Consider the following 276,045-nt stretch of genomic DNA (forward strand, 5'->3'; position numbering starts at 1 on the left):
CTGCACAGAGATTGAAGCTTCAGAGACTGGGAGTTCTGTGGAAACTGTTTGGGTAAGAATACAAGGACAGAACAATGGAAAGGACACCATTGTAGGCATTTACTACAGGCCGCCTGTGCAAGCCGAAGATATGGATGAACTCTTTATCCATCAGATGGCCAAGTTCTCCAAAAAATATGACATAGTTGTCATGGGAGATTTCAACTATCCAGACATTTGTTGGGAATCTCTCTCAGGCAAAACTAACAGGTCAAGGAAATTCTTATCCTCTCTTGCTGACAACTTTATCTTCCAAAAGGTAAGGGAGAAAACAAGGGGAACTGCTACCTTGGATCTAATCCTTATAAACAGGGAGGAAATGGTTGAGGAGGTAAAAGTGGCTGGGACCCTAGGAGGTAGCGACCATGCTATTTTAGAATTTTGGATAACTAGAGGCGGAAGACCTGTGAAGACTCAGACGTCAAGGTTAGATTTCAGAAAGGCAGATTTTAAGGGATTCAGAAAGAGAATTGGAGGGATCCAATGGCTGGATATCCTTAAAGACAAAAATGTCCAGGAAGGATGGGAAATCTTGAAAAATGAAATTCTCAAAGCACAGTTGTTAACAATTCCGAAAAGAGGGAAGAATAGGAAGCAATTAAGGAAACCAGGATGGATGAACACAGAACTTAAGCACATGCTAAAAAGGAAGAAAAAAATGTTTATAAAATGGAAAGAGGGAGGCATTTCTAAAGAAGAATATAATGCTGTCTGCAGAACCTGCAGGGCACAAATCAGATTATTAAAGCTGAAAATGAACTGAGGCTTGCAAGAGATGTCAAAAGCAATAATAAAGGATTTTGGGGATATGTCAAAAATAAAAGAAAAGTCAAAGATGCTATAGTATTTTTACAGGATGAAAATGATGAAATGGTAAGACAGGATGTTGAGAAGGCTGAACTTTTAAATTCCTAATTTGCATCTGTTTTCTCTCAGAAAGGAAACGCAACATCAACTGTTATTCACTGTCCTATTAAGGGAATAGAAGAATCCAGGATATCTATAAACAGAAAGATAGTGAGGAAACACTTAGCTAACCTAAATGAATTCAAATCTCCAGGTCCAGATGAATTACACCCCAGAGTACTGAAGGAGATAGCAGAAGAAATTTTTGAACCCCTCTCCATAATCTTTGAAAATTTTTGGAGAACAGGAGAAGTGCCAGAAGACTGGAGAAGAGCAAATGTTGTTCCTATCTTCAAAAAGGGGAAGAAGGTGGACCCAGGCAACTATAGGCCGGTGAGTCTGACTTCTATACCAGGAAAGATCTTTGAACAAATTATTAAACAACATGTATGTCAATACCTGGATAAGAATGAAGTGATTAAGCAGAGTCAGCATGGGTTTGTAACTAATAAGTCATGTCAGATTAACTTAATTTCCTTCTATGACGGTATCACTGATTGGGTGGATCAAGGAAATGCTGTAGATATAGTATATCTTGACTTCAGCAAAGCATTTGACAAAGTCTCTCATACAATCCTTATTGAAAAAATGACTAAGTATGGAATGGACAAGGCAACTGTTAGGTGGATTCATAACTGGCTTAGTGATCGGACCCAAAGAGTGGTCGTAAATGGCTGCACATCCAGTTGGAAGAATGTCTCAAGTGGGGTACCACAGGGCTCTGTCCTGGGCCCTGTATTGTTCAACATCTTTATCAACGATTTAGATGAAGGAATTGAGGGTAAACTGATTAAATTTGCTGATGACACAAAGCTAGGAGGGATAGCTAATACTAGAGAAGAGAGAGAGAGGATTCAAAAAGATTTAAATAAACTGGAGAAGTGGGCAGCAACTAACAGAATGGTTTTTAACAGGGAGAAATGCAAAGTACTACATCTGGGCAATAAAAATGAAAAAAGCATATATAGAATGGGAGGAATAGGGCTAAGTGACAGCACATGTGAAAAAGACTTGGGTATACTAATAGATCACAGACTGAATATGAGTCAACAGTGTGATGCAGCAGCAAAAAAGGCAAATGCAATTCTAGGATGTATTAACAGAAGCATACAGTCTAGATCACGTGAAGTCATTATTTCCCTCTACTCCTCTTTGGTCAGACCTCATCTGGAATATTGTGTCCAGTTTTGGGCACCACATTTTAAAAAAGACATCAACAAACTGGAGCAAGTTCAGAAAAGAGCGACCAGAATGGTGACCGGTCTGCAAACCCTGTCTTATGAGGAAAGGTTGCAGGATTTGGGAATGTTTAGTTTGCAAAAGAGAAGACTGAGAGGAGACTTAATAGCTGTCTACAAATATCTAAAGGGCTGTCACATTGTAGAAGGATCAACTTTATTCTCATTTGCACAAGGAAAGACTAGAAGCAATGGGATGAAACTGAATGGGAGGAGACACAGATTAGATATTAGAAAAAACTTTTTGACAGTTAGAGTGATCAATGAGTGGAACAGGCTGCCACGAGAAGTGGTGAGTTCTCCTTCAATGAAAGTCTTCAAACAGAGGCTGGACAGACATCTGACTGGGATGATTTAGCGAATCCTGCTTTGAACAGGGGGTTGGACCAGATGGCCCAGGAGGTCCCTTCCAACTCTACGATTCTATGATTCTATGATTCTATGATTCATCAGGGGAAGGTGGGACAAAATCCTTGGAAACCCATGCATGGTTCATTTTAATGAAGGTTAGATCATCCACATTTTGGGTTGACAGACGGGTCCTTTTTTCTGTCAGGATTGATCCAGCTGCACTGAAGACTCTTTCCGATAGCACACTTGCAGCTGGGCAAGCGATCTCCTGTAAGGCATATTGTGCCAATTCAGGCCAGGTGTCCAGTTTAGCGGCCCAATAGTCAAAGGGGAATGACCTGTGCGGGAGAACATCGATATGGGAGGAAAAGTAGTTTGTCACCATAGTTGACAACTGCTGTCTCCTGTCACTTTCCATCGATGCAGTATTACCAGTTGTGTGAGCGGTACTTGAAAAATCATTCCTCAACATTGTCATGAAACCCCTGTCTCCAACGCCACTTCTGCTGTGTGCACCACGAACACCTCTGCCAAGCTGCCCCCGGCCCATACGGCTCGTGTGAGAACCATCACCGCTGCTGTGTGCTGGGAATGCCTCAACCAACCGGTTTACCAGAGTTGCTTGTTTATTAGCCAATATTAGGTCAAGGTTCTCGTGTGGCATGATGTTTTGTAATTTGCCTTTATAGCATGGATCCAGGATGCTGGTCAACCAGTTGTCGTCATCGTTCATCATTTTGGCAATGCGGGGGTCCCTTTTTAGGATCTGTAAGGCATAATCTGACATGTGGGCCAATGTTCCCGGTGTCAATGATGCACTGCGATTGCTGGTTGGAGGAGCACTTTCTGGCAAATCCACATCCCTCCAGTCACGCACAAACCCTGTACCAGACCTTGCCACGCCAACATTTTCACTTGCCCCTCGAGATGCATCCTCCTCCCCTAAGTAATCATCCCCATCATCATCCTCCTCCTCCTCTTCTTCCTCTACCTTGTCCAGGAGAGGTCCCTGAGCAGACAATGGCTGAATGTCATCAAGGATTCCCTCCTCCTCTTCCTGCTCGTCAACATTGGCTGCAGACGCCTGCTCCTTAAGGTGCATCAAAGTTTGCATGAGCAGACACATAAGTGGGATGCTCATGCTTAGGATGGCGTTGTCTGCGCTTACCAGCCGTGTGCATTCCTCAAAACACTGAAGGACTTTACAGAGGTCTTTCAGCTTCGACCACTGCACACCTGTCAACTCCATGTCTGCTCTCAAAGTGCCTGGCCGTGTATCCTCCCACAAATGCATTATGGCCTGCCTCTGCTCGCACAGCCGCTCAACCATGTGCAGGCTGGAGTTCCACCTTGTTGCAATGTCGATAATGAGGTGGTGGTTGGGAAGGTGGAGCAATCGCTGCAGCTTCTGCATACAAATGGAGTGTACAGGCGACCGGCGGATGTGCGCTCAGTCTTCGCACCTTCTGGAGCATGGTTGTTAACTCCAGATAATTTTTGAGGAAGCACTGCACCACTAGGTTCAAGGTGTGAGCCAAGCAAGGTATGTGGCTGAGTTTTGAAAGGGCTATGGCTGCCACAAAATTACGGCCGTTATCACTAACTACCTTGCCTGCCTCAAGATGTATACTGCCCAGCCATGACTCAGTTTGTCGCTGAAAGTACTCGGCCAGCACCTCCACGGTGTGTCTGTCGCCCAAACACATCATCTGCAACACAGCCTACTGACACTTTCCACTAGCTGCTCGATAGGGGGACACCTCGTGTGCAACAGTGGCAGCTGCAGATGGAGTGCTCGTACGACTGCGCTCTGTGGACGAGCTTTCGCTTCTGGAGGAGGAGAAGGAGGAGGGTCGAACGCCTACAGCCAACTGTTTCCTATACCGTGGGCTAGGCAGCAGTGTCCCACCACCACTGTCCCCTGTGGACCCTGCATCCACCACATTAACCCAGTGCGCAGTGATGGACACCTAATGGCCCTGGCCATGCCGACTAGACGATGCATCTGTTGTGAGGTGCACCTTTCCACTCACTAACTGCTTGAGTGCATGGACAATGCGGTCTTTCACATGATGGTGGAGGGCTGGGATGGCTTTGCGAGAGAAGAAGTGGCGACTAGGTAGGTCATAGCGTGGTACTGCATAGGCCATGAGTTCGCAGAAAGCTGCGCTTTCCACCAACCGTTAGGGCATCATCTCTAACGAGATTAGTTTGGCAATGTGGGCATTCAAACCCAGTGTACGCGGATGAGAGACTGAGTACTTTCTTGACCTACTCATAGTCTCTGGGAGGGTGAGCTGGACTTGAGAGCTGCATATGGTGGAGCTAGCGGTGGACAGGGCGGACTGAGAGAGGGTTGATGATGGTGATGGAGTTGGTGTTCTTTCTGATGGCCTAGATTCAGTCTTTCGTTGATATAACAGTGGGATTCCCTGACTGCTTTGGCCTTGCAACAACACCTCAACATTTGCTGCTGTGCTAACCGGTGGGCTTACAGTGGGGGAAACAATGTAGCGTTGCTGACTACCTTCTTTGTGATCAGTTGCACATGTGGTACTTGAGGTTTGGTGTTGTGTCCACGCTTGCAAGTGCATGCAGGTTAAATGTCTAAGCATGCAACTGGTATTCAAATTTTTCAGATTTTTCCCTCGGCTAAAGGTCTTTGCGCACGTCTTACAGATAACCTTGGCCTGATCATGAGGATTTTGTTCAAAAAAGTGCCACACTGCACTCTTCCTACTTTGGAAGACATTTTGCGGCCTAGCACGCTGTGCTATTTTGACCGTCTGGACAAGCTGTCCAGCAACTCTTTTGATTTTTGGAACCTGTCTTTGGAGTGATCCGGGCCTGCCAGATAACAGCTGTTGTGATGTCGATGTCTGCTGTGGATGCTCCTCCTCCTCATCTGAGCTATTGGAAGCAGCACCCTCTTCCCCCAATGGATGCCAATCTGGGTCAACAACTGGGTCATCCATCACCTCCTCTTCAATGTCATGTGCACCTTCCTCTGTGTCACCGTGTATGGTGGATTAGTATGCGGGAAGGGGCACCTGAGTCTCATCAGGGTCAGAATCTGGCTCATTACACTGCGAGGACAATGTAGTGCTCTGACTGAATGTACCAGCAGAATCATCTATCAGTGGCTGTGCATCAGTGCACTCCATGTCAGATTCATCTTGGCCTGGGTAATTCACCATTTCACTTGATAACCCAGGCATGGTATGTGAAAACAGCTCCATGGAGTAATCAGTTGTATGACCTGCGTCATCCTTCAATCTTGGTTGGGGTGAAGGACACAAGGAAAGGTGTGGTTCATGAACATGAGCCTCCAATGACGACTCAGTGCTTTTATTTTTTACAACTTCAGAAGAGGAGGCGATAGAGCTGGAGGCTGAGTCAGCAATGTAAGACAAAACTTTTTCCTGATGCTCTGGCTTTAAAAGCGGTTTGCCAACTCCTAGAAAACTAAGCCTTCGAGGCCTTGTGGAGCCAGACGATGACGCAGGCTCAACACCTCCTGCATTCGGTCCTATTTTGCTTTTGCCACTACCATCAGATCCACCACCAACACCATCATTACCAGCTGGCAACCCACGCCCAATTCCACGGCCTCTTCCACCAGCCTTCCTCATTTTTGGTAAAAATGTACACAAAATCCCACAAACTATATAGTAATGTAAAACAAGGTACAAGGTGTATATAGGACAGGGGAGACGTAGAATTTCTGAACATACTTGTGGACACTGTTGGATTGTGTGAGGCCCAGTTAATATCACACCGCTATGTCACAGGCTCAATGTCGCAGGTGTGAAAAATGTCACTATAGGACAGGGGAGATGTAGAATTTCTGAACACACTTGTGGACACTGTTGTGTGAGGCCCAGTTAATATCACACCGCTATGTCACAGGCTCAATGTCGCAGGTGTGAAAAATGTCACTATAGGACAGGGGAGATGTAGAATTTCTGAACACACTTGTAGACACTGTTGTGTGAGGCCCAGTTAATATCACACCGCTATGTCACTGGCTCAATGTCGTAGGTGTGAAAAATGTCACTATAGGACAGGGGAGATGTAGAATTTCTGAACACACTTGTGGACACTGTTGGATTGTGTGAGGCCCAGTTAATATCACACCGCTATGTCACAGGCTCAATGTCGCAGGTGTGAAAAATGTCACTATAGGACAGGGGAGATGTAGAATTTCTGAACACACTTGTGGACACTGTTGTGTGAGGCCCAGTTAATATCACACCGCTATGTCACAGGCTCAATGTCGTAGGTGTGAAAAATGTCACTATAGGACAGGGGAGATGTAGAATTTCTGAACACACTTGTGGACACTGTTGGATTGTGTGAGGCCCAGTTAATATCACACCGCTATGTCACAGGCTCAATGTCGCAGGTGTGAAAAATGTCACTATAGGACAGGGGAGATGTAGAATTTCTGAACACACTTGTGGACACTGTTGGATTGTGTGAGGCCCAGTTAATATCACACCGCTATGTCACAGGCAGAAATTAGCTAGTGTATGACAAACTACAAGGTGTATATAGAATTGGGCAGAATAGGAATCTCCCTAGAGTGTAGGTCTGTAAGAACGGAACATGTCCTCGACTTATCCTTACAGAGTGACACACAGCTTCGCTGTGGCCGTGATAACAGTCGTTACACGGTACTGAGAGAGGAGCGTGCACATACACCGCTGTCTGGTGTCCGTAAAATTGTCAAGTTCCGTGTTTTTTAAGTATACGGACTGACACACGCTGTCTCTCTATAGTTTTGAATGTGATCAAACAGCAAATATACTTAACTGTTTGAAAAGCAGACAAAACTAGAAGGTGTAGGTCTGTAAGAACGGAACATGTCCTCAACTTATTCTTACAGAGTGACACACAGATAGCTTCGCTGTGGCCGTGATAACAGCTGTTACACGGTACTGAGAGAGGAGCGTGCACGTACACCGATGTCCGGTGTCCGTGAAATTGTCAAGCTCTGTGTTTTTTAAGTATACGGACTGACACACGCTGTCTCTCTATAGTTTTGAATGTGATCAAACAGCAAATATACTTAACTGTTTGAAAAGCAGACAAAACTAGAAGGTGTAGGTCTGTAAGAACGGAACATGTCCTCAACTTATTCTTACAGAATCACACACAGATAGCTTCGCTGTGGCCGTGATAACAGCCGTTACACGGTACTGAGAGAGGAGCGTGCACATACACCGCTGTCCGGTGTCCGTAAAATTGTCAAGCTCCGTGTTTTTTAAGTATGCGGACTGACATACGCTGTCTCTCTATAGTTTTGAATGTGATCAAACAGCAAATATACTTAACTGTTTGAAAAGCAGACAAAACTAGAAGGTGTAGGTCTGTAAGAACGGAACATGTCCTCGACTTATTCTTACAGAGTGAGCACAGATAGCGTCGCTGTGGCCGTGATAACAGCTGTTACACGGTACTGAGAGAGGAGCGTGCACGTACACCGATGTCCGGTGTCCGTGAAATTGTCAAGCTCTGTGTTTTTTAAGTATACGGACTGACACACGCTGTCTCTCTATAGTTTTGAATGTGATCAAACAGCAAATATACTTAACTGTTTGAAAAGCAGACAAAACTAGAAGGTGTAGGTCTGTAAGAACGGAACATGTCCTCGACTTATTCTTACAGAGTCACACACAGATAGCTTCACTGTGGCCGTGATAACAGCCGTTACACGGTACTGTGTGAGGAGTGTGCACCGCTGTATGGTGTGAAAAAATGCACGCTCAGTACCTCACCAGGACAAAAAAAAATTTGGATTGCTTTTAAAAAAGCAGTTTGCAGAGCAGTGGGAAAACAGCAATGCAGCTATCAGGAAGCCTTATAAGGCAGCCTAACAACAACACAGCTGATCCAGCAAAATATAACCTCCACTTGCACTGCACACACAGTGATTGGTGTGTTGTACAGGCAAAATCGCTAGCAGCAGAAGTAGTTTTTGGTGTCTTCTTCCCTGCCTAACGCTCTCCCTACAGAATCAGCAGCAGCAGCTCTCCCTATTCTGAGATCAGCATGAGTAACATGGCGGTCGGTGTGCACGCCCTTTTATACCCCCTGTGACGCCCCCCAAAGCAAGCCAATCACTTGCATGCCCTTCTGAAAGATGGTGGTGACCCCTGCCTATGTCATCACATTGCCCACAGTGTCCGTGGATCCAGATTGGCTGAAAAAGGGCGGAAAACAAACTTTTGAAATGCGACTTTGGCGCTAAAGTCGCCGAGCTCGTGGCCAACCTCACCCTAGAGTCGGGTTTCGTTTCATGAAACCCGACTTTACCAAAAGTCGGCGACTTTTGAAATTTTTCGACCCGTTTCGCTCAACTCTAGCCTTCATATTGATGTGAGAGGTTAATCCAATTTTTACCCCATGGAAATAAAGGGTGGCCACTTGAATACATTCCATGATTTGATACTTAGTGATTTTGAATCTATCACAAAAAAATCTTCTCCACAAAGGGACTGCTCATAATTTTACCAAAACAGCAAGAGAAGCTCTCAGATCACTAAATAAAAATTTGAGTGATATGATCGGAGCAGCAGATAAAAGAGGTGTTGTTGTTATCCAGAATTAGGAGGATCATTGCTTGGAAGCCCATCAAATGCTATCTGAGAGAAATTATGTGAAAATCTTCCCTGAATCTATCTTTAATGCAATCCCACAGTATAATCTGATAATCAATAAAGCAATCACCAATGATATATTAAATTCACAAGAAAAAAGATTTCTAACTGTTAAAAATCCTGCAACTCCCTTTTTTATCATCATCCCAAAATACATAAAAGTATAACTGATCCTTCTGGGAGACCCATAATTTCTGGAATTGACTCTCTGACAAGTAATCTTGTGGAGAATGTAGATAGAATCATGCAATTTCATGTGCTACGTTTAAATAGCCATCTGAGAGAATCCACACACCTCGTTCAACTATTGCAAGACATCACTTGGGAACCTTCATATGCATTCAGGACATTGGACGTAGTATCTCTGTACCCAAACAAAACACATGATATAGGTCTCATGTGTTTCAAAAAGTTCCTTAAATTTGATGCCAGACTTTCTAAAAAACAAACAGATTTTCTCTTTGAAGGCTTATACAGCAATTTTTTCACTTTCCAAGTAGTTTACAACCATCAGGTACATGTGACTGCGATGGGGTTGAATGTTACCCCCACGTTCGTAATCTTGTTTATGGGTATTTTGGCAGAACTCATCATACATAAAAACGAATACCAAAAGAGTATAATCCTATACAGGAGATACATAGATGACCACTTTCCTATATGGGATAGTTCTGGTAATAACATGCCAACCTTCATCAATGACATCAACCTTAATAAATGGGGCTTATCCTTTTCTCCTGCCATCAATCCTACAAAGATAGATTACCTAGATTTAATGCTTTTTATTCAATAAAATCTCATTTGCACCAGAAAATATTTCCAAAAAGTTGATGCAAATAGCTTCATCCATTCTGGTGGTGATCAATTTATCAAATGGTTAGAAAACATCCCGTAAAATCAATTTTCAAGGAATAAAAAATGCACTGTAGATGGTGATTTCAACAATCAAGCTAGCTTCCTGAAAGAAAGATGACAAAACCAGAAATACCCCCAAAATTTGGTGACTCGAGCCCTCTCAAATTCCAGAAAAATCAAACAAGAATTTTTTTTATTGAAAACAATAGAACTATAAAAAAGAAGACAAGATTGGCCCCCATCCCCATCCTTGTATGCCTGGCCCCCATCAGAAAAACTGTCATGCACAGTGAAGGGAGACTAAGTGGAATACAATGGGATAAGGGGGCCCACCACTAGGGAAGCGGGGAGTGGAGACCCCAAGGCAGATCTGTCATCCTGTCTGCCCTAAGAGACCCTAAATAGGTTCCGCACCTATCGCCAAGCAGGATACCAAGTCACTGTCAAATCCTAGCAGTAAGCCCTGCTTAGGGAAGGAAGTGGTGGGCTGGTCGAACCCCACTAACACTAAAGGCAGGTAAGATACACAAAACAAGGGGAACACTTACCTTGAGAGGACTCATAGAGAAACACCGTCATCCCACGAACTCCAAAGAGGATACTAGCCGACTACTGCAGCTCCAAACCTCAACAGAGACGTGCAAATAGAAAATATCAACCGCGTCTTCCAGCAGCAAGCTGAGAGTAATATACACCTCGGTCCAGGTGTGTCAACTAGAGCCGGGGAGGTTGCCACTGGGTCCTAAAGTCAGAAGGCCCAGGAAGAAGTCTGCAAAGCAAACTGCTGAGACCTTCTGCAATCAAATGCAGAGTGACGATCTGGAGGCTCTGACACACCCATTACCAAAACATTAAAAAAACATAAACTATTATACTTACCTTCCTGCACTCCCTCACAGCAGCTTGTTCCTATGTCAGCAGCTGATTTATGCCTGTAAGCAGTGCATGGAGGGACATCACGCACTGCTTGCAAGTTTAGGACAGCTGCCAGAGTACTCACTTCTCTATGTGAGCGGAAAACAGTGAATATACATTGCTCTTTAACAGCAGGCACAATAAGCGCAGCTGCCAGTTTCCTGCAGATGCCGGGTGTTCATGTGTGCCCGCTACTAGAGGGAATGAGTATTCACTGCATTCCATGCCTATGGGAGTGGAGAGCAATGAAAATTCATACCATTAACCCCTTCACGACATGTGCCGTACTAGTACGGCGCATGTCGTGTCTCCCCCTTTGATGTGGGCTCCGGCGCTGAGCCCACATCAAAGTCAGGACATGTCAGCTGTTTTGAACAGCTGATATGTGCCCGCAATAGGTGCGAGTGGAATCGGGATCCACCCATGCCTATTAACTAGTTAAATCCCGCTGTCAAACTCTGACAGCGGGCTTTAACTAGAGCTTCTGGCTGCACATGTAATCAGTGCGCTGCCATGACAACCAGAGATCTCCTCGAGACCTCTATGGTTGTTGATGGCAGATTGCTATGAGCGCCATCCTGTGGTCGGTGCTCATAGAAATGCTGTAATTCTACTACATAGAGGTGATCTATGCATCATCTCTATGTAGCAGTGGCGATCCAGTTGTGGCAGCGACTAGCTTCCTATGGAGGCTATTAAAGCATGCCAAATGTAAAAAAAAAGAGTTTAAAAATCTAAAAAAATAAAAAAATATAAAAGTTCAAATCACCCCCCTTTCGCCCCAATCAAAATAAAACAAGAAAAAAAATCAAATATACACATATTTGGTATCCTCATGTTCCGAATTGCCCAATCTATCAATAAAAAAAGGATTAACCTGAACGCTAAACGGCGTAGTGAGAAAAAAAATAAAAACGCCAGAATTACGTTTTTTTGGTCGCCGCAAATTGCATAAAAATGCAATAACGGATGATCAAAAGAACAAATCTGCACAAAACTGGTATAATTAAAAACATCACTTCAGCAGACAAAAAAATAAGCCCAACCCAAGATCACAAAAAATTGAGACGCTACAGGTCTCGCAATTTTTTTTTAAGCAAACTTTGGAATTTTTTTTGATCACTTAGGTAAAAGAGAACCTAGACATGTTTGGTGTCTATGAACTCGTAATGACCTTGAAAATCATAACGGCAGGTCAGTTTTAGCATTTAGTGAGCCTAGCAAAAAAGCCAAACAAAAAACAAGTGTGGGATTGCACTTTTTTTTGCAATTTCGCTGCACTTGGAATTATTTTTCCATTTTCTAGTACACGATATGGTAAAACCAATGATGTCATTCAAAAACACAACTCATCCCGCAAAAAATAAGCCCTCACATGGCCATATTGATGGAAAAATACAGAAGTTATGGCTCTTGGAAGAAGGGGAGCGAAAAACAGAAATGCAAAACCGAAAAAGGGCTCCGTCTTGAAGGGGTTAAGTAGTGGGCACACGCAAACACCTGGCAACTGCAGAGAACTGGCTGCTGCGGCTAACAGTGCATCTGCTATGAAAAAAAATGAATATTCTCTGCCCTCCACTCCAATGGGTGTGGAATGCAGTGAATATTCATTTCTCTTTAGCAGCAGGCACAGTAGTTAGCCGCAGCTGCCGACTCCTGCAGCCTGTGACCCGTTGCTCCTCTGCTGCCGTTCCCCTACCTCCCCACCACAGCCAGAGCAGGTACATCTGTACTGTAAGATGCAGCCCCCATTTTCCTTCACAATTATGGAGGAAAAAAGTGCTATCATGCAGCTGCGATGCCGGTAGGTGCAGGCTCCACAAGATGGCAGTAGAGTGGATGCAGGACTGCACCTAAACACACCTGGCCTGCAGTGCAGCAGCAAAACTACCACAGGTGGCAGCAGAATAGTCAAGCCTGGTCAAATCCTAGACTGTAGCGCAGTTCCAAAGGAATAAGCAATCTCATGGTCAGAGACAAGCCAGTGAATCAGCAACGATCAGAAGCAGATAAGACAAAGACAAAAGATAGAAGCAGGTCAGGATGCAAGCCAAGTCAAAACCAGGGAGTCTGCACACTATAGGGAAACACTGAGTCCGGAAGAGAATAGGGGAAAACAGAGATCCGGGATCAGATAGCAAACGTAGCAGGACCAATCAGAGTCAGCTACAGCAGCCCTAGGCAAAAACTATAGCTGACATCGTCTGCAGGAAGCAGCGGTGATAAATAGCAAACCTGAACCCAGACTGAGGCTGAAAAAGGTTAACCCCTTCATGACCAGACTGGGATAAAGGGAAAACAGGACTCCATCCCCAGTCTGGATCATGACAGTACCCTCCTCTCAAGGGGGGGCCACCGAACCTCCAGGTTTTCCATGATACCATGCATGAAACGCCTTAACAAATTTATCAGCATGAACTGATTGCGCCGGGACCCAGGATCGATCCTCAGTACCATAACCCCTCCAATAGACCAAATACTGCAGGGAACTGCAGACCATGTGTGAATCCACAATCCGTTCCACCTCATAGTCCATCTGCCCATCTGCAGAAACTGGAGGTGGAGGGGATGGAGACCCATCAGAGGAAGTTACGAATGACTTCAGGAGAGACTTATGGAACACATTGGGGATCCGCAGCGATGGAGGTAGACATAGGTGAAAGGCAACTGGATTGACAACCTCAAAAACCTCATAAGGACCTATAAACCTGGGACCTAGCTTAGCGAATGGAAGTTTCAGCCGAATGTTCTTGGTGAACAATCATACTTTATGTCCCACCAGGAATATGGGTCCTGTAGATCGTCGCTTAATCGCAAACTGTTTGTTTGCCCTGAGCTTCCCCAATGTTCCTCTGCACCTCCCTCCATACTTCCCTCCGTGTCATGGTTAGGACATGGTTAATGTCCTGTTCTCACAGGGTTAACTTTTGCCAGCCTCTCTTTGGATCTGGGAGGGGTATTTATACTCACTCAAGGCTAGCATTCTCTGTCAGCTATACTGTTATTCTGGCTGTGTGTCTGACCTCCCTGGTGTGCGTGTATTTTGCATTGCTTGTTTGATTCCCGTGTATGACCTGGCCTGTTCCCTCACTCTGTACTCTGTCTCTCGTTTTGGTACTATTGTCTTCTCTGGTTCTGACCTCCTGGCTTGGCTATTGTTACTCCGTTGTAGTTTGTCCCTATTGCACCATCCATTGCCCGTTCTGGTTTTCTGGTCTATTGCTACGTCCTGACTATTCGCTCTGTCTAACCATTTGGCCCTGTCCTGCTATCTCGTGCTTTGACCCGGCTTGATCTGGTTTTTGTCTGTCTATTGCCCTTGGTAACATTGTCCTGTAGTTACCTTTCTAGGAGTTTCCCTGCAGCTCCTAGCTCTGTGGAGCTTAGGCAACACCCGCAGCAGTCACGTGCTTCAGGTCCTGGAGCATGCATCGTCATCGCTGCTGCCCGCTCCACAGGTATCTTTGAGCACTGTTTTTGTACTCAGGACACGCGCACTGGCTCAGTGAGCAAGTGCAGTGCGGTGTTCCTGACACTCAGCCACTGAATGGCCAAATCAGCCCCAGAACCCCCTGAGTCCATCCTGGAAAACTCACCAAAATGGGGATGAAAGCCATAATTACAAAAGAATGGAGAGGTGCCTGGGGACTGATTAATATGATTAGTAAAGGCAAACTCAGTCACTGGTAACAAAGAATACCAATCATCCTGCTGGGACGTGGCAAAACACTGCAAAGTTTGTTCAAGAGACTGATTGGCCTTCTCCTTCGGCCTATCATCCCGAAACCAATAGTCAGACAGAGAGGAACAAAGTAATACCTAACCTTTTACAAGAAGCCCTCCAGAATTTGAACTAAAATTGTACCCCCCTATCTGAAACCACATTCAAAGGCACACCATGCAATTGCACCACGTGCTCAACAAACAACCTAGAAAGTGTTTCGGCATTAGGCAGTCCTGCCAAAGGTACAAAATGTGCTTGTTTACTGAATCGATCCACCACATCCCAGACCACAGTTTGGCCATTGGAAGGAGGGAGGACAGTGATAAAGTCCATGGACAAATGAATCCAAGGTCTATGCGGAATTGTCAAATGCACCAATTCCCGGCCGGTCGGTTATGAGAGCTTTTAGCATGGGCACAAGTATCACAGGAAGACACAAACACGGCGACATCAGAAGCCATAGAGGACCACCAAAACAGCCTAGCAGTAGCTCTATGAGTGGCTGAGATTCCAGGATGCCCACTGAGAGCAGAATTGTGGAACTCCTGGAGAATCCTTAACCGGTACTGAACCGGGACAAAGAGCTTATTGTCAGGCAATGATGGAGGAGCAAGAGACCAAGCCTCACGAATCTCCCGCTCCAACACTGAGGACACCACTGCCATGACCACCCCATGCTGAAGAATGGAGGAAGGAGGCTTGGGATGTGATATCGGATCCAAGCTGCGAGATAAGGCATCTGCCTTGACATTCTTGGAACCAGCCCAAAAGGTGATAGAAAAATTAAAGCGTAAAAAAAAAAAAAAGCGACCACCTCGCCTGTCTGGGAGTCAAACGTTTGGCCAACTCAGTATAGGACAGATTATAGTAGTCCGTAATCACTGTGATCCGATGAACAGACCCCTCCAAAGAGTGCCTCCATTCTTCAAAGGCAAACTTAATAGCTAAAAGCTCCAGATTACCTACATCTTAATTTTTCTCTTAGCAGAAGAAAATTTTTTTGAGAAGAAGGCACAGGGCCTCAGGTTAGTCAAAGTGGTAGCATGGTGGCTTAGTGGGCAGCATTGCAGCACTGGGGTCCTGCAAATCCCACTAAGGAAAACATCTGGAAGGAGTTTGTATGTTCTCCCCGTGTTTGCGTGGGTTTCCTCTGGGTTCTCTGGTTTCCTCCCACACTCCAAAAACATACTGATAGGGAATCTAGATTGTGAACCCCATCGGGGACAGTGATGATAATGTGTGCGAACTGTAAAGCGCTTCGGAATATGTTAGCGCTATGTAAAAATAAAGATTATTATTAAACATAAAGATTATTATTATAAGTGGCAGGTCCTTGGGACAACACCGCCCCACCCCCACTTCCGATATGTCCACCTCAACGATGAACAGTTTAGACGGATCAGTCTGGACCAAAGCAGGGGTAGACATAAAGCATTTCTTTAATAAAGCAAATGCCTCCACAGCCGGAGCTGACCAGTTTTTGAGATCAGCCCCCTTACAATTCAGATCAGTGAGGGGCTTGACCACTTGTGAAAACCCCTTTCCTATAATAGTTTGCAAACCCCAAAAAAGTTGAAGACCCTTTAAGTCTGTGGGTTGCACCCAATTCACAATGGCCCGTACATTCCCAGGGACCATACGAAACTCCTTGTCAGAAAGAACAAACCCTAGAAAGGACAATTCTTGGACAAAAAATGTGCAGTTTTCAGGTTTCGCAAAAGCGAGTTCTCCCATAACCTCTGGAGAACCGCACATAGATGATTCATGTGAACTTGTTTGTTAGGTGAGAACACAAGGATATCATCTAAATACACCAACATAAAGAGCTCAATAAAATCCGAAAATACATGGTTAATAAAATTCTGAAAAACAGCTGATGCACTGTTGAAACCAAAGGGCATAACCAAATTCTCAAATTAGCCTTCAGAAGTGAGAAATGCCATTTTCCACTCATCCCCCTCCCGAATACAGATTCGATTATATGCCCCCTGAGGTCCAATTTAGAAAACCATTTGTCCCCCGACAATTGGTTGTATAAATCAGGGATGAGCGGGAGGGGGTAGGTATTTCTCACTGTGGTCTTATTTAATTCTCAAAAATCAAGGCACAGGCGCAAGCCACCATCTTTTTTTTTATTATTATTATTATTATTATTATTATTATTATAGCGCCATTTATTCCATGGCGCTTTACATGTGAGGAGGGGTATACATAAAAACAAGTACAATAATCTTAAACAATGCAAGTCATAACTGGTACAGGAGGAGAGAGGACCCTGCCCGCGAGGGCTCACAATCTTCAAGGGATGGGTGATAATACAGTAGGCGAGGGTAGAGCTGGTCGTGCAGCGGTTTGGTCGATCGGTGGTTACTGCAGGTTATAGGCTTGTCGGAAGAGGTGGGTCTTCAGGCTCTTTTTGAAGGTTTCGATGGTAGGTGAGAGTCTGATATGTTGTGGTAGAGAGTTCCAGAGTAGGGGTGATGTGCGAGAGAAATCTTGTATGCGATTGTGGGAAGAGGAGATAAGAGGGGAGTAGAGAAGGAGATCTTGTGAGGATCGGAGGTTGCGTGCAGGAAAGTACCGGGAGACGAGGTCACAGATGTATGGAGGAGCCAGGTTGTGGATGGCTTTGTATGTCATGGTTAGGGTTTTGTAATGGAGTCTCTGGGCAATTGGGAGCCGGTGAAGGGATTGACAGAGGGGAGAAGCTGGGGAATAGCGGGGGGACAGGTGGATTAGTCGGGCAGCAGAGTTTAGAATAGATTGGAGGGGTGCGAGAGTGTTTGAGGGGAGGCCACAGAGCATGAGGTTGCAGTAGTCAAGGCGAGAGATGATGAGGGCATGGACTAGGGTTTTTGCAGATTCTTGGGTGAGGAATGAACGGATGCGTGAAATATTTTTGAGTTGAAGTCGGCAGGAAGTGGAAAGGGTTTGGATATGTGGTTTGAAGGAGAGATCAGCGTCAAGGATTACTCCGAGGCAGCGAGCTTGTGGGACTGGGGAGAGTGGGCAGTCATTTACTGTAATTGATAGGTTCGTAAGGGGGGTCACGTGAGATGGGGGAAAGATGATGAATTCTGTTTTGTCCATGTTGAGTTTCAGATATCTAGTGGAGAAGAAGGATGAAATAGTGGACAGACATTGAGGGATTCTGGTTAGTAGGGAGGTGATATCTGGTCCAGAGATGTAGATCTGTGTGTCATCAGCATAAAGATGATACTGAAAGCCATGAGATTCTATGAGCTGTCCCAGGCCAAAGGTGTAAATAGAGAACAGCAGGGGCCCAAGGACTGAACCTTGTGGGACTCCGACAGATAGGGGGCGAGGTGAGGAGGTGGTGTGTGAGTGGGAGACGCTGAATGTCCGGTCTGTTAGGTATGATGAGATCCAGGAGAGGGCCAAGTCTGTGATGCCGAGGGATGAGAGGGTCTGTAATAATAGGGAATGGTCCACTGTGTCAAAGGCAGCCGACAGGTCCAGGAGGAGGAGGACAGAGTAGTGTCGCTTGCTCTTGGCAGTTAAGAGGTCATTGGTGACCTTAGTAAGGGCAGTTTCAGTGGAGTGGTGTGACCGGAAGCCAGATTGTAAGCGGTCGAAGAGGGAGCAAGAAGAGAGATGGGAGGACAGTTCAAGGTAGACGTGTTGTTCCAGTAGCTTGGAGGCATATGGGAGAAGTGATATAGGGCGATAGCTAGATACAGAGGATGGGTCAAGAGAGGGCTTTTTGAGGATAGGTGTGATGGAGGCATGTTTAAAGCTTGAGGGGAAAACACCAGTTGTTAGTGATAGGTTGAAGAGATGGGTTAGGGTTGGGATGAAGACTGTGGTGAGGTTTGGGATGAAGTGGGATGGGATCGGGTCGAGTGCACAGGTGGTGAGATGTGATCTTGAGAGTAGAGTGGAGAGTCGATCTTCTGTAATGGTGGAGAAGTTGGTTTTGAAGGTGGAGGGCTGGGAAGTCGGGAGGAAGGGTTCTGGGGGTTGTTGACCAAAACTGTCCCTGATGTTATCAATTTTCTGCTTGAAAAATGAGGCAAAGTCTTCAGCTGAGATGAGTGGGGAGGGAGGAGGTGCTGGGGGGCGGAGGAGAGAATTGAAGGTGTTGAATAACTGTTTAGGGTTGTGAGACAGGGAGGATATGAGAGATGAGAAGTAGGTTTGTTTAGCTGTGGCGAGTGTGGTCTTGAAAGTAGTGAGGGACTGTTTGAATGCGATGAAGTGCTCGTTGGAGTGGGATCTTTTCCATCTGCGCTCAGCAGCCCTGGAAGCTCGCCTCAGCTCTTTGGTCAGGCTGGTGTGCCAGGGATGTCTGTTGATTTTGCGAGTTTTGGTATGTGTAAGTGGGGCAGCGGATTCCAAAGCTACAGCTATTGTGGTGTTATATAGAGCGGCAGCGTCATCCGCATTGTGTAAGGAACTTATATCTGTAAGAGGGAGGAGGGATTCAGAGAATGAGTGTAGGTCAAGGTGTTTAAGATTCCTGCGAGGGTGTGAAAGTTTGTGGGGTGGGGATTGTAGACATGGAGTGAAGAGGGAAGAGAATGTGAGCAGGTTGTGGTCAGAGAGAGGAAGAGGTGAGTTAGAGAGGTTAGATAGGGAGCAGAGGCGGGTGAAGATGAGGTCCAGTGTGTGGCCATCTTTGTGGGTGGCTGTAGAAGACCATTGAGTGAGGCCGAAGGAGGAAGTGAGAGATAGAAGTTTAGTGGCAGCTGAGAGGGAAGTGTCAATGGGGATGTTGAAGTCGCCCATGATGATAGTAGGGATGTCCGCGGAAAGGAAATGAAGTAACCAGGTGGTGAAGTGGTCAAAGAAGGTGGTGGCTGGCCCTGGGGGGCGGTAGATGACAGCCAGTTGGAGGTTGGAGGGGGAGTAGATGCGCACAGAATGCACCTCAAAGGAAGGGAGGGTAAGAGAGGGTGGCAGTGGGATTGGGGTGAAGGAGCAGGTATCTGACAGGAGTAAACCAACTCCTCCACCATGTTTGCTGCTGGGGCGGGGGGTGTGAGAAAGGTGGAAGCCGCCATACGAAAGTGCAGCAGGAGAGGCTGTGTCAGAAGGGGTGAGCCAGGTTTCGGTGATGGCGAGGAAGGAGAGTTTGGTAGTAACAAAAAGATCATGGATGTAGGAAAGCTTGTTGCAGACAGAGCGAGCGTTCCACAGAGCTCCTGTTAGTGGGACTGGGGAAGCGGGGGCTGGGTGAATGGGTATAAGGTTGGAGAGGTTACGGAAGGTTGTGATAGAGTGTGGATGGGAGGTAGAAATGACTGTGGGAATGTGGTGAGGAGGACCAGGATTTGGAGAGATATCACCAGCAGTGAGAAGGAGCAGAGAAAGTGTTAGCAGGTGGGAGCAGGAGAGGGCATGAGGGGGCTGTCTGTGTTTGGAGACAGAGGATTGTATGTTAAGGAACAGTTTTAAGGCGGAGGTGAGGTGGATGGGGAGGATGGAAGAAGAGATGAACAGTTCCTTACTAGGAGTAGCGATTATGGGAATTAGCAGAAAGTGAAGGATTATTGGGGTGAAAGTGAAAACAAACAGAAACATTGTTTACAGTGACTGTGTCCAGTTACCTTCAGTTCCCTTCTGGTTCAATTCTGGTTTTAATTCTTAAATTAATCTTCACACGTCTAGCACACACTTATAGCAATCACAATGCAGACTGAATTCTATGCAGACTTGTGCTCTGCAATATATGTACAACTAAGTGCAGTCAGGTGTGAAGCAGAGAGGAGTGGTCTCTGCTCATTTTGGTCAGAGAGAGAATTAAGAGTGGACCAGATGTATATGATCAAGCCAGAGTAAACAAGGTCATAAATAACACTGGGGTAAGCTGGGGTTAGCTGAAAGGCATACCATGTGAATGCTAGGTGCAGAGGCAAGTCTATGTGCAAAGCTGGGTGATGCACTGTGTGTCCTTCATAGACAGACAGCAGGAGAGCAGGAGAGCTGGGTGGATGGACATACCTGTCGGAAGAATAGAGATGCTTGTTAGAGTGCGATGGTGGCAGGTAGCAGGGCACAGTCTGTATACATCCTTCTGGTTTTAATTCTTAAATTAATCTTCACACTTCTAGCACACACTTATAGCAATCACAATGCAGACTGAAGTCTATGCAGACTTGTGCTCTGCAATATATGTACAACTAAGTGCAGTCAGGTGTGAAGCAGAGAGGAGTGGTCTCTGCTCATTTTGGTCAGACAATTAAGAGTGGACCAGATGTATATGATCAAGCCAGAGTAAACAAGGTCATAAATAACACTGGGGTAAGCTGGGGTTAGCTGAAAGGCATACCATGTGAATGCTAGGTGCAGAGGCAAGTCTATGTGCAAAGCTGGGTGATGCACTGTGTGTCCTTCATAGACAGACAGCAGGAGAGCAGGAGAGCTGGGTGGATGGACATACCATGTGAATGCTAGGTGCAGAGGCAAGTCTATGTGCAAAGCTGGGTGATGCACTGTGTGTCCTTCATAGACAGACAGCAGGAGAGCAGGAGAGCTGGGTGGATGGACATACCATGTGAATGCTAGGTGCAGAGGCAAGTCTATGTGCAAAGCTGGGTGATGCACTGTGTGTCCTTCATAGACAGACAGCAGGAGAGCAGGAGAGCTGGGTGGATGGACATACCATGTGAATGCTAGGTGCAGAGGCAAGTCTATGTGCAAAGCTGGGTGATGCACTGTGTGTCCTTCATAGACAGACAGCAGGAGAGCTGGGTGGATGGACATACCATATGAATGCTAGGTGCAGAGGCAAGTCTATGTGCAAAGCTGGGTGATGCACTGTGTGTCCTTCATAGACAGACAGCAGGAGAGCTGGGTGGATGGACATACCACGTGAATGCTAGGTGCAGAGGCAAGTCTATGTGCAAAGCTGGGTGATGCACTGTGTGTCCTTCATAGACAGACAGCAGGAGAGCAGGAGAGCTGGGTGGATGGACATACCATATGAATGCTAGGTGCAGAGGCAAGTCTATGTGCAAAGCTGGGTGATGCACTGTGTGTCCTTCATAGACAGACAGCAGGAGAGCAGGAGAGCTGGGTGGATGGACATACCATGTGAATGCTAGGTGCAGAGGCAAGTCTATGTGCAAAGCTGGGTGATGCACTGTGTGTCATAGAATCATAGAATCATAGAATCGTAGAGTTGGAAGGGACCTCCTGGGCCATCTGGTCCAACCCCCTGCTCAAAGCAGGATTCGCTAAATCATCCCAGTCAGATGTCTGTCCAGCCTCTGTTTGAAGACTTCCATTGAAGGAGAACTCACCACTTCTCGTGGCAGCCTGTTCCACTCATTGATCACTCTAACTGTCAAAAAGTTTTTTCTAATATCTAATCTGTGTCTCTTCCCATTCAGTTTCATCCCATTGCTTCTAGTCTTTCCTTGTGCAAATGAGAATAAAGTTGATCCTTCTACAATGTGACAGCCCTTTAGATATTTGTAGACAGCTATTAAGTCTCCTCTCAGTCTTCTCTTTTGCAAACTAAACATTCCCAAATCCTGCAACCTTTCCTCATAAGACAGGGTTTGCAGACCGGTCACCATTCTGGTCGCTCTTTTCTGAACTTGCTCCAGTTTGTTGATGTCTTTTTTAAAATGTGGTGCCCAAAACTGGACACAATATTCCAGATGAGGTCTGACCAAAGAGGAGTAGAGGGAAATAATGACTTCACGTGATCTAGACTGTATGCTTCTGTTAATACATCCTAGAATTGCATTTGCCTTTTTTGCTGCTGCATCACACTGTTGACTCATATTCAGTCTGTGATCTATTAGTATACCCAAGTCTTTTTCACATGTGCTGTCACTTAGCCCTATTCCTCCCATTCTATATATGCTTTTTTCATTTTTATTGCCCAGATGTAGTACTTTGCATTTCTCCCTGTTAAAAACCATTCTGTTAGTTGCTGCCCACTTCTCCAGTTTATTTAAATCTTTTTGAATCCTCTCTCTCTCTTCACTAGTATTAGCTATCCCTCCTAGCTTTGTGTCATCAGCAAATTTAATCAGTTTACCCTCAATTCCTTCATCTAAATCGTTGATAAAGATGTTGAACAATACAGGGCCCAGGACAGAGCCCTGTGGTACCCCACTTGAGACATTCTTCCAACTGGATGTGCAGCCATTTACGACCACTCTTTGGGTCCGATCACTAAGCCAGTTATGAATCCACCTAACAGTTGCCTTGTCCATTCCATACTTAGTCATTTTTTCAATAAGGATTGTATGAGAGACTTTGTCAAATGCTTTGCTGAAGTCAAGATATACTATATCTACAGCATTTCCTTGATCCACCCAATCAGTGATACCGTCATAGAAGGAAATTAAGTTAGTCTGACATGACTTATTAGTTAGAAACCCATGCTGACTCTGTTTAATCACTTCATTCTTATCCAGGTATTGACATACATGTTGTTTAATAATTTGTTCAAAGATCTTTCCTGGTATAGAAGTCAGACTCACCGGCCTATAGTTGCCTGGGTCCACCTTCTTCCCCTTTTTGAAGATAGGAACAACATTTGCTCTTCTCCAGTCTTCTGGCACTTCTCCTGTTCTCCAAGAATTTTCAAAGATTATGGAGAGGGGTTCAAAAATTTCTTCTGCTATCTCCTTCAGTACTCTGGGGTGTAATTCATCTGGACCTGGAGACTTGAATTCATTTAGGTTAGCTAAGTGTTTCCTCACTATCTTTCTGTTTATAGATATCCTGGATTCTTCTATTCCCTTAATAGGACAGTGAATAACAGTTGATGTTGCATTTCCTTTCTGAGAGAAAACAGATGCAAAATAGGAATTTAAAAGTTCAGCCTTCTCAACATCCTGTCTTACCATTTCATCATTTTCATCCTGTAAAAATCCTATAGCATCTTTGACTTTTCTTTTACTTTTGACATATCCCCAAAATCCTTTATTATTGCTTTTGACATCTCTTGCAAGCCTCAGTTCATTTTCAGCTTTAGCTAATCTGATTTGTGCCCTGCAGGTTCTGCAGACAGCATTATATTCTTCTTTAGATATGTCTCCCTCTTTCCATTTTATAAACATTTTTTTCTTCCTTTTTAGCATGTGCTTAAGTTCTGTGTTCATCCATCCTGGTTTCCTTAAATGCTTCCTATTCTTCCCTCTTTTCGGAATTGTTAACAACTGTGCTTTGAGAATTTCATTTTTCAAGATTTCCCATCCTTCCTGGACATTTTTGTCTTTAAGGATATCCAGCCATTGGATCCCTCCAATTCTCTTTCTGAATCCCTTAAAATCTGCCTTTCTGAAATCTAACCTTGACGTCTGAGTCTTCACAGGTCTTCCACCTCTAGTAATCCAAAATTCTAAAATAGCATGGTCGCTACGTCCTAGGGTCCCAGCCACTTTTACCTCCTCAACCATTTCCTCCCTGTTTATAAGGATTAGATCCAAGGTAGCAGTTCCCCTTGTTTTCTCCCTTACCTTTTGGAAGATAAAGTTGTCAGCAAGAGAGGATAAGAATTTCCTTGACCTGTTAGTTTTGCCTGAGAGAGATTCCCAACAAATGTCTGGATAGTTGAAATCTCCCATGACAACTATGTCATATTTTTTGGAGAACTTGGCCATCTGATGCATAAAGAGTTCATCTATATCTTCGGCTTGCACAGGTGGCCTGTAGTAAATGCCTACAATGGTGTCCTTTCCATTGTTCTGTCCTTGTATTCTTACCCAAACAGTTTCCACAGAACTCCCAGTCTCTGAAGCTTCAATCTCTGTGCAGATATACGCGTTTCGAACATACAATGCGACACCCCCTCCTCGTTTATCAAGTCTGTTTCTTGCAAATAAGTTGTATCCTTCTAGTCTTGTATTCCAATCATGTGTATTGTCCCACCAAGTTTCAGTGATTCCAATTACATCATATTTCTGTTCCTGTGTTAGTAGTTCCAATTCTCCTTGTTTGTTGCCCATGCTTTGTGCATTAGTATAGAAACATTTTAGTTTGTGATTGGTTTCTCTTTCTCCAATATTTTTATTAATTAGATTCTTTCGTCTTTGTTCTTCCTTTCCACTTCTAATAGCAGAGTTCTCAATAGCATTTGTCAGGTGTATGGCTTTTTCTGGTCTTTTGCTTCCCTTCCCATGTTGTTCTAGTTTAAAGCTCTCCTTACAAGTGTAGCAAGGCGACTTCCAAATACATGCTTTCCAGTCTTCGTAAGGTGCACCCCATCTCTAGCAAGTAGTCCATCGTATAAGTAGTTCACTCCGTGATCCAGAAATCCAAATTGTTGCTGATGGCACCATCGACGTAGCCAGTTGTTCACCTGCAGAATCTTATTCCACCTCCTTGTTCCATGGCCATCCACTGGGAGGATGGAAGAGAAGACCACCTGCGCTCCCAGTTCTTTCACTTTCTTGCCTAAGTCTTCAAAGTCTCTGCAGATGATTTCCAGGTCGTTTCTTGCGGTGTCATTTGTCCCCACATGTAGTAGCAGGAATGGGTAGTCATCTGTAGGTCTGAAGAGTCCTGATATCCTGTCAGACACATCTTTAATTTTTGCACCTGGAAGACAGCACATTTCTCTTGTAGTTATATCCGGTCTGCAGATAGCGGCCTCTGTTCCTCTCAGCAGGGAATCCCCCATGACCACCACTCTCCGTTTCTTCTTCACAACATTTTTCTTTCTCCATCCAGGAGGACTCTGAGGGCGTACAAGGTTGCTGTTTGTTGGCAAAGTCTTATCCTGATGTATTTCTTCATCGTTTTCCTGCGTTAGAGCCTGGTACTGGTTCCTGAGCAGTATGGGTGCTGACTGCCTCCTGATCCTCCTGCTTCTCTGGGTCACATGTCTCCATTCCTCTGTTTCTTCAGGTGCACTTCGAATTTCTTCTCTTTCTGTAACATGAAGAGATAATTCTGCTCTGTCCAAGAACTCTTCACCTTCCTTAATGATCTTCAACGTAGCTAACCTCTCTTCGAGATTTTGCAACTTTTCCTCCAACAGGGACACAAGCTTGCATTTGTGGCATGTGAAGTTTGGCTTTTCCACTGGTAAATCTGTGAACATGTAGCAAGAAATGCAGCTCACCAAATGGCTCCTGGCCTCTTCCATCTTGAGATTTCTTAAAAACGATGAAAGATGAGCCAAATTTCGGCGCGCGGTTTTTCCAATTTCCTCTTTTCAGCTGCAACGGCCAAAACCCAGTGATCGTTGAGCTCGCGGAGACTCTTCACTTATCCCAGAAGGCACTGGGAATATGCAAATGATCTCCTCAAGACTCTTCCCCTGGTTTTCCGATTTCCTCTTTTCAGCTGCAACGGCCAAAACCCAGTGATCGTTGAGCTCGCGGAGACTCTTCACTTATCCCAGAAGGCACTGGGAATATGCAAATGATCTCCTCAAGACTCTTCCCCTGGTTTTCCGATTTCCTCTTTTCAGCTGCAACGGCCAAAACCCAGTGATCGTTGAGCTCGCGGAGACTCTTCACTTATCCCAGAAGGCACTGGGAATATGCAAATGATCTCCTCAAGACTCTTCCCCTGGTTTTCCGATTTCCTCTTTTCAGCTGCAACGGCCAAAACCCAGTGATCGTTGAGCTCGCGGAGACTCTTCACTTATCCCAGAAGGCACTGGGAATATGCAAATGATCTCCTCAAGACTCTTCCCCTGGTTTTCCGATTTCCTCTTTTCAGCTGCAACGGCCAAAACCCAGTGATCGTTGAGCTCGCGGAGACTCTTCACTTATCCCAGAAGGCACTGGGAATATGCAAATGATCTCCTCAAGACTCTTCCCCTGGTTTTCCGATTTCCTCTTTTCAGCTGCAACGGCCAAAACCCAGTGATCGTTGAGCTCGCGGAGACTCTTCACTTATCCCAGAAGGCACTGGGAATATGCAAATGATCTCCTCAAGACTCTTCCCCTGGTGTCCTTCATAGACAGACAGCAGGAGAGCAGAAGAGCTGGGTGGATGGACATACCATGTGAATGCTAGGTGCAGAGGCAAGTCTATGTGCAAAGCTGGGTGATGCACTGTGTGTCCTTCATAGACAGACAGCAGGAGAGCAGGAGAGCTGGGTGGATGGACATACCATGTGAATGCTAGGTGCAGAGGCAAGTCTATGTGCAAAGCTGGGTGATGCACTGTGTGTCCTTCATAGACAGACAGCAGGGGAGCAGGAGAGCTGGGTGGATGGACATACCTGTCGGAAGAATAGAGATGCTTGTTAGAGTGCGATGGTGGCAGGTAGCAGGGCACAGTCTGTATACATCCTTCTGGTTTTAATTCTTAAATTAATCTTCACACTTCTAGCACACACTTATAGCAATCACAATGCAGACTGAAGTCTATGCAGACTTGTGCTCTGCAATATATGTACAACTAAGTGCAGTCAGGTGTGAAGCAGAGAGGAGTGGTCTCTGCTCATTTTGGTCAGACAATTAAGAGTGGACCAGATGTATATGATCAAGCCAGAGTAAACAAGGTCATAAATAACACTGGGGTAAGCTGGGGTTAGCTGAAAGGCATACCATGTGAATGCTAGGTGCAGAGGCAAGTCTATGTGCAAAGCTGGGTGATGCACTGTGTGTCCTTCATAGACAGACAGCAGGAGAGCTGGGTGGATGGACATACCATGTGAATGCTAGGTGCAGAGGCAAGTCTATGTGCAAAGCTGGGTGATGCACTGTGTGTCCTTCATAGACAGACAGCAGGAGAGCAGGAGAGCTGGGTGGATGGACATACCTGTCGGAAGAATAGAGATGCTTGTTAGAGTGCGATGGTGGCAGGTAGCAGGGCACAGTCTGTATACATCCTTCTGGTTTTAATTCTTAAATTAATCTTCATACTTCTAGCACACACTTATAGCAATCACAATGCAGATCACAATACTATAAAGAATCCAGCCGCCACAGGAGTCACAGAGGGATGGATATAGCTTTTACATTTGCTTTCAGAAATATACTCTTTCATAGCAGTTCGCTCCGGGCCAGAGCGGTTGTACAGATGGGCCTTGGGCAATTTAGCACCCAGAATCAGTACAATCAAATGGGCGATGTGGTGGTAAGACCTCGGCCTCCTTTTCGGAAGAAACATCCTCAAAATCCTTCAGGTACTCCAGAATACCTTTCAGATTAATGGATGACACAAGTATAGTAGTAAGGCAACTTCTACTACAATTAGGACCCCATTTAACAATGTCCCGAGATTCCCAGTCTATCACAGGATTGTGTAACTGTAACCAGGGGAATCCAACACCAGTCCTGCAGGCAGATTGTCCAGAACAAAACATGAAATACAATCCTAGTGCAAGGAACCCACTTTAAGGAGAAACTTCTCCCAGACAAATTTGATGACATTCTTAGCCAGTGGTGATTTGTCAATGGCAGCAACATGAATAGGAGTCTCCAGCCTAGCTGTCCCTAACTTACACTTGGTCACCAAGTTAGAGTCAATAAAGTTCATGGACAACCCGCAGTCCACGAAAGCAGAAGTAGGCATGCAGCAACTCCCACAACTAAGTTCCACTTCCAAAAATACTTTTGAAAATGAGGAAAAAGGTACCTGAGAGTCTGGGTGACCTCCACGACAATCACCCAGACTCAGCCGCTTGTGTTATGAATGAGTCACCGAAGGAGGAAAAAACAAAAATACAAGCTAAGTCCAGAAAACCGGAGAGGTTGGTAGCTATCGGATTGCAGACCCCTGATCCTATCCACAACAACTAACAGTAGCCGTGGGGGGTTCCTACAATGCCCTAGACCCCTCGATCACAGCCGGAGAACTAAATAGGCCTAAAGAAAGAAAGGGGAAATCGAAACTGCCGCAGAGCAGACCCCAAAGCAATAGGCAGCCCCCAACATATAATGACGGTGAAGCAAGATGATAACACTAACACAAATAGAAAAATAGGTTGAGCAAACGATGGGGCCCAAGCTAACTAAAAAGGACAGGATAGAAAAGCTGCTGTTTGCAATCCGTAAAAAACCCTACCAAAAAATGTCCCAACCGTCTGATAGGAAAAACAGGCCCTGAAGTCGCTAGGACTTCAAAATGATTATATCAGCACTCAGGTATATTCTGAAGACAGAGCAAAGAGAAAAACTGATCAGAGACAAAAATGGAACTCTGCACACCCCCGATCGGGGATGGCTGAACTCCAAAAAGCAAGGTAAACAAAACAAAACTAATAAGTTCAATAGCAGAGCAAAAACTTATCTTTGGGAAGCAGGAATCAGACGGGTCTCCAAGAATCCAGCAGAGTAATCACCAGTGACTCAGAAGGGCGTCGGCTGCCTTATATCCAGTCAGAAGTTCCTGTTACCCAGTCATCATCTACCAGATCAGGTGTTCGGCAATCAGCCTCACTACCTTCCTTCACCAGAAGAGGGAGTTCATCAGACATCGACAGTGAAGGGGAAAATTAACTCACAACACACTTGATAGTCAGTGGGCAGGAGGGGCAGTTCTTTTTCCAATGTCCAGGATCTCCGCAGTAAAAACACAGCTTTCCTTCACATCGCCGTCTCCTCTCGTTCTCCTTGAGGTTGGTGGTCCCCACCTCTATAGGTTCAGCCAGTGGCAACACAACAGGATTAGCAGGGATTAACGGAACCTCTTGTTGTGTAACACCTCTCTCCCGTAGCCTCCGATCCATATGGATAGCCTGAGTCATAGCCTCCTACAATGAGCTGGGTGGTGGATGAAGAGCCAGAGCATCCTTCAGGTGATCTGACAGTCCTCTCCTGAACTGACATCTCAGTGCAGACTCATTCCATGACACCTGAGTGGACCATTGACGGAACTCTGAGCAATATCATTCAGCCGAGGGCTTCCCCTAAAATAGACTCATGATTTTGTCCTCTGCCACTCTGACCCGGTTAGGCTCATAAAAAATAAGTCCTATGGTCTCAATGAACCTATCCACAGATGCACGTTTAGGGGCAGAAGCAGTTAAAGAGAAAACCCACAATTGAGGTCCCTCCTGAAGTAGGGAAATGATTATCCCCACTCGCTGACTTTCATCTCCAGAAGATCGGAGTCAAAGAGAAAACAAAAGCTTGCAACTCTCCTTGAATGTACGGAACCTCTCCTTTTCCTTGGAGAAGGTATCTTGGAGCCTGACTGTAGGTTCAGAAGAGTGCACTGAGACATCAACACAGTGTTAGAGTACTTACAGAGAGACTGGAAAGAAAATCCCTGCAAAGATTTTACCGAGTCAGAAAGTTCCCTTTGCAGGTGGTTATGAGACGAGGCCAAGGCCCTGTGTTACACAGACAGTTTCTGCATCATTCATCTCAGACAATCCATTTGATCCGCCAAGGTATGGAGCAGATCCATAGAAAGCAGAGCAGATAAAAAACTAGCTGTTTCTGGTCAGTTAAAATATCATGCTGCTGCGATGCAGGTAGGTGCAGGCTCCACAAGATGGCAGTAGAGTGGAAGCAGAACTGCACCTAAACAGAGCTGGCCTGCTGTGCAGCAGCAAGGGTACCACAGGTGGCAGCAGGATAGTCAAACAAGCTGGGTCAAATCCTAGACTGTAGCGCAATAACAAGGAATAAGCAAATTCACGGTCAGACCAATTAGGAAATGAAGGAGTAGAATCAAAAATGATAAAAATAAAAAATATATTTTATTGAGATAATTAAAGCAACATTTCAGAAAAATTTTAGAAATTGCAGAGGCGGTGAAACGCGCGTCGAGGTGTGTTTCAGCAGGTCACCATTTCCCTGTTCATCATGACTGCAGGCAATTGTTAATGGACATGCATGTGTTTATCTATTGTGGTTATTTGTGATATGATATGACCTAGGTCGTGGCCTAATCTGGTATTATACTGCTATGGTATTTAACTGAGCACAATATATCTTTCTGTAATATATATGCAGTGGCAGGTGATCTTGATATGTTTTTTCCTTGCTCGCATTTCCATTTATGATTAGGTATTAGGAAGTGCACCTGATATTTTGTAATTATTACTATCTATTTATGAACAATTTCATATCTGGGCACTCCTTTATCAGGGGACTGTATCTGCTGCTAGCTTTATTGTGTTTTTGTACCCCATGAATTGGTAGTCTATCTTAATATTTTTGTGATATGCTCTTTTAATTATCTCAATATAATATATTTTTTATTTTTATAATTTTTGATTCTACTCCTTCATGTCTTTATTGGTTTTGTAGGGATTGTACTCGCTCAGGTGCAACGGGAGTAAATCAGGAGGCACGTTCCTTTTAAAGTTCATAGGGTTTATTGCGGCATAACCCACAAAGCAGCACAACAAAAGAAATAGCCTTTAGCTCAGGCAAAAGAAAGCACAAATGTCCATTACTTCAGGCTCAGTCCTGGAGCCCCAGCACACACAGGAAGCTTATCCCTCCCCACATACAGCTCTCTGTTTCAGAAGTAGTCTACATTATAAAGGTATAGCCACACCCACGAACCCAGCAGCTGACTAGTCATGTGATTGTGATCTCACCACAGGTCCTTGCAAAACATTAGAAATATAATGATATCCATTAGGGCTTATGTGTACTAAAGAAATACTCTGGGCTTACATTACAGAGACAAGCCATCTCTGAGACACATACCGCCCATCGACTGTACGACCCTTAGCCACGCCATGTATCTCCCCCTCTGCCTAAAGCCGTGGGCCTTGGCACTTTCCCTACTAAACAAGGGATTCTTGAGAGGGCATCGGCATTACCATGTAGCTTCCTGGCCCTATGTTCTACATGGAAGCTGCAGGGCTAAGAACCAGCGGGTGACCCTAGCATTCTTACCCTTTGTTTTCCTCATCCATCAGATTTGGGCATGGTCGGATATTAATCTAAACTTACGTCCCACAAGATAGTACCGTAACATATCCACTGCCCACTTTATGGCCAAACACTCCTTTGTACGCCTGAGTAATTCTTTTTGAATGAAGATAGCTTCCTACTCAGGTAGAGGACAGGATGCTCCTCCCCATGTATTTCCTGGGAGAGGACTGCACCTACCCCGACATCTGAGGCATCTGTCTGAAGGATGAACTCTTTTTTAAGTGATCTCAGAACCCTTACCCCACAGCTCCCAAAACAGACAGAAATCCCGGCCTATAATTTAGGATGCAACAAGTCCCGAACGATGCCAACTTCATGGGACTCGGTGCCATGCGTTGTTTCAATGTTCACCCTGGCCATAGGGTAGGCTTTTGCATCGCCATGTATGCACCGAATGCCGACCTTTTTACCTGGGAGTAGGTTGAGAGGAAAAGTGGCCCGTACAAGGGTTACTGGGTCACCCTCCCAGGGCTGTTGGGTACTCAGTACCGGGCCGGTGTCAGCGGGATGTGTCACAGCAGCGGTGACCCGGTCCGTGGCCCTTGGCGCCCAAGTAATGGTGGAATGTAGTTAGTGAATAGTTCGTGACGCCACCCGTGGTGTTCGGCAAGTGGGATGTTAGGCCGACGCTGCATGCAAATCCTCTGGGGCTGGTGGTGTGTTGCTGCATAGATGATGTAGCTCCCCACAGGTGAAGCTGTAGCCCCAGGGCAGTGTAGTATTAATAGATGAGGAGAGGCGCAGGCAGTGTAGGAGCGTACCCAGATGTAGTGGTGCTGAGGGTGTAGGCGCGATAATGAATGGAGGACACCAGGGTCTGGAGTTCCAACGCTTTACTCACAGTCAGTAGGGAACACAGGTGCCTGCCTCCGTGCTGTGTCCTCCGGGTCAGGGACTCTGTCAACCCCCAGGCAAGATGAGAGGCTCCTTTCCAACACTCCGCCAACATGTGCCTTTCTGAACGTCTGCTCTATTGCGCCTTTAAATGTGAAGATCTCCTAGCACTAAGTTACTCTGGAGTTCCTCCTTACAGATGTTCCTGTGTTCTGTACTCGTATGGCAGACAGCTGTAGCCTGCTTCTGGGACTCCCTTCTCCTGAGTCCCGGCTCTCTATACAAATGTTGATGTGCCCCAAGTCTTAGATGGGAGTAGTGCATTTACAGCCAACTACTCCACCGGTGTCTGCTGCAGAACCATTAGTGTCCATACAACCTCGGGGACCGGGCCCCGGCCTTGCGCTGAGAACCTATAGGCAGAGTTCCTCTTCCAACCCACGTCTCCTCTCTATTCTCCACTCCTTTGTTCCGTACTTGACTCTCTTTCTTATGGAAACTTAGGTTACAGTTCTACGTCTTTCTCCTTTCTCTCCTTTCCCGTGCCAGCTGGCACAGGTCACTGAGGCAGCTGCAGCACTCCTTCCTCCATCCCTTCTTCCAGGGATCCTCACTCCTCCCGGAGTGTCCTACTACTCTGCTGACCTTCTATCTGACTCCAGACGGACTGCCCCTAATCCTACACTTTCCCAATCTTTTATATGTCTTAACTCCACCCACCTCCCAGCACGTCCAGTGTTCCAAGCAGGGAACCACCCAAAGGTGCTCTGCTACTCTCTAAGTACAGAGCCGCTTGTGGCTGTGCAGAACTACCCTGTGTATGTGGGGTGCGGGTGTTGGAGCATGGAAAGGAGTTCCCACCTTACCTGGATGGTGGGGCACTACACCTTAGGAGAAGGTGCAGTACCTCTGTGGTGACTGAGCCTCAGGGGCGCCACATTACCAAGCTCCCGGAGTTTAGCAGCGACTGCTTGACCGTTCACCTTCACGGGACACGCTTGTGGCCCCTCGTTAGGTGGAGAGTTCACACTGCAGGCTGGATATGCATAGTATGAACTATGGCGTCCCATGCTGCAGTCCATCTGCTCAGTGGTCTGAGGACAACGGGCAGCTATATGTCCAGGCCCGTGGCACTTCCAGCAAATATCACCCATGGGGACCTTGGGCACCGCCTCCCCAGCCCCTTTTGACCTTGGACACCCCACCCCTTTTGGGACTCCGCCCCCTGCTGGAACCCCCAATACGGAATGGGCTGCTTCCCCAAGGAGCTTTCCATCCCCTGGTATCTCTCGACCAGTCCAACCAGTTCATCGGCATTCTAGGGATCACCCTGGGCAACCCAAGTCTGTATGGGTCTCGGCAGGGAATGCACAAACCGATCCATCACCACTCGCTCTACCATCTGTGCAGGAGTAGAAGACTCTGGCTGCAGCCATTTCTGGACCAGGTGCAACAGGTCGAACATTTGGGAGCGAGGCGGTTTGTCCCGGTGATACGCCCAGCGGTGAACTCGCTGTGCCCTGACAGTCATTGTCACCCCCAAATGTGCGAGAATCTCGGCTTTTAGTTTGGGATACTCCTTGGTGTCATGCAAAGTTAAGTCATAGTACACCTTCTTGGGCTCCCCCATCAGGTATGGAGCCAGTACCTATGCCCACTGCTCTCGCTGAAGTTTTTCCCTCTCAGCCACCCTCTCAAACACTGTCAGGAAGGCCTCAACATCATCCTCAGGGGTAATTTTCTGCAATGCACGTCTTACCGCCTTCCTGACGTGGGTGTCATCAGCCAGACCTGGGGTTGGGGCGCTCGTTCTGCCCTGGATGGATGTTTCCAGAAGCTGCATCTGCTGCCGTTGCTCCTGCTGGCTCTGCTGCATCAACTGCCGTTGCTCTTGCTGGCTCTGCTGGATCTGCTGTAACAACAGACTGTTGGTCTCCTGTTGCTGTGGCTGTGCCTGGACCAGGTGTTTCAGCAGGTCCTTCATTTTTCCAGGCAATGCTTGCTGGCTTGCTGCAATATTGACCCAGGATATGCAGTAACAGTCTCACGGCTCTGTTGGGAAAGCTGCCCGCACGTCTAGCACCAATTGTAGGGATTGTACTCGCTCAGGTGCAATGGGAGTCAATCAGGAGGCACGTTCTTTTAAAGTTCATAGGGTTTATTGCAGCATAACCCATAAAGCAGCACACAACAAAAGAAATAGCCTTTAGCTCAGGCAAAAGAAAGCACAAATGTCCATTACTTCAGGCTCAGTCCTGAAGCCCCAGCACACACAGGAGGCTTATCCCTCCCCACATACAGCTCTCTGTTTCAGGAGTAGTATACATTATAAAGGTATAGCCACACCCACGAACCCAGCAGCTGACTAGTCATGTGATTGTGACCTCACCACAGGTTCTTGCAAAACATTAGAAATATAATGATATCCATTAGGGCTTATGTGTACTAAAGAAACACTCTGGACTTACATGTACATTACAGAGACAAGGCATCTCTGAGCCACATACTTCCCATCGACTATACGACCTTTAGCCACGCCACAGTTTGTAGTATTGGTGTTTTGAAGGGATCATATTTATACTATGTGAGGAATTTCTATTGGTTTACTAAATTCACAGTCAGAGACAAGCCAGGGAATCAGCAATGGCTGGAAGCAGATGAGACAAAGACAAAAGATAGAAGCAGGTCAGGATGCAAGCCAAGTCAAAACCAGGGAGTCAGCACACTAAAGGGAAACACTGAGTCACAATGGGAATTTTGGAAAACAAAGACATGGGATCAAATATCACACGTAGCAGGATCAATCAGAGCAATCAGAGTCAGCTACAGCAGCCCTAGGCAAAACCTATAACTGACATGACTTGCAGGAAGCAGTGGCAATAAATAGCACACCTGAACCCAGACTGAGGCTGAGAAAGGTTAACCCCTTCATTACCAGACCAGGAAAAAGGGAAAACAGGACTCCAACCCTGTCTGGATCATGACAAGTCCGTATTTTAGTCCAAAAAATACAGTACTGATAACTCCTGATTAAATGTTATCTGACTCCCTCATCACATTCGCCCATCTAATTTTCAACTTCAGTCGGCTGGCTCATGGACTAAAGGCCCCGTTACACACAGCGAGATCGCTGATTTTATGACGCATCGGCGATCTCGCCAGCAACATCGCTGTGTGTGACAGGGATCAGCGACCGGCCCCCCTGCCGGGTATCGCTGATCGCGCTTGATCATCCTGGGCCATTTTTTGATAGTTGGTCTCCCACTGGCCAGCACGCATCGCTGCGTGTGGCAGCGGGAGACGAACGATCAGCGACACTGCACGCTGGTATCTAAGGTAAACAACGGGTTTCTAAGAGCCGCGCGGCTCTTAGAAACCCACTGTTTACATTAGATACCAGCTTGCTCGCTGGTCCTGATCTCTGGAGGGGCTCTCTGTGTGACCGCTCACCAGCGATCAGCCTAACAATGTCCCAGCAATCCCATCCATGTCGAATCGTTGGTGGGATCGCTGGGACATCGTTATGTGTAACGGGGCCTTAACAAGCACATAGTAAGAGCCAAACACCACACAAGCTTGAATCCACTTTTATTGACATAACTATTCTTTTAATCATCACTATATATATTTTTAGCTATAGATGTTTGATAAAATTTGAAAAGTTAAATAACAATAAACACAATGGATAACCATTTTTTTCACAAGAAAATATTTTCTTTTCCTATTTCTCTGTTTTAAAGTCTTTTAAATAAAAAATAAAAATTGAACTTTGACATGTCAGGAGTCTCTTTGGCACCCACTGATTTTTTTGTTAAACCATGTGTATAACTATGTTCACCTTCCACTGTCTGTAAATACGGTTTGTGTCCTAAAGAAGAAGTCTGGAATGACTTTGAAACGCGTTGACTAATGGACCTGAAATAAAAATTCTTTATTATACTTCCATTTGGATCTTCATTGCCTACCAGCAGCATGGATATACCACATGTCATGATCCAGGACGGGGTTTCGCTTTGGCCCGTCCTGGTCAGACTGGGGGTTAATTGTTCTGCCTCTCTCTGGCAGAGGGCATCTATTTAATGCTCACTGGACCTAGGTCCGGTGTCAGTTATACTCCTGCCCTCGGCTGAGTTAGTTGACCTCTTGTATACGTGTGCCTTGTGCGTGATGACTTGATGCTTGTTTGGTTGTGATCCAGTTCTGTCCCTGTTAAGAGTTCTGCCTGCCCCTCTTGTACCGCAACGATCTCTCGTGTATGACTCTCTGCTTGTGACTCGACTGCTCTCTGTTCGTCCCTTTGGTACTGCACCGCCCTCTTGTGTATGACCTTTGGCTTTGTCTGACCTCCCATCTGTTTACCCCTCCTGTACCTCGTTTGCCTGTACTGTGTATGACCTCCGTTTTGCCCGACTGAATTTTCTACCTTCTCTGAAAGCAGAATGCTAAGCCCCGCCCCCTTGCAGTCACATGACCATAGGTCCTGTGCCGGCATGCTAAACTTCAGTGTTCAGGTCCTGTGCATCAGTACTTTCTGGCTGTTCTTGTCCCCAGGGGTCCCTACAGTGCAGGTGAGTCCCTGCTCAGCCGAGGCTGTACGCCGGCGCTGTCAGGATCCTTATACCACATTTGGCTGCTTTTTTTCCTCTTTCCTGCTCCGAAGACCCATGGATCTTAAGCAGTGGTTTTCATGCGTATTTATGGTTGTGTGTCACACAACCTTATCTGATTAGCATATCCTTTATTTGCATAATTGTTATTCTCTGAGAAGACCCTATCTGTGCTTTTTTGCTCCTAGTTTCTACTATATTTCATAGAAGGTGGAAATACCGTGCCGAGAAAAAACATCTGTGCTAGCCGAATGTATTAGAAAAGTCATTAAGTGTCAAACAAGAAAAGCTTAAAAAAAAGCATATATCAAAAGCATATAAGGAAAACAATGAGACATCCATATATGCAGTATGTGCTATAACTCAAAAGTTACATGGATGAAAACCAACGTCCAGCCAAGAGATCTTTAAATGATTAAGACTAGAGTTGAGCGACTTTTGGTTTTTTATGGTCGAGTTTCGTTTCGTGAAACCCGACTTTTCCAAAAGTCGGGTCGAGCAAGATCGGCCGATTATAGGGAAAAGTCGGGGTCGTCCCGAAACACGAAACCCAATGTAAGTCAATGGGGAATAAAAGTCGGCAGTGAGAGGAGGACAGGAAACACACCTACAGTGCTCATTTGAATGCCAAAAGCATCAATTCTTCTTACTTAAGCTGGTCAACCTTAATTAACTTCATAATACAAGTTACGCACTGAAAAATGGGGGTTATTTGGCTAAAGTTGTGGGGGGGTAGGGCTGGCTCCAGGTTTTCATGTGCCCTGGGCGAAAGAGCGCCCCTTTAACACATAATACCACAACTCATCATGCTCCGATACGGCAGAGAAATAGCGGTATAGTACAATGAAAAATACTTCACTTTTTACATCTCATGACGAGGCCCATCTATTTCTCCATACAGAATCATTGGTCCCATATAATGTTTGAAACAGTATATGATGAGCTCCAGATAATGCTACAGTACATGTTGGTCCCCATGGATGAAGCTCCACTGTCTTATGGGCCCAAATAATGCTCCAAACATAATGGGCCCCATTTCTAATGCTCTAATGTATAATGGGCCCTGTAAATGCTGCTCCAGTGTCTGATGTCCACCTTTGGAATGTTCCAGTGTATGGTGGGCCCCATCTATAATTCTGCAGAGTATAGTGCTCCCCAAAAATTGCTGTCCCAACATTAAAAACAATGAAATAAGTCTCCTCGCTAGGGAATCCCTGTACTAGACTGGACTCCTCGTCGTCACCATCTTCCTTCTCACTGCACAGTATTTCAACCTTGCAAGTGCTGTGATCCTGAGCAAGCAGGGGGGCCCACTCGTTGGCGACGGCACTGGCACAGGGCCCCTGATAGTACAGTGGTGTGTCTGATGGCGGGTGGGCCGAACCTGCACTTTCATCTGCAGCTTCCTCTTTGTCACCGTGTAAGATGGAACTGTATAGGGAGTGTGATGTCATGCTTGGGAGCAACGAAGGATCTCTCTAGCAGGTTAACTGATTGGGCGGCGTTATTCCCACGAGTCATGACCCTCCAAACAGCGTTCATGAAGGCAAAGTGTTTGTTTTACGTGGGCAGTATGGTTGCAAAGCTGAACCTTAAAGGAATGTCCAGAAGGGCACCACCAGGAGTGGAGCCTACGGTGTAATTTGACTCAACACGGGCAACCTCAACCATGCCAACTACAGAACAGATGCACACATTGCAAGCTTAATTCCGTTAACGAACGAGACTCCGTCATGCCCCGCGGTCCTAGTCTGGCTTACTAGAGGGACACGTGAGGCTCTGGCACATGAGATTGGCCAATAACTGGTGTGTCATGCCCTTACATGTCCGTGGCTGCATGTGCGCTACACTGAAAAGGCCAGCGTTTGTCGCTTACAGGTGCAGATAACCCGCTGAACAACGCTAGTGATGGGGATCATTGATTACAATTATTACTCGCGAACGATGATTTCCCAGTAAGTGCAGGTCAACCGCAGTTCCGGAATTAGGCCTAACCGTCATTCCTGAAAAAAATGAAAAACTTACGTGTGCAAACCACAGGTGCTGTAGCTTGCTTAACAGCTCGCCAGCCGTTCTCACGCCCAGTATGGGTTACACGTGATTGCACAAAGGTGAGAAAGGGTACCGTATCCCCGGATAACATGTATGGATAGCGTACACATTCAAAATATATGTCTATACATCAGGAGGCAGGCTCAGACGGTGTTAGGCCCAGTATGGCTTGCACGTGATTGCACAAAGGTGAGAAAGGGTACCGTATCCCCGGATAACATGTATGGATAGCGTACACACTCAAAAGATATGTCTATACATCAGGAGGCAGGCTCAGACGGTGTTAGGCCCAGTATGGCTTGCAAGTGATTGCACAAAGGTGAGAAAGGGTACCGTATCCCCGGATAACATGTATGGATAGCGTACACATTCAAAAGATATGTCTATACATCAGGAGGCAGGCTCAGACGGTGTTAGGCCCAGTATGGCTTGCACGTGATTGCACAAAGGTGAGAAAGGGTACCGTATCCCCGGATAACATGTATGGATAGCGTACACATTCAAAAGATATGTCTATACATCAGGAGGCAGGCTCAGACGGTGTTAGGCCCAGTATGGCTTGCAAGTGATTGCACAAAGGTGAGAAAGGGTACCGTATCCCCGGATAACATGTATGGATAGCGTACACATTCAAAATATATGTCAATACATCAGGAGGCAGGCTCAGACGGTGTTAGGCCCAGTATGGATTGCACGTGATTGCACAAAGGTGAGAAAGGGTACCGTATCCCCGGATAACATGTATGGATAGCGTACACATTCAAAATATATGTCAATACACCAGGAGGCAGGCTCAGACGGTGTCAGGCACAGTATGGATTTGACGGCCCAGACTACACAGTGGAGGAGCAGGGAGAGGTAAAGATTGCAAATGCTGGGGCCCTGCCCAAGCAAGGGGGCCCACTCGTGGGCGTCGGTACTGGCACTGGGCCCCTCATAGTACGGCGGTGTGTCTGACGGCGGGTGTGCACCACCACCGTCAGAGACACTTGATTGCACTATGAGGAACCCTGTGCCAGTGCCCGAGCCCAAGAGTCGGCCTACCCACCTGTCCAGGGCAACGGCACTCGCACGGTGCCGTGCGCTAGGTAGTGACCCCGGCCATGGGGGGGGAGGCAGCACAGTTAGGGAGTTTTAGAAAGTGGCATATGCTGATGTTGGACATTCAGCTGATGCAAAAGGCGAAATAGGTCAAGTCCCAGGAAGAGGTGGACCAAAGCAAGCCATTTTTCTGTCACCCTATGTGTCATCAGGGGAAGGTGGGACAAAATCCTTGGAAACCCATGCATGGTTCATTTTAATGAAGGTTAGATCATCCACATTTTGGGTTGACAGACGGGTCCTTTTTTCTGTCAGGATTGATCCAGCTGCATTGAAGACTCTTTCCGATAGCACACTTGCAGCTGGGCAAGCGAACTCCTGTAAGGCATATTGTGCCAATTCAGGCCAGGTGTCCAGTTTAGCAGCCCAATAGTCAAAGTGGAATGACCTGTGTGGGAGAACATCGATATGGGAGGAAAAGTAGTTTGTAACCATAGTTGACAACTGCTGTCTCCTGTCACTTTCCATCGATGCTGTATTACCAGTTGTGTGAGCGGTACTTGAAAAATCAGTCCACAACATTGTCATGAAACCCCTGTCTCCAACGCCACTTCTGCTGTGTGCACCATGAACACCTCTGCCAAGCTGCCCCCGGCCCGTACGGCTCGTGTGAGAACCATCACCGCTGCTGTGTGCTGGGAATGCCTCAAGCAACCGATTTACCAGAGTTGCTTGTTTATTAGCCAATATTAGGTCAAGGTTCTCCTGTGGCATGATGTTTTGTAATTTGCCTTTATAGCGTGGATCCAGGATGCTGGCCAACCAGTAGTTGTCATCGTTCATCATTTTGGCAATGCGGGGGTCCCTTTTTAGGATCCGCAAGGCATAATCTGACATGTGGGCCAATGTTCCCGGTGTCAATGTTGCACTGCGAATGCTGGTTGGAGGAGCACTTCATGGCAAATCCACATCCCTCCAGTCACGCACAAACCCTTTACCAGACCTTGCCACGCCAACATTTTCACTTGCCCCACGAGATGCATCCTCCTCCCCTAAGTAATCATCCCCATCATCATCCTCCTCCTCCTCTTCTTCCTCCAACTCATCCAGGAGAGGTCCTTGAGCAGACAATGGCTGAATGTCATCAAGGATTCCCTCCACCTCTTCCTCCTCGTCAACATTGGCTGCAGACGCCTGCTCCTTAAGGTGCGTCAAAGTTTGCATGAGCAGACGCATAAGTGGGATGCTCATGCTTAGGATGGCGTCGTCTGCGCTTACCAGCCGTGTGCATTCCTCAAAACACTGAAGGACTTTACAGAGGTCTTTCAGCTTCGACCACTGCACGCCTGTCAACTCCATGTCTGCTCTCAAAGTGCCTGGCCGTGTATCCTCCCACAAATGCATTATGGCCTGCCTCTGCTCGCACAGCCGCTCCACCATGTGCAGGGTGGAGTTCCACCTTGTTGCAATGTCGATAATGAGGCGGTGGTTGGGAAGGTGGAGCAATCGCTGCAGCTTCTGCATACGAACGGAGTGTACAGGCGACCGGCGGATGTGCGCGCACAGTCTTCGCACCTTATGGAGCAGGGCTGTTAACTCCGGATAATTTTTGAGGAAGCACTGCACCACCAAGTTCAAGGTGTGAGCCAAGCAAGGTATGTGGCTGAGTTTTGAAAGGGCTATGGCTGCCACAAAATTACGGCCGTTATCACTAACTACCTTGCCTGCCTCAAGATGTACGCTGCCCAGCCATGACTCAGTTTGTCGCTTCAAGTACTCGGCCAGCACCTCGGCGGTGTGTCTGTCGCCCAAACACATCATCTGCAACACAGTCTGCTGACACTTTCCACTAGCTGCTCGATAGGGGGACACCTCGTGTGCAACAGTGGCAGCTGCAGATGGAGTGCTCGTACGACTGCGCTCTGTGGACGAGCTTTCGCTTCTGGAGGAGGAGGAGGAGGGTGGAACGCCTACAGCCAACTGTTTCCTATACCGTGGGCTAGGCAGCACTGTCCCACCACCGCTGTCCCCTGTGGACCCTGCATCCACCACATTAACCCAGTGCGCAGTGATGGACACGTATCGACCCTGGCCATGCCGACTGGACCATGCATCAGTTGTGAGGTGCACCTTTCCACTCACTGACTGCTTGAGTGCATGGACAATGCGGTCTTTCACATGATGGTGGAGGGCTGGGTGGCTTTGTGAGAGAAGAAGTGGCAACTGGGTAGGTCATAGCGTGGTACTGCATAGGCCATGAGTTCGCGGAAAGCTGCGCTTTCCACCAACCGATAGGGCATCATCTCAAACGAGATTAGTTTGGCAATGTGGGCGTTCAAACCCAGTGTACGCGGATGAGAGACTGAGTACTTTCTTGACCTACTCATAGTGTCTGGGAGGGTGAGCTGGACTTGAGAGCTGCATATGGTAGAAGTAGCGGTGGACAGGGCGGACTGAGAGAGGGTTGATGATGGTGATGGAGTTGGTGTTCTTTCTGATGGCCTAGATTCAGTATTTCGTTGATATAACAGTGGGATTCCCTGACTGCTGTGGCCTTGCAACGACACCTCAACATTTGCTGCTGTGCTAACCGGTGGGCTTACAGTGGGGGAAACAATGTAGCGTTGCTGACTACCTTCTTTGTGATCAGTTGCACATGTGGCACTTGAGGTTTGGTGTTGTGTCCACGCTTGCAAGTGCATGCTGGTTAAATGTCTAAGCATGCAACTGGTATTGAAATTTTTCAGATTTTTCCCTCGGCTAAAGGTCTTTGCGCACTTCTTACAGATAACCTTGGCCTGATCATGAGGATTTTGTTCAAAAAAGTGCCACACTGCACTCTTCCTACTTTGGCAGACATTTTGCGGCCTAGCACGCTGTGATCTTTTGACCCTCTGGACAAGCTGTCCAGCAACTCTTTTGATTTTTGGAACCTGTCTTTGGAGTGCTCCGGGCCAGCCAGATAACAGCTGTTGCGATGTTGATGTCTGCTGTGGATGCTCCTCATCTGAGCTATTGGAAGCAGCACCCTCTTCCCCCAATGGATGCCAATCTGGGTCAACAACTGGGTCATCCATCACCTCCTCTTCAATGTCATGTGCACCTTCCTCTGTGTCACCGTGTATGGTGGTATAGTGTGCGGGAAGGGGCACCTGAGTCTCATCAGGGTCAGAATCTGGCTCTGTACACTGCGAGGACAATGTAGTGCTCTGAGTGAATGTACCAGCAGAATCATCTATCAGCGGCTGTGCATCAGTGCACTCCATGTCAGATTCATCTTGGCCTGGGTAATTCACCATTTCACTTGATAATCCAGGCATGGTATGTGAAAACAGCTCCATGGAGTAATCAGTAGTATGGCCTGCGTCATCCTTCAATCTTGGTTGTGGTGAAGGACACAAGGAAATGTGTGGTTCATGAACATGAGCCTCCAATGACGACTCAGTGCTTTTACTTTTTACAACTTCAGAAGAGGAGGCGATAGAGCTGGAGGCTGAGTCAGCAATGTAAGACAAAACTTTTTCCTGATGCTCTGGCGTGAAAAGCGGTTTGCCAACTCCTAGAAAACTAAGCGTTCGAGGCCTTATGTAGCCAGACGATGACGCAGGCTCAACACCTCCTGCATTCGGTCCTATTTTGCTTTTGCTACTACCATCAGATCCACCACCAACACTATCATTACCAGCTGCCAACACCCGCCAATTCCACGGCCTCTTCCACCAGCCTTCCTCATTTTTGGTAGAAATGTAGACAAAATCCAACAAACTATATAGTAATGTAAAACAAGGTGCAAGGTGTCTATAGGACAGGGGAGATTTAGATTTTCTGCACACACTAGTGGACACTGGACACTTTTGGATTGTGTGAGGCCAACTGAATATCAGAGCGCTATGTCACAGGCTCGATGGCACAGGTGTGAAAAAAGTGACTACAGGATAAGGGAGATTTTGAATTTCTGTGAGATTTAGATTTTCTGCAGACACTTGTGGACACTGGACACTTGGATTGTGTGAGGCCCACTGAATATCACAGCGCTATGTCACAGGCTCGATGGCACAGGTGTGAAAAAAGTGACTACAGGATAAGGGAGATTTTGAATTTCTGGGAGATTTTGAATTTCTGCAGACACTTGTGGACACTGGACACTTTGATTGTGTGAGGCCCACTGAATATCACAGCGCTATGTCACAGGCTCGATGCAGCAGGTGTGAAAAAAGTGACTACAGGATAAGGGAGATTTTGATTTTCTGCAGACACTTGTGGACACTGGACACTTGGATTGTGTGAGGCCCACAGAATATCACAGCGCTATGTCACAGGCTCGATGCAGCAGGTGTGAAAAAAGTGACTACAGGATAAGGGAGATTTTGAATTTCTGCAGACACTTGTGGACACTGGACAATTGGATTGTGTGAGGCCCACTGAATATCACAGTGCTATGTCACAGGCTCGATGGCACAGGTGTGAAAAAAAAAGTGACTACAGGATAAGGGAGATTTTGAATTTCTGTGAGATTTTGAATTTCTGCAGACACTTGTGGACACTGGACACTTGGATTGTGTGAGGCCCACTGAATATCACAGCGCTATGTCACAGGCTCGATGCAGCAGGTGTGAAAAAAGTGACTACAGGATAAGGGAGATTTTGAATTTCTGCAGACACTGGACACTTTTGGATTGTGTGAGGCCCAATGAATATCAGAGCGCTATGTCACAGCCTCGATGCAGCAGGTGTGAAAAAAGTGACTACAGGATAAGGGAGATTTTCAATTTCTGCAGACACTTGTGGACACTGGACACTTGGATTGTGTGAGGCCCACTGAATATCCCAGTGCTATGCCACAGGCTCGATGGCACAGGTGTGAAAAAAGTGACTATAGGATAAGAGAGATTTTGAATTTCTGTGAGATTTTGAATTTCTGCAGACATTTGTGGACACTGGACACTTGGATTGTGTGAGGCCCACTGAATATCACAGTGCTTTGTCACAGGCTCGATGGCACAGGTGTGAAAAAAGTGACTACAGGATAAGGGAGATTTTGAATTTCTGCAGACACTTGTGGACACTGGACACTTTGATTGTGTGAGGCCCACTGAATATCACAGCGTTATGTCACAGGCTCGATGCAGCAGGTGTGAAAAAAGTGACTACAGGATAAGGGAGATTTTGAATTTCTGCAGACACTTGTGGACACTGGACACTTGGATTGTGTGAGGCCCACTGAATATCACAGCGCTAAGTCACAGGCTCGATGCAGCAGGTGTGAAAAAAGTGACTACAGGATAAGGGAGATTTTCAATTTCTGCAGACACTTGTGGACACTGGACACTTGGATTGTGTGAGGCCCACTGAATATCCCAGTGCTATGTCACAGGCTCGATGGCACAGGTGTGAAAAAAGTGACTACAGGATAAGGGAGATTTTGAATTTCTGTGAGATTTTGAATTTCTGCAGACACTTGTGGACACTGGACACTTGGATTGTGTGAGGCCCACTGAATATCACAGCGCTATGTCACAGGCTCGATGCAGCAGGTGTGAAAAAAGTGACTACAGGATAAGGGAGATTTTGAATTTCTGCAGACACTGGACACTTTTGGATTGTGTGAGGCCCAATGAATATCAGAGCGCTATGTCACAGGCTCGATGCAGCAGGTGTGAAAAAAGTGACTACAGGATAAGAGAGATTTTGAATTTCTGCAGACACTTGTGGACACTGGACACTTGGATTGTGTGAGGCCCACTGAATATCCCAGTGCTATGCCACAGGCTCGATAGCACAGGTGTGAAAAAAGTGACTACAGGATAAGAGAGATTTTGAATTTCTGTGAGATTTTGAATTTCTGCAGACATTTGTGGACACTGGACACTTGGATTGTGTGAGGCCCACTGAATATCACAGTGCTTTGTCACAGGCTCGATGGCACAGGTGTGAAAAAAGTGACTACAGGATAAGGGAGATTTTGAATTTCTGCAGACACTTGTGGACACTGGACACTTTGATTGTGTGAGGCCCACTGAATATCACAGCGTTATGTCACAGGCTCGATGCAGCAGGTGTGAAAAAAGTGACTACAGGATAAGGGAGATTTTGAATTTCTGCAGACACTTGTGGACACTGGACACTTGGATTGTGTGAGGCCCACTGAATATCACAGCGCTAAGCCACAGGCTCGATGCAGCAGGTGTGAAAAAAGTGACTACAGGATAAGGGAGATTTTCAATTTCTGCAGACACTTGTGGACACTGGACACTTGGATTGTGTGAGGCCCACTGAATATCCCAGTGCTATGTCACAGGCTCGATGGCACAGGTGTGAAAAAAGTGACTACATGATAAGGGAGATTTTGAATTTCTGTGAGATTTTGAATTTCTGCAGACACTTGTGGACACTGGACACTTGGATTGTGTGAGGCCCACTGAATATCACAGCGCTATGTCACAGGCTCGATGCAGCAGGTGTGAAAAAAGTGACTACAGGATAAGGGAGATTTTGAATTTCTGCAGACACTTGTGGACACTGGACACTTGGATTGTGTGAGGCCCACTGAATATCCCAGTGCTATGTCACAGGCTCGATGGCACAGGTGTGAAAAAAGTGACTACAGGATAAGGGAGATTTTGAATTTCTGTGAGATTTTGAATTTCTGCAGACATTTGTGGACACTGGACACTTGGATTGTGTGAGGCCCACTGAATATCACAGTGCTATGTCACAGGCTCGATGGCACAGGTGTGAAAAAAGTGACTACAGGATAAGGGAGATTTTGAATTTCTGCAGACACTTGTGGACACTGGACACTTGGATTGTGTGAGGCCCAATGAATATCACAGCGCTATGTCACAGGCTCGATGGCACAGGTGTGAAAAAAGTGACTACAGGATAAGGGAGATTTTGAATTTCTGCAGACACTTGTGGACACTGGACACTTTTGGATTGTGTGAGGCCCAATGAATATCAGAGCGCTATGTCACAGGCTCAATGCAGCAGGTGTGAAAAAATTGACTACAGGATAAGGGAGATTTTGAATTTCTGCAGACACTGGACACTTTTGGATTGTGTGAGGCCCAATGAATATCAGAGCGCTATGTCACAGGCTCGATGCAGCAGGTGTGAAAAAAGTGACTACAGGATAAGGGAGATTTTGAATTTCTGCAGACACTTGTGGACACTGGACACTTTTGGATTGTGTGAGGCCCACTGAATATCAGAGCGCTATGTCACAGGCTCGATGGCACAGGTGTGAAAAAAGTGAATTGTAGAATTGGGCAGAATAGTAATCTCCCTAGAGTGTAGGTCTGTAAGAACGGAACAAGTCCTCCACTTATCCTTCCACAGTGACACACAGATAGCTTCACTGTGGCTGTGATAACAGCCGTTACACGGTACTGTGTGAGGAGCGTACACCGCTGTATGGTGTGAATAAATGCACGCTCAGTACCTTAGCAGGACAAAAAAAAAATTGGGATTGCTTTTAAAAAAGCAGTTTGCAGAGCAGTGGGGAAACAGCAATGCAGCTGTCAGGAAGCCTTAGAAGGCAGCCTAACAACCAACACCGCTGATCCACCACAATATAGCCTCCCCTTGCACTGCACACACAGTGACTGGTGTGTTGCACAGGCAAAATCGCTAGCAGCAGAAGCAGTTTTTTTGTCTTCTTCCCTGCCTAACGCTCTCCCTACAGAATCAGCAACCTCTCCCTATGCTAAGATCGGCAGAAGTAAGATGGCAGTCGGCGTGCATGCCCTTTTATAACCTCTGTGACGCCCACCAAAGCAAGCCAATCACTTGCATGCCCTTCTGAAAGATGGTGGCGACCCCTGCCTATGTCATCACGTTGCCCACAGTGTCCGTGGATCCTGATTGGCTGAAAAAGAGCGCTAAACAAACTTTTGAAACGCGACTTTGGCACGTAAGTGGCCGTCCTCATCCTAGGGTCGGGTTTCGTTTCATGAAACCCGACTTTGCCAAAAGTCGGCGACTTTTGAAATTGTTCGACCCGTTTCGCTCAACTCTAATTAAGACACGTTTAAGGCATTTATTTTATTTTTCTAAAAGAGTTGTCTAAGTTTGTACTATATGGCATATCCACAGAATTGGTGATAAATGTGGATATTGCAGCTTCTGGAGAATGGGACCCCTTTTTGCAGTAAGAAAAGAGGTGGCCAGAGACATGCATCTCTGTCTATTAATTTTTATGTGAGTTTCAAAATTTACCAGATGTGCTTGTCAAGAACGCTACAATCTATCAAAAATAACTATTTGTAATGTAAATCTGAAATGTAATTTTAAGACCAATTATTTCCACAAGTTAATAAATAATGAATAATTTCAAAGCAAATTAATTTACGGTATCTAAAATTTTTCAAAAACTTTTGAATTCGACACAATTTGAATTCTTTGCATTTTGATTTCCTTGAATCCAGTAAAGTTGCTGACCGCATTTTTTTCGAAATTCAAAATTGCCAGGAAAAGTTAAAATATATAAATAAAAAAAAAAACTCACTGGACCTTCAAGTATTTTTTTGGTCTGGTCACCAGTGTGATCTTTACTGAGCAATGTCATGATGTGCATCACTTGTCTTCAAAACATCATGGCCTAGTCAATGTAGGACACACTGAACATGCTGGGTCTTTAAGAAGATGCTCGAGATGGTCCATTGAAGGCAGTATTGGTGACTGGACGGAAGAATATGAAGGGAGCAAAACATGCTCATGCAGCAGTTCACTATTATGTCTGAGGGATCACATGGTACACTCTAAACACTTGCACCAAGTGACGTTCCTCACCTCCAGGGAACATGTATGGTCAGCTTGGCACAGTTTTACCCAGATACCCTTTTGTCCACAAGGGCCCAGGAAGGCACAGGGAGTGAGAGAATATGGCCCACACAGTCACTGACATGATACCACACTAGCTCATAACCTTGAAAGGCTCCTTTCACTAGCACCAGTGAAACAGCGCCTGGTCAGCCTGATAGGACTGCCACCAGGTCCTCGTTAGATACAAGCCTGGTCTGTTAATGGGATTATATGAGGCCAGAAACCAGCACCGATAGCATGGAAAATTAAGCTGAAATCATGGACCTATGAATTTGTGGAGTGAGATGAAAGAGCAACCCAAGGTTAAATTATATATTTAATCACCTTAAGGGCACATTAGACAAAACACTACGTACACAATGGTCATGCATATACAGTGGTCAGATATACAAATACAATAGTGGTTGGACAAAGTACGCAGAATATAAGAACATCTGTTTTCTCTCAGAAAGGAAATGTAACATCAACTGTTCTTCACTGTCCTATTAAGGGAATAGAAGAATCCAGGATATCTATAAACAGAAAGATAGTGAGGAAACACTTAGCTAACCTAAATGAATTCAAGTCTCCAGGTCCAGATGAATTACACCCCAGAGTACTGAAGGAGATAGCAGAATAAATTTATGAACCCCTCTCCATAATCTTTGAAAATTCTTGGAGAACAGGAGAAGTCCCAGAAGACTGGAGAAGAGCAAATGTTGCTCCTATCTTCAAAAAGGGGAAGAAGGTGGTCCCAGGCAACTATAGGCCGGTGAGTCTGACTTCTATACCAGGAAAGATCTTTGAACAAATTATTAAACAACATGTATGTCAGTACCTGGATAAGAATGAAGTGATTAAACAGAGTCAGCATGGGTTTGTAACTAATAAGTCATGTCAGACTAACTTAATTTCCTTCTATGACGGAATCACTGATTGGGTGGATCAGGGAAATGCTGTAGATATAGTATATCTTGACTTCAGCAAAGCTTTTGACAAAGTATCTCATACAATCCTTATTGAAAAAATTACTAAGTATGGAATGGACAAGGCAACTGTTAGGTGGATTCATAACTGGCTTAGTGATCGGACCCAAAGAGTGGTCGTAAATGGCTGCACATCCAGTTGGAAGAATGTCTCAAGTGGGGTACCACAGTGCTCTGTCTTGGGCCCTGTATTGTTGAACATCTTTATCAATTATTTAGATGAAGGAATTGAGGGTAAACTGATTAAATTTGCTGATGACACAAAGCTAGGAGGGATAGCTAATACTAGAGAAGAGAGAGAGTATTCAAAAAGATATAAATAAACTGGAGAAGTGGGCAGCAACTAACAGAATGGTTTTTAACAGGGAAAAATGCAAAGTACTACATCTGGGCAATAAAAATGAAAAAAGCATATACAGAATGGGAGGAATAGGGCTAAGCAACAGCACATGTGAAAAAGACTTGGGTATACTAATAGATCACAGACTGAATATGAGTCAACAGTGTGATGCAGCAGCAAAAAAGGCAAATGCAATTCTAGGATGTATTAACAGAAGCATACAGTCTAGATCACGTGAAGTCATTATTTCCCTCTACTCCTCTTTGGTCAGACCTCATCTGGAATATTGTGTCCAGTTTTGGGCACCACATTTTAAAAAAGACATCAACAAACTGGAGCAAGTTCAGAAAAGAGCGACCAGAATGGTGACCGGTCTGCAAACCCTGTCTTATGAGGAAAGGTTGCAGGATTTGGGAATGTTTAGCTTGCAGAAGAGAAGACTGAGAGGAGGCTTAATAGCTGTCTACAAATATATAAAGGGCTGTCACATTGTAGAAGGATCAACTTTATTCTCATTTGCACAAGGAAAGACTAGAAGCAATGGGATGAAACTGAATGGGAGGAGACACAGATTAGATATTAGGAAAAACTTTTTGACAGAGTGATCAATGAGTGGAACAAGCTGCCACGAGAAGTGGTGAGTTCTCCTTCAATGGAAGTCTTCAAACAGAGGCTGGACAGACATCTGACTGGGATGATTTAGCGAATCCTGCTTTGAGCAGGGGGTTGGACCAGATGGCCCAGGAGGTCCCTTCCAACTCTACGATTCTATGATTCTATGAAATGGACCGGGGCTGTCACATGGGAAGCTGGTGGTCCCCTCTGATCCTTGACTTCTCCCCACATGATATGTCATTGTGACCTCCCCAGAAAAAAGCAATAGGCCATGCTTTACATCAGCATTTAACCCCTTTGGGTGACTTCCCTCCTGCCACCTGGGCTGAACATAAATCCCCTCCCCTTGCAGCTAAACAGTCAAAAACCTAAGATGGGTTATAACTCCTTAATGGACAATTCAAGGGAAGTGGTTTTGGTGCCATCAGATCTGGCCGGGCCCCTGCTATGCGTTGAGACCAAACATAGGTTTGCTACCTGGCTCCTACTATATTTTTTAGTTTTCTCCCCACTATGAGGTGCTAGAATAGATTGAGACCCTGGAAGGTGTTCAACCTGTTCCAGAGATTGCGATAATGTAACTGGTGTGTGGCTAGGATGTACAATAAGTCCATATTCTCTTTATAAAATACTAGCTGTTTGAACAAAGCAGTCACACTTCATGGACTCCATAATGCAAACAAGCCTTTTGTCCTGAGCTTAGCTGGCTTAAGGTGTGAGATCTATCACTCACAGTTTTTTGAGGATTGACCACCTGCAGAGCTAGGTGTCCTGTTACAACTATTCAAAGGAAGGGGGTTTTATATTCCCATGCCAAACAGGATACAAATGATTGACATGAAATTATATCTCCAATATTCTTCACAGTTTATTCTGCAATATACAGTAGGAATCCCTTGCAATAAAGCATGTTATGCCAACTCCATCTTAATTCTAGTGTGATGCATAGGAATGTCATCTATTGCAGCACATATTTCCATCTCATCTCATCTTCTGGAGTCCAGACCGATGACAGCTGCGTAGACGATTTGTTCTTCCTGATTTTGGTATGAAGCTGGATTTCTTGGTTGCAGCTTGGTCTTGTTTAGTTCAGTATAGAGAATGTTCTCCTAGGAGGAAAATTTCATATATGTTAATTTTTCTAATAAGCAGTAATAAATCAAGCAATATGCCCACACACATTCTTATGAATGTGAAAATGTAGCAATCAGCTCACCTGTCCAGTTGCACTGCAAAATAGTCCAGTAATAGCAATAGTCCAAATGAGAACCAGTACTTACCTCTTCTTAAAAGAATTGCATTATTGATCCAGTTGTATAAAGGGCACAAAATGTGGTTGAACACAACGGCACAAAAATAAAAAAGCAGAAAAGAAATATCTGCTGTGCTCCCTGGCAACATGTTTCAGACCTATATCGTCCTTTGTCAAGCCTTGCAAAGGACCATGTAGGTATGAAACATGTTGCCTGGGAGCACAGCAGATATTTCTTTTCTACCTTTTTAATTTTTGTGCTGTTGTGTTCAACCAGTTCTTGTGGCTTTTATACAACTGGATCAATAAAGTAGTTATTTTAAGAAGATGTAAGTGCTGGCCATCATTTGGACTGTTGACATTCTTATTGTTTGTCTTTTTTAAGCTAAAACTAGATGTTTAGAAACTTAAAAGAGGCAGGAATCTCCATGTACTTTTATTTACTATTCTTTTTATATGTGTGTTTGAGAGGTTGGGATGTGGATTAGGAAATACAAGGATTTATATAATCTTGTTAAATGGATATGATTTTAAAGTCATTAGAAAACAAGCAACATTGCAATTTAATTCTTATCAAAAATCTTCTGCATTACCAAAAAAAGGATATTAAATCTAAAATTTGCAGCTCATTGCTTAGTTTATCAGCCAATTGTGTGGTCTATTAGGAGTGTCTGGTTTACTGGTGCTTTGCTATAGAGTTTGTAAGCTCTGCTTTGAAGCTGGCTGAATATTTAAACCCAGTCAGTTTCAGTCACCCTATGGTCCTCGAATGGCACAGGGGCAAATCTGACTCTGCTTGTGGGTCGCCCTCCCAGGGCTGTGGGGTACTCGGTACCGGGCCGGTGTCTGGGGAATGTGTCACAGCAGCAGTGACCCAGTCCGTGGCCCTGGGCGCCCAAGTAATGGGGAAATGTAGTTAATGGAATAGAATAGTTTGTGACGCCACTTGTGGTGCTCGGCAAGGGAGATGTTAAGCCGACGCTGCATGCAGATCCTCTGGGACTGATGGTATGGTGCAGCAAAGATGTAAAAGCTCCCCACAGGTGAATCTGTAGTCCCAGGGCAGTGTAGATGTGGTTGGCACGGGGATGTAGCAGTGCCGTAAGGGTAGGAAGCTGACAAGACACAGCGGGGTGCAATTTCTGTACCTTTACTTGATAACTGCAGTCCAGGGACCTGATTACAGATGGTACTGGAGCAGGCTAGCCTGGAAGCAGCTCAGGATTCTCTCTCAGCAGATGGGCTGTGCAGTCTCCTTCCTAGCGCCTATTTGGATGAAGTACTCCTAGTACTGAGTTACACTGGAGTTCCTCCTAATTCTCTTCTACTAGCACTGCTCGTATGGCAGACAGCTGTAGCTGCTATTCCTCTCTTGGCTCACTCCGTGCTGTTGTGTCTCTGAGTCTTAAGGCCCCGTCACACTAAGCGACTTACCAGTGATCCCGACACCGATATCAAGGTGTCAGGATCGCTAGTAAGTCGCTATGTGATCGCTGGTGAGCTGTCACACAGACAGCTTCACCAGTGATCAGCACAGCGATGCCGAGCGCCCGGCATCGCTGGCCATCCCTGTAAACATAGAATCAAAATAAAAAATATAGTTATTCTCACCTTCCGATGTCCCGCGCAGTCTTCCGGCCTCTCTCCACGCTCCGGTCCCAGTGATCCTTTGCACAAATGACCGCGAGATGTCACGGTCTCGAGGGATAACAAAGTTTCACGGTCATTCGTGCAAAGGATCACTGGGACCGGAGCGTGGAGAGAGGCCGGATGGCTGCGCGGGACATCGGAAGGTGAGAATAACTATATTTTTAATTTTTTTTATTATTTTTTACACCTGATCGCTGGTTTCCCGCCTGTCACACACAGCGATGCGTGCTGGCCAGCGGGAGACCAGAGACCAAAGAAATGTCCAGAGATTTCTTCCAGCAATCAGCGATACCGGCAGGGGGGCCGCTCGCTGATCGCTGTCACACACAGCCATCTTGCTGGTGAGATCGCTGTTATGTCACAAAAGTTGTGACTCAGCAGCGATCTCGCTACCGAGATCGCTTAGTGAGATGGGGCCTTTAGATGGGAGTAGGGCATTTACAGCCTCCTACTCCTCTGGTGTCTGTTGCAGGACCGTTAGTATCCATATAACTGTGGAGACCAGGCTCCAGTTCATGCGCTCTCACTGTGAGGGAGCTCTACTTCCTCAGCTCAACCTCCAGCTTCTCTCCACACGTCTGCACACGTGGACCTCCTCACACTAACTGACCACTCCTTCCTCTTGGCCCTCAGACAGCACTCCTCCCTTCAAATCCGGTTCAGAGTCCCCCCTGCTGGCCTGGAGTGGAACTGTGTTGCATGTATAGGTAAACTGCGAGAGAGACTCTTCACTGCTTCCAAGCATGACACCACCCTCCCTGGAGGAAGGCAAAGTCACTGTGGCGGCCATACTCCTGGGGGCGCCACATTTGCATTGCTGGAAAGTGTTCAATTCAGATCAGCAGTGCTACCATGGCACCGGCCCAAAATGCCAATACTCAGGAGAGCACTGCCCACCGGCCACTGCAAGTAGGAAGCTTGGAGGCCGGGAAGACAGAATATTATAAACAATTTAAATATTATAAATAATATAAAACAGAGCTATTCAGAAGCAATAGATTTATGCCATCATACCATTATCTACATAAATCATTTTCAATCCATAAAAACATATAAAAATTGATATTCTCCTAATATTTTCCCAAAAAATAAAAGAAACTTCTTGGGAGACTTAAACCATTTGCTAAAGTATAAAATGGTGATAAGAAGGAAAACTGAATTGGAAGCTCCTTTAAGTATAATAAGTTTAAAAATATTTCCCGATTACAGGTAGGGTATCCTACTAGTTTCCTACTCCACACTGATGAGGGGCAAATACCCTGAAACAGCTGTCTGTGGATGGATACCATGTTTTGGCATAGGTGGTTTCCTTCATTGGAGACTGCCCTTCCCGTGGTTGTTCCTTCCCGGGGAAAGACCTGGCTAGTCATTGCTTGCGTTGAGAAACACGTGATGGTGTCTCCGCGGCTTGTGTTTTGCATGTTTTTGCATATTTCCCATAAGGGATGGGGGCATTGCTCTAGAATCACTGCGTTGAGAAACATGTGATGGTGTCTCTGCAGTGTTGGATGTTGATCTCCATGAGTTCATTCATCCTCATTTTTTACAGGTAGGGTATTGGCGCACTCAGGAGAAATTGCTCTACAGTATATCCATTTTTTCTATTAACCCTTATAAAAATTACAAACTTGGGGCTAAGACAACATTTTTGTGGTAAAAAAAGTAATAATTCTTTCTACTCAGCCCAATGGTATCAAATTCTGTTAGGTGCACGTGGTGCCATGATCACTGCACCCCCTGATGAATCCATTGGGGGGTGTAGTATGTAACATGGATAGATTGTAAAAATGCGGTCTGATTATAGTTACATAGTCTACTCTATAGCTATATAGACCATGTTCATGGTTGCCATCCATTTTTAATAGATCCAATATTGATAGAAAATGGATCCATTACAAACGGAGGAAATAGGGATCAATTTTTTTTATTTTTGAAGAATCAATTTGAAAAATGAACAATGCTATCAGTTTTGAATTTTTTTTTTGCTAAGTTTGTAACAAATGCATTTTTATTAGCGGTGTCTCTAAACTCCTGTAGTATTCTGGGCATGTGCAGTGCTAGTAATGGATGACAGTGTAGATGATCTTTCTGTTATGATGTATTTAATTGCTTCCTGAAGCAGCAAATTTACGTTTTTGCTTTTTTTGTTTTTTTTTCTTTTATATCTCTTTTACCTTTACCTTGGTATTTACAGTTTCTGTCCACATAGCCACATGAGGGCTTTTTTTGTGGGATGATTGGTTGTATTGAATGACACCATTCTTTGTATCAAGTAATGTACTGGAAAATTGGAAAAAATCCAAGTGTGATGAAATGGTAAAAAAACAGAATTATGGCCATTCATTTTATGGTAAAAACGATCTGCCAACATGATTTTCCAGGTCTGAATGATTATAGTGACAACACACTTGTCCAGTTCTTTTTCATTCTTTTAAGTGGTAAATATTTTTTGGGAAATTTGTAAAAAATTATTTTATTTTGTTTGTGTTGACATTTTGTGGGACTTGAGCTTTTTTCAATTTTCCGGTGCTTAAGCTATGTGATGGCTTGTGTTTATGAGGTAAGCTGATTTGTTTTATTGATGGGGTATATGTGATGATTTCATTACTTTTTATTGTACTTTTTTGTAGAGATCCGACAAATAATAAAAAAAGGCAATTCTTGCAATAAAATGTTTTGGTGTATGGCTTTTATTGTATGGCTTAAAATAGATTGTATTTTGATAGATCAGACATTTACGGACAAGGAGATACCCAATATTATTATCATTATTTTTCAGGGAAATGTCGGGTGAATTTTAGGGTTTGGAATGCAGCGAGGAAGAGGACTAGAACGCTAATGACACCTATTGGAAGTAGCAATCCTAAAAGTCAATGTTGACCCTTTAACGAGCCTTGTCACATGACTTAGGATAAAAGCCAAAGCAGAATCTCAATTTGCAGACACTGTGTTTCGGGGTACTGCCCCTCATCAGTGCAAAGTGTGAGATCTGGTTTGGCTGAGTGAGAGGCGTCTGACCGATATCCAAGAAGTAATGTTTCTCCTTGCGGAGATTGACATGCTAAGCATGCCGAAATGAGGAGACTTAAAGCCACAATGCTCCTCTGGGAAATATGCAAATTGTCTCGATATGGTTTGGTAAAAACCTTTTTGTCAGTCCCCTAAGGGAACTCGAATCTTAAGTCATGTGATCACTGATATTATTAACTGCAATACAATTAAAAAAATCATGGTCTGCTATGAAGGGCTAGCCAACATGTTGGGTTTCACAAGTGCACTGTTATGGAAGGTATGGAGACCTTCAGCAGGCCCACAGCTGTAATGATAACCCATTGTCATCCTGAAATCACAACGTGGGAGGCCAAGAAGCTCGACTCTCTTCGCTCCTGTTACTGGCAGGTTCTGGGTGTATTACAATACTCAAAGCAAACTGATCATCTCCAGGTATAGTGATTATACACAACATAATTCTCTGTATATTAAGAAAACAGAGGAATGGACCTGTAGGCAGGTCCACTGTAGACTCAATCTGCTGCTACTTACAGTTTCCTGTTCATCTGCTTCTCTGTCCATCTTCTTTTCCTTTGCACACTCTTTGCTCTCCTCTGATTGGTTACATTTTGTGTACTAAAAATGAATGAAATGAATTATATCTACACTCCTCAGCATTGAAATTGCAGCAAAAAGAAGGAAAAGTGGTGGAATTATGGAAATCATAGGATGGATAGACATGTTAATGATATGCAAGTGATGAAAAAATGGAAACTAAATTTTCCAAACAAATCAATGTATTTATTATTGAGTTTGAGTGCGGAAATCTTTTCACTTACAGCTTCAGCAGCTATCAATGAGGTTAACAGTGGTCATCAGAGGAGGTTCTGCCACAATGAGTGAACTTGAGCATGCAAATCATCAATATCCACTGCTGGCAGCTCCCTATACAATTGTTAACCAATTATATCCCAGATGTGATGATGGGAAATAAGTCTGGAGATGCTGCAGCCATAGGAGTAGGTTTAGGCCACATAGACTGCTTTCATTAGCATGAGCAAAATGTGGTTGTGTTAAATATCGGCTCCTGGGACTTTATCATGTTCCCTTATAAAGATCTCGCTATGATGTTGCCCAAGTCATCTCCAGACCAACCTCCAGTTATCACTGCATCCCAGACAAAACATGGCTCGTCATCACTGAAGAGGATAGCTCTGCACCATGATGGAATCTGAGAGCGTTGGTGTGCGGTCAACAGAACCCTTATAGTTGTAAAACATCCCAACCTCATCTTACCACCTTCTGACGGCATGTATAGTCACTGTTTTATGTCGTAGGATTAGTATGTGAGATTTCATTTTACTTGCAGTATAGAATGGATCACTTCATATTATGTACTCCCTTTATCTAATACTGAATTTGTCAAAAACTAAACTCCTTGTCTTTCCTCGTCTACTAACCTTCCCAAACCCAATGTTTCAATTTCCATGTTTGGTTCTACCAATACTCCCCAGCAACATGCCCTCTGTCTTGGGTTTATATTGGGTTTATATTGGGTTTATATACTCATGTCACCTACACCTCAAAAACATTTCTAGAATTCAACCTTTTCTTACCATTGACTCTTCAAAAACACTTTCTGTCACTCTTATTCATTCTCTTCTGGACTATTGCAATTCTAGCAATCGGTCTCCCTCTTACTAAACTCTCCCCTCTCCAATCCATCCTGAATGCAGCAGCCAGGATCATATTCCAACCGCTACACCGATGCCTTTTTCCTGTGCCAGTCCAGACAGAGTACAGAGTCCAATATAAACTTATCACTCTCACCCACAATGCGATCCACAGTTCAGCCCCACCCTACATTTCATGCCTCATCTCTGTGTATTACTCTACCCGTGCACTCCGTTTGGCTAATTATCTAAGATTAACATCCTCAATGATTGGAACCTCACACTCCCATTTCCAAGACTTCTTGTGAGTTGCGTCACTTCTCTGGAGTACAATACCCAGGGAAATTTGATGAATTCCCAATACCCACAGTTTTAATCGTGCCCCAAAAAACGCATTTCTTTAGACTGGCCTATCAGCACACTTCCAAAATTTTCTTCAAAATCTGTTCCCTCGTAGACTGTAAGCTTGCAATCAGGGCCCTCATTTCTCTTGGTATCTTTTGAATTATGCGTTTACTCTGTTACGTCTTTATTGTCTGAATAAATCACCTCTGTAACGTAAAGTGCTGTGGAATATGTTGGCGCTATAGAAAAAAATATTATATCATTCTTCGAATCTGAGAAAACCTTGTGAGTAGAGAGATGAAGAGGCCTTCACGAGGCAATGTCACACTGGTACTTTTCTTGGGATCATGGTGAGGTGGTATAATGTAAGGAAGTCGGACCCCTTTAGTCTTTATTCCAAGTCCACCAATAGCTCAGTGTTACATAGATTTGGTCATAGAACCAGTGATGCAGCCATTTCTCAACAGTGTTAAAGGGGCTGTTTTTCAACACAAAAACATGTTGCAGGAATTACCATGGGGATAATAATGGGAATGTGGTCTAGGTAAGCCATAATGAATGACCCAGTCTGCCTTAGAAAAAGCTTTTCTTTTGTTTCTGAGTGTTGATCAACTGTATTAATACTCAGAACAACATTTTTTTTTATAACTTTTTATGTTAATTTCTTCTAAAAAGGATCTAAACCTTTTTTAAAACCATCAAGGATTCCCACTGTAACCAGCTCTTGTGGTAGACTATTCCACAGATTAATAATTATCATGGTAAATAAGTCTATTCTCCTCTGGAGATTGAACCTGCCATTCTCCAGGTAATGCTCCCATGTCTTTTATTGGGGTTCTACATGAAAAAGAATTTGACCAATTTTTTTATGGACCATTTATATAATTGAACAAATTAATCATGCCCATCCCTTAAGGGGGTTTTACACATAGCGATATCGCTAGCAATATCGCTAAAGCATCACCGATTTGGTGACGCAGCAGCGATATCGCTATGTGTGATACTTACCTCCGACCGGCTCCCCCACTGCCTGTTGCTGATCGCGCGAGATCGCGCAGCTCCATTTCTCGTCGGCTGCTTCCTGCTGGGCTTCCTGCTGGCGCCGACGAGCGACGCGTGGACGCGGGCGGGATGATGACAGGATCGCCTCGTCTGAAAGGTAAGTAACGACCGCTGTATCGCTGCTGCATCGCTGTGAGATCTGCCTGTGTGGCAGCTCACTAGTGACCATTTAGCGATGCACCAGCGATCCTGACCGGGTCGTATCATTGTCAGGATCGCTGGTGCATCGCTAAATGTGAAGGGGCCTTTAGACATCTTGTATCAACACTAATTGTATTTAATTCTTTTAATCTATCCTAATCACTAAGATCAGCTATGTACCTTATCAGTTTTGTGACTCTTCTTTACACTTTTTCTAACTTCAGGGCTTCCTATCTATGAACTGGTGCCAAGAACTAAAATGCATATTCCAGATGAGGTAGCATGAATGCTTTGTAAATAATACCTGTCTCCTCCATATGTCTCTGAACTAATCTCTCGATGCCTTCCCTCATGTAATCTCCGGTCCTCCCAAGACCTCCTTCTCTCCTCCACACTTATTCGCTTCTCACCCAACCGCCTCCAAGACTTCTCCCGGATAGCCCCCATCCTATTGAATTCTTTGCCCCAACACGTCCGACTATCAACCACATTTGGATCCTTCAGACGGAACCTGAAAACCCACCTCTTCAGGAAAGCTTACAGCCTGCAATGTCCCCGTTGCCTCCTCACCACTACCGGACATATCGCCTCAACCAACACCGGAACTGCTGCAACCCCCCAACCTACTGTCTCCTTCCCCACCATCCAGAAGAATGTAAGCATGAAAGGGCAGAGTCCTCTCCTCTCTATATCAGTCTGTGATTTAGTTTGTTTACTGTAAGTGATATCTGTAATTTGTATGTAACCCCTTCTCATGTACAGCACCATGGAATCAATGGTGCTATATAAATAAATAATAGTATTACATTCCTGTCCCATGAGTCCGTACAGTACCAATTTTAGTACGTGGCAATATCCTGTCGCCTTTAGAAGATGCTTATTGACATTTTATGTTGCTACTTAGTCTGTAACCTACAGGAGCCCCCAGGTCCTTCTCTACAAGTGACTCTCCTAGTTTTATTCCAGGTAAAACAAATAGTGCCGCAGATTATTAGTGCCCACGCGCATAACTTGACATTTTTCCATTCTGAACCTCATCTGCCAAGTCGATGCCTAAAAACTTAGTTTCTCCCAAGTCAGGTTCTAACTTCTGGAGATCCTCCATAGACTACAGTATATAGTTTAGTGTCATCTGCAAAAATAGAAACACCACTATTAATCCCATTTTATGCATCATTAATAAATAAGTTGGACAAAATTGTACCCAGCACTTAACCCTTTGGTCACCACATATAACTGGAGACCATTAAGAGTAGCAGTCTATTTGATTCGCATCTAATACATTTCCTGGCTGAATTTGAGGGATTGTGGCACAATCCAATTTTGCCATATTCGCTCATCGGTAGCCCAAACATTCCTGATACATAGATACAAATAAACCCCTGCTACCATCCAGTGTCGATAAAGAAAGTACCAGAATCCCAAAATTCATAACAGATTCTTCAAATGCAGGCAGAAACAGAATCCGAAGGATCTTTAACTTTTCTAGGGTAACTGAGATTCTCACCATTGTTGAGATTTCACAATATGGCCTTTCTTCCAAAGGTAACTCTTCTGGAGATTCAATTAAAGCAGAATTTTAGTTATGTAAGAAAAAAATCCAGACATAGAAACAAAAACAATCTGTAACATTTAGGCAAAAGGCTGAAGTTTGCAATTTTTCAACAAATATTCTTAGAAACCAACTGGCAATCCATCATTTAATATATTTTAACATGTTTCATTAGTTAGTAATTTTTTTCAATTAATTACATCACCCACCCTATATATTTGCATATTTATGTAACCAGAATATTTGAAGCTTTTTATTTCTTTTTTCCCACCCAAAAAGATTTGATTTTAATTTCAACTGCATAGTACAGATTACGGGAGACATTAAAGGCGGAAAATGTTCTGAAATGATTCTTCTAAGTAGGATTTTTTTTTACATGGCAAAAACTTTATATTTTAACAAGGGTGTGAAGAATTTTTATATCCAGGAAGCACGTCCTTGTCATAAAGGGTGAGTTTCAACGTAGCGCATTCCTTGCGCTTTGGACGGAGCGGAAACCTCGCTCCGCCCAAAGCCTCGCCCCCTTTTGTATGCTCGGTGATTCTGGATGCGCTCATTGAACACATCTGGAATTGCCGCATCGTATATATAGAGTAGGCTATTTACCTTGCGGAGCATATTCAATATTCACACGGAGTTTTTTATGTGGATAAACAGGCTCTGCTCAAAAATCCACATTAAAATCTGCTTTAAGTACTCACTGAATACGCTTCCTATCTGTTTCATTGGAAAAGTCTATCGTGCTGGGACTTTTCCACATTGGAAAATCAACATGTCTATCCTTGAAATGTTTCTGCTCAATTAAAGCAAAAAAAAAATACTCAAAGACAAAAAAAAAAAAATAACATAAAAACATAAGAATGTATTCACACTGAGTTTTTCTGCTGAGTATTTGGAAGAGGAACTATAAAAACAACAAAAGTTTTTATCTTAGAGTTAGGATGTGTTCACGCTGTCTTTTCCTACTGGTTAAAAACATTGATTTTTCAAGCAGTAGATGACTCAGTACTCTCTCATTTTCTCTGATGTTTAGTAATCTTGAAGAATATTTTGCTAGTGTTTCCTTTTTGTTGTTTTCTGTTTTTTTTTTTGCTTTTCTGCATTTTTTTTCCGTGTTTTTTCAGGATTTTTTTCTAGTGTTGTGACTAGTTTCTCCCTACAGGCGACATTTTGAAGCTTCATTACTAACCAATGCCTTTGTACAAAATATTAATTACATTTCAGTGACCTGTTCAATACTTTTTCACTGTGTCATTTCTCATTATTGCACAAAAACTTAATTTATGGATTTTATTGACTTAATCTATTTAATTTATTTATGATGATTGCAATTAGTGATGAGCGAGTATACTCTTTGCTCGGGGGGTCCTTTGAGTATTTTGGCGTGCTCGGAGATTTAGTTTTTGTCGCCTTAGCTGCATGATTTGCGGCTGCTAGACAGGCTGAATACATGTGTGGAATGCCTGTTTGTTAGGGAATTCCCACATGTATTCAGCCCGTCTACAAGTCGCAAATCATGCAGATGAGACAACGAAAACTAAATCTCCGAGCACGCCAGAATACTCGGAGGACACCCGAGCATGCTCGGGAAAACCCAAGCAATGAGTATACTCACTCAACACTCATTGCAATATATTAAGAGTAGAGTTGAGCGAAACAGGTCGAAAAAATTCAAAAGTCGCCGACTTTTGGCAAAGTCGGGTTTCATGAAACGAAACCCGACCCTAGGATGAGGTCGGCCACGAGGTCGGCGACTTACGCGCCAAAGTCGCGTTTCAAAAGTTTGTTTTGCGCTCTTTTTCAGCCAATCAGGATCCACGGACACTGTGGGCAATGTGATGACCTAGGCACGGGTCACCACCATCTTTCAGAAGGGCATGCAAGTGATTAGCTTGCTTTGGTGGGCGTCACAGGGGGTATAAAAGGGCGTGCACGCCGACCGCCATCTTACTTCTGCCGATCTTAGTATAGGGAGAGGTTGCTGCTGATTCTGTAGGGAGAGCGTTAGGCAGGGAAGAAGACAAAAAAACTGCTTCTGCTGCTAGCGATTTGGCCTGCACAACACACAAGTCACTGTGTGTGCAGTGCAAGGGGAGGCTATATTGTGGTGGATCAGTGGTGTTGGTTGTTGGGCTGCCTTTTAAGGCTTCCTGACACGCTGGCATTGCTGTTTACCCACTGCTCCGCAAACTGCTTTTTTAAAAGCAATCCAATCTCCCTTATCCTCTAGTCACTTTTGTCACAGCTGTGCCATCGAGCGTGTCACATAGCGCTCAGATATCAGTGGGCCTCACACAATCCACAAGTGTCCAGTGTCCACAAGTGTACGCAGAGATTCAAAATCTCCATTATCCTCTCGTCACTTTGGTCACAGGCAGCTGTGCCATCGAGCGTGTCACATAGCGCTCAGATATCAGTGGGCCTCACACAATCTATAAGTGTCCAGTGTCCAAAAGTGTACGCAGAGATTCAAAATCTCCATTATCCTCTCGTCACTTTGGTCACAGGCAGCTGTGCCATCGAGCGTGTCACATAGCGCTCAGATATCAGTGGGCCGCACACAATCCACAAGTGTACATTGTCCACAAGTGTACGCAGAGATTCAAAATCTCCATTATCCTCTCGTCACTTTGGTCACAGGCAGCTGTGCCATCGAGCATGTCACATAGCGCTCAGATATCAGTGGGCCTCACACAATCTACAAGTGTCCAGTGTCCAAAAGTGTACGCAGAGATTCAAAATCTCCATTATCCTCTCGTCACTTTGGTCACAGGCAGCTGTGCCATCGAGCGTGTTACATAGCGCTCAGATATCAGTGGGCCTCACACAATCTACAAGTGTCCAGTGTCCAAAAGTGTACGCAGAGATTCAAAATCTCCATTATCCTCTCGTCACTTTGGTCACAGTCAGCTGTGCCATCGAGCGTGTCACATAGCGCTCAGATATCAGTGGGCCTCACACAATCTACAAGTGTCCAGTGTCCAAAAGTGTACGCAGAGATTCAAAATCTCCATTATCCTCTCGTCACTTTGGTCACAGGCAGCTGTGCCATCGAGCGTGTCACATAGCGCTCAGATATCAGTGGGCCTCACACAATCTACAAGTGTCCAGTGTCCTTTGAGTATTTTGGCGTGCTCGGAGATTTAGTTTTTGTCGCCTTAGCTGCATGATTTGCGGCTGCTAGACAGGCTGAATACATGTGTGGAATGCCTGTTTGTTAGGGAATTCCCACATGTATTCAGCCCGTCTACAAGTCGCAAATCATGCAGATGAGACAACGAAAACTAAATCTCCGAGCACGCCAGAATACTCGGAGGACACCCGAGCATGCTCGGGAAAACCCAAGCAATGAGTATACTCACTCAACACTCATTGCAATATATTAAGAGTAGAGTTGAGCGAAACAGGTCGAAAAAATTCAAAAGTCGCCGACTTTTGGCAAAGTCGGGTTTCATGAAACGAAACCCGACCCTAGGATGAGGTCGGCCACGAGGTCGGCGACTTACGCGCCAAAGTCGCGTTTCAAAAGTTTGTTTTGCGCTCTTTTTCAGCCAATCAGGATCCACGGACACTGTGGGCAATGTGATGACCTAGGCACGGGTCACCACCATCTTTCAGAAGGGCATGCAAGTGATTAGCTTGCTTTGGTGGGCGTCACAGGGGGTATAAAAGGGCGTGCACGCCGACCGCCATCTTACTTCTGCCGATCTTAGTATAGGGAGAGGTTGCTGCTGATTCTGTAGGGAGAGCGTTAGGCAGGGAAGAAGACAAAAAAACTGCTTCTGCTGCTAGCGATTTGGCCTGCACAACACACAAGTCACTGTGTGTGCAGTGCAAGGGGAGGCTATATTGTGGTGGATCAGTGGTGTTGGTTGTTGGGCTGCCTTTTAAGGCTTCCTGACACGCTGGCATTGCTGTTTACCCACTGCTCCGCAAACTGCTTTTTTAAAAGCAATCCAATCTCCCTTATCCTCTAGTCACTTTTGTCACAGCTGTGCCATTGAGCGTGTCACATAGCGCTCAGATATCAGTGGGCCTCACACAATCCACAAGTGTCCAGTGTCCACAAGTGTACGCAGAGATTCAAAATCTCCATATCCTCTCGTCACTTTGGTCACAGGCAGCTGTGCCATCGAGCGTGTCACATAGCCCTCAGATATCAGTGGGCCTCACACAATCTATAAGTGTCCAGTGTCCAAAAGTGTACGCAGAGATTCAAAATCTCCATTATCCTCTCGTCACTTTGGTCACAGGCAGCTGTGCCATCGAGCGTGTCACATAGCGCTCAGATATCAGTGGGCCGCACACAATCCACAAGTGTACATTGTCCACAAGTGTACGCAGAGATTCAAAATCTCCATTATCCTCTCGTCACTTTGGTCACAGGCAGCTGTGCCATCGAGCATGTCACATAGCGCTCAGATATCAGTGGGCCTCACACAATCTACAAGTGTCCAGTGTCCAAAAGTGTACGCAGAGATTCAAAATCTCCATTATCCTCTCGTTACTTTGGTCACAGGCAGCTGTGCCATCGAGAGTGTTACATAGCGCTCAGATATCAGTGGGCCTCACACAATCTACAAGTGTCCAGTGTCCAAAAGTGTACGCAGAGATTCAAAATCTCCATTATCCTCTCGTCACTTTGGTCACAGTCAGCTGTGCCATCGAGCGTGTCACATAGCGCTCAGATATCAGTGGGCCTCACACAATCTACAAGTGTCCAGTGTCCAAAAGTGTACGCAGAGATTCAAAATCTCCATTATCCTCTCGTCACTTTGGTCACAGGCAGCTGTGCCATCGAGCGTGTCACATAGCGCTCAGATATCAGTGGGCCTCACACAATCCACAAGTGTCCAGTGTCCAAAAGTGTACGCAGAGATTCAAAATCTCCATTATCCTCTCGTCACTTTGGTCACAGGCAGCTGTGCCATCGAGCGTGTCACATAGCGCTCAGATATCAGTGGGCCTCACACAATCCACAAGTGTCCAGTGTCCAAAAGTGTACGCAGAGATTCAAAATCTCCATTATCCTCTCGTCACTTTGTTCACAGGCAGCTGTGCCATCGAGCGTGTCACATAGCGCTCAGATATCAGTGGGCCTCACACAATCCACAAGTGTCCAGTGTCCAAAAGTGTACGCAGAGATTCAAAATCTCCATTATCCTCTCGTCACTTTGGTCACAGTCAGCTGTGCCATCGAGCGTGTCACATAGCGCTCAGATATCAGTGGGCCTCACACAATCTACAAGTGTCCAGTGTCCAAAAGTGTACGCAGAGATTCAAAATCTCCATTATCCTCTCGTCACTTTGGTCACAGTCAGCTGTGCCATCGAGCGTGTCACATAGCGCTCAGATATCAGTGGGCCTCACACAATCTACAAGTGTCCAGTGTCCAAAAGTGTACGCAGAGATTCAAAATCTCCATTATCCTCTCGTCACTTTGGTCACAGGCAGCTGTGCCATCGAGCGTGTTACATAGCGCTCAGATATCAGTGGGCCTCACACAATCTACAAGTGTCCAGTGTCCAAAAGTGTACGCAGAGATTCAAAATCTCCATTATCCTCTCGTCACTTTGGTCACAGGCAGCTGTGCCATCGAGCGTGTTACATAGCGCTCAGATATCAGTGGGCCTCACACAATCTACAAGTGTCCAGTGTCCAAAAGTGTACGCAGAGATTCAAAATCTCCATTATCCTCTCGTCACTTTGGTCACAGGCAGCTGTGCCATCGAGCGTGTCACATAGCGCTCAGATATCAGTGGGCCTCACACAATCCAAAAGTGTCCACTGTCCACAAGTGTGTGCAGAAATTCTAAATCTCCCATGTCCTATAGACACCTTGTACCTTGTTTTACATTACTATATAGTTTGTTGGACTTTGTCTACATTTCTACCAAAAATGAGGAAGGCTGGTGGAAGAGGCCGTGGAATTGGGCGGGGGTTGGCAGCTGGTAATGATGGTGTTGGTGGTGGATCTGATGGTAGTGGCAAGAGCAAAATAGGACCGAATGCAGGAGGTGCTGACCCTGCGTCATCGTCTGGCTACATAAGGCCTCGAACGCTTAGTTTTCTAGGAGTTGGCAAACCGCTTTTAAAGGCAGAGCATCAGGAAAAAGTTTTGTCTTACATTGCTGACTCAGCCTCCAGCTCTATCGCCTCCTCTTCTGAAGTTGTAAAAAGTAAAAGCACTGAGTCGTCATTGGAGGCTCATGTTCATGAACCACAACTTTCCTTGTGTCCTTCACCCCAACCAAGATTGAAGGATGACGCAGGCCATACTACTGATTACTCCATGGAGCTGTTTTCACATACCATGCCTGGATTATCAAGTCAAATGGTGAATTACCCAGGCCAAGATGAATCTGACATGGAGTGCACTGATGCACAGCCGCTGATGGATGATTCTGCTGGTACATTCACTCAGAGCACTACATTGTCCTCGCAGTGTACAGAGCCAGATTTTGACCCTGATGAGACTCAGGTGCCCCTTCCCGCACACTATACCACCATACACGGTGACACAGAGAAAGGTGCACATGACATAGAAGAGGAGGTGATGGATGACCCAGTTGTTGACCCAGATTGGCATCCATTGGGGGAAGAGGGTGCTGCTTCCAATAGCTCAGATGAGGAGCATCCACAGCAGACATCGACATCGCAACAGCTGTTATCTGGCAGGCCCGGAGCACTCCAAAGACAGGTTCCAAACATCAAAAGAGTTGCTGGGCAGCTTGTCCAGAGGGTCAAAAGATCACAGCGTGCTAGGCCGCAAAATGTCTGCCAAAGTAGGAAGAGTGCAGTGTGGCACTTTTTTGAACAAAATCCTCATGATCAGGCCAAGGTTATCTGTAAGAAGTGCGCAAAGACCTTTAGCCGAGGGAAAAATCTGAAAAATTTGAATACCAGTTGCATGCTTAGACATTTAACCAGCATGCACTTGCAAGCGTGGACACAACACCAAACCTCAAGTGCCACATGTGCAACTGATCACAACGAAGGTAGTCAGCAACGCTACATTGTTTCCCCCACTGTAAGCCCACCGGTTAGCACAGCAGCAAATGTTGAGGTGTCGTTGCAAGGCCACAGCAGTCAGGGAATCCCACTGTTATATCAACGAAAGACTGATTCTAGGCCATCAGAAAGAACACCAACTCCATCACCATCATCAACCCTCTCTCAGTCCGCCCTGTCCACCGCTACTTCCACCATATGCATCTCTCAAGTCCAGCTCACCCTCCCAGACACTATGAGTAGGTCAAGAAAGTACTCAGTCTCTCATCCGCGTACACTGGGTTTGAACGCCCACATTGCCAAACTAATCTCGTTTGAGATGATGCCCTTTCGGTTGGTGGAAAGCACAGCTTTCCGCGAACTCATGGCCTATACAGTACCACGCTATGACCTACCCAGTCGCCACTTCTTCTCTCGCAAAGCCATCCCAGCCCTCCACCATCATGTGAAAGACCGCATTGTCCATGCACTCAAGCAGTCAGTGAGCGGAAAGGTGCACCTCACAACTGATGCATGTCCAGTCGGCATGGCCAGGGCCGTTACGTGTCCATCACTGCGCACTGGGTTAATGTGGTGGATGCAGGGTCCACAGGGGACAGCGGTGGTGGGACAGTGCTGCCTAGCCCACGGTATAGGAAACAGTTGGCTGTAGGCGTTCGACCCTCCTCCTCCTCCTCCTCCAGAAGCGAAAGCTCGTCCACAGAGCGCAGTCGTACGAGCACTCCATCTGCAGCTGCCACTGTTGCACACGATGTGTCCCCCTATCGAGCAGCTAGTGGAAAGCGTCAGCAGGCTGTGTTGCAGATGATGTGTTTGGGCGACAGACACACCGCCGAGGTGCTGGCCGAGTACTTGAAGCGACAAACTGAGTCATGGCTGGGCAGTGTACATCTTGAGGCAGGCAAGGTAGTTAGTGATAACGGCCGTAATTTTGTGGCAGCCATAGCCCTTTCAAAACTCAGCCACATACCTTGCTTGGCTCACACCTTGAACCTGGTGGTGCAGTGCTTCCTCAAAAATTATCCGGAGTTAACAGCCCTGCTCCAGAAGGTGCGAAGACTGTGCGCGCACATCCGCCGGTCGCCTGTACACTCCGTTCGTATGCAGAAGCTGCAGCGATTGCTCCACCTTCCCAACCACCGCCTCATCATCGACATTGCAACAAGGTGGAACTCCACCCTGCACATGGTGGAGCGGCTGTGCGAGCAGAGGCAGGCCATAATGCATTTGTGGGAGGATACACGGCCAGGCACTTTGAGAGCAGACATGGAGTTGACAGGCGTGCAGTGGTCGAAGCTGAAAGACCTTTGTAAAGTCCTTCAGTGTTTTGAGGAATGCACACGGCTGGTAAGCGCAGACGACGCCATCCTAAGCATGAGCATCCCACTTATGCGTCTGCTCATGCAAACTTTGACGCACCTTAAGGAGCAGGCGTCTGCAGCCAATGTTGATGAGGAGGAAGAGGAGGAGGGAATCCTTGATGACATTCAGCCATTGTCTGCTCAGGGACCTCTCCTGGACGAGGTGGAGGAAGAAGAGGAGGAGGAGGAGGAGGATGATGGGGATGATTACTTAGGGGAGGAGGATGCATCTCGTGGGGCAAGTGAAAATGTTGGCGTGGCAAGGTCTGGTACAGGGTTTGTGCGTGACTGGAGGGATGTGGATTTGCCAGAAAGTGCTCCTCCACCCAGCACTCGCAGTGCATCATTGACACCGGGAACATTGGCCCACATGTCAGATTATGCCTTGCGGATCCTAAAAAGGGACCCCCGCATTGCCAAAATGATGAACGATGACGACTACTGGTTGGCCAGCATCCTGGATCCACGCTATAAAGGCAAATTACAAAACATCATGCCACAGGAGAACCTTGACCTAATATTGGCTAATAAACAAGCAACTCTGGTAAATCGGTTGCTTGAGGCATTCCCAGCACACAGCAGCGGTGATGGTTCTCACACGAGCCGTACGGGCCGGGGGCAGCTTGGCAGAGGTGTTCGTGGTGCACACAGCAGAAGTGGCGTTGGAGACAGGGGTTTCATGACAATGTTGTGGACTGATTTTTCAAATACCGCTCACACAACTGGTAATACTGCATCGATGGAAAGTGACAGGAGACAGCAGTTGTCAACTATGGTTACAAACTACTTTTCCTCCCATATCGATGTTCTCCCACACAGGTCATTCCCCTTTGACTATTGGGCCGCTAAACTGGACACCTGGCCTGAATTGGCCCAATATGCCTTACAGGAGCTCGCTTGCCCAGCTGCAAGTGTGCTATCGGAAAGAGTCTTCAGTGCAGCTGGATCAATCCTGACAGAAAAAAGGACCCGTCTGTCAACCCAAAATGTGGATGATCTAACCTTCATTAAAATGAACCACGCATGGGTTTCCAAGGATTTTGTCCCACCTTCCCCTGATGACACATAGGGTGACAGAAAAATGGCTTGCTTTGGTCCACCTCTTCCTGGTACTTCACCTATTTCGCCTTTTGCATCAGCTGAATGTCCAACATCAACATATGCCACTTTCTAAAACTCCCTAACTGTGCTGCCTCCCCCCCCATGGCCGGGGTAACCACCTAGCGCACGACACCGTGCGAGTGCCGTTGCCCTGGACAGGTGGGTAGGCCGACTCTTGGGCGCGGGCACTGGCACAGGGTCCCTCATAGTGCAATCAAGTGTCTCTGACGGTGGTGGTGCACACCCGCCGTCAGACACACAGCTGTACTATGAGGGGCCCAGTGCCAGTACCGACGCCCAATAGTGGGCCCCCCTTGCTTGGGCAGGGCCCCAGCATTTGCAATCTTTACCTCTCCCTGCTCCTCCGCTGTGTAATCTGGGCCGTCAAATCCATACTGTGCCTGACACCGTCTGAGCCTGCCTCCTGAGACATATATTTTGAATGTGTACGCTATCCATACATGTTATCCAGGGATACGGTACCCTTTCTAACCTTTGTGCAATGACGTGCAATCCATACTGGGCCTAACACCGTCTGAGCCTGCCTCATGCTGTATAGACATATATTTTGAATGTGTACGCTATCCATACATGTTATCCAGGGATACGGTACCCTTTCTAACCTTTGTGCAATGACGTGCAATCCATACTGGGCCTAACACCGTCTGAGCCTGCCTCATGCTGTATAGACATATATTTTGAATGTGTACGCTATCCATACATGTTATCCGGGGATACGGTACCCTTTCTAACCTTTGTGCAATGACGTGCAATCCATACTGGGCCTAACACCGTCTGAGCCTGCCTCATGCTGTATAGACATATATTTTGAATGTGTACGCTATCCATACATGTTATCCGGGGATACGGTACCCTTTCTAACCTTTGTGCAATGACGTGCAATCCATACTGGGCCTAACACCGTCTGAGCCTGCCTCATGCTGTATAGACATATATTTTGAATGTGTACACTATCCATACATGTTATCCGGGGATACGGTACCCCTTCTAACCTTTGTGCAATGACGTGCAATCCATACTGGGCCTAACAACGTCTGAGCCTGCCTCATGCTGTATAGACATATATTTTGAATGTGTACGCTATCCATACATGTTATCAAGGGATACTGTACCCTTTCTAACCTTTGTGCAATGACGTGCAATCCATACTGGGCCTAACATCGTCTGAGCCTGCCTCATGCTGTATAGACATATATTTTGAATGTGTACGCTATCCATACATGTTATCAAGGGATACTGTACCCTTTCTAACCTTTGTGCAATGACGTGCAATCCATACTGGGCCTAACAACGTCTGAGCCTGCCTCATGCTGTATAGACATATATTTTGAATGTGTACGCTATCCATACATGTTATCCGGGGATACAGTACCCTTTCTAACCTTTGTGCAATGACGTGCAATCCATACTGGGCCTAACACCGTCTGAGCCTGCCTCATGCTGTATAGACATATATTTTGAATGTGTACGCTATCCATACATGTTATCCAGGGATATGGTACCCTTTCTAACCTTTGTGCAATGACGTGCAATCCATACTGGGCCTAACACCATCTGAGCCTGCCTCATGCTGTATAGACATATATTTTGAATGTGTACGCTATCCATACATGTTATCCAGGGATACGGTACCCTTTCTAACCTTTGTGCAATGACGTGCAATCCATACTGAGCCTAACACCGTCTGAGCCTGCCTCATGCTGTATAGACATATATTTTGAATGTGTACGCTATCCATACATGTTATCCGGGGATACGGTACCCTTTCTAACCTTTGTGCAATGACGTGCAATCCATACTGGGCCTAACACCGTCTGAGCCTGCCTCATGCTGTATAGACATATATTTTGAATGTGTACGCTATCCATACATGTTATCCGGGGATACGGTACCCTTTCTAACCTTTGAGCAATGACGTGCAATCCATACTGGGCCTAACACCGTCTGAGCCTGCCTCATGCTGTATAGACATATATTTTGAATGTGTACGCTATCCATACATGTTATCCAGGGATACGGTACCCTTTCTAACCTTTGTGCAATGACGTGCAATCCATACTGGGCCTAACACCGTCTGAGCCTGCCTCATGCTGTATAGACATATATTTTGAATGTGTACGCTATCCATACATGTTATCCGGGGATACGGTACCCTTTCTAACCTTTGTGCAATGACGTGCAATCCATACTGGGCCTAACAACGTCTGAGCCTGCCTCATGCTGTATAGACATATATTTTGAATGTGTACGCTATCCATACATGTTATCCGGGGATACGGTACCCTTTCTAACCTTTGTGCAATGACGTGCAATCCATACTGGGCCTAACACCGTCTGAGCCTGCCTCATGCTGTATAGACATATATTTTGAATGTGTACGCTATCCATACATGTTATCCGGGGATACGGTACCCTTTCTAACCTTTGTGCAATGACGTGCAATCCATACTGGGCCTAACACCGTCTGAGCCTGCCTCATGCTGTATAGACATATATTTTGAATGTGTACGCTATCCATACATGTTATCCGGGGATACGGTACCCTTTCTAACCTTTGAGCAATGACGTGCAATCCATACTGGGCCTAACACCGTCTGAGCCTGCCTCATGCTGTATAGACATATATTTTGAATGTGTACGCTATCCATTCATGTTATCCGGGGATACGGTACCCTTTCTAACCTTTGTGCAATCACGTGCAATCCATACTGGGCCTAACACCGTCTGAGCCTGCCTCATGCTGTATAGACATATATTTTGAATGTGTACGCTATCCATACATGTTATCCGGGGATACGGTACCCTTTCTAACCTTTGTGCAATGACGTGCAATCCATACTGGGCCTAACACCGTCTGAGCCTGCCTCATGCTGTATAGACATATATTTTGAATGTGTACGCTATCCATACATGTTATCCGGGGATACGGTACCCTTTCTAACCTTTGAGCAATGACGTGCAATCCATACTGGGCGTGAGAACGGCTGGCGAGCTGTTAAGCAAGCTACAGCACCTGTCCAGACAAGTACAGGGATTCCCTAGCGAGGAGACTTATTTGATTGTTTTCAATGTTGGGACAGCAATTTTTGGGGAGCACTATACTCTGGAGAATGATAGATGGGGCCCACCATACACTGGAACATTCCAAAGGTGGACATCAGACACTGGAGCAGCATTTACAGGGCCCATTATACACTAGAGCATTAGAAATGGGGCCCATTATGTTTGGAGCATTATTTGGGCCCATAAGACAGTGGAGCTTCATCCATGGGGACCAACATATACTGTAGCATTATGTGGAGCTCATCATATACTGTTTCAAACATTATATGGGACCAATGATTCTGTATGGAGAAATAGATGGGCCTTGTCATGAGATGTAAAAAGTGAGGTATTTTTCATTGTACTATACCGCTATTTATCTGCCGTATCGGAGCATGATGAGTTTTGGTATGTGTTAAAGGGGCGCTCTTTCGCCCAGGGCACATGAAAACCTGCAGCCAGCCCTCCCCCCCACAACTTTAGCCAAATAACACCCATTTTTCAGTGCGTAACTTATATTATGAAGTTAATTAAGGTTGACAAGCTTAAGTAAGACGAATTGATGCTTTTGGCATTCAAATGGGCACTGTTGGTGTGTTTCCTGTCCTCCTCTCACTGCCGACTTTTATTCCCCATTTGACTTACATTGGGTTTCGTGTTTCGGGACGACCCCGACTTTTCCCTATAATTGGACGATCTTGCTCGACCCGACTTTTGGAAAAGTCGGGTTTCACGAAACGAAACGCGACCCTAAAAAACCAAAAGTCGCTCAACTCTAATTAGGAGGGTTCAATTTTTGATGATAGTGGTTGTTTAAATATTTTTTGTAAGCATGAATACTTATGCATATTGCAACTATTGTTCTGTGACAAAACTCTAACCTTAAGGGCTCATACTCACTTGCGAGAGAGTCGCGTGATTCTCGGGCGAGTCTCTCGCATGAAAACCCGGCACTGGGGCCGGAGCGTTCGGCTACATGTATTTCTATGTGGCTGCACACTCTGGCCCCAGTGCCGGTGGCAGTGCCAGGTTTTCATGCGAGAGACTCGCCCGAGAATCACGCGACTCTCTCGCAAGTGAGTATGAGCCCTAAGTGTATGTGTTTTCTAGTACAGTTATTGTTGTGGGACAGACTATCTGGTAGTGAAATAATATAAAAGGCAAGACATTTTTATGTAGAAATGAATGTGTTCATTCTTTTGAAGGGTTTTTTATAGATTTTTTTTGGGGGGGTGGTGTCTCATGAGCAAAAATAACAGTTAAAGATGCAGTGTGAACACAATCCTTAGAGAATTTCTGCTCTGAGAACTCCGCAAAAAACTCAGAGGCTATGTGCAAAAGGCGTGACAACTTATACTCCAGCGCTGCTGTCGAGTTTTCCCAGGCAAAGTCACTTCGAGAAAATGCCATCCAACAGTGGCTTCGCCAGCAGTTTTGCCATCGCTCTTGTGGCGGCTCTCGCTCTACGCTTAGAAGTATGAAGAATGGAAGCAGCCCAAAGAATGAGCATGTCATGTTTACTGCATCTTATGGGGTACTTTTCCAGGGCTTTGTCAAGCAAATTCTGAACGAAATCCGCGTGAAAATACGTAGTGTTCACAACTAGAAAACTGTGGAACGTTTTATTAAAGCTATAATTGAAAACTAGAACTTTGCCTATGGAAACATCCTATTGTTTGAGAACACATTACCAATCGTCATCTCTACGAAGTATTCTCACATTGTTAATAAAAAAAAAAGTTATCTTCAAAAAGTAATGGTAATACATTTCACACTTATAATTACCCTCTTCTGCATTATCCATGGTCTTCGTTTGCCTAGGTATATGAAAAAAAATAAATAAATGAATGAACGAGCAGGCCAATTTCTCCTCGTTCATCAGCATATGTGACATGGCCACAAGAGTGTGTATTCTCTCGAGAGAGTCAGATCAATTATGTTTATGACACCGAGTGTCAGTTAGTGTGGCCCGATCCTCTCGGATGAGAAGTTGGAGAACAAAATGTCTCCATCTTCTCCATTCTGTGAGTCTGAAATCGGACTGCACTTATGTTATCCGAGTGGAAGGTTAACTAGGACATAGCAAAACCATAAAAACAACGACCCCTAAAATATAACTTTTATTAGGCAAAGTTGAAACATGTTCAATATAGACAAGTAAAAAATACACAAAAAGGGGGTAAATAATCCGATAAGAAGAAATGTTATATGTCCTAATGACCCATAGTAGGTCACTATACTGGATCCTGCCTGACAGTGGTGGTGGGCACCATCATTTTCTGTGGTATGGCGCCCCCTCTCAGCGGCAGCTTTCCCTGAGGACCCTGAAAATCCCTATCAAAAAAATGTGTCCCAATGCACCCTGTAACCCAAGAAACAAGAAGAAAATTGTGGAAAAAAACACCAGTAGTGGTATAAATCAGTGCAATTTAATCAGTACAAATTGAAAAAGAGGGGTTGACCTACTCCTATTAACGGTGGCATTAAAAAAACGGGAGAGGCCAAAAATAGATGGTCCTTTGCAAATATATGGTAAACTGGTGGAAACCCACTAACTAATCCTATATTAGGTCATCAGGTAGGAATAGTTCATGCAAAATGTTAAATGGACAAAATAAACATATGCATAGTAGATGGACAAAATGAAAGGTCAACTGAAATCAGGCTGTTAACAAAGTGAATATATGCATAAAAGAGCTAGCAATAATAACCTTAAATCCCGATATCATCAAATCAAAATAAAGGACAAACAGGGTGCAGTGATAATGTACTCATCTGGTTGTCCTATTGGGGTTCATCGGCTCAGTGGCAGAGGTCACCATGCACAAATCAGACCATAATAAGTCGCCAACCATAGTGAGGTGGTATGTAGCAAATCCCATATCAATTCACGACACGTTCTCCCCCTAGTAAATTCAGAGACTTTTTTTATGCAAATTGGGGCGGTGCTTAGTGGTAATTATGCAGGAGTTTAAAGACACGCCCCCTTTCAATCTTGTCAGCCACAACTCCTTGGTAAATACCATAAAAATCACCCTTAGGCCCATATCTCTAGAGCCGTATGACGGATTTAGAAAAGAAAATAGAAAAGAATACTCAGGAGAACAGTGGCAATGAAATAACAACTGTATACGTTTGACAGGTCCTCTTTAAGAGCTAGTTAAGGGGCTGTAGCAATTCATAGAAGGCGACCCCTGGGCAGGGCAAGTGAGGAGGAGTGAGATGGAGGGTATGTGTGGGAAAATTGAGCTCAGTGAAATCATGAAGTCATCTTAATGAAAAGTGATAGATTTAATTGAAAAGTCACGGCAAGGGGAGCCAAAAAATACTGGTGCCACGGTATTAAAGCAAAGAAGAAAAATGGAACCCGTTTTGGTGAAGAAATACCGGGCTTGTCAAGCTGGAGCACTCAGATACTGTGCTGAAGCTGGGCCGTGGAATGCAAAGACGTTGTAAGAAGATTGGAATGGACTAAGTGTGAGGTGTATTACAATTGTAATGGTAACCTCAAGTATTCTACTACCACCAAAAGCAGCAATGCTTGACGATCTGGTAAATGGCGGTAAATCTATTCACTAAGTGTTGTTCCTGTTGGCATCTGAAATTTTAATCAACTTCTATAATCAGGAAATATTTATTGATATAATCTTGAGTCTCCTTGTTCCTTGGTCCCAAGTTTTATGTCAGGGGGAAGAATTCAGCCACCTAGGAAACAATCTGCTTTCACTGTTTTTTGGGGTCACTGAAGTGATCCCTGGCCATTAATCAGTGGCTGCTATTGAGCTGCTGTGCCCTCATTTCCTCTGAGTGAACCTCGGATGTCAAGTGAAAGTGTGAGTGTGGCCGCCTATTAGTCATCGCCATTGGCTGCAGGGATCATGTGACATAACAATGCTACGTATGCCCCGGGAGACTTGAGAGAAGGGAAGGTGGAGAGCAGAGAAGTCACCAGAGCCAGGACTAGGACCTCTAATGGAGTTGTATAAGTTTTGCTGGGCTCTCAGCTTAATTAACAGACACTCGGCAGCAGCAATATGGTAGAACATCTTTAAAGGAAACCTGTCACCTTAGAAAATACTGTTTACCTGCAGATATAAGGTAAATGTGTACGGTAATGGCATTACAATGCTTCTTAGCTGTCTGAAAGTGCAGCTACAAGGAGAATGGAACTCATTTCCTCCTTGGAGACAACGGCTTTCAGTTATAGAGGTGTGTATCTATATATATAAAACTGAGTGCATGTGTGTGTATGTGTGTATCAAGCCCCGCTGACTCCCCATAGCCCCGCTGATGATGTCATAAGCATTTGATGATATCACAATCAATCGATGATGTCATAATCAACTGATAATGTCACAATTATTCAATGATGCCAAAATCATTTGATGATGTCATAATAAACTGACGATTTCATAATCATTTGATGTCAATGTCAATGTCAATGGTCATGATCATTTGATGATGTGTGATGGTATATGGGCATGGGACTATGGAATGGAGGATGCGTATGACGGGTATATGGGCACGGGACTATGGGATGATGGATATGTATGACGGGTATATGGGCACGGGACTATGAGATGGCGGATATGTATGATGGGTATATGGGCACGGGACTATGGGATGGAGGATATGTATGATGGGTATATGGGCATGGGACTATGAGATGGAGGATGTGTGATGGGTATATGGGCACTCGACTATGGGATGGAGGATATGTATTATGGGTATATGGGCATGGGACTATGGAATGGAGGATGTGTGATGGGTATAAGCGCATGGGACTATGGGATGGAGGATATGTATGATGGGTATATGGGCGCGGGACAATGGGATGGAGGATGTGTGATGTGTATATGGGCACGGGACTATGGGATGGAGGATATGTATGACGGGTATATGGGCATGGGACTATGGGATGGCGGATATGTATGATGGGTATATGGGCACTGGACTATGGGATGGAGGATATGTATGATGGGTATATGGGCACGGGACAATGGGATGGAGGATGTATGATGGGTATATGCGCATGGGACTATGGGATGGAGGATGTGTGATGGGTATATGGGCACGGGACAATAGGATGGAGGATGTGTGATGGGTTTATGGGCATGGGACTACTGCCTTTCCCCCATTGGTTTGTAAAGAGCTTCACTTGTGTCTCACCAGCGAATTCCCACTCAAGCTGTGACCCCCCTCTCTGCTCTGTGAAACACTATCCACTTCCCCCTCCCCTCAGCACATGGTCACTGTTCCTGCATCTGGCCAGTTAAAGCTGGCTTTTTCAAGCAAGATTTCCTTTGTCTATTCCAGGTCAAATTTATTAACACACAATAATCATAGAGACAGGAAAAAATATATTTCTAGAATCAGTAGAATTTGGGCTACGTACGGCAGTGTTTTTCAGCTGGTGCGGAGTTCAGAAACCGAGAAATGGTTTATGCCCCCCAGTAACACGCAGACGTGTCATATTCGATTTCAAAAGGAAGATAATTTTGTAAGAGAAAATATAATGCCCGTTTGGGAACCCACCTCCCCTTTATCGACACGTTATATCTGTGACTGAGAGTAAGTTTCTTATTTTAATCCCTTTTATTGTAACTGTCTGTACATACTGTATTTTGTCTCTTTTTGTAATATCTCTTGTATTTTTGTAAATACCGCCTATTTTTTCTGGAGTAAACTTATAAATTTACTAGCTTCGCTTTCCTTCCTCTACGATCGACCCAAATCACGCTACCTGTGGGTTGGTTCCTGACCCGATATAGTCTTTAGTAGCAAACGAGGAACTGGTGGCAGCATAGCGGCCTGGGGGTATTGGGGAACCCTGGCAGTGATGGATTTGGGTTTATGTGTATATTCCCTGCCTGGATCTGGTGATATACATACCCCCCTCACTGCAGAGTGCCCAATAACCAGGTCGCGACAAGGCAGCCTTTCTGGAGACTACTTATCCTAGGTGCAGTTCCCTGACTGGCCTGAGGGTAAGAAGGGCGCCAGAGAGCTACAAGTTCCTAACCGGAACTGAAAGTGGAAAAAAAAGTGGTGCGGGTATATAGCCCACAACCCTAATAATAATCAAATTTTGTGACAGAAGCACTTTCAGTAAGGAGGCCGGGAAGCATTGTAGCGCTATGTACCTGCAGATTAATCTTATATATTCCTATTTCCAAGGTGACATGTTGTCTTTAATGAAGACTATTTAGAAATTAACGTAGCTATACATTTAAGAAGCAAATGAACAATAAAAAAATGTGCATAACCCTAAGTTGTGAGCAATATTATGTGATTATTTGTGCTTTTATTTCAGTGTATAAAATGATGTGGCCAATGCCCTTGTGCAGAAGGGAACAATCTGCACTAGATATTTATTGCTTAGGATGGGTCAGTGATACTTACACATTTTTCTTTTTACAAATGACTCCTAAAAAATATAAGCAGAATTAGATAAAAAAGCACATATATACATCTAATTGAATAATCAAAAAAGCACACAAGCGCTTACTTAATAATCAATGAGGTTATGTCCCCGGCTGCCGAGGTCAAATGAGGGTCGGTGTCAGCCCAAACTGGGGTGCAATACCAGAAGATATGCAAATATGACCCGCGCTCGAGGAAACCACAAAACACTAAAAGAGTGGCTAAGCTAGCCTGAAAGCAGGGTAATAAAACCCCCCTAGGGGTATATGCTAACAACCAGTGGGCAGTAGTAGACAAAGCAGTGCAATAGTGCTTAGAAACCCTGCTGACTGGAATATAATGCAAACATATTGTAATAGTCACACACGTAATGTTTGAGACACTGAATCTAGTATATGGAGTCAAACTGTGGAACTGAAAAGTGCGAGTTCCCTAATAGACATACACAGCTGTTATGAACGGGTAACCGAGGAGGAAATAAAAAACAAACAAGCTAAGTCTCAGAAAACCAGAGAGGTTGGTAACTATGCAGATTGCAGACCCCTGATTCTAACACGCAACTAGCAGCAGTCGTGGAGCGTTCCTAAGGTGGTCCTAGATGCCTCATCACAACCAGAGAACTAGATAAGCTTAAAGCACTAAAAGAGGAAAACTAACTGCCCCAGAGCAGACCCCAAAGGAGAGACAGCCCCCCACATGTATTGACGGTTAAACAAGATGAAAACACAAAGGCAGGAAAATAGGCTGAGCAATCGATGGGGCCAAACTAACTAGAAAGGACAGGAAAGGAAAGATACTGTCTGCAATCTGCCAAAAAACCCTACCAAAAATGTCCAACACAACTGATAGCAAAATAAACCCTGAAGTCACTAGACTTCTCCCACTATATCAGCACTCTGAAATATTCTGAGACAGAGCAAAAAGAGGCCAATCCAATAAGGGACAAAAAAGACAATTTGGCAAATAAGAGTGGAAATTCAGCACAGCCCAGCCGGGCTGGCTGACCACACAAAAAATTGAAATGACCAACAAGAGCAAGTGTGAATATTAGCAAAAAACAAACTTATCTTGGGAAGACTGGAACAGAGCTGAGTCCTAGACCTGAGAAGCAGACTGAATCACCAGCACTAGGATAGGGCGTTGGCTGTCTTATATCCATTCTGATCCTCCAGAGATCCAATCGTCATCTTCCTCACCAGTTGGCAGATCACTACCACTTAAGCCAACCTCTCTACCTCCTGTCACCACCAGAGGGAGAACGGAAGGAGAACTCTCAACTGGTGGAGCAGAAAATGAGCTCATAACACACAGCATTAACCACCTCGCCTAGAATAGACATAAGCCACATAAAGGATGGCATGGACAAGCAGATTAAGCGTGACACTCACCGAGATGTAGAGCATGTGAGGAATGTCCGCGGTGGCTGTTGAAAGTTAAAATGACAGTTGCAGTTGCCGGATCCCACTCTGATGCGGCGATGCTGCCGTTCACGGAGTTCAGCGTTCCCTGATGGGGGAATGCGCACGAGGCTACAGAGGAGCGGGGGAGCTGAGAGAGCTAGGTAGAGCCAGGGGAAGCTCCGGCCGGGAGCGTCCCTGGATACCCATTAAAAAGCAGTGTCCGCGAGGTGCCTGAGCGTGTGACATCACAGCTAGTACGGAGTGGCGTGAGGACCAAGAGAAAACCAACGAAGGCAGAGCAGCCTCCTTCGTCAGAGTGATTGTGCTCAAGGTTTATCACCTATAAATACAGTACCTTCGGTGTTTGGCCTATTAAACCCCCGCATGCCCTAGCTGTCGCAACGTGAAAGTACTAAGATGGTGCTTATCCTCCATGATCCCTCACCCACATTCCTAATTTGGGACCAGCATGCATGGGAAAGAACCATAAATAAACCATAATTAAAAAGCCTGATATAGAAGCCAGAATAAATTTCCCGGGACTAGCTAAAATTATACTTGATGGGAACTGCTGGCAATATTGAAAAAAGGCTTGACTGAAGAAAATATATAGAACTCTAATAAAACGAAAAAAGAAAAATTTTTTTATTAATATAAAATTTAAAAAATTAAAACAACATGTATAAAAATATACAGAACCACAAGGGTAGAGGGGAAGGGCATAATAACTAAAAACTACGGTATATTAGGAGCATATTTGAATAAATAGATGAATAATAATAAAAGCAGAAGTAATTAGATATTAACTATAACCCACGATTCAGAAGTGGATTAGTTGGTAAATGGGAAAAAAATTGATTAAACAAATAAGCCCACCCTAAATGTGGCTATAGATTAAAACACTTGCGAAAAACCCACATAGGTGTGTTGGGCTGATTTGAGCATTATAGAGTCAATGCGATGTGAGCAGTGGCCCATTATACAAGATCGGCAAAATGGAGACACATTTAAGACAAAAATAACCGCTCATAAAAGATGTTTCTCAAAATAAATATACGGTATGTAAGTAAATGCATATATAATAGCAGTAAAGTGTAGAATACATAAAGCTCTACCTAGCTCTCTCAGCTCCCCCGCTCCTCTGTTGCCTCGCGCGCCTTTCCCCATCAGGGAACGCTGAACTCCGTATTACAATATGTTTGCATTTCATGCCACTCAGCAGGGTTTCTAAGCACTTTTAACTATTAAGGCCCCGTCTCACATAGCGAGATCGCTGATACGTCACTGATTTTCTGACGCAACAGCGATCTCGCTACCTGTGACACATAGCGGCGACTGCCCCCCGCTGGATATCACTGATCGTGCTCGAATGTCCTGGGCCATTTTTTCATCGTCGGCGTCCCGCTGGCCAGCATGCATCGCTGTGATTGACGCTGATGAGCGACCTCGTTGGCGACGCAGAACTCAGGGACGCAGGCTGGAATGGTTCAGAATAGCTGCTGTGTGACAACGCACCAGCGATCCTTACCAGGTCGCATCGTTGTCGGGATCGCTGGTGCGTCGCTGAAGAGATCTGCCTGTTTGGAAGCTTCGACGCACCAGCGATCCCCACCAGGTCGTATCGTTGTCGGGATCGCTGGTGCACTGCTATGTGAAACAGGACCCTTAAAGCCTCGTCACACTAAACGAAGTCCCAGCGATCCCAACAACGATCCAACATGATGGGATCGCTGGGACATCGTTAGGCTGATCGCTGGTGAGCTGTCACATAGACAGCCCCAGCGATCAGGACCAGCGATGCTGGACGCTGGTTTCCAAGGTAAACATCGGGTATCTAGGAGCCGCGCGGCTCTTGGATACCTGACGTTTACATTAGAAACCAGCGTCCAGTGTCATTGATCGCTGGTCTCTCGCTGCCACACTGGCCAGCGATAAAAAAACGGCCCAGGCCGCTCGAGCACGATCAGCGATAACCGGCAGGGGGGCCGATCGCTCATCCCCGTCACACACAGCGATCTCGCTGGCGTGTCACAAAATCAGCGATCTCGCTAGCGAGATCGCTTAGTGTGGCGGGGCCTTTACACTGCTTTGTCTACTACTGCTCACTGGTTGTTAGCATATACCCCTAGGGGGTTTTATTACCCTGCTTTCAGGCTAGCTTAGCCACTCTTGTAGTGTTTTGTGGTTTCCTTGAACGCCGGTCATATTTGTATATCTTCCACATATACACATTTTGTTTTGCATTCTGTCTGGCATTGAGTCAGAGTTGTGCAGAGAAAATTCATATTTAGTATACAGAGACACAATGGATCACTGGAAAAACCATATACCGTTGTTTTGTGTCCCGGTTTTATCTTCGGGAAATCAAACTTCTCTACAGTTTTAACAAAACTGTTTTTAGGAGGATTTTTGCAAATTCAAATAGAAACAAAATCCTCATTCCATCTTCTGTTATTAAAGGGCAGGTCTGGTAAAGTGGGGCCAAATAGACGAGTATGGGTCTCATATACTGACTCAGTATAGCGCAAGACAAAATGAGAATTTGGTGCATGAAAGGAAAAATAAAGCTGGAAGTCTCGTGAAAACGTCAACTGGAACCCCACACTCAACACAACTCTCTTGAAATGTTCATGCAGGAAGACTGTGGAGTATAGACATTGAGATGGAAGGTTATCCTGGAACTGAGTACATCATTCTCCTACCTTTTATTTTCAAGATAATCAATATCACACACAGAACCAAAAGGACCATCACAGAGGTAGAAATAATGATCACAAGTTGGTAATCACCAAGGCCATTGTCAGATCCTGTAGAGGAATGAAACACAAGAATGATAATTTGTACATGACTAATGGAATGCATCCTTCATAACATATCTAAAATGTACAATATGTATAAGTAAAGATTATTTTTTGTGATCAGCTTCTATATAATGCTTTTAGAAAGTTTTAAAGGGTTTCTCCACTGAAGTCATTAACCACACGATAGCTGATAAATGAGTAACCTTTGACTCAAGCACACCCACTTATCGAGACTGGCATGTGCATACTTTCCTACAGTATTATCACATTAATCACCCACAGGGAGAGGAACTAAGGAGATCGGAAGGGCACATGTGCAGATGTGAGATGGAATGCATGAAGCCCATTAGATGAGTATTTGTTTTTTTCTTTAAAACCACATTAAATCTACTGTTAAAAACGTAGCAAACAAGACAATTAGTGGCAGGCAGGAGACACTAGTTTTCTTTCACCAAGGTCAAACACTGATTACAGCCCTAGTCATGTATACCTAAGGGAACCGTTACACTTAGCGATGCACCAGCGATCCCGACAACGATATGGATCGCTGGTGCATCGCTAAGTGGCCGCTAGTGAGCTGCCACACAGGCAGATCTCACCAGCGACATCTCTGGGGTCGGGGATCGCTACTTACCTGTCAGACGCGGCGATCCTGACGTCCTCCCACCCGCGTCCACGCGTCGCTCGTCGGCGCCACAGGAATCCCAGCAGGAAGCGCCCGACGAGAAATGATCCAGGACCTTCTCGCGCAACTAGCGATAATCAGCGGGGGAGCTGGTCGGAGGTAAGTATCACATGTAGCGATATCGCTAGCAATATCGCTGCTACGTCACAAAATCGGTGACTTTACAGCGATATTGCTAGCGATATCGCAGTGTGTAATGGGGGCTTTATTGCCCAAAGGTCTTTGCCCTAGCCGTGCCTTACTTCAAAAGATAGAGTATTGTGTGTGGAAAGGCTGCCCAATGCAGTCTTCTGGTCTTCAATAAAATGACACCAGAGGCATCACATGCTCAGATCAAGAGCTCTGCTCACATTTTATTGAAGTCCGGAAGACGAGATTTGGAATCTGACCTGCACACGTGCTGCAAAGTGCAAACCCAATGGTGGCAGCAGCTCGAAATCTCAGAACGGAGACAGGTCACTGAATAATGACCTGTAGAAACACAGGATGAAGACGGAGAAGCTGGAGCAGAAGATTCAACTCCCCAACCTCCCAGATGCACAGACGACATCAACAAAGGTATCAATGTAATCAGTGTAGTAGCGCCATTATGGCCATATCTTTATGTTATATTGAAAAATCATCATGACAGGTTCCCTTTAAGTGTGGAAAACTATTGATTACAGAATATAGACTGTGTGAGGGGTGAAGAATTCCAGATAAGCTACAGCAGTGCATGTCTACCAAGAGACGAAAGTGTGCTGTTCTGATTGAGTCACACAGAGACTCTCCCAGTGTGAAGGAGACATTTTCGAGAAGAGTGCTAGTGTAAGGGGGACAACGAGACCGCGGGTACCTGCGTGCCGGATCTGGAACTAGCAAGGCTGCGCCCCCTGTTCCCAGGGGGAGGAATGAGTGGGCCGGACCTTCCTCTTGACGGAGGGGGCGGGGAGATAAAAGAGAAAAGTGCGCACAGCAGGGGGCTTTTGGTGCGAACCTGGGGCAGCGCGCAGTGAGAGGAGTGCTGTGCCCTGTCCCTCCAGATAGCAACTGCGCTGCGACAGGCCCCTCCACCTGCAGAGAGGCCGCAGCAGTGAGAAGGGGGAGGTGTGCTGCAGCAGACTAGACAGAGAGGAACTAAGGGGAGCTCTGTGTCCAGCAGCAGCAGCAGCAGCCAGGAAGAGGAGTCCTCCGTCCTGGGAGCATCAGCAGTGTGCAGGCCAGTGTCCACCATGTCCCGCCGCCAACAGTGGGGACCAGAGAGGGAGAAGGACATGCAGTGTGTGTCCAGTGACTACAGAGAGAGGTGCAGTGGACCGGTGACTACCAGAAAGCAAGGCACCGAACATTCCGTGTCCGTGAATACAACACATGTGCCCCAAAAGAGTAACCAGGGACAGGACAGGCACCCTGACTGTGCCGGTAAATATTTGTTGAGCCACGTTGGCCTCGTACAGGACTGTGGCCCGTACCCTTTTCAGAACCTGCAGCAGAGACCAGTGAGTGCTTTGGTCCCAGAGCATCCATACACCCTAGGCCCACACCCAAGCACTGCCACCGCTGACAGAGACTATGAGGAGTTGTGCATGAGCCACATCGGGCTCAGTGCCGTGGCCCACGCTCCTCCGGCCACATCAGTATATGGACTAGGCTCAGCGGAAGGTACCGGAGACCGACCGCTGACTCTAGAAGATGGGTCATTGATGCCCACAGGACCTTCCTGGAAAAGACACCACACCAGCCACTGCTGGCGCTATTGGGTTCACAGCAGGTGTTACAGTTTGAGGAACTCCTGACACAAGTACAACCGATCTGAACCATTGTTCTTCACCTCACCATATCCTTTGCCATTTATACTGTTTAATCCACTGTTTAACCCTTTACCTCCCTGCGTGGAGTGTTCCCCTGTTAAATAAACCTGTTAACCCTTGCTCTGCCTCTTGTCCGGTACTGCATCCTGCAACCGGCTCACACTAGCAAGCTAACTTGTCACAAGTGCATAGTCTGTTGTAAATGCCAAACTTTCTTCCTTAGTTCAAGGAAATATATATATCTTTCTACCGTGTTAGCCAGTAGTTAGAAGAATATTTAGAATTGAGAGTCCTTCAGCAAAACGTCCATATAAAGTTATAGGTTTGATTCTTGTATATATTCATATGCCATATATTCTCCGCTTAACAGTTGATACCTTTTAATGGCTAACTGAAAAGATGGTAACAAATTACAAGCTTTCGAGACTAATGATGTCTCTTCATCAGGCTGGACTAATACAAAATCTGAAGAATCACATATTTATACACAACACAGCACAGAAATAACGGCAATAGATAAGACAAGTGATGTGAAGCAGAACTATCATAATGGGAGTGTCATAGACAGTTATGGCCATAAATATTGGAACAGTTCATAGATAAGTAGTGGACTTGAAATTACTTGTGTTAAAAGGTAACTTCAAATCTCAGAGAAACAAAAGGGTCTGGGAGTATAAACTCATGACAACCTTTGACACACTCAGTGCAGGAATGAATGTGTCACATGGATTTATGCCTTTTTACATCAATTAAGGAATTTGCTCTTCAGACTTTGTGGGGGCATCACACAACACAGAACCAGACCCCAATCAGAGGACAATAAAACATGCACAGTCATTATCTATGAACTGTTCCAATATTTATGGCTATAAATGTCTATCACTCTCCCATTATATTTCTGCTTCACATCACTTGTCTTATCTATTGCCGTTATTTCTGTGCTGTGTTGTGTATAAATATATGATTCTTCAGATGTTGTATTAGTCTTTGCCTCATGAAGAGACCTTTGCTTGTAATTTGTTACCATCTTTTCAGGTAGGCATTAAAAGGTATCAACCACTGAGGACTCTCAATTCTAAATATTTTTCTGCCTTGGTTAAAGCTATTTCCTCTTGAGAGATTGTGTGGAACCAGTAAGTTTCCATTCAATATACTATGTAACCTACAAGCTCATTGCCTTTTGTGAGTAAGGCTGTGTGCCCACGATGCGATTTTTAAGCGATTTTCATCGCGAAAACGCTGTGAAAACGTTTAAAAATCTTGTACAGAACGCCCCCCATGCATTCCTATGGCATTCTGCACATGCTGTGCTAATGCTGCACTTTTTTCTGCGGCGGAATCGCATCGCGGAAAAAATTGCAGCATGATCATTCTTTTGTGCAGAATTGCAAAGAATTGCCGCGATTCCGCACCCATAGGAATGCATGAGAATCGCTTACTTCCCGCATGTGGCTATGCTGACCATGCGGGAAGTTAAGCGTCTCATGTGCGGTTGGTACCCACGGTGTGGAGGAGAGGAGACTGTCCTCCAGGCCCTGGGTACCATACCCCTGTAAAAAAAAGAATAAAAAATAAAAAACCGGGGTATATTTACCTTCCGACGTCCCGCGCTGCATTCCCGGGCCTCAGCGTTCCCAGTAATGCCTTGCGGCAAGGTCCTGTGATGACGTAGTCTCGCGTGACTCTAGCGGTCTCACGAGATCGCTACAGTAACGCGAGACCAACGTCATCACAGGTCTCGCAAGGCATTACTGGGAACGCTGAGGCCCGGGATGGCAGAGCGGGACGTCGGAAGGTAAATATACCCCGATTTTTTATTTTTTTATCATTTTTAAAATTCTATCTTTTACTATTGATGCCGCATAGGCAGCCTCAATAGTAAAAATCCGGTCACACTTGTCAAACACTATGTTTGACGAGTGTGACCAACCTGTCAATCACTTTCCAAGTGATGCTTCAAATCGCTTGGAAAGTACTTGAGAAAATCGCGGCAAAATCGCGAACAGAATCGCGGTAAAATTGCGGTGAAATCGCGCAGAAAAAAATTGCGCGATTTCTGGGAAGGAGTCCGGTTTTTAGTGTGCGTTTTAAAACGCTACGTGGGCACCTAGCCTAAAGCTGTTTTTTTTTTTAACTCTCTCCTGTGCATATATTCCATCTGCCAATCCAATCTTACCTACTGTTGATGGCCTACTTTATGGTATCTAGAGTGTATGTCAAAGCTGGAAAGTGATTTACGTAACAAAGAGTATCAGCTTATTTTATTTTCCATTTTTATTGCTCTTTCAGCTGTTTAGTTTCATGGTATTACAGTATTTCATTCTGTTCAAGGTAAAATTAAGTACACTAATGTTTATAAACATTGTTTCTTACCTTTCACAATTAGCCTGGTTCCTTCTCCATACTGAATTACTTTTTTGTATTCACTTGATCCCGTGCACAGTTTGAGCATCACAAAGCAGTAATACCTGGAATCGTCTGACGTCTGAAGCCCCCGTATGTGGAGATCCGCTGATCCTTTCATTTCTATTCTCCCTTTATAACTGGAATGAACCATTTCTTTGTAGGGGTGGTAGACATAAGGTCCACTTGTATTGCCCACTCTCCAGTAAATATTAACCCAGAGGACATCATTTTCTTGGTATTGGCTGTGAGAGCAGGTGAGAGTTACAGAGTCTCCTTCACGACCTGTGATGTTACGTGGCTGCATTACAGTAAACGGTGCCGAGGACTGAGAACCTGGAAAAACACAACGAATAAAAATATTCCAATTTTAAAAAGTGATTCATTAGACTATGAAAATATACTACAGACTCTCAGGGTCCATGCTTACATGTTATTCCACATACACTTATTTACCAATTTGATTAAGAATTATTGACCAATCTTTGCAAACTTATGAATCTTTGTAATATATTCCATAATATTAACCTACTTCTTTTTCGCCCAAACCCTTCGCTGAAAGGGGCTGTGTGAACTGTCTCATCCATGCACTACTTAGGGTGGCTGATTTGAACTTAAGGTTGCTCAAGCTCGGTTAGATTAGTTTAGTTACTCTTAGGCTGCTTTCACACATCCGGCTTTTTGAATCCGGCACGATGCGGCGAAATTTGGAACAACCGGATCCGGTTTTGTCCCATAGAGTTGTATTGTCGCCGCACCGTGCCGGATGGATATGCGGCGCATCCATTTTTTGCCGGATATGGCAAGAAGTAGCCGTCCGGCGTCTGCAAAAAACGTTCGTTTTTTGACAGCGCCGGACCGGTTTTTCTCACAGCGCATGCGCGGAGACTGTGAGTCTCGCGCTGCTCTTTTAAATGTGGGCGCCACCGTATCCGGCCACGCAGGCATCCGGTGTCTCCGGCACATCCCGGATCCGCCCCTACGGCTTTTTGCCACACGGCGCCGGAGACACAAAGCCGGATGTGTGAAAGAAGCCTTAGACTCCCTTTTTGGGCTGTGCATCTGGTCTATATCGTAGAGAGAGTTGGTGGGCACTCAGCATGGTAAGGAGGTGCGGGTTGATCTAGGTAGCAACCCAAGAATAAATCGTAGAGAGATCAACTGCACTCAAGCTTGGAATATTTTTTTACTGCTCAAGTTTTCTTAGTGCAACATAACAATATAGTGCTGGGTACAGTGACATATGCGACTGTGGCAATGTGATGTTTCAACCCAGCCCTCGGTCTTTTTCAAAAATTCGCTGGGGAAGCAGTGAAAAAAAATAACAATAAATGTGCTGTACAATAAATAGTGAAAATAGCAAATAATTTATTTGAACTGAAGAATTCAGATGTCTTTATTCCAGTTCCCCTCTTCAATGCTTAGATTAGTTAGTTACTCTTTGACTCCCCTTTTTGGGCTGTACATCTAGTCTATATAGCTTAGCACAGAGAGATACAAAACAGTCAGATCTGGGTCCTGCTCTGCCCCATCTATTTTGAGGTGTGAAGACACATTGCGAGGTAAACTACATGAGTTGGGGACCCTCCTGATTAGAGTATACCTTGTCTTAGTGGGATAGTTTTTCCTCTTTTTTTATCAAAATAGTGTCAACTAAGCCCCCCTGTTATGTACATGCAATATTTACTTACTGCAGGGTATTTGCTCATTTTGTTTTTATCCTAGGTTCTGTCTGTCAATGACCGCACTGTAAACATGCACCTACACATTGCACTTATACCAACATGTGTTCCAGCTCATTTATTGACTCTGCACTGAAGCATTATAAGGAAACACTGCAAAGTGTCCTGGATGAAGCTGTGCCTCCTATACATAGAACAACTCGGCACAGAAGGCGACAACCATGGCACACGCTGCAAACACGTTTCCTACAGTGGTGCTCCAGGTGGGCCGAACGTCTATAGAGAAAATCCAATCGGCCCGAAGATTTCATCCATTATAAGTTTATGCTTAAAACATACAACACTGCCCTTCACCTCTCCAAATAACCCTATTTCAACACCCTCATCACCTTACTATCCAATAACCCGAAACGTCTCTTTGACACTTTTCATTCCCTACTCAACCCAAGAGTGCAGGCCCCAACCACGGATCTCCACACTGACGCTCTGGCCAATTATTTAAAAGAAACAATTGACTATATCAGACAGGAAATTTACTCCCAATCCCGTCATACCATGCACTGTCCTCCCTCCCCCACTGCATGTAGCTCACTTTCTGACTTTGAACCAGTCACAGAAGAAGAAGTAATCAGGCTCATAGCATCTTCTCACTCTACTACTTGCACCAGTGAACCTATTCCATCACATCTCCTCCAGTCCTTTTCCCATACTGTCAGCACTCACCTAACAAGAATATTCAACCTCTCTCTCTTCTGGAATCTTTCCCTCCTCATTTAAGCATTACTTTAAAAAATCCCTCAACCAAAACTGTGCTGCTAAGGGTACCGTTACACCTAGCGACTCACCAGCGATCCCGACCAGCGATATGACGCGGTCGGGATCGCTGGTGCATCGCTAGGTGGTCGCTAGTGAGCTGCCACACAGGCAGATCTCACCAGCGACATCGCTGGGGACGGGGATCGCTACTTACCTGTCAGACGCGGCGATCCTGCGTCCTCCAGCCCGGCTCCACGCGTCGCTCATCATCACAGCAGGAAGCGCCGCAGGAAGTGGCCGACGAGGAATGATCCAGGAGCTTCTCGCGCGATCAGCGATAACCAGCGGGGGAGCCGGTCGGAGGTAAGTATCACATGCAGCGATATCGCTAGCAATATCGCTGCAACATCACAAAATCGGTGACTTTACAGCGATATTGCTAGCGATATCGCAGTGTGTAACGGGGGCTTAACTATAGACCTGTCTCTAATCTTTCCTTCAGCTCCAAACTTCTAGAATGCTTGGTCCACTACCGTCTTATCTGCTATCTCTCAGATAACTCTCTTCTCGACCCTCTTCAATCCGGTTTCCGCTCTTTACAATCTACTGAAACTGCCCCCATTAAAGTCTCTAATGATCTACTAACAGCTAAATCTAATGGTCACTACTCCATGCTAATTCTCCTGGATCTCTCTGCAGCATTTGACACTGTGGATCATCAGCTCCTCGTCACCATGCTCCGCTCCATCGGCCTCAAGGACACCATTCTCTCCTGGTTCTCCTCCTATCTCTCTGACCGCTCCTTTACTGTATCTTTTGCTGGCTTCTCCTCCTCTCACCTTCCCCTTACTGTTGGGGTTCCTCAAGGATCAGTCCTAGGCCCACTCCTCTTTTCTTTGTTTACTGCCCCTATTGGACAAGCAATCAGTAGATTTGAGCTCCAGTACCATCTCTATGCTGATGACACCCAATTATAAACTTCTAGTCCTGACATCACGCCTGCATTATTACAAAACACCAGTGATTGTCTAACCACTGTCAACAACATCATGTCCTCCCTATATCTGAAGCTGAACCCGTCAACAACTGAACTCTTTGTGTTTCCTCCCTCTACTAACCTACCTATGCCCAACATTGCCATTTCCATTTGTGGTTCTACCATTACTCCCCAGCAACATGCCCGCTGTCTTGGGGTCATACATGATTCCGAGCTTTCATTCGCCCCCCACATCCAATCACTAGCTCGCTCTTGTTATCTGCACCTCAAAAACATTTCTAGAATTCGACCCTTTCTATCGATTCTACAAAAACTCTTACTGTTTCTCTTATTCATTCTCGTCTGGACTATTGTAACTCTCTACTAATCGGTCTCCTTCTTACCAAACTCTCCCCTCTCCAATCTGTCTTGAATGCTGCAGCCAGGATCATATTCCTCACCAACCGTTACACGAATGCATCTACCTTGTGCCAGTCATTGCACTGGTTACCCCTGGGTACCCATCCACTCCAGAACTCAATATAAACTTATCACTATTACCCACAAAGCACTCCATGGCTCAGCACCACCCTACATCTTCTCCCTCACCTCAGTCTACCACCCTACCTGCACCCTCTGTTCTGATAATGACATGAGGTTAACATCCTCAATAATCAGAACCTCCCACTCCCGTCTCCAAGATTTCTCATGTGCTGTGCCTATTTTTTGGAATGCACTACCCAGGTCACTTCAATTAATCCCCAATCTCCACAGTTTAAGTGTGCCCTAAAAATGCATTTCTTCAGACTAGCCTACCGCCTCTACACATTAATCTAACTGTCCCTGTGTTGCCCAGTTAATATTTTTTACCATAACCAGGACCCTCGTATCATGTTCTCACACGCTTTATGCATCTAATTGCCCTCTGTGTCTGTATTGTTATGAATTCTGACTGATAACCGGTTCATGCAGCATTACGTGAACACCCGATTCTTACACTTTGGCTGCTCAGAACAATGAACACAATTGTTACTATTCACCTTTCGTGTCTCCCCTATTTCCTCGTAGACTGTAAGCTTGCAAGCAGGGCCCTCATTCCTCTTGATATCTGTTGATTATTGTGTTAATGTTATGCTGTAATGTCTATTGTCTGTACAAATCCTTTCTAAAATGTAAAGTGCTGCGGAATAGGTTGGTGTTTTAGAAATAACATTATTATTATTATTATTTATTTGGTTTTGCTTTGTTTTTTTGTACTTTGTACATACAGGGGCATGGTCTGCCATTTTTGAGCTGTGCATTTAGTCTATACAGTTTCCATGGACAGATGTAAAACAGTAAAGTCTGGGACCTGAGGTGAACTACAAAACTGGGGGACTGTCCTGGTTGGTTGCACCTTGTCACGGTGGGATGGCTTTCATGTTCATTTGATTAAAATAGTACTAAGTCCCCTATGCTATAACTACTATTATTTACTTACCGCAGGGTATTAGACCATCTTGTTTTTATCCTCTTCAAAAAATCCCACTATAGATTTAATCTAAATTTGCTCTCAATGTTACATTACTAGCCACATGGCCTAAGACATGGATTGGTAGCCCATAGTATGGAATTGATGGGACTGACCAATGAATATCAGGCAAATAATGCACTCCAAAGTCTACTTAAAGGGAACCTGTCACCCCCCTAGGCGGTTTTAAGTAAAAGAGCCACCTTGTGCAGCAATAATGCTGCATTCTGTCAAGGTGGCTCTTTTATTTGGCGTTTTTAAAATTTGACCGACATACCAGAAGTTTGTCCGGGAGGCAGGTCTTTCCCCCTCGGACACAGACGCCTCACATCCATCAGTCATTGTTTCCTTCTGTCTTGGCTCCGCCTCCTCAGCATTCATTTCAATTCCTGGTGCCTGTACTGTAATATCTTTTCTTGGGCATGTGCAGTTAGCGCTGCCTGTCCTCTGATATCACATGATGTCTTTCCTATCGCGCCTGCGTGGACGCGCGGCCAGAGATCCCGCCCCGCAGTCTCGTCTGATTTATTCACACTGCAGGGCTGGGAATCTTGGGCATTCACAGTAGTTCTCTGTGGCTCTCCCTCAAATCCCTCCACCTCTTTCCTACTGTGCAGCATCATAGGAGGAATCGTCAAATAGGGATGAGCATACGATTCCCCCTATGACGCTGCACAGTAGGAAAGAGGTGGAGGGATTTGAGGGAGAGCCACAGAGAACTACTGCGCATGCCCAAGATTCCCAGCCCCGCAGTGTGAATAAATCAGAAGAGACTGCGGGGCAGGATCTCTGGCCACGCGTCCACGCAAGCGCGATAGAAAATACATCATGTGATGTCAGAGGATGGGCAGCGCTAACTGCGCATGCCCAATAAAAAATATTGTGGCGCCCCCAGGAGTATGGTCGCCACAGTGGCTTTGCCTTCCTCCAGGGGAGGGTAATGCCAGGCTTGGAGGCAATGACGGGTCTCTCTCGCAGTCAATCTATGCATGCAACATAGTTCCACTCCAGGCCAGCAGGGGGAACTCTGAACTGGAATTGAGGGGAGGAGTGCTCTCTGAGGGCCAAGAGGAAGGAGTGGTCAGTTAGTGTGAGGAGGTCCATGTGTGCAGATGTGTGGAGAGAAGCTGGAGGTTGAGCTGAGGAAGGAGAGCTCCCTCACAGTGAGAGCACATGAACTGGAGCCTGGTCTCCACGGTTGTACGGATACTAACGGTCCGGCAACAGATACCAGAGGAGTAGGAGGCTGTAAATGCCCTACTCCCATTTAAGACTTGGAGGCACAACAGCACAGAGTGACCCAAGGGAGGAATACGGCTACAGCTGTCTGCCATGCAAGGTAGTTCTAAGAGACAATAAGAGAAGTAGGAAGAAGTTCAGTGTAACTCAGTACTAGGAGTACTTCACTCAAATAAGCGCTAAGAAGGAGACTGCACAGCCAATCTGCTGAGAAAGGATCCCTGAGCTGCTTCCAGGTTAGCCTGCTCTGGTACCATCAGTAATCAGGACCCTGGACTGCATTTATCAAGTAAAGGTACAGAAATTGCACCCCGCTGTGTCTTTGTCTGCTTCCTACCCTGCTACATCCCCGTTCCAACCACACCTACACTGCCCTGGGACTACAGCTTCACCTGTGGGGAACTTTCACATCTTGGCTGCACCATACCATTAGTCCCAGTGGATCTGCATGCAGCGTTGGCTTAACATCTCACTTGCCGAACACCACGGGTGGCGTCACAAACTATTCCATTAACTACATTCCACCATTTCAATCCCCCCATTACTTGGGCGCCCAGGGCCACGGACCGGGTCACCGCTGCTGTGACACATCCCCCTGACACCGGCCCGGTACCGAGTACCCCACAGCCCTGGGAGGGCGACCCAATATTACAGCGCTGGCACCAGGAATTGAAATGACCACTGAGGAGGTGGAGCCAATATTGAAGGAAGCAATGACTGATCGATGTGAGGCGTCTGTGTCCGAGGGGGAAAGACCTGCCCCCTGAACAAACTTCTGATATGACAGACAAATTTTGAAAATGCTTATTTATGTGGTGGAAGGGACGCCAAATAAAAGAGCAACCTTGACAGAATGCAGCATTAGTGCTGCACAAGGTGACTCTTTTACTTAAAAACGCCTGGGGGGGTGACAGGTTCCCTTTAATGCTAAAGTGCATCGTATGGCTGCACCTTACTGCGTCACTCCCTTTTGTCTTTTTTATATATTTATTGTAACAGCCTTTCACAGACAATCAGAATATAACAATCACTAAATTCTGACTCTGCAGTAGAAAAAAAGAACGAAACATAATTCTAATACAACTAGTGTTGAGCATTCCGATACTGCAAATATCGGGTATCGGCCGATATTCACTGTATCGGAATTCCGATACCGAGTACCGATATTTTTTCAATATCGGATATCGGAATTGGAAGTTCCCATAATGCAAAGAGCCACTGCTGTGGCTCTGATTGGCTGCCGAAATGACGTCATCATGATGCGCGGTCTGTGCGCATCATGATGCGCTGTCAGTTCGGGCCTTCGGGGGTGTCTGTACCAGCCTGGCGGGGTGTCTGTACCGGCCTGCCCGGGTGTCTGTGCCGGCCTGCCCGGGGGTCTGTACCGGTCTGGCGGGGTGTCTGTACCGGCCTGCCCGGGTGTCTGTGCCCGCCTGCCTGGGGATCGGTACCAGCCTGGCAGGGTGTCTGTACTGGCCTGCCCGGGTGTCTGTGCCGACTGCCCGGGGGTCTGTGCCGACTGCCCGGGGGTCTGTACAGACTGCCGGGGGTCTGTACCGGCCTGCCGGTGGTCTGTGCCGACTGTCCGGGGGTCTGTGCAGGCTGTGGGGGTCTGTGCAGGCATCGTCCAATGGGACTACAAGTCCTATCGGGCGATGCCTGCTACCATGACAGTGATTGACACATTAGCCAATGATGGGACAGTAGTAGTCCCATCATCCGGCATATGTGTTGAATGTAAAAAAAAAAAATACTACATGCTACATACATACTACATGCATGCAACATACATACTACATATATACTACATGCATGCAACATACATACTACATATATACCACATGCATGCAACATACATACTACATATATACTACATGCATGCAACATACATACTACATATATACCACATGCATGCAACATGCATACTACATATATACTACATGCATGCAACATGCATACTACATATACACTACATTCATGCAACATACATATATAGTACATGCAACATGCATACTACATATATACTACATGCATGCAACATACATACATACTACATATATACCACATATATACTACATGCATGCTACATATATAGCACATGCATGCAACATACATATATACAACATATATACTACATGCAACATACATACTACATATATACTACATGCATACTACATATATACTACATGCATGCAACATGCAAACTAAATATATACTACATGCATGCAACATACATATATACTACATGCAACATGCATACTACATATATACTACATGCATGCAACATACATACTACATATATACGTACCACATGCACTCAACATGCATACTACATATATATTACATGCATGCAACATACATATATACTACATGCAACATGCATACTACATATATACCACATGCATGCAACATATATCCTACATGCATGCAACATACATACTACATATACCACATGCATGCAACATGCATACTACATATATACCACATATATACTACATGCATACTACATATATACCACATGCATGCAACATACATATATATAACATATATACTACATGCAACATACATACTACATATGTACTACATGCATACTACATATATACCACATGCATGCAACATGCATACTACATATATACTACATGCATGTAACATACATACTACATATATACCACATGCATGCAACATGCATACTACATATATACTACATGCATGCAACATACATACTACATGCATGCAACATACATACTACATATATACCACATGCATGCAACATGCATACTACATATATACTACATGCATGCAGCATACATACAACATATATACTACATGCATGCAACATACATATATACTACATGCAACATGCATACTACATATATACTGCATGCATGCAACATACATACTACATAAATACCACATGCATGCAACATACATACTACATATATACAACATGCATGCAACATACATACTACATACAGTGGGGAAAAAAAGTATTTAGTCAGTCAGCAATAGTGCAAGTTCCACCACTTAAAAAGATGAGAGGCGTCTGTAATTTACATCATAGGTAGACCTCAACTATGGGAGACAAACTGAGAAAAAAAAAATCCAGAAAATCACATTGTCTGTTTTTTTTTTCATTTTATTTGCATATTATGGTGGAAAATAAGTATTTGGTCAGAAACAAAATTTCATCTCAATACTTTGTGATATATCCTTTGTTGGCAATGACAGAGGTCAAACGTTTTCTGTAAGTCTTCACAAGGTTGCCACACACTGTTGTTGGTATGTTGGCCCATTCCTCCATGCAGATCTCCTCTAGAGCAGTGATGTTTTTGGCTTTTCGCTTGGCAACACGGACTTTCAACTCCCTCCAAAGGTTTTCTATAGGGTTGAGATCTGGAGACTGGCTAGGCCACTCCAGGACCTTGAAATGCTTCTTACGAAGCCACTCCTTCGTTGCCTTGGCGGTGTGCTTTGGATCATTGTCATGTTGAAAGACCCAGCCACGTTTCATCTTCAATGCCCTTGCTGATGGAAGGAGGTTTGCACTCAAAATCTCACGATACATGGCCCCATTCATTCTTTCATGTACCCGGATCAGTCGTCCTGGCCCCTTTGCAGAGAAAGAGCCCCAAAGCATGATGTTTCCACCACCATGCTTTACAGTAGGTATGGTGTTTGATGGATGCAACTCAGTATTCTTTTTCCTCCAAACACGACAAGTTGTGTTTCTACCAAACAGTTCCAGTTTGGTTTCATCAGACCATAGGACATTCTCCCAAAACTCCTCTGGATCATCCAAATGCTCTCTAGCAAACTTCAGACGGGCCCGGACATGTACAGGCTTAAGCAGTGGGACACGTCTGGCACTGCAGGATCTGAGTCCATGGTGGCGTAGTGTGTTACTTATGGTAGGCCTTGTTACATTGGTCCCAGCTCTCTGTAGTTCATTCACTAGGTCCCCCCGCGTGGTTCTTGGATTTTTGCTCACCGTTCTTGAGATCATTCTGACCCCACGGGGTGGGATTTTGCGTGGAGCACCAGATCGAGGGAGATTATCAGTGGTCTTGTATGTCTTCCATTTTCTAATTATTGCTCCCACAGTTGATTTCTTCACTCCAAGCTGGTTGGCTATTGCAGATTCAGTCTTCCCAGCCTGGTGCAGGGCTACAATTTTGTTTCTGGTGTCCTTTGACAGCTCTTTGGTCTTCACCATAGTGGAGTTTGGAGTCAGACTGTTTGAGGGTGTGCACAGGTGTCTTTTTATACTGATAACAAGTTTAAACAGGTGCCATTACTACAGGTAATGAGTGGAGGAAAGAGGAGACTCTTAAAGAAGAAGTTACAGGTCTGTGAGAGCCAGAAATCTTGATTGCTTGTTTCTGACCAAATACTTATTTTCCACCATAATATGCAAATAAAATGAAAAAAAACCAGACAATGTGATTTTCTGGATTTTTGTTTCTCAGTTTGTCTCCCATAGTTGAGGTCTACCTATGATGTAAATTACAGACGCCTCTCATCTTTTTAAGTGGTGGAACTTGCACTATTGCTGACTGACTAAATACTTTTTTCCCCACTGTATATACCACATGCATGCAACATGCATACTACATATATACCACATATATACTACATGCATGCAACATACATACAACATATATACTACATGCATGCAACATTCATACTACATATATACTACATGCATGCAACATACATATATAGTACATGCAACATGCATACTACATGCATGCAACATACATACTACATATATATCATATATACTACATGCATACTACATATATACCACATGCATGCAACATACATATATACAGCATATATACTACATGCAAGATACATATTACATATATACTACATATATACCACATGCATGCAACATACATACATACTACATATATACTACATGCAACATACATACTACATATATACTACATGCATGCAACATATATACCACATGCATGCAACATGCATACTACATATATACTACATGCATGCAACATACATATATACTACATATATACTACATGCAACACACATACTACATATATACCACATGCAACATACATACTACATATATACCACATGCATGCAACATGCATACTACATATATACTACATATATACTACATGCATGCAACATACATACTACATACACTCACTGGCCACTTTATTAGGTACACCATGCTAGTAAGGGGTTGGACCCCCTTTTGCCTTCAGAACTGCCTCAATTCTTCGTGGCAGAGATTCAACAAGGTGCTGGAAGCATTCCTCAGAGATTTTGGACCATATTGACATGATGGCATCACACAGTTGGCGCAGATTTGTCGGCTGCACATCCCTGATGCGAATCTCCCGTTCCACCACATCCCAAAGATGCTCTATTGGATTGAGATCTGGTGACTGAGGAGGCCATTTGAGTACAGTAAACTCATTGTCATGTTCAAGAAACCAATCTGAGATGATTCGAGCTTTATGACATGGCGCATTATCCTGCTGAAAGTAGCCATCAGATGTTGGGTACATTGTGGTCATAAAGGGATGGACATGGTCAGCAACAATACTCAGGTAGGCTGTGGCGTTGCAACGATGCTCAATTGGTACCAAGGGGCCCAAAGAGTGCCCAGAAAAAATTCCCCACACCATGACACCACCACCACCAGCCTGAACCGTTGATACAAGGCAGGATGGATCCATGCTTTCATGTTGTTTACGCCAAATTCTGACCCTACCATCCGAATGTCGCAGCAGAAATCGAGACTCATCAGACCAGGCAACGTTTTTCCAATCTTCTACTGTCCAATTTCGATGAGCTTGTGCAAATTGTAGCCTCAGTTTCCTGTTCTTAGCTGAGAGGAGTGGTACCCAGTGTGGTCTTCTGCTGCTGTAGCCCATCTGCCTCAAAGTTCGACGCACTGTGCGTTCAGAGATGCTCTTCTGCCTACCTTGGTTGTAACGGGTGGCAATTTGAGTCACTGTTGCCTTTCTATCAGCTCGAACCAGTCTGCCCATTCTCCTCTGACCTCTGGCATCAACATGGCATTTCCGGCCACAGAACTGCCGCTCACTGGATTTTTTTTCTTTTTCGGACCATTCTCTGTAAACCCTAGAGATGGTTGTGCGTGAAAATCCCAGTAGATCAGCAGTTTCTGAAATTCTCAGACCAGCCCTTCTGGCACCAACAATCATGCCACGTTCAAAGGCACTCAAATCACCTTTCTTCCCCATACTGATGCTCGGTTTGAACTGCAGGAGATTGTCTTGACCATGTCTACATGCCTAAATGCACTGAGTTGCCGCCATGTGATTGGCTGATTAGAAATTAAGTCTTAACACACAGTTGGACAGGTGTACCTAATAAAGTGGCCAGTGAGTGTATATACCACATGCATGCAACATGCATACTACATTTATACTACATGCATGCAACATACATATATACTACATACAATACATTCATACAATACATACATATAGACATACAGTACATATAACATAGAGTACATACTCACCATCACTTGTCACTTTGATCCCCAAAGCCATTGTCATCTTTGGAATAAATATTAAAATAACAAACAAGCCATATACTCCCTGATCCCCAGAAGTCCAGGAGTGTCACACGACGATCTTACGTGGAGAACAGTAGCATCAGCTGATGCTACCGTTCTCTACAGGCTCCAGGAATCCAGTGTCGGGAGGTAGGTATCCTTCTGCACTGTATTCCTCCGCCACTGTAAAAAAAAAAAAGTCCCTAGTCTCACTTTATGGCAAAAGCTGCGTGGGAAATTTCTCACACAGCAATGCCATAAAATGAGACTAGGGACTTTTTTTTTTTTTTTACAGTGGCGGAGGAATACAGGGCGGAAGGATACCTACCTCCCGACACTGGATTCCTGGAGCCTGTAGAGAACGGTAGCATCAGCTGATGCTGCTGTTCTCCACGCAAGATCGTCGTGGGACACTCGTGGACTTCTGCGGATCAGGGAGTATATGGCTTGTTTGTTATTTTATGATTTATTCCAAAGAGGACAATGGCTTCGGGGATCAAAGTGACAAGTGATGGTGAGAATGCACTCTATGTTATATGTAATGTATGTCTATATGTATGTATTGTATGAATGTATTGTATGTAGTATATATGTATGTTGCATGCATGTAGTATATATGTAGTATGTATGTATGTTGCATGCATGTAGTATATATGTAGTATGCATGTTGCATGTAGTATAAATGTAGTATATATGTATGTTACATGCATATAGTATATATGTGGTATATATGTAGTATGCATGTTGCATGCATGTAGTATATATGTTGTATATATGTAAGTTGCATGCATGTAGTATATATGTGGTATATATGTAGTATGCATGTGGCATGTAGTATATATGTATGTTGCATGCATGTAGTATATATGTGGTATATGTAGTATGCATGTTGCATGCATGTGGTATATGTAGTATGTATGTTGCATGCATGTAGTACATATGTAGTATGCATGTTGCATGCAGTATATATGTATGTTGCATGCATGTAGTATATATGTGGTATATATGTAGTATGCATGTTGCATGCATGTAGTATATCTGTTGCATATATGTATGTTGCATGCATGTGGTATATATGTAGTATGTATGTTGCATGTAGTATATATGTAGTATATATGTATGTTGCATGCATGTAGTATATATGGTATATATGTAGTATGCATGTGGTATATATGTAGTATGTATGTTGCATGCATGTAGTATGCATGTTGCATGTAGTATATATGTAGTATACAAGTATGTTGCATGCATGTAGTATATATGTGGTATATATGTAGTATGCATGTGGTATATATGTAGTATGCATGTAGTATATATGTAGCATGTATGTAGTATGTATGTTGCATATATGAAGTATGCATGTTGCATGCATGTGGTATATATGTAGTATGTATGTTGCATGCATGCAGTATATATGTATGTTGCATGCATGCAGTATATATGTAGCATGCATGTGGTATGTATGTAGTATGTATGTTGCATGTAGTATATATGTTGTATATGTGTATGTTGCATGCATGTAGTATACTGTATATGTTGTATATATGTAGTATGCATGTTGCATGCATGTAGTATATATGTTGTATGTATGTATGTTGCGTGAATGCAGTTTATATGTGGTATATATGTAGCATACATGTGGTATATATGTAGTGTGTATGTTGCATGCATGTAGTATATATGTAGCATGCATGTTGCATGTAGTATATATGTATGTTGCATGCATGTAGTATATATGTGGTATATATGTAGTATGCGTGTTGCATGCATGTGGTATATATGTAGTATGTATGTTGCATGCATGTAGTATGTATGTTGCATGCATGTAGTATATGTGTAGTATGCATGTTGCATCTAGTATATATGTATGTTGCATGCATGTAGTATATATGTAGTATGTATGTTGCATGCATGTAGTATATATGTAGTATGCATGTTGCATGCATGTGGCATATATGTAGTATGTATGTTGCATGCATGTAGTATATATGTAGTATGTATGTTGCATGTAGTATATGTGTATGTTGCATGCATGTAGTATATATGTTGTATATATGTAGTATGCATGTATGTAGTGTATATGTTGTATGTATGTTGCATGCATGTAGTATATATGTGGTATATATGTAGTATGCATGTTGCATGCATGTGGTATATATGTAGTATGTATGTTGCATGCATGTAGTATATATGTCTTATATATGTATGTTGCATGCAAGTGGTATATATGTAGTATGCATGTTGCATGTAGTATATATGTATGTTGCATGCATGTAGTATATATGTAGTATGCATGTTGCATGCATGTGGTATATATGTGGTATGTATGTTGTATGCATGTAGTATATATGTTGTGTGCATGTAGTATATATGTAGTATATATGTATGTTGCATGCATGTAGTATATATGTAGTATGCATGTTGCATGCATGTAGTATATATGTTGTATACATGTATGTTGCATGCATGTGGTAGATATGTAGTATGCATGTTGCATTTAGTATATATGTAGTATATATGTATGTTGCATGCATGTAGTATATATGTGGTATATATGTAGTATGCATGTTGCAAACATGTGGTATTTATGTAGTATGTATGTTGCATGCATGTAGTATATATGTAGTATGCATGTTGCATGTAGTATATATGTAGTATATATGTATGTTGCATGCATGTAGTATATATGTGGTATATATGTAGTATGCATGTTGCATGCATGTGGTATATATGTAGTATGTATGTTGCATACATGTAGTATATGTGTATGTTGAATGCATGTAGTATATATGTACTATATATGTAGCATGCAGGTGGTATATATGTAGTATGTTTGTTGCATGTAGTATATATGTTGTATATATGTTGCATGCATGTAGTTTATATGTTGTATATATGTAGCATGCATGTTGCATGCATGTGGTATATATGTAGTATGTATGTTGCATGCATGTATTATGCATGTTGCATGCATGTAGTATATATGTTGTATATATGTATGTTGCATGCATGTGGTATATATGTAGTATACATGTTGCATGTAGTATATATGTAGTATATATGTATGTTGCATGCATGTAGTATATATGTAGTATGCATGTTGCATGCATGTGGTATTTATGTAGTATGTACGTATGTTGCATGCATGTAGTATATATGTAGTATGCATGTAGTATATGTATGTTGCATGCATGTAGTATATATGTGGAATATATGTAGTATGCATGTTGCATGCATGTGGTATATATGTAGTATGCATGTAGTATGTATGTAGTATGTATGTTGCATGTATGTAGTATATATGTAGTATATATGTAATATGCATGTTGCATGCATGTGGTATATATGTAGTATATATTGTATATATGTAGTATGCATGTTGCATGCATGTAGTATATATGTAGTATGCATGTTGCATGCATGTGGTATATATGTAGTATGTATGTTGCATGCATGTAGTATGTGTATGTTGCATGCATGTAGTATATATGTAGTATATATGTAGCATGCAGGTGGTATATATGTAGTATGTAAGTTGCATGTAGTATATATGTTGTATGTATATATATATATATATATATATATATATATATGTTGCATGCATGTAGTATATATGTTTTATATATGTAGTATGCATGTTGCATGCATGTAGTATATATGTTGTATGTATGTTGCATGCATGTAGTATATATGTGGTATATATGTTGCATGTATGTGGTATATATGTAGTATGTATGTTGCATGCATGTAGTATATATGTAGTATGCAGGTTGCATGCATGTAGTATATATGTAGTATGCATGTTGCATGCATGTGGTATATATGTAGTATGCATGTTGCATGTAGTATATATATGTAGTATATATGTATGTTGCATGCATGTAGTATATATGTGGTATATATGTAGTATGCATGTTGCATGCATGTGGTATTTATGTAGTATGTATGTTGCATGCATGTAGTATATAAGTAGTATGCATGTTGCATGTAGTATATATGTATGTTGCATGCATATAGTATATATGTGGTATGTATGTTGCATGCATGTGGTATATATGTAGTATGTAAGTTGCATGCATGTAGTATATATGTGGTATGTATGTAGTATGCATGTTGCATGCATGTGGTATATATGTAGTATGCATGTAGTATGTATGTAGTATGTATGTTGCATGCATGTAGTATATATGTAGTATGTATGTTGCATGCATGTAGTATATATGTGGTATGTATGTAGTATGCATGTTGCATGCATGTGGTATATATGTAGTATGCATGTAGTATGTATGTAGTATGTATGTTGCATGCATGTAGTATATATGTAGTATATATGTTGTATATATGTAGTATGCATGTTGCATGAATGTAGTATATATGTTGCATGTATGTAGTACATATGTAGTATGCATGTTGCATGCATGTGGTATATATGTAGTATGCATGTATTATGTATGTAGTATGTATGTTGCATGTATGTAGTATATATGTAGTATATATGTAATATGCATGTTGCATGCATGTGGTATATATGTAGTATATATATTGTATATATGTAGTATGCATGTTGCATGCATGTAGTATATATGTAGTATGCATGTTGCATGCATGTGGTATATATATGTAGTATGTATGTTGCATGTATGTAGTATGTGTATGTTGCATGCATGTAGTATATATGTAGTATATATGTAGCATGCAGGTGGTATATATGTAGTATGTATGTTGCATGTAGTATATATGTTGTATGTATATATATATATATATATATATATATATGTTGCATGCATGTAGTATATATGTGGTATGCATGTTGCATGTATGTGGTATATATGTAGTATGTTGCATGCATGTAGTATATATGTAGTATGCAGGTTGCATGCATGTGGTATATATGTAGTATGCATGTTGCATGTAGTATATATATGTAGTATATATGTATGTTGCATGCATGTAGTATATATGTGGTATATATGTAGTATGCATGTTGCATGCATGTGGTATTTATGTAGTATGTATGTTGCATGCATGTAGTATATGTAGTATGCATGTTGCATGTAGTATATATGTATGTTGCATGCATATAGTATATATGTGGTATGTATGTTGCATGCATGTGGTATATATGTAGTATGTAAGTTGCATGCATGTAGTATATATGTGGTATGTATGTAGTATGCATGTTGCATGCATGTGGTATATATGTAGCATGCATGTGGTATATATGTAGTATGTAAGTTGCATGCATGTAGTATATATGTGGTATGTATGTAGTATGTATGTTGCATGCATGTAGTATATATGTAGTATGCATGTGGTATATATGTAGTATATATGTTGTATATATGTAGTATGCATGTTGCATGAATGTAGTATATATGTTGCATGTATGTTGCATGCATGTAGTACATATGTAGTATGCATGTTGCATGCATGTGATATATATGTAGTATGTATGTTGCAAGCATGTAATTTATATGTAGTATGCATGTTGCATGCATGTGGTATATATGTAGTATGCATGTTGCATGTAGTATATATGCATGTTGCATGCATGTAGTATATCTGTGGTATATATGTAGTATGCATGTAGTATATATGTTGTATATACAGTCGTGGCCAAAAGTATTGACACCCCTGCAATTCTGTCAGATAATACTCAGTTTCTTCCTGAAAATGAATGCAAACACAAATTCTTTGGTATTATTATCTTCATTTAATTTGTCTTAAATGAAAAAACACAAAAAGAATTGTCCTAAAGCCAAATTGGATATAATTCCACACCAAACATAAAAAAGAGGGTGGACAAAAGTATTGGCACTGTTCGAAAAATCATGTGATGCTTCTCTAATTTGTGCAATTAACAGCACCTGTAACTTACCTGTGGCACCTAACAGGTGTTGGCAATAACTAAATCACACTTGCAGCCAGTTGACATGGATTAAAGTTGACTCAACCTCTGTCCTGTGTCCTTGTGTGTACCACATTGAGCATGGAGAAAAGAAAGAAGACCAAAGAACTGTCTGAGGACTTGAGAAACCAAATTGTGAGGAAGCATGAGCAATCTCAAGGCTACAAGTCCATCTCCAAAGACCTGAATGTTCCTGTGTCTACCGTGCGCAGTGTCAACAAGAAGTGTAAAGCCCATGGCACTGTGGCTAACCTCCCTAGATGTGGACGGAAAAGAAAAATTGACAAGAGATTTCAAAGCAAGATTGTGCGGATGTTGGATAAAGAACCTCGACTAACATCCAAACAAGTTCAAGCTGCCCTGCAGTCCGAGGGTACAACAGTGTCAACCCGTACTATCCGTTGGCGTCTGAATGAAAAGGGATTGTATGGTAGGAGACCCAGGAAGACCCCACTTCTTACCCCGAGACATAAAAAAGCCAGGCTGGAGTTTGCCAAAACTTACCTGAAAAAGCCTAAAACATTTTGGAACAATGTTCTCTGGTCAGATGAGACAAAAGTAGAGCTTTTTGGGCAAAGGCATCAACATAGAGTTTACAGAAGAAAAAAAGAGGCATTCAAAGAAAAGAACACGGTCCCTACAGTCAAACATGGCGGAGGTTCCCTGATGTTTTGGGGTTGCTTTGCTGCCTCTGGCACTGGACTGCTTGACCGTGTGCATGACATTATGAAGTCAGAAGACTACCATCAAATTTTGCAGCATAATGTAGGGCCCAGTGTAAGAAAGATGGGTCTCCCTCAGAGGTCATGGGTCTTCCAGCAGGACAATGACCCAAAACACACTTCAAAAAGCACTAGAAAATGGTTTGAGAGAAAGCACTGGAGACTTCTAAGGTGGCCAGAAATGAGTCCAGACCTGAATCCCATAGAACACCTGTGGAGAGATCTAAAAATGGCAGCTTGGAGAAGACACCCTTCAAATATCAGGGACCTGGAGCTGTTTGCCAAAGAAGAATGGTCTAAAATTCCAGCAGAGCATTGTAAGAAACTCATTGATGGTTACTGGAAGCGGTTGGTCGCAGTTATTTTGGCTAAAGGTTGTGCAACCAAGTATTAGGCTGAGGGTGCCAATACTTTTGTCTGGCCCATTTTTGGAGTTTTGTGTGAAATGATCAATGTTTTGCTTTTTGCTTCATTCTTTTTTGTGTTTTTTCATTTAAGACAAATTAAATGAAGATAATAATACCAAAGAATTTGTGTTTGCAATCATTTTCAGGAAGAAACTGAGTATTATCTGACAGAATTGCAGGGGTGTCAATACTTTTGGCCACAACTATATGTATGTTGCAAGCATGTAGTATATATGTGGTATATATGTAGCATGCATGTTGCATGCATTTGGTATATATGTAGTATGTATGTATGTTGCATGCATGTAGTATATATGTAGTATGCATGTTGCATGTAGTATATATGTTGCATACATGTAGTATATATGTGGTATATATGTAGTATGCATGTTGCATGCATGTAGTAAATATGTATGTTGCATGCATGTAGTATATATGTAGTATGCATGTTGCATGCATGTGGTATATATGTAGTATGTATGATGCATTCATGTGGTATATATGTAGTATGTATGTTGCATGCATGTAGTATATATGTAGTATGCATGTTGCATGTAGTATATATGTTGCATACATGTAGTATATATGTGGTATATATGTAGTATGCATGTTGCATGCATGTAGTAAATATGTATGTTGCATGCATGTAGTATGTATGTTGCATGCATGTAGTATATATGTAGTATGCATGTTGCATGCATGTGGTATATATGTAGTATGTATGTTGCATGCATGTAGTACATGTGTATGTTGCATGCATGTAGTATATATGTAGTATATATGTAGCATGCAGGTGGTATATATGTAGTATGTATGTTGCATGTAGTATATATGTTATGTGTATATATATATATATATATATGTTGAATGCATGTTGTTTATATGTTGTATATATGTAGTATGCATGTTGCATGCACGTAGTATATATGTTGTATGTATGTTGCATGCATGTAGTATATATGTGGTATATATGTAGTATGCATGTTGCATGCATGTGGTATATATGTACTATTTATGTTGCATGCATGTAGTATATGTAGTATGCATGTTGCATGCATGTAGTATATATGTTGTATATATGTATGTTGCATGCATGTGGTCTATATGTAGTATGCATGTTGCATGTAGTAAATATGTAGTATATATGTATGTTGCATGCATGTAGTATATATGTGGTATATATGTAGTATGCATGTTGCATGCATGCGGTATTTATGTAGTATGTATGTTCCATGCATGTAGTATATGTGTAGTATGCAGGTAGTATATATGTAGTATATGTATGTTGCATGCATGTAGTATATATGTGGTATATATGTAGTATGCATGTTGCATGCATGTGGTATATATGTAGTATGTATGTTGCATGCATGTAGTATATATGTAGTATGCATGTTGCATGTACTATATATGTAGTATATATGTATGTTGCATGCAGGTAGTATATATGTGGTATATATGTAGTATGCATGTTGCATGCATGTGGTATATATGTAGTATGCATGTAGTATGCATGTTGCATGCATGTGGTATATATGTAGTATGTTGCATGCATGTAGTATATGTGTATGTTGCATGCATGTAGTATATATGTAGTATATATGTAGCATGCAGGTGGTATATATGTAGTATGTATGTTGCATGTAGTATATATGTTGTATATATGTATGTTGCATGCATGTAGTATATATGTTGTATATATGTAGTATGCATGTTGCATTCATGTAGTATATATGTTGTATGTATGTATGTTGCATGCATGTAGTATATATGTGGTATACATGTAGTATGCATGTTGTATATATGTAGTATGTATGTAGTATATATATGTAGTATGCATGTTGCATGTAGTATATTTGTATGTTGCATGCATGTAGTATATATGTGGTATATATGTAGTATGCATGTGGTATATATGTAGTATGCATGCAGTATATATGTAGTATGTATGTTGCATGCATGTAGTATATATGTAGTATGCATGTTGCATGCATGTGATATATATGTAGTCTTTATGCTGCATGTATGTAGTATATATGTGGTATATATGTAGTATGTATGTTGCATGCATGTGGTATATATGTAGTATGTATGTTGCATGCATGTAGTATATATGTAGTATATATGTAGCATGCATGTGGTATATATGTAGCATCTATGTAGTATGTATGTTGCATGTACTATATATGTTGTATATATGTATGTTGCATGCATGTAGTATATATGTAGTATATATGTAGCATGCATGTAGTATATATGTGGCATATATGTAGTATGCATGTTGCATGCATGTGGTCTATATGTAGTATGTATGTTGCATGCATGTACTATATATGTAGTATGCATGTTGTATATATGTATGTTGCATGCATGTAGCATGCATGTGGTATATATAGTATGTTGCATGCATGTAGTATATATGTAGTATATATGTATGTTGCATGCATGTAGTATATATATGTATGTTGCATGCATGTGGTATATATGTAGTATGCATGTTGCATGTAGTATATATGTATGTTGCATGCATGTATATATGTGGTATATATGTAGTATGCATGTTGCATGCATGTGGTACATATGTAGTATGTATGTTGCATGCATGTAGTTTATATGTAGTATGCATGTTGCATGTAGTATATATATATATATAATATATGTATGTTGCATGCATGTAGTATATATGTGGTATGTATGTTGCATGTAGTATATATGTAGTATGTATGTAGTATACATGTATGTTGCATGCATGTAGTATATATTTAGTATGCATGTAGTATATGTGTAGTATGCATGTTGTATATATGTATGTTGCATGCATGTAGTATATATGTGGTATATATGTAGTATGCATGTAGCATGCATGTGGTATATATGTAGTATGTTGCATGCATGTAGTATATATGTAGTATGCATGTAGTATATATGTATGTTGCATGCATGTAGTATATATGTAGTATATATGTATGTTGCATGCATGTGGTATATATGTAGTATGCATGTTGCATGTAGTATATATGTATGTTGCATGCATGTATATATGTGGTATATATGTAGTATGCATGTTGCATGCATGTGGTGTATATGTAGTATGCATGTTGCATGTAGTATATATGTAATATATGTATGTTGCATGCATGTAGTATATATGTAGTATGTATGTTGCATGTATGTAGCATGTATGTAGTATGTATGTAGCATGTAGTATATATGTAGTATGTATGTAGTATATATGTATGTTGCATGCATGTAGTATATATGTAGTATGCATGTAGTATATGTGTAGTATGCATGTTGCATGCATGTAGTATATATGTTGCATGTAGTGTATATGTAGTATATATGTATGTTGCATGCATGTAGTATATATGTGGTATATATGTAGTATGCATGTTGCATGTAGTATATATGTTGTATATATGCATGTTGCATGCATGTAGTATATATGTTGTATGCATGTAGTATGCATGTTGCATGTAGTATATATGTAGTATGCATGTTGCATGCATGTGTTATATATGTAGTATGTATGTATGTATGTTGCATGCAAGTAGCATATATGTAGTATATATGTAGTATGTATGTTGCATGCATGTAGTATATATGTAGTATGTATGTAGCATGTATGTAGTATGTATGTAGCATGTAGTATGTATGTAGTATGTATTTATGTTGTATGAATGTAGTATGTATGTAGTATGTATGTAGTATGTATGTTGCATGTATGTAGCATGTATGTAGTATGTATGTAACATGTAGTATGTATTTTTTTGGGTACATTCAACACATTAGCCGGATGATGGGACTACTACTGTCCCATCATTGGCTAATGTGTCAATCACCATCATGGTAGCAGGCATCGCCCGATGGGACTTGTAGTCCCATCGGACGATCCTGCACAGACCCCTGCAGCCTGCACAGACCCCCGGACAGTCGGTACAGACCACCGGCAGGCCGGCACAGCCCCCCGGCAGGCCGGTACAGACCCCTGCAGCCTGCACAGACCCCCGGACAGACGGTACAGACCACCGGCAGGCCGGCACAGCCCCCCCGGCAGGCCTGCACAGACCCCCGAACTGTCGGTACAGACCACCGGCAGTCCGCACAGACCCCCGGGCAGTCAGCACAGACCCCCGGAAGGTCCGTACACCCCTCCGAGAGGCTGTACAAGGACAGAATAGGGTTTTTCTTATTCCGATACGGGAAGTCCCATAGACTTGAATGGGACTTCCGGTATTGGAATCGGCGATACCCGATACTTTTTTCGTATCGGGCCGATACCATCCGATCCGATATTTTAGGGTATTGGATGGTATCGCTCAACACTAAATACAACCTGATTTCTGTAGATACATTCAAACACCCGGCGGTTACTTCCAAGTGTTTTGTCACATGCTTGTCATGAAAGTAAAAAAGGCGAAGTACTGAGAATCGAATCAACATCAACTAAACTAATCTGAGCTAAGAGTTATGTGCACTAACGGAAATGATCGGTCTGGGGAATGTACAATGGTAGCTTTAAAGCTTTGATTTAATCATCTCTATTGCTAAGCCTAAAGGGCAAAATAAATCCAAGAATGCAAATTCTCCTTTTCCAGGACAAATATATTTCTTTACCTGCTATAATCAGCTCGGTTCCAAATCTAGTTTCTCTGTCTTTTTTATTGATAGTCACTTGGCAACAAAAATGGTGGTATTCACTATCCTGGACAGTACGTATACGCAGAGAGACATCTTCAGGAAAGTTCACCAGTGAAAAGCGCTCTTCATTGTCCGTTTTCCCCCAGGTATAAATTCTATCCTTATTATAGGAACATTGATCATTTTTTCCAGTATACCAGGTCACTTCTGAATCTTGAGCCATCCTGAGCTTTTCCACTGGGTAATAACACGGGATGATCAACTCTTCTCCTGGGACAGCGATTAATTCCTCCATCTGAGACACATGTTTCTCACCTATAAACAGAAGCCAGGGGAATCAATATTATATGTAAACTCCTCAACATTGAAATTTCAATATCAAGAAGGAATCATAGAAATGACTGGATGAATAGACATATTAATGATAAGCAAATGGTGAAAAAAATGGAAATAAAGTTTTCAAAATATTTTAATTTAATTTTCATTGATTATGAGTCACATGCCGAAATCCCAGCACTTCATATATGTATGGTGTTATTAGGTTTGCTGGAGGCTAATCTATCAAAATATGAAATTAATTAACCCATGCACACCTAAAACAATGCAATAACAAGAAATCTAAATATTGTGTCATGCAAATCAGTAAAACTATTCCGTCCTCAGCTAAATGCACGGGGTTCATATAGCTTATACGGGTAGCTAAACCGCTATACCGGGGTCCAATAAGAAGACTGTAGGTTGAATCTGTGTTTATTGAATGCGATGGTATATAGATGCACGGTGAAACTACAAATAAGACATACAATACAATGAATCAGTATGGGTACATAAAAATACATATATACATTATACAGATTACCTGAGCTAATAGCCAGAGGAGAGCTAACTAAGCTGGGTGATCTAGGACAGGAATTAGATGAAGGAAGAGTGATTACGTACCGACGATGCTGACACAAGGAGAGGTAGAGAAATGAGATGTCCACATGAAGCAGGCTTGGCAGAAAATGGCAGACTGGGCAGAGAAAGGGGGGCTGTATTAGACCATGATGCCTTGTAACTTACCCAGGATACATTGGGAATTGGAGGGAATGAATCAGGAAGTAGAGTGCATATAACATCATGCAGTTATAACTTTTGGCCACTAGATGGAGCTGGAAACAATAAACATTAACTAAGGAAAACTGAACATCCTGAACATACAGCAATATGGTGTGTTATCAAAACAGGTAATTAAGAGTCATTGCTTACGTCGGAGACAGAAAAAAACCCATCAGCTCAACAAACAAACATTAAGTCCTCATACATGGATGCAAATATGAAACCATTATAGGTCTCAGAAAATAGTGGCTAAAACCCATTTTTTATGTTTTCAAATTTTTAAATTGTATTTTACCATTTAAATTAAAAAATAAATTGCAAGTTTTCTACCGCAGTGATAACACCGACCTGAAGTTCTCTGTACCGATCATTACTGTACAGTAAAAACAGTAAAAATAAAACCCCTAAAACAGTTTTTCACCATTACGTTACAAGAAAACCTACAGTATTTCTTATATAACATAAGTCGCATCATTTGATATTTTTATGTAAAATGTTTCTACCTGCAAAGTATAGAGAGGTCCCAAACTTATCATAAAATAAGTAGGAATTTATGCTTCCTCTACAGCAGAACCTGATTCCATCTGAAGCTTTCACTCCTCGGATTAGGAGATACTCGGTCCGGTTGTTATCAGGAGGCTTTACTATCGAGATCCGGTCTTTATACTCATATATAATATTCCCAGAAGGATCCGTGATGGGTTTCTTGGTTCGATCACAGTACAGTCCATCTCTCTCCCCCCATGTTACTCTAATCTGTGACTCTTTGATGTCATCAGGATAGGTGTAGGAACACGGGACGGTGACTGAATCTCCTTCTATCACAGATAGAGTTTTTGGTTGGTAAACACAGAAATGTGATGTCCAGCAAGTTCCTGTAATAAACCACAAGGGTCAGTTAGAGAAGAATTATCATTTTAACAGTTCATATAACAGAGTTACAGTGGGAAAGGCAATCCAAAGTTCAACATTGATTTTAATTTTGGGGACTTTTTCCTCTGGTTATGCCATTTTTTCTCACATGATTTTAACTGGACACTAAGGATAAGTTAGTATGCTCAACTGAGCAGCGGGGTGCTCGGGTATGCTCATTACTCGATTGAGTATTGCGCGTGCTCACAATCGTTGTGTTGCGTTCCACCAACTGGAAATGCAGCTAGTGTTCCCAATGTGACGATTTGGCGATGTACAGCTCGGCAAATATAAATAAGGCACACTTCAAAGTATATACTACTGCATAGAGGGTCGGATCCGTAAGAGAAAAGAGGAGGCTTATAAAGCAGGCGATATTACTGAATTCAAGAAACTTAGGAACTCGCTATCTAAAGAGATCAAGTTAGCCAAACACGAGTATGCAAAGATTCTGGAGGAAAGGTTCTCATCAAAAGATACTAGATCTGCATGGAGAGGATTAAGAGAGGTCACCAATTATAAAAGCCACCCCACTATAGTGAACCCCAGCAGAAGTCTGGCAGCAGAGTTAAATGAATTCTACTGCAGATTTGAGGCAAGCTCTACACACAGTGGCTATTCATCTCTAAGCTCCTCAGTCTGTTCATATAAAGATCATTCATTGTGCAACACCCAAGTAGTGATCTCCGAGGCAGAGGTGATACGCATCCTGAAGGGACTTAAGGTCAAAAAGGCACCTGGCCCTGATGGTGTATCTCCAATGTGTCTGAAAGTATGTGCTACCCAGCTTGCCCCTATACTGACAAATATATACAATGTGTCACTGAAAGAGTGCGTTGTACCTCAGTGTTGGAAAAATTCCACAATTATCCCTGTCCCCAAGAAAGTGGGATCCTCTGAGTTGAACGACTATAGACCAGTAGCACTCACATCTGTAGCTATGAAAGTCTTCGAAAGAATTATGATGTCCCACCTGATAAAATTCACGCAGAAGCTATGGGACCCGCTTCAGTTTGCCTATAAGGAGAATCGTTCGGCAAACGACACTGTCAATCTGGCACTGAAGTACATTTTGGATCATACAGATGAACGGCACTCATATGTCCGGATTCCTTTCATGGACTTTAGCTCAGCGTTCAATACCATTGATCCGAATTTACTTCATAAGAAAATGGTAGCTCTTGGAGTCCCTCTCAACTTATGCTTGTGGATTTATAACTTCCTGACAGCCAGGATACAGAGTGTAAAAGTTGGACCATTCACTTCGGACACCTTGGTCACAAACATCGGGGCACCTCAGGGGTGTGTTTTGTCCCCGTTACTGTTTTCTCTCTATACGAATGATTGCATCTCTTCAGCAGACTCAGTAAAAATCTTGAAATTTGCCGATGATATGACACTGATTGGTCTCATCAGGGTAAATGCTGAAGACTTGTATCGGAGTGAGGTGAAAAGAATATGTGACTGGTGTAAAGCCAATAATCTTGTACTCAACACTAAAAAAATTGCTGAGATGGTTGTGGATTTTAGGAAAGATCAACATGAGATACTTCCAATCTACATCCATGACGAAGTGGTTCTTAGGGTCACAGAGACCAAATTCCTTGGTATCATCACCTTCATGATCTTAAATAGGGGAAAAATGTGGATGCTGTTATAAGAAAAGCACAACAGAGGATGTTCTTCCTGCGTCAGCTGAAAATCATAGAATCATAGAATCATAGAATCGTAGAGTTGGAAGGGACCTCCTGGGCCATCTGGTCCAACCCCCTGCTCAAAGCAGGATTCGCTAAATCATCCCAGTCAGATGTCTGTCCAGCCTCTGTTTGAAGACTTCCATTGAAGGAGAACTCACCACTTCTCGTGGCAGCCTGTTCCACTCATTGATCACTCTAACTGTCAAAAAGTTTTTTCTAATATCTAATCTGTGTCTCCTCCCATTCAGTTTCATCCCATTGCTTCTAGTCTTTCCTTGTGCAAATGAGAATAAAGTTGATCCTTCTACAATGTGACAGCCCTTTAGATATTTGTAGACAGCTATTAAGTCTCCTCTCAGTCTTCTCTTTTGCAAACTAAACATTCCCAAATCCTGCAACCTTTCCTCATAAGACAGGGTTTGCAGACCGGTCACCATTCTGGTCGCTCTTTTCTGAACTTGCTCCAGTTTGTTGATGTCTTTTTTAAAATGTGGTGCCCAAAACTGGACACAATATTCCAGATGAGGTCTGACCAAAGAGGAGTAGAGGGAAATAATGACTTCACGTGATCTAGACTGTATGCTTCTGTTAATACATCCTAGAATTGCATTTGCCTTTTTTGCTGCTGCATCACACTGTTGACTCATATTCAGTCTGTGATCTATTAGTATACCCAAGTCTTTTTCACATGTGCTGTCACTTAGCCCTATTCCTCCCATTCTATATATGCTTTTTTCATTTTTATTGCCCAGATGTAGTACTTTGCATTTCTCCCTGTTAAAAACCATTCTGTTAGTTGCTGCCCACTTCTCCAGTTTATTTAAATCTTTTTGAATCCTCTCTCTCTCTTCTCTAGTATTAGCTATCCCTCCTAGCTTTGTGTCATCAGCAAATTTGATCAGTTTACCCTCAATTCCTTCATCTAAATCATTGATAAAGATGTTGAACAATACAGGGCCCAGGACAGAGCCTTGTGGTACCCCACTTGAGACATTCCTCCAACTGGATGTGCAGCCATTTACGACCACTCTTTGGGTCCGATCACTAAGCCAGTTATGAATCCACCTAACAGTTGCCTTGTCCATTCCATACTTAGTCATTTTTTCAATAAGGATTGTATGAGAGACTTTGTCAAATGCTTTGCTGAATTCAAGATATACTATATCTACAGCATTTCCTTGATCCACCCAATCAGTGATACCGTCATAGAAGGAAATTAAGTTAGTCTGACATGACTTATTAGTTACAAACCCATGCTGACTCTGTTTAATCACTTCATTCTTATCCAGGTATTGACATACATGTTGTTTAATAATTTGTTCAAAGATCTTTCCTGGTATAGAAGTCAGACTCACCGGCCTATAGTTACCTGGGTCCACCTTCTTCCCCTTTTTGAAGATAGGAACAACATTTGCTCTTCTCCAGTCTTCTGGCACTTCTCCTGTTCTCCAAGAATTTTCAAAGATTATAGAGAGGGGTTCAAAAATTTCTTCTGCCATCTCCTTCAGTACTCTGGGGTGTAATTCATCTGGACCTGGAGACTTGAATTCATTTAGGCTAGCTAAGTGTTTCCTCACTATCTTTCTGTTTATAGATATCCTGGATTCTTCTATTCCCTTAATAGGACAGTGAATAACAGTTGATGTTACATTTCCTTTCTGAGAGAAAACAGATGCAAAATAGGAATTTAAAAGTTCAGCCTTCTCAACATCCTGTCTTACCATTTCATCATTTTCATCCTGTAAAAATCCTATAGCATCTTTGACTTTTCTTTTACTTTTGACATATCCCCAAAATCCTTTATTATTGCTTTTGACATCTCTTGCAAGCCTCAATTCATTTTCAGCTTTAGCTAATCTGATTTGTGCCCTGCAGGTTCTGCAGACAGCATTATATTCTTCTTTAGATATGCCTCCCTCTTTCCATTTTATAAACATTTTTTTCTTCCTTTTTAGCATGTGCTTAAGTTCTGTGTTCATCCATCCTGGTTTCCTTAACTGCTTCCTATTCTTCCCTCTTTTCGGAATTGTTAACAACTGTGCTTTGAGAATTTCATTTTTCAAGATTTCCCATCCTTCCTGGACATTTTTGTCTTTAAGGATATCCAGCCATTGGATCCCTCCAATTCTCTTTCTGAATCCCTTAAAATCTGCCTTTCTGAAATCTAACCTTGACGTCTGAGTCTTCACAGGTCTTCCGCCTCTAGTTATCCAAAATTCTAAAATAGCATGGTCGCTACCTCCTAGGGTCCCAGCCACTTTTACCTCCTCAACCATTTCCTCCCTGTTTATAAGGATTAGATCCAAGGTAGCAGTTCCCCTTGTTTTCTCCCTTACCTTTTGGAAGATAAAGTTGTCAGCAAGAGAGGATAAGAATTTCCTTGACCTGTTAGTTTTGCCTGAGAGAGATTCCCAACAAATGTCTGGATAGTTGAAATCTCCCATGACAACTATGTCATATTTTTTGGAGAACTTGGCCATTTGATGCATAAAGAGTTCATCCATAGCTTCAGCTTGCACAGGCGGCCTGTAGTAAATGCCTACAATGGTGTCCTTTCCATTGTTCTGTCCTTGTATTCTTACCCAAACAGTTTCCACAGAACTCCCAGTCTCTGAAGCTTCAATCTCTGTGCAGATATACGCGTTTCTAACATACAATGCGACACCCCCTCCTCGTTTATCAAGTCTGTTTCTTGCAAATAAGTTGTATCCTTCTAGTCTTGTATTCCAATCATGTGTATTGTCCCACCAAGTTTCAGTGATTCCAATGACATCATATTTCTTTTCCTGTGTTAGTAGTTCCAATTCTCCTTGTTTGTTGCCCATGCTTTGTGCATTAGTATAGAAACATTTTAGTTTGTGATTGGTTTCTCTTTCTCCAATATTTTTATTAATTAGATTCTTTCGTCTTTGTTCTTCCTTTCCACTTCTAATAGCAGAGTTCTCAATAGCATTTGTCAGGTGTATGGCTTTTTCTGATCTTTTGCTTCCCTTCCCATGTTGTTCTAGTTTAAAGCTCTCCTTACAAGTGTAGCAAGGCGACTTCCAAATACCTGCTTTTCATGTCTTCGTAAGGTGCACCCCATCTCTAGCAAGTAGTCCATCGTATAAGTAGTTCACTCCGTGATCCAGAAATCCAAATCGTTGCTGACGGCACCATCGACGTAGCCAGTTGTTCACCTGCAGAATCTTATTCCACCTCCTTGTTCCATGGCCATCCACTGGGAGGATGGAAGAGAAGACCACCTGCGCTCCCAGTTCTTTCACTTTCTTGCCTAAGTCTTCAAAGTCTCTGCAGATGGTTTCCAGGTCGTTTCTTGCAGTGTCATTTGTCCCCACATGTAGTAGCAGGAATGGGTAGTCATCTGTAGGTCTGAAGAGTCCTGATATCCTGTCAGACACATCTTTAATTTTTGCACCTGGAAGACAACACATTTCTCTTGAAGTTATATCCGGTCTGCAGATAGATATGATATGGTTTGTCTAAGAATCTGCTGATCTTATTCTTTAATGTTGTCATCAGATCTGTGATTTGTTCCTCTCTGATAGTCTGGTATGGGGGAGCCACTGCGCATAACAAACTCCGCTTACAAAGGACTTTCAGAACAGCAGAGAGAATTATAGGTTCCCCCTGCCTAAAATCCAGGATCTTTATGATAAGAGTATTCGATCCCACGCATTGAAAATTTCATCCGATCCCTCTCACCCGGGACACTCCTCTTTCCAACTACTCCCTTCAGGACGTCGCTTCAGAGTCCCCAAATGCAGCACCAACCGCCATATGAACAGCTTCTATCCACTCTCTGTTCAACAATTAAATCGTCATGTGTAGACTATATACTGTATCTGTCTTGTTAGATGTTACTTGTTGTATCTGTTGTTATATATTATGTTGCCTCTTTGCCACAAAGAATTCCTTGTATATATGTAATATGTACTTGGCGATAATAAATTTGATTGATTGATTGATTTGGATAACTGCGATCTACCGTAGCTTCATGCATCTAATGGTGGACATGTGTCCCGCCAACAATATAAGCCTCCCCTGATGAATCATATTTTGAAAACGCGTTGGAAGCTACTCACATCAGAATCTATTAGCCTGAATAACGCGTTGATCCTATAGGACTTCCACTCTACAATACCGGGCTGGGGAGATGATCCTTTACACTGCACATGGGTGAGATTATTCAATTTTTTGCATATCAAAATATGTTGGTTACTGTTTGCTTGATGACTCTCGCTATATGGCAAGATGCTCCCCTTGACATAAATCCACTATAGCGGACTAGAGGTGGGATTGTTTTTCCATCACAACAATTGCCAAGAAAGGATGAGATTCCCTATGATAGGATATTCTACATATATCCTAGTCCTCTACTTCACCCCATTAGAATAATTGGTGAATTTGCACTTCACTTCTACGACGCTGTATGCATATATTTTTTTAAATTTTTGTATATGTTGTTGGTTATCTATTTTAATTGATAACATTAAAAGTTATATTTTAATTCCATAGCATATGTTTGAAAATATACCTAATTGTTAATATAGTTCCATTATACTCAGTTCTTGGGTTGAGCGGGTACGAGCATCCAATCTACTCGATTCGGGTACCGAGCAGTTGAGCATTATAGTGCTCAATCATCACTAGAGTTGAGTGAAACGGGTCGAAAATTTCAAAAGTTGCCGACTTTTGGCAAAGTCGGGTTTCATGAAACGAAACCCGACCTAGGATGAGGTCGGCCACGAGGTCGGCAACTTAAGCGCAAAGTCGCGTTTCAAAAGTTTGTTTTGCGCTCTTTTTCAGCCAATCAGGATCCACGGACACTGTGGGCAACGTGATGACATAGGCAGGGGTCACCACCATCTTTCAGAAGGGCATGCAAGTGATTGGCTTGCTTTGGTGGGTGTCACAGGGGGTATAAAAGGGCGTGCACGCCGACCGCCATGTTACTCATGCTGATCTCAGAATAGGGAGAGCTGCTGCTGCTGATTTTGTAGGGAGAGCGTTAGGCAGGGAAGAAGACACCAAAAACTACTTCTGCTGCCAGCGATTTTGCCTGTACAACACACCAGTCACTATGTGTGCAGTGCAAGTGGAGGCTATATTTTGCTGGATCAGCGGTGTTGGTTGTTAGGCTGCCTTCTAAGGCTTCCTGACGGCTGCATTGCTGTTTACCCACTGCTCTGCAAACTGCTTTTTTAAAAGCAATCCCAATTTTTTTTTTGTCCTGGTGAGGTACTGAGCGTGCATTTTTTCACACCATACAGCGGTGCACACTCCTCACACAGTACCATGTAACGGCTGTTATCACAGCCACAGTGAAGCTATCTGTGTGTCACTCTGTATGGATAAGTCGAGGACATGTTCCGTTCTTACAGACCTGCATGTTCTAGTTTTGTCTAGTTTTCAAACAGTTAAATATATTTGCTGTTTGATCACATTCAAAACTATAGAGAGACAGCGTGTGTCAGTCCATATACTTAAAAAACACGGAGCTTGACAATTTTACGTACACCAGACAGCCGTGTACGTGCACGCTCCTCTCTCAGTACCGTGTAACGGCTGTTATCACGGCCACAGTGAAGCTATCTGTGTGTCACTCTGTAAGGATAAGTCGAGGACTTGTTCCGTTCTTACAGACCTACACTCTAGGGAGATTCCTATTCTGCCCAATTCTATATACACCTTGTAGTTTGTCATACACTAGCCAATGTCTGCCTGTGACATAGCGCTTTGATATTCACTGGGCCTCACACAATCCAAAAGTGTCCAGTGTCCACAAGTGTGTGCTGAAATTCAATATCTCCGTTATCTTCTAGTCACATTTTTCACACATGCGACATCAAGCCTGTGACATAGCGCTGTGATATTCAGTGGGCCTCACACAATCCAAAAGTGTCCAGTGTCCACAAGTGTGTGCAGAAATTCAAAATCTCCGTTATCCTCTTGTGACATTTTTCACACCTGCGACATCGAGCCTGTGACATAGCGCTGTGATATTCAGTGGGCCTCACACAATCCAAAAGTGTCCAGTGTCCACAAGTGTGTGCAGAAATTCAAAATCTCCGTTATCCTCTAGTCACATTTTTCACACCTGTGACATCGAGCCTGTGACATAGCGCTGTGATATTCAGTGGGCCTCACACAATCCAAAAGTGTCCAGTGTCCACAAGTGTGTGCAGAAATTCAAAATCTCCGTTATCCTCTAGTGACATTTTTCACACCTGCGACATCAAGCCTGTGACATAGCGCTGTGATATTCAGTGGGCCTCACACAATCCAAAAGTGTCCAGTGTCCACAAGTGTGTGCAGAAATTCAAAATCTCCGTTATCCTCTTGTGACATTTTTCACACCTGCGACATCGAGCCTGTGACATAGCGCTATGATATTCAGTGGGCCTCACACAATCCAAAAGTGTCCAGTGTCCACAAGTGTGTGCAGAAATTCAAAATCTCCGTTATCCTCTAGTCACATTTTTCACACCTGCGACATCGAGCCTGTGACATAGCGCTGTGATATTCAGTGGGCCTCACACAATCCAAAAGTGTCCAGTGTCCACAAGTGTGTGCAGAAATTCAAAATCTCCCCTGTCCTATAGACACCTTGTACCTTGTTTTACATTACTATATAGTTTGTTGGCAAACCGCTTTTAAAGCCAGAGCTTCAGGAAAAAGTTTTGTCTTACATTGCTGACTCAGCCTCCTGCTCTATCGCCTCCTCTTCTGAAGTTGTAAAAAATAAAAGCACTGAGTCGTCATTGGAGGCTCATGTTCATGAACCACACCTTTCCTTGTGTCCTTCACCCCAACCAAGATTGAAGGATGACGCAGGCCATACTACTGATTACTCCATGGAGCTGTTTTCACATACCATGCCTGGATTATCAAGTGAAATGGTGAATTACCAAGGCCAAGATGAATCTGACATGGAGTGCACTGATGCACAGCCACTGATAGATGATTCTGCTGGTACATTCACTCAGAGCACTACATTGTCCTCGCAGTGTACAGAGCCAGATTCTGACCCTGATGAGACTCAGGTGCCCCTTCCCGCACACTATACCACCATACACGGTGACACAGAGGAAGGTGCACATGACATTGAAGAGGAGGTGATGGATGACCCAGTTGTTGACCCAGATTGGCATCCATTGGGGGAAGAGGGTGCTGCTTCCAATAGCTCAGATGAGGAGGAGGAGCATCCACAGCAGACATCGACATCGCAACAGCTGTTATCTGGCAGGCCCGGAGCACTCCAAAGACAGGTTCCAAAAATCAAAAAAGAGTTGCTGGACAGCTTGTCCAGAGGGTCAAAATATCACAGCGTGCTAGGCCGCAAAATGTCTGCCAAAGTAGGAAGAGTGCAGTGTGGCACTTTTTTGAACAAAATCCTCATGATCAGGCCAAGGTTATGTGTAAGAAGTGCGCAAAGACCTTTAGCCGAGGGAAAAATCTGAAAAATTTGAATACCAGTTGCATGCTTAGACATTTAACCAGCATGCACTTGCAAGCGTGGACACAACACCAAACCTCAAGTACCACATGTGCAACTGATCACAAAGAAGGTAGTCAGCAACGCTACATTGTTTCCCCCACTGTAAGCCCACCGATTAACACAGCAGCAAATGTTGAGATGTCGTTGCAAGGCCACAGCAGTCAGGGAATCCCACTGTTATATCAATGAAAGACTGAATCTATGCCATCAGAAAGAACACCAACTCCATCACCATCATCAACCCTCTCTCAGTCCGCCCTGTCCACCGCTTCTTCCACCATATGCAGCTCTCAAGTCCAGCTCACCCTCCCAGACACTATGAGTAGGTCGAGTAGGTCAAGAAAGTACTCAGTCTCTCATCCGCGTACACTGGGTTTGAACGCCCACATTGCCAAACTAATCTCGTTAGAGATGATGCCCTATCGGTTGGCGGAAAGCGCAGCTTTCCGCGAACTCATGGCCTATGCAGTACCACGCTATGACCTACCCAGTCGCCACTTCTTCTCTCGCAAAGCCATCCCAGCCCTCCACCATCATGTGAAAGACCGCATTGTCCATGCACTCAAGCAGTCAGTGAGTGGAAAGGTGCACCTCACAAAAGATGCATGGTCCAGTAGGCATGGCCAGGGCCATTACGTGTCCATCACTGCGCACTGGGTTAATGTGGTGGATGCAGGGTCCACAGGGGACAGCGGTGGTGGGACAGTGCTGCCTAGCCCATGGTATAGGAAACAGTTGGCTGTAGGCGTTCGACCCTCCTCCTCCTCCAGAAGTGAAAGCTCGTCCACAGAGGGCAGTCGTACAAGCACTCCATCTGCAGCTGCCACTGTTGCACACAAGGTGTCCCCCTATCGAGCAGCTAGTGGAAAGCGTCAGCAGGCTGTTTTGCAGATGATGTGTTTGGGTGACATACACACTGCCGAGGTGCTGGCCGAGTACTTTCAGCGACAAACTGAGTCATGGCTGGACAGTGTACATCTTGAGGCAGGCAAGGTAGTTAGTGATAACGGCCGTAATTTTGTGGCAGCCATAGCCCTTTCAAAACTCATACCTTGCTTGGCTCACACCTTGAACCTGGTGGTGCAGTGCTTCCTCAATAATTATCCGGAGTTAACAGCCCTGCTCCAGAAGGTGCGAAGACTGCGCGCACATCCGCCGGTCGCCTGTACACTCCATTCGTATGCAGAAGCTGCAGCGATTGCTCCACCTTCCCAACCACCGCTTCATTATCGACATTGCAACAAGGTGGAACTCCACCCTGCAAATGGTTGAGCGGCTGTGCGAGCAGAGGAAGGCCATAATGCATTTGTGGGAGGATACACGGCCAGGCACTTTGAGAGCAGACATGGAGTTGACAGGTGTGCAGTGGTCGAAGCTGAAAGACCTCTGTAAAGTCCTTCAGTGTTTTGAGGAATGCACACGGCTGGTAAGCGCAGATGACACCATCCTAAGCATGAGCATCCCACTTATGCGTCTGCTCATGCAAACTTTGACGCACCTTAAGGAGCAGGCGTCTGCAGCCAATGTTGATGAGGAGGAAGAGGTGGAGGGAATCCTTGATGACATTCAGCCATTGTCTGCTCAGGGACCTCTCCTGGATGAGGTGGAGGAAGAAGAGGAGGAGGAGGATGATGATGGGGATGAATACTTGGGGAGGAGAATGCATCTCGTGGGGCAATTGAAAATGTTGGCGTGGCAAGGTCTGGTACAGGGTTTGTGCATGACTGGAGGGATGTGGATTTGCCAGAAAGTGCTCCTCCACCCAGCACTCGCAGTGCATCATTGACACCGGGAATATTGGCCCACATGTCAGATTATGCCTTGCAGATCCTAAAAAGGGACCCCCGCATTGACAAAATGATGAACGATGGCGACTACTGGTTGGCCAGCATCCTGGATCCACGCTATAAAGGCAAATTACAAAACATCATGCCACAGGAGAACCTTGACCTAATATTGGCTACTAAACAAGCAACTCTGGTTAACCGGTTGGTTGAGGCATCCTCAGCACACAGCAGCGGTGATGGTTCTCACACGAGCCGTACGGGCCGGGGGCAGCTTGGCAGAGGTGTTCGTGGTGCACACAGCAGAATTGGCGTTGGAGACAGGGGTTTCATGACAATGTTGTGGACTGATTTTTCACGGACCGCTCACACAACTGGTAATACTGCATCGATGGAAAGTAACAGGAGACAGCAGTTGTCAACTATGGTTAACAAGTACTTTTCCTCCCATATCGATGTTCTCCCGCACAGGTCATTCCCCTTTGACTATTGGGTCGCTAAACTGGACACCTGGCCTGAATTGGCACAATATACCTTACAGGAGCTCGCTTGCCCAGCTGCAAGTGTGCTATCGGAAAGAGTCTTCAGTGTAGCTGGATCAATCCTGACAGAAAAAAGGACCCGTCTGTCAACCCAAAATGTGGATGATCTAACCTTCATTAAAATGAACCATGCATGGGTTTCCAAGGATTTTGTCCCACCTTCCCTTGATGACACATAGGTTGCCAGAAAAATGGCTTGCTTTTGTCCTCCTCCTATTCCGCGAACTTGACCTATTTCGCCTTTTGCAGCAGCTGAATGACCCACATCTACATATGCCACTTTGTAAACCTCCCTAAGTGGGCGCCCCCCCCCATGGCCGGGGTCACCACCTAGCGCACAAAACCGTGCGAGTGCCGTTGCCCTGGACAGGTGGGTAGGCCGAATCTTGGGCGCAGGCACTGGCATAGGGTCCCTCATAGTGAAATCAAGTGACTCTGACAGTGGTGGTGCATACCTGCCGTCAGACACATGGCCGTACTATGAGGGGCCCAGTGCCAGTACTGACGCCCACGAGTGTGCCCCCCTTGCTTGGGCAGGGCCCCAGCATTTGCAATGTTTACCTCTCCCTGCTCCTCCGCTGTGTAGTCTGGGCTGTCAAATCCTTCACTGGGACTGCCACTACAAATTGATTGAACTGAAAGATGATGGTTAAGATGTAGCTATGCCCTGTCCTGCTGGCCGGGCTCTAGCTCCATATGATCAGTGGCTTCCATTTCTTATGGATGTCGACTCACAATTACATGCAGTGGTGGTTTATCATCAGCTTTCACAGTTTTCCTACTCACAAACGTGTGACATTCCAGCGCACATTTCAAAATGTGCCCTCTCATGCCAATCAAATAAAATCGCCTACGGCCTGTGGCTTCTGTCTTTTGCACTCCAAAGTTACGTGACAGATCATGATAGACAGTGAGCACCATGTTTACATCGCTCCCTGTGATAAAAATTGGATTGAGATGAGTAACAGTGATGGAATCCATGGAAGTGCGATACAGCAAGACTTTATTCACAAAAAAATGTTTTCACTGTCTCAACACACAAATTAATTGAGGGTCAGCATCGCCTATGAGAATTGTGACGGAAGTTTTTCCTGTGAATAGTAATTCCTAGATTTCTGCAATCAATAGCCTTTATGTCACTAATTGTATGCATCTCATTTCCTATTGCGGAGAGGCTGGACTGTATTACTGAGACAGAAATATATATGAAGATTTAAAAACAACACCAAAAGTATATAGTTGTGTACGCCTCAAATGCATTTCCTTTTTTCCACTTTTTAGATTGCTGTGTAATCCATACTGAGAACACAGAGATTTTACATGTTTAAACTATGCTATATATACCCGCTATCCAGTGATAAAGTACCCTTTCTCAACTTTGTACAATCTGGTCAAATCCATACTGGGCCTGAGAACATCTGAGTCTGCCTCCTGATCTATAGACATATATTTTTAATGTGTAAACTAGGCTACATATATACGTGTTATCCGGTGAAACTGTACCCTTTATCAACTTTCTACAATGTTGTTGAATCCATACTGGGCCTGAGAACGGCTGCCAAGCTGTTAAGCAAGCTACAGCACCTGTGGTTTGGACATGTAATTTTTTCAGGAATGACGGTTAGGCCTAACTCTGGAATTGCGGTTGACCTGAACTTACTGGGAAATCATCGTTCTCAGGGAATAATCTGAATCCCAGATCCCCATCACTAACGGAGTTCAGCAGGTTATCTGCACCTGTAAGCGACAAAAGCTGGTCCTTTCAGTGTAGCGTGCATGCAGCCCCGGACATGTACTGGAATGCTAGACCTGTTATTGCTCGATCTCACGTGCCACAGCCTCGCGTATCCCTCTACTAAGCTTGACGCGTACCGTGGGGCCATGCCGGAGTCTCGGTCGTTAACTGAATAAAGCTGAGAAATCGCTAGCACAACTACAAACGGACATACCACACCACACACAGAATCGACAAAGCTTGCAATCTGTCCATCTTTTCTGTAGCTTGAATGGTAGTGGTTTCCCGGGTGCAGTCCAATTAAGCCACAGGCTCCACTCCTGGTGGTGCCCTTTTGGACATTCCTTTAAGGTTCAGCTTTGCAATCATACTGCCCCCGGAAACCAAAAATTTTGCCTTCAGGGACGCTGTTTGGAGTTTCGTGGGAATAACACCGCCCGATCAGCAGTCGGCATATGGGTCGCCCTTCCAGGGCTGTGGGGTACTCGGTACCGGGCCGGTGTCAGTGGGATGTGTCACAGCAGCGGTGACCCAGACGGTGGCCCTGGGCGCCCATGTAAATGGCGTGGTATAATGGTAAAGAGTTTATATAGATAGTTTGACGCCACCTGTGGTGTTCGGCAACATAGATGTTAGGCCGACGCTGCATGCAGATCCTCTGGGACTGATGGTGTTGTGCAGCAAAGATGGTGAAGCTCCCCACAGGTGGAGCTGGAGTCCCAGGGAAGTGTAGATGTAGTAATGGGGGAAAGGCACAGGCGGTGTAGGTGCTGGTACCCAGATGTAGCGGTGCTGGAATAACTGTAGGACACCAGAGCGTGCAGTTCCAAAGCTTTACTCACAGTCTGCAGGTTACACAGATGCCTGCCTCCGTGCTGTGTCCTCCGGGTCAGGACCTCTGCCAACCTCCGGGACCAGAATGGAAAGCTCCCTTCCAACACTCCGCCAACATGTACCTTCCTGAACGTCTCCTTTCTAGCGCTTGTGGGGGAAGCACTCACAGGACCGTGGTTCACTGAAATGCCTCCTGTCTAACAGATGTTCCTCAGACTTTACTTGTATGGCAGACAGCTGTAGCCTTTTCCTTCTGCCTCGCACATGTCGATGCTGGGGCCTCCGAGCCTTAGTTGGGTACAGAGCATTTATAGCTGCTACTTTCCCCGATTTCTGCTGCAGGAACGTCAGTGTCCCTACAAACTCGGAGACCGGAATCCGGACCATGCGCTCCAGCTAGGAGTGAGTCTTAACTCTGCTCATCCTCCAGCTCCCCTTCTCACGTCCACACACTTCCCCTTCCCTGCACAGAGTGCCCTAACTTACCTCCTCCCGACCACAGAGAGCAGCTCCTCAGCAGTCAGGTTCAGAGGTCTCCCTGCTGGCCTGGAGTGGGAAATGTGTTGTGTGTTGGTTTCACTGCTGGAGAGATCCTTCATTGCTCCCAAGCTTGACAACACACTCCCTAGGAGGAAGGCAATGCCACAGTGGCGACCGTACTGTTGGGGATGCCACAAGTGCACTGAGGCCCAGCCACTGCTGGATGATGCTGCTGGTACATTGACCCAGACCACTACATTCCCCTCGCACTCTACACAGCCAGAATCTGACCCAGAGGAAACTCAGGTTCCCCTTCCTGCATACTATACCACCTTACACGGTGACAAAGAGGAAGGTACAGATGAAAGTGCAGGTTCCTTGAGCAGGTGGGGGGGCATACTCATGGGCGATGGCACTGGCACAGGGCACCGCATAGTATGCAAAAGTGTCTCTGCCGGTGGGAGGGCCTAAACAGCCAAGTGCAGTGAGATGGAAGATGGGGACGACAAGGAGTTCAGAGTAGTGCAGGGATTCCCTAACAAGGAGACTTATGTAATTGTTTTCAATGTTGGGACAGCAATTTTTGGGGAGCACTATACTCTGGTGAATGATATATGGGACCCACCATACACGAGCATTCCAAAGGTGGACATCAGACACTGGAGCAGCATTTACAGGGCCCATTATACACTAGAGCAGTAGAAATGGGGTCCATTATATATGGAGCATTATTTGGGCCCATAAGACAGTGGAGCTTCATCCATTGGGACCAACATATACTGTAGCATTATGTGGAGCTCATCATATACGGTTTGAAACATTATATGGGAATAATGATTCCGTATGGAGAAATATATGGGCCTCATTACTCTGTATAGCGCACTAAGCGCTGGCCATAATACTGTATGGAGTTATATACTGTCAGTTTTTGGAGGTATTGGAGAATTTAAAATGGATATCAGTCATGAGATGTAAGAAGTGAAGTATTTTTCATTGTACTATACCGCTATTTCTCTGCCGTATCGGAGCATCATGAGTTGTGGTATGTGTTAAAGGGGCGCTCTTTGGCCCTGTGTCCACGAAAACCTGGAGCCAGCCCTCCCCCCCCCCACAACTGTAGCCAAATAACCCCCATTTTTCAGTGTGTAACTAGTATTATGAAGTTAATTAAGGTTGACAAGCTTCAGTAACAAGAATTTATGCTTTTGGCATTCAAATGGGCACTGTTGGTGTGTTTCCTGTCCTCCTCTCACTGCCGACTTTAATTCTCCATTGACTTACATTGGGTTTCGTGTTTCGGGACGACCCCTACTTTTCCCTATAGTCGGCCAATTTTGCTCGACCCGACTTTTGGAAAAGTCGGGTTTCATGAAACGAAACTCGACCCTAAAAAAACAAAAGTCACTCAACACTAATCATCACTACTGGATACAAATAAAAGTTTTATATTTTATGGAAGTGCTGGATCTACCACTAAATATGGATCGCCTTTGCCAAGGACTTGAGATCCTTTGGATCCTTTGCACCCACTGGATAGGTGAGATGATCATTTCTCTATTATTTAACAGGGGGAAAGCCCTCTCAACAATAGCTAAAGGAAAGTATTTCTTTTAAGCAGGATTTCAGCCCCCTAAAAAACCCCTAAAAACATTTAGACAAACTCTACGCTATATGACTTAAGCCAAGGGATCTGTCAGACAAGCACGAGGAGGTGTGGCTAGGTGAGAAATAGAGCTGGAGTGACAGAGGATTCAAATTCACGAATAGCTCTTCAGCCTCATCATTAAAATACTGATTCCTTAGTAACAGAGGAGTGGACTGGCCATGTTAAGATATTGCTGGACTTGTCATTGAAAGAGCTACAGGTGCATATAAATAAACCAAAAAGCAAAAAGCAAATATCCTGCAATAAAAAAGTAAAAAAATTGCAAAAATTGCATGAAGGTAGTAATAATAATAAGGGTATTTAGTAAACATAATTTTGATCAAAAGAATGTACAAGCCATCCCGCCACGTCACGGCAACCCTTGTGGGACAGTCTTAACGCTTGTATTTAAAACCTTTTCCACTTGTCAAGTGACGCAAATGTGAACAAGGACCGAGGGACTGATCACTAGCCACTGAACACAGCCTTATTAGCGTCTACGTGACCTCAACATACCTTGCTTTGGGCAAAAGGATTGTAACCAGTAGTATTCAACAGCCAACAGCCAACTAACAAGGACCTGCAGTATCAGACATTTTAAGCTACATCAACTGAGAAAACAGCCCAATAATTATCCATTTTTTTTTAAAGCAGATGCCTATTTTGCTGGTGCTGATACACAGGGTGTCCATATGAAAAAGGTCTTGGCTTTTACACTCAATGAGAGAAAAAACTTTCCATGTTTGGGGAAAATCGAGTCAATAACTTTTTTCTTTGCTAGATGAAAAAAATGTTTTTCACAAGCCATTCAAAAATTATCCCACTTATTAGGGAGCAAAAACAGATATACTGTTTTGAATGTGAAAAAGCAATGGTTTCTTACCCTGGATTTTTTGGGGATTTGCAATGGGTTTGTTATTCTCAAAATGATTATGCAATTACAAAAGCTTTTTATTGAGCCATCCAAAAATGATCCTTTTTTTAGAAAAGAACAACAGGCTAGCTATTTTCTACTGTTGAAGCAAAGGATTTCAAAGTGGTTGTAACGTTAGTAGATATGCATCTACTGAACCACTGTCATCCCTGATTTGGCTAATGTTTACCTCTGCACAATAGATCCCCTAAGTTTTTTTTATTGTTTGCCTGATTACCACTGTAATATTTGCCTTGGCTAAAGGCCCCGGCTCACTAAGCAATCTCAGTAGCGAGATCGCTGCTGAGTCACAACTTTTGTGACGTAACAGCGATCTCACCAGTGAGATCGCTGTGTGTGACAGCGATCAGCGAGCGGCCACCCTGCCGGTATCGCTGATCGCTGCAAGAAACCTCTGGACATTTCTTTGGTCGCTGGTTTCCCGCTGGCCAGCACGCATCGCTGTGTGTGACAGCGGGAGACCAGCGATCAGGTGTTAAAAAATAATTAAAAAAAATAAAAAATATAGTTATTCTCATCTTCCGATGTCCCGTTCAGCCATCCGGCCTCTCTCCACACTCCGGTCCCTGTGATCCTTTGCATGAATGACCGCGAGACTTTGTTATCCCGCAAGACCGTGACATCTCGCGGTCATTCGTGCAAAGGATCACTGGGACCGGAGCGTGGAGAGAGGCAGGATGGCTGAACGGGACGTCGGAAGGTGAGAATAACTATATTTTTTATTTTGATACTATTTTCTACAGCGATAGCCAGCGATGCCGGGCACTCGGCATCGCTGTGCTGATCGCTGGTGAAGCTGTCTGTGTGACAGCTCACCAGCAATCACATAGTGACTTACCAGCGATCCTGACACCTTTATATCGGTGTCGGGATCGCTGGTGAGTCGCTTAGTGTGACGGGGCCTTAAGAGTACCACTACCCCTAACATCATGGATCACACAGGCAACAGCCTAACTTGGCGCTAGAATTGTATCTTCCATTTCCTGAAGCACCATGTCTTCTGAGTACAAAGGTTGAATGTTCATCTCTTCCAATACATCAACTGGAAGACATTTTTTTGGTTTAGTATCCTCCTTGTCCTGGGGAGTCCTGTCATTTAGGGGATTATGGAGCAGGACAGAAACAATTGTCATTGTTGGGTTAAGGCAGAGGTGGACACTAAAGGTACTGTCACACTTAGCGATGTACCAGCGATCCCGACCAGCGATATGACGCGGTCAGGATCGCTGGTACATCGCTAAGTGGTCGCTAGTGAGCTGCCACACAGGCAGATCTCACCAGCGACATCGCTGGGGACGGGGGTCGCTACTTACCTGTCACACAGGCGATCCTGCGTCCTCCCGCCCGCGTCCACGCGTCGCTCGTCCTCACAGCAGGAAGCGCCACAGGAAGCTGACGACGAGAAACAGTCCAGGACGTTCTCGCGCGATCAGCGATAACCAGCGGGGGAGCCGGTCGGAGGTAAGTATCAGACACAGAGATATCGCTAGCAATATCGCTATAACGTCACTAGTTATAGCGATATTGCTAGCGATATCTCTTAGTGTGCAAGGCCCTTTATGGTGTCGCTATGACTTAGAAGAATGATATGGTAAAGATTTTCCACGATGCTCCTCACTCCCTCCCCACTAACACTTTTACCAGAGACAGAGGAAGCCAAGTGTGACCTAGTTTTACCACAATTATCCAACCCTGGAAAAATATGGAATCACCCCAAAAAATACTTGGCAATGTTCATGTAGAGGCTGTCAAGATTAATGCCACAACAGCCTGCCCATAATTACGGTGTGGCGTGTATGGGTCTCGAAAATTGATGACAAATTGAAGAGATGGATATTATGAATGGTAACAAAAGAGCCCAGAAAGTCTTCTAAACAGATTAAAGGTGAACTTCCAGCTCAAGGAACTTCAGTGTCAGATCGCACTATCCGTTGTTGTATGAGTCAAAGTGAACTTCATGGGAGACAACCAAGGAGGACACCAATGTTGAAAAAAAAATTATAAGAAAGCCAGACTGGAATATGCCAAACTAAATGTTGACAAGCCACAAAGCTTCTGGGAGAATGTCCTATGGACAGATGAGACAAAAATGCACATTTTTGGCAAGGAATATCACCTCTATGCTCACAGGTGGAAAAATGAAGCATATCAAGAAAAGAACTCTGTCCCTACTGTGAAACATGGAGGAGGCTCTGTTATTTTCTAGGGCTGTTTGCTGCATCTGGCACAGGTTGTCTGTGCAGGGTACAATGAAATCTCGACTATCAAGGGATTATAGAGAGAAATGTGCTGCCCAGTGTCAGAAAGCTTGGTCTCAGTCGCAGATCATGGGGCTTGCAACAGGATAATTACTCAAAGCACACAGCTAAAAACACCCAAGAATGGCTAAGAGGAAAACATTGGACTATTATAAAGTGGCCTTCTATGAGCCCTGACCTAGATCTTACTGAGCATCTTTGGAAGCATCTTTTGAAACATGCTGTCTGGAAAAGACAACCTTCAAACTCGATACAACTGGAGCAGCTTGAGGAGTGGGCCAAAATACCTGTCGAGAGGAGCAGAAGTCTCATTGACAGTTACAGGAATCGTTTGATTGTAGTGACTGCCTTAAAAGGTTGTGAAACAAAATATTAAGCTAAGGGTACCATCATTTCTGTCCAGGCCTATTTCATGAGTTTTATATTTTTTTTAAATTCTGTGGAAGCATGTGTCAGGATCCCGCCTGGTACCACCAATACAGTATGTAACGGACCAGGGGATGTGACCATTGGCCACCCGCAGTTATCACAGGCGCAGGGGGCTTATCTTAGTTATCCTACCGCTGGCACCATGTGATAAAAAACAGCAAGCTAGTCTTGCCCTAACAATTTACCACAGGGGGGTTATTTTGGTTATCCCACCACTGCTACAATATATTACAAGCTGCCGGGATTTATATATATCCCACTTTCCAGTTCCTCTTTGGAACTTGCAGCTCTCCGGCGCTGTCCTTACCCTCAGGTCAGTCAGGGATCTACACCTAGGATAATTAGTCACCGGACGGGCTGCTTGTTGTGCACTGGCGATTAGGCCACTGCAGTGAGGGAATTATAAATGCTTTAGCCGCAGCCACACAATCAGCTTATAAAAGCCCTTCCATCACTGCCAGCTAGCCCACCCGGCCAAATCACACTTCGCTGCCACCAGCTACGATTCTCTTAATCAATAAGTTAATTAAGAGGGTCCATAGCAAACCCCCAAATTAGTAGCATAACTAGCTTATAGGCACATGAATTCGTCACAGAGCAGGGAGCCGAACTAATAAATTTTATAGTTTATTCCCAAAATGGGCAGTGTTAAAAGAATATAAAAAGGCTTTACAAATTGAGACAATAAGATATGTACAATGCAAATTACAAAATAAAGGGGATGAAAGCAGTAAATACACTTACATAATGCTTAGATCATGTCAGGCAGAACCATGCGGGGAGGAGCCACACGTCACCACTCATTTGAGATCTTACTGACACAGCATCCCAAGCTAGAATGACCTCCCGACTGAGTGAGTGTACTCTATAGTTCTGGGTCATGACATCATAAAAGGGGCCGAGTTACCGTGGTCATCCCTTTTTCTCTAAGTTACACTTTTGGTTCTGAAACCTTCTCTATATAACTGGGCTTGAGAACCTAGCAGGGTATCCCCAGACACATCATTCATCTTCTCTTGAAATTAGCTTTCCAATGAATCAACACACTGGCTGTCTATTTTCCTCCATCCCAAAGAAATCCATTTCTAGGTTTCTGTTGGGGCTAGAACTTAGCAAGAACCACCGTAGTAAAGCTGGATCGGAGCACATTACCATATGCCATTTTCATATTTGTAGCACAGACTGCCATCACATTATGGCTTCTGTAACATCTCCCATTCATATGCCTCACGTCATGGCTCAGACAAAGAGCATTCTTTAGCTGGGGAGGGGGAAGAGCAGAAAGGGTCTGGTGACCTGTTACAGATGCAGACACAGAGCTGCAATGTGTGACCATGGAGGAAGAAGGGGGGTGGTCTGTTCTGCTATGAATCCTTCTAGAAAGTGTAGAGAATGGAAGATTCTGGAATGTTCCATAGAAATCATACATATTTTACATTACCATTACAGCATGGTTGAAAAGCAATGTCTGACTTTCATTTGTTCATTTTCATAGATTTTTTATTTAATATTACTAATGTCAGATTCAAGTTATTTCTGTGACCATTGTGGGTTTTAATGTCATTAAACGAGGGGTAACAACAATTTTGACCACGTGTGTATAATTATCAGGGTAGATTATTATTTGTAACTGATACTGTAGATAGTGTCATTTTCCTTATCACAGATTACAAGGCTACAAGGATTTTTTATACAAACAGCATTATACAGTAAGTGGTAAGTGTGAAAGGAATCAACATTATATCTAAAGGGCATGTCACACTAAGAGATATCGCTAGCAATATCGCTATAACTAGTGACGTTATAGCGATATTGCTAGCGATATCGCTGTGTCTGATACTTACTTACGACCGGCTCCCCCGCTGCTTATTGCTGATCGCACGAGAACAGGCTGGACTGTTTCTCATCGTCAGCTTCCTGCGGCGCTTCCTGCTGTGACGACGAGCGACGCGTGGAGCCGGGCGGGAGGACGCAGGATCGCCTGGTGTGACAGGTAAGTAGCGACCCCCGTCCCCAGCGATGTCGCTAGTGAGATCTGCCTATGTGGCAGCTCACTAGCGACCACTTAGCGATGTACCAGCGATCCTGACCGCGTCATATCGCATATAGTCAGGGCCTATAACCCCTGCACAGCCAGTTGGGAGACGCTGTTGAGCTGCCTAATGTGGCGATCCAAGGTTTCTCCTATGCTGCTGCGTTTTAAGGTCCCTCCAGGAGTGGGATTCAATTGTTCTCTGAGCTGTTTGTCAAAGTGTTGCTCATGTCCTGATGATAAGATAAGCTCTACATAGAAGTCAAAGATACAGAGCAATTTTTATGGAGGTGACTTGAAAGGGGGCGTAATGGGTGGGAGGAGTGCGAAGAGATGAAGGACAGAAAAGTGTACAAAGACAGTATGGTGGGAGAAAAGTGTGAGTGGCCTCCACACCTTGGGCTATGTTCACACGTAGTGTTTTTGCACATTTGCATTGCTTTCAATGGTAAAGGTGGACAAATTTTAGTTTTCATATTAATACTGTAAAGTTTAAAACTTGGAGGGACAGCAGGTGGCCCTCACTATTTTTACAGGGCCAGTAGGTGTCTTGTGGACTGATGATATAAAGATAGAATTTTTGGTAAAACACATAATTCTACTGTTTACTGTAAATGGAATGAGGCCAAAAAGTAAAAGAAGACACAGTAGTTGCAGTCAAATATGGTGGAGGCTCAAAGAAATTTAGATGTTGTTTTGCTGCCTTGACTGCATGCAACACATCTTGAAATGTGAAGATATCCAAAGGATTTCGGGATGCAATGTAGTGCCCGAGGTCTGAAAGCTGGATTTGCTTCCTAGGTCATGGGTCTTTCAGCATGACAATGGCACCAAACATGCTTAAAAAATACCCAGAAATATCTGGAAGCAAAGTACTCGAGAGTTAAGAAGTGGTAATTCCAGCTCCAGTAGCGTAAAGTCTCCCACCACTATCTCTTACATATAGATGTTAGAGAGAAATTGTGAATGGACACATTAAATCAGTTAATTTTGCATGCTTTGCAGAATTTCTGAGTAAAGAACACCATAAAAAAATAAGAATCGGTCAACGAGTCCTTGGAAAAAAGCAGCAGCAAGGGTTAGAATTAGGCAATAATCCATGAATAGATGCCTGTCATATGCTATCCCAACTGCAACAACTCACCCTACTAAAATTGCAGATAAGAGAGGCATTAGTGTAGAATATAGAAGGGATTATAACTGGCTCCGAAAATATTTTTTTGTTGTATGTGGCAGCAAAAAAACTATAGAGGAACGCAAGTAACACTGACAGCTTGGATGAATTTCTGAGTAAAGATCACTGTATAACAATGAATCAGTCAAGACTTAGAATTTATAAGAGAATAATCCATGCTTGTCATATGTTATACCTACTGCCACACCTCACCCTAGTAAAATTGCAGATAAGAGAGGCATTAGTGTAGAATATAGAAGGGAGTTGAACTGGCTCCGAAAAGATTTTTTTGTTGTATGTGGCAGCAACAAACTATAGAGGAACGCAAGTAACACTGACAGCTGGGATGAATTTCTGAGTAAAGATCACTGTAAAACCATGAATCAGTCAAGACTTAGAATTTATAAGACAATAATCCATGCCTGTCATATGTTATACCTACTGCCACACCTCACCCTACATATACTGCAGATAAGAGAGGTATTATTATAATAGAATAGAACCTATTTTAATTAGCCATGGAAAAAAGCAGTTCCTTTAATGTACCAGCATCAAGGACTGTTATTTCATCAACTCTGCTTGTGTATATAGTGGACCGTTTCGCATCTACCCAGCCCGATATGGAGGATAGCGCAGGATCTTCTGTAATTACTGCACAAACTCTCCTGTCACGGCTGTGAAATCCTGTATGCAGTGTAAGAACTCCCTATGTGACAACCACCTCACAGCCCACAACTAGGTACTGGATCATATACTAAAAGAAACCATCAGCTCTATGGGTTTCAAAAAATGTTCCCTTAACTAGAAGGTGGATTCACAGAAAAGCATTTTTTCCCATTACTAAGGAGTGGGTTTTCTACATTGTTAAAGCGTATGCACTAAGTGCAAGGAATGCCAAAAATTACAAGGAGGCACTCCCATACTCGTTTGAAGAGACATAGTGGAGAGCCTCATAAAACATTTTTTCCTATTATTAAGGAGTAGGTATCCTAGACTGGTCATGCCCAGGCACTAAGTGCATGGGGCTTAAAAACAGTTACCTCTGGGGGGTATACATATATATAAAGGAAAGTTCAAGGTAGGCCTCTAAAAAGTGTCAATGCGATCATCATAAACACCTTTAAAAAATTGATAGCGAGGGTAGCATACTCACCCTGATGATATGATGGGGATGAGGGGATTAAATCATTAAGCGTATACCTGTGTTTGGGTGGGATGTGGTGCATGGGAATAGACCAGAAAGAAAAAAAAACACTGGTTTTGAGTTGATGTTCCGCTGCTGACATCCGGCGGTGTACAGAATTCTAGCCTAACCCAACCCTTGTTCATTTTGATAAGAGTCAGCCTGTCAACATTTTATACTGACAGTTAGATGTGCCTATGAGTTTTAATACCCCCAGAGGCCCTAAAAACCGGCTTTGAAAAATGCTAGTGGCAGGCCAGGCCAAGACCTCCAAGGAGTAGAGACAATTAATGCCACGTGTCTAGCTTGGGTACCCAATAGTTGTAAGGCACAGAGGAATAACGGAGGAAGGTGGTACGGTCAGCAAGGTAAACCTTCAGCATCTTTGAAAACTTTTCCCTCCTTGTCAAAGTACCCCATGCATCAGAGTCTGGATGATGGGAAGGTCTGAGAAAACTGTCCCAGACCCTTGAGAATGGTTCCCTGCCTCTGCTGCACCTGGTGTGTGTCTCACTAGTCTCCACTCCTTGGTTTTCCAAGGAATTGTGACCTCTGCCACCTACGTTGTCAGATGCAAATTTTTAAAACAATTTTTCAACTTGGGTCTTCTGGTACTGAAATATTCCACTAGACCTCTGCCATGGGAAGGAGATATGTAAAGTTCTTTTTGTAGCATGGGTCTAGAAGGGTGACCAACCAGTAATTAGTGTTCACCAAAATGCATACAATATGAGGATCACGGGAAAGGCAGCAGAACATAAACTCAGCCATGTGTGCCAGACTGACAATAGACAAGACTTTCCTGTCGTCCATGTTGTCCTCCTTATTCTTCTCCTCATCCTCCTTCTCGTCACCTTAAGGCCATCCACTCTGACCAGACAGGATGAAGGATGTGTGAGTACTCCCGTCTGTAGCGAAGCAACCAGTTCCTGTTCATCCTCCTCATCTTCCTGATTATCACTCTATCCACGTTGAGAAGATGAGATGAGTCTAGACTCTGTAGCATCACTCAGTATAGGTTCTTTAATTGTGAGCAGCGAGCATCTCAGTAGACAGAGAAGTGGGATGGTGAAGCTGATTATGGCGTCATCTCTGCTTACTATCACAGTCAAGTCCAAACACTTTTGGAGAACCACCCAGATCTTAGACATCCATGCCCTCTCATCAGTTCTTATGTGCAGAGGCTGACCAGAATACCGAAGTGCATGGTGCAGCTGGTATTCAACTACTGCCCTCTGCTGCTCACAAAGCCTTGCTAAAATATGGAACATTGAGTTCCAATGCGTGGTGACAGTCAGTGAACTGGAAGTTGCAAATGCTGCTGCAGCATTGCCAGGGCAACAGCAGTTGTAGCTGACTTGCGGAAATGTGCACAGTCGCGGCATACTTTCACAAGTAGCTCAGGCAGATCTATGTAGATTTTGAGAAACCCGCAGAACCACTAAGTTGAGTACATGTGCAAGGTTGCCAAGCTTCAGAAATGTCACCAGATTATGGCTATTGTTACAATAAGATGTCTGGTTGTAGGATCAGTCTGGTCTGTTAATGTCCCGTTTCACTTAGTGACGCACCAGCGATCCAGACAACGATACGACCTGGTAAGGATTGCTGGTGCGACACTAAATGGTCACTAGTAAGCTGCCAAACAGGCAGATCTCTTCAGCGATGCAGCAACGATCCGGCGAGCCGTATAATGACCTCCGTGATCATTGGTACCTTGTCACACAGCAGCATTTCTGACGATTCCCACCTGCGTCCCAGAGTTCTGCTTCGCCAACGAGGTTGCTCATCGGCGTCAAACACAGCGATGCATGCTGGCCAGCGGGACGCTGATGATGAAAAAAAGACCCAGGACATTTGAGCACGATCAGCGATATCCAGCAGGGGGGAGCGGTCGCTGTTGCATGTCACACAAAACGAGATCACTGGTGAGATCACTGTTGCGTCACAAAATCGGTGACGCTTCAGCGATCTCGCTAGCAATCTCGCTATGTGAGACGGGGGCTTTAGACCTTTCAACAACTCTGCTGCGGTGTGCGGTTTGTCACCCAAGCAGATTAGCTCCAGCAGAGCTTGTTGCCGCTTGGCCGAGGCAGTGCTTCCTGCTTGCTGCTTGTTGGTGAGATGGAGCGTGAGGAGGAGGTGCAGGACCTGCTGTAGAAGGTGGTAAAAACCTTGATTGAACCAGTGTCCGCAATGCTCAGTGTCGGAAGCATGTTTTCCATCCCAGGGTCTGACTGGGTCCTGGCTTCCACAATATTCATGCAGTGTGAGGTCAGGGAAATGTAGCATCCATTGCCACAAGCACTCGTCTAGTTGTTCATGTATAAGTGGACCTTCCCAGTCACAGTGTTGGTCGGGGCATGGCTGATGTTATGGCACATGTGCTTGTGTAAGGCATGGAAGGCACACTGGGAAAAAATAGTGGTGGCTGGGGACCGAGTACCAAGGGACGGCCACCGCCATAAGGATGCAGAAATGTTACATCTCCACAAGCCTAAACAACATTTCCAGAGCAAGCAGTCTGGAAATGTGGCCATTTAGTATTGTAGCCAGTGGATGGGTGGCTGCATATGTACTCTCGCGTTCCAAGGATTGGGGAAGGGACAACTGAACACTATGCTGGGACAAGGACTTGGATGTGGTTGCTGATGGTGGCTGCAAGTGTGCCACAACAGGTGTAGGGTGGGAGGCATCTTCACATATGTCATGGAAACATTATCTGCTGTCCATCCAACAATCTTTTCACAATCGTCTGGCTTCAACAGTGGTGTTCCGAACCCCCCTACAAAGCGGGAAGCTAGATTGACATGATGTGCATGTTTGCTGTGCTCCCACAGCAGGCACAGTTTCCCCTTGCCCACATTCTTGACCTCTACGCTCATCATCAGCATCACGTTCACTTCTCTGTCCCTTACCACACGCCTTGCTCATGACGTTGGTATTGTCAAGTGTTTAACTCGTGGGGAGATCAAGCATCTTGACTTTCCCCCGATACCCCTGCGTGACCATGAAAAACCCCTCACCACCTCCCCGGCGCCAACTAATACACAGACACCGGTATTTTCTTTGGAATTTTTATGGCCACAGCAACCTTTTATTATATCAACAAAGCAAACAGTAAACACTGTATCATAAATAACATAAGTACAATGACTATAACACTGGAAGGAGAAGTCCTTGAAGCCACAAGATCATGGTGAAGTAGTCCAAAATATTGTGAACAAACCCCGTCCATTTGCTCCCAGCCCTTACCCCACAGGCTCGGGAGCACCAGCACACCAATAGATATTGTCCACAAACTACTTGGAGATCCGCCCTCTTCCGACGGAAAACTCCGCTTCCACCTTTCACCAGATCACGACCAGCATACCTTTTAATGAAGGAGACCCTACACACCGAGTCTCCAAGACCAATTTCCACCGACTTCAAGGACTCCCCCCTCCCCCAAAACCACCATGACCCAAAATTAGAATCGCACCCACTGCCCAAAAAGAAGGGAGGGAGGTTGGGACTGTTCTGGAGCTGGGAAAGCAGGAACAGAGGGCGGGAAACCCCCAGCCCCTGGCTTAAATACCCCCCAGCTCCCCCTCCCCATTTACCCTTCCCTCCACTAAACCTTCCAACCCCCCGTCACGATGGCCTCCGCCCACGCCTCCTACAGGGGGCCGGGAGGCTCACTCCGGCCATTTCTTGATGTTGGTATTGTCAAATGTTTACCTCGTGGGGAGATCAAGCGTCTTAACTTTCCCCCGATACCCCTGCATGACCATGAAAACCCCACCACCACCTCCCCGGCGCCAACTAATACACAGACACCGGTATTTTCTTTGGAATTTTTATGGCTACAGCAGCCTTTTATTATATCAACAAAACAAACAGTAAACACTGTATCATAAATAACATAATTACAATGACTTTAACACTGGAAGGAGAAGTCCTTGAAGCCACAAGATCATGGTGAAGTAGTCCAAAATATTGTGAACAAACCCCGTCCATCTGCTCCCAGCCGTTACCCCACAGGCTCGGGAGCACCAGCACACCAATAGATATTGTCCACAAACTACTTGGAGATCCGCCCTCTTCCGACGGAAAACTCCGCTTCCACCTTTCACCAGATCACGACCAGCATACCTTTTAATGAAGGAGACCCTACACACCGAATCTCCAAAACTAATTTCCACCTACTTCAAGGACTCCCCCCTCACCCAAAACCGCCACAACGAGGGGCCTTGAACACCTTAATGACCCAAGACCCCCACAACCCGCCATGGGACGGCCTTCTCTATACTCTCCTGAAGGGCGAGGGCCCAAATATCGGAACCCACTGCATTTAAATGGATCCCGTCCGCCAACCAAAAATCGCCCTCGCCCTTTTCCAAATTGAAATACCGCATGGCAACGCCCCCATTTCTAACTATAAAAGTAGACACCGCTCTGTTAACCTTAATCCTGGCCCGACTGACCTTCTCCAATGATCTCATAAAAAAAAGACCCAGGACATTTGAGCACGATCAGCGATATCCAGCAGGGGGGAGCGGTCGCTGTTGCATGTCACACAAAACGAGATCACTGGTGAGATCGCTGTTGCGTCACAAAATCGGTGACGCTTCAGCGATCTCGCTAGCAATCTCGCTATGTGAGACGGGGGCTTTAGACCTTTCAACAACTCTGCTGCGGTGTGCGGTTTGTCACCCAAGCAGATTAGCTCCAGCAGAGCTTGTTGCCGCTTGGCCGAGGCAGTGCTTCCTGCTGGCTGCTTGTTGGTGAGATGGAGCGTGAGGAGGAGGTGCAGGACCTGCTGTAGAAGGTGGTAAAAACCTTGATTGAACCAGTGTCCGCAATCCTCAGTGTCGGAAGCATGTTTTCCATCCCAGGGTCTGACTGGGTCCTGGCTTCCACAATATTCATGCAGTGTGAGGTCAGGGAAATGTAGCATCCATTGCCACAAGCACTCGTCTAGTTGTTCATGTATAAGTGGACCTTCCCAGTCACAGTGTTGGTCGGGGCATGGCTGATGTTATGGCACATGTGCTTGTGTAAGGCATGGAAGGCACACTGGGAAAAAATAGTGGTGGCTGGGGACCGAGTACCAAGGGACGGCCACCGCCATAAGGATGCAGAAATGTTACATCTCCACAAGCCTAAACAACATTTCCAGAGCAAGCAGTCTGGAAATGTGGCCGTTTAGTATTGTAGCCAGTGGATGGGTGGCTGCATATGTACTCTCGCGTTCCAAGGATTGGGGAAGGGACAACTGAACACTATGCTGGGACAAGGACTTGGATGTGGTTGCTGATGGTGGCTGCAAGTGTGCCACAACAGGTGTAGGGTGGGAGGCATCTTCACATATGTCATGGAAACATTATCTGCTGTCCATCCAACAATCTTTTCACAATTGTCTGGCTTCAACAGTGGTGTTCCGAACCCCCCTACAAAGCGGGAAGCTAGATTGACATGATGTGCATGTTTGCTGTGCTCCCACAGCAGGCACAGTTTCCCCTTGCCCACATTCTTGACCTCTACGCTCATCATCAGCATCACGTCCACTTCTCTGTCCCTTACCACACGCCTTGCTCATGACGTTGGTATTGTCAAGTGTTTACCTCGTGGGGAGATCAAGCATCTTGACTTTCCCCCGATACCCCTGCGTGACCATGAAAAACCCCTCACCACCTCCCCGGCGCCAACTAATACACAGACACCGGTATTTTCTTTGGAATTTTTATGGCCACAGCAACCTTTTATTATATCAACAAAGCAAACAGTAAACACTGTATCATAAATAACATACGTACAATGACTATAACACTGGAAGGAGAAGTCCTTGAAGCCACAAGATCATGGTGAAGTAGTCCAAAATATCGTGAACAAACCCCGTCCATTTGCTCCCAGCCCTTACCCCACAGGCTCGGGAGCACCAGCACACCAATAGATATTGTCCACAAACTACTTGGAGATCCGCCCTCTTCCGACGGAAAACTCCGCTTCCACCTTTCACCAGATCACGACCAGCATACCTTTTAATGAAGGAGACCCTACACACCGAGTCTCCAAGACCAATTTCCACCGACTTCAAGGACTCCCCCCTCCCCCAAAACCACCATGACCCAAAATTAGAATCGCACCCACTGCCCAAAAAGAAGGGAGGGAGGTTGGGACTGTTCTGGAGCTGGGAAAGCAGGAACAGAGGGCGGGAAACCCCCAGCCCCTGGCTTAAATACCCCCCAGCTCCCCCTCCCCATTAACCCTTCCCTCCACTAAACCTTCCAACCCCCCGTCACGATGGCCTCCGCCCACGCCTCCTACAGGGGGCCGGGAGGCTCACTCCGGCCATTTCTTGATGTTGGTATTGTCAAATGTTTACCTCGTGGGGAGATCAAGCGTCTTAACTTTCCCCCGATACCCCTGCATGACCATGAAAACCCCCCCACCACCTCCCCGGCGCCAACTAATACACAGACACCGGTATTTTCTTTGGAATTTTTATGGCTACAGCAGCCTTTTATTATATCAACAAAACAAACAGTAAACACTGTATCATAAATAACATAAGTACAATGACTTTAACACTGGAAGGAGAAGTCCTTGAAGCCACAAGATCATGGTGAAGTAGTCCAAAATATTGTGAACAAACCCCGTCCATCTGCTCCCAGCCGTTATCCCACAGGCTCGGGAGCACCAGCACACCAATAGATATTGTCCACAAACTACTTGGAGATCCGCCCTCTTTCGACGGAAAACTCCGCTTCCACCTTTCACCAGATCACGACCAGCATACCTTTTAATGAAGGAGACCCTACACACCGAGTCTCCAAAGCTAATTTCCACCTACTTCAAGGACTCCCCCCTCCCCCAAAACCGCCACAACGAGGGGCCTTGAACACCTTAATGACCCAAGACCCCCACAACCCGCCATGGGACGGCATTCTCTATACTCTCCTGAAGGGCGAGGGCCCAAATATCGGAACCCACTGCATTTAAATGGATCCCGTCCGCCAACCAAAAATCGCCCTCGCCCTTTTCCAAATTGAAATGCCGCACGGCAACGCCCCCATTTCTAACTATAAAAGCAGACACCGCTCTGTTAACCTTAATCCTGGCCCGACTGACCTTCTCCAATGATCTCATAGACCGCCAACGCCTGCGTGGCACAATCTCAGACCACATAATCGTGATCCCCCGATACATCAACCACAACCGTAAGCAATCTTGCTTAATGTCCTTGATCAACTCCCGAAAGGGCCAGACAGCCAGATCGTTACCCCCAGCATGAATAACGAGAATATCTGGTGCCCGGTCCAACCGGACGCACTCGTGGATCTCCGGCAACACCAGACGCCACACCAGGCCCCTAAAACCGAGCCACCGCACCATGGCCACAGTCCTGGGAATCCCCAACTGTCTGCCTTTGTTCCTGACATTGGCTCGCAATGCTCCCCAATAAATGAAGGAGTGACCAAAAATCCAGACCAGCAGCGGTTCCGCACCTGAAACACAAAACGACACTAACAGGAAAAACATACTTCCAGCATAAATTTAACGCCAACCCCCTCGAATATTTATTCGACCCCATGTACACCACCAACCAAAACCCCCCCCTCTCAACTTAAGGCCGAACATAACTGCGATACAGATTACACCTCCACCCGCCAATGCGCTGTATGAAAGAGGGACCCAAACCACGCTCTGCCACCTCGGTTGCCGCTCCTATCCTAAATGAATGAGAGGCAAATCGGGAATCATCTAACCCCAAACACCGAATGGATTTTTTAAAAACCGCACCAAACTGATACCGAGACAAACTACCCCCGTCTGCGTGTCCCAACAAGGATCCGCTCAAACTGGGATGAAGCTCCCAAAAATTACGCAAACACTGAACCGGGCACATTCCAGAAACAGACACATCACCCAACACAACTCGACGGCCTTTACCAGACTGGTCCGTTTTAGACCGACGCAGCCAGAATTCAACCCCCTGGGAGGTCAATACCACATCCCTGGCTAACAAGCCACCCATCGACTCTTTATTGGGAGACACAAGCTCCCCAATCCGCAAAGCCCCAAAAAATGCAAACGAAAAGGTCAGGCGAAACAACACAACCTCATATCGATCCGTACAGACCGATCCCAGAACCTGCCCCAATTGCTCCAGCATATTAAACGACACAGGCCGTCTTAAATCACCCCCCCTCGGAAACGGCGGAAACCTTTTGCCGCTTGTCTTACCAGAAATGTTTTCGTCAAATCCCTGCACCCACGCAACCGAAAACCAAAAGACAAACCTGCCAACAAGCGCGTCACCTTCGCATGGGACCAACCTTCGCTTGCACCCTGCCCCAACCAAGACAACAACATTCCCTCTAGCTTGAGCCCAACCCCACTGGTGGGGCCGGCCATAAGGACCTCTTCCCACATGCGCCACATGGCCCGGTAGGCCTACCAAGTTTTCGGTGCCAATGACGATTCGATCAGTGACTCTGCGGCTCGTAAGCCACCCTCCACAGCTCCTCCGGACAAATTGGACCCTCGAACTCTGCTTCCGGAGCCAAGGAACGAAAACGATCCCACTGCGAATGAGAGAGAGAATCAGCTATCTCGTTCTTCACGCCGGGCACGTGCGTCGCGGTCACATGTGCATTCAAAGACAAACACAATAGCACCAACTGCTGCAAAACCTGAACAACTGAAGGGGACGATGCAGTAAGTCCATTAATCGCGCTCACAACACCCATGTTGTCGCAATTAAAACAAACACGCCGATTCCGAAAATCCTGCTCCACAAATGTACCGCCACCAGAATCGGAAAAATCTCCAACAACATGATGTTATGCACCAAGCCGGCCGAAACCCATGCGTCGGGCCATTGAGCTGCGCACCATTGCCCTCTGAAATAGGCACCAAAACCGAATCCGCCAGCTGCGTCTGTAAACAAATCCAATGCATCGTTACCAACCACATCTGCCATTACCAACGAGCGACCGTTGTACTCCTCCAAAAAGGACTCCCAGACCGCCAAATCAGCCCTGAGCTCCACCGACAACCTAACAAAATGATGGGGAGCCCGAATCCCCGAAGTAGCGCTAGCCAGCCTACGTGAAAAAACTCGACCCATCGGCATCACCCGACAAGCGAAGTTAAGCTTCCCCAACAGCGACTGAAGATCCTGCAACGATATTTTCCGCAACCGACACGCTCGGACCACTTCAGACCTCAAATCTTCTAGCTTGTCCTCAGGCAACCTAAATTCCCATTCAACTGTATCGATGACGATCCCCAAAAAACGCAAACACGTGCTGGGGCCCTCAGTTTTTTCGGGCGCCAACGGGACCCCGAACCAATCCGCCACCCACTCAATGGCTTTCAAAATCCTGAAACAACGTGGAGAATCCGCCGGGCCAACACACAAGAAGTCGTCTAAATAATGAATAACCGAGTCGAAACCAGAAGCGTCGCACACGACCCACTCAAGAAAGGAACTAAACGCCTCGAAATACGGGCAGGACAACGAACAACCCATAGGTAAACACCTATCCACAAAAAACCTGCCTTCCCAAAAACAGCCCAGCAGCTTCACGCTTTCAGGGTGAACCGGAAGTAGACGAAAAGCGGATTCAACATCCGTCTTAGCCATAAGGGCACCACGACCACATTTTTGCACCCAACGCGCCGCCTCGCCAAATGAAGAGTATACCACCGAACAAATCTCTGGATCAATACCATCGTTAACCGACCTCCCACGTGGGTAAGACAAATGTTGAATGAGCCGAAACTTATTCGGCTCCTTTTTCGGAACCACCTCCAACGGGGAAACCATCAAATCTGGAAAAGGAGGGGACACGAAAGGGCCCGCCATGCGACCCAACGAAACTTCTTTCCTGACTTTCTTTGAAACAACTGAAGAATGATCCAAGGCTGAGCACAAATTTTTCAAAACAAACGGGATTTCAAACGGAGGACTCGGAATGCGAAAACCCTCCTTAAAACCTGAATACAACAGCCCCGCTCTTTCCCTATCCGTGTACCTATTTAGATAGGGAACCATCAATCCCAGATTCACCGGAGTCTCCCCCTTGCGAATTACCGCCCCCAGCTCTGGACTTCCCTTTCTTAAAACACTTTGACGCCTCGTGTGAGGTGCCATTGCAATTTGAGCAGAGGTGTTTAAATTTACAGTTGGCCCCGAACTTACACTGGCCTTCATTAAACTGCCAGCACACCCCCGCCTTGTGCGTTCCTGACTGCCCTTGACCCCCTCCACCCGTAGAGCTGGAGGTGCCGCTACTCTGGCTGGTGCTTCCAGCCCCCCCATGAAAGGAACTTCCAAACTTATTTTGCGCTATCACACGCATCCACAGACCAATATCTTTTTGGTCCCAGCGAATAGCCGGACGCACAGCTTTCCTCTGACGAAATTGCTCGTCATACCTCAGCCACGCCTGACCGCCATATACTCTGTAAGGCCTCTTTCACACATCAGGTTTTCGCCGTCAGGCGCGATCCGGCGCTTTTGACAGAAACCGGATCCGGCGAAATGCAATGCCGGATCCGGTTTCCCCCCCGTTGACTTGCATTTGCGCCGGATCGCGCCGGATGGTCATGCGTTTCATCCGGTTTTCGCCGGATCCGGTAATGTGTCGCGATCCGGCGTCTGGAAAAAACGGCTACTGTAACGTTTTTTGTCTCAGGCGAAAAAGCCGGACACGCCGGATCCGGCGCGTCCGGCTTTTTCACACAATGAAAGCCTATGAGCGCCGCAATGCGCCGGATCTGGCGAAAGCCGGATCCGGCGGCCGGATCCGGTTTTTTGGTCTGAGCATGCTCAGTAGCTCTGCCCACAAGACATATATAAAAGCAAGACAGTGGGACCCACAGCCACACCCAACATGCCACCCAAGAAAGCAACCAAGCGAAGCAGGAGAAGGCAGGAGACCACTGCAGCACCATCAGCACCACCACCACCCCAAATGGAGCAGCAAATGGAACATGCTGAGGAGGGGAGGCCAACAGCAGATGAAAGACGGTAATTATCAAATCCCCCATTCCTCCAAACTAGGGCTATTGAATATCAAGATATTCATTGGCCCTTTGTTTCTCTTTATTCAACAGCCGCCCAATAGATGCAGCAGCAGCAGCAGCAGCAGCAATGGCAGCAGCTGGAACACCACCCACAGGCATGGAGTGTGGCCACCAGGAAGACAGCACATCATCGTCTGGGAGCCCTCCCTCGCATCGTCAGCGTTTGACGGTAAGTTTTTATTTCCAAAATCCATCATCTCTGTAATATATGTCTATTCATTGCCTTTTATTTCAAAACAGGATTCACAAGATGAAGAGGAGCTCCCAGAAGAAGAAGGAAGGGGTGGACAGACACCTGGAGTGGGCTCACAATTGGTAAGTTTTTTGCATCAAACGCAGAAACACAACATCACACTACACACAACACATAGAAAACAATGTTCTGCAGACCACACACAGCAAACAAATGCCTACATCCAAAGACATAACATTTTTTGTTTTCTTCTCTAGTCTTCCCAATCTGGTGCTCGGCCAAGAGGTCCTCGCAGTACCTCCCAGGGTCGTCGGCGACAGCAACGCGGCGGTCACCAGCGTGTAAGTATAAATATTTTTGCTTTGTTTTTTTGCACTTTTTATTTCATTTCTTATGTGGAGGCTAATTATGTTATTTTTGTCTTTTTCTTTAACAGCCTTCACAGCGTGCTCCCGACTCTGACGGTGAGGATGGAGGACTCGATGTGGACCACCTTATCGATCTCGTCCGAGAAAGGGAGCCGCTCTGGAATATGGCTGACCGCCGCCACGCTGACCTTATCGTTACCCGATGACTCTGGGAGGAAATCTGTTCACTCCTTGTGGGCCGCTGGGAGGACCTCGATGTTCGGGCCCAGATTACAGAGCGTAAGTATATACAGTACCGGTTGCTTGATGTAAACCAGTGTTTCCCGAACTCCAGTCCTCGTGGTCCCCACGGATCATGTGTTCAGGATTTCTATTTACTATGGAAATCCTGAAAACATGACCCCTGGGGACCATGAGGACTGGAGTTTGGGAAACACTGATGTTGTATACTAACCACTCCTTTCTCGTTTCAGGGAACAGAATTGTGAATCGGTGGCGGTCTGTGAGGGATCGTTTCAAGAAGGAGTTCAATAAAGAGATGCGGGCCCCGAGTGGATCTGGAGGACGCAGGAGCAAGTACAAGTACGCAGAAGCCCTGTCGTTCCTCCGGGAAACAATGGTCACCAGAAGGTAAATATTACACACCACATGTGAAAAAAAATGTTAGATGTAAATTTTTTTTTCAGCCAGGGCCATACCATGTCAGTATTTTAATTGTTTTTTTTTCTCTTTATTCCACAGCACGGTGAGCAGCACTCGGGAGCCTGCACGATTGGACCCTTCTGAGGCGATCCATGAGGAGACCGGCACCGAGGGACACTTCGACCGCCCCGGTACATCTGCACCTTCCCAGCCTTACCACACATTCGACCCATATGTCCCATCCACCAGCACAGGAGCATCGTGGCCGCCTACATTACATGAAGCTGCTGGTGAGGAGATCGCTTTCCCTTTACCCCACCCTTCTGCCCCTGCCACCTCTAGTACACCTGTGGGTACTGGGCGGCAGCGGCAGAGGGGTCAGGAAAAGACTTATGCGCCAGAGTTCTTGCATCTGAATGCATCTTTCCAGAACTGTCTAAAAGTCTTGTCAGAGCAAATCTCCGCAGGCTATCAGCAGATCAACTCCAGCATTCTGGAGGTGAAGACACTTCTGCAAACCATGCATTCAGAAGCAAGAACTTCGCCAAACCACACCTTTTTCAGGTTTGTTGTGGAGCGCATGGAAACGCTCTCTCCTGCCCAGCAGATGCATGTAATGCATTCATGCCACACTGCTCTCCAGCAAGTTACCTCCCAACCTCCTCCTCCCACCACAGTAGTTCCTCCACCTGCACCCCCTCCAGCCACTTTCCATCCTCCCCCTCCTATTACATCTACACCCCCTCCAGCCACTTTCCATCCTCCCCCTCCTATTACATCTACACCCCCTCCAGCCACTTTCCATCCTCCCCCTCCTATTACATACCATCCACCTCCCCAGCACCATCCACCTCCCCAGCACCATCCACCTCCCCAGCACCATCCACCTCCCCAGCACCAGCAACCTCCCCAGCACCAGCAACCTCCCCAGCACCAGCAACCTCCCCAGCACCAGCAACCTCCCCAGTACCAGCAACCTCCCCAGCACCAGCAACCTCCCCAGCACCATCCACCTCCCCAGCACCAGCAACCTCCCCAGTACCAGCAACCTCCCCAGTACCTGCAAACTCCCCAGTAGCAGCAACCTCACCAGTACCAGACATCTCCCCACTTCCAGCAACCTGCCCCGTACCAGACATCTCCCCACTTCCAGCAACCTGCCCCATACCAGACATCTCCCCACTTCCAGCAACCTGCCCCGTACCAGACATCTCCCCACTTCCAGCAACCTGCCCCGTACCAAACTCCTTCCCCATACAACTTGCCATCAACATCATCTGCTCCTACAGTCCCTGCCCAACCCTCCACTCCACCACCCACCACCTCTTCTGCTTCCCACATGTCCACCCATTCTGTAGTTTTTTCCACACCTTCACCTCTAACTGTTCCTTCCCCACCACGATCCCAGTCCTCTCTCCACACTCCCAGTGTCGAAGTGTCCAGCAGCCCCTACAGCAGTATTTCCACCACACACTACACAGATTTATAATGTGTGTATTTAAATAAAAATGAGCAGTTTTATGGTTTCAGTTTTATAGTTTCAAAGTTTTATTAAACAAGTTTATTAAAATTTAAAAAAAGTTTACTAAAAAAAACATTTTTCAATAAAAGTTAAATTATTTTACACTGGTTGTCTGTCATTTCTTTCTGCGGCGAAAAAGGTTAAATACAGGGTATTTAAAAGGTGAAATGGTATTCAAAACTAGGTATATAACTGTGGGTAAATTTTAGCTTTTTGCCACAGTTGTGTTCCTGGTTGTGTTTGAAGCAAAGTATTTCACCTAAAAAGTTGTGTTTATTGTTGGTGATTTCCTAACAATGTACACAACTTTTGTTAAAAGGTGAAATACTTTGCATAAAACACAACCAGGTACACACCTGTGGCCTAAAGCTAAAAATAGAGACCATGACAAGATAGCCAACTTTGGTTGGCAAAGGTATATACTGTTGGTACAGAAGGTACACAAGTTTGGTTGGGCACAAATCTTTCACACTCTGTCATCCTGCCAGTGTACTCTGCCTTGAGGTGACATAAAGTATAGTGCAAAATTGTCCCTCATTACTGAAACCGTCACAGAACTTCTAGTGGTAATGTCATGGTAATCTTGCAAGGTGGTTTCTTCAGAGGTGTCCTCAATGGAAATGGGTTCCTTGCAGATAACAAAATTGTGGAGTACCACACAAGCTTTGATCACCTCGTCCACAGTTTCTGTCTTGAGGTTGATCGCAGTCAATAGGACCCGCCATTTGGCTGTCAGAATACCAAAGGTACATTCAACCATTCTTCTTGCTCTTGTGAGGCGGTAATTAAAAATGTGTTTTGGTCTTGTCAATCCTCTGCTAGAGTACGGTTTCAAAAGGTGTTCTGACAGCTGGAAGGCTTCATCCCCTACACAGACAAATGGCATAGGTGGACCTGATGTTTGCGGCAGCGGTCTAGGTGGTGGGAACTGGAGGGTGTTTCCATAAAGTTTACGCCCCATGGCAGACAGTTTGAAAACTTGAGAGTCATTGGAGCGGCCATAGGCCCCAATATCAACCGCAATAAATTTGTATTCCGCGTCAGCGATGGCCATGAGGACAATTGAAAAATATTTCTTGTAATTGAAATATTCCGATCCCGATCCAGCTGGCTTTACAATGCGGATATGTTTCCCGTCCACAGCGCCCAAGCAGTTTGGAAACTGACATATCTGTTGAAACTTGTCAGCAATTTCAATCCACCTCTCTGTTGTGGGCTCTGGTAAAAACTCTTCAGCTAAGGAGTCCCACAGTGCACGGCATGTGTACTTCACAATTCCAGATATGGTGGAAATCCCGAGTCTGTACTGGAAATGCAGTGACGAAAGGGATTCTCCAGTTGCAAGAAATCTGTGGGGAATTAAAAAACAATAAATTAGTTTTAAATCACAGCATTACATACCAAAACTGACCTATAACACTTGGAGATGCAAACTACCACCAACAAGATTGCAGTGAAAGTGTGCTCTGATGCGAGCATATCCAATAAATGTGGCTTACCTTAAAGTCACCATCAGACGCTCTGCGGGTGAAACAGAGAAGCGGCAATAGGTGTCCGCTTTTCTTATGAGGTGTGCAATGCGCTCCACCAAGTAATCAAAATTCTCCATTTTCATCCTAACATATCCAAAAAATTTATCCGGGTTTCGTCGAAGGTCCATGCATAGTGTAGAATAGACCCCACGCGTCATTCTCTTGGCTGTGATGGGGTGGATCCACAAACGTCGTCTACGATTCTGATGCGCTGCTGTCTCGCTCTCTCCTTCTCCAGAACAATCACCCTCAAACGATTCGCCTCCGCTGTAAAATCCGCCAAATTCTTCAAAATATTTCCAATGACAACATCCATCTTCGCCAGTAACTTGCTCTTCTCTCCAACCTGCACTTTCTCCTCTACAACCTGTCAAAGAAGGGCTGTAGGAACATGCTATATATAGTTTTCCAGTAGCCAATCCCGTTTGGAAGGCCACAAGGGTCAATTTTAAAAACCGGATCCGGCGTAATCCGTCGAAAAACGGATAGAAAAACGGATGAACCGGATGAGACGGATCCGGTTTTGTCTGTCAAGAAAAAGACGGATCCGGCAGAAAACCGGATCCGTCACATCCGGCTTTACGAAACATTTGCCGGATCCGGCGTTCCGGCACGACGCCGGATCGCGCCTGACGCCGAAAACCTGATGTGTGAAAGTAGCCTAAGTCTCTCCAATAGCGTCCAAATAACAAAACAGCGCAGAGCAATTGTCAGGGGCCTTTTCCCCAATAACACTTGCCAAAATGGCAAAAGCTTGCTGCCAATTTACAAATGTCTGAGGAATCAAGCGCCATCTCCGCTTTTCTTCCTCTTCCTTTTTGCTACCTCTTTCTTACTTTTATCCAAATTAAACTTCTCAAGAGGCAATAACGAAAATATTTCCACATATTCCAAATCCGCTCTTTCACCTCCTTTTTTAAATGAGCCCCCAATGAACCTTCGAAGCGCACGTACACCTCACCATGCGCCCGATCATCCAGATGCACACAACACTCCTTTTCTCTGTCGGTTTGCACCAACACCGACACTGGCTCGCCAGAGCGAGGGCCCGGCACTGCCACGCACTAACCTGACAACCCTCCGCCCTGCGGCCCGACCCACGCTGCTACTGGTGACGACCCAACAAAACCCCACTCCAAGCGCGACAGCAAGCTATGCACATCCGCCAGCATATCACACACGCCCCCGGCCGACCCTGAACTGCTCAACCCAGCCTCAAACCCGACGCCACTGGATTCTGCTGAGGGCCCCCCTACCACCACTGACGAAGATAAAAGCGGTTGACAAACTGGGAACATAGACACATACTCACCGGGCTGCGAGGGGGATGTGTGCCCTCCAGCCGGAAAGCCTGGATCCCCAACGCCTCGTGGACCTCGCGACTCCTGGTGGCGGACTCGCTGCCGCGTTGTTGTACCCCTAACACCCCCGCAGCAAGGGCTGGGGTGGGAGGCCTGAACCCCTGGACTGAACCAGGCAGTGGTATTCCCAAGTCGAAAGCCTCCTGGCACCCCCCGCTGAGAGTTCCTGCCGATGTGCCATCACATTGCACCTGGGCGTCTAGGGCCCCCCACGACAGCTGGGAGCCCGAAACCGTCCTCCTTTGCCCGAATCTTCCTGCAGCCGGCACCGACCCCGCCAGGCTGCCCACCAGTCTTGCTGCAGCCACAGGGCTGTAAGGTGTTGTCACCTCGTCTGAAGCAGGCGCAGCTGCGGGGCCAGCGTAGCAGCGCCCCCCGCTGCGGCCGGTTCCCCCGCACCGCTGGGGGACGAAGAAAAACCCGGCCCTGCCACCCGGCAGGCCGCCACTCTGCCGGCGGCCGAAATACATGTGGCTGAAGAGGAAGGCCGCGCGGCCCATCCATAACCGCCACGGCCCTCCGAAGGAGCTGGTGCAGCCTGAAGCCGGGCGTGCGCCGGCTCCGCCCCCCTCCTGCCCCGGGGCGAACGTCCGGACACCGTCGCAGGGCCTCGCCGCACCTGAGGATTCCTCCCAGGCCACGACGCCCTGGACGGGGGGGTGAGCGTCGCGCGGCCTGGAGGGTCCCGGGAGGGGCTCCGGTGGCGACGCGATGCCCGGGGAGCGGTGTCGGGCGAGAGCCGTTCCGGAGGCCTCACCCGCCTGGATCTCCGCTCTCTCACCTCGGCCTGTGCTGGTGCCCCCTGAAGCAGGCCAGCCACTTGAGCCTCCAACCATCCCGGAGGCTGCCGCGCCGCTGCCGCCCGCAGTCTGTCCAGGGCCTGATCCACTCCAGACATCCCGGTAAGCATGTGGGACTGTTCTGGAGCTGGGAAAGCGGGAACAGAGGGTGGGAACAGAGGACGGGAACACCCAGCCCCTGGCTTAAATACCCCCTAGCTCCCCTTCCCCATTAACCCTTCCCTCCACTAAACCTTCCAACCCCCCCCGTCATGATGGCCTCTGCCCACGCCTCCTACAGGGGGCCGGGAGGCTCACTCCGGCCATTTCTTTTTAAATTACATATGATATAAAGCTGCTGAGAAAATGTTGTAAACCGTATTACAATGCCAGCAATATTTGCCCTCTACAGATGGACTTACAGTATAAGACTGCAGTATTAATATAACAATACCATTTTTTAACAAACTATTGTTTTGTGAGTGGCAAGGTGTTTGAGGCCCAACTCTAGCATGATAAATGCTACATAAAATGTCACTGCTTTAAAAAAATGCAGTTTAACAATGGTGTATGTTACCTCTGTACAGTGACATCACTGAGTACACTACCCCTCTACTGTGACATCACTGTGTATACTTACCCTGTACTGTGACATCACTGTGTACACATCAATGTGTATACTACCCCTGTTCTGTGACATCACTGAGTACACTACCCTTGTACTGTGACATCACTGTGTATACTACCCCTGCACTGTGACATCACTGTGTATACTAACATTGTACTGTGACATCACTGAGTACACTACCGCTGTACTGTGACATCACTGTGTATACTACCCCTGCACTATGTATACTAACATTGTACTGTGACAGCACTGTGTACACTACCCCTGTACTGTGACATAACTGTGTATAATACCCCTGTACTGTGACATCACTGTGTATACTACCCTTGTACTGTGACATCACTGTGTACACTAACACTGTACTGTGACATCACTGTATACACTACCCCTGTATCGTGACATCACTGTGTACACTACCCCTGTACTGTGACATCACTGTATACACTACCCCTGTATTGTGACATCACTGTGTACACTACCCCTGTACTGTTACATCACTGTGTATAGTAGCCCTGTACTGTGACATCAATGTGCATACTACACCTGTACTGTGACATCACTGTGTACACTACCACTGTACTGTGACATCACTGTGTATACTACCCCTGTACTGTGACATCACTGAGTACACTACCCTTGTACTGTGACATCACTGTGTATACTACCCCTGCACTGTGACATCACTGTGTATACTAACATTGTACTGTGACATCACTGAGTACACTACCCCTGTACTGTGACATCACTGTGTATACTACCCCTGCACTATGTATACTAACATTGTACTGTGACAGCACTGTGTACACTACCCCTGTACTGTGACATAACTGTGTATAATACCCCTGTACTGTGACATCACTGTGTATACTACCCCTGTACGGTGACATCACTGTGTACACTAACACTGTACTGTGACATCACTGTATACACTACCCCTGCATTGTGACATCACTGTGTACACTACCCCTGTACTGTGACATCACTGTATACACTACCCCTGTATTGTGACATCACTGTGTACACTACCCCTGTACTGTTACATCACTGTGTATAGTAGCCCTGTACTGTGACATCAATGTGCATACTACACCTGTACTGTGACATCACTGTGTACACTACCACTGTACTGTGACATCACTGTGTATACTACCCCTGTACTGTGACATCACTGTGTATACTACCGCTGTACGGTTGCATCACTGTGTATACTACCCCTGTACTGTGACATCACTGTATACACTACCGCTGTATTGTGACATCACTGAGTACACTACCCCTGTACGGTGACATCACTGTGTATACTACACCTGTACGGTGACATCACTGTGTACACTACCACTGTACTGTGACATCACTGTGTATACTACCCCATTACTACGACATCACTGTGTATACTACCCCTGCACTGTGACATCACTGTGTACGTAACTCCTGTATTGTGACATCACGGTGTATACTACCCCTGTACGGTGACATCACTGTGTATACTACCCCTGTACTGTGTCATCACTGTGTATACTACCCCTGTACTGTGACATCACTGTGTATACAACACCTGTACTGTGACATCACTGTGTATAATACCCCTGTACTGCGACATCACTGTGTATACTACCCCTGTGCTGTGACATCACTGTGTATACTACCCATGTACGGTGACATTACTGTGTGCACTACCACTGTACTGTGACATCACTGTGTACACTACCCCTGTATTGTGACATCACTGTGTATACCACCCCTGTACTGTGATATCACTGTGTATACTACCCATGCACGATGACATCACTGTGCACACTACCACTGTATGGTGACATCACTGTATATACTACCGCGCATGGTGACATCACTCTTTATACTACCCCAGTACTGTGACATCACTGTGTATACTACCCCTGTACTGTGACATCACTGTGTATACTACCCCTGAATTATGATATCACTGTGTATAATACCCCTGTACTATGTCATCACTGTCTATACTACCCCTGTACTGTGACATCACTGTGTATACTACCCCTGTTCGGTGACATCACTGTGTGCACTACCACTGTACGGTGACATCACTGTGTATACTTACCTGTACTGTGATATCAGTGTGTATACTACCCCTGTATTGTGACATCAGTGTGTAAACTACCCCTGTACTGTGGCATCACTGTTTACAATACCCCTGTACTGTGACATCACTGTATACACTACCCCTGTATTGTGACATCACTGTGTACACTACCCCTGTACTGTGACATCACTGTGTATACTACCCCTGTACTGTGACATCACTGTGTATACTACCCCTGTACTGTGACATCACTGTGTATACAACACCTGTACTGTGACATCACTGTGTATACTACCCCTGTATTATGATATCACTGTGTATAATACCCCTGTACTGTGTCATCACTGTCTATACTACCCCTGTGCTGTGAAATCACAGTGTATACCACCCCTGTACTGTGACATCACTGTGTATACTACCCCTGTTCGGTGACATCACTGTGTGCACTACCACTGTACGGTGACATCACTGTGTATACTTCACCTGTACTGTGACATCAGTGTGTATACTACCCCTGTATTGTGACATCAGTGTGTAAACTACCCCTGTACTGTGGTATCACTGTGTACAATACCCCTGTACTGTGACATCACTGTATACACTACCCCTGTATTGTGACATCACTGTGTACACTACCCCTGTACTGTGACATCACTGTGTATACTACCCCTGTACTGTGACATCACTGTGTATGCTACACCTGTACTGTGACATCACGGTGTATACTACCCCTGTACTGTGACATCACTGTGTACGTAACCCCTGTACTGTGACATCACTGTGTACGTAACCCCTGTACTGTGACATCACTGTGTAAACTACCCCTGTACGGTGACATCACTGTGTATACTACCAATGTACTGTGACATCACTGTGTATACTACCCGTGTACTGTGACATCACTGTGTATACAACACCTGTACTGTGACATCACTGTGTATGCTACCCCTGTACCATGACATCACTGTGTATAATACCCCTGTATTGTGACATCACTGTTTATAATACCCCTGTGTTGTGACATCACTGTGTATAATACCCCTGCACGATGACATCACTGTGTACGCTACCACTGTACGGTGACATCGCTTTATATACTACCCCACATAGTGACATCACTGTGTATACTACCCCTGTACTGTGACATCACTGTGTATACTACCCCTGTACTATGACATCACTGTGTACACTACCCCTGTACTGTGACATCACTGTGTATACTGCACCTGTACTGTGACATCACTGTATACACTACCCCTGTACTATGACATCACTGTGTACACTACCCCTGTACTGTGACATCACTGTGTATACTACCCCTGTACTGTGACATCACTGTATACACTACCCCTGTACTATGACATCACTGTGTACACTACCCCTGTACTGTGACATCACTGTGTATACTGCACCTGTACTGTGACATCCCTGTATACACTACCCCTGTACTATGACATCACTGTGTACACTACCCCTGTACTGTGACATCACTGTGTATACTACCCCTGTACTGTGACATCACTGTATACAATACCCCTGTACTATGACATCACTGTGTACACTACCCCTGTACTGTGACATCACTGTGTATACTACCCCTGTACTGTGACATCACTGTGTATACAACACCTGTACTGTGACATCACTGTGTATACTACCCCTGTATTATGATATCACTGTGTATAATACCCCTGTACTGTGTTATCACTGTCTATACTACCCCTGTGCTGTGACATCACAGTGTATACCACCACTGTACTGTGACATCACTGTGTATACTACCCCTGTTCGGTGACATCACTGTGTGCACTACCACTGTACGGTGACATCACTGTGTATACTTCACCTGTACTGTGACATCAGTGTGTATACTACCCCTGTATTGTGACATCAGTGTGTAAACTACCCCTGTACTGTGGTATCACTGTGTACAATACCCCTGTACTGTGACATCACTGTGTATACTACCCCTGTACTGTGACATCACCATGTATGCTACACCGGTACTGTGACATCACGGTGTATACTACCCCTGTACTGTGACATCACTGTGTACGTAACCCCTGTACTGTGACATCACTGTGTACGTAACCCTTGTACTGTGACATCACTGTGTAAACTACCCCTGTACGGTGACATCACTGTGTATACTACCCCTGTACTGTGACATCACTGTGTATACTACCCCTGTATTGTGACATCACTGTGTATACAACACCTGTACTGTGACATCACTGTGTATGCTACCCCTGTACCATGACATCACTGTGTATAATACCCCTGTATTGTGACATCACTGTTTATAATACCCCTGTGTTGTGACATCACTGTGTATAATACCCCTGCACGATGACATCACTGTGTACGCTACCACTGTACGGTGACATCGCTTTATATACTACCCCACATAGTGACATCACTATGTATACTACCCCTGTACTGTGACATCACTGTGTATACTACCCCTGTACTGTGACATCACTTTATACACTACCCCTGTACTATGACATCACTGTGTACACTACCCCTGTACTGTGACATCACTGTGTATACTACCCCTGTACTGTGACATCACTGTATACAATAACCCTGTACTATGACATCACTGTGTACACTACCCTTGTACTGTGACATCACTGTGTATACTGCACCTGTACTGTGACATCACTGTGTACACTACCCCTGTACTGTGACATCACTGTGTATACTACCCCTGTACTATGACATCACTGTGTACACTACCCCTGTACTATGACATCACTGTGTACACTACCCCTGTACTGTGACATCACTGTGTATACTACACCTGTACTGTGACATCATTGTATACAGTACCCCTGTACTTTGACATCACTGTATACACTACCCCTGTATTGTGACATTACTGTGTACACTACCCCTGTACTGTGACATCACTGTGTACACTACCCCTGTACTGTGACATCACTGTGTATACTACACCTGTACTTTGACATCACTGTATACACTACCCCTGTACTGTGACATCACTGTGTATACAACACCTGTACTGTGACATCACTGTGTACACTACCCCTGTACTGTGACATCACTGTATACACTACCCCTGTATTGTGACATCATTGTATAAACTACCCCTGTATTATGATATCACTGTGTATAATACCCCTGTACTGTGTCATCACTGTCTATACTACCCCTGTGCTGTGACATCACAGTGTATACCACCTCTGTACTGTGACATCACTGTGTATACTACCCCTGTATTGTGACATCAGTGTGAAAACTACCCCTGTACTGTGGTATCACTGTGTACAATACCCCTGTACTGTGACATCACTGTATACACTACCCCTGTATTGTGACATGACTGTGTACACTACCCCTGTACTGTGACATCACTGTGTATACTACCCCTGTACTGTGACATCACTGTGTATGCTACACCTGTGCTGTGACATCACGGTGTATACTACCCCTGTACTGTGACATCACTGTGTACGTAACCCCTGTACTGTGACATCACTGTGTAAACTACCCCTGTACGGTGACATCACTGTGTACACTACCCCTGTACTGTGACATCACTGTGTATACTACCCCTGTACTGTGACATCACTGTGTATACAACACCTGTACTGTGACATCACTGTGTATACTACCCCTGTACCATGACATCACTGTGTATAATACCCCTGTATTGTGACATCACTGTTTATAATACCCCTGAGTTGTGACATCACTGTGTATAATACCCCTGCACGATGACATCACTGTGTACGCTACCACTGTACGGTGACATCGCTTTATATACTACCCCACATAGTGACATCACTGTGTATACTACCCCTGTACTGAGACATCACTGTGTATACTACCCAATTACTGTGACATCACTGTATACACTACCCCTGTACTATGACATCACTGTGTACACTACCCCTGTACTGTGACATCACTGTATACACTACCCCTGTACTACGACATCACTGTGTACACTACCCCTGTACTGTGACATCACTGTGTATACTGCACCTGTACTGTGACATCACTGTGTACACTACCCCTGTACTGTGACATCACTGTGTATACTGCACCTGTACTGTGACATCACTGTATACACTACCCCTGTACTACGACAACACTGTGTACACTACCCCTGTACTGTGACATCACTGTGTATACTACCCCTGTACTGTGACATCACTGTATACACTACCCCTGTACTACGACATCACTGTGTACACTACCCCTGTACTGTGACATCACTGTGTATACTACCCCTGTACTGTGACATCACTGTATACACTACCCCTGTACTACGACATCACTGTGTACACTACCCCTGTACTGTGACATCACTGTGTATACTGCACCTGTACTGTGACATCACTGTGTACACTACCCCTGTACTGTGACATCACTGTATATACTACCCCTGTACTATGACATCACTGTGTACACTACCCCTGTACTATGACATCACTGTGTACACTACCACTGTACTGTGACATCACTGTGTATACTACACCTGTACTGTGACATCACTGTATACACTACCCCTGTACTACGACATCACTGTGTACAATACCCCTGTACTGTGACATCACTGTGTATACTGCACCTGTACTGTGACATCACTGTGTACACTACCCCTGTACTGTGACATCACTGTGTATACTACCCCTGTACTATGACATCACTGTGTACACTACCCCTGTACTATGACATCACTGTGTACACTACCCCTGTACTGTGACATCACTGTGTATACTACACCTGTACTGTGACATCACTGTATACAGTACCCCTGTACTTTGACATCACTGTATACAATACCCCTGTATTGTGACATTACTGTGTACACTACCCCTGTACTGTGACATCACTGTTTACACTACCCCTGTATTGTGACATCACTGTGTACACTACCCCTGTACTGTGACATCACTGTGTACACTACCCCTGTACTTTGACATCACTGTATACACTACCCCTGTACTGTGACATCAATGTGCATACTACCCCGTTCTGTGACATCACTGTGTACACTACCCCTGTACTTGGACATCACTGTGTATACTACCCCTGTATTGTGACATCACTGTATACACTACCCTGTATTGTGACATCACTGTGTATACAACACCTGTACTGTGACATCACGGTGTATACTACCCCTGTACTGTGACATCGCTGTGTACACTACCCCTGTATTGTGACATCACTGTGTATACAACACCTGAACGGTGACATCACTGTGTATACTACCCCTGTACTGTGACATCACTGTGTACTCTACCCCTGTATGGTGACATCACTGTGTATACTACCCCTGTACTTGGACATCACTGTGTATACTACCCCTGTATTGTGACATCACTGTATACACTACCCTGTACTGTGACATCGCTGTGTACACTACCCCTGTATTGTGACATCACTGTGTATACAACACCTGTAATGTGTCATCACGGTGTAAGCTACCCCTGTACGGTGACATCACTGTGTACACTACCCCTGTACTGTGACATCACTGTGTACACTACCCCTGTACTGTGACATCACTGTGTACACTACCCCTGTACTGTGACATCACGGTGTAAACTACCCCTGTACTGTGACATCACGGTGTAAACTACCCCTGCACGATGACATCACTGTGTATTCTACCCCTGTACTGTGACATCACTGTGTATAATATCCCTCTACTGTGACATCACTGTATACAGTACCCCTGTACTTTGACATCACTGTATACACTACCCCTGTACTGTGACATTACTGTGTACACTACCCCTGTACTGTGACATCACTGTGTACACTACCCCTGTACTTTGACAACACTGTATACACTACCCCTGTACTGTGACATCAATGTGCATACTACCCCGTTCTGTGACATCACTGTGTACACTACCCCTGTACTGTGACATCACTGTGTATACAACACCTGTACTGTGACATCACTGTATACACTACCCCTGTACTTGGACATCACTGTGTATACTACCCCTGTATTGTGACATCACTGTGTACACTACCCTGTACTGTGACATCACTGTGTAAACTACCCCTGTACGGTGACATCACTGTGTTTACTACCCCTGTACTGTGACATCACGGTGTAAACTACCCCTGCACGATGACATCACTGTGTATTCTACCCCTGTACTGTGACATCACTGTGTATACTATCCCTGTACTATGACATCACTGTGTACACTACCCCTGTACTGTGACATCACTGTGTATACAACACCTGTATTGTGACATCACTGTGTACACTACCCCTGTACTGTGACATCACGGTGTAAACTACCCCTGCACGATGACATCACTGTGTATTCTACCTCTGTACTGTGACATCACTGTGTATAATATCCCTCTACTGTGACATCACTGTGCACACTACCACTGTACTGTGACATCACTGTGTATGCTACCCCTGTACTATGACATCACTGTGTATTCTACCCCTGTACTGTGACATCACTGTGTATACTACCCCTCTACTGTGACATCACAGTGTACACTACCCCTGTACTGTGACATCACTGTGTTTTCTACCCCTGTACTGTGACATCACAGTGTACACTACCCCTGTACTGTGACATCACTGTGTATTCTACCCCTGTACGGTGACATCACTGTGTATACTACCCCTGTACTTGGACATCACTGTGTACACAACCCCTGTACTGTGACATCGCTGTGTACACTACCCCTGTATTGTGACATCACTGTGTATACAACACCTGTACTGTGACATCACGGTGTATACTACCCCAGTACTGTGACATCGCTGTGTACACTACCCCTGTATTGTGACATCACTGTGTATACAACACCTGAACGGTGACATCACTGTGTATACTACCCCTGTACTGTGACATCACTGTGTACTCTACCCCTGTATGGTGACATCACTGTGTATACTACCCCTGTACTTAGACATCACTGTGTATACTACCCCTGTATTGTGACATCACTGTATACACTACCCTGTACTGTGACATCGCTGTGTACACTACCCCTGTATTGTGACATCACTGTGTATACAACACCTGTAATGTGACATCACGGTGTAAGCTACCCCTGTACGGTGACATCACTGTGTATACTACCCCTGTACTGTGACATCACTGTGTACACTACCCCTGTACTGTGACATCACTGTGTACACTACCCCTGTACTGTGACATCACGGTGTAAACTACCCCTGTACTGTGACATCACGGTGTAAACTACCCCTGCACGATGACATCACTGTGTATTCTACCCCTGTACTGTGACATCACTGTGTATAATATCCCTCTACTGTGACATCACTGTGTACACTACCCCTGTACCGTTACATCACTGTGTATACTATCCCTCTACTGTGACATTACTGTGTATTCTACCCCTGTACTGTGACATCACTGTGTATTCTACCCCTGTACTGTGACATCACAGTGTACACTACCCCTGTACTGTGACATCACTGTGTATAATACCCCTGTACTGTGACATCACTGTGCATACTACCCCTGTAATGTGACATCACTGTGTATAATACCCCTGCACGATGACATCACTGTGTACGCTACCACTGTACGGTGACATCGCTTTATATACTACCCCACATAGTGACATCACTATGTATACTACCCCTGTACTGTGACATCACTGTGTATACTACCCCTGTACTGTGACATCACTTTATACACTACCCCTGTACTATGACATCACTGTGTACACTACCCCTGTACTGTGACATCACTGTGTATACTACCCCTGTACTGTGACATCACTGTATACAATAACCCTGTACTATGACATCACTGTGTACACTACCCTTGTACTGTGACATCACTGTGTATACTGCACCTGTACTGTGACATCACTGTGTACACTACCCCTGTACTGTGACATCACTGTGTATACTACCCCTGTACTATGACATCACTGTGTACACTACCCCTGTACTATGACATCACTGTGTACACTACCCCTGTACTGTGACATCACTGTGTATACTACACCTGTACTGTGACATCATTGTATACAGTACCCCTGTACTTTGACATCACTGTATACACGACCCCTGTATTGTGACATTACTGTGTACACTACCCCTGTACTGTGACATCACTGTGTACACTACCCCTGTACTGTGACATCACTGTGTATACTACACCTGTACTTTGACATCACTGTATACACTACCCCTGTACTGTGACATCACTGTGTATACAACACCTGTACTGTGACATCACTGTGTACACTACCCCTGTACTGTGACATCACTGTATACACTACCCCTGTATTGTGACATCATTGTATAAACTACCCCTGTATTATGATATCACTGTGTATAATACCCCTGTACTGTGTCATCACTGTCTATACTACCCCTGTGCTGTGACATCACAGTGTATACCACCTCTGTACTGTGACATCACTGTGTATACTACCCCTGTATTGTGACATCAGTGTGAAAACTACCCCTGTACTGTGGTATCACTGTGTACAATACCCCTGTACTGTGACATCACTGTATACACTACCCCTGTATTGTGACATGACTGTGTACACTACCCCTGTACTGTGACATCACTGTGTATACTACCCCTGTACTGTGACATCACTGTGTATGCTACACCTGTACTGTGACATCACGGTGTATACTACCCCTGTACTGTGACATCACTGTGTACGTAACCCCTGTACTGTGACATCACTGTGTAAACTACCCCTGTACGGTGACATCACTGTGTACACTACCCCTGTACTGTGACATCACTGTGTATACTACCCCTGTACTGTGACATCACTGTGTATACAACACCTGTACTGTGACATCACTGTGTATACTACCCCTGTACCATGACATCACTGTGTATAATACCCCTGTATTGTGACATCACTGTTTATAATACCCCTGAGTTGTGACATCACTGTGTATAATACCCCTGCACAATGACATCACTGTGTACGCTACCACTGTACGGTGACATCGCTTTATATACTACCCCACATAGTGACATCACTGTGTATACTACCCCTGTACTGAGACATCACTGTGTATACTACCCAATTACTGTGACATCACTGTATACACTACCCCTGTACTATGACATCACTGTGTACACTACCCCTGTACTGTGACATCACTGTATACACTACCCCTGTACTACGACATCACTGTGTACACTACCCCTGTACTGTGACATCACTGTGTATACTGCACCTGTACTGTGACATCACTGTGTACACTACCCCTGTACTGTGACATCACTGTGTATACTGCACCTGTACTGTGACATCACTGTATACACTACCCCTGTACTACGACAACACTGTGTACACTACCCCTGTACTGTGACATCACTGTGTATACTACCCCTGTACTGTGACATCACTGTATACACTACCCCTGTACTACGACATCACTGTGTACACTACCCCTGTACTGTGACATCACTGTGTATACTACCCCTGTACTGTGACATCACTGTATACACTACCCCTGTACTACGACATCACTGTGTACACTACCCCTGTACTGTGACATCACTGTGTATACTGCACCTGTACTGTGACATCACTGTGTACACTACCCCTGTACTGTGACATCACTGTATATACTACCCCTGTACTATGACATCACTGTGTACACTACCCCTGTACTATGACATCACTGTGTACACTACCACTGTACTGTGACATCACTGTGTATACTACACCTGTACTGTGACATCACTGTATACACTACCCCTGTACTACGACATCACTGTGTACAATACCCCTGTACTGTGACATCACTGTGTATACTGCACCTGTACTGTGACATCACTGTGTACACTACCCCTGTACTGTGACATCACTGTGTATACTACCCCTGTACTATGACATCACTGTGTACACTACCCCTGTACTATGACATCACTGTGTACACTACCCCTGTACTGTGACATCACTGTGTATACTACACCTGTACTGTGACATCACTGTATACAGTACCCCTGTACTTTGACATCACTGTATACAATACCCCTGTATTGTGACATTACTGTGTACACTACCCCTGTACTGTGACATCACTGTTTACACTACCCCTGTATTGTGACATCACTGTGTACACTACCCCTGTACTGTGACATCACTGTGTACACTACCCCTGTACTTTGACATCACTGTATACACTACCCCTGTACTGTGACATCAATGTGCATACTACCCCGTTCTGTGACATCACTGTGTACACTACCCCTGTACTTGGACATCACTGTGTATACTACCCCTGTATTGTGACATCACTGTATACACTACCCTGTATTGTGACATCACTGTGTATACAACACCTGTACTGTGACATCACGGTGTATACTACCCCTGTACTGTGACATCGCTGTGTACACTACCCCTGTATTGTGACATCACTGTGTATACAACACCTGAACGGTGACATCACTGTGTATACTACCCCTGTACTGTGACATCACTGTGTACTCTACCCCTGTATGGTGACATCACTGTGTATACTACCCCTGTACTTGGACATCACTGTGTATACTACCCCTGTATTGTGACATCACTGTATACACTACCCTGTACTGTGACATCGCTGTGTACACTACCCCTGTATTGTGACATCACTGTGTATACAACACCTGTAATGTGTCATCACGGTGTAAGCTACCCCTGTACGGTGACATCACTGTGTACACTACCCCTGTACTGTGACATCACTGTGTACACTACCCCTGTACTGTGACATCACTGTGTACACTACCCCTGTACTGTGACATCACGGTGTAAACTACCCCTGTACTGTGACATCACGGTGTAAACTACCCCTGCACGATGACATCACTGTGTATTCTACCCCTGTACTGTGACATCACTGTGTATAATATCCCTCTACTGTGACATCACTGTATACAGTACCCCTGTACTTTGACATCACTGTATACACTACCCCTGTACTGTGACATTACTGTGTACACTACCCCTGTACTGTGACATCACTGTGTACACTACCCCTGTACTTTGACAACACTGTATACACTACCCCTGTACTGTGACATCAATGTGCATACTACCCCGTTCTGTGACATCACTGTGTACACTACCCCTGTACTGTAACATCACTGTGTATACAACACCTGTACTGTGACATCACTGTATACACTACCCCTGTACTTGGACATCACTGTGTATACTACCCCTGTATTGTGACATCACTGTGTACACTACCCTGTACTGTGACATCACTGTGTAAACTACCCCTGTACGGTGACATCACTGTGTTTACTACCCCTGTACTGTGACATCACGGTGTAAACTACCCCTGCACGATGACATCACTGTGTATTCTACCCCTGTACTGTGACATCACTGTGTATACTATCCCTGTACTATGACATCACTGTGTACACTACCCCTGTACTGTGACATCACTGTGTATACAACACCTGTATTGTGACATCACTGTGTACACTACCCCTGTACTGTGACATCACGGTGTAAACTACCCCTGCACGATGACATCACTGTGTATTCTACCTCTGTACTGTGACATCACTGTGTATAATATCCCTCTACTGTGACATCACTGTGCACACTACCACTGTACTGTGACATCACTGTGTATGCTACCCCTGTACTATGACATCACTGTGTATTCTACCCCTGTACTGTGACATCACTGTGTATACTACCCCTCTACTGTGACATCACAGTGTACACTACCCCTGTACTGTGACATCACTGTGTTTTCTACCCCTGTACTGTGACATCACAGTGTACACTACCCCTGTACTGTGACATCACTGTGTATTCTACCCCTGTACGGTGACATCACTGTGTATACTACCCCTGTACTTGGACATCACTGTGTACACAACCCCTGTACTGTGACATCGCTGTGTACACTACCCCTGTATTGTGACATCACTGTGTATACAACACCTGTACTGTGACATCACGGTGTATACTACCCCTGTACTGTGACATCGCTGTGTACACTACCCCTGTATTGTGACATCACTGTGTATACAACACCTGAACGGTGACATCACTGTGTATACTACCCCTGTACTGTGACATCACTGTGTACTCTACCCCTGTATGGTGACATCACTGTGTATACTACCCCTGTACTTAGACATCACTGTGTATACTACCCCTGTATTGTGACATCACTGTATACACTACCCTGTACTGTGACATCGCTGTGTACACTACCCCTGTATTGTGACATCACTGTGTATACAACACCTGTAATGTGACATCACGGTGTAAGCTACCCCTGTACGGTGACATCACTGTGTATACTACCCCTGTACTGTGACATCACTGTGTACACTACCCCTGTACTGTGACATCACTGTGTACACTACCCCTGTACTGTGACATCACGGTGTAAACTACCCCTGTACTGTGACATCACGGTGTACACTACCCCTGCACGATGACATCACTGTGTATTCTACCCCTGTACTGTGACATCACTGTGTATAATATCCCTCTACTGTGACATCACTGTGTACACTACCCCTGTACCGTTACATCACTGTGTATACTATCCCTCTACTGTGACATTACTGTGTATTCTACCCCTGTACTGTGACATCACTGTGTATTCTACCCCTGTACTGTGACATCACAGTGTACACTACCCCTGTACTGTGACATCACTGTGTATAATACCCCTGTACTGTGACATCACTGTGCATACTACCCCTGTAATGTGACATCACTGTGTATACTACCCCTGTAATGTGACATCACTGTGTATACTACCCCTGTACTGTGACATCACTGTATACACTACCCCTGTACTATGACATCACTGTGTATACTACCCCTATACTGTGACATCACTGTGTATACTACCCCTGTACTGTGACATCACTGTATACACTACCCCTGTACTACGACATCACTGTGTACACTACCCCTGTACTGTGACATCACTGTGTATATTGCACCTGTACTGTGACATCACTGTGTACACTACCCCTGTACTGTGACATCACTGTGTATACTGCACCTGTACTGTGACATCACTGTATACACTACCCCTGTACTATGACATCACTGTGTACACTACCCCTGTACTGTGACATCACTGTGTATACTACCCCTGTACTGTGACATCACTGTATACACTACCCCTGTACTACGACATCACTGTGTACACTACCCCTGTACTGTGACATCACTGTGTATACTACCCCTGTACTGTGACATCACTGTATACACTACCCCTGTACTACGACATCACTGTGTACACTACCCCTGTACTGTGACATCACTGTGTATACTGCACCTGTACTGTGACATCACTGTGTACACTTCCCCTGTACTGTGACATCACTGTGTATACTACACCTGTACTGTGACATCACTGTATACACTACCCCTGTACTACGACATCACTGTGTACACTACCCCTGTACTGTGACATCACTGTGTATATTGCACCTGTACTGTGACATCACTGTGTACACTACCCCTGTACTGTGACATCACTGTGTATACTGCACCTGTACTGTGACATCACTGTGTACACTACCCCTGTACTATGACATCACTGTGTACACTTCCCCTGTACTGTGACATCACTGTGTATACTACACCTGTACTGTGACATCACTGTATACAGTACCCCTGTACTTTGACATCACTGTATACACTACCCCTGTATTGTGACATTACTGTGTACACTACCCCTGTACTGTGACATCACTGTGTACACTACCCCTGTACTTTGACATCACTGTATACACTACCCCTGTACTGTGACATCAATGTGCATACTACCCCGTTCTGTGACATCACTGTGTACACTACCCCTGTACTGTGACATCACTGTGTATACAACACCTGTACTGTGACATCACTGTATACACTACCCCTGTACTTGGACATCACTGTGTATACTACCCCTGTATTGTGACATCACTGTGTACACTACCCTGTACTGTGACATCACTGTATACACTACCCCTGTACTGTGACATCGCTTTGTACACTACCCCTGTATTGTGACATCACTGTGTATACAACACCTGTACTGTGACATCACGGTGTATACTACCCCTGTACTGTGACATCAATGTGTACACTACCCCTGTACGGTGACATCACTGTGTATACTACCCCTGTACTTGGACATCACTGTGTATACTACCCTTGTATTGTGACATCACTGTATACAGTACCCTGTATTGTAACATCGCTGTGTACACTACCCCTGTATTGTGACATCACTGTGTATACAACACCTGTACTGTGACATCACGGTGTAAACTACCCCTGTACGGTGACATCACTGTGTTTACTACCCCTGTACTGTGACATCACGGTGTAAACTACCCCTGCACGATGACATCACTGTGTATTCTACCCCTGTACTGTGACATCACTGTGTATACTATCCCTGTACTATGACATCACTGTGTACACTACCCCTGTACTGTGACATCACTGTGTATACAACACCTGTATTGTGACATCACTGTGTACACTACCCCTGTACTGTGACATCACTGTGTATGCTACCCCTGTACTATGACATCACTGTGTATTCTACCCCTGTACTGTGACATCACTGTGTATACTACCCCTCTACTGTGACATCACAGTGTACACTACCCCTGTACTGTGACATCACTGTGTATTCTACCCCTGTACTGTTTCATCACTGTGTACACTACCCCTGTACTACGACATCACTGTGTATACTACCCCTGTAATGTGACATCACTGTGTATTCTACCCCTGTACTGTTTCATCACTGTGTACACTACCCCTGTACTGTGACATCACTGTTTATACTACCCCTGTAATGTGACATCACTGTGTATTCTACCCCTGTACTGTTTCATCACTGTGTACACTACCCCTGTACTGTGACATCACTGTGTATACTACCCCTGTACTGTGACATCACTGTGTATACTACCCCTGTACTGTTTCATCACTGTGTACACTACCCCTGTACTGTGACATCACTGTGTACACTACCCCTGTAATGTGACATCACTGTGTATAATACCCCTGTACTGTGACATCACTGTGTATACTACCCCTGTACTGTGACATCACTGTGTATACTACCCCTGTACTGTTTCATCACTGTGTATACTACCCCTGTAATGTGACATCACTGTGTATACTACCCCTGTAATGTGACATCACTGTGTATACTACCCCTGTACTATGACATCACTGTGTACACTACCCCTGTACTGTGACATCACTGTGGTGTATACTACCCCTGTAATGTGACATCACTGTGTATACTACCCCTGTACTGTGACATCACTGTGTACACTACCCCTGTACTGTGACATCACTGTGTATACTACCCCTGTAATGTGACATCACTGTGTATACTACCCCTGTAATGTGACATCACTGTGTATACTACCCCTGTAATGTGACATCACTGTGTATACTACCCCTGTACTATGACATCACTGTGTACACTACCCCTGTACTGTGACATCACTGTGTATACTACCCCTGTAATGTGACATCACTGTGTATACTACCCCTGTACTATGACATCACTGTGTACACTACCCCTGTACTGTGACATCACTGTGTATACTACCCCTGTAATGTGACATCACTGTGTATACTACCCCTGTAATGTGACATCACTGTATACACTACCCCTGTACTGTGACATCACTGTGTACACTACCCCTGTACTGTGACATCACTGTGTATACTACCCCTGTACTGTTTCATCACTGTGTATACTACCCCTGTAATGTGACATCACTGTGTATACTACCCCTGTACTGTGACATCACTGTGTACACTACCCCTGTACTGTGACATCACTGTGTATACTACCCCTGTAATGTGACATCACTGTGTATACTACCCCTGTACTGTGACATCACTGTGTATACTACCCCTGTACTGTTTCATCACTGTGTATACTACCCCTGTAATGTGACATCACTGTGTACACTACCCCTGTACTGTGACATCACTGTGTATACTACCCCTGTAATGTGACATCACTGTGTATACTACCCCTGTACTGTGACATCACTGTGTACACTACCCCTGTACTGTGACATCACTGTGTATACTACCCCTGTAATGTGACATCACTGTGTATACTACCCCTGTACTGTGACATCACTGTGTACACTACCCCTGTACTGTGACATCACTGTGTATACTACCCCTGTAATGTGACATCACTGTGTATACTACCCCTGTAATGTGACATCACTGTGTATACTACCCCTGTAATGTGACATCACTGTGTATACTACCCCTGTACTATGACATCACTGTGTACACTACCCCTGTACTGTGACATCACTGTGTATACTACCCCTGTAATGTGACATCACTGTGTATACTACCCCTGTACTATGACATCACTGTGTACACTACCCCTGTACTGTGACATCACTGTGTATACTACCCCTGTAATGTGACATCACTGTGTATACTACCCCTGTAATGTGACATCACTGTATACACTACCCCTGTACTGTGACATCACTGTGTACACTACCCCTGTACTGTGACATCACTGTGTATACTACCCCTGTACTGTTTCATCACTGTGTATACTACCCCTGTAATGTGACATCACTGTGTATACTACCCCTGTACTGTGACATCACTGTGTACACTACCCCTGTACTGTGACATCACTGTGTATACTACCCCTGTAATGTGACATCACTGTGTATACTACCCCTGTACTGTTTCATCACTGTGTATACTACCCCTGTAATGTGACATCACTGTGTACACTACCCCTGTACTGTGACATCACTGTGTATACTACCCCTGTAATGTGACATCACTGTGTATACTACCCCTGTACTGTGACATCACTGTGTACACTACCCCTGTACTGTGACATCACTGTGTACACTACCCCTGTAATGTGACATCACTGTGTATACTACCCCTGTACTGTGACATCACTGTGTACACTACCCCTGTACTGTGACATCACTGTGTATACTACCCCTGTAATGTGACATCACTGTGTACACTACCCCTGTACTGTTTCATCACTGTGTATACTACCCCTGTAATGTGACATCACTGTGTATACTACCCCTGTACTGTGACATCACTGTGTACACTACCCCTGTACTGTGACATCACTGTGTATACTACCCCTGTAATGTGACATCACTGTGTACACTACCCCTGTACTGTTTCATCACTGTGTATACTACCCCTGTAATGTGACATCACTGTGTATACTACCCCTGTACTGTGACATCACTGTGTATACTACCCCTGTAATGTGACATCACTGTGTATACTACCCCTGTACTGTGACATCACTGTGTACACTACCCCTGTACTGTGACATCACTGTGTATACTACCCCTGTACTGTGACATCACTGTGTATACTACCCCTGTAATGTGACATCACTGTGTATACTACCCCTGTAATGTGACATCACTGTGTATACTACCCCTGTACTGTGACATCACTGTGTATACTACCCCTGTACTGTGACATCACTGTGTATACTACCCCTGTAATGTGACATCACTGTGTATACTACCCCTGTACTGTGACATCACTGTGTACACTACCCCTGTACTGTGACATCACTGTGTATACTACCCCTGTACTGTGACATCACTGTGTATACTACCCCTGTACTGTGACATCACTGTGTATACTACCCCTGTAATGTGACATCACTGTGTATACTACCCCTGTACTGTGACATCACTGTGTATACTACCCCTGTAATGTGACATCACTGTGTATACTAACCCGGTATCTCTATTCAGTTGGATATATCTGCCTGAACACTCATGATTGCTGATTCTTCATCTGCATAATAATTATGTCTCCGCATAGTTTGTAAATGATAATCTGGTGACTTACCATGGAAGCAACAGAAGATCAGGATTGAAATTCTCATTGTAGGTCTGTGTTGATCTGCTGATCCGTTATCATCAGGTGCGTTTTGTATCTGGATCACGACTTCATATTTTTTACTTTTATGAAGCAAGAGGAAGAGACTAGAAGAGGAAGTTCTTACATACAATCTGCAGTGGTTCCTTTTTTGGAAGGAAGAGAATTAAAGGGTCAAACTTTGTATTCAGAGAAAAAGAAGAAAGGGGAAGAGAGCGGCAACATTTATTTCAGATACAAATCAGATAACTTGTGGTAAATGAAGAGGAATAATGTGTGTATCAGGGTAAGGTGGTTTACACCTCATGTAATGGAGCCAGCACTGCCCTTCATCTAGTGTAACCGGGATGCCCCGTGCACACTGCTAAGGGTGGTAGTAATCCAAAAATTACGAAAGAGACAAGATCAAGGTCGGTGAAAAATCATTAAAGTGCAGATATATAACTACCACATAACTTCCGCTACCACATACCGTGCGGCCTTTCAGCACAGCACTGAGCCTTTCTCAAGTACTTTACAAAATGCCCATATACTGATATAAATATGCTATGACGAGAGTTGAGCGAATATTTTTGGTTCCCTCTTATTCGGCAAGCTATCGGGCTTACTGAATAAGCTGCAGAGGGAACCCGGCTTCCTGGATCGTGATGGCTGATCAGCTGAACGGCGCCACAGCTGCATGTGTCGTGGCTGTGTCATAGTCACAGCACATGCATGGACAGCCTGTTTGCTGTGACTGTGACACAGCCGCGACACATGCAGCTGTGGCGCCGATCAGCTGATCAGCTTATTTGGTAAGTGCGATAGCTTGCCGAATAAGAGGGAACCCAAACAAATTCACTCAACTCTAGTTTTGACTCCATTCACCATTATGAAAAAGTGCATGGCCATAGAGAATGAGTCAATAAGGTACACAAAAAAAAGCCAAACCTTATTCTGCAATTATTAAATTGAAAAAATAGTTCACCCAAGATGTAATATCGAAAAAATGATTCATAACTAGTGTTGAGCGATACCTTCTGATATCGGGAAATATCGGATCGATTGGATCGGACTGATACCCCAAAAATATCGGGTATCGCCGATTCCGATACCGGAAACCCATGCAAGTCAATGGGGCACAAATATCGGAATAAAAATAAACCCTTTCTTTCCTTTCACATCCAGTTCAGGAGGGGGGAAGAGTGTGGGCGGTGCGTGGGCGGACACTGTGCGTGTCTGTGTGTGCGGGCGGGGTCTGTATGGGCCTGCCGGGGGTCTGTGCGGGCCTGCCGGGGGTCTGTACGGGCCTGCCGGGGGTCTGTGCGGGCCTGCCGGGGGTCTGTGCGGGCTGCCGGGGGTCTGTGCGGGCTGCCGGGGGTCTGTGCGGGCTGCCGGGGGTTGTGTGTGTGTGCAGGCATCGTCCAATGGGACTACAAGTCCCATCGGGCTATGCCTGCTACAATGACAGTGATTGACGCATTAGCCAATGATGGGACAGTAGTAGTCCATCATCCGGCTAATGTGTTGAATGTAAAAAAAAGCAAAAAAACAAAACATACATACTACATACATAAAACATTCATACAACATACATACATACTTCATATATAGTACATTCATACAACATACATACTACATACTACATACTACATACATACTACATTCATACAGCATATATACATAATACATACATACTACATATATACAACATTCATACAAGATACATACATACTACATACATACTTCATATATACTACATTCATACAACATACATACAAACTACATATATACTACATTCATACAACATACATACATACTACATACATACTACATATATACTACATTCATACAACATACATACATACTACATACATACTACATTCATACACCATACATACATACTACATATATACTACATTCATACAACATACAAACATACTACATATATACTACAAACATACTACATTCATACAACATACATACATGCTACATACATACTACATATATACAACATACATACTACATACTACATACATACTTCATATATACTACATTCATACAACATACATACTGTACATACATAGTACATACAACATACATACTACATACATACTACATACAATACATTCATACAATACATACATATAGACATACAGTACATATAACATAGAGTACATACTCACCATCACTTGTCACTTTGATCCCCGAAGCCAGTGTCATCTGTAAAAAATATTAAAATAACAAACAACCAATATACTCCCTGATCCGCAGAAATACACGATTGTCCCATGATGATCTCCCGTTGGAGAACAGCAGCATCAGCTGATGCGACCGCTCTCTAGGAATACAATGAAGGGAGGTAGGTATCCTTCCGCACTGTATTCCTCCGCCACTGTAAAAAAATAGTCCCTAGTCTCACTTTTGGCATTGCTGTGTGAGAAAGTTCCCATGCAGCTTTTGCAATAAAGTGAGACCAGTGAACTATAGTAACCTCTCAGTGATGCACTGCAGGAGATCGTCGTGGGACACTCGTGGATTTCTGTGGATCGGGGAGTATATTGGTTGTTTGTTAGTTTAATATTTTTTACAGTGAGAATGACACTGGCTTTGGGGATCAAAGTGACAAGTGATGGTGAGTATGTACTCTATGTTATATGTACTGTATGTCTATATGTATGTATTGTATGAATGTATGAATGTATTGTATGTAGTATGTATGTAGTATGTATGTTGTATGTATGTAGTAAGTATGTAGTATGTATGTTGTATGAATGTAGTATATATGTAGTATGTATGTTTTTTTTTTTACATTCAACACATTAGCCGGATGATGGGACTACTACTGTCCCATCATTGGCTAATATGTCAATCACTGTCATTGTAGCAGGCATAGCCCGATGGGACTTGTAGTCCCATCGGACGATGCCTGCACACACACACAACCCCCGGCAGGCCCGCACAGACCCCCGGCAGCCCACAGACCCCCGAAAGGCCCATACAGACCCCCGGCAGGCCCGCACAGACTCCGGGCAGGCCCGCACAGACCCCCGGCAGGCCCGCAAAGACCCCCAGCAGCCCGCACAGACCCCTGGCAGGCCAGCACAGACCCCCGGCAACCCGCACAGACCCCCGGCAGGCCCGCACAGACCCCCGGCAGGCCCGCACAGACCCCCGGCAGCCCCGCACAGACCCCCGGCAGGCCCGCACAGACCCCCGGCAGGCCCGTACAGACCCCCGACAGCCCACACAGACCCCTGGCAGGCCCGTACAGACCCCCGGCAGGTCCGCACAGACCCCTGGCAGGCCCGCACAGACCGCGCATCATGATGACATCATTTCAGCAGCCAATCACAGCCATGACATTAGTTAACATGGCTAACACAACTGGCTCATTGCATTATGGGAACTTCCAATTCCGGTATTCGATATTGTAAAAATATCGGAACTCGGTATCGGAACTCCGATACTGTGAATATCGGCCGATACCCTATATTTGCAGTATCGGAATGCTCAACACTATTCATAACCATAAAAAAATCGTACAAGAGGTGTCCAGAGGCCACATCACAATGAGCAACAGCTAAAGTGCTTTAAGAATGACAACTAGGTCTCAGCGTCCACCGCGGATGTCAGAACAACCCATATCCAGGCAGCTGGGACATTGAACGTGAATCTAATATTGAATTACATCGTGCTACCTTAAATGAATGCTTTAGAGATCCCTAGGGGTCTCAGGGTCCCACTTTTCCCGAGCATTTTCGATGACAACTCTGACTAGTGTACTACCATCGAACAGATTTTAAACAAGGGCTCTTTCTATCTTATGCCTGTAACTATGGAGTATCTCCACGAGTTTATTATAGCAGCCAAAGTAGAAATTAAAAACATCAAAATACAGCAAAGACGACATCTATGTGTGGATGAATTATCTTTTATGAAAATCCCCACTACTGTTGATCAATATCAACGAGAGGCTGAGAAAAAGAAGAGATCAAAATTCCTACACAATACGGAAGATTACCATCACAATAGGATATAAAATGGTAGGATTCTTATCCCGCACATCGCCCTTACTACAGAGGTCACAGATCATCTACAGATCATTCATTCTCCAGTTCTGACAATGAATGATGTGGACATACAGCTCATTTTTTAGCCTCCATCAGGAGAAGAAAACAAGAAGAGGGGTCAAGTGCACAAGGGGCCTAAGACACTATGAGAGTGACACTTTCCAAAGTAACACTTCCCTGGTCATGACTATGTCCTCAAAATCACTAAGCATTGCTGAATTATCCTTGCTACAAAAGCGTTTGTCTTTTTGTCCTGCATGTACAGTCTTGGCTGAAAGTGTTTTGTTATACACATGTTTATTATCTGTGTATTGGAAAAACACAATAAAAAACAGAGAACAATAGGCAAATTGGACATAAATTGGGAAAAATTGTTGGCACCGTCAACGTAATACTTGATTGTCCACCCTTTGGAATAAATACCTGCAATCAATCACCTCCTATAGCCATCAACAAGCTTCTTACACCTATCAGCTGAAATGTTGGACACCTCTTCTTTTGTAAGCTGCTTCAGGTCTCTCATATTTGAAAAATGCTTTCTAACAACAGCAATTTTAAGATCTCTCCACAGGTGATCAATGGGATTTAGATCCGGACTCATTGCTGGCCACTTCAGAACTCTGCCTCCAGCACTTTGCTTCCATCCATTTGTCAGTGCTTCTTGAAGTATGTTTGGGGTCATTAACATGCTGGAAGGCCTATAACCTATGATGCAAAAGCAGTTTTCTGACACTGGGCACTACATTGCGACCCAAAATCCTTTAGTAATCTTCATATCTCATGATGGCATATACATAGTAAAGTCACCTAGTGCCAGAGTTAGAAAAACAACCCCAAAACATCTTTGAACCTCCACTATATTTGACTGTAGGTATTATGTTCTTTTCTATGTAGGCCTCATTCCATATTAGGCAAACAGTAGAAAGTTGTGCTTTGCCAAAAAGCTCTATCTTGGTCTCATCTGTCCACAAGATGGTTTACCAGAAGGATTTTGGTTTACTCACATAAATTTTGGCAAACTGCAGTCTAGCTTTATTATGTCTGTTTCTGCCGTGTTGTCCTCTTGGGTATCCTGCCATAGCAATTCAAATAATTTCATTCAAATGTCGACGCATAGTTTGTGCTTACACTAATGCACACTGAGCTTGGAGTGCAGCGTGAATTTCTTTGCAACTTGATTGGGGCTACTTTTCTGCCATCCTGACCATACTGTGTTGCAGCCTGTGTTCTCCCTCTGCTCACCCCACTGCCTCTTCCTGTCTGTTTTAGTGCTACCAATTTCTCCCCCTCAGTGCTGCTGACCTAGCTTTGAATGCCAATTACCCAGGTTGGACCAGTGACTTCGTCAACCTCCACCTCGTCTTACACCTCCACACTCTGGTCCTCCTGACTTCATGACATAACAACACCAAGACTTAGCAGCAACTGTTATGGCACCCTCAACTGTGTGCTTGAGAAAAGCAAGTTCACATGCAGCTAAACTCTTTCCTATCGATGCACTGAGGTAGGCGCAGGGGGTCCTTTGCAACTTTTATTGATAGGATCAGTGTAAAACTATAAGAAAAATGAAAGTACTCAGTACAAGGCATACAACATATCTAAAGTATATAGTATTATACCTGGTACAGGAGATTCACAACATGGTGAACAACATGGCGGTAATATAAGCATCTATAATATCAAAAGACTACTTTGATATAAAACATATAGAACAAAATAGCTACATAATGATATATGGTGAGCTCTAACAAGGGGGAAATATCTCACCGCCTGTGCTATGTGGAGGTAAGCAACCAGATGGGCTGAAAATCAGGGAGAGATAGTCAGCATGCCAGTATCCATGAGGCTAAAATGGCAGCTGGAGAAGTAGGGGGTGAGGCTAAAGCAGAAGCTGATGGGGAAGTACAGAAGCCTTGATATTAAATTGCATAGTAAGAAATGAAACAGAAAGTAAACTGTAATTAGAACATTGTCAATAGATGGCGCTGTTGGATAAGTTATCACTAGAGTTGAGCGATACCGTCCATACTTCAAAGTATCGGATCGGAATGGATCGGCCGATCTTTAAAAAAAGCATCGGTATCGCCGATTCCGATACCGGAGGTCCCATTCAAGTCTATGGGACTTCCGGTATCGGAATAAGAAAAACCCTGTTTTTGCCTTGTACAGCCTCTCTGGGGTCTGTACGGGCCTTTCGGGGGGCTGTGCCGGCCTGCCAGGGGGTCTGTGCAGGCTCCGGTGGTCTGTGCCGGCCTGCCGGGGGGCTGTGCCGGCCTGCCGGTGGTCTGTGCAGGCTCCGGTGGGCTGTGCCGGCCTGCCGGGGGGCTGTGCCGGCCTGCCGGTGGTCTGTGCAGGCTCCGGGGGGCTGTGCCGGCCTGCCGGGGGGCTGTGCCGGCCTGCCGGTGGTCTGTGCAGGCTTCGGGGGTCTGTGCAGGCATCGTCCGATGGGACTACAAGTCCCATCGGGCGATGCCTGCTACCATGACAGTGATTGACACATTAGCCAATGATGGGACAGTAGTAGTCCCATCATCCGGCTAATGTGTTAAATGTTAAAAAAAAAAAAAAAAAAATACTACATACATACTACATGCATGCTACATACATACTACATGCTACATACATACTACATGCTACATACATACTACATGCATGCTACATGCATGCTACATACATACTGCATGCTACATACATACTACATACATACTACATACATACTACATGCATGCTACATGCATGCTACATACATGCTACATACATACTACATGCTACATACATACTACATACATACTACATACATACTACATACATACTACATACATACTACATACATACTACATGCATGCTACATGCATGCTACATACATACTACATGCTACATACATACCACATACATACTACACACATGCTACATACATACTACATATATACTACATGCATGCTACATACATACTACATGCTACATACATACCACATACATACTACATACATGCTACATGCTACATACATACTACATATATACTACATGCATGCTACATACATACTGCATGCTACATGCATACTACATACATACTACATGCTACATACATACCACATATATACTACATACATACAATACATTCATACAATACATACATAGACATACAGTACATATAACATAGAGTAACATACTTACCAATACTTGTCACATTGTTCCCCGAAGCCATTGTCTTTTCCGGAATAAATATTAACATAACAAACCACAAAAATACTCACCCACGATCCGAAGCAGTCCACGAGTGTGTCCCACGACGATCTTGGGTAGAGAACTGCAGCATCAGCTGTTGCTGCCGTTCTCTACGGGCTGCAGGAATCCAATGACGGAAGGTAGGTATCCTTCCGCACTGTATTCCTCGGCACTTAAAAAAAAAAAGTCCCTAGTCTCACTTTATGCCATTGCTGTGTGGGAAATTCCCACGCAGCAATGGCATAAAGTGAGACTAGGGACTTTTTTTTTTTTTAAGTGGCGGAGGAATACAGTGCGGAAGGATACCTACCTTCCGTCATTGGATTCCTGCAGCCCGTAGAGAACGGCGGCATCATCTGATGCTGCAGTTCTCTACCCAAGATCGTCGTGGGACACACTCGTGGACTGCTTCGGATCGTGGGTGAGTATTTTTGTGGTTTGTTATGTTAATATTTATTCCGGAAAAGACAATGGCTTCGGGGAACAATGTGACAAGTATTGGTAAGTATGTTACTCTATGTTATATGTACTGTATGTCTATGTATGTATTGTATGGATGTATTGTATGTATGTAGTATATATGTGGTATGTATGTAGCATGTAGTATGTATGTAGTATGTATGTAGTATGTATGTGGTATGTATGTAGCATGTAGTATGTATGTAGCATGCATGTAGTATATATGTAGTATGTATGTAGCATGTAGTATGTATGTAGTATGTATGTGGTATGTATGTTGCATGTAGTATGTATGTAGCATGCATGTAGCATGCATGTAGTATGTATGTAGCATGCATGTAGTATGTATGTAGCATGCATGTAGTATGTATGTAGTATGTATGTAGCATGCATGTAGTATGTATGTAGTATGTATGTAGCATGTAGCATGTATGTAGTATGTATGTGGTATGTATGTAGCATGTAGTATGTATGTAGCATGCATGTAGCATGCATGTAGTATGTATGTAGCATGCATGTAGTATGTATGTAGCATGCATGTAGTATGTATGTAGTATGTATGTAGCATGCATGTAGTATATATGTAGTATGTATGTAGTATGTATGTAGCATGTAGCATGTATGTAGTATGTATGTGGTATGTATGTAGCATGTAGTATGTATGTAGCATGCATGTAGCATGCATGTAGTATGTATGTAGCATGCATGTAGTATGTATGTAGCATGCATGTAGTATGTATGTAGTATGTATGTAGCATGCATGTAGTATGTATGTAGTATGTATGTAGTATGTATGTAGCATGTAGCATGTATGTAGTATGTATGTGGTATGTATGTAGCATGTAGTATGTATGTAGCATGCATGTAGCATGCATGTAGTATGTATGTAGCATGCATGTAGTATGTATGTATGTAGTATGTATGTAGCATGCATGTAGTATGTATGTAGTATGTATGTAGTATGTATGTAGTATGTATGTAGCATGCAGTATGTATGTAGCATGTATGTAGCATGTATGTAGTATGTATGTAGTATATATGTAGTATGTATGTAGCATGTAGTATGTATGTAGCATGCATGTAGTATATATGTAGTATGTATGTAGCATGTAGTATGTATGTAGCATGCATGTAGTATATATGTAGTATGTATGTAGCATGTAGTATGTATGTAGTATGTATGTAGTATTTTTTTTTTTTTTTTAACATTTAACACATTAGCCGGATGATGGGACTACTACTGTCCCATCATTGGCTAATGTGTCAATCACTGTCATGGTAGCAGGCATCGCCAGATGGGACTTGTAGTCCCATCGGACGATGCTTGCACAGACCCCCGGACATCAGCACAGCCCCCCGGCAGGCCGGCACAGACCCCCACAGGGTGCACAGACCACCGGCAGGCCGGCACAGCCCCCCGGCAGGCCGGTACAGACCCCCACAGGGTGCACAGACCACCGGCAGGCCGGCACAGCCCCCCGGCAGGCCGGTACAGAGCCCCACAGGGTGCACAGACCACCGGCAGGCCGGCACAGCCCCCCGGCAGGCCGGTACCGACCCCGGGCAGTCCACACAGCCCCCCAGCAGGCCGGCAGAGACCCCCGGAAGGCCCGAAATGACGGCGCATCATGATGCGCACACACCGCGCATCATGATGACGTCAGGCCGTCAATCAACTTTGAACTTCCGATTCCGATGCCGAATTCCGATATTGAAAAAATATCGGAAGTCGGTATCGGAATTCCGATACAGCAAGTATCGGCCGATACCCGATACTTGCGGTATCGGAATGCTCAACACTAGTTATCACAATACACCACAGTTCTAGACAAGCATGGCAAAACTGATTATATGCATTTGTATAAAGGCATGACAGCAACTGTCTCATCATTTTCTTCCTCCTTATCGAAAATTTGCCGTTCCCCACTGTCATGTTCTTGTGGTCATGGCTGCCCTAAAGATTGTGCGCCACTAAATAGCATGTCTTCATGTCTCTCTTGGAGCATTCAGGTTGGGAAGCCACAATCAATGATGTAAAAAGCTCCTTGGATTGTCCTAGAGTGGGATCGCTAGTCTCCTGTCACTCAACATGGTGGGAGAAAGGAGGATCAAGGAAAGGAATAAGTGATCCAGACTTTAGGCTGGTGAGACTGTACCATGTTGAAGACTGGGTGGTGCTGCCAAGCCTGCTGGAAGCATTATCTGCTATTCAACCCACCACCTGTTCGCACTGCTCTGGCTTCAGAAGTGGTGTACTGTGCCTGCCTGCACAGTGGGACAGGAAACTAAGTGTTGTGGAAGGGTGTGTTTCTTGTGGTGCTCCAGAAACAGGCGTAGTCACACCTGCCCCACATTCTCAGCATCTGCGTGCACTTCCACTTCCCCATCCCTTAACATACACCATACACAGGCTCTTGAAGCAAAGTAAATCTAATATATAAACTGTGTTCCAAATTATTATGCAAAAAGAGTTTCGGAGTGATAAGGTTAGAATTTTTTTGTTTGTCATTTAATCTTATTGATGGTGCTGTGTGTCAGGGCTCTTTATATCACTGAAAGCAATTGCAGATACCTGTGCACATTAGTTTGGCAGGTGTGTCCAAATAAAGGCAAGACTACTGAAGAAGGCTGTTCCACATTATTAAGCAGCCTACATTTTTTGCCAAAATGGGAAAGAAAAAGGATGTGTCGGCTGCTGAGAAGCAACAAATTGTGGAGTATTTAGGTCAAGGCATGACTACAATCAACATTGCCAAGACCCTTCATCGTGATCATCGCACAGTCAAGAAGTATGCAACTGATTCCCAGCACACACGTGTGCGTGCTGATAAGGAGAAATTGAGGACTCTTTCCAACAGGCAATTGCGTCAGGTTAAAAGAGCAGCTGCAAAAATGCCTTGTCATAGCAGCAGATGAGTTTTTGAAGCTGCTGGTGCCTCCAACGTCCCCCGAACAACAAGATGCAGGGTCCTTCAGAGGTTTGCAGCTGTGTGTAAGCCATCCTGTCGACCACCTCTATCCACTGCACACAAGCAGAAATGGCTCCAGTGGGCCAAACGATACAAGAGGACTGACTTCCAAACTGTTTTGTTCACCGATGAGTGCCGTGCAACGCTCGATGGTCCAGATGGATTGAGTGGAGGATGGCTGGTTGATGGACACCCCATGAAAACACGGCTAAGGCGCCAACAAGGAGCAGGTGGAGTAATGCTTTGGGCTGGAATCATGGGGAGAGAGATTGTCGGCCCCTTTAGGATCCCTGAAGGGGTAAAGATGAACTCCATAATCTATGTGGAGTTTCTAAAACAGCACTTCCTGCCATGGTTCAAGAGGAAGAACCGTGCTTTCCGCAGAGAGATCATTGTCATGCCTGATAATGCACCGTCTCATGCTGCAAATAACACATCTGCATCTCTGGCTGCTATGGGCATAAAAGAGGACAAACTTATGGTGTGGCCACCATCTTCCCCTGACCTCAACCCCATTGAGAACCTCTGGAGCATCATCACAAGGAATGTCTATGATGGCGGGAGGCAGTTCACATCTAAGCAACAGCTCTGGGAGGGGATTCTGTCCACATGCAAAACAATTGAAGCACAAACCATCCAAAAACTGACAAATTCAATGGACGAGAGAGTTCAGAAGCTTCTTTCCAACAAGGGGTCCTATGTGCAAATGTAACATCACCGAGAAGGAAGTTTGGACTTGAAAACTGTTTGATTTGATTTTTTAATAAGCTGATAATGCTTATCATTTCACTATTCACCATTTTTTTTGTTCAAAATAAAAATAAAAAGGTTGAAAACCAAAATAAAAATAAAAAGGTTGAAAACTCTGCTGTGCATAATAATCTGGAACAGGCATTCTGAGTGTTTCTTATTTTTAAAAATATACTGTTTTCATAGGCAGTTTGTTCAAAAACATTGCAATTATACTAGAATATTAGATGACTGGAAAATAACAATGACTGCTATTCATATAGGTAATTTACAGAAAATAGGAGGAAATATTTTTTGCATAATAATTTGGAACACAGTGTAAAGCTCAATGTGGGTGTGTGTGTGTGTATGTATGTGTGTATGTCCAGGATTGGCATCTGCACCGTCGCAGCTACAGCCACAAAATTTGGCACAGTCACACGTCTGGACCCCGAGAGCGTCCTAAGCTATGTTGTGAGGCAAAATTTTAACCCCGCGCTTTCCAATTCACCAAACAATTTTGCCCCTATCTACATAATTGGGAAAAAGTGAAAGGAAAAGTGTTGGAGGCAAATTGACAGCGGCCAGATGTGAAGAAGGGGGACTGAAAGAATGAGAGCGATGGCGCCAAAGAGTACATACCGTACAGTTGCTATGGTGGGGCCCTGACATGGGATACTCACCACACACGGGGATATGAACACACACAAAATGCGCCACACACTACCACGTGCTGCAACACATATACCACCCTCAGCACACATTACACCACACATACACCAACCTCGCCACATAAAAGATGAAATACAAAAGTCACCACTCAAAACTCGCCACACTGACCCAGAGCTGTTTAAAAGATGAAAAATGAGCTGTGATTGGTCGCTATCAGCAACAGTTTTCTTTGTAGACAGTTGTGGTAACTGAGGCCTATTATTCTTATCATTTCTATGGTGTTATCGTCCTTCTGTAAAGCTGGAAATAACACAATGTATTACCGTGCCAACACAGACCACCCTCTGACACAGACTGCAGGGGGAGCCCAATGAAAAAAAAGTTTTTTGTAGTTCCAGCACACGATGTGAAAAAATTAAGAAAAGCCTTTATTTAATCCATCATTAAAAAATACAATTCCAGTGGTAATAAAAGCATGTGTAGGCTTACGCGTTTCGGATCATATTTGACCCTTAATCATAGCAACAGGGGGAGCCCAGTATCACACAGGAGGGGATTAGATACACGGCTCAGCAGTCTGTATCACACAGGAGAGGATTAGGTACACGGCTCAGCAGCCAGTATCACACAGGATAGGATTAGATACGCGGCTCAGCAGTCAGTATCACACAGGATAGGATTAGATACACAGCTCAGCAGTCAGTATCACAGGAGAGGATTAGATACACGGCTCAGCAGTCAGTATCACACAGGATAGGAATAGATACACGGCTCAGCAGTCAGTATCACACAGGATAGGATTAGATACACGGCTCAGCAGTCAGTATCACACAGGAGAGGATTAGGTACACGCCTCAGCAGTCAGTATCACACAGGATAGGATTATGTACACGGCTCAGCAGTCAGTATCACACAGGATAGGATTAGATACACGGCTCAGCAGTCAGTATCACACATGATAGGATTAGATACAAGGCGCAGCAGTCAGTATCACACAGGATAGGATTAGATACACAGCTCAGCAGTCAGTATCACACAGGAGAGGATTAGGTACACGGCTCAGCAGTCAGTATCACACAGGATAGGATTAGATACACAGCTCAGCAGTCAGTATCACACAGGATAGGATTAGATACAAGGCTCAGCAGTCAGTATCACACAGGATAGGATTAGATACACAGCTCAGCAGTCAGTATCACACAGGATAGGATTAGATACACGGCTCAGAAGTCAGTATCACACAGGAGAGGATTAGACACATGGCTCAGCAGGCAGTATCACACAGGATTGGATTAGATACACAGCTCAGCAGTCAGTATCACACAGGATAGGATTAGATATAAGGCTCAGCAGACAGTATCACACAGGATATGATTAGATACACGGCTCAGCGGTCAGTATCACACAGTATAGGATTAGATACACAGCTCAGCAGTCAATATCACACAGGATAGGATTAGATACACGGCTCAGCAGGCAGTATCACATAGGAGAGGATTAGATACACAGCTCAGCAGTCAGTATCACACAGGATAGGATTAGATACACAGCTCAGCAGTCAGTATCACACAGGATAGGATTAGATACACGGCTCAGAAGTCAGTATCACACAGGAGAGGATTAGACACATGGCTCAGCAGGCAGTATCACACAGGATTGGATTAGATACACAGCTCAGCAGTCAGTATCACACAGGATAGGATTAGATATAAGGCTCAGCAGACAGTATCACACAGGATATGATTAGATACACGGCTCAGCGGTCAGTATCACACAGTATAGGATTAGATACACAGCTCAGCAGTCAATATCACACAGGATAGGATTAGATACACGGCTCAGCAGGCAGTATCACATAGGAGAGGATTAGATACACAGCTCAGCAGGCAGTACCACACAGGAGAGGATTAAATACACGGCTCAGCAGTCAGTATCACACAGGATAGGATTAGATACACAGCTCAGCAGTCAATATCACACAGGATAGGATTAGATACACGGCTCAGCAGTCAGTATCACACAGGATAGGATTAGATACACGGCTCAGCAGTCAGTATCACACAGGATAGGATTAGATGCACGGTTTTATGTGCAATATAATCATTATAATTTGTTATAACTAACCACAGTTGGTTACTATGCCCAGGCAACGCCGGGCTCTTCAGCTAGTTTTTAATAAAATAAAAAAATGGTCAGCTGCAGTAGTCAAATTTGTTTTTGGGAGTTTGCGCCACTATAATGTAACAGAAAGAACTCAAAAGTGTTTGGATGACAATCAAATTCAGTCGAGAAAAAATGTTTCATTGCTCTTTTTCAGTTTTAGAGATCACAGAAATGTTCACAAATCATGTCACACTGTTTGGCTGAAAAGTCGTAGTTACTCACCGGTTAACGGTATTTTTCGGAGTCCATGACAGCACCACCTGAGAAAGGGGATCCGCCCTCCAGGAACAGGAAATCCTACAGATACATAAGGGCGGCACCTCTCCCACGCATCAGTTGGTTTACAGAGCACAAAGAGGAGCACCAAGGTTAACACCATAATTTATGTACAATACTCTACTCAACTATTTATTACTAGTGTACATATAAGAGGAAGAAGTGCACACCCAAATTAAACTAAAGGGAGGGAATATACGGGTGTTGTCATGGACTTCGAAAAATACTGTTAACCAGTGAGTAACTACAACTTTAGTCGGTCGTCCATGACAGCACCACCTGAGAGAATTACATAGAGTAATAATTACTTTAGGGAGGGATTACAGCCTGCAGAACCCTGACACCAAAGGAGAGGTCTGAGGAGGCACCCAGGTCTAGTCTATAATGGTTGTAAAGCTGCTCGTAGAGGACCAAGTAGCTGCCTTACATATTTGGTCGATCGAGACTTCCGATCTCTCTGTCCACGAGGTTGCCATGGCCCTGGTGGAATGTGCCCTCAGCTTGCCAGGAGCCGATCTGCCCTTTGAGGTGTATGCTAACGAAATGGCCTCCATAATCCACCTTGCTAGCGAGCTTTTTGAAGCCCTAAGACCCTTCCTAGTGCCCTGATAGGAGACAAACAAGGCATTATTTTTTTTCCAGGGGTCGGTAACTGCCAGGTACTCTAGGAGACACCTCCTAACGTCTAGATTGTGTAGTTTCATTTCCTTTACGTTCGTGGGATTAGGGAGGAAGGATGGGAGGACTATCTCCCGTGTTCTATGGAAACTGGAGGCAACTTTAAGCAAGTATGCTGGATCCGGTGTAAGAATTACCCTGTCGTCCCTGAATTTTATGTAAGGAGAAAGTCTAGATAACGCCTGGATGTCACTACCAGAAGAGCCACTTTAAAAGACAGATTTTTTGTAGAGGTTGATGAGAGAGGTTCAAACGGGGCCTCTGTCATGGCTGTGAGGACTAGGTTCAGATCCTATGGCATAAATTTATTTCTTACCACCTTTCTGGACCTGCCTGTTTCCTTAATAAATCTATAGATCCAATAGTTGCTGGTGATGTTTGCAGTTAAAAAGGGCCCCTAAGGCTGACACCTGTACTTTAAGGGTGCTGGTGGAAAGCCCCATGTCCAGACTTCTTTGCAAGAATTCTAGGATCTGCGCTATCGGCGCGGACTGCCCAGCTACTACCCCTGAAACTTGAAGGAATCTTTTCCAGATCTTTACGTAGATTTTGGTTATATTTGGTTTTCTGCTCTTAAGCAGGGTGTTAATTAGGGCTGGGGAGAAACCTTTCTCCTTTAGTAGTGACCATTCAAAATCCACACTGTCAGATGTAGGCCAGCCACCTGAGGATGGTAAACTGGGCCCTTGGATAGGAGATCTGGGATGTCTGGTAAGACCCATGGGTCGGACACCGACATGTTCCTGAGACATGAGAACCATGCCCTCCTGGGCCAAAACGGGGCGATCACTATAATTTTTGCCTTGTCCTTCCTGACTTTCCTCTTCACCAAGGGTAGAAGAGACAGGGGAGGGAAGGCATATGCTAGCCTGAAGTCCCATTATATCAGAAGAGCGTCTACTGCCAGAGGCCTTTCTCTGGGATTTAGAGAGCAAAACTGAGACACCTTCCTGTTGTCCCTGGTGACGAAGAGGTCCACTTCTGGCCGCCCCCATTTCTGTACGATCAGGTCGAAGATGGAGGTTTTTAAGGACCATTCCCCTTGTCTTAAAAGGTTGCGGCTTAGGAAGTCCGCCGTCCTCTATCTCTGATTCCAGCTGGTCCAGCCAGACCATCATAGATCTGGCTGTGCAGGTTGCCGCTACTGCCGGCCTCAGGGCGCCAGCTGACAGTTCCCATGTCCTTTTCAGATAGGAGTCTGCCTTTTTATCCAGCGGATCTTTTAAGGAAGCCATGTCGTCAAAGGGAATAGCAGATTTTTTGGACGCTTTAGCCACTGCTGCGTCCAATTTTGGGGCTTTATCCCATTTGCTCACCAAGGGGTCCTCAAAGGGATGTTGTCGCTTAAAAGCCGGTGGTAGGGAGCCTTTCCTTTCTGGTTTCTTCCATTCCCTATTGATCAGGTTCTGGACCTTGTCATTTAATGTGAATGATTTACGTTTCCTGGGGTCTAAGCCACCGAGCATTAGGTCCTGCGCTGACCGTTCTGGTTTTGTGTCTTTTACCCCCATGGAGGCCCTAACTGCCTTGACCAACTTATCCACTTGTTCTAGACTCAAGCAGAAATGACTGGCGCCCTCCTCTGAAGAGGATGCAGAGGAGGAGGTCGAGGGCTCTGAGAAATCTTCATTTCCTCTAGGGCCAGCTGAGGAGTCCGGCTCTGAGAAAGTTACTCTCTTTCTTTTCTTAGATGACTATCCTTGGGATATGGACTTTAGAGCTTTAACTTCCGTCCTGATAATTTCCCTTAGATCGTAGCGAAGTCAGGGGTTTCTTCCACCACCTGTAGGAGTGGGGAAAGTGTAAGGAAGTATGTATGGTTTTTTTGGGACTACTCCCTTTTTTTTTTACCGTCTGCCGTATACATGACTGACACAGTTTTTTAGGGTAGGCGTCTGGCAAGGGACAATTGCAAAGGGCGCACTCCCTGTTTTTCGCTTTATCATCGCACTTCTTTCCCTATAAGAGAAAAAATATAAGGGGAAGACTGCATCAGGGCACATTCTTGAAGATCTCTTACCCTGAGCAGAAGATGTAGGTACTGGATCACGTTGAGGGGGGCGAGCTGGATCCTTCAGCCTGGAGGAACCTCTGTGCCCGGATTGTCCGGTTCATTTTTTTCTTTTAGTGGGAGCTTGTCTGAGACCTCTCTGAGGTACGTTCTTGCTCTCGGTCCAGCTGGGCCACGGAAGCTTCTGGCTCATCCATTGCTGCACATGGGCCAAAGCAGTCCTGCAGCGATTCTGTGGCCTTTTATCCTCCCCCTGGAAATCCGGGTTAGCAGGTGTCATGGCCAGGGGCTTCGTTTCCCCCCTCCCCCTCCCGAGACATCCATGGACTCCACCCCCTGTGCTTCGCCCCCCCCGCCGCCCCTGCCGCTATCCTGGTGCCCACGCCACCGTGACCGGCGACGCACATAGGAGAAAAGCCGGCCGGCATCCGACTTCCGGCCCGGCGCCACCGGCCCCGCTCCCCGCCGGCCGCGTCACTTTTGGCCTCCGTGAACACGCTGGACGCGCAGACTGACAGCGAAATGGCGCCGTCCCCCCGGGACAGCGCTCCCTGCCTGCCACCGAGCCACAGCAGCCAGCTCCAGACCGCGACCTGGACCGCGAGGCGAGTGCACTAGGAGGGCCAGGAATCGGGGTCCGGGGGGAAAACTCCTACGTACCTGCCAGCGCCGGCCCTGGAGACGGGCATCCTCCGGACCCTGCTCCCACCTGCTCTGCACACCGTCATGGAGCCCTGCCCGGGCCCACCATGGCGCATCCAGGGGACCCCGCACTGACCGAGATAGGAGACCCCCCGCTCCCTGAGTTGGACAGATGGCCTGGGGATTCCTCATTCCATGATAGTAAGATCTGTAGGGATTCCTGTCCTCCAGGAACAAGAAACCAACTGATGCGTGGGAGAGGTGCCGCCCTTATGTATCTGTAGGATTTCCTGTTCCTGAAGGGCGGATCACCTCTCAGGTGGTGCTGTCATGGATGACCGAATAAAATGGAACTCAAAATTTTTTTTACAAGCTTTTAATCAGTTTTAGAGATCACAGAAATGTTCACAGACCATGTAACACTGTATAAACCAGACAGGCCTAAATGCATCTGCATTCTGCACTAATACTAATTCTGTGAACCAGAAGCCCTGCATTCCCTGTGTGAACACTGCAACATGTGGATTATTTCTTCTGCACTGGTGTACCACACGGCCAATCCCTCATTGTAGGCTGGCTCTTTCATTTGGTATTTATGCACCTGTGCAGCTGCCATTTTACTTGGGTCCGCTGCACCCTGTATTAGTGCACATACATTTGGTCCTGTCTGGTTTGTATCAGAATTTTTTGGAGGATTTTTTCCTCTTTTTGAGGTTTTCATGTTAGAGTAGGACTGGCAAGTGTAAGGAACTTTGACACAGTTTGCCAGCTATTAAGGCCTTAATATCAACCAATACCTTACATATATTGATCTGTTTTTTGTGCACTTTTTATATTTCTTTCAGGGCGCAGTTGGGCCCAAATGGTTCTGCAAACTTGTGGCCTCTGTTTACACGGGATGCATTCTAGTTGGCACTGGGCAGCCCCCCTATATGGTGTTACTAAGAGGTTGTTAGCCAGAAGCCCTGCATTCCCTGTGTGAACACTGCCACATGTGGATTATTTCTTCTGCACTGGTGTACCACACGGCCAATCCCTGATTGTAGGCTGGCTGTTTCATTTGGTATTTATGCACCTGCGCAGCTGCCATTTTACTTGGGTCCACTGCACCCTGTATTAGTGCACATGCATTTAGGCCTGTCTGGTTTGTATCTGAATTTTTTGGAGGGTTTTTTCCTCTTTTTGAGGTTTTCATGTAACACTGTATGGCTGAGAAATGGAACCCTAAATTTTTAAAAAAAGCTTTTAATCAATTTTACAGATAACAGAAATGTTCACAGACCATGTAATACTGTGTGGCTGAGAAATGTAACACTAAAATAATTGTAACAGCCTTTTCTTTTTTTTACAAATCACAGGCCACTAAACACTGTACTACTATATGGCTGAGAAATGGAACCCTAAAAAATTTTAAAAGCTGTCTTTCAGTTTTAGAGATCATAGAAATGTTCACAGACCACAAAAAACTGTATTTCGGAGAAACGGAACCCATCAAATTTTTGAATAGTTGATCTACTAATCAAGCATTCAAATCTATGGTAAGTGTATAGTATACAGCTGTACTCTTAATAGGCTGGCATAAACCTTCGGCAAAGACAGTCTTATATCCACAACAGAAGCTCAAACATCTCTGAGCAAAACCTTAGCTGTTCACAATATGCAGCATCAACCATGGGTCATGTGATAACCATACTGTCATGATCCAGTGTTGGATCTGGCGGTATTAAATGCATTAAGTGAACTTTTTTTCCTTTGGTTCCAAAGTGTGTCGTGATAGCCCCCGGTGGCCATTAGAATTATCACACGTGGTGTCGTTCATTCTAAGTTGCCCGGTGGTGGGGAATGGTATCGCACCTTAGGTTTAGGTTAATGTTCACTTAATTATGGATCAGGTGTGACACCCTATAAAGGTGTGCTCAGGGTATGCAATCATTGTTGGTGATAGTTGTTCATTTGCAACCAACCTTGGTGGTGGAAGGAGCTGAAGAGAGTGCTCAGCTCAATCTGAGTCCTGGTGTGGAAGGAGTCACAGAAGGGAGTTCTTGGCAGCTATTCAGGAGGAAGGCTGCAGTCGGTCGCTGGACTCTGTGCTGGAGCTTTAGCACAGAGAGAGCTAAGTTTTCTGTTTCCCCTGTTTGTTACTTTCCTTGTGTGTTCTAGTGCAGTGGTGGGATTAGTGTCCGCACCGACCTATTCCCTAGTGAGGGTTTAGGTTTAGGGCGAGCTAGGGTATTGAGGCACGCGTGCGGCGACAGGCGAGGAGCCTGTATAGGGAATGTTAGGAGTGTAGGGACTCTGGCTCAGGGGAGCTTAGGAGGTCTCCACGTCCCCCATTCCCTATCGCAGGGCCCACCACTGTAATTGTTCCCAGTGTTTACCCTTATTCTTTAAATTTGCCAGCTGGAGGCGGGGTATCCAGTTTTACGTGTATTTCTTAAATTCACCAGCTGGAGCTGGTGTATCCGGCTGCACGTCCCATTATTGTTTAAATTCGCCCTGCTGGAGGTGCTGTATCCAGGATCACGTGTGTCATAAATTCGCCCTGCTGGAGGCGCTGTGTCCAGTCACACGTGATCATTACACATACTACTTGCTAAATATACAGTATATTCATGAATGCAATTCATAGAAATATCGGCATTGGTTATCCCTGTGGCAGTCAAAAATGGTACAGGTCCCCAATATGGTCAATCACGAGATATATGGAAAGTGTTGTCACTATACCATGACCAGGTTTATTGTGGCTTGATGCTGTCAATATTTGCGCTATGCCTACTGTTGGAATATGTTTGGTGCAACAACTCCATTCTTGTGTATGAGTGTTTAGTTGCTAGCTTTGTATGCTGTTTATAAAGTTAGAGCAAAAACACAATGTGTGTACATCGCCTAAGGACTCATTCAGATGTTTGTGAATGATGTACATGTTCGTATTTTTCATGTTCGTATGTCCATGTTATTTTGTGGACTGGATGTTCCACAAATAAAAAATAAAAATAATAATAATAATAATTAAAAAAAAAAACTCCCAGAGGCTCACACAGGGAGAGCATGTGAACGTATTTCCTGGTTTTCCTGTGTCTGTGTATGAGAGAAGCAGCCTGCTGTAGATGCTGCACTGATATAGACTCGCAAATTATTTAATCCTGTTAAGCTTAACATGTATTGTTCCTGAATAAAGAAGATCTGTTGTCACACGCTCGGAGAATATCCTGAATAATCCGCTGCCAACACCTACCAAAATGAGTGAAATATGATTTAGGCATGATACTTTTTCTTTAGCAGCTCCCCAATACCCCATATTTGTGTCTTGTTGATTTATTGCTTTATATAGCATGTTATACTAGTACATGCTTTTGCCTGGGGCACTATACCTTTTTTTCACTGCCACATGGATAATCAATGCCGAAATGTCTATGAATGTCCCCTCATAATGGAGCAGTGGTCATGCACGCATTGTACATGGGACTTCTGGAGAAAGACAAGTTTCCCTAGTATAGACAAGAAATAGAGGGAAGGGGCATATGTGCGGCATCAGTGGGGTCTCAGCAGTTGGGCTCCCACCGATCAACTAATTGGGATAGACGATAACCTGAAATGTTATGAATAACCCTTTTATCACAAAGTTCTTCACAACTTTTTTCCTTTCGTGAATTTTCTCAATTTATGGAGACTTTTAAACTATTACGCACTTTCTTGCTCAATCTCAATTTCAGCTCAGATCAACTAATGTCGCCAACTTCTTGTATTGCATCAAACTTCTGTTTTCTAACAAACACCACCACATTTTGTGTAAAAATAAGTAAAGACTGTGTCATGAAGACAAAGCATTTCCACACTTGTCTATACAGACTTTTTTATATCCATATGTATCAAACAGACAAGTGCTCGGCAATAAAAATGATTTCATCCATATTTTATCTTTCTTCTCTATTTTACTATTGTTTAAAGCCGAGACAGAGAAACTATATTAACCCATTAACCCATTCATGACCTTTGATGTACATTTATGGTCAGGAAGGGGTTCTCGACCAATGACACTGTTACACTTATGTCATGGCCACCGTGCGTGGCACAGAAACTGTGCCAGGACGATCGCCACCGTGAGCTCGGCTTAAACAAGGACAGATAAAAAAAAGTACACATATTTGGTGTTGCTGCATCCAGAACCACCTGATCTATTAAACTGTCACACCATTTAACCCCTTCAGTGAACAGCATAAAAATACCGTAAATAAAAAAAACTATGGTTTTTCATCATGCCGATCTGCAGTGAAGACGGCTTGGGCATATATCAATACACGGCAAGTAAACCCGCAGTCCATGGGTTCAGCTGTCAGGGGGCAGTTGGCAGCCACATGTCCTCGCCCATGGCACCGCTAACACCTAATAGCTGCGGCATGCCAAGTCCACAAGACTGGTTTAGGGGAAACTGGTCTCTTGTCACTCTCACTCTGGGGTACCCCCTCAGTATGTACTCAGTCCTGACTGGCCCCAGCAGAGGGTCGTGTCCCACGATAACAGTAGTGGGGCAGAGTCCCATATGAAGTCCTGAGTGGCCGTATACCGCTTGATCAGGCTAACCACCTGGCTTAGGGTGCCCGGATCCCCTTGACCCACCCAACGCTGAATAGTGGCTGGCAGAGTTCTCACCAGCCGGTCGACCTCCACCCTCTCTACCATCTGGGAAAGGGTTAAGGTCTTAGGCTGAACACTTTTTTTACTAGCTGCAGCAAGTCATATGCCTGAGACTTGGTGGGTCGGGCCTCCACAAAGGACCACTGAAACACCCGTTGCGCCCGTACATACGTGGTAACCCCCACTCGGGCAAGGATCTCACCTTTCAGCCCACTGGGCAATCGGCAGGATTTCCCTCTCTGCTGTGCGCTCAAACACAGTGAGGAAAGCTTCCATGTTGTCCTCAGGACTCATTTTCCTCAGCGCTGACCTGACCTTGTCCTGGGTCTCAGAATAAATCAGGGTCCCTGGTGAGGGCATCTATTGCAGGGCCGCAATCTGCTGCAGAATAATATCATGCCATCCAGGAGTTTTGAGATCTGCATTACCATTGTAAGTCACATTATCCCTCCACTTTGGGCCTATTTCCTCACATTTTTCACATGGTCTCTTTTCTCCTCTTAAATACACTTGCCTAATGCTGTTAAATGGTGCCCTGCGGACAAAGCTGAGAATCATTAGTTTGCAGGCACCGGTGAACTATGTCCCGGAACACAGAAATGGCAGCAAAATACTTCCGGGACATAGTTCACTGGTGCATGCACACTAATGCTTTTCGGCTTTGCCCGCAGTTGGGCAAAGCATATGCGCACATGTGATTGGATATTGCAATGCGCACGCGTGTAATCTGTACGACAACTACAGAAATTCCCAGAAAGATTGCGTACAGCGGCCAAGGAGGGGTGGAGGGAAGGAGCCAAAACACCGCCCATCGGACCGGACACTACTCATTTATATACTGCGCCAAATTGAGGTGACAGATTCCCTTTAACAGACACTTTGCAAAATTTGCTACATATACTCCATATATCCTGTGGACTTTTTAACCTAGAGCCATAACTTTTTTATTTTTCCATTAATATGGCCATGTGAAAGCTTGTTTTTTGCTGGACGAATTGTACTTTTGAACAACACTATTGTTTTTACCATATCATGGTATCGAAAATGGGAAAAAAATTCCAAGTGCGGCGAAATTGCAAAAAAAGTGCAATTCCACAAGAGTTTTTTGGATTTTCATTTACCATGTTCATCAAATGCTAAAAATAACCTGCCATTATGATTCCCCAGGTCATTACAAGTTCATAGACACCAAACATGTCTAGGTTCTTTTTTACTTAAGTGGTGAAAAAACATCCAAAATTTGATTTAAAAAAAAAATTGCGTCATTTTCCAAGACCCGTAGCGTCTCCATTTTGGTGATTTGGAGCCAGGTGATGGCTTATATTTTGCTTCATGAGCTGATGTTTTAATGATACTATTTTGGTGCAGATATGATCTTTTTATCACCCATTATTACATTTTATTGCAATGTTGCAGCGACCAAAAAACGTAATTCTGGGGATTTGACTTTTTTTCGCTATGCCGTTTACCAATCGGATTATTCTTTTTATAGCTTGATAGATCGGGTGAATCTGAATGTGGTGATACCAAATACGAGTATGTCTGATTTTTTCATTGTTCTATTTTGAATGGGGCGAAAGGGGCATGATTTGAACTTTTATATTTTTTCAATATTTTTTAAAACTTTTTTTTACTTTTTTGCATGAATCAATAGTCTCCATGGGAGACTAGACTCTGCAGTTGTCCAATTGGCTCTGCTACATACAGGCGATGATCAGATCGCCTGTATGTAGCAAAAATGCTCACTTGCTATGAGCACCTACCACCGGGCAGTGCTCATAGCAATCTGGCTATGACAACTATTGAGGTCTGCTGGAGACCTCTGGTTGTCATGCCGACCCGATGGGGCACTTGTCAGAAGTGCGTGTTAAATGCCACTGTCAGAGTTTGACAGCGGCATTTAACGGTTTAAAAGCCATGGGTGGATCGCAATTCAACCTGGAGTTGTTGTGGACACATGTCAGATGTTCCAAATATCTGACATGTGTCGGGAAAGATGTGGGCTCCATGCCGGAGCCCACATTAAAGAGGTAGACATGACATGTGTAGTACTAGTACGGAGCATGTCCTGAAGGTGTCAATATTTTTCTTTATATTTGTACAGTATTTACATCTATATATCTATACGCATGTGTAGGGAAGGTGACCTGACGGACGGACAGACCTGTCAGGATAGAGAAGGAAAGGTTTGCACAGTTCTGATTGTTGTCAGTTACTACAGTGGGGAAACAGCTAGGAAAGAGTAGTGGACGTGCAGTGCCTGGGATGACCATTAGAGGGCAGGGAGGAGTGTGAGCAAAGGACTTGACATCAGCTTAGGGCTTAGGAAACCTGCCAACGCCCCACCCCACAGAAGGAGTGACACCGAAGAAAAGCTTGGGTGCGGCTGTTTGGCGCCATTCGATTGCTGCCCACCGGACAGTATGAGACGCTGCGGGTGTCGAGGCATCGGCCGCCTGAAGTGGCAATGGTGGCGGGAGACTGAGCTGCTCCAGAAGACGTCATCTTCAGAGCCACGGGCAGGAAGCGGAGCCTGTGCGGAGCCTGTGCGGAGCCAGAAGGAGCGGCCGCCATTGATACTGGCGGAGGACTTCCCCGCAGAGTCCCTGAGCCTGGAGGCTAGGCCCGCGGAACAACGAGTTGAGGAGCGGAGACTGCGGGAGGAGCCGCATGGTGACATGACGGAGGCCGCGGCGCCGGGGAAGGTGAGAGTTCCCCCGGCCCTGCCGGCGGCTTCACAAGCGGCCCCCACCATTCTGCCGTGGCTCGCAGCCTCCAGCGTATCAGAAGGTCTGGCCGCGGAGGGCCCTATGGTGTACGCGGAGCTGAGCGAGGCCCCTGCCCCCGTCCCTGAGTCATCCAGCCCGGAGTCATCAGCGTGGAGCTTGGTTACAGAAGACGCGGCTGTGCTCCCCCGACCGGTAACAGCTTCATTACCAGAACCGGCCGCCACCCCGGCATGCTGGAGGTTTTGAATGCAGCCTACCCTGCGGCTTCGGCTATGCCGGCGCTAGAACCGGTTGCGGCCTGCTTGACAGGGCCTGTGATTCAGTCCTCCGGAAACACGGCTGCTCCCGTCTGCCACCCGGCCCCAGCGGCTGCTGGGCTGCAGATATCATCGGCTGCCTCTGGCCCACACGCTTTTTCGACAAAGTCCCGCCCACTGGACTCTAGAGCATGCGCAGTACCCTCCATTTGGGTGGCGGAGGTTATTCATGGGACGAAGGCACGGGAGCAAGCGATCTGGAAGCAGCTGCATGAAAAGGGAGAGGCAGGTATGGCGGTGAAGAGATCACAGGGACGGCTGGTGTACACCAACGTCGACAGGGGGTACCGTTTCATCCGTGATAAGACTGGCCAGAAGGTGTATGTGAATGTGGCCTCTATACGGGATGGCCGGGCTCTGAAGGAAGGGGACTTAGTTTCCTATTATAAAGAATACTGCCCCCGCGGATACTATGCGGTGGCAGTACTGGTGGAGCCCGAGGAATGTGAACCCCCATAAAGAGGACTGTTGTGGACACTCCCTGCATCCCAGGAGCTCCACGGCTGTGGGGCCCCTTTCTACCGGCCATCAGGAGATGGTCTGGACTGTCAGGATTCTGTTGCACCGTTGTGCAGACCACGAGGTCAGTTTTCCGTCCAAGTTATAGAAAATGTTTTTTAGTTGCAGTTAGTTTGCCTGACATGGCCGGGATGCGGAAAAAAAAAAGGGGGAAGTGTCACTTTCAAAGGGAGGGGGAGGAGAACATGTGATGTTGTATTGTTATATGTTGGTTTTAGAAGCAAAAGAAAATGAAAAAAAATATGAAAATGGGCACTTGTGCTATTATAAAGTTGTTTAATGTATAATATGCCAAAGTAAAATGCAACAGGTCCGGGTAAGGGAAGGTCTGAGGGACCAGCGGGAAGTGTGAGATCCGAAGAGGGGTCTATGTGTGAAGCGTGTCTGGGAGACCGAGACACCGACCATGACATGTAATTGAAAGAAAGGTACAAGAGGTGGAAGATGTGAAAAGACAGCCGTCCTAGGTCAGGTCCCCAACACCACGGACACCCCTGAAGGAGAAAGATGGGCGCCGGCAATGATCTGGTAGGTGTGAGGCCTCGATCATGGCGTACCAGATAGTGGAAGGTAACAGAAGGGGAGAGTAGGGGAAGGTACACGCCATAGAGAGAATATGGGTGTACCTAGCCCAGTGTGAAAGACATTGTCATGTGGCGTGTGCGCTGGTGAGTAGTAGTAGGCTACTCAGAGCATGGTGCTCCCAGTATGGTTCGGCCCCCGCAGGTAGTGGGTTTGGCCTAACAGCTGGTCCGACAACAGAGTGTAGGTGAAGCTTCAGAACGACGAAGGCAGGGATGACAATTGTCGAGGACGACAATGGACAAAGGAAGGGAGAGTGTAGGGAAGGTGACCTGATGGACAGACGGACTTGTCAGTATAGAGAAGGAAATGTTTGCACAGTTCAGATAGTTGTCAGTTACTACAGTGGGGAAACAGCTAGGAAAGAGTAGTGGACGTGCAGTACCTGGGATGACCATTAGAGGGTAGGGAGGAGTGTGAGCAAAGGACTTGACATCAGCTTAGGGCTTAGGAAACCGTTGGTCATGGGGGGCAGAGTAATAGGGAACCAGGAAAGGTATAAATACTGAGGGAGGGTTCCAGAAAGTTCCAGTCCTCAGGGGGAGCTCAAGTGACAGGAGGACTACGACTGTCTGTGCGCTCTGAGGAGAACCAGACCAGGGGGGACTGAGGAGAGAGAATGTCAGGGGGGTGGTCCTGACAGGAAGAACCGCAGAAGAGACGAGACACCGGGTGTGGGACACCGTATTTAACACGACGCCTGACCAGTAAACTTGCTGTTGGTTTACGGGCCTAAGGCGGCCACAGTGACAGACCTGTCAGGAGCGTCAAACAGTGAAGGGACGGTACGTGCATGTATGTCCCTAATGTAAAAGTACGGTGTGTATAACGGGCCCTGGAAACGGTGGGCCGTGAAGTGAAGAGAAGTGCGGTGTACTGCGGAGGCCGTCAAGTGGGCGGCAAGAGAGAATAAAACTTGGACCTGTTGCACCCAGAATCTGTCTCTATCTTGTCTCTGTTTCGTCTCTACGCGGTCAGAAGAGGGACCACCCCCCAGCCCGGCCCACGACCCTCCACACGTATATACCAGTTTGATACTATTGGCACTTTAACATCCAGCCCCATTGTTCTGGGTATGCATCCTTGTTAATTTTATCTTGTCTTATACATTGTTGTTTTCTCTGCTATTTTTACCTGATCAAATGTAACTAAATAAACTAATTTTGATTTTTAACCATAAAACCCTAGACTTTATGGTCGGCTTTTTCCTTTTGAATTTTCTCTTGTATATTCTCCGACTGTCCACACGTTATCACCTAGGTCCGACTTTTTGGTTGCAGGGATCTCACTCTTAAATCTACGTGGTATTTTCACTTCAAAGTACACTGACACCCTGCTACTATCAAGCATTCCTTTGTTTCTATTTTTCTTTCTGCTGCAGATGTTAATACAAATTTGTGGTATTATTGTGGTGTGCTAGGTTGGCTGTAGTGGAAGACGTGTTTGTCCTTATTCTACTCTTTCTACTCTCGTGAAATTGATGCCACTTTGCTGGTGTCTGCCACTAATTTTTGGAAATGTGAACACTCCATGTTGATTGTCCATCTGATGGCTGTAGTGGAAGAACTGTCGCTCCCTATTATACTATTTCTACTGTGGTGAAAATGATGTCACTTTATTGGTGTCTGCCACTAATTTTTGCAAACGTGTAGACTCCTGGTTGGGTGTACATCTGCTGGATTAGCTGTCGTAGAAGTGATGTTGCTCCACATTATACAATTTCTATGCTGGTGAAATTGATGCCACTTGGGTGGTGTCATGCCCTAATTTTTAGAAATGTGAACACTCCTGGTTGGGTGTCCATCTGTTGGGTTGGTTGTAGTGTAAGAGGTGTCAGTCCCTATTATGCTATTTCTACTGTGGTGAAATTGATGCCACTTTGTTTGTGTCTGCCACTAATTTTTGGAAATGTGAACACTCCATGTTGATTGTCCATCTGATGGCTGTAGTGGAAGAACTGTCGCTCCCTATTATACTATTTCTACTGTGGTGAAAATGATGTCACTTTATTGGTGTCTGCCACTAATTTTTGCAAACGTGTAGACTCCTGGTTGGGTGTACATCTGCTGGATTAGCTGTCGTAGAAGTGATGTTGCTCCACATTATACAATTTCTATGCTGGTGAAATTGATGCCACTTGGGTGGTGTCATGCCCTAATTTTTAGAAATGTGAACACTCCTGGTTGGGTGTCCATCTGTTGGGTTGGTTGTAGTGTAAGAGGTGTCAGTCCCTATTATGCTATTTCTACTGTGGTGAAATTGATGCCACTTTGTTTGTGTCTGCCACTAATTTTTGTAAATGAGTAAACTCCTGGTTGAGTCTTCTTCATGTCTGTTGTGTATGAAAAAGATATTTATGCCACCTGAGTGTGGCTGAGCATGAAATCAGGTAGAGGTGTTGCATGTGGTATCAGGGCTCCCAGCTCAGCAGGCCTACACTGATTCCTCAACCTTCTCATATTATATTGACGTTCAATTGAAAGCTATTAATGCTGTCCCAGACCCCGATACCTCAGGCCTGCCTGATTGTTGTCGTTCCATGCTAAAATTTGTACTGTGAGTGAATTGAGGCCACTTTCCTGGTGTCTGCCCCTAATTTGATGTGTTTTGGAAGCTTTTGGGCCCATTTGAAGGTGTTGTGCATGTGTTTGTTTTGCCTCCTATTGACTTGAATGGAGTTTGGTGAATATTCGATCAGTAAATAGGAAAATATTGCAAATTCAGCGATAGCAATCCGAACCGAACATTGAAATATTCGCTTATCCTTACTTTGAATACCAAATCCCAATAATACAAGGAAACGGTGGCTTTTCGGTGGGATTTATTTCTCAGGACAGACATCAATACTGACACCCTGATGCATCAATCATGATTAGTGTTAGCACCGATTGTGGTAATTTAACACTCTACATACCATTGTCAATAGTGGCAGCAGCATCTAATTGGTTAACAGAGGGAAAGGGCTTCCTCTCTAACCCCTTGGCACCATCTCAGGTGCTGAAAGCTGCCATATCAATCTGAAGCCGAGAAATGTACTGTATGTGCCATTAATAGTGTCTGACAGGCCAAGTTTGTCATAATAAGAATTGACACCTTTTAAATGCGTTGCTGGAGAAGGGTGTTATGAATACCTGAATACCATATATGACAAAAAGAATAAACAGATCAATTTGGAAAAAATGAAGCCAAGCATGTCACTCGAAGCACAGATCAAAAATCTATGGCTTGCCTACTTTGGACACACCATACAAGGAGAGCGATCACTGGAAAAACACATCATGGTTGGAAGAATAGAAGAAAAAAGGGGAAGAGGAAGACCAGCACCCCTTGGGATCGAGAAAATAGCTGTTAAAAAAACAAGAATAGAAACAGGCCAAGTGTCAGTGTTAAAATTCACAGGTCCAATATACTGCACCACTGAAGTACTGGAGTATATTATTTCAGCAATTAATGTAAAAAAAATAATAAGAGACTGTAGCAGGACTAAATAAAAAAAGTAAAAAAAGTTCAATAAAATTTTGAAAACCAAAAAAAAACCCGCCATAAAAAATGCTATTTTGATTTTAAAATGTATGCTTTATGTAAAAGCAAAATTAAATAAAGCATAGAAAGCCAGTGTATTTGTTCAGACGGTGCACATCTACAGGGGATTCTCAAAAAATTAAAATATCATCAAAAAGTTATTTTATTTCAGTTCTTCAATACAAAAAGTGAAACTCATATATTCTATAGAGTCATTACACACAGAGTGATCTCTTTCAAGTGTTTATTTCTGTTAATGTTTATGATTGTGGCTTACAGCCAATGAAAACCCAAAAGTCATTACCTCTGCCTCCATGCCACGCTGCATTGCTGCTCTAATTAAGGCAAAAGGAGCCCAGACCAAGTACTGAGTGCATTTATTGAACATACATTTCAGGAGGCCAACATTTCAGATTTTAAAATCATTTTTCAAGCGTCACCTTTTGTGGCTTCCCCTCCTTGTGGAGTGGGTCAGTGACTTCCTTCTAGACATCTGTCAAGTCAGCAGTCTTCCCCATGATTGTAGAGCCTACGGAAACAGACTAAGGGACCTTTATAAACAGGTAGGAAGCCTTTGCAGATTTTTTTTTTGTTAATTATTCTAAGTTACTGAGATAATGACTTTTGGGTTTTCATTGGTTGTAAGTAGAGTTGAGCGATACCATCCGATACTTCAAAGTATCGTATCGGATGGTATCGGCCGATCTTTAAAAAAAGTATCGGTATCGCCGATTCCGATACCGGAAGTCCCATTCAAGTCTATGGGACTTCCGGTATCGGAATAAGAAAAACCCTTTCCTGCCCTTGTACAGCCTCTCTGGGGTCTGTACGGGCCTTTCGGGGGGCTGTGCCGGCCTGCCAGGGGGTCTGTGCAGGCTCCGGTGGTCTGTGCCGGCCTGCCGGTGGTCTGTGCAGGCTCCGGGGGGCTGTGCCGGCCTGCCGGGGGGCTGTGCCGGCCTGCCGGGGGGCTGTGCAGGCTCCGGGGGGCTGTGCCGGCCTGCCGGGGGACTGTGCAGGCTCCGGGGGGCTGTGCCGGCCTGCCGGGGGGCTGTGCCGGCGGTCTGTGCAGGCTCCGGGGGTCTGTGCAGGCATCGTCCGATGGGACTACAAGTCCCATCGGGCGATGCCTGCTACCATGACAGTGATTGACACATTAGCCAATGATGGGACAGTAGTAGTCCCATCATCCGGCTAATGTGTTAAATGTAAAAAAAAAAAAAAAATTACATGCTACATACATACAACATGCATACTACATACATGCTACATTCATACTACATACTACATACATGCTACATTCATACTACATGCAACATACATACTACATATATACTACATGCATGCTACATACATACTGCATACTACATGCTACATACATACTACATATATACTACATGCATGCTACATACATACTACATGCTACATACATACCACATACATACTACATATATACTACATGCATGCTACATACATACTACATGCTACATACATACTACATACATACTACATACATGCTACATACATACTACATGCTACATACATACCACATACATGCTACATATATACTACATGCATGCTACATACATACTACATATATACTACATGCATGCTACATACATACTGCATGCTACATACATACTGCATGCTACATGCATACTACATACATACTACATACATACCACATATATACTACATACATACAATACATTCATACAATACATACATAGACATACAGTACATATAACATAGAGTAACATACTTACCAATACTTGTCACATTGTTCCCCGAAGCCATTGTCGTCTACGGAATAAATATTAACATAACAAACCACAAAAATACTCACCCACGATCCGAAGCAGTCCACGAGTGTGTCCCACGACGATCTTGGGTAGAGAACTGCAGCATCAGCTGTTGCTGCCGTTCTCTACGGGCTGCAGGAATCCAATGACGGAAGGTAGGTATCCTTCCGCACTGTATTCCTCCGCCACTTAAAAAAAAAAAAAGTCCCTAGTCTCACTTTATGCCATTGCTGTGTGGGAATTTCCCACGCAGCAATTGCATAAAGTGAGACTAGGGACTTTTTTTTTTAAGTGGCGGAGGAATACAGTGCGGAAGGATACCTACCTTCCGTCATTGGATTCCTGCAGCCCGTAGAGAACGGCAGCATCATCTGATGCTGCAGTTCTCTACCCAAGATCGTCGTGGGACACACTCGTGGACTGCTTCGGATCGTGGGTGAGTATTTTTGTGGTTTGTTATGTTAATATTTATTCCGGAAAGACAATGGCTTCGGGGAACAATGTGACAAGTATTGGTAAGTATGTTACTCTATGTTATATGTACTGTATGTCTATGTATGTATTGTATGAATGTATTGTATGTATGTAGTATATATGTGGTATGTATGTAGCATGTAGTATGTATGTAGTATGTATGTAGCATGCATGTAGCATGTAGTATGTATGTAGCATGCATGTAGTATATATGTAGTATGTATGTAGCATGCATGTAGTATATATGTAGCATGTATGTAGTATGTATGTGGTATGTATGTAGCATGTAGTATGTATGTAGCATGCATGTAGTATGTATGTAGTATATATGTGGTATGTATGTAGTATGTATGTAGTATATATGTAGTATGTATGTAGTATATATGTAGTATGTATGTAGCATGTAGTATGTATGTAGCATGTATGTAGCATGCATGTAGTATGTATGTAGTATGTATGTAGCATGCATGTAGTATGTATGTAGTATGTATGTAGCATGTATGTAGTATGTATGTGGTATGTATGTAGCATGTAGTATATATGTAGCATGTATGTAGTATGTATGTGGTATGTATGTAGCATGTAGTATATATGTAGCATGCATTTAGTATGTATGTGGTATGTATGTAGCATGTAGTATATATGTAGCATGTATGTAGTATGTATGTGGTATGTATGTAGCATGTAGTATATATGTAGCATGTATGTAGTATGTATGTGGTATGTATGTAGCATGTAGTATGTATGTAGTATGTATGTAGTATGTATGTAGTATGTATGTAGCATGCAGTATGTATGTAGTATGTATGTAGTATATATGTAGTATGTATGTAGCATGCATGTAGTATGTATGTAGCATGTATGTAGTATGTATGTAGTATATATGTAGTATGTATGTAGTATATATGTAGTATGTATGTAGCATGTAGTATGTATGTAGCATGTATGTAGCATGCATGTAGTATGTATGTAGTATGTATGTAGCATGCATGTAGTATGTATGTAGTATGTATGTAGCATGTATGTAGTATGTATGTGGTATGTATGTAGCATGTAGTATATATGTAGCATGTATGTAGTATGTATGTGGTATGTATGTAGCATGTAGTATATATGTAGCATGCATGTAGTATGTATGTGGTATGTATGTAGCATGTAGTATATATGTAGCATGTATGTAGTATGTATGTGGTATGTATGTAGCATGTAGTATATATGTAGCATGTATGTAGTATGTATGTGGTATGTATGTAGCATGTAGTATGTATGTAGTATGTATGTAGTATGTATGTAGCATGCAGTATGTATGTAGTATGTATGTAGTATATATGTAGTATGTATGTAGCATGCATGTAGTATGTATGTAGCATGTATGTAGTATGTATGTAGTATATATGTAGTATGTAGCATGCATGTAGTATGTATGTAGTATTTTTTTTTTTTTTTTTTAACATTTAACACATTAGCCGGATGATGGGACTACTACTGTCCCATCATTGGCTAATGTGTCAATCACTGTCATGGTAGCAGGCATCGCCCGATGGGACTTGTAGTCCCATCGGACGATGCTTGCACAGACCCCCGGACATCAGCACAGCCCCCCGGCAGGCCGGCACAGCCCCCCGGCAGGCCGGTACAGACCCCCACAGGGTGCACAGACCACCGGCAGGCCGGCACAGCCCCCCGGCAGGCCGGTACAGACCCCGGGCAGTCCACACAGCCCCCCGGCAGGCCGGCACAGCCCCCCGGCAGGCCGGCAGAGACCCCCGGAAGGCCCGAAATGACGGCGCATCATGATGCGCACACACCGCGCATCATGATGACGTCAGGCCGTCAATCAACTGAACTTCCGATTCCGATGCCGAATTCCGATATTGAAAAAATATCGGAAGTCGGTATCGGAATTCCGATACAGCAAGTATCGGCCGATACCCGATACTTGCGGTATCGGAATGCTCAACACTAGTTGTAAGCCATAATCCTCAACATTACCCAAAATAAACGCATGAAATAGATCACTCTGTGTGTAATGACTCTATAGAATATAGGAGTTTCACTTTTTGCATTGAAGAACTGAAATAAATTCACTTTTTGATGATATTCTAATTTTGTGAGAAGCACTTGTATTTTCTGAAATGCATCAGGTTGCCATAATAGCAGATAAAACATCTGGTCTCTATCATATCAAATTTACGATGGTGCCTGTTGCTGATTTGGCTGTTATTGCAGTCCTAACTTTGGCACAGGATGGGTAACTTTGGGTGTGAGGGTAGTGGAGAAGTATTTCCTAATAAGTTATGCAGCTGGCAAACGTCTGCCTAGCAAAGTTGAATAAGTCGCAAGACAAATCTCCCTAATTTTCTTTAATAGCGAGGGTCTAAAGTATGGCCTTCTTGTAGTCATCCCTTTGCTTTATGGTAGCAATATACCTGTCATCACACAATCATTCTTACACATAGTTTGCTATTAGTGATGGGCGAGTCCTAAATTACTCGGAATCGCTTGACTCTAGCGAGTCCGAGCCCGGGACTCGCTACTCGTTGCGAGTCTAGCGAGTCCAATGTTAATGAATGGGGAAGCGAGTCTTAGCGAGTAATGTGCGATTTACAAATTACAAAGGAACATAACAGATTCTATATTTGCGAGTCCCGAATCCAGTATACAGGACTCAGGATTTGTAGACTCGCTCAGACTCGCTCACAATCGCTGTGTGTTGACATAGGCTGTCTTGGAAACTTGTAGGAACATAACATATTCTGTATAAGCGAGTCCCGAATCCAGTATACAGGACTCGGAATCGTAGACTCGCTCAGACTCGCTGTTGATAGCGATGTGATATAGCGAGTCTAGCGAGTGAGAAAAAAAAACTCTGACAAAACTAGGATTGCCATTGACTTGCATTGGACTCGTTACTGTGCGAGTAATCACTGGGAGACTCGCCGAGTAACGAGTCCAGCGAGTCCCTTACTATTCGCCGAGTAACGAGTCCTAGCGAGTAGACTCGCCCATCCCTATTTGCTATACTTGCCGGCATAACCAAGAATCAATTGGTTCGTTTTCATCGCCTTGTCATGTTTGGATTTCAAGACCAACATACTCGTTTTATTATTCACTCTCCTATCCTCATCCCTTGTCTGTGCTAACTCTTTATCTCTCTTCACATCCTTTTCCTGTTCTTCCACATCTTGCAGCATGCAACATGGACCTTGAAGATCCCCAACAGACTCAGCATTGTGTTGAAAATGTACAAGTTATTGTTCTTCCTCCATCCTCTCATATTTTGGCAAGTATTTCTTCCAGGATAAATATAAGGAGGGAAGACATTGCTGATTCCACAGATCTCGGAATTCAGTAGGAAACACATCATCAGTTGACAGTGGTGGATCTCAAAGTAGCACACTCTCCAGTTTGACTGCTATATGCTATAGTCCTGCACAATATTACATTGCTCTTACAGACATTGCAATATACGCAGCACTGAATTTCAGCAGGTTGCAACATTGCAAATCAGGTGGCGATCTGACAGAGTATTCTTTTTTGCCAAGACAGGAGGGTGAGCTTTGCCACGTACGAGTAAACAAGGTTGAAATGAGAAATGAGAAATGAAGGGTTAGTTCAGGCACCAAGATCCAGCATTAGAGTGTGTTCACACTACCTGTGTCCTCTTGATTAGCCTCGCAGGAAATCTTCTGGGTGGTGCAAATGCTTGCAGTGCATATAATGAATAGTAAGAAATACAAAGAAATTACCTGTTCAGAGAGAAAGAAGACTAGAACTCTATAGCGCCAAACTCACACGAGGGCCAATAGCCCGAAACACTGCAAATTGAGATTCTGATTTGGCTTTTATCCTAAGTCATTTTACAAGACTCGTTAAAGGGTTGATTTTTTCTTGTAGGATCGCTGCTTCCCACAGGTGGCGCTATAGAGTTCAAGTCCTCTTTCTCTCTGAAGAGGCAATTTGCATATTAAATTTCCCAGAGGAGCATTGCACGGTGAATAAGTCTCCTTACCTTGACAAGCCAAAGCTGGTATGCCACTCTCCACAAGGAGAAACCTTACCCGGAAAAATATGGAGATAACTATGATGAATAATAGAATCATAGAATGGTAGAGTTGGAAGGGACCTCAAGGGTCATCATGTCCAACCCCCTGCTCAGTGCAGCACAGGATTTACTAAATCATCTCAGACAGATGTCTCTCCATCTTTCCAGCCTCTGAAGACTTCCATTGATGGAGAACTCACCACTTGTCATGAGACATCTGCTTCAATAGTCAAAATGCTGTCTCCGGCTTTCAGTCATAGAAACGCAGTTTCAGAAAGGTGGCTGTAACCATGCCCCTGGCACTGACTGATAGTGCTGCAGCACATCCGTACAGAGGCAGCTGTCAGTCATATCTGAGGCTGCCGCTCACTGTATACTGAGGGGTGACTGAAGCCACGATTCTATGACTGAAAGCCGGAGGCTGCCGGGAGTAAAAAAGTTAATTTTTTTCTGGAAGTCAGGCTTTCAGCGGGGATTTTATGGAATTAACTCCTTAAAGACTTGCCCCTTGTAGTCCTTTAGAATAGTGAGAGATATGAGTCTCCTCCCCCTGCAGGGTGATACCGGAGGAGCTATGAGTCTCCTCCCCTGCAGGGTGATACAGATAAAAAGAGCCATGAGTCACCTTACCCTGCAGGGTGACACAGATAGACAGAGACATGAGTATCCTCCCCTGCAGAGTGATACAAACAGGAGGGGCTATGAGTCTCCTCCCCCTTCAAATTGATAAGGTTGATACAGACAGGAGGATCTAGGAGTCTCCTCCTCCTTCTGCAGGGTAATACACATAGAAGAAGCTATGGGTCTCCTCCCCCTAAAGGGCGATACATATAGTAAGAGCTATGGTCTCATCACCCTGCAGAGTGATGCAGATAGAAAGATCTTTGAGTCTCCTTTCTCTTCTAGGTAATACTGACAGGAGGAGCTATGAGTCTCCTCCCCCTGCAGGGTGATATAGATAGGATTTAATGTTCTGCCCAATCTGTACATCAAGATATTTTAAGTGCTATTCCAGCTATGGCCATTAGGTGTCATAGTTGCCTTTCTTCTTTTTATTCATGAGTTTGTAATCTTCTGTTGCCCCAAATGGTTAACTGCTCAGAACCGCCCTTCCTGCCCTGGTCAACAACATGTAACCATTTTCAGCCGGTCTCCTAAGTAGCTCACATGTGCTCAGCTCAGCTCTCTGCAAAACCACTTCTTATACAAGCGGATTTCGGTAAAGTTGATGCAATTATGTGCTATGCATCTGTGTTAGCAGCCATAAAGCAGAACACCATGCATGTTAGTTATATGCATCCTCTGGATATGCATCCTCTTGTCAGTGAGTGCAAGCTGGCAGCCATTAGTTGTTTTAGACATCTTTCTTTTTTACAGCTGTATATGTTGTATTGCTCAGCTTCTATATAATGCATGCTGCCGATATAACAGCATCCTGTATTAATGCTACTGTTGTGATTGCACCTTGTATTGCTGTGATTACCTGCCCGTATTTGTGTATTGCATATTATCTACCAGTACTGACATGCTGCATTATCTGTTTCTTATAGTTTTTACCTGAATCATCCATAACTGTGTTCAACAATCTTTGATATCTTCCTCAACTTTGTACAGCAACCCCTGATCTCATCTACTACTGTGCTCTACTATACCATCTGTTATCATCTCCCATTGTTGTCCATATCATCCCAATAAATATAGGCTTAAGCACCCATACAGTCTTGTTTCTGGGAATAGATGAAAGGTTAAGCCGTATGCTGGAATCCACACAGTGTCATACGTGGAAGAAGACAGAACAGTAAAAACGGAATCCGCTTGTCGCAGGTGGTGGTTACAAAGGCTATACTGGACCGCTATCACCCAAACTGCTCCACATATGGGTATTACAGCAGCCGCCATACAGCCACAGGGATAAGAGCCCAAAGCGCAGTAAAAACGGAACCACCGGTCGCAGGCGTTGGTTACACAGGCTGTACGGAGCCACTATCACCCAAACTGCTCCGCATGCAGGTACCACAGCAGCCGCCATACAGCCACAGGGATAAGAGCCCAGAGCTCAGTAAAGGACTGCCGGTCGCACGTGGTGATTGCATAGACTGTGTGGGACCGCTAACACCCACACTGCTCCACATACAGGTGTCGCAGCAGCCGCCATACAGCCGTAAAATTCTGCTGCAGCCCGTCAAGAAGTGCTACATCTTTCCCGCCACGCAGAAGCCCGCCATGCATATACTCTGTTTCCTGCCAATATACTCAGCAGTATGCAGCTAAACGCACAATGTCTCAAAACAGCACATCCTCACTAAAAACGAGGTCATGAGGAAGTTCCAGCAGGTCATCATTATCAGAGCTCACTGCTGTTGCTTGTGCAGAAGCTGAGGCAGCCAGAGCAAGATTTTCCTTCGCCGAATGAGAGATGCATCAAAAGCTAAGACAAGCAGATCAAGATATGGAAGCTGCACGTCTGCAAGCCGAAACTGCACGCCTGCAAGCCGAGACCGCATGTTTGCAGGCGGAGAGAGAGGCAGATACTGCACGCCTGCAAGCCGATACCGCACGTTTGCAGGCAGAGAGCGAGGCATAAACTACACACCTGCAAGCCGGAACTGTACGTTTGCAGGCAGAGCTAAAAAAACTTGCAGCAAAGAAACAGCAGCTGCAATAGCTAAGGCAGAGTATTTGGAAGCTATGAAGAATCCTGATTCTGAGAGACGCAGCAGCATTCTCGGACAAGATCTAGAGCAGCAAGATCCAGGGCAGCACATCGCAGAGTAAGTCCATCAACATTCCGGTGTGGATGACAGCCCTGATGCATCATATTGATCAGCCCATGCCCATTACCAGCGATCCAACCCCGTTTCACTACCATAGGCGAGGAGATGTCCAGCACAGAGATGTTGACCACAGCTACCGTTCCACTGAAAAGAAGGTACAGCTCCCATCCTGCCTTAAAGAGACACCTTCTTTACTGACAAGGTACCGCACAGAATATCCGGAGTCAGAAGCGTCTTACAGGTATGGTGATATACCACACACTAGACATGACTATAACACACCGGCTTGTGCCAGCACTGACGGAGTCACAATGGACATTGCAAAGTTCTTTGCCTGCCGAGTACTGGTTACAAAATGACTTGTAAAGTTCACTGACAAACTTGAGAACTATCGGTCATGGTGAGCCTCATTTTGGAATGCCATTTATGGTCTGGACCTTTCTTGTAGTGAGGAGTTAGATCTTCTGGTAAAGTGGCTCGGAAGTGATTCAGTTGAGCATGCCAAAATACTGAAAGACATTAACATAAAGCATCCTCGCACAGGTCTACATAAAGCGTGGGAAAGACTTGATGAATGCTATGGGACAGTAGAAGTCAGAGAGAATGTTTTATATAAAATAATTGATGATTTTCCTAAGATAGGACCTAAAGGGTATCTAAAGTTTAGCGAACTGAGTGATTTATTGAATGAGTTACTGGTTGCCCAGAAGGAAGGAGTCTTGCCCGGATTGGCATTCTTAGACACCGCTAAGGGTGTCAATCTGAAAGTACAGAAACTTCCTGACAACCTACAAGAAAAGTGGATTACATGTGGTTCACAGTATAAACAAAAACATAATGTATCATTCCCTCCTTTCACTGTATTTGTTGATTTTGTCACCAAACAATCTAGGATCAGAAATGACCCTAGTTTTGGCTTTACTCTGTCATGTTCCACTGCCCCTGGTGTCAAACCCGGTAAGACACCCGTGGCAGTCCACAAAACTAACATTGTTTCCTCAGGCCCTCCTCACAAGGTGAATGAACCCCTCCAGACGAGAGCAAGCCTCAGGATGTCAGTAAACATTGTCCTCTACACAAGACACCACATCCTCTACTGAAATACAAAGCCTTCAGGGAAAAGTCTTTGGAGGATCACAAAAGTTTCCTCAAGGAGAACAACATCTGCTTCACAAGGAACTGTTAAGCTAGCGTGAAATGTGCAGAATGCAGCAGCACGGATCACAATACAGCCTTACACTGTGGATCACCTCCACGAGCATTGTCACAAGCAGAAGAGCAAGATGGGAAGCAGGAGGACACTGACGAAGACACCCATGTGGTCAGCTCTCAATGTACAGAGATCTGTAAGGGACTCACAGGAGGAAGGTCCTGTTCAAAAATCTGCCTTGTCCGAGTCAATCCTGCAGGCCTCAAGGACAAAGCCTTCAAGATTTATGCAATTCTGGATGACCAAAGTAACAAGTCTTCAGCCAGGTCCATCTTCTTTGAGAACTTCAGCATTGTAGGTCCTGGTTCTCCCTACACCCTGAGGATGTGTCCAGGTACCATTGAGGCGGCAGGGAGAAAAGCAACCAGATACAAAGTGGAGTCCATACATGGCCAAACCTGCCTATCATTACCGACCATCCTGTAGTGCAACGAGATTCCTGACAACAGGTCAGAGATACCTTCACTGGAGGTGGCACCACATCACCCCCATCTAAAGCGTATAGCCCAACTGATACCTGAGATGGATCCAGGAACCCCAATAGCTCTACTCCTGGGAAGAGATATACTACGAGTCTACAAGACTAGAGAATGTATAAACGGCTCCAGGAATGCTCCATATGCACAGAGACTCGACCTTGGATTGGTCATCATAGGAGACGTTTGCCTAGGAGGAGCACACAAGCCGGCCTCAGTCAACAGCATGCTTATCGGCACACTAGAAAATGGACGGCCATCTCTCTTCCGGCCAGGTTACAATAGTCTGCTGGTAAAGGAATTGCCAAACAGCACTCCACTACCTAGCCCTTCCTCTACACCTACCAATGAAGACCACGCCTGTGAGGGTGAACAAGATCACATAGGATGTACAGTCTTCCACAGGACAAAGGAGGACGACAAGGTTGCAATAGAAGATAGGATGTTCCTGGACATCATGTAACATAGTAACATAGTTTTGAAGGCTGAAGGAAGACCTTATGTCCATCTAGTTCAGCCTATTTTTAGTGCAGCTGTTCTGCATTGTTAATCCTGGGGAAGGCAAAAAACCCACAGAGTAGAAGCCAATTTTCTCCATAGGGAAAAAAATTCCTTCCCCTAAGCTGGGTCAACCATCTACCTATAATATTCTGTTATTCGTAACCTTCTATACTGTTACTCACAAGAAAAGCCTCCATTCCTTTCTTACATTCATTCAGTGAGTTGGCCATCACCACTTCCTCAGGAAGAGAATTCCAGAGCCTCACTGCTCTTACCGGGAAGAACCCTCTTCTATACTGGTGCAGAAATTGTCTTTCCTCCAAATGAAGAGAATTCCCCCCTGTTCTTGTCACAGTCCTTGGTACAAATAGTTCATTGGAGAGATCTCTGTATTGCCCTCTGATATACTTGTACATATATATTAGGTCTCCCCTAAGTCTTCTCTTTTCTAGAGTAAATAGACCTAATTTTGATAACCTTTCTGGGTATTGTAGTGAACCAACTCCATTTATCATTTTAGTAGCCTGCCTTTGAACCCTTTCAAGTTCAGTAATGTCTTTCTTGAGCACCGGCGTCCAAAATTGCACACAATACTCCAAGTGTGGTCTGATGAGTGATTTGTACAGAGGGAGAATTATGTTTTCATCTCGTGTCCCCAGACCTCTTCTAATGACCCTATTTGCTTTGGTGGCAGCTGCCTGACACTGGGCACTCCAATTTAGCTTCTTATTGACTAAGATGCCTAAGTCTTTTTCCATGTCTGATTTCCCCAGTAGATTCCCATTTAGTAAGTAATTGTAGCATCTGTTTCTCCTTCCCATGTGCATAACCTTACACTTATCTGTGTTAAACCTCATTTGCCATTTTTCAGCCCAATTCTTCAATTTACTCAAATCTGTCTGTAGTTGCAAACTGTCCTACTTTGTGTTAACTACCTTACATAGTTTTGTATCATCTGCAAATACTGATATTTTACTGTGTAAGCCATCCACTAGATCATTATTAAATATATTAAATAGTAGGGGGCCCAATACAGAACCCTGTGGTCCCCCACTAGTAACCCTGGCCCAATCTGAGGATGCCTCTTTGTTTTCTATCACTAAGCCAGCTACCTACCCATATACACACATTTTCCCCTAGCCCAAGCTTTCTCATCTTACTTACCAATCTTTTATGTGGGACAGTGTCAAATGCTTTAGAGAAGTCGAGATAAATGACATCCAATGATTCTCCTGGGTCCATTTGAGAGCTTACATCCTCATAGAAGCTGATCAGGTTAGTTTGACAGGAGCGATCCCTCATAAATCCATGTTGATATGGAGTTAAACATTTATTAACATTGAGATATTCCATAATGGTATCCCTTAGAAACCCTTCAAAAATTTTACCCACAACAGATGTTAAGCTTACCGGCCTATAGTTTCCAGGTTCCCTTTTTGAATATTGGTACCACATTTGCTTGCTGCCAATCAAAAGGAACAGACCGTTTCTATAGTCTTTAAATATAAGGAATAGAGGCCTGTCTATCACATTACTTAACTCCCTTAATACCCGAGGGTGAATGCCATCAGGGCCTGGTGATTTGGCATTTTTAATCTTACTAAGGTGGTTCTGCACTTCTTCCTGGGTTAGGCAGGTAATACTTAATGGGGAGTTTACATTATCACTCTGCATTTCCCCTGGCAAATCCTTTTCCTGTGTGAACACTGTTGAGAAAAAAGTATTTAAAACATTTGCTTTTCCCACATCGCTCTCTAAGATTTCACCCTCATTGTTCTTTAAAGGGCCGACACCATCAATTTTAATCATTTTACTGTTTATGTAATTAAAGAATAGTTTGGGGTTTGTTTTACTTTCCTTAGCAATGAGTCTCTCAGTTTCCACTTTTGCTAAATGTATTTGTTTTTTTACACATTTTACTTTTTTCTCTATAACTTTTTAATGCTTCTTCATTGCCTTCTTGTTTTAGCTTCTTCATTGCCTTGTTCTTGTTATTTATTGCCCTTTTTACACCTTATTTAGCCACATTGGTGTTCTCCTGTTCCTAGCCCTTTTATTTCTGTACGGTATGGCTAGCTCGCAGTGGGTGGGTAAAACTGATCTAAATATTTCCCATTTATTTTCTGTGCTCCTATTTTTGAGGACATTGTCCCAATCAATTCGGTGAAGGTCCTCTCTAAGCTGATCAAACTTTGCTTTCCTGAAATTCAGCGTTTTTGTAACCCCCTTCCAGGGCACCTTACTGAAGGACAAGTGGAATTGTATTATATTGTGGTCACTGTTCCCTAGGTGCCCATCGACTCGTACTTCTGTTATTCTATCTGGCCTGTTGCTTAAAATTAAGTCCAGAAGGGCCGTCCCTCTAGTTGGACCCTGCACAAGTTGTGACAGAGAATTATCCTTGGTCACTGACAGAAATTGGTTTCCTTTCTGAGATCCGCAGGTTTCAGTTTCCCAGTCTATGTCGGGGTAGTTGAAGTCCACCATAATAATCACCTCATTGTGATTTGCTGCTTTGTCTATTTGTTTCAATAATACATTTTCAGTGGTTTCTGTTATATTTGGTGGCTTATAACAAACCCCTATGAGGATTTTATTACTTTTCCCTCCTTGTATCTCCACCCATAGAGACTCCACCTCTTCATTTCCCTCTTGTATATACACAAATAGTCAAAGACAACCTCAACAAGGGACAACCTATTCCTGGAGACAGTGTGCTAAAGAAGCTCGATCCAATTGTTGACCAAGCGCCAGTCCCACAGCCAAAGGTACAGAAGGCCGCACGTTTCACCCCACTGGAAGAGCACCTGAGGACTGCCCATGTGTTTCTTACATCTAGTAGTGGTTCCAGTTCAGGAACCCCAGAAGGAAACAACAACCACTAGTAAATAATAATAACTCTCGTTACCCAGGAGGGTTTATTTGCACAGTTGTGCTTTGTTTTCTATTATGTTTTAGTTTTGGTTTTCCAGTGTTGCCCAGTTTTGTTGGCAGCCTTTATACTTGAACTATAGAGATCATGAACGCTGAATGGTCCAGAACTGCCATTGTAAATAGTTGCACCTCTTTAGGTGCCCTCTCTTGGTTTTACATAGACACTTTTCAAAGATAAGGTCTACCTCATCTGGAATATGACTCCAATCAAAGGACACTGCAAGTCATCCCGGCTGGGAGCGGTGTCCAGCATTTACATGAATTGTTGAAAGTTTTAATGTGAAGTATTTGATAATGATGTGTCTTATGAGAGTATTGGTAACTAGGAAATGGCTTTTATATAGAAGTAGGAATGTTTTGATACAGAGATGAGAGATTTGAATAAAGAATTGAAAATGTAGGTGATGAACCAGGCACCACGTTTGTCACTCAGAGTTAAAAGAAAGTAGAAAATGTGCACTAAAGATGAATGTCATGATCCAGTGTTGGATCTGGCGGTATTAAATGCATTAAGTGAACTTTTTTTCCTTTGGTTCCAAAGTGTGTCGTGATAGCCCCCGGTGGCCATTAGAATTATCACACGTGGTGTCGTTCATTCTAAGTTGCCCGGTGGTGGGGTATGGTATCGCACCTTAGGTTTAGGTTAATGTTCACTTAATTATGGATCAGGTGTGACACCCTATAAAGGTGTGCTCAGGGTATGCAATCATCGTTGGTGATAGTTGTTCATTTGCAACCAACCTTGGTGGTGGAAGGAGCTGAAGAGAGTGCTCAGCTCAATCTGAGTCCTGGTGTGGAAGGAGTCACAGAAGGGAGTTCTTGGCAGCTATTCAGGAGGAAGGCTGCAGTCTGTCGCTGGACTCTGTGCTGGAGCTTTAGCACAGAGAGAGCTAAGTTTTCTGTTTCCCCTGTTTGTGACTTTCCTTATGTGTGTTCTAGTGCAGTGGTGGGATTAGTCTCCGCACCGACCTATTCCCTAGTGAGGGTTTAGGTTTAGGGCGAGCTAGGGTATTTAGGCACGCGTGCGGCGACAGGTGAGGAGCCTGTATAGGGAATGTTAGGAGTGTAGGGACTCTGGCTCAGGGGAGCTTAGGAGGTCTCCACGTCCCCCATTCCCTATCGCAGGGCCCACCACTGTAATTGTTCCCTGTGTTTACCCTTATTCTTTAAATTCGCCAGCTGGAGGCGGGGTATCCAGTTCTATGTGTATTTCCTAAATTCGCCAGCTGGAGGCGGTGTATCCGACTGCACGTCCCATTATTGTTTAAATTCGCCCTGCTGGAGGCGCTGTATCCAGGATCACGTGTGTCATAAATTCGCCCTGCTGGAGGCGCTGTGTCCAGTCACACGTGATCATTACAATGAAAAGAAATGTGTTGATGAAGAATACTGAAGTGATAGTGAGTAACAGACAATAGCACTTTGAATTACGTATTGTATTGAAAATTGCACTTTTGACTTAAGATTTTAGATAGTTAATTAAGAATTGTTTGCAACGTTCAAGAATGAGTGCCTCCCACATTGGGAAGTTTAGTATAAGAAATGTTTGTTTAGCATTACAAAAATTTTGTATGTTCCTGTGTTGTCAACTTTGCTTGCCTTGCAGCCCGCGGACGTGCTGTGTTTAACGGGGGGTATGTGGCGCCCCTGAGGCTCAGTCACCACAGAGGTACTACACCTCCTCCTGAGGTGTGGTGCCCCACCATCCAGGTAAGTAGGAGGTGTGACGAACAGCCCACTGCCGTTCGTCCACTTACGGGGGACACTAACGGGAGTCCCGCTGCCACCAAAACACGACGGACAGCGGATCCTGTGTCACCACTATGTCACAGTTCCACCACTGACACAGGTGTATCGGCGGACGGAGGGACGAGACACAATGCCGGCACACGGCTATCACAGGCGCAGTGGGGCTTATCTTAGTTATCCCACCACTGGCACCATGTGACAAAAATATCCAGCAAGCTAATCTCGCTCTACAATTTGCCGCAGGGGGAGTTTAATTTGGATGCCCCACCACTGCTATCAATCTTCCAAGTACTGCGGGGATTTATGTATATCCCACTTTCTCAGTTCCACTTTGGAACTTGCAGCTCTCCGGCGGCCCCCTTACCCTCAGGTCAGTCAGGGAACTGCACCTAGGATAATTGGTCGCCGGACGGGCTGCCTGTTGTGAACCGGCAATTAGGCTTCTGCAGTAAGGGAATTATGAATGCTGGTGCCGCAGACCCTTCTAGACTGCCAGCAAGCCGCAATAGCCGTACACAACGCGCTGCCACCAGTCACGGTTACTTAATTCACAGTGTTAAATTAAGAGGGTCCGTGGCAAACCCCTTGAATTAGTGGCGATTATCTATCAAAGGCGTATAGTTCGAGTCTTAGAGCATAGAGACAGATCTAAATAATTATTTCATTTATTTTCCGAAAGAGGACAGTGATTACAGATAAAAGTTGCTATAAAATTGAGACATAAAATATGTACAGTACAGGTATAAAATAAAAGTGGAGAAAACAAAGATTACACTCACAGTTCCATATTGTTCCTTAGGCAGACCATGCGGCTAAGGTGGGTGGAGGCGGAGCTGCACTTCTCCGCTCATCTGGGTCTTTCTAGCACGACGACTTGAGCTGTTCTGCTCTGGTTTTGTCCAGGAAATGCTTTATAGACTTGCTATGTGACATCACGGAGAGATGCATGCTGGGTTAATCCCACCTCTCCCTTTTGGATTTAGAATTACACTAGAAAACTTATACTAATCATAACTCCGTGGGGGCAGCCCGCACAGACATATATAGGTCATCATTGGTTGGGATTTGTTGAGTACAATAATTCAAGACCAAATATGCAGTAGTTCTGATACACCATTTAGCTGGAACACATATCTCAGGTTCTGAAAGGATTACGCTTCGCCAGAACCACGGCAGCGACGCTGTGACCGCCCGGATTACAAAAATGTGATTTTCATATCTCTAGGGTATTTGGTTCTTATGGTATAGTCTCTCATAGTTTTATTCGTTTCAAACAAAGAAGTTTTTCCCGCTCTGAAGAGGAGAGAAGGAAACAAATGGTTGTAACAGCAGGGGGGTCTCCTATTACTAGTGCGAACACAGGCTGCCAGAGGAGGGGGGGTGGCACTGCTCTGTGTGTGTGTGAAGGGAGGTAGGGCTGCAAACGTTGCAGTGCCCACACCATGGCCAGACACTCCTTCTCGATGGTCGAGTATGCCACTTCCCTCGGCAAAAGTTTCCGGCTCAGGTACAACACGGGGTGTTCTTGGTCCCCCGAGTCGACCTGGCTAAGCACAGCACCGAGGCCAAACTCGCTGGCGTCGGTCTGTACCAGAAACGGGCGACTGCTGTCGACTGCTCTCAACACTGGAGAGTTGCACAGGGCTGCTTTCAAAGCTTGGAAAGCCGCCTCACAGTCATCTGTCCAGTTGACTGTTTGGGGTAGCCTCTGCTTGGTGAGGTCAGTCAAGGGTTTGGCAAGGGTGCTATAGTCCTGTACGAACCGCCTATAGTACCCTGCAGTGCCCAAGAAGGACCTCACCTGTTTCTTGGTCCTGGGGGTGGGCCAGGACACGATTGCGTCCACTTTTTCTGGCTCCGGACTCATGGAACCCCCCGCCTACCCGGTGCCCCAGGTAGTGGACCTTGCGCATGCCTATCTGGCACTTCCCCGGCTTGATGGTCAGGCCTGCCTGGTGAAGACGCTTGAGCACCTCCTGGAGGTGCTGAAGGTGTTCCTCCCAGGTGGAACTGAAGACGGCAATATCGTCTAAGTACGCCACCGCGTACTACTCCAGTCCCCGAAGCAGGTGGTTGACCATCCGCTGGAAAGTGGCAGGGGCATTCTTCATGCCGAAGGGCATGACTGTGGACTCGTACAGTCCAAAGGGGGTGATAAAGGCGGATTTCTCCTGCGCCTCAGGGCTCAGGGGAATCTGCCAGTATCCCCGACTCAAATCCATGATGGATATGTAGTTGGCGTTTGTCAACCGCTCGAGCAGATCCTCGATGCGCGGCATCGAGTGGGCATCAGAGGTTGTGATGGCGTTGAGCCCCCTGTAGTCCATGCAGAACCTGGTGGTTCGATCCTTTTTAGGCACGAGGACTACAGGTGAAGCCCACGCGCTTTTTGACCGTCGAATCACTCCCAGCCTTAACATCTCATCGATCTCTTGGCGCATGACTTGTTGCACCGTCTCAGAGATCCGATAGGGTGTTCGCCGTAATGGGGGGTGATTCCCGGTGTCCACCTCATGAACCGCTAACTCCGTCCTCCCAGGACGGTTGGTGAACATGGGGCGGAAGAGTTCCAGGGTGGCCATCAACTGCAACCGCTGGGACACGGTGAGCGAACCACTTATCTCCATGTCCTCAATGGACCCATTGGCCTTGGCCTGGGCCAGCATGTCCAGGAGGGGATCTTCCTCCCCATCCTCTGGCAGATTGCAGACCGGTAGGACGCAAGCTTCACGTTCGTAGTGCGCCTTCAGCATGTTGACGTGAAAGGCCTTGCGCCTACCCCGAGCATGGTCAAGCGTGACCACGTAGGTGACCGGGTTGAGCTGTTGGTGGACGACGTATGGGCCTTCCCAGGCTGCCTGAAGCTTATCCGTTGGTACAGGGACCAGCACCCACACCTTTTGACCCACCTGGTAGGTCCGCTCCCGGGCGTTCTGGTCGTACCAGCGCTTCTGGTCAGCCTGAGCCTGCGTCATGTTGTCATGCACCAACTGCGTCAAGGTCTGCATCTTGTCATGGAAGCGCATGACATAATCCACGATGGACACTTCTGTGGGGTTTGGCTCATCTTCCCAGGATTCTCTTATCAACCCAAGGGGTCCCCGGACTCGCCTGCCATACAGGAGCTCGAAGGGGGAGAACCCGGTCGAGGCCTGCGGAACTTCTCTGTAAGCGAACAGCAGGTGTGGGAGGTACCGCTCCCAGTCGTGCCCTTGGGTCTCAACCAGTATGCGGAGCATCTGTTTGAGGGTACCGTTGAAACGTTCACACAAACCATTAGTCTGTGGGTGATACGGACTCGATACCAGCTGCGTCACCTGCATTTTCTCACAGAGAGCCTCCATTAGGCGAGACATGAATTGGGGCCCTTGATCGGTAAGCATCTCCCTGGGAAATCCTACTCTTGAAAAGATGGTCACCAGTGCGTCAGCCACCTTATCTGCCCTGGTTGAAGACAGAGCTACTGCCTCTGGGTACCGGGTAGCGTAGTCTACCACGGTGAGAATGTAGCGCTTTCCGGAGCTGCTGGGGACGGCCAGCGGGCCTACGATGTCCACCGCGATTCTCTGGAAAGGCTCCTCTATCACCGGCAAAGGAATAAGTGGAGCCTTAAGAGCAGGCCCCGCCTTACCCACTTTTTGACAGCTGGCACAGGAGCGGCAGTAGTGTGTTACATCTGTCCCCATCTTGGGCCAATAGAAGTGTTGAGACAGCCGTGCCTTTGTTTTGCTGATCCCCAAGTGTCCAGCGAGTGGAATCTCATGGGCAATCCGCAACAACTCAGTTCTGAACTGATAGGGGACGACCAGCTGTCTTTCCCTCAACCACTCCTTTTTAGGATCTCCGGGTACTGTCTCCCGGTACAACCTTCCTCGTTCCCAGAACACCCTCTCCTTATCAGACTCGGAGGTGGGCGTCTCGGCGAGACCTCTCAATTTCTCCAGGCTGGCATCTGAGTGCAGAGCAGCCTGGAACTCCATGCTGGAGGCTGCCAGAAGTGACGTCAGGGTTCCCTCTTTACTGGGACCCTCTGGAACCGGCTCTGGGTTCACCTCTGGTTCAGTCTCTCCTGTAGCAGCAGAGGGTCCAGAAGACAGTGCGTTACCTGCGATCTGGGCACTCTGACTGCGTGTGACAGCTGCTATGTATGCTGCCTCCCTGGGGATTTCTACAGACCCACCAGCCAGTGCTGCCCTGGGCTCTACCTCCCCATCCACCCCCAACACTTCAGGAGCAGTGCTACTTATGGGCCAGTTACCTTCCTCAGTGGCACTGGTCAGCTGCATGGCATTACCTTCCTCATGGTCCCCATGCACCTCCCCATTCTCTTGAGCACCGTTGCTTACTCCTGCCAGGGGTTCCTCAGCCGTCTCACTCCGCAGAGTGACGGGGCTGAGCACTTTGGTACCTGTGGACACATCTACCGCTTCAAAGAAAGGGTTAACGGGTTCAGTCGGCACAGATACATCAACATCATCATCATCCTTCCTAGGTGAAGAATGGTTATCAGTTTGCTTTGGTACATTCACATCAGCATCAGCATCATACCTGGGGAAAGAATGGTTGTTAGTTACATCATTACTCATCAAGGCATTAGCAGGTAACACATTCAGTTTCCCATCATCAACATCATCATCAGGGTTAACGTTACCCTTATTATCAGTTTGGGGAAGGGTGTCAGGGACGTAGTATGCAACCATCCGCCCCAAGTCAGTCCCCAATAAAACATCAGTGGGCAGGTTTTCAGACACTCCCACCTCCCTCAACCCGCTCCCAGCACCCCAATCGAGATAAACTCGTGCCACTGGCAAGGGACAACGGGTGCCTCCAATCCCGGTGACAGTCAGGGTTTTCCCCTCAACAAACTCTTCAGGGGCCGCCAGTCCAGGACGGATGAGGGTTCGTTCAGCCCCGGTGTCCTTGAGGCCTGTAGCAAGACGGGCCCCCACCTGAACAGGTTGAACGTTGTCGTCAGCCCTCCCAACCACACCTCCCACCAAAAGAACAGAGGCGTTGGGCCCGGGGGCCTTGGCTGGGGGGGTTCTTCGGCCTGTTCGGACAGGCGCAAAAGAAGTGACCAGGCCGCTGGCAGTGGTGACACAGGCGACTGTCAGTAGCCGGCCTGTTGTTGGCAACAGGGACAGGGCCTCCAGAGGGATGGCTAGCTGGGGCATTGGGGTTGGTTGCTGGCTTACCCCCTTTCCAGCTGGTGGCGACTGGCCTCCGCATCTTGGGCTTCCGGTTGGCCTCGCGGTTGTCGGCGATCTGCGCCGCTTTGTCCGCGTTCGTCGGTTCGCGGTCCAGGATGAACTGTCGGACCTCAGCTGGGCAGAGATGCAGGAACTGGTCTTTGATCATCAGGTTCCGTAGCTGCTCAAAGGTTTCAACGGACAGTCCATGGATCCACTGGTCAAAGTGGGTCCTGAGTCCTTGCACCACATCACTGTAGCTATCGTGTGGGCCATGTTGGAGGTGCCGGAACTTCTTTCGGTATACCTCAGGTGTCAGCCGGTATTTGGCGATCAGCGCCTGCTTTATGGCGTCATAGTCGTCATCGGCTTCTGGCGGAAGAGAAGCAAATGCCTCCAGGGCTTTGCCTTTTAGCCCTGGGGTCAAGTACCTTGCCCATTGGTCTTCGGGCAGTCGGTACTGTCTGCAGGCTTTCTCAAAGGCTCGCAGAAACGTGTCCAAGTCCCCATCCTTTTCCATCACGGGAAAATGCTCTGGCCGGGGTTTAGGAGTCTGGACGCTGCTGGGCTCACGGCTTCGGGCTGTGGGGGCATTCCCACCCCGCTGGAGTACCTCCAGTTCATGGGCCCTCTGCGCCTGGCGCTCGGCTCTCTCAGCCTCTCTTTGGCGCTCAGCTCTCTCCTGAGCTTGCTGGATCAGCTGCAGACGTCCAACATGGTCTTCGGCAGGGAGTTGCTGTAGAGCCAATTGCAGATAGGGGTCCAGGACTTCCCGGCTGGCGGTCTGCACCATCTGGACCCCTGCGGCTGCACCATCGGCACGGGTGCTGCCTTCTGCGCCCTGGCTCTCTTCCCATTGCACTAGAGCCGCGACCAACTGGGCTTTGGTCCTGTCGGCGACATCAATCTGCTTTGACGTGCACAGGGACCTCAGGATGTCCTTATTAAGCTGCTTATAATAAGATTCTCCCCATGTAGCCATGGTTGCCAAATAAAAGATGGAAAAGAAAAACGAAGAAATGGGAGGGAATACTTGTACATACACACAAATGTCTCAGAACTAGTAACCACTGAGTCTGTTCTCCAAAACCTATGAAGCAGGATTCCCGCAGGAACCGTGCAGGTTTTTAGTGAGAGGAATGATTGCTCAAACCAAATCACTAATGCTCTAGGATTATCCCACCGCTCTGCCACCAATATGTGACGAACAGCCCACCGCCGTTCGTCCACTTACGGGGGACACTAACGGGAGTCCCGCTGCCACCAAAACGCGACGGACAGCGGACCCTGTGTCACCACTATGTCACAGTTCCACCACTGACACGGGTGTATCAGCGGACGGAGGGACGAGACACAATGCCGGCACACGGCTATCACAGGCGCAGTGGGGCTTATCTTAGTTATCCCACCACTGGCACCATGTGACAAAAATATCCAGCAAGCTAATCTCGCTCTACAATTTGCCGCAGGGGGAGTTTAATTTGGATGCCCAACCACTGCTATCAATCTTCCAAGTACTGCGGGGATTTATGTATATCCCACTTTCTCAGTTCCACTTTGGAACTTGCAGCTCTCCGGCGGCCCCCTTACCCTCAGGTCAGTCAGGGAACTGCACCTAGGATAATTGGTCGCCGGATGGGCTGCCTGTTGTGAACCGGCAATTAGGCTTCTGCAGTAAGGGAATTATGAATGCTGGTGCCGCAGATCCTTCTAGACTGCCAGCAAGCCGCAATAGCCGTACACAACGCGCTGCCACCAGTCACGGTTACTTAATTCATAGTGTTAAATTAAGAGGGTCCGTGGCAAACCCCTTGAATTAGTAGTGATTATCTATCAAAGGCGTATAGTTCGAGTCTTAGAGCATAGAGACAGATCTAAATAATTATTTCATTTATTTTCCGAAAGAGGACAGTGATTACAGATAAAAGTTGCTATAAAATTGAGACATAAAATATGTACAGTACAGGTATAAAATAAAAGTGGAGAAAACAAAGAGATTACACTCACAGTTCCATATTGTTCCTTAGGCAGACCATGCGGCTAAGGTGGGTGGAGGCGGAGCTGCACTTCTCCGTTCATCTGGGTCTTTCTAGCACGACGACTTGAGCTGTTCTGCTCTGGTTTTGTCCAGGAAATGCTTTATAGACTTGCTATGTGACATCACCGAGAGATGCATGCTGGGTTAATCCCACCTCTCCCTTTTGGATTTAGAATTACACTAGAAAACTTATACTAATCATAACTCCGTGGGGGCAGCCCGCACAGACATATATAGGGCATCATTGGTTGGGATTTGTTGAGTACAATAATTCAAGACCAAATATGCAGTAGTTCTGATACACCGTTTAGCTGGAACACATATCTCAGGTTCTGAAAGGATTACGCTTCGCCAGAACCACGGCAGCGACGCTGTGACCGCCCGGATTACAAAAATGTGATTTTCATATCTCTAGGGTATTTGGTTCTTATGGTATAGTCTCTCATAGTTTTATTCGTTTCAAACAAAGAAGTTTTTCCCGCTCTGAAGAGGAGAGAAGGAAACAAATGGTTGTAACAGCAGGGGGGTCTCCTATTACTAGTGCGAACACAGGCTGCCAGAGGAGGGGGGTGGCACTGCTCTGTGTGTGTGTGAAGGGAGGAGGGATGAAGCTGCAGAGCTAGCAGCCTGGATTGTCATATCTGCCGGATCTTTCTGGAAAGTTACAACAGAAAACATCATATTTTGTGGACAAAACCCCATACCTCACAGACATTGTACATCACAGGAGGCTCCCGACCACCATCCAAACTCGCACCCCACACAACAGAGTAGTTCAGCAAAGCCACATTGCGGCTCCCTGCTTGGAGTGTAGCAGAGCACCTTTGGTGGCTCCCTGCTTGGAACATGAAAAGTGCTGGGAGGAGGGTGGAGTTGAGAATACATAAAAGAGCGGGAAGGTTTAGAATTACAGGTCAGTCTGGGAGAGGAAGCCACTCAGAGAGGAGTGAGGAAAGAAGATCCCTGAGAGAGGGATAGAGGAAGGAGGTGCTGCAGCAGACCTGAGTGACCTGGGTCTGCTGGCATGGTAAAGGAAAGAAGGAGAAAGACATTGAACTGAAACCTGATCTTCCATAGGAGAGAGAGATTAGTACGGAACAAAGGAGTAAAAGGCAACAGAGAGGACGTGGGTTAGGAGAGAACCCTTCCTAGAAGTTCTAAGCGCAAGGCCGGGGCCCAGTCCCCGAGGTTGTATGGATGCTAATGGTCCTGCAGCAGACACCGGTGCAGTAGTGGGCTGTAAATGCACTACTCCCATTTAAGACTTGGGGGCACAACAGCAACACGGATAGTAAGCTGGGACTCAAGAATGAGGAGTCCCCAAAGCAGGCTACAGCTGTCTGCCGTACAAGTAGAGTTCTTGGGAACATCTGTCTGGAGGCACTCCAGTGTAACTCAGTACTAGGAGTGCTTCACACTTAAAGGCGCTATAAGAGGAGACGTTCAGAAAGGTACATGTTGGCGGAGCGTTGGAAGGGAGCATTCCATCTGACCTGGAGGTTGATTGAGCCTCTGACCCGGAGGACACAGTACGGAGGCAGGCACCTGTGTGTACTACAGACTGTGAGTAAAGCTTTGGAACTACAAGACCTCCATTGATTCTTGCGTCAACACACCCAGCACTGCTACATCTGGGTACCAGCTTCTACACTGCCTGCATCTCTCCTCTACCCCTACATCTACACTGCCCTGGGGCTACAGCTTCACCTGTGGGGAGCTTCACCATCTTGGCTGCAACACACCACCAGCCCCAGAGGATCTGCATGCAGCGTCGGCTTAACATCTCACTTGCCGAACACCACAGGTGGCGTCACGCACTATTCCATTAACTACATCCCACCATTCAATCTCCCCTATTACTTGGGCGCCCAGGGCTACGGACCGGGTCACTGCTGCTGTGACACATCCTGCTGACGCCGGCCCGGTACCGAGTACCCCACAGCCCTGGGAGGGCGACCCATTTATGCTTCTTCTCCCCTTGCAGGGTGATACAGATGATAATTTAGAATACACTTTTCAATCTTTACCTGTAAAATATATGAGTGTTTCATGCCGATTATGCCATTGTAGTGTGAGTACAGAATTTTCATATAAATTAATTTTACAGCAGAACATTGGACGATTCAACTTCCTCATATTCCTGATTGTAATGGTCGCTGTTCCTTTTTCATTATTTCCTACCAGTGAGATTGTCCCTGTTTAGGCTGGTTTCACACTTGCGTTTTTTGCGCTGCATTTTTGCGCATACATGGGCATGCGTTTTTTCCCTATATTTAACATGGGTGCGCATTGTCATGCATTTGTACGTGTTTGTATGAGCATGCGTTTTTTTGTAGTGTGGGCCCAGGCGCACAAAATGCAACCAGTTGCATTTTTAAGTAAAGAAAGTGTAGTCAGCTTACCCGTCTGCAGTGCAATCCCCAAGCCTGCCAACGCCCAGCATGGACTGTGGTGAGCATCCACATCAATTAGGAGCAAGAGGAAAAAAAAAATTGATCCAGCTTGAGACGGAGGCGGCTGCAATTTTACAAAGCTTTATTGGACAACTTAAAAATATGTTGGTTCTTTAAAAATCTCTTATAGCAAACACCAAGCACACCAGTGAAGAGGATCAACGCGTTTCAACTAAAAAAAGGTCTTAGTCATGAACCAACATATTTTTAAGTTGTCCAATAAAGCTTTGTAAAATTGCAGCCGCCTCCGTCTCAAGCTGGATCAATTTTTTTTTTCCTCTTGCTCCTGTTGCATTTTTGGTGCATCCAACCTGTCTCAAAAAAAACGCATGCGCACGCAATGCTCACAGAATTCACCCAAAAACACACTAAAGTCTATGGGAACGCTGACGTGCTCATGGTCAGGCGCACGTTAGCGTTTAAAAACGCATGCTTTTTTTTGTCAAAACCATGCAAAAGAAACAAGAAAACGCATTAAAAACGCATGATGTGGTTTTTATGCGCGTTGGCACTGCGCACGCAGCGCAAAAGAATGCAAGTGTGAAAGTAGCCTTAGTTTGGATGTGTCCAGCCTTCTATGTGATCATTAATGACTTCTCTTTTTCCATATTTTTTGTTTCGACTTCATCTCCAGGACACTTTACACTTTCTACACTTCTGGTCTTCTGCTTTGTGTGTGTGAAGTTGCATGGAATAGTCACAGAACCCGTCTCTTCTGAAATCATGGTGCCTTACTGCTCCATTCAGTATGCATTTTCTTTATAACTATAGCTTTTTTCTGTAGGCACAAAACGATCTGTCTTTTTACACATTTTTCTAAAAAAAAGTAGAATTGGTTGTAGAATGAAAAAACCTTTTGAAGATAGTAAATGTTGCATTGCTGCAGAGTTACACTATACAGGAGCGTTACTCCAGTGGGTGCAGGGGCAGCAGTGGCACCTTGCCCTTGTGCCTAAGGGGTACTTCACACATAGCGAGATCGTTAGGGAGATCGCTGAAACATCACAGGTTTGGTGACGCAACAGCGACCTCGCCAGCAATCTCGCTACATGTGACACATAGTGGCGACCGGGCCCCCGCTGCGATATTGCTGATTGTGCTTGAATGTCCTAGGCCATTTTTTTTAGTTGGTGTCCCGTTGGCCATAACAACGACGAGCGACCTCGTTGGCGACTCAGAACTCACTCTTTGTAGCGTTTCCTTTTATAGCTATCAATTAGATGCAATCATAACATTTAACATGTACAGTTATAATAATCGCGTGTCCCCGTGTCAGTCACTGTAGATCCACGAATAAATAGCGCACTAGCGACTCAGACAGGGACGCTGAAGCAAACCGAGAAGTGATAGCGCAGTAGTGGCCATCAATTGGAGCAGAGGGGCGTGGAAAAGGCAACGCTGAAGCACGCCTATCGAGGTCTGAGTCGTCAGAATAGCTGCTGTGTGACAAGGTCCCAATGACCGCCGAGGTCGTTATACGGATCGCCATTCGTTGCTGCGTCGTTGAGTAGATCTGCCTGTTTGACAGCTTACTAGCGACCATGTAGCGACGTACCAGCGATCCTTACCAGGTCGTATCGTTGTCGGTATCGCTGGAGCATCGCTATGTGTAACGGGACCCTAAGAGGGGCCCAAAAGGTTTTTTAGGCCATAAGAGAAGATCAATACACTTAAAAGTGTTCTCCAGGTGTGCCTAAGAACTGTGCCTAAGAACTGACAGGCCAATCCTGCCGACAATTCTGCGGCTTTCCATAACATCACATCAGAGCAGCAGCTTCTCTTCCACTTTGCTCAGTAGACAGAAAGAGATCCATTAATTTCATGCTAATTGACAACTGGTTCCCCATTTGCTTGCGTATGGCTGGTCTGCGGATGGCTGCGTACGTCCTCCCTTAACCCCTTCACGACCCATGATGCCTACGTAGGTGTCATGAAAAGTTGTGCCCAAATGACCTATGACACCTACGTAGGCGTCATGCTATAAATAGCCCCCCTGCGGGTCGGGTGACCGGGGTCACTGAAAGGTCACCCGACCCGCACACAGAGGACACTCTACAGTTAATCCCTGGGGGCGTGGCTTAGCCCCCACGTGCCTACGATCGCTCTGATTGGCTGTTAAAAGTGAAACAGCCAATCAGAGCGATTTGTAATATTTCACCAATAAAATTTGGTGAAATATTACAATCCAGCCATGGCCGATGCTGCAATAGCATCGGACATGGCTGGACACCGACACCCGACCCCCCCACACACCGACTGGCGGTCGCCGCCGTCATCATCTGCTCCCCCTCCCCTTCCTATCGCTCCCTCCCACCTTCCGATCCCCCCGGGACCTCCGATCGTGCTCCCGGTGGCCCGCCGTGGCTCCCGGCATCCAAATCATGGGCGCTGCCATCTTGCAAAATGGTGGGCGCATGCGCAGTGCGCCTGCCATTGTCCAAGATGGCGGCGCCCATGAATTTGCCGGTTGCCCGTTCATTTTTCATTTTGATCACTGTGATACACTCTCACAGTGATCAAAATGAAAAAAAAAGTAAATACTCTCCCCTTTTATCACCCCCATAGCCAGGCGCAAATAATAAAATAAAAAAAATATTTATTTTTCCATTTAGGGTTTGAACTAGGGTTAGGATTGGAATTAGGGTTAGGGTTGGAATTAGGGTTAGGGTTAGAAATAGGGTTAGGGCTAGAATTAGGGTTTAGGGTTGGAATTAGGGTTAGGGTTAAAATTAGGGTTAGGGTTAAAATTAGGGTTAGGGCTAGAATTAGGGTTAAGGCTAGAATTAGGGTTAGGGTTGGAATTAGGGTTAGAGCTGGAAACAGGGTTAGGGCTGGAATTAGGGTTAGGGCTGGAATTAGGGTTAGGGGTGGGTTGGGATTAGGGTTAGGCTTGTAGTTAGGGTTAGAGTTGGGATTAGGGTTAGGTGTGTGTTGGCGTTAGGGTTGTGGTTAGGGTTATTATTTGGGTTGGGTTAGGGATTGGGGTGTGTTGGGGTTAGAGTTGGAGTTAGAATTGAGGAGTTTCCACTGTTTAGGCACATCACGGGGTCTCCGAACGCGACATGAAGCCACCATTTATTCCAGCCAATTTTGCGTTCAAAATGTCAAACAGCACTCTCTCCATTCCGAGCCCCAACGTGTGCCCAAACAGTGGTTTACCCCCACATATGGGGTATCAGCGTACTCAGGAAAAATTGCATAACAACTTTGGGAGTCTAATTTCTCCTGTTACCCTTGGAAAAATAAAAAATTGGGGGCTAAAAAAATGATTTTTGTGAAAGAAAAAAGATTTTTTTTGTTTTCACGGCTCTGAGTTATAAACTTCGGTGAAGCACTTGGGGGTTTAAAGTGCTCATCAAACATCTAGATAAGTTTCTTGGGGGGTCTAGTTTCCAAAATGGGGTCACTTGTGGGGGGTTTCCATTGTTTAGGCACATCAGGGGATCTGCAAACGTAACATGACGCCCGCAGACCATTCCATCAAGTCGGTATTTCAAAACGTCACTACTTCCCTTCTGAGCCCCGATGTGTGCCCAAACAGTGGTCCCCCCCACATATGGGGTACCAGCATACTCAGGACAAACTGGACAACAACTTTTGGGGTCGAATTTATCCTGTTAACCTTGTGAAAATAAAAAATTGCGGGCTAAAAAATCATTTTTTGAGAAAAAAAAGATTTTTTATTTTCACGGTTCTGCGTTATAAACTTCTGTGAAGCACTTGGGGGTTCAAAGTGCTCACCACATATCTAGATAAGTTCCTTGGGTGGTCTAGTTTCCAAAATGGGGTCACTTGTGGGGGGTTTCCACTGTTTAGGCACATCAGAGGCTCTGCAAACGTAACATGACGCCCGCAGACCATTCCATTAAGTCGGTATTTCAAAACGTCACTACTTCCCTTCCGAGCCCCGACATGTGCCCAAACAGTGGTCCCTCCCCACATATTGTGTACCATCGTACTCAGGACGAACTGGACAACAACTTTTGGGGTCAAATTTCTCCTGTTACTATTGTGAAAATAAAAAATAGCGGGCTAAAAAAATCATTTTTTGAGGAAAAAAAAATATTTTTATTTTCACAGCTCTGCGTTATACACTTCTGTAAAGCACCTGGGGGTTCAAAGTGCTCACTATGCATCTAGATAACTTCCTTAGGGGGTCTAGTTTCCAAAATGGGGTGATATGTGGGGGAGCTCCAAAGTGTAGGCAGACAGGGCCTCTCCAAACACGACATGGTGTCCGCTAACGATTGTAGCTAATTTTCCATTCAAAAAGTCAAATGGCGCTCCTTCCCTTCTGAGCCCTGCCGTGCGCCCAAACAGTGGTTCCCCCCCACATATGGGGTGCCAGCGTACTCAGGACAAACTGAACAGCAACTTTAGGGGTCCAATTTATCCTGTTACCCTTGTGAAAATAAAAAATAGCGGGCTAAAAAAATCATTTTTGAGGAAAAAAAATTATTTTTTTATTTTCACTGCTCTGCGTCATAAACTTCTGTGAAGCACTTGGGGGTTCAAAGTCCTCACCACACATCTAGATAAGTTCCTTGGGGGGTCTAGTTTCCAAAATGGGGTCACTTGTGGGGGAGCTCCAATGTTTAGGCACACAGGGGCTCTCCAAACACGACATTGTGTCCACTAACGATTGGAGCTAATTTTCCATTCAAAAAGTCAAATGGTGCTCCTTCCCTTCCGGGCCCTGCCGTGTGCCCAAACAGTGGTTTATGACCACATATGAGGTATCTGTGCACTCAGGAGAAATTGCCCAACAAATTTTAGGATCCATTTTATCCCATTTCCCATGTGAAAATGAAAAAACTGAGGCTAAAAGAAAATTTTTTTGAAAAAAAAGTCCTTTTTTTTTTTACGGATCAATTTGTGAAGCACCTGGGGGTTCAAAGTGCTCACTATGCATCTAAATAAGTTCCTTGGAGGGTCTAGTTTCCAAAATGGGGCCACTTGTGGGGGAGCTCCAATGTTTAGGCGCACAGGGACTCTCCAAACGCGACATGGCAACCGCTAAATATTCCAGCATATTTTCCATTCAAAAAGTCAAATGGCGCTCCTTCCCTTCTGAGCCCTGCCGTGCGCCCAAACAGTGGTTTATGACCACATATGAGGTATCGGTGTACTCAGGAGAAATTGCCCAACAAATTTTAGGATGCATTTTATCTTGTTGCCCATGTGAAAAATGAAAAAATTGATGCTAAAAGAAAATTTTTATTGGAAAAATTAAAATGTTCATTTTTTCCTTCCACATTGCTTTAGTTGCTGTGAAGCACCTGAAAGGTTCATAATCTTCTTGAATGTAGTTTTGAGTAGCTTGAGGGGTGCAGTTTTTAGAATGGTGTCACTTTTGGGTATTTTCTGCCATATAGACCCCTCAAAGTGACTTCAAATATGAGGTGGTCCCTAAAAAAAATGGTTTTGTAAATTTTGTTGTAAAAATGAGAAATCGCTGGTCAACTTTTAACCCTTATAACTTCCCAACAAAAAAAATGTTGTTTCCAAAATTGTGCTGATGTAAATTAGACATGTGGGAAATGTTATTTATTAACTATTTTGTGTCACATAACTCTCTGGTTTAACGGATTAAAAATTCAAAATGTGAAAATTGCAAAATTTTCAAAATTTTCGCCAAGTTTCCTTTCTTTTAACAAATAAATGCAAACATTATTGACCTAAATTTACCACTAACATGAAGCCAAATATGTCATGAAAAAACATTCTCAGAATCGCTAGGATCCGTTGAAGCGTTCCTGAGTTATTACCTCATAAAGGGACATTGGTCAGAATTGCCAAAAATGGCCAGGTCATTAAGGTCAAAATAGGCTGGGTCATGAAGGGGTTAAGCTCCGCTAATGCTCCACCTACTTCTGCATGCACAATTCATTCTCCTGCGTACCTACCTTTAACATTGGGTACGCAGGGACATGCGTTGTACGCGGATGCGTCGCATGCAGCGTTTTGACGTGCTCGCCAACCGCACGGGAATGCAGCATGTTGCATTTCTGTGTGGTCAGCAGGCACCTTTAAAACGCCGCATAGGGACGCATCCACATACAACGCATGTCCCTGCGTACCCAATGTTAAAGGTAGGTACGCAGGACAGAGCAGGATGCATGCAGTATTAGGCGCAGTGTAGGCGGAGCTTAAGGGAGGACGTATGCAGCCCTATGCAGACCAGCCATACGCAAGTGTGGACTAAGTGTTCTAATGTCTGTTACTCGGATTGTTCAGTGAGTAGTGGGAGGGAGAAATATAGTTAAGAAGAAAGAGAGCAGTAATTTGTACAATATAGTTATAAAACTTTAGCAGGTAACTCAACTCCTCACATGATAAGGCTCTAAGAACCCTTCCATGTGAGGCGTGAATCATTAAAATCTAAATGACCGTCATCAGAGACGGCACCTGAGCTCTTCTATTTATGAATTAAATTAAAGCAACCATTTTTTTTTTAGAAGTAAAGAGTTAACAAAATTGTCATTACAAAAAAAGACCAACAGCACTTGGGCTTCTTCTTTATTTTCCCTATTCGGCCAGCGAGGTGCCAAGCCATCAGAGGGGGGACTGGGCAGGTGGTGGCTAGGTCTTGCACAATGTTCCACTCTTCAGTGTGCATGCCAGGGATATCAGGTATTGAGAGTGCTTCCTTCAGGTCCTCTCTAGTGCGAATGATCGCTCTTTTCCCCTCCACTGAAAATGCTATCCCAAATGGAAAAATCCATGCATAAAGAATCTTCTTCTTTTGTAGAGTTTCTGTGAGTGGTTTGAGGACTGTTCTTTTCTGAAGAGTCCGGGGGGGAGATGTCCTGGAAGATCTGAATGTGAGACTCTTCAAAAGAGATATTGTCTACTTTTCTAGATTATTTGAGAATATCCTCCTTTAACAAAAAAAGCCAAGAAGCCAGCGCTGCCTATGGTCAGCACACAAGGCATAAAGTGCAAATGCACATATAAGTTTCTAACTGAACGCTAAAATGAGACATTTAGTAAACAATTGATCGATTCTTTGAGCCACCACGCCATGCCAAGGCAATCTCATATGGGGCAGTCCTACTCTACATTTCTTATATTCGCTGTGCCATTACGGCCTCCTAAATGTATTAAAAGCAAGACTGTATAAAATACAAAACATACACAAAGCATTTCTGAATTACTCCCTTGGCACTAAAAGGGCAAGCGCAGATAAAAGCTGACCAGATCCGGACAAGGACATCTCAGATCTGACCTCCACACTGCCAAACCAGCAACCTTGGATGAAGGGTGAAACAGGCCCAGACACAGGTGAATAATAAAATAGAGCCTGGGGGAGGGGAGGGCTGCTGTATGTGTGTACAGCAGCCTAGATCAATCACAATAAAGACAGATAGAATGGCATAACCAAGCACGCACGGCAAAAAGTGGGGGTCAGCCACAAACCATTAGCAAATAAAAATGCCAATAAGCCAGCGCATGCTCTTCTGGCGCCACGGGAGTGATTCAGAAATGCTTTGTGTACGTTTTGCATTTTATGCAGTTTTGCTTTTAATACATTTAGGAGGCCGTAATGGCACAGCGTATATAAAAAACGTAGAGTAGGACTGCCCCATATGAGATTGCCTTGGTGTGGCGGGGTGACTCAAAGAATTGATCATTTGTTTGCTAAATGTCTCATTTTAAAGTACAGTTAGAAGCTAATATGTGCATATGCACTTTATGTATTGTGTGCTGACCATAGGCAGCGCTGGCTTCTTGGCTTTTTTGTTTAATATGCTCCTTTACTTTGTAATTTAGTAGACAGCATATTATGCCTCTGGGAGGTTCAGAGGGCTTAGGTTTTTCTTCTTAGCGCTCTGTGTGCTCTTTCTATAACAACCTCTTCCTGATATTCATCACCTAGAATTTGAATAAAGAGGGTCTTGGTTGTAGTAGTTATAGACTCCAGAAGCACAGACTCCGGAAGGCCTCTGACACGTAAGTTATTCCAACATCCTCTATTCTCCTGATCCTCCAAGGCATCAAAAGCTGTGTTTAACTAGTGTTGAAAGTGATGAGTGAGTATATTCGTTACTATTCGCTATTCACACAGACAGTACGGTATTTGGGTTACTCGTTACATTGCAAGTATTTGTGTACTCATCTCGCTATATTCGGATGTCCCGCTGGGCAGTTTTGGCGCCTCCTTTGCAGCCACTAAACATGCTTGGGCTTCGTAACAATCACAGTAATGCCCCAGACATCTTGGTTGTGGCATTACTGTGATTGGCTGGCCGCCCAGCATCATAGGGTCTATGTAAGCCCTGCCGACGCCATTTTGCACACATTGCATCTACAAGCATAGGGAGAGATCGCTCAGCTGCTAGGGAGAGTCTTTAGGCCTCTTGATAACACAAAAGCCCTTTTCAGGGCTACCTGCAGTGTGTACTAGGTCAGTGTAGAGTAGGGAGAGAGATACTCGAGCAGGGACTTTTTAAAGGAGCCGGTCACTAGCTCCATAATACCACCAAAAAATAGAGATTGTGTATTAGGTGGGGAGAGGTTAAAGTGCTATTCCAGTGTCAATCTTAAAACAGCTCTTGTTAGAGGCAAAGCAATATGTTTCCAGCACACAGAGTACTGGCATTTTGTGCTGCCTTCTTTTTAAAGCACCGGTCTATTGTCCCTGCTGTTTTTGGGTTAGTGCCCTATGCAAAGCATTAGTCCAAACATTTCCTACTGTCTGCTACCAAGCACGCACCAGGCCATTTTCCCCACTGTTTTTGTGGTCACAGCCGCCTTCTGCTGTCCACATTAGTCCACCTGAAAAGGTGTTTAGAGCCCTATGCAAAGCAGTAGTCCAAACATTATCAGAGCTGTGGCAAGCTTTAAAACAAAAGACTGATCAGTGACTCTCCCCGCTGCACCTCCAACCCGGTCTGGTCATCTGCGATAATGGGCGTAACCTGTTGGCGGCTTTAAAGGTTGGCAAGCTGGTACATGTGCCATGCATGGCTCACGTGCTGAACCTAGTTGTTCAGAAATTTCTGAAAAGTTACCCTGGCTTTCTGTACCTACTTCAGAAGGTGCACCATATTAGTGCCCATTTCCTCCATTCCTCTATTGCTCTTGCTGGTCTTACAGCGCTACAAAAGCGCTTGAATTTGCCAAGTCACCGACTCGTTTGTGACCTGCCCCCATGGTTGAACTCAACCTCTCATATGTTGGCGAGGATTAGTGAGCAGCAGAAGGCAGTAGCTGAATACCAGCTTCAACATGCCTGTCAGACTGATAGTCAGCCACCACACATAACAACTGTCGAGTGGGAGAGGATCGCTGACATTTGAGAGGTTCTTGAGAACTTTCAGTACTGCACCAACCTCATGAGCAGTGATCAGGCTATTATCAGCATAATCATCCCGCTGCTGTGTCTCTTGAAACAATCACTGCATAATCTCAAAAACGAAGATTTGAGTGCCCAGCATGTTGGTATGGAGCCAGATTTCACAATGGGTGATACTTCCCAGCCCAGCCAATATTCTGAGGCAAGTTTGGGTGATGAGGAGGATGAGGAGGGAGAGGACTTGTTTTTCTGTGGTACTGAGGGGACTCCTAATGCTACGGAGGAGACACCTAACCCAAGTTTCATGTCTGTGCAGCCTGGATGGGCTGGAGATGAGGAGATGGCCTAGGAAGAGGTTCTTGTGGTTTGTGATCCATGTTCCAGCAGCGATGCTGTACACTTTCATGCATGTTTGGTCAATAGCATACTTGGCTGTTGTGGATACGAGAGTCTGATTGTGGCCTATTCCAACTGCTGGAGATACCTGTAGTCTCTTTACATAGAGTCGTTGTGAGATCTGCACTTTCAGAGGGTCAGGTTCTGCGGACATCAGACAAAAAACATCCTTATTTCTCGTTAACTTGACATTAAGGTCAAGACCGTTCAATACTAGCTTTGCTTGATTAAATATATCTCCAAAAATGGAGCCCAAGAGATCGACAGGCTTGGAGTGGGAAGTTGCATTGGCTCTTTTGACAAAGCCGGCATTTGCACCATCCAAGCTCCGATCATTATGATGACCCGCAGTGTCTTTATAGAACAAACCAGCAGTAAATTGTGATGACAGCATCTGCGAACTGTAATTTAAAAGGGTCTCTGTACGCTCTATAGTTACAGAGATTGTCCAACTGTGAGATAAGTCGGTCTCCCAGAGTAATATCGACCTGATTAAAAAGAGTGATTAGAGGGTAGTTTATGAGCACCAAATGCGCGCCATAAGGGATAGCCGTATTATCTTGCTGGACGATGCGGCAATTTATGTACAGCAGGGTGTTGTTCAGGTCATAATATTAATTTCTGCTCCCAGATATGAAAAATTCCAACGGCCCATTGTCTGACAGTGTGGAAACTGGATCTACTTCTACAAATAGAGATTTCTCATTACTTGTTTGTGTCGGGGCATGTAAAAAATATCCAGTTCAGATTTTGCGCACTCTACAGAAGCATCATGCAGGAAAGCCATGATGATCGATTAGAAGATGTCGTCCACAGAGCGTCTTACTCTTTTCTGATGGGTTTGTCTCGATTGTATTTTTATTCATGAGCATCGGCGGTAAAGGTTGCCTCATGCTTCTCTTTCTTTTTTGTGATTTTTTTAACCACATAAAATATCCCAGAACCTTCCTGATGTTGTTGCTGCGCTGTATTTATCCTATTCATAAGGACTGATGAGAGAGTAGTGACAGCATCTTTAGCAATTATTCTGACAAGTGTCTTCACGTGGGGTTTTACTAATTCTAAGCCTTTTCTGAAAAATGGTGCGGCACGACGAAATAAGCGCCTATAAATATGCTGACCAGTCCGAAACCATAGATGTACTCATTGCCGCTGAAACCCTTTAAATCCTGCCCCGACTGGGCAATATAGTAGCCGGCATAAACAGTGAGGTCTCCATACACCCATTGAGACACCATTTTATCGTGGTCTAAAATGTAATCGCACAATGCTTTTTCCGTACTTGAATTTAACTGGCGTGCCTTGGTCTGATAAGATAGAGCTTGTCACAGAATCAAAGTGCTGCTGGCATAAGGGCATGGAATCGGGTCTTGTGTACTGAAGGGTGATAATCTCTCCACTCTTATCTGAGCCGTTCTCAGAAGTTGGACATAGCTGTCCCCCACAAGTTGATGCTGTATTCTATCTGTCTACACAAATAATGTATAAATTCCATCTTTTATATCTGCATAAATCTTCTTCCGCTCAACCGGGCTATTATCTGCAGAAGCCTCAATGCATGGTTTGGAGGCCTAAAACGCGTGCCAGTTTCTGACCGGGGCAAAATGTATTGTTGGTGAATCCGTTAGGGCAACACTCCTCTTCACATCATCAAAAGCCATCACTAGAAATCTTCAAAATATCAATTCTCTCATTAATTGCATGTATGAGGTCTGCGATTGCTGAATAAAACCCTGACTTTATGAAATACTCCTTTAGCACATCTCCACGTTTTCCTATATCGAAATTCCCATCATTCTGTTCAAATGTGAACCATGTATGCGGATATTGAATTTCAGTAAGCGCTACGTCGTACGGACCGGAAAGATGAATGGCTTAGATAATTTAGTTGTCTACTCTGCAATTGTATTTCCAGAATACATTTTGGAAGACGCGTTGGATGGTAGCGTCAAATGAAATGAGCCCGCTTACATGGCTATATATTAGTGATGAGCGCGTATGCTTATTGCTCGGGTTTTCCTGAGCATGCTCGGGTGATCTCGAAGTGCTGGGAGATTTAGTTTCTGCCGCAGCATCTGCATGATTTGCGGCTACTTGACAGCCTGAATACACGTGGGAATTCCCTAACAAACAGGCAATACTCACATGTTTTCAGGCTGTCAAGCAGCCACAAATCATGCAGATGCGGCGGCAGAAACTAAATCTCCGAGCACGCCAAAATAACTTGGAGGCCATCGAGCATGCTCGGGAAAACCTGAGCAACGAACATACTCGCTCATCACTACTATATATCGCTCTGACGTTGCGATCCAACTCTTACATTTTGCGGGGTACCCTTGCCATTTGACAAAGCACTGGGTCTCACCCCTGACACGTTTAGTTCTTAATATTTTTTCTACTCTGAAGTCACGGTTCTCATCTAAAGGTATTTTTTGCAGCTCTTCCTTATAAAATGAGCCCTCTACAGCCTCGCCAGCCAAATCAGTAATTTTATAGAGAGGTTTATGAAATCTACTGCTCATAGCGCTAATGATAAAAATCTCTGTACGATTATTCCTAGCCCTTTATACCGTGATATCCTAACATGATCCCCAATTTTTAAAGAGGGCTTAACAGACATACTAGAACTGTAGATTGTCTGTAGCGAGATTATGCTTTGTCACATCCATTGGTCTGCAGCAAATCGTACTGTGGTGAGTATGATTGTAGCTGTGCAGCAGATCAGGTAAAATATCAATATACTCAAAGTTATTACGCTTCGTAAGATACCGCCACATCCGGGTTTTCAGCATGCGATTGAATCGCTCAATAATGGACGCTTTTACTGAATTGTTCCTATATAAATGGTGCATTTTATGTATTTTACAAATACGCTTCACAGCGCTATCCAAAAATTCTTTGCCCTGGTCTGTCTGTCATTTTCAAAAATTAATGAATAAATGATCCGGTCTTGTTTGGTATTGCGACACACCAAGCATGTTTTGAAAGTGCGTCAATGATAGTCAGGAGGTATTTCATATTCATATCATTTTCACGTGAAATTTCAATTATTAAGCTAACCAAATCTGCTTGCCACTGTCAATCAATGTCTGAGACGTAAACTTTATTTGTCAAAAAGCGCTTTCTAACAGGTCTGTGTAGCGTGTACGTATCTTGTTTATTCAGCCAACCTACCACCTCAGTCTTTTTGATTCCGTGCTTTCTAGCTTCTGTGTATGGACTATCAATACCACTGAATGAAGCGGCTGCCTTAGGTGTCATGATTGAATAAATGACTGTGTGCTGATGATCGACACTTGCATACCTCTACCACAAATACAATTGTATGAAATGTCACACTGATTTTAATCCGGCTATATTATTATTGCGCAAATACATGCAATAATGGTGGAGAGGCGTAACTAGGGTGTGTTTGTGGGTGTTTTCTGCTAGCTAGCTTTATATTCATGTGCTTAGGGCAGCACGGTGGCTCAGTGGTTAGCCAGGGTTGAGTCCTGGGTTTGAATCCCACCAAGGACATCTGCAAGGAGTTTGTATGTTCTCCCCGTGTTTGCGTGGGTTTCCTCCGGGCACTCCGGTTTCCTCCCACACTCCAAAGACATACTGATAGGGAATTTAGATTGTGAGCCCCATCGGGGACAGTGCCGATAATGTGTGCAAACTGTAAAGCGCTGCGGAATATGTTAGCGCTATACAAAAATAAAGATTATTATTATGTGGCGCCCCTGAGGCTCAGTCGCCACAGAGGTACTGCACCTTTTCCTCTTGAGGTGTGGTGCCCCAGACACCGGTGGAGTAGTTGGCTGTTAATGCACTACTCCAATCTAAGACTTGGGGCACAACAGCAACTGTATAGAGAGCCGGGACTCAGGAGAAGGGAGTCCCCGAAGCAGGCTACAGCTGTCTGCCATACAAGTAGAGTTCTTGGGAACATCTGTCAGGAGGAACTCCAGTGTAACTCAGTACTAGGAGATCTTCACACTAAAAGGCGTTATAGAGGAGACGTTCAGAAAGGTATATGTTGGTGGAGTGTTGGAGGGGACCCTACCAACATTTCTGCATCCTACACTGCCCTGGGACTACAGCTTTGCCTGTGGGGAGCTACACAATCTTGGCTGCACCACACCATCAGTCCCAGAGGCTCTGCATGCAGCGTCGGCTTAACACCTCCCTTGCCGAACACCACAGGTGGCGTCACAAACTATTTCATTAACTACAATTTCACCACTACATCCCCCATTGATTTGGGCGCCCAGGGCCATGGACCTGGTTACCGCCGCTGTGATACATCCCACTGACACCGGCCCGGTACCGAGTACCCCACGGCCCTGGGAGGGCGACCCACTTACACCCTGGCAGTACCACACTCAGCTGCCAGACCCTAGACCAGACCAATTCCAGCATCTTAGAGCTATTCTAAATGTAAGTATAAGGGCTCATACTCATGAGTCTCTCGCATGAAAACCCTGCACAGCCGCCGGCACTGGGACCGGAGCGTGCGGCTACATGTATTTCTATGCAGCTCTGGTCCAAGTGCCAGCGGCAGTGGCAGGTCTTCATGCGAGAGACTTGCACTATTCTTTCTTGCTTAAGTGGCGTGTATGATTCACTATGATGTCTCTGACGAGTTTTTAGCAGCCTTCAGTATGCCTGAACTCGAATGTGGGATTTTACCTGGAGCGATGTATAGTAACACTAATGAAGCGGAAACTGTGGAAGTTAATTTAGTGCAAGACATCATCAGTACATTGAGTGTATATATATATATTTATATATATATATTTAGCTCTCTCTTTTAACCACATGTATTTAGATGTGAAAATAAATATTAATTCTTTTACAGATGTCGAGCTGGTTCAAGAGCCCGATACATCGGAAAACAATCAGGTGACCGCAGAGGTCATGCTGCACCCTGCCACCACACTGAGAAACAAGCCGGTTTCTAAAGACCCTAAAAAACCAAGAAGAATGGTAAAGGTGTAGGGAAGGTGACCTGACGGATGGACTTGTCAGCAAGTAGGAAAGAGGGTTTGCATATTTTAGACAGATAGCAGTTATGACAGTGGGGAAACAGATAGGAAAGTGTAGGTGATGTGCAGTACCTTGGGTTGACCACAAGATGGCAGGGAGGGGTGTAAGCTCAGGACTTATCAGCAGCTTAGGGCTTTAGAAACCGTTGGTCATGAGGGGCGGAGTTACAGGGAACTGGGAAAGTTATAAATTTGACAGGAGGGTTCCAGAAAGTTCCAGTTCCGGGAGGTGCTCAAGAGACAAGGAGTCTGTGACAGTGTGTTTGCTGTGAGGAGAGCCAAACCAGGGGACTGAGGAGAGAGAAAGTCAGGGGGGTGATCCTGACATGAATTACCGCAGTACAGGCGAGGCCCCGGGGAAAAGCATACCGTATTAAAGACGAAAACTGAAAAGTAAAAGTGCTGATGGTGTACGGGCCTAAGGCGGCCACAGTGTCTGTGCTGACAGGATCGTCGCTCAGTGAAAAAAGGGACGGTTCATGTGTTTACATCCCTGGTGGAAAAGTACGGTGTGGGTAGCGAGGCCTGGAAACGGAGGCCCGTGAAGGCATTACGTGTACTGCTGAGGCCGTCAGTCGGACGGTAAGGAATAAACTTGGACCTGTTGTAGCCGAAACCTGCCTCCATCTTTTGTCTGTGACGTCTCTGCGCGGTATAAAGAGGGACCACCCCCCAACCCTACAAAGGTATCCGGCATATGAAAACCTGTTTTGCACAACTACCCAGAGAAAATTGTGACCACCGTGACTAATACTATATTTTTATTTATAGACTGTACCCTGAAGCCTAAGAGAATTATATTTTCAAAAGAGAATATATCCCTGGTATTGGAGAAGATCAGAGATGCACACAGCCAGCACTGCATTCGTCCAATCCACCTCGCAAGCCCCTAAGTGTATATTTTAATTTATCTACATAGTCATTATACAATCAATGATACAACTCCTTCTCCAACAATGCCGTGGTTTCCCACATATCTGACACATGTATAATCTTTCCTTGCAGCTAAACGCCGAGTCAGGAGAAAACCACCTCCAGCAACTCTACCGCCACTACAGCTCCCCGAGAATAACACAGCACCTAAGTGGGAGCCGATACAGTCTGCTAATGGGGCAGTTAGAACATAGCCACTATCACCGATCTGTGTGGTTCAACACAGGGGAAGCAGTGTGTCAGCAGTCCAGTGTGAAATCCCCCATACAAATGCTGCCCCGCCGTCAGTAATCATCCATGTGAATGGCACAACACAACTATACCAGGATGTGATAGCTCCACCCCGAAAACAAAAGCGAAGGACAAAGCAAACTTCAGAGCCACCAACAAGCATGACCACCGCCATGAATAACACAGCACAACAGACTCATAAAGCGCTTGATCGTGAGATTGATCAGCTCGCTGATGGTAAGCAACCCGCCATAGAGCCAATCATTATATGGGTGCCTCATACTATACAGCCGTCAGCAGCATCTCTAACTGTACCTGTTAATCCCTCTGGTGCTAGTCTGTCAGGCGCCTCTAATTTGGGTAACACATCTCATGGCAGTGTATCTAATTCTGTTAATGTAGTGAAGCAGTTAAAGAGGCCATTGGCTAATATGTGTAAAAAGCCGAGGATTCATGCAGCGGTGTCAGTACCTGCTACCGATATGGAATCTGTATCTGCCCCAGATACAGAACCGCTCATTGAGGCCATCAGGTGGGAGCTGATGAATCAGCTGTGTTTAAGGAACAGTTTACCCACTACTTACGGGTACAAAATCTGGACAATATTTTTTTTTTGTAATACTTTTGAAAAATTATTATCAATACCAAACCCAACACATGATAATAAGGCCGAACTATATTCACTTCGGAAACTACAGGTGGATAGCGAGGCAGCAGAAGCAGGTAACCCATTATGACTCAATATGATTGGTTACGGTCTGCATAAAACATCTAAAACCACATAACCCAGGTGTAATAGGGCTAGAGTTATAAAGCAAGCTCTAAAACTGCTGGTCAGCGCTAAACGCTCGCTAGGTGCTAGGAGTCACCTGTGTGCTTGATTACTGCTAGCTATCCAGTCAAAGCTATAATAACTAGCAACAGGCGGCGGCGAAAAGACGTTCCAGAGGCTAAGTCTGGAAATCTCCCTACTGCTCCCTACATGCTCGTGAGGTGGCGGCTTCTCGTTGGTGGTCGGTTGTCAGTTGCTCGTGTGACGTGGCAGTTCCAGATTGGTCCATGAGCAAGTTCCTGTCTGACTGAACTTGAACAGGAACGTATAAAAGGTTCCCTGGAGCGCGCTTCAACTCGCTAAGATCACGTGTTTGGTGTGTTGGTGGGTACGTTACCATGCTGTGTGCATGTGTTCCGCTACTAACACTGCAAGTGTGTGTCTAGGCAGGCAGTGTAGGGTGGGAACTCCCGCTTGGCTTAGCATCTGACTCCGGGCGTCCTAAGTTGCATGTGTGGATTACACACTGAGTGGCAGAGCAAGTGCAACCACCAACTTAGACTTTCCTGGGGGGTAGCTATAGGAACTCCAATTAGCGTCATTATCACTATACTCCTGTGACGCCTAACAGGGTATAGGCTTGAGTGCTCTCTCTTGTTGTACTGCTCTGTGGAGCAACCGAGCAGGCACTTTGCACTCTTTCCACATGGCGTGACATTTAAGTCCATGTGTTTCCGGTGCTTGCACGCAGCGTCGCTCCGCCATTATTTACTAGCTGCAGTTCCTCCATCACTGCACGATGGACCCCAGGTTGTGATCACACCTTCTCATAATTTATATTTGGTGCATTCCACAAACCCTATCGCCATGAACATTGTTGATGACGGCATCCAGTCATTACTGGATAGAATCATCAGGGGCATTGAACCAGGTGACTTTGTACAGATAAAACTTGAAGGTGGCGATACTTTAGACCCCATTTCCACTACAAAGAAGACCCGGGAAGATTTTAATTCTGAATCTTTTTGAAATGCTGTTGCCCGCACACTTCAAAGTAATGCAGAATATTTGGCAAGCATTTCCCTAAAATAAGTCATCACAATCATTAAAAAACGGTGGTGTAAAAAACGCTTGAAGTCTTTAGCGAGCAGTCAGATCATTGAACAAAAGAATCAATGGCTGTATGATTTTAACAATTACGCAACAAATCTGTGTTTGGCTGCTGGTGTGTGCGCCCTGATAGACGACACGGATGTCACTGATGCTGTTTCACTGAACCGCTCTAAAAACATACACATAGCGCTGGGCATACCTGATCATCAATTAGTGAGTTTTAGCGACATTCCAGCATTTGAAAAATATTTGGGGATCACCAATGGAAGTCTTCAAACAGAGGCTGAACAGACATCTGTCTGGGATGATTTAGCAAATCCTGCTTTGAGCAGGGGGTTGGACCAGATGGCCCAGGAGGTCCCTTCCAACTCTACCATTCTATGATTCTATGATTCTATGATTAAAGCACTGTACTACAGTCAGGGTGATTGGCGTTACTTTCAGACCGGTAAAACCGTATTCATATTTTTCCATGAGAACCACTACTATGGTATCAAAAATATGAAGGTTTTATAGGAGAGACTTACTTTTGTGAGTGCTGCAATTCGGTGTTTCATCAACCATTCCTGCCAGTATTTTTGTAAAGCCTGCCAGAGAGAATTGTTTAGAAAGCACTGACGTTCAACAATCACCTCGCTGTCCTATTTGCCGGGTGTTTTGTCGCTCGAGCGAGTGCTTAGTTCACCACACAGATTTAGCTGCAGATAATCCATCATTCTGCAGTCTTAAAACATTTTTTGATGAATGCCACCGTTTTGTGCTCAAAAATAGCAAGACTGAGCATAAATGTAATGGTTTGCGCTGCCCGGTATGTCACGGTCATATAAATAAATTTGATGACCATCTTTGCTACATTCGGAGGTATGTAACACAGGCCGAGTCAGACTCTTATATCTTTTATGACTTTGAATGCATGCAGGAGACGGGTCTGCATATACTGAATTACATTTATGCCACGACGCTGCATGGTCACCAATCATGGGAGTTTGAAGGTGATACCTGTACTTGCGACTTTGTACAGTTCTTTACCAGTGGGAATTTTTCAGGTTATACATTTATAGCCCACAATGCAGGACGCTACGATGCTTGCTTTATGGGTAAGGAACTCATTTTTGAAAAACTACAGGTAAAGTTGATAACCCAAGGTGTCCGTCTCTTGTGTGTGACGCTGCCTGATTTGTCTATAAGGTTCATAAACTCCCTAAATTTTATCCCCATGAAGCTCAGTAAATTACCACAGGCCATGGGCTTTTCCATACTATTTTAATACCAGAGAAAACCAAAACTATGTAGGCTCCATACCTGATGTCAAATATTACGGGGTAGAGTACGCCACCTGGTGAGTGTCATGGACACAGCACTGCACTTGCTCACTGAGCCAGTGCACGTGTCCTGAGGAAGACAGACTGTGCTCAGAGATACCTGTGGAGCAGGGAAGCAGCAGTGAAGATTGGTGCTTCAGACTATCAGGACCTGAAGCACGTGACTGCTGGGGGCCTAAGCTCCAGAGAGCTAGGAGCTGTAGGAAAACTCCTAGAACGGTAACTCTGGGATAAAGTTACCAAGGGCCATAGACAGAGACGTAAACAGATCAGGTCGGGGTCAAAACACGAGATAGCACGACAGTACCAAAGGATGAGACAGAACGGATAGTCAGGACGTAGCAAGAAATCAGTAAACCAGAACGAGCAAATGCACAGTACCAAAACAGCAGACAAATTCACAACGAAGAGACGGACCGGGTCAAAACCAATCAAGCAACAAGATTTCAGGCACAAGGCACAGGCACACAGGGGTCAACTAACTCAGCCGAGGGCAGGAGTATAACTGACACCGGAGCTAGGTCGAGTGGCAACTAAATAGCCGCCCTCTGCCAGAGAGAGGCAGAAACAATTAACCCCTGTCTGACCTGGACGAGCCAAAGACAAAACCCCGTCCTGGATCATGACAGTGAGAAGGTAGAGTTCATGGCTTGACATGAGAATCAGCTTCAAGGCTAAGCTAAAATCTTATTGCAAACAGGATTTTGAAATTTTGAGATGCTCCTGGGAGATCTATAGAGAGAGTATTATGGATATGACACAGAAAAATGTTAAAAAATATTGTAAGCGTCAAAAGCAGAAGATTGTAGTGAGCAGATGTACTGATCCTTTTCAGCTCATTACCTTGGCCTCAGTATGTATGACAATGTACCAGTTTAAATTTCTTCCAAAAAATGACGATCGCAATGTTACCTTGTGATAATTATCACAAGGCAAAAAAGAGCTACTCGTCACCCGCTATACAATGGCTCATGCATGTGGGGCACTCCAAGAACATCGTCATTCAGCATGCTTTGGGAGGCGGTGAAAAACAAGTCGCAAAATATTTTCTAGATGGCTATGCCTATGTTAGCGGCCAACACATAGCCTTTGAATTTCAGGGTTGTTTTTACCATGGGTGCCCGGCGTACTATAATGAAAATGACGCAAATAAAGTCACAAACACTTCCTACAGCCAATTATATTATGCCTTTTTAGCGAACAAGCGTTACTTACAGTGCTGTGAGTGCACAATAAGAGTGCTGTGGGAGCATGAGTGGTCTGAAATGGTTGAAAATGATTCTAACCTTCTAACATTTCTCAGCAAAATGGAATTCCCCGTTCCATTAGACCCCCGCGATGCGCTTTATAGGGGCCGAACTAACGCCATTAAGCTCTATCACCAGCTGGAAGCTAGGGAGACACTACATTACTATGATTTCACCAGTCTGTACCCCTTTGTAAACAACACAAAACATACCCTGTAGGCCACCCAGACATCATCTACGACCATTTTGGATTCATTAAAAAATACTTTGGCATTGCTAAAGTCAAGATCTATCCGCCGACAGATTTATTTTTTCCTGTTCTACTGGGAAAACTCAACAAAAAATTAATGTTTCCCCTTTGCTATACATGCACTGTAAATTCACAGACAGATATTTGCGCACATAATGATGAAGAACGCACTCTGACCGGTACCTGGTGCACTCTAGAGCTCAAGATGGCGGTAGAAAAATGGTATCGGATCACACACATCTATGATATATGGCAGTTTCCGTGATGATCTGTTTGCCCCCTATATTAAATTACATATTAGGGATAAGCAGGAGACCTCGGTTATCCCAGCTGGTGCACTGATGACAACAAGAAAAGGCAGTACATTGACTCCTTTCTTGAAAAAGAAGTCCAATTACAGCCTGAAAATAGAGCTGTGAATCCTGCTAAGAGATAAATCTCCAAACTTTTCTTAAATTCTTTATGGGGAAAGTTTGCTCAGCGATCTAATTTATCATGTACCAGCATTGTTATTGAACCCGATGAGCTTTTTAAGTATTTGTTTCTACCTTACTATGACATCTCGATGTTACATTTTCTTGATGATGACAACCATTAACTTTTGAAGGTGCGCCGAGCGCGCCAAAATGCAACATGCTGCGTTCGGTGCACCTTCAAAAGTGCGCAGTGCACACTAAAATCCTACTAGCGCACGGTCTGCGCACCCTATGCTAAAGATAGGGTGAGCAGATCGCATGCGGCCGTGTGCGATAGTAGGCGGCGATGACCGGATGGGGCGGGCAGGGAGCCGGCAGGGGACGGGGCTTAGCGGCGCCGAGCGCTGCGTGGAAAATACGCTAGTGTGAAACTAGCCTTACACAAAACACAAAAGTGCATTTACACAAAGCGTCGACTATTATTGGATTTCACCACCTTGCTATTTGGCTATTAGCAGAGCATTGTGATGGATACGTGTCTACAACATCCATTCTCATGCATTCTAGCAGGAACCGTCTAATTCTGGAAAGAGCTATTTTGCAAGACAGCTGCTATATAATATAACAAACCTGATAATATTGTTTGGTTTTATTCCTGCTGGCAGAAGCTATATGATGAAATATCTCTCTCTTTCCCCAACACCAGATTTGTGGAGGGTCTGCCGCATACATTCGTAGATGATGATTTCATGGAGAGTGCTAACAAAAACTGCGAGATACGAAAAGCATTTACCAAGTATGTGCACCACAGAAATCTCAGCATTTTCTACCAGGTACAAAACATATTTTGTCAGGGTAAGAAAAGCCGCACCATAAATTTAAGCACAAAGTACATGGTGCTTTTGAATAATCCCCGAGATAAATTGCAAATTTTAACTCTAGCTTGTCAGATGTAACTCGGAAAAACAAGTTTTTTCCTAGAAACTTTTGAGTATGCCACATGGGAGCCTTATGGGTATTTGCTAGTAGATTTTAGAGCTAATACCCCTGAGGATCTTTGCTTAAGGCCGAGGTTGTTTCCACCAGCGTTGCCAGCTGTCTATGTTCAAAGGAAAAACACTTCTGAAAAGTGAATTTTAAGTGGAATCAGACATTCCACACTGCGTGCTGTTATGAATGAGTCACTGGAGGAGGAAAAAACAAAAATACAAGCTAAGTCCAGAAAACCGGAGAGGTTGGTAGCTAGCGGATTGCAGACCCCTGATCCTATTCACAACAACTAATAGTAGCCGTGGGGTGTTCCTACGGTGGTCCTAGACACCTCGTTCACAGCCGGAGAACTAAATAAACCTAAAGAAAGAAAGGGGAAATCTAAACTGCCCCAGAGCAGACCCCAAAGCAATAGACAGCCCCCAACATGTATTGACGGTGAAAACAGATGTAAACACAAACACAGACAGAAAGACAGGCTGAGCAAACGATGGGGCCCTCACTAACTAGATAGGACAGGAAAGAAAAGCAACTGTCTGCAATCACGCAAAAACCCTGCCAAAAATAATGTCCAACACGTCTGATAGAAAAGGCCCTGAAGTCACTGGACTTCAAAATCACTATATCAGCACTCAGGTATATTCTGAAAACAGAGCAAAGAGATCAACTGATCAGAGACAAAAATGGAGTTCAGCCAGTCCCAACCAGGGCAGGCTGAACACAAACACTAAGTAAACCAGACAAAATCTCATGGAACAACAGCAGAGCAAAAACTTAGCTTTAGTAGACAGGACTAAACTGGAGGCCAGAGCTGAGAGCAGAGAGGATCACCAGCAACCCAGCAGGGCGTCGGCGGCCTTATATCCACTCAGAGACTCCGGATGTCCAATCACACTCCACCTGTTCAGATAACAGGTTTTTCCCATCCAAATCAATTTAACTACCTCCTTTCACCAGCAGAGGGAGTTCATCGGACATCAAAGGTGAAGGAGAAAATGAGCTCATAACAGCGTGCGTTGTGATGTAAAAATGTCTGAGAGACTCCGTCATAACTGGGCTCTCTTAAAAACCCTGGTAAAAGCAACCCCCGCTGTCCGGAAATCTATTTTGCACAATGCAAGCAATAATTTAATTACAGCCATAGGCGAGATTGCTTTAAAAGGCAGAATTCCACTGAAAGAGCACCAAAAAGGCATACTAAAGAAGTGGCGTAAAGCTATAAGAACCCTGAATGATAGATCACAGCCTATGTAGAAAAAGAAGCGACTACTAAAGCAGACCGGAGGGTTTATCGAGCCTCTTTTAGGTTTTGTAATACCGATAATAACGAGTCTGCTCATAGGCAAATAATGGAGCATACAGAGAAAATGTATCTAGTACGCAAACAGGAGTTGGTCAAACTAAGACCCCCTACTACAGATAACATATGCAAAAGTGTTATTTGTTGCCTTGATGAAATTAGTGCTGTTTACAATGTCGTGACATCCCCGATAACGTGAAAATTAAAATGCATAGCTCTGTGCTACAGCGCTACTTGGTACATGCGAGCCACAGGTCAAAGGAAGCAGCAACTTTAAATCGCATTAGAACTCCAGAATCTGATCAGCAACAGTTGTCAAATCCAGACCCTGGTAAAAATCGGGAGGTCGCTGAAATTGTAAGCCATGTAAACCAAAGATATAAAAAGAATGCTGAATTGTTACTAAACAGGATACTACAGAATAAAAATGTTACAACCTGGAATGATAAAGCCAAATTTATTTTCAAAGGCGCTGTAATACCAGGTCTAACTTACTGGATTTGTTGCGCAGAACCACACAGAGTCATGCCCTGACCAGGATGAATTTACCTCGAGGTTGGGCGTCATTTATTCAGGTTATGGCCAAGCTAAATATTCCATCTACAGTTGTGGGTAGAGTTGAAACGGGTCGGTCATATTCAAAAGTCGCCGACTTTCGCTGAAGTCGGGTTTCATGAAACGAAACCTGACCATAGCGTGAGGTCGGCCACGAGGTTGGCGACCAGAGCGCCAAAGTCGCGTTTCAAAAGATGCTTCCAGCGCCCTTTATCAGCCAATGATGGAGAACGCACACTGTGGGCAACGCGATGACACAGGCAGCGGTCACCACCATCTTTGAGAAGGGCATGAAAGTGATTGGCTGGCTTTGTGTGGCGTCACAGGGGCTATAAAAGGGCGTGAACGCCGACCGCCATTTTACTTATGCCGATCTTAGCATAGGGAGAGCTGCTGCTGCTGCTGATGATAGGGAGAGCATTAGGCAGGGAAGAAGAACCAAAAAAAACTGCTTCTGTTGTTAGAGATTTCCACTTACAACACAACACTTTGTGTGCAGTGACAGGGGAGGCTATATTTTTGTGCATCAGCTCTGTTGGTGATTAGGCTGCCTTATAAGGCTCCCTGATAGCTGCATTGCTGTTTGCACACTGCTGTGCAAACTGCTTTTTTAAAAGCAAAAATACTTTTCTTCCTCTTTTCTGCACAGTTACCAAGCGTTCATTTTTCCACCCTTTTGTGTGCGCACTGTGCAGCAGTCCTGCTTATTAGGCTGCCTGCGTCCATACTTGGACTGAGAGCATCATTGTCAGCGTCCTCAAATCTCTAGTGAGATCCAAATTCTCACCAATCCTATAGACACCCTCCACCTTGTCATACACCATCCAATTTCAGCCTATTACATTGAGGTGTAATCTGTACTGGGCCTGAGACAATAGTTCTGCGTCCTCAAATCTCTAGTGAGATTCAAATTCTCACCAATAGTAGGCACACCTTCTACCTTGTTTTACAGTACCATATAGCTGGTGGTATTTTGGGTACATTTTCACAAAAATGAGCAAGTATGGTGGAAGACACCATGGAAGTGGGCAGGGGTTGCCAGCTGGTCCCGATGGTGGTGGTGCATCTGTTGGTAGTGGCAAAAGCACAATAGCACTTAAGGCAGGAGGTGTTGAGCCTGCGTCATCGTCTGGCTCCACATGGCCTCGAAGGCTCTCTTTTCTGGGTGTAGGTAAACCTCTTTTAAAGCTTCAGGTAGAAGTTTTGGCTTACATTGCTGACACAGCCTCCAGCTCTCTCGCCTCCTCTTCTGAAGTTTCAAAAAATAAAAGCACTGAGTTGTCATCGGAGGCTCCTGGTCAGGAACAACACCTTTCCTTATGTCCTTCACCCCTACCAAAAGTGAAGGATGTGGCAGGTCACATGACCAATTACTCCATGGAGCTCTTTTCACATACCATGCCTGGGTTATCTAGTCAAATCGTGAATTCCTCAGTCCAAGATAAATCTGACATGGAGTGCACTGATGCACAGCCACTGCTAGATTTTTCTGCTGGTGCATTCACTCAGAGTACTACATTGTCCTCGCAGTGTACTGAGGCAGAATCAGACCCTGATGAAACTCAGGTGCCCCTTTCCACATACTATACCACCTTACACGGTGACACAGAGGAAGGTGCACATGAAATTGAAGAGGAGGTGATGGATGACCCAGTTGTTGACCCAGACTGGCATCCATTGGGGGAAGAGGGTGCCGCTGCCAATAGCTCAGAAGAGGAGTAGGAGGATCCGCAGCAGGCAACGACATCGCAACAGCTGTTATCTGGCAAGACCGAAGCAGTCCAAAAATGTGTTACAAAAACCAAAAGAGTTGCAGGACAGCTTGGTCAGACGGTCAAATTAGCACAGCGTGCAAGGTCTCAAAATGTCTTCCATAGTAGGAAGAGTGCAGTGTGGCACTTTTTTGAACAAAATCCTAATGATCAGGCAAAAGTTATCGGTAAGAAGTGCGCAAAGACGTTTAGCCGAGGGAAAAACCTGAGAAATCTGAATACCAGTTGCATGCTTAGACATTTAACCACCATGCACTTGCAAGCATGGACGGACTACCAAACCTCACGTACCACATGTGCACCTGCTCCGAATGAAGGTAGTCAGCAACGATACATCGCTTGCCCCACTGTAAGCCCACCGGTTAGTACACCACCAGCAGCAAATGTCGAGGTCTCGTCGCAAGGGCAAAGCAGTCATGGAATCACAATGTTATTGCTACGAAAGACTGAATCTAGGCCATCAGCAACACCACCAACAACATCACCATCACCAACCCTCTCTCAGTCCACCATGTCCACAGCTAGTTCCACTATATGCAGCTCTCAAGTCTAGCTCACCCTACCAGAGACTCTGAGTAGGACAAGAAAGTACTCATCCTCTCATCCGCGTACACTGGCTTTGAACGCCCACATTGCCAAACTAATCTCATTAGAGATGATGCCCTACCGGTTGGTTGAAAGCAAAGCTTTCCGCGAGCTCATGGCCTACGCAGTACCACGCTATGACCTACCTAGTCGGCACTTCTTTTCACGAAAAGCCATCCCAGCTCTCCACGTGCATGTGAAAGACCGCATTGTCCATGCACTCAAGCAATCAGTGAGTGGAAAGGTGCACCTCACAACAGATGCATGGTCCAGTAGGCATGGCCAGGGCCATTACGTGTCAATCACTGTGCACTGGATTAATGTGGTGGATGCAGGGTCCACAGGGGACAGCGGCCGTGGGACAGTGCTGCCTAGCCCACGGTATAGGAAACAGTTGGCTGTAGGCGTTCGACCCTCCTCCTCCAGAAGCAGAAACTCGTCCACAGAGCGCAGTCGCACGGGCACTCCATCCGCAGCTGCCAGTGTTGCACACGAGGTGTCCCCCTATCGATCAGCTAGTGGAAAGCGTCAGCAGGCTGTGTTGAAGATCATGAGTTTGGGAGACAACAGACACACCGCGGAGGTACTGGCCGACTACTTGCAGCGACAAACTGAGTCATGGCTGGGCAGTCTACATCTTGAGGCAGGCAAGGTAGTTAGTGATAACGGCCGGAAATTTTGTGGCAGCCATAGCCCTTTCAAAACTCAGACACATACCTTGCCTGGCTCATACCTTGAACCTGGTGGTGCAGTGCTTCCTCAATAATTATCCGGAGTTAACACCCCTGCTCCATAAGGTGCAAAGACTGTGCTCGCACATCCGCCGGTCGCCCGTACACTCCAGTCATATGCAGAAGCTGCAGCGATTGATCCACCTTCCCAAGCACCGCCTAATTATCGACGTTGCAACAAGGTGGAACTCCACCCTGCACATGGTTCAGAGGCTGTGCAAACAGAGGCAGGCTGTAATTCATTTGTGGGAGGATACACGGGCAGGCAGTTTGCAGGCAGACATGGAGTTGTCTGGTGTGCAGTGGTCGAAGCTGAAAGACCTCTGTAAAGTCCTTCAGTGCTTTGAGGAATGCACACGGCTGGTAAGCGCAGACGACGCCATCATAAGCATGAGCATCCCACTTATGCGTCTGCTCATGCAAACTTTGACGCACATTAAGCAGCAGGCGTCTGCAGCCGAGGAGGAAGGGGAGGAGGGAAGCCTTGATGACAGTCAGCCATTGTCTGCTCAGGGAAGTCTCGTGGACGAGGTGGAGGAAGAAGAGGAAGAGGAGGAGGAGGATGATGATGGGGATGATTATTTTGGGGAGGAGGATGCTTCTCAGGGGGCAAGAAAAAATGTTGGCGTGGCAAGGTCAGGTACAGGGTTTGTGCGTGACTGGAGGGATGTGGATTTGCCAGAAAGTGCTCCTCCACCCAGCACTCGCAGTGCATCATTGACACCTGGAACATTGGCAAACATGTCTGATTATGCCTTGCAGATCCTAACAAGGGACCCCCGCATTGCCAAAATGATGAACGATGATGACTAGTGTTGAGCGATACCGTCCGATATTGAGAAATATCGGATCGGATTGGGATATCACCGAATCCGATACGGAAGTCCCATTCAAGTCAATGGGACAGAAATATCGGAATTAAAAAATCCCCTTTCTGTACTTGCACATCCTGTTCGGGAGGGGGGGAAGAGTGTGGGCGGGCACTGTGCGTGTCTGTGTGTGCGGGCGGGGTCTGTACGGGCCTGCCGGGGGTCTGTACGGGCCTGCCGGGGGTCTGTGCGGACTGCCGGGGGTCTGTGCGGGCCTGCCGGGGGTCTGTGCCGGCTGTCGGGGGTCTGTGCGGGCCTGCCAGGGGTCTGTGCGGGACTGCTGGGGTCTGTGCCGGCTGCCGGGGGTCTGTGCGGACTGCCGGGGGTCTGTACGGGCCTGCCAGGGGTCTGTGCCAGCCTGCTGGGGGTCTGTGCCGGCTGCCGGGGGTCTGTGCGGACTGCCGGGGGTCTGTACGGGCCTGCCGGGGGTCTGTGCTGGCTGCCTGGGGTCTATGCGGGCCTGCCGGGGGTCTGTGCAGGCTGCCGGGGGTCTTTTTGTCTGTGTGCAGGCATCGTCTGATGGGACTACAAGTCCCATCGGGCTATGCCTGCTACAATGACAGTGATTGACACATTAGCCAATGATGGGACAGTAGTAGCCCCATCATCCGGCTAATGTGTTGAATGTAAAAAAAATATATATATATACATACTACATACATGCTACATACATACTACATATATACAACAATCATACAACATACATACATACTACATACATACTACATATATACTACATTCATACAACATACATACTACATACATACTACATATATACAACATTCATACAACATACATACATACTACATACATACTACATTCATACAACATGCATACATACTACATACATACTTCACATATACTACATTCATACAGCATACATACATACTACATACAGAATACATATATACTACATTCATACAACATACATACTACATACATACTACATATATAGAACATTCACACAACATACATACATACTACATACTACATACATACTTCATATATACTACATTCATACAATATACATACATACAGGGCCGGACTGGGACTAAAATTCAGCCCTGGCATTTGAAGTTACACAGGCCCACTAGTCACATGGTGACTATATAATATCTTTGTACACTTGTAGTTTACAAGAAGTGAGAGGAGATTAACACGACTATATAACACGTAGTCAGAGCTGTGCCCAGTATTTCAGCTCAGTCCTATTTATTGCATTTAGGTACAGTACTCCTCCCAAAGCTCTGTCCCCTTTTGCATGTACGGTGACAGAATTCCTGGCAGAACTGCTATCCATTGGGCAACCAGACCCCCTGGTCATAGCCGCCCCTATCATACCTCCCAACTTTTGAAGAAGGGAAAGATGGACAAAGACTGCGGAGCGCAGCGCGCCGCTGCAAATTTTGGCCACGCCCAACCACACCCATTTCACAACTAGTCACACCCATGTCCACACCTAATCGCACCCATTTAGCACTGCTGATCACACTGACTGGTACTGAGGGCACAGTGGCTGGCATTATGGGCACACTGACTGGCACTAAGGAAGAGAGAAAACAGAGAGAGAGAGAAAAAAGAAAACAGAGAGAGCGAGAAAGAAAGGGGAAAGAAAGAACAGTGAGAGACAAAGAAAGAACAGTGAGAGACAGAGAAAGAACAGAGAGAGAAAGAAAGAGGGGAAAGAAAGAAAGAACAGAGAGAAAGAGAGGAAAGAAAAAGAAAGAAAGAGGGGAAGAAAGAACAGAGAGAGAAAAAAGAAAGATTAGAGAGAGAAAGAAAGGACAGAGAGAGAATGAAAGAACAGAGAGAGAAAGAAAAAGAGAGAAAGAAATAAAGAAAGATTCTATAAAGATACTATAGCAGTCCGGCTCCCATTATAGTGCCCACCTGAGCCTCCCGGTGCAGGACCTATCATGATCCACTCACATGGCCGGCATCCCCGATTCCAAGGCTATCCTGCTATCTGCGCTGTCGGAGGAGGACACGGTGATGAACCTGAAGCATTCCTGGTTCCGTCACAATCTCCTCAAGAAATTATCTAATTTCCGGTCAGCTTCCAGCACATCACTTCAGGTGGAACGTCATGTGTGTGTTTTAAAATGCTCCTCGGGGCTCCACCGTGTACTCCTGTGTCCGTGGGAAAAGCCCGCTTTGTACACACTTGGCTCCGCTCCGTACATCCCGTACACATATGGCTCCACTCCATACACACACGGCTCCACTCCGTCCACCTCGTACACGCGTGGCTCCTCTCCGTACACCTCGCACACGCGCGGCTCCGCTCCGTCCACCTCGTACACACGGCTCCTCTCCGTACACCTCGTACACACGGCTTCTCTCCGTACACCTCGTATACACACGTGGCTCCTCTCCGTACACCTCATACACACGGCTCCTCTCCGTACACCTCGTACACACGGCTCCTCTCCGTACACCTCATACACACGGCTCCTCTCCGTACACCTCGTACACGCGCGGCTCCTCTCCGTACACCTCGTACACACGGCTCCGCTCCGTACACACGGCTCCACTCCGTACACCTCGTACACGCGGCTCCGCTCCGTACACCTCGTACACACACGGCTCCGCTCCGTACACCTCGTACACACGGCTCCTCTCCGTACACCTCATACACACGGCTCCGCTCCGTACACCTCGTACACACACTGCTCCGCTCCGTACACCTCGTACACACACTGCTCCGCTCCGTACACCTCGTACACACACTGCTCCGCTCCGTACACCTCGTACACACACTGCTCCGCTCCGTACACCTCGTACACACACTGCTCCGCTCCGTACACCTCGTACACACGTGGCTCCGCTCCGTACACCTCGTACACACGCGGCTCCGCTCCGTACACCTGGTACACACGCGGCTCCGCTCCGTACACCTGGTACACACGCGGCTCCGCTCCGTACACCTGGTACACACGCGGCTCCGCTCCGTACACCTGGTACACACGCGGCTCCGCTCCGTACACCTCGTACACACGCGGCTCCGCTCCGTACACCTTGTACACACGGCTCCTCTCCGTACACCTCGTACACACGCGGCTCCTCTCCGTACACCTCGTACACACGGCTCCGCTCCGTACACCTCGTACACACGGCTCCTCTCCGTACACCTCGTACACATGGCTCCCCACCATACACCTCGTACACACACGGCTCTGCTCCGTACACCTCGTACACACGCGGCTCCGCTCCGTACACCTCGTACACACGGCTCCGCTCCGTACACCTTGTACACGCGCGGCTCCTCTCCGTACACCTCATACACACGGCTCTGCTCCGTACACCTCGTACACACACTGCTCCGCTCCGTACACCTCGTACACACACTGCTCCGCTCCATACACCTCGTACACACACGACTCTGCTCCGTACACCTCGTACACACGGCTCTGCTCCGTACACATCGTACACACGCGGCTCCGCTCCGCACACCTCGTACACGCGGCTCCCCACCATACACCTCGTACACACGGCTCCTCTCCGTACACCTCATACACACGGCTCCTCTCCGTACACCTCGTACACGCGCGGCTCCGCTCCGTACACCTCGTACACACACGGCTCTGCTCCGTACACCTCGTACACACGGCTCCGCTCCGTACACCTCGTACACACACGGCTCTGCTCCGTACACCTCGTACACACACGGCTCTGCTCCGTACACCTCGTACACACGGCTCCGCTCCGTACACCTCGTACACACGGCTCCGCTCCGTACACCTCGTACACACACTGCTCCGCTCCGTACACCTCATACACACGCGGCTCCGCTCTGTACACCTCGTACACACACGGCTCTGCTCCGTACACCTCATACACACACAGCTCTGCTACATCCACACTGTAAATCCTGACCCCACACATACTTACCTCAACCAGCACCATGACAACAGCAAAGCAGAGTCTTGCAGACGGTAGAGGCAAGGCTGAGCGCACAGGACCTGTGATGAGGTCACAGGAGGGGCGGAGTCAGGGGTGACATGATCGGGGGGTCTGGACAAAGGCTCCTGATCATTTGACCCCCTGACTCCTCCCCTCCTGTGACCTCATCACAGGTCCTGCGAACAGAGCGAGCAGGCAAGCGAGTGCGACGCTGTGAGTGGCTGCGGGGGGGAGGGGGTCTCATGCTACGGCGAGGATGGGGTGCGTGGGGGGGGCGTGGCGGCTTATCTCCCTGCAGTGCGGGAGGAACTTGGAAACTATCACTGCCATGCCCGCAGAGGGCCGGCGGCAGGAGCAACAGTGGCCGCAGCAGCTGGCAAGCGGCCAGATGATCGGTCGCTGCCGCCCGCGGCCCACGTGACAGCGGCCCAGCGGGAAAATGCCCGGTTGGTTATATTGCCAATCCGGGCCTGCATACATACTACATACTACATACATACTTCATATATACTACATTCATACAACAAACATACATACTACATATATACTACATTCATACAACATACATACATACTACATAATACATACATACTACATATATACTACATTCATACAACATACATACAAGCATACTACATACATACTACATATACTGTATACTATATATATACTACATTCATACAACATACTACATACAACATACATACATACATACTACATACATACAACATGCTACAGACACAGCATACATGCAACATACATACTACATACAATACATACATATAGACATACAGTACATATAACATAGAGTACATACTCACCATCGCTTGTCACTTTGATCCCTGAAGCCAGTGTCATCTGTGAAAAAATATGAAAATAACAGACAAGCAATATACTCCCTGATCCACAGAAATCCACGAGTGTCCCACGCCGATTTCCCGTGGAGAACAGCAGCATCAGCTGATGCCACCGCTCTCTAGGGGCCCCAGGAATCCAATGACGGGAGGGAGGTATCCTTCTGCACTGTATTCCTCCGCCACTGTAAAAAAATAGTCCCTAGTCTCACTTTGGGCATTGCTGTGTGCGAAAGTTCTTACGCAGCTTTTGCCATAAAGTGAGACCAGTGAACCATAGTTACCTCTCAGTGATGCAGTGCAGGAGATCGTCGTGGGACACTCGTGGATTTCTGCGGATCAGGGAGTATATTGCTTGTTTGTTTTTTTCTAATTTTTTTCATAGATGACACTGGCTTCGGGGATCAAAGTGACAAGTGATGGTGAGTATGTACTCTATGTTATATGTACTGTATGTCTATATGTATGTATTGTATGAATGTAGGAATGTATTGTATGTAGTATGTATGTATTATGTATGTTGTATGTCTAGCATGTTGTATGTATGTAGTATGTATGTACTATGTATGTATGTTGTATGTATGTATTGTATGAATGTATTGTATGTAGTATGTATGTTGTATGTAGTATGTATGTTGAATGTATGTCTGTAGCATGTTGTATGTATGTAGTATGTATGTACTATGTATATATGTTGTATGAATGTAGTATATATGTAGTATGTATGTATTGTATGATTGTATGAATGTATTGTATGTAGTATGTATGTTGTATGTAGTATGTTTGTTGTATGTCTGTAGCATGTTGTATGTATGTAGTAAGTATGTAGTATGTATGTATGCATGTTGTATGAATGTAGTATATATGTATGTAGTATGTATGTATGTATGTTGTATGAATGTAGTATATATGTAGTATGAATGTAGTATGTATGTTGTATGAATGTAGAATATATGAAGTATGTATGTAGTATGTATGTATGTTGTATTAATGTTGTATGTATGTAGTATGTATGTATGTATGTTGTATGAATGTAGTATATATGAAGTATGTATGTAGTATGTAGTATGTATGTATGTTGTGTGAATGTTGTATATATGTATGTAGTATGTATGTAGTATTTTTTTTATTTTTTTTTTACATTCAACACATTAGCCGGATGATGGGACTACTACTGTCCCATCATTGGCTAATGTGTCAATCAATGTCATTGTAGCAGGCATAGCCCGATGGGACTTTTAGTCCCATCAGACGATGCCTGCACACACACAAGACCCCCGGCATGCCCGCACAGACCCCCGGCAGGCCCGTACAGACCCCCGGCAGCCGGAACAGGCCCCCAGCAGGCCCGCACAGACCCCCGACAGCCGGCACAGGCCCCCGGCAGGCCCGTACAGACCCCCGGCATCCGGCATAGGCCCCCGGCAGGCCCGTACAGACCCCCGGCATCCGGCATAGGCCCCCGGCAGGCCCGTACAGACCCCCGGCAGCTGGCACAGGCCCCCGGCAGGCCCGTACAGACCTCCACAGTCGGCACAGACTGCGCAACATGATGCGCACAGACCGCACATCATGATGACATCATTTCAGCAGCCAATCACAGCCACAACAGTGGCTCATTGCATTATGGGAACTTCCGATTCCTGCATCCGATATTGAAAAAATATCGGTACTCGGTATCGGAATTCCGATACAGCGAATATCGGCCGATACCCGATATTTGCAGTATCGGAATGCTCAACACTAACGACGACTACTGGTTGGCCAGCATCCTGGATCCACGCTATAAAGGCAAATTCCAAAACATCATGCCACAGGAGAACCTAGAGCTAATAATGGATAACAAACAAGAAACTCTGGTAAACCATTTGTTTGAGAAATTCCCAGCACACAGCAGCGGTGATGTTTTTCCAAAGAGCCGTAGGGGGCAACATGGAAGAGGTGTTCGTGGTGCACACAGCAGAAGTGGCGTTGGACACAGCGGTTTCATGACCATGTTGTGGACTGATTTTTCAAGTACCGCTCACACGGCTGGTAATGCTGCATCGATGGAAAGTGACAGGAGACAGCAGTTGTCAGCTATGGTAACAAACTACTTCTCCTACCATATCGATGTTCTCCCACACAGGTCATTTCCCTTTGACTATTGGGCCGCTAAACTGGACACCTGGCCTGAATTGGCACAATATGCCTTACAGGAGCTCGCTTGCCCAGCTGCAAGTGTGCTATCGGAAAGAGTCTTCAGTGCAGCTGGATCAATCCTGACAGAAAAAAGGACCCGTCTGTCAACCCAAAATGTGGATGATCTAACCTTCATTAAAATGAACCACGCATGGGTTTCAAAGGATTTTGTCCCACCTTCCCCTGATGACACATAGGGTGACAGAAAAATGGCTTGCTTTTGTCCTCCTCTTCCAAGGACTTCTCCAATTACTCCATTTGCAGCTGCTGAATGTCCAACATCAACGTATGCCAATTTTTCCACCTCGCTAACTGTGCTGCCTCCCCCCACAGGGCCGGTGTCAGAGACACCGCACTGAACTTGCTCACTGAGCCAGTGCGCGTGCCCTAAGTAAAGCGAAAGCGTGCTCAAGGCTACCTGTGGAGCGGGCAGCAACCGAATAGATGCGTACTTCAGAGCTGCAGGGCCTGAAGCACGTGACTGCTGGGGGCGTGGCTTAAACTCCACAGAGCTAGGAGCTGCAAGACAATTCCTATCAGAGTAACTGTGAGACAAAGTTACCAAGGGGCATAGACAGAGAGGATAGTCAGGACGTAGCCAATGAGTCACACACAGAGATAGCTGCAAGGTACCAGAGTGGTGAGCAGAGAGTGGTCAGGTCACAGGCAATGAGTCATACACAGAGATAGCTGCAAGGTACAAGAGGGGCGAGCAGAGAGTAATCAGGTCACAGGCAATGGGTCATACACAGATAATAACGCAGTACAAAATCAACAGGCAAACTCACAACGGGAAACAGAATCGGGTCAGAACCATATAAACAAGCTATAGCAACAAACAGGCACACGGGGGTCAGCACACTAGGCCAAAGGCGAAAGTATAACTGGCAGGGATTGAAGCTACCCAGAGGTTTATGAAGCTCTCCCAGAACCAGAAAGAGGCCACAATCATTAACCCCAAGTGTGCAGGTCAAAACCTGCACAGAGCTCCAGACATTAACCCCCGGTGTGCAGCTCAAAAACCTGCATTGGGATCATGACAGTACCCCCTCTCAACGGGGGGCCTCTGGACCCCCAGGCTTCCCCGGGTACTTGGCATGGAACGCCCGAACCAGGCGATCCGCATGTACCGAATGAGCAGGGACCCATGAGCGCTCTTCTGGTCCATATCCCTTCCAGTGGACCAGGTACTGCAAAGAGCGGCGCACCCGCCGAGAGTCCACAATATGTCCGATCTCATACTCCAATTGACCCTTCACCAGCACTGGAGGAACAACAGACTCAGAGTTCTCTTTGACAGATCCTGCTGGTTTCAACAGAGACTTATGGAACACATTAGATATTTTTAAGGAGGCGGGGAGACGCAACCTATATGCCACAGGGTTGACTATCTCCATAATCTCGTACGGACCAATGAACTTTGGTCCCAACTTAACTGATGGTACCTTCAAGTTGATGTTACGCGTGGAGAGCCAAACCTTCTCTCCCACCTGAAACATGTCTCCCGAGGCTCTCTTTTTGTCCGCAAAATATTTGTATCTCCCCTGGGCCCGAGAGATATTACGCCGGACTTCAGCCCAGAGATTTTTTAACCGTTGGACAGACCCCTCTGCTCCTGGACCACCGGAATCCACCCGAGAAAACTCCCCAAAATGCGGATTAAAGCCATAGTTAATCAGGAATGGGGACATGTTGGTGGACTGACTCACCCGGTTGTTAAAAGCGAATTCAGCCAACGGTAACACATCACACCAATCCTCCTGTCTGGCGGAGGTCAGACACCTGAGAATTTGTTCCAGGGATTGATTGGTGCGTTCCGTCTGACCATTGCTCTCCGTGTGATATGCCGAGGAGAAGGAGAGTGAGATGCCCAATTTCATACAGAACGCCCTCCAAAATTTGGCCACAAACTGCACACCTCTGTCAGACACAACATTCAGGGGTACCCCATGCAATCGGACCACATGCTGCACAAACAACCTTGACAATGTTTCTGCTGAAGGTAATGCTGCCAAGGGAATGAAATGGGCCTGTTTAGAAAACCTGTCCACCACCACCCAGATCACGGTATTGCCCCTGGAAGGTAACTTGGCTCCGGGTACTAAATCAATGGCACAATCATAGGGTCTATGTGGTGGCAGCGCCTCAGCCTCACTTTCGGAAAAAACGTCTTCGAAATCTTTCAGGTACTCCGGAATACCTTCCAGATCGACAGACGACACAGACACTGATTTAACAGCGTTAACAAGATGTCCCCGGTTACCTCATTTACTATTGCATCCCCATTGAGTGATTTCCCCTGTAACCCAATCAATGGTAGGATTATGGCGTTGAAGCCAAGGCATCCCCAGTACCAGTCCTGCAGGCAAGTTATCTACCACCAGACAACTTAGTTTCTCCACATGAGTGGAACCCACTTTTAGAGAAAAAAGTTCAGACCTGCAACAGATACCGTCTTGGGTAAGAGGAGATGAGTCAATTGCCACAAGTTTAACAGGATCGTGAAGCCTGACTGTCCCTATCTTATAAAGAGTCATAACCTTGGTATCAATCAGGTTCACAGCTGAACCGCAGTCAATAAAAGCAGTAGTCTGAACAGGACCATAACCAAGTTCCAGTTCCACCTCCAGCACCATTTTTGCACATGAGGAAAATTGTACCTGAAGGTCTGGGTAGCCTCCTCGATTACTACCCAGACCTAGTCGTTTCCCGCCATCTTGGAGGATGACGGACAGGAGGGGCAGTCCTTCTTCCAATGTCGAGATTTCCCACAATAGAAGCACAACTGCTTTTCCCGGCGGCGTCTTCTTTCCTTTCCCTCACAGGTGACAGCGTTCACCTCCATAGGCATAGGAAGAGTCTGGGTCTCATCTCCACTGAAGAATAAGGGCGTTTCCCGTTGCATAATGCCTCTAGCCCGCAGCCTGTGATCCATGTGAACCGCTTGGACCATGGCATCCTCCAGGGAGTCAGGCGGAGGATGAAGTGCCAAAGCATCCTTCAGACGTTCACACAGGCCTCTGTGGAACAGCCCCTGAAGGGCGGCATGACTCCAGGAAATCTCCACTGCCCAACGTCTGAATTCAGTACAGAACCATTCGGCCGAGTGCTCCCCCTGACAGACACTCATCACTTTGTCCTCAGCCAACCGCACTCTATCAGGCTCATCATAAATAAGCCCTAAGGCTTCAAAAAATGCATCCACAGACATTCTCTCAGGGGCAGAAGAGGAAAGCGAGAATGCCCAGGCTTGTGGGGACCCCCTAAGCAGGGACATCACCACCCCCACCCTCTGTTTCTCATCCCCAGAGGAGCGGGGTCTCAAAGAAAAAAAAAGCTTACAGCCCTCCTTAAATGCCCTGAAATTATCCTTGTTACCAGAAAATATATCTGGCAATTTAACCGGGGATTCAGGTGGGACTAAAATGACATCTCTATTCCCCATCTGCTGGAAGCCAGCGGAAAGTACCCCCTGAACTGAGTCCTCAACCCGCCGTTGGGACTGGGCCAGAGCTTGGTGTTCCAAACAAAGCTTCTGCAGTGACTGAGTCAAGTTTCTCACCTGCTCAGATAAAGCACACATTGGGTCCATGCTGCAGAAGTGAGGAGAGAAAAAAAAATTGTAGGCCAGTTATAATGTCAGAGACACCGCACTGAACTTGCTCACTGAGCCAGTGCGCGTGCCCTAAGTAAAGCGAAAGCATGCTCAAGGCTACCTGTGGAGCGGGCAGCAACCGAATAGATGCGTACTTCAGAGCTGCAGGGCCTGAAGCACGTGACTGCTAGGGGCGTGGCCTAAACTCCACAAAGCTAGGAGCTGCAAGAGAATTCCTAGCAGAGTGACTGTGAGACAAAGTTACCAAGGGGCATAGACAGGGAGAATAGTCAGGACGTAGCCAATGAGTCACACACAGAGATAACTGCAAGGTACCAGAGGGGCGAGCAGAGAGTAGTCAGGTCACAGGCAATGAGTCACACACAGAGATAGCTGCAAGGTACCAGAGGGGCGAGCAGAGAGTAGTCAGGTCACAGGCAATGAGTCATACAAAGATAATAACGCAGTACAAAATCAACAGGCAAACTCACAACGGGAAACAGAATCGGGTCAGAACCATATAAACAAGCTACAGCAACAAACAGGCACACGGGGGTCAGCACACTAGGCCAAAGGCAAAAGTATAACTGGCAGGGATTGAAGCTACCCAGAGGTTTATGAAGCTCTCCCAGAACCAGAAAGAGGCCACAATCATTAACCCCAGGTGTGCAGGTCAAAACCTGCACAGAGCTCCAGACATTAACCCCCGGTGTGCAGCTCAAAAACCCGCATTGTGATCATGACAGCCGGGGTCAGCACCTGGCGCATGCACCCATGCGAGTGCCGTTGCCCTGGACAGGTGGGTGGGCACACTGTTTGGCAACGGCACTGGCACAAGGTCCCTCATAGTAGAATCAAGTGTCACTGACGGTGGGGGTGCACACCCGCCGTCAGACACACCGGCGTACTATGAGGGGCCCTGTGCCAGTGCCGTCACCAACGAGTGGGCCCTCCCGCTTGCTCAGGATCACAGCACTTGCAAAGTTGAAATACTTACCTCTCCCTGCTCCACCGCCGTGACATCTTCTGCGTTTCCTGACAGTGACATTCTGGTCAGAGAGCGCGATGACATCACGTCTGTACGCCCTCAATCTAAACAGTCCAAGTGCAGAGATGGGGACGACGAGGTGTCCAGACTAGTACAGGGATTCCCTAGCGAGGAGACTTATTTAATTGTTTTCAATGTTGGGACAGCAATTTTTACGGAGCACTATACTCTGGAGAAAAATATATGGGGCCCACCATACACTGGAACATTCCAATGGTGGACATCAGACACTGGAGCAGCATTTACATTGCTAGGATATAAAGTCATAAAATGCTGAACAAGATACAGCAGAGACACAGTCTCATTCTGCCCTATGTGATCATCAGGCTAGCAAATAAGAGTAAATACACTGGTGGGGATATAAAAATTAGAAGCCCACTATCAAATAAAATACGTTCATGTGAATAGAAAAATGAGAATCATCGCTATCAAATAAAAACTAAATAGAGGATCAAACAGATACATTGCTATGAAGGGCGTGGTCCCACACCTTTTCGTACACTTTGATAGGGGCATAGCACCTGTCAAATTGAGTTTGACGAATCATAGCTATACTCTACTAATAACCTAATACAGGATGCAAATATGCCCAGTTGTACAAAGAGTCAACAGCGGTATAAATTTGCCCCAGGTATGCTAGACCAACAATTGCACCATGAGTCTCATATATATGGAGAGCAAAGCAATGCTTACCAAAGTAGGGAGCGGGCATGGGACACCAGATATGAGACAGACAGAAGATCCCCAACACGCGTTTCGCATGACCGCTTTCTCAAGGGGATATTTTCACTATTCAGCAAGACCTGTCTAAGGATTGGTAATTGCCTATTCACCCACTAGGTCCCCACAGAGATAAAAGAGCTGTAGTGGGTGTGTAATGTGCACCGTCTGTGAAACTTTGATATAGTCATCCCTACTCCATCTGCACATGTGAGAAATCTGTGTTGCCCAATAGTAGAGTTGGACATCAGACAAAGCTACCCATCCCCGAGTCCTGTCTGCGAATTCTAGCCCTGTGGCCCTGACATCAACATCGACAGAAAGTGCAAGAGCAGCCACAACTCTGACTTACTGATATTTGATTTGCCCGAAGGCAGAGATAGTGATTCCAGAGCTGATTGGCTGCATGGTTCAAGTGACATAGCAACCTCACTTGAGTCCAGGGAACATGAGTGCTGACACAACTGGAATGGTGCCAGTGCAGGAGCGGAGGTAATTATACTTTTTTTATTTTACCATGGTCAGACATGAGGAATGAAAAGGGGTTGTCCAAATAGTGGACAACCCCTTTTAGGGAGACATAAATTGAGATGCTTGTGGCTATAGGATGGAACTCAATTGCTGTGATCTTCATCTAATATATAAAGCTCAAGGTGGGTGTGTATGTATGTATGTGTGTGTGTGTGTGTGTATGTGTGTATGTATGTGTGTGTGTGTGTATGTGTGTGTGTGTGTATGTGTATGTCCAGGATTGGCATCCGCACCGTCGCAGCTACAGCCACAAACTTTGGCACACGTCTGGACCCCGAGAGCATCATAGGCTATGTTGTGAGGCAAAATTTTAACCCCGCGCGTTCCAATTCACCAAACAATTTTCCCCTCAGCAGACAGTATCACACAGAATAGGATTAGATACACGACTCAGCAGTCAGTATCACACAGGATAGGATTAGATACACGGCTCAGCAGTCAGTATCACACAGGATAGGATTAGATACACGACTCAGCAGACAGTATCACACAGAATAGGATTAGATACACGACTCAGCAGTCAGTATCACACAGGATAGGATTAGATCACAGCTCAGCAGTCAGTATCATACAGGAGAGGATTAGATACATGGCTCAGCAGTCACTATCATACAGGATAGGATTAGATACACGGCTCAGCAGTCAGTATCACACAGGAGAGGATTAGATACACGGCTCAGCAGTCAGTATCACACAGGAGAGGATTAGATACACGGCTCTGCAGTCAGTGTCACACAGGATAGGATTAGATACACGGCTCAGCAGTCAGTATCACACAGGAAAGGATTAGATACACGGCTCAGCAGTCAGTATCACACAGGATAGGATTAGATACACAGCTCAGCAGTCAGTATCACACAGGATAGGATTAGATACACGGCTGAGCAGTCAGAATCACACAGGATAGGATTAGATACACAGCTCAGCAGTCAGTATCACACAGGATAGGATTAGATACACAGCTCAGCAGTCAGTATCACACAGGATGGGATTAGATACACGGCTCAGCAGTCAGTATCACACAGGATAGGATTAGATACACGGCTCAGCAGTTAGTATCACACATCACACAGGATAGGATTAGATACACGGCTCAGCAGACAGTATCACACAGGATAGGATTAGATACACGGCTCAGCAGTCAGTATCACACATCACACAGGATAGGATTAGATACATGGCTCAGCAGACAGTATCACCCAGAAGAGGATTAGATACACGGCTCAGCAGTTAGTATCACACATCACACAGGATAGGATTAGATACATGGCTCAGCAGACAGTACCACACAGGAGAGGATTAGATACACGGCTCAGCAGTCAGTATCACACAGGATAGGATTAGATACACGGCTCAGCAGTCAGTATCACACAGGATAGGATTAGATACACAGCTCAGCAGTCAGTATC

At 45.3% G+C, this 276,045-nt stretch overlaps 1 protein-coding gene across 2 annotated transcripts; it reads right to left on the bottom strand.

The window, feature by feature from the left end:
- Positions 1–51,604: 51,604 nt before the first annotated feature.
- Positions 51,605–178,288, bottom strand: LOC141050186 (uncharacterized). Of its 2 annotated transcripts, XM_073547020.1 has the most exons (10): positions 178,143–178,288; positions 115,463–115,834; positions 113,838–114,176; positions 89,429–89,794; positions 84,482–84,586; positions 80,359–80,383; positions 75,742–75,773; positions 61,376–61,422; positions 57,200–57,283; positions 51,605–51,863 (listed from the first exon to the last, which is right to left on the bottom strand). In XM_073547020.1, exons 1-10 carry the CDS (start codon positions 178,177–178,179, stop codon positions 51,741–51,743), a joined length of 1,530 nt encoding a protein of 509 aa, XP_073403121.1. In that variant the 5' UTR covers positions 178,180–178,288; the 3' UTR covers positions 51,605–51,740. The 2 variants fall into 2 exon arrangements, with proteins under 2 accessions (XP_073403121.1, XP_073403122.1); XM_073547021.1 differs by lacking the exons at positions 115,463–115,834; positions 178,143–178,288 and adding an exon at positions 114,801–115,222.
- Positions 178,289–276,045: the final 97,757 nt, after the last annotated feature.

This window comes from Dendrobates tinctorius, unplaced genomic scaffold (assembly GCF_039654945.1).
Source record: "Dendrobates tinctorius isolate UK_male_01 unplaced genomic scaffold, ASM3965494v1 ptg000151l, whole genome shotgun sequence".
In the NCBI taxonomy this organism is placed as follows: domain Eukaryota; kingdom Metazoa; phylum Chordata; class Amphibia; order Anura; family Dendrobatidae; genus Dendrobates; species Dendrobates tinctorius.

Coding starts and splice junctions, on each gene's coding strand:
- LOC141050186 (XM_073547020.1), bottom strand. CDS start 178,179: ATGAGAATTTCAATCCTGATCTTCTGTTGCTTCCATG. Junction 115,835..178,142: donor GATCTTCTGTTGCTTCCATG/GTAAGTCACCAG, acceptor GGTTTATTACAG/GAACTTGCTGGACATCACAT. Junction 51,864..57,199: donor AAGCAGATGAACAGGAAACT/GTAAGTAGCAGC, acceptor TTTTCCTCCTAG/GAGAACATTCTCTATACTGA.